The sequence below is a fragment of the Gopherus flavomarginatus genome, chromosome 21 (genome assembly GCF_025201925.1).
Source record: "Gopherus flavomarginatus isolate rGopFla2 chromosome 21, rGopFla2.mat.asm, whole genome shotgun sequence".
In the NCBI taxonomy this organism is placed as follows: Eukaryota; Metazoa; Chordata; order Testudines; family Testudinidae; genus Gopherus; species Gopherus flavomarginatus.
In genome coordinates, this window is record NC_066637.1 from 15,647,501 (window position 1) to 15,935,858 (window position 288,358).

Consider the following 288,358-nt stretch of genomic DNA (forward strand, 5'->3'; position numbering starts at 1 on the left):
TGTAAACACACACAAATCCGTTCAGGCTGGCCCCTGAAATGTATGTAAATAAGTCAGTAGAAATTTGTGAAAGCACCAGACCCAGCAACTGGCAGAGCCTGGGCAAGAAACCGACTCTGGGAGCTCACCAGCAGCTGCTTATGAAGGCACCATAGAACCATGAGGAGCACAGGAGGGATAGCTATGTGCGTTAGTGTCTTGCTGACCATGGCAGGCTCACAGACGCAGTATTCCGATTTCCATCTGGCGGGGGATTACCTCCTTGGAGGGCTTTTCTCGCTGCACACTGAAACTAAGAGCAGCCCCCATCTCAGTTACTCAGCGGTGCCCACGTGTCAAGCGTAAGTAGGAAACGGGTGTCGCCGGGGCTGGGGAGGGCAATGAAATAGTTTGAGGCCGCACTGCGCACAGCATTGGTTTGTTCCTGGTGAAGGGGGACAGAAGGAAGGGTTTTTGTGGCTGAGGCACCTGGCTGGGACTCATAAACCTGGGTTCTGTTCCTCACTCTGCCATAGACTTCCTGCGTGTGACCTGAGACAAACCATTTATGCCAAAACTTTCACGCCTACGTGCTGGACTACAGGCACCTAAACCAGCAGCCCCCTTGTCAGAAGTGGTGAGCTCCCACAGCTCTCATGGGCTTTAATGAGAGCTAGGGGAACTCCGCCCATCAGATAAGGAAGCCATTAGGTGTCCAAAATTAACCACCCATGTTTGAAGATGGTGGCCCTCAATCTCTATTCAAATATTGTGTGTCACCGCAGATGCTTCAAATGAAACAAAACTGACCAGCTGTTTAACAGTTGAAATGGATCTCTCATGATGCTTTGCTAGTCTATTTATCTGACCATCAGGATCACTGCCTCGCTATGCAAGCCCTTTTCCATCCCACTCCTTAAATAAATGGCTCTTGCTCATCCAAGCAGACCCATTCAGGCTAATGGGACTGCACAGGAGGAGGATTGCTCATCATGGGCCAGTGGATAGGCTATTGGGTTGGGAGCCATGAGACCTCAGTCCCAAGCCTGGCTCTGCCACTGACCTGCTGTGTGACCTTGGGTAAGTCACTTTGTCTCTCTCTGCCTCTGCTTCGAATCCCAGTCATGGTCTGTCTTATCTATTTAAATTGTGAGTTCTTCAGGGCAGAGTCTCTTGTGTGCTATGTGTACACTCAGTACCCAGCACAATGAACAGAGGCAGAAGGCTGGTTCATGGGAAGTCAGGAGACCAAAGTTAAATCTTCTGCTCTGCCACCGATTCCCTGTGTGACCGTAGGCAAATCACTCAGGTTTTTAGGCATAGCAGTGAAACTGCAGCAGCATGAGTTTCAGTGGAGGCTGTACGAGCCTGCCCAGGACCCTGGGTACTTATTCAGATGGCTAGTGTAACCCACACACCTCCTGGATGTGGTGCTCCCTCCCCTCTAGTGGCACTGAGGCCACTTAGAGATTAATGAGCCTCTACTACATGAGCTAAAAGACATGTGGCTCTTAGCTAAGGCTGTAGCAGACTCATTAATCTCTAAGGGTACGTCTACACTATCTGCTGGATCGGTGGGTAGTAATCGATCTGCGAATCGACGCCCGTACTCCACCTCGGCAGGAGTAAGCAGCATCGACGGGGGAGCCGCAGCAGTCGACTCGCCAGCGTGAGGACGGCCAGGTAAGTCGAACTAAGATACTTTGACTTCAGCTATGCTATTCGCGTAGCTGAAGTTGCATATCTTAGATCGATCTCCCCTCCCCCACCCCACAGTGTAGACCAGCCCTAAGTGGTCTCAGTGCCACTAGAGGGGACAGAGCACCACACCCAGGAGGTGTGTGGGTTATACTGGCTATATCAAATCTAGCTGGGTATGCCCTACTGATGCTGCAATCATACCTTCGGTGGCAGTGCAGACATACCCTTAGCTTGCAGCCTACTCAGGTGTGCACCTTGGCTGCTGGTGATGGCCAGCATTCCCGAATCAGACACTCCTGAAGCTATTCATCGGGACTTTTGCTCCCAGGACACATAGCACAGCTGAACTCCTAAGCGACGCTTCTTAAGGTCTTTGCTCAGGCCTGTGCAATTTCTCCTATCACCTCCCAACTTTTACCCGGGCACATCAGGCCAAAAGGGGAGCCCTCCCCATCACCAAACTGACTTCAAGAGAAGTTTTGCCTGATGAAGGACAGGACACCAGGCCAGACTGTGCTATTAAGTCACAGGTTCCATGCTGGAGGCAGTGGGGAGCCGCTCGGCCTCAGGAGGGGCATTCACAGTGCTTCCCCAGAGCTCCGCAAGATGCAGCAGGAGCACACAAGCTGTGCCACTTCTTGGATGGGGGCAGCACGTACCCTCCTTTGCAGCCAGCCAGCTCCAATCAGAACACTTTTCACTTAGTCTTATGGGGTGAAATGCAAGCGCAAGGGCTGTGCACCACCCCAATGGGGCTTAAGTGGTACATAGGCCCTGTTAAGGGCTGAATTTCACTACATTGCATTTCATCCAAAGATCTCAAAGCCCTTCCCAAGCATGAATCCTTCATGATCCTCCAATGACACCCATTTTAGCAATGCGATGGGAGGCAGGGGGTAGGATGATGCCCAGAGAGTTTAAGTGCTCAAAGGTCATACATTTGCAAAGTCACTCTAGAAATCAGAAGTCCTGGCTTCCAGTCATGTGATCTTAACCAGAAGATAATCTTGGCCCAGATGGTGGAGAAAAACACTGTTATAATCCTGCCTTTAGTGGCAAGCATAAGACACTAGCAGAGTGTGTGTCACATCTCCCTACTGATGGCTAGACCGCTAGAGGATAACAGCCTACTACACTAACTAAGGGAGTTACTCCTGTAGTTCAACTGGTAGAGGCCTGTGCTGAGGCGTTGGGGTTCAAAGCCTGATAATAAACTCTAACTCTTATATGGAACTTTTCATTAGTAGATCCCACAGCACTTTACAAAATGATGTCATCATCATTATCCCCATGTTACAAATGGGAAACTGAGGCATGGAGACACATTACTTGGCCAAGGTCACCCAGCATGCCAGCGGCAGAGCTTGGAAAAGAATCCAGGTCCCCTGAGTCTCACTCCACTGCTCTGTCCAACAGACCACGCTGCTTCCCATAATGATGGCCCATTACGCACCTGGCTCCCATTGACTCCTATAGGAGCGCTATATTCAGGGTAGAATTTGGGGTCCAATCCTGAAGCTAGTGGGAGTTACACGTGCTCAGCACCTTACTGAGTTGGGCCCAGGGTCCTAAGACCGCAGTGCTATGCAACACTAAAGGAGAGGAGTCCTCTTTGAGCCTTGCTGCATAAGCCCAAAGGCAGACGCGGTCTCTCACAGGAGGAGTTCCCGCACCCATCGCTCATCGTTTTACACTCCTCCCAGGTACAAGCTGAAGAAAGCAAGCTACAGCCACCTCCGGGCCATGAGGTTCGCAGTGGAGCAGATCAACAATTCCAGTACTCTGCTGCCTGGTGTCTCCCTAGGCTATGAGATGGTCGATGTCTGTTATTTGACCAACTTCATCCACCCCATCTTGTATTTCCTCACCAACAAGCACTCTGTGGTGCAGCTGCACAATAACTATACACACTACCAGCCCCGGGTGCTGGCTGTTATTGGCCCAGACTCTTCACAAGCAGTTGTTATAGTGGCCCAGGTACTGAGTCTTTTCCTCGTGCCTCAGGTAAGCTGGTGCCCATGTTAGGGCTGGACAAACCTTCCAGGGCTTGCCTCACTAATGATTTCATGAACATATCCCCTGCGCTTTGGTCTGAAGCGAGTCAGCCCTCTGTAGCTTCAGCATACTCAAATCAACCTGTGTCACATGCTCCCCATTGGGTGGCAAGCAAGAGGTATCCCATATTTTCATTGGGATAATCTGGTCCCTTTATACGTAAATCATACCAGATGTGCAGAGTGCTGCTGCTGGACGGCTCACTTGGGCACCTCCTGGCTTTCTGGAACTCAGACACGCTCCATTTCCATAGTTAGACCAGCTCCTAATTTGAGTATTATGACAGCATTAAGTCTGCACTCCAGAGAAAGCCAATCCCTACATCAGTACACCCTGTACAAGTCCAACAACACCAAAGCTGTTATACCGGGTGTAAGTCATGTCTGTATATTCACGTTGTCCCTTCCCTGTTCCTCCCTGCCCCTAGATCTCCTACACGGCAACTACTAATGAGCTGAGCGACCGCAAACGCTTCCCCACCGCCTTCCAAACCATTTCCAGCATGGAGCAGCAGATTGTGGCCATGCAGCTCCTGCTGAAGGAGTTCCGCTGGAACTGGGTCAACATTCTGTACAGCGACGACGATTACGGGCGCCAAAACCTGAAGCTCCTGCGGGCCAGGGCTACCGAGATCTGCGTGGCATTGCAGGAGGTCATCCCAGTGCCCCAAAGCAGCCAGATGCTCTCACTAGAGTTGCAGGGAAAGATCAAGTCCATTGTCAGAAAGGTCATCCACAGTACGGCCAAGGTGGTCATCGTCCTGTCCCTGGAGCTGATACTACCGTTCTTCTTCCAAGAAGCTGTCCGCCAGAATGTTACGGATTTGGTGTGGATTGCCACTGAAGCCTGGGCCACTGAGCCCACCCTGTACAACATCACTGACCTCTGGAGGTTGGGCACCATTCTGGGGGTGGCAGTAAAAGAATTCTCCATTCCTGGTTTGGACGACTTTAGGGTCAGCCTGGCAGAAGGAGCCAACGAGCAGGCGAGTGACCAAACTACATGCAACCAAGAGTGCGACCAGTGCCTCAGAGCTGCCCGAGACGCAGAGCACAGTATGAGGGCCCAAGGGGAGCGCACAGACTTCAGTGTCTACTCTTCTGTTTACATCGTGGCTCACGCTTTGCACAGGCTGCTGGGCTGCAATACCACAGGATGCCACAAGCGGATGGTTTACCCCTGGCAGGTTGGCCACATGCTTGCATTAAGAAATCCAAGCCACGTTTTAAGGGCATGGGACTACATGGCTTGGGGCATTGGGAGAATGCTAGTAGAGCCTTTTCCCTCCAGCCCATATGGCTAGGAACAGAAAGGTGTGAATCTCTGATGGCTGCTTGGTGATTTGCATCAGATGAGTCAGATGACCCCAACCTAGCTCCTAGCAGACAACTGTCCATGTTGCAGAATAGCTTGCCCACAGTTCCATGTGGTTGTCCCAGAAGCACAGTCTCCTTGCTTAGCAGGGACAGATAGATCGTGCCTGCATCCAGCTCAATTGGTCAAATGAACTTTTGCAGAATGACAGCAGGTACTGAGTCCCAAACTCACGCTAGGGCAGAGACACAGCAGCAAAGAGTCCATCTCTTCGCAGGTACACACGCCCTTACCCGAGTCTAATTTTGGGCCCCCAACCAAAAGACGGCATCTCTGTGAGAACAGTGCCCACCTCACACAAACTCCGCACTGGGCATGTGTGGTAGGGGTCAGCAACGACTCAGAGGAAAAGCACCACTACTGCATTTACCACGATCACTTTCTGCAGGACCTGTTGGAGCGCAGTTCTGTTCTGCAAAGTGGGTGTCAAAATGGCAACATCTTGCTCAACAGACCTGCGCCATGGTCTTCAGAGAGTCAGATCCACTTCCTACAGACCAGAGCGAGGATGGCAGAATCGGCCACTCTCTCCCCCTACTCACCCACCAGTCCCATTGTGATCAATGGGATGTAAGATACTGCTCAGCGTGAACATGGGTGGCAGGGTCTGACCCTAAGGATTTTTAGATCTCTTGCAAAGTCAACATAGCTCCAGGGGGGCGAGCTGGCTTCTCTTCTGACTCATGCATTAGCCTGGTTGATTGAGTCCCAGTTGCAGAATCTCTAGGTATATGTAAGCCAGAAGAGCCCAGTTTGACTTTCTGATCCAAGGGTCAGTTTGCCATGCTGGGTCTTAGAAGAAAATTTCTGCTGACTGAGAGCATTTGACCTGGAATCACCAAGTAAAATACCCACGGCTGCTCCTTCGGCAGCGTCTCTTTTCAGAGCAGAACTAGACTTTCAGGAAGTGACCTCAATCTGTAACTTCAGTGCCTAGCAGTACGTGTGCATTGATCATCTTCTCCTTCTCCATTTGCAGCTAGTGCCAGAGATGAAGCGCGTGAACTTCTCTCTGCTCAACGAGAGGATCAATTTCAGAGAGAGAGGCACTATTCCAAACAGCTTCGAGATCATCCAGTGGAAGTGGGACCAACCCAACAACCCTTTTCAGAAAATTGCCTCCTACAGCAGAAACAAGAAGCTGCTGTTCACCATCCAGAACATCTCCTGGCACACCCCAAACAACACGGCAAGTTCCTTCCACCCATTATCACACATGTGGGGAAGTCATGGAACCACATGAGCAAAACCCAAGGCAGTAGGGCTTAGTCAATAGAGTACAGAGTTAGACCTGGATTCTATTCACCACTGGCATGCTGGGTGATCTCAGCCAAGTCATGTCCACTCTTTGTGCCTCAGTTTCCCCATCTGTAATACAGAGAGAATGATACTCACCTCCTTTGTCAAGTGCTTTGAACTCTTCGAATGTAAAGTGCTATATAGAAGCTAGGGTTTATTGTGCCATAGTTACACACACAAATGGGACTCGAGCACGCAAATCCTATCACTTGGGCAACAAAATGACAGGCGACCAAAAAAGCGGCCAGAATGGGCTGTGTGTGCCAGACTTGTGCATAAATAAACAAGGCCTGAAAGTCTGGCCCTTGGCTTTAATAGTCTAAATTGCCTCCTGCCAGAAGAATGTTCCTCCAGCTGTTTGTCTGGTACAACAGCGACATCCAGTGGCTCGTTAGGTTATTCCCAGATGACTGCTGCCTTTGTGGCTATGTCCATCCCTGTTCTCTATTTAAAGGTGATGCAGTAGTTAGATTGATCCTAGGAATGTTTTGCTTATGGCCATTCCAAGAAATCAATCCCTGGTTCTCTGCCATTGGAACATGGTAAACTTGCTGGTAAAGTTATAGCAGGTATGTATAACTGATGGCTGAATCCCAAGAGCACCAGTCTAAACCCTGTTCCCTATTTAAAGGTAAAGCATATTGTTTGGCTGGCTTTATCCTAGCTGTGTATCTCCTTTCCTGTCTATACTGTGGCTGAATTGGAATTGAACAGCTCAGTGGTTTGAGCATTAGCCTGCTAAACCCAGGGTTGTGAGCCCAATCCTTGAGGGGGCCATTCAGAAAACTGAGGTTAAAAAAAACCCAAACACTGGGGATTTGTTCCCCTTTTGAGTAGAGGGCTGGACTATATATATGATCTCCTGAGGTTCTATTATGGAACATTTACAAGTTCTTCCAGCTCACTTGGAAGTTGCTATGAGATTGTCATTGTTTTCCTCCAATTCCCCTTTTCCCAGGTCCCCATTTCAGTCTGTTCCCAGCAGTGTGATTACGGACAGCGGAGGAAGCCTGTAACTGTTAGCAGCTGCTGTTTTGAGTGTATTGACTGTGAAGAAGGGACTTTTCTCAACAACAATGGTAAGGAAAATGCAACGTACAAGCCTAAACGCACCTTGTTTTCATGTCAATCCGACAGTGCTTGTTCCCAGCAGAAGGTCTATAGTTAAGTTACTGGGCTCTAGATAGGGGTAGCTGAATGAGACTCTCTGCCTGCGCTATCCAGGAGGTCAGACTAGATTATCTAATGGTCCCATCTAGTCCTAGAGTCTAGGAAAGGAATGAATCTCTTACCCAGAAGAGTTGGTTTCAGTTCCTGGCCTTGCCACATTTCCGGTGTGCCCTTGGGCAAGTCACTTAGTTTTCTCTGGGAGTCAGTCCCATATCTATAATATTGGATAATAAATCCTTCCTTTGTCATCTTCTTTGGGATTATAAACTCTTTTGGGCAGGCACTGCCTCTCACTGCGTGTTTTTACACCAGTTGGCACAACGGGGCCCCAGTCTCAGCTGAGATCTCCATTGCTGTAACAATAATCCCCGCAAGGCCATGTTTTCTCTCACTGATTCAGATTCTCTGTGCGTGGCGTGTGCGTGTAGGGAGCGGACGCTGGCATGGAGGTAGAGGTGTAGTCAGAAAAGGGGATGAAGAGTCAGAAGACCTGACTTCCATTGTCACTTCTAACAGTGATTCACCATTTGACTGTAGGCAAGTTACATGGCATCGCTGTGGCTCAGTTTTTCATAATACCCTATCTTAAAAGGGAGCTGTGAAGCTTAAATTAATGTTTGCAATGTCATGCGAGATCCTCAAATAGAAGACCTTAGGTGTTATCTATATCTTAAATTTGCATAGCACCGTGTGTCCTGAAGGATTCCAAGAAGCTTGACAAACTATGTACTTTGAGGAACCGTGGCCACTGTTGAAATGCCGTCACCTCTAGGATGGAACACAATAGGGTAACGGTGCACAACGAAACTACTCCACGAGGAAGGGAAAAGAAACACAGACTCCAACATCAAGTTTAGGGGGAATTTTGGGATATAGAATGCAATTACCCAGATTGGAATTTAGCCAAGACACTAGGGTTAAAATCCCAACACTTGCAAAGAAAAACAAACCAAAACAAACCCATGGGATCACTAAGGACCGTAAGTGGCTTTACCTCTCATTTGAACGACTTCACCTCCAACAGCACAGTGTTCCCCTAAGACCAAGCTTACGGCTCTGGTTCACATATTAGTCAGAAAGAAGAATTTTAGCAACTGTACAACCACCACTACTTTGGGGTTCCCACGGAGGTCTCCCAATCCAGAATTGATCAGGTCTGACCCTGCTTAGCTAGTGAGAGCTTACAAGACAGTGGCCTGAGCTAGTATGGGTGCGAAACCTTTAGCATCACTCCCATCAGTTATGCTCTTACTAGACATATTGACTATTTACAGATAAGACAGCCTTTGGTAGGGTCTTTCAGAAACACCACATTTTGTTTTGCAGACCTGTACAACTGCCAGCCTTGTCCAGCTGACCAGTGGTCCAATGCCAGAAGTCAAAAGTGCTACCCAAGGCTTTTGAAATATCTGGAATGGCAAGAAGGCATTGCAGTGGTGTTGCTGCTATTCTCGGTGCTGGGCCTTGTAGCCACTGTAGTCATATCTGTCATATTTGCCATTCATTTGCACACACCCGTGGTGAAGTCTGCAGGAGGCAGGATGTGCTTCCTCATGCTAGCGTCTCTGATCATCGGTTTCATCAACGTCCCCGTGTACATGGGGATCCCAACAGAGTTCAAGTGCATGTGCCGGCAAATAGTGTACACCCTCTGCTTCACCGTGTGCATCTCCTGCCTCACCGTTAGGTCCTTCCAGATCATCAGCATTTTCAAGATGGCGGCCCGGCTGCCCAAAGCCTACAGCTACTGGATGAAGTATAATGGCCAGTACATTTTTATAACCGTAATTTTAGCTCTGAAAGTCACCATCGTTGTGACGAATGTCATCATCCACCCTTCTATTCCAGTTCCGTTAGTGCTGGAGGACAATCCCTCTACAGTAGAGCTGCAATGCAACAAGAGCTTCAAGTTGTCCTTGCTAATGAACAACAGCCTAGACACATTTCTCTCTATTCTGTGTTTCTATTTTTCCTACATAGGCAAGGAGCTTCCCAAGAACTACAACGAAGCCAAGTACATCACGCTGTGCATGACCTGCTATGCTGTTTCCGAGATTGCCATTTTCCTGGCCATGTCTGTGTACAGAGGGGTGCTGGTGACCATCTGCGATGTCATAGGAGTGGTAATCAATTTGCTTGGGATCTCCATCGGTTACTTTGGTCCCAAGTGTTATCTGATATTTTTCCATCCAGAACGCAACACAGCTGCTTACTTCCAAAGCGTCATCCAGAGCTACACCATGAGACAGGACTAACCAGGTACTTCGTCTTTGTACGGAGACAATCCCCATAGTGAAAGAAGACCCAATTCCAACCTGTCTGGGTTGGAGGAGAGTCTTTATCTCCTCAAGAAGTGCATCAGTGCTTTGTAGATTGTACAACTGTATGAATCTTGCAAATTTGCCTCCTACCCCCTCAAACGAGGCAACATGTACAACAACTAGGGCTGGCCGGAAAACAAGAGTTCTACTTCACAAAACAACTTGAGGTTTTGACGTTTGTTTTTTTTCCTGCATCAGAGCAAGAACTAGACAAAGTCTTCTGCAAAAAATGAGTAAGCGACTCACTCCAGACTAGCCAACAGCCCAGGAGTGAGGGCACTCACATGGGATCTGGGTACAAGGTGTGTGTCCCTGCTCTGAATCAGAGCCTCATTCCCATATCCCAGCTGAATGCCCTCCCCACCAGGCTATGATGTCAAGTCTCTGTCAGTCTCTCCAGTTGTAGCGGTTCCATTTTGTATAAATAATTAAATATTTATTGGGCCAGATACAAAGAGACTGACTCTACAGCCCAGTCATGACGCCGCCCCACCGAATGTAAGACCTAAATTCCATCCTGGACCAGAGAAACCTTCCCAATGGAACTTCCATCCAAAGCAATACGTTTCCACAAAGAGTTTTGCTTTGGCTGAATTGGCCCTTCCCAACAATAAAGTTGTCATGAAGTTCACCCCAGGTCAAGACATTAAGGCCCAGCATTTCCAGGAGTGGCTAGTAATTCTGGGTGCCCCAGTTAGAGGCCTGTGGGGCCTTGTGTTCAAAGCTGCTGAGCACCTTCAGTTACCATTGAGTCCATGGACTTGTGGGTTCTCAGCATCCCTAAAATAAACCGGGCCCCCAAAGACTGAACTGAGCACCGAAACTCAGTGGCCGTTAGTGAAAATTTTGCCTTGAACAACCAAAGCTGGATAGCCGTATCCATATTTTGAGTTAGTTTCTTCTAGCTGATGTGCATTGCTACATGACCCTATGCAACTAGACAAGATACTATTAGCTTGGAGCTGGCATAAAAAACTTTTGAAAGCAGCCTGGCAAAATGTAGGATTAGCAGCTAATTCAAACCAACAAATATGGCTGGAGCGTAATGGACTTCCTTGTTCCAGGTGCACGAACCTGATGCTGTTACATTTTTCTGTTTGTTCCTCTACCATAATAAAGGTTTTAAATCTGACCTGATTTGCTCTGATAATGTTGTGATTTTGCTGAAGGGCTAACGGTTCCAGATTTAGGATTATGATGGCATTTAAAGCTCCTATCTGATATTGGAGTACCGTTGTGTTAGGCACTGTAAAGTCATAGTAAGAGACAGTCCCTCACCAACAATCTAAATAGGCAAGACAAGCAGTAGGAGAAACTGAGGCACGGAGAGGGGAAGTGACTTGCCTAAGGTACACCCAGCAGGCCAGTGGCCTAGATCTCCTAATTTGCAGCTTGATGTTCTACCCACTAAACCACACTGCCTCTCCTCGTACAACCCTGCAATCTCGGGCTCCAAGAGAGAGGAGCGCACATCACAAATAACCTGGATTCTGGACTGAACCATGGTCCTGTGCTCTCAGAGTTCACAGACTGACAGGAGTTGGAGCTGCTGGGTCTCAGCACCTCTCAGGACTAGCCCCTGGGGAAAAAATACACTTTCCAGCCCAGTTCCCAGACCAAAGCGGTTCGGATCAGTATCCCAAAGCTAATTCAAACAGCATCTCTGAACCTTCTGAGTTCAGGCCATCAGCTCGTTTAAATCTCATTAAGGGATCTGACTTGCATCCCTCTCCTAGCCTGCTCGGAAGCCAGGCAACTCTGAGCACTCAGCTGCTGCCTTTGACTCACGCCTTTTATGACTTAAGGCCAAAGTGTCAAGTGGATTTTTAGCCTTAACTCTGAATTTCATGGCTTTTGTGACTTTAAATCAGGCCCTTAATGCTATTTAAACAGTTCTCTTTTTGAAGCTGATAAATGCTACTGCCTGTGTTTGGGAAGGTGGGGCAACGAGAAAGAGGGATGGGAATTTCCAATGTTCTGATCAGACAATTGAGATGTTCTCCTGCCTGCTCAGATGCTTCTAACATTCTGCCCAAGATGGGGGAACAGAAATTCTTATACCCCAGGGGAGGGGAGGGTGCAAGGGAAGGACAGCAGGGGCTAGTGGTGCTGCTTTACATAATACCAATGTACAACACACACAAAATAAAGAGGAAACAGGTTAAGGGCATCTCCTTCGCTCATGTGCAGTGCCATACCTGTATGAAGCAACAGCAGCCACCAGCCTTCCACCAACCTAGGTACTTACACATGTCCCCACTCCCCTCTCCATCACCTTTGCATCAGAGCACCCTTAATTGCTCATCCTCACTCCTGCATATCTAAGACGTGCTGCTGCCTGGTGATTTTAGGAAGGGGCATTCAGCCCGGCTCTCCCACTCTCCAGGAAAATGGGAAGTGGCAGATTTTTCCATACGATAATGTATTGATCCATCTGCTTTCGGTTAGCAGCTCCGACTGAGGCTAATTGGCAGATCAAACCATGTGATGTACCATGTTAGGTAAGTAGTTATAAGAGCCTAGATTGAGTATGACACTTCTTGGATGGATCCCAAAGTCATTCCTCCCCCTCCCACCTCCGCCAACCACAGATTGATCATGGTGCTAATGCAACCCAGACTGAATGCACAGAAGCTGCAGGGGTATTAACAAGTGTCAAAACGCTTTGAATTGTTCCTGGCAAAGGGCCACGCTACATTCTTCACAATGAATGGACCTTCATGTTAAATTTCACTTGCTTGTCTCAGAACCTAAGATTTAAAGTAAAGCAAATGAGAAAGCGGGGGTAGTGCACACCCAGTAAGATGGGGACAATACATGGGAGAGATGGAAAAGAAACGGTAAATTCCACCGTAGAAGACATCATTTAATTTTTCTACCAAACTGAGGGGATGGTGTTTTTCTGGCTTCCAGAACCGTATTGCCTATACCGAGCAGGCAAAAGGCATGAATCAGGCACCAACAATCATGAGATTGGTTTACAAATCATGAGATTGTCAAACATCATAAATCTTGGGGTCACTGAATTGCTTTCCAGTTATTGTACCGCTAGGAGTCATGTTTTCAAGCTTTTCTCCACAGCCACAAGGGCTAGATTGTGGTGGATTCTCCATCACTAGCAATTTTTAATTTAACATTGGATGGTTTTCTAGAAGATATGCTGTAGGCTCAAAGAGGAATTATTATGGGTAAGGTCGGATCAGATGATCACAATGGTAGCTTCTGACCTTGGAATTTATGAATCTAAATATACTTTAAACAGTGGAGAGTCTCACATAAATCACATGACTCCAGGAGCTTCAGCACCAAGAAAAATGTCAAATACCATGAGATTTGCAGTAAAATAACAAGTACTGGCAACACAAAAATGCATAGATACCTCTAGCAGATCATATTTACAGCTCAAGTACCAATGCAGTAATTATACAGACACACACACAAACATTGACTGGCTGCAATGTCCATACCAGTGAAATATTGTCCAAGGGGCAGGATAACCCCTGAGACTGTGGCATATGAAGTGCCTGAGAGCACAGCAGACAAATCCCCATTATCTCATTGCCTTGTGGGATAGCTAAAGCTCTTGGTAAATCAAAAAAATGTACTTCAGAATCAGCAACAGATATGCAGTTCAGAGAATCAGGGTTGAGCTAACAGGGGTTTCGCTGTATTACATGGAGGGGGATCATCAGACTGGGGTCTCTCTGCATTGGACAGTCAGGGGGGAGTGGGGTCACCTAATCAGGATCTCTGCACTTCACTATATGTGTGTCTGTGTGTGCGTGCAAGAGGTAGGCATGGGAGGTTCAGCTAATTGGGGGGCTTTGCATTGCATTCTTGTGTTAACGCAGGGGAGGGGAGATTTAGCAATTGGAGTGCCTCAAGAAATAGTTTGCCCAGAGGTAGCATTTTATGTATGTATGTACATACTGTGATCAACGCTGGAGACTGCTAGGATTCTCATTAGGATTTCTGGGGCATCCTGCTCTCTCCAACTACCTGTTGGGAAAGAATCTTGGGGCTTTTCCGCGTGGCAGGGGGAGTTTGCAAGGTAGAAGAAGCAGGATCTCACCCCACAAGAGCAGTCATTATCCAAGGCCCAAGCACTGAACAGAGAAGTCTACATGACTTGTCCTACACCACAGGAGCAGTCCCGGGGAGGAAGCTCCTGTATCCTTTCCCACCTTGCAACAACTGGGCCTGCTTCCACAAGGCAGCCAGTTTCTTTTCCCTTGGCCTGGGTGGGTGAAAGTGGATTGTGTAGCAGGCTCCATTTTGAGCTGCTTGGCCTAACTGCTGCACTTAAGGCAGCCCTGTGACATGTTTGTGCTGTAGATGGTGGCTGGCTCGCTAAAGCAGGGACTTGTGCGTAGAGGTTGCTGCAGTAGAAGATTTAGTCTGTAACCCTGAAGTCTAGGCATTGCTTTTGGTTCTGTGCATGTGTCTCCCCCTCTCTGGCTCTTGCAGAGGTGAGATGTAACTCTTGATGATAGTGAGGGAGGCAGAATTTAAAGGGGGGCCATATGACTGCCCCACGCATCACCTCTGGCCCCTTGCTCACCCATCTAATTACCCATTGCACCTGCCAAACGTTGGCTGACCTTAAGAGTGAGATTTACAGCACCAAAGAGTGAGATTCAAGGCCAAAGAATACTTCCAGGTGGAGGGTTAGGTCATTGCTTAAAAAAGGACATTTTTGGTCCTAGGCAATATCCAATAGTCCATGTTTTTAATCCAACCAGTATAATCAGAGTTTCACAAGCACAGATGTTAATAATAATAATAATAATAATATACAAACAGTGAGTGGACTTTTTTGTGATATAAGGATTGCAAGTTTGTGTCTATGTAAGTTTTAATAGGTACCACACTGTATTGTAATAATCCTGTTGCCTTAGATAAAGGGTCTCAGCTAAATTAATTAAATAATATTTAACGCTCATCGGGACACATTGAAAACTGTACAAGAACCAGAAAATCTTGGCTGCAATAAAAATTAATTCATAAAAACAATCAAAACTTTCTGAAAACATTGCAAACAGAGTTTCTGGCAAAGTACTAGGAATAAATTACTGTACTGCCAAAAAAAAAAAAAAAAGAAAAAAAGTCAGCAAATTACTGCTGAGAAACCCAAGTGCCCTGAAAGCGTTAATAAATAATAATAATAATAATTAACAATAGTAATCATAATTATTAAACATATTTGACTTACTTTATCAGAGATGGGATTTGCCACGGGTACAAAAGGAATTTGTGGCTGTAAAGCCATTGCTCTGCTATTTCTGCAGTGTATTTCACTCCCCAGATGACACGTTATATCTTTTTCTCCTTGATGACCACAGCACAGCACCTGGCAACACAGCATACATTTAAAAAAAAGAGAAGCCTTGCCTGCTACCGGGACAATGAAGGGCCATGAATTTGTCCAGTGGAGTTTACATTTTGAACTGTATTTTGCAGAACCAAATAACTTTCGATCAAGTCCTGCTTGTTTTTTGGACAAACTCATATTTTTTTGACTGTCAAGTGTTTACATCCACCAGAAAACCCCTTGTGTAGCCTCCTCTCTCCTGCCTACAGACTGCAGTCTACAGCCCTGTAGTCTCCATGATGGCCACAGTCCATAAACTTGCAAAGTAGCTTTCCAAGCTCTAAGCCCCATGCTTGGGGCCCAGGATCTATGGTTGTCTCTTGCAGTGCCTGAGTAAAAATAGTTTAAATCTTTACATATTTTCTCACGAGTGAGATAAGCTTAGAAACATGTGCGAGAGTGAGCTAGCATGCTAGTGAGCGAGTCTCGCACCCAATGAGTGAGGCTTGAGGTGTCTCCAAACTGGTACCACCTTGCTCCCCACTTCACAGCTCCTTCCCCAGTTCTCCCATTGCCTCCATGCTTGGGCAGCGTATGAACTCTCACTTTGGGGAGGCCAGCCCCCCAGGCTTGCCCCTTCCACCTGAGGCCCTGCCCCTACTGTGCCCCCCTCGCCCACCGGAGACTGGAGGTCCCCCCACCAGTGGCCGGAGGAGCACAGGCCCACCCACTCTAGCTGCCCCGAGCCCTGGGCTGCCAGCCGGCCCAGCCCAGCCCCACCAGCCAGCTTGAGCACCAGCCTGCGCCAACCCCTGGTTGGACAGACCCCCAGGCTGGCCCAGCTCCTGGACCAAGCACTGGTCTGAACCCCAAGTTGGCCTGAGACACCCCTAGGGTGACCAGATGTCCCGATTTTATAGGGACGGTCCAGATTTTGGGGTCTTTTTCTTATATAGGCTCCTATCACCCCCTACTCCCTGTCCTGATTTTTTCACATTTGCTGTCTGGTCACCCTAGCCACCCCAGGCCCAGCCCACGCTGGGCTGCCGGCCGACTCGAGCTGCCAGCCTGCGCTGAGCCCCGCCCACCGTGGGGGGGGCATGGGGGGGCCTCAGGGTGGCGCATGGGTGGGGCCAAGGTTAGGAGAGGCTTAGCCTTCCCTAGCCTATTATATCCACTGCCAGCTCAATCTCTCTTCCCTGCTCCTGACACCTGCTAGCCGGGCTCTGCGGGAGTGCAAGGTGCTGGTGCCTTTCCCAGGCATGTCCCCCTCAGCCGCGCTCAGCCCGACTCCCACCCCGGCAGAAATTGGGGGGGCATGTGACCCCCACATGTCACCTCTGGGATCTAACTATTTCTGCCATTAAACCAGCTGCAAGGCACGTAACAGATCTTTTCATGCTGCAGCTGGTGTTCCCTGTCAACATCTGAATTCCCTTAGCCGAGTCCTGAGCATCACTTCCTAGTCAAACAGGTCAGTCTGTGTTTTAAAGGAAATGATTAGCTGCCGACAATGTTATTAGCCCCCTATAGGGGCTGTGTTATCTTTAGCTTGGGCCCAAGCCAACCCCCTGCATATGAATCCCCTGAGCTCTGCAGCCCTGCCTTTCCTTGTTCAGATGCCTCCTGGAGATCCACGTCTTCCAGGAAACCTCTCAGGCCACGTGCAGCTGCACTGGTTCTGTAAGCTATCGCACTGCACCGCACCACCCCAGCCTTTGGGCTGTAAGTCCTCGGGGGCAGGGACTCTGCTGTACTCTGGGCATATTTATGCTCTGCGGGGCACCAGATACATGTTTCTTGGATATAAGTAACCACGTGCTGTGTGCAGATCCATCCTGGACCATCAGTAACGATCCAACACGTGACCCACTGGAGGTGAGGTGTAGAAATGTGCTCCCTTCCTTCTACAGGCAGGGGCAATAGGATCTGCTCTTTGGGACAACCTCATTCTATGGCACCCATTGTTGTCACAGCATCAACAAAGGTTGCTCTCCTCGTGCCAGAAAGAAAGAGTTATGCTCCTTTGCACCCACCCTTCCTACCCCCCGGTCATTCTGGGACCAGTTTAGTCCCACTGCAAGCATAAATTCTTGATGTGCCTGCTCCAGCATGTCCCTGTGACTAGAGTGTCATTGTGTATGGCTATAACGCACCAAACTGTGCCACCGCAACTGTATACGTTGGTGGAGTGGTAGCTGGCGATGATCCCCGCCCATAGCTGGAGTAGCCCAGCGTCCCTGGCGGGCATCAGAGGCTGAAGTGGAGCTGCCAGGCAGAGGACAAGAAGAAGGGGCCGGCCTTGAGAGACAGCAGCTCTCAGGTCAGCTGGAGGAGGCTGGAAGGTTCGCAGCCATCCCCACTCTGAGTTGCTGCACCCCACGATCCGTGGCTGTTGGGCCCCCTGGAGTATCAGCCCGGGGGCTTCTCCTGGGACCAGGGCTCAGCAATGCTGCTCTGTTTCCACCTGACAGTGCCGTGATCGGGCTCATCATAGGTAACGGCCAGGCTCAGCCCAACGGCCTGCCTCTGCTGGTGCTGGTGCCCCTGACCCATCCCTCATTCTCAGGCAGGGGGTGCCTGTGAGGCACTCCAGGGTGCTGGGTGGGTGACTGGGGCAGGGCTGCCAGGTGACCAACTCAAAGCACTCAGTGGGGTGCTGAGGTGGAGGGTGAGGGCAGGAGCTGGCTGTGGCACCTGCCTGGCCCCTTTACCCTCTCACTGGCCTTGGTCCCTACTGAGGGGAGTCCTGTGCCCCGCACGACTACTGTCCCTGATGGAGTGGGCTGCAGTACCTATTGCAGCTGCATGGGTGGCCCTCAGGGAAGAAAGGTTGGGGACTCCTGCCTCAGCTAAACACTCAGTCTGAATGCCTAAGGCCCTATACCGAGTGGTTTTCCACCTGCCTCTCCTGCTTCTCCAGAGAATGTCCCCCCAGCTCGATGTGACAGTCTGAGGTTCCCTGGGGAGGAAGTCTCCTCACAGTCATGCCTGCCAGAAAGTGTCAAGCCAATTTCTTCCCCCCTTCACACTATGCTGTCAGTGAATGGCTTGGTTTGGGTCCATCTATGGCAGAGGTTTTCAAATTGTGGGGCAAGCGGCGATGCCAGGCTGTGGGGTACGGGTAGGGAGCGCCACCTCCACTCCCTAACTCACCTGAATGGGCCACCCGGCCTGTGGGTCAGCTGATTTCTGCTCCCGGCAGCCTCCAGAGACCCTTGCACGCAGCTTCCCCAACCCTGAAAACCTGAGCGGGAAGAGGCAGGTATTGGCCCTGCCCTAGTGGTGCAGCCTGGGTGCAAGGTAGAAGCAGCCCACTGCTGAGGAAGCTTTGACTGTGCCTACAATGGGAGTGAGGAGATGACAAATTCCATGAATGGTAAGGGGGTGGGAGGCGACTGGGAAAGTTTTCACACCACTGATCTGTGGGCATTTACCATGGGTCAGCTGCTTCTGCACAGGTTCATGAACATGCCCTGCCCTCTACTGGATGGGATATGCCAGGCCTGCTCACCTGTATTAATCAGTTCCTTCTAACAGCCAGAGTCTGGGGGCTTAGTCTCGTGTTCTCCAAGTAGAGAGGCATGGTTTTCAGAGTCACAAACTGCACGTCCTATACACGGCTGTCACAACCCTATAGGGCGCTAAAGCTCTCCCTGTCATGCATTACAAGGTGCAATAGCTCTGGTGGATCAAACAGTGGTTCTGAGATGTTCTCAGGCAGGAGAAGAAGAAGGGGGAACCCTTTCTTGGTTGAGAACAGCTCCAGCAGCCAACTGTGGAGCACACAGGCAGACAGGAATGCCCAGTCCTGTCCTGGCCGATCTGGTGTTTCAGGCTGATAAGACCCTGAGGCTACTGGGAGGAGGGGATAGGAGAGAGACTTCCCAGGCCTGTCCTGGAAGTTAGAGAGGAAGAGGAGAGAGTCATAGAGGGTGCGATAAAAGGAGGAGTGTGGACCACAGACCCGGGACAGACTTCCTCCATCAGGTTGGTACCTGCAGCACTTCCCTGGGACAGCATTTCAGAGAGCCCAGCTGGGCCCTAGAGGGGTTTGATGTGAGAGGGGAGGGTGCAAGGGGGTGGAGGAGGGACAGAAGAATGGTGAAGTGGAAGTGATGGAGGGAAGATGGGGAAAAGGTGGCAGGAGAAAGCAGAGCTGGATGATGAAGGGGTAGAGGGAAAGGGGAATGAGGAAAGGCAAGAGAGAGGAGGTTGCAAGGAACATGCTGGGGGTGGGAATCAACAGGGGGAGAAAATATGAAGTGGAAGAGCGAGAGTGAGAGGAGAGGCAAAGGAGAGAAACAGAGAACGGAAGAAAATGAAACACAGTAGGGGAAAATATTGGGAGTAAAATACAAACACTGGAGAGGATTTGCTAGGAGACCGAAGGCCTCGCTGTCTGTCTCTCTGTCTTGTGCTTTCTGCGTCTCCCTAGTTTGTTGTCTGTTGCTCTCCCTCTTCCCATCTCTGTGTCCCTAGTCTCTCCCCATGCTGTGCTGCCACCACTTCAGTCCTCAACACCTGGAAACCTAAATGCGGGGAAGTGGTTTGATACCCAGTTTGGGGAACTGTCAAGGACTCCAGCTGCATACAGTGCTGGGATCAGACAGCAGATGGTGCTCTTTACCCCATTCTCCACCAGATCAGGGAAAGGTGGCCTGCAATCCAGCCCTCATTCCGATGGAAACTCGGACGCCGGACTCTTACCCGACAGCGGCTCAAGGTGCAAAGTTAGGATCAAACATCTCCTGAGTCTGAAGGGACTGGATCTGGGGGTACAGAGGAGTCGTGGGTCAGCCTGTTATGGAGAGTTAAGGCAGCCACAAAGATCCGCTTAAGATCCAAATGTTCACATAGTTCTGGGGCAGTAACAAGGACTGAGGCTGTGACCCAGGGATGCACAACCTCTATGAGTAGAGAAATAACCCTGGGTAAGAAAAAGCAAGGAGGGGACAGGGCTTTGATGAGCCAGTTCCCCCTCCACAACAAGCACCGATTCTAGGGTACACTGAAATTGGCTGCCTCCCCCATTCTCTTTAAAACACCTGTGTAGTAACGTTGCCAGACTCGTGTGAATTTATTTATTTATTTGGTGCTTTTCTGGAAGCCCTCATTCCTGCAGTCACATAAATGCGCCAGCATCTCACCTTTCATTACCAAACCAAACGAGAAAGTTTCTAGCCCTTGTGGCTGTGCAGACAAGTGGTGAAACGTGATCCCCAAAGGGACAAAACCCAGAAGGCAAAGCAGAATCCAAGCTTTTCAAACCTTGTCATTTAAAGCCAATCTCATGATTATGTTGGGGCTTGACTCATGATTTTTTTTAACGCTTGAGGTTGGCAACACGGGTATGTAGAGCCCTGGAGATCGGAGTCTCCTAGTCTATCCACAGGACAGATATAGCCAGAGTGGCGTGTATGTTTCCTGCACATATCACCCTGCCAATATGCCTCTTTGTGGCATAGAGGGAGAGTGTCTGTGGCCTCTCCGTGAGGGTGGTTTTGGGGATGCAGCCACTTGGTGGTCAGACGATTCAGTCCCAACTCACCTGTGCTACATTTGAACCCAAGGCAAAAGGCAGCACGGCTAGTTAACAGTGCCCCAAGTCTCCCAGTCCCCTGCACATCTAGAATAATGTTATCTGAGAGTCTTGCTTCCCTACCGAGTTGGGTCCCTGCTTGCAAAGATCTTGCTAGATGCTGCTGCTAAGCCACAAGGGACAGAGGTGGGGAGAGAGATCCAGAGGCTACACCCAGCTTGCATTTAGGGCAGACAGGTTATAGGCTCATGGCGACATGGACTAACTCTAGTCCGACGGGTGGGCAAAAGATACCCAAAGGATATTACCTGTGTGCACGTCTCCCCCTGCTTCAAAGTTGTTCTTGGGAGCCTAAGAAACAGAGGGCCAAATTCACTGCTGGTGTCAATCGGCAGAGTTCCATTAAATCAGTGCAGCTGATTACACTGGCTGGGAATTTGCCCCTCAGTTTGCATGTTGAGAGGCTGGGTGACTCAAGGGATTGTCCGGGGATGCAGAGCTTTTCAGCTCCTGGTTGCCAGGTTAAATCCAGCCCAGGCTGGTAATGTCTGATTGTATAGTGTTGCCATTTTATAGCTCTTTGGTGGCTATCATGAAATAGGAGTGTGTGTGTGTGTGTGTGTGTGTGTGTGTGTGTGTGTGTGTGTGTGTGTGTGTGTGTGTGTGTGTTTCCCAGATGGCACAGTTGATGGTAACTGGCCTCCTTGTTAGCCGTGTATACAGAAAGGCTGGGGGCAGAATGGGCCGTGGAGACTGAATGGCCTTCTCACGTCCAGTGGAAGCCCCTCCAGGTTAGGGTTAAGTAACATTGGTGGGGAAGCTTGAATTACATTGTGGTACCTGTTCTGGGGACAGTCTCTGGGCCTCCATGAGTGCTAAATTCACTTGGTATTTGCATCCAGGGATTTCTGTTTGGGGAATGGCTGCTCCTTTGTATGAACACCTGTGGTTTCTATTCAGAAAATTCCAGCTGTCTAACCAGAAAGCAGAAAAAATATCAGGCTACCGGGAGGACCAAGCACACCGCACAAATACTTTGACCAGCAAGTGGTCGAAGCGGCTGATTTGCAAAGCGCTGCTCAGGGTGAGATTTGTTCCTCCAAAATGGCTGTTCCTCCAGTAATTACAAAGGGATTAGACAGAATCAAAGTCACTTTGCTACCTTTGCTAACCATTCCCAACCTGATTTCCTGATCATTATGGAATCCAGGTCATATGCAGAAAGATGTGCGACACACAGAACCTGGCCATCTGCTTCCACTGACACTCTGAGTTCTGAAAGGCACTGACTGCCATGGAGAGGTGGGCAATGCTGGCCATGAACCATCCTCCAGAATGGAGGGCTGAATTTCTCAGAGGGGCCTGCTCTTTGAGCACAGAGGTGGGAAGTCTCTGGGTGTGGACTGGGAAGGGGAACAGGAGAAGAACATACCTACCCCCATGTTTCTCAGTGTGCCCCAGGGAGGCCTGTCTGGATTTCTGATGCCTCGGAGCCAGCCTGCTTGAGAAGAGTAACAGGTGAATGCCGTCTGCTCCGCTGCCAGCAGATTCTGTCTTGGAGCCTCTCCTCTTATGGCTCTCCGGGGAAACCCCCCAGGAGATAAATTATTTGTTATTGTCTAAAGACCTCAAGGTTGGTTCACATGGCAAATAAAGAGGCTTCTGACAGCCCGGGAAACCACAGCAAAGTTGGCCCGGGGCGGCTTGGGATTAAGAGCAAACTTCTCCATCTGCCAAGCCTCTGAATTCCCCCCGGTCCCATCATCTCAGCCTTTCCTACACCAGCTGCGCAGTGTGTTGGCTGCTTCCCCTGTCACGTTAAGGCAGTTTTGCATGGTAGCTGGGGCTCCCAGGGCAGGGGCCGGGGGCAGTGGATCCTAACTCTTGGCCAAGCCAAAAGTCTATAGAAGCGAAGAGTGTTTACTTAGTGCTGAGAGGCAGCTGTAGAGGCAATCAGGGCTGCATGGGGGAAGTGATAGTCGGCCAGGGGCAGCCTTGAGAAGACAAGGAGCTGTTGAAGTGAAATGGTGAAGAGGCCAAACTGTCTCCTGGACCGAACTAGCCATTTGAAAGGGGAGAAAGAAGTCCTCCTTTAACTCGCAGGATGGGAACAGCCTGGTCAGCAGTAGTAAATCTCCCTGCCCCACCGGCCCACCAATGCACCTCTGTCCTGACTGAGAGGGGCCATGCCTCCATGTAGTCATAACCCTTGGCCTTTCTGCTGAGACTGCTAAAATGGCAGCTGGTGAGTGCCAGCGGCGAAGGCAACATATGTGACAAGGACACTGCCCACTGGGAACTGGCCTGAGATCCACCAAATAGCCAAGAGATGACAAATAGCTGTAAGTTACTCCTAGCTTGGTGACCCACCAGTGACATAATGCGTATCCAGGTCTCAGTATACCAAACCCCCTGGAATGCCCAGGGTGAAGCTGTCTCTATGCCTGGGAGTAAACCTGAGTCAGCTATCGGTGGTGCTGCACCATTGCTCACTGCTAAGGGACAACACGGGGAAGACGAAGATGTGCCCTGATGGAGGCAATAGGGATATTCCCCAAGGACTGGGAGGAGCTCCCCGTAACATGCACAAACCTAACTTCTCCTCCTCCGACCCTGCCCTTCTGCTGACAAAACTTGACAACAGTTAGGCTGCTGGTGAGCTGAGACCATTGCCTGTGTTGTTGTTCCTTATACTCCTGTCGGTCTGCACCCCTCTTGTCTTATGCTTAGATTGTCAGCTCTTTGGGGCAGGGACCATCTTCTTTTTCTGGGCTTGTACAGCGCCTAACATAAGGGGTTCTGGTCCATGACTAGTGCCTCTAGGTGCTATAGTAATAATAATGATAAAGTTAACCTTGGTGCCAGGCCCTGTAAGTGCCATCAACACTTTGATCTTAATCCTGGTGCAGCTACGCTGATCGCTGGCTACAGATGAGTGCACTGGGGCTTTTCCCAAGTGCACATGTGGCCTTAGATTAACAAATTGGCATCAACACCTGCCTTTGAGCCCAGCAGCTGGACGAAACAGCTAGCAGCCGAGTTTGAGAGGCATTTTCATACCATCTCACAAGCAGGGCTGATGTTTTCACATTGTCCCGTGGGTGGTTCCGGTGTTCTTAATGCTGGCACTGGGGTGGCATGGCACCCGGCTGGCCTTCTTGTTTCTACATTGGTTTGCCCCAGTAAATGAGACTAGCACTAAGGAGCTGCATTCATAAGGGCCTCTCTCTAGCTCCTGCTGCAGTCATGCCTACAGTAGACACCAGGGCTGCCCGCTAGGGGGAGGGGGGAAAGTGGGGCAATTTGCCCCAGGCTCCAGGTCCCACAGGGGCCCCCACGAGAGTTTTTTTGGGCCCCTGGAACGGGGTCCTTTACTCAATCTGGGGCCCCCGGAAAACTCTCGCCGGGCCCGGGCCCCCAGAGTTTCTTCCACTCAGGGTCTTTGGCAGCAATTCGGTGGCAGGGGGTCTTTCTGCTCCGGGACCCTCTGCCAAAGTGCCCTGAAGACCTGCAGTGGGGGGTCCTTCCACCCCGGGACCTGCCGCCAAAGTGCCAGGTCTTCGGCGGCAATTCGGCAGCAGGGCCCCCCTGCCACCAAAGACCCCAGGCCCCCTGAATCCTCTGGGCAGCCCTGGTAGACACATGCTGGCAGAGACATAACTCTGCTGTCTGTCAAGCTCCTGCAACAATACTGATGTTTAACCTAGAGGCTGTCATGTGGAGATCCAAGTGGCCCTGTGCTCCAAAAGAATCAGCCAGACTATTAGCCCAGAGAGGAAGAATGGCCAGGGGTTAGGACGCCAGCCTAGGATTTTAGAAACTTGGGTTCAATTTCCTAGTCCATCCAAGACTTCCTGAATGACTTAGAGCTAGCTCCCATGGGATTTAGGTGCCTAGATACCATCAAAAATCTGACCCTTCGTCCCTTTGGGCTTCAGTTCCCCATCGGTAAAATAGAAATAACAGCACTAACCTGGTTCATGAAGGTGTTGCAAGGATAAATACAGGAAAGATTGTGAGCTGCTCAGATACACCTCTACCCTGATGTAATGCTGTCCTCGGGAGCCAAAAGATCTTACTGTGTTATAGGTGAAACGGCATTACATCGAACTTGCTTTGATGCGCCAGAGCGCGCAGCCCTGCCCCCCTGGAGCGCTGCTTTATCGTGTTATATCCAAATTCGTGTTATATTAGGTCACGTTATAGCGGGGTAGAGGTGTATTTGTAAGTACCTTAGATCATTAAGACAGATGGATCGTTCCTTAGACTGCAAGGGCAGGGATCATCCTTTCATAATCTGTGTGTACAGCTCCTAGCAGTGAGCCGTGATCCTGAATTGGAGCCCCTATGTACTACTGTAATACACCAAAATAATCACAATGAGATTCTTTCCCAAAGGGAATAAATGCGCTCATTCATTCACTCACTTGTTAATCACCAGCCTCTGGCTCTGAGTAGTAAGCTGTTCATAAATAAATGTAGGATAAATTGTTCTTTGTGTACATGATGGTCAGGCGGTTCCAAAGCCCTTAATGACACTGTCTTTCACTTCTGGCTTCCCTGTGTATATAACAGAATAACGGTGCTTTGAACACAACGATGAGAATGAAAAATCCCTACACCTGCGTGTTCCACATCCGGGAAGATCTGGGTGCACACTGCAATTGGGTTCGGAAGTGACACGAGTTTGCTGGTCTCGGGCTAGCTGCTCTGTTTCTAAACTGCCAGGCTAGAATGGAAGGCTAGCCCAGGGGTAAGGTCATGGGGAAAACAGTTCCCTGCTCTGCCCCTGACTTTGTGTCACCTTGGGTAAATCGCTTAGGAACGGCTACATTGCAATTGCCATATGCATGGGCTTGCCCAAGCCAGCTTAATACCAGAGGCAGCAAAGCCAGGCTAGTCCCCCGAGTAATTACCCAGGTTCCTGGGCAGTCTTATACAGCCCATCCTGCTGCGGCCCCATTGCTAGCAATACCTGGGCTCGCTCAGGCATGTTTACTCCTGCTGCAGTCACACTGCCCCATTGCAGCGTATCTCTACTCCTAGTCTCTCTGCGTCAGTCACCCCAGCTGTAAAGTGGGGCTCAGCACTTCCCTACCTTGCAGAGGTGTTGGGAGGATAACTAGATTAAAGGCGCTGAAGTGCTCGGGTTTTATAGAATCGGGGGCGATAGAAGTACCTAGGCTAGACAGAGAAGCGTGGGTGTAGGCAGCCCAGAACTAGAATAACATGGTAGGACCGAGGGCCAGGGACAGAGCTTGGCGAGGCAGGGTCTGCAAAACTAGTGCCAGACAGAAGCCAAGTCTTTTAATCCCTCGCCAGCTCCAAAATTCACTCTGTTCTCCCCCCAAATTAAAAAAACAACAACAACCTTCTCCCTTTCTCTAACCCACTGGCCTTAAACTCCCCCTTTGCTTGGCTTCGCTGCCTTCACTCCTGGGCCTGAGGCAACACAGCTATCTGCTCCAATCTAATGCTTAGTCTCAGTATCCAAACGGAAAAGTGCTTTGCAATACAAACTCTTCCCCCGCCCCACGCTCCTTGCTTCCTCCTCTGCCCCCACCTTCATCTGAGTGTTTAAAATGTATCTAAAGTTTCATCTCGGCTGCTATTTTCCATCCTTCAGCGATAAGGCATCTGTGTGTGTACACAGCACCCAGAAAATTACTTACAACCATCAGTCTCCTCCATGACACTTTTTTTTGGTATCAATTATTAATATTATCATCTCAACTCCCAACCTGCTCTAGTGTTGTTTTCATTTAAGATTTCTCCCCCTCTCTCACCCCCACCCCTGATTTAATCCCCCCCCCCCGTGTTGTGGTTGCTGATTTAAGATCACAAACCTGACATTTCAGTGCCTGCTTCACAATGCCAGGAGGGCAATGCTGCCTTGAACAATTGATTCTCTCTGCATAATCTATCAGTACCATCCAAAACATTTAATCAACGCAAGATCACCCCTTCCGGCATCTCTCTCTCCTCTCGGTTTTTTTCCAGCCCATGAAAATACAAACCAAAAGATACCCCAAAGTGAAGCCTGTTGCGCAGGATTGAATTGCAGGGCTCTGCATCTTGAAGTTTAAGGCTGAGAAGGGGAGACAGCTGAAATATTTCAGAAACTCTGCTAGGGGTTTACGGGTCAAATGGATCAGCTGACGCTGATTTCAGGGCTTGACTTACCCTCATGGGGTCCCCTAAACATCCATGGGTGGTTTCTTTTTCTGGAGTCACTTCCCCCACCCCATTCTTCTGTGCAGGAAACTCCACCTTTTGGATGAATCCAGACTGTGTTATTAATCTTAATCCATCTCAGGTTGGGCTGCCCTTTTTGAATCAGGAGTGAGAATTGGACTAGGGCAGGATCCAGCTCTCAATGGTCACGCTCCCTTTGACTTCAGCGGGGCAGGATTGAGAGCCTAGTGAGTCTGATCTGGATAGCACATGTATCTATTATAATATCTGAGCATCTCCCACTCTAAGGGATTTAGCCTCATAACCCTGTGAGGTGGAATTCTATCTGACAGCCAAGTGCTATGATGTTTATTATACAGTTGGGGATCTGAGACACTCAGAGGCTAAGTGACTTGCCCAAGGTCACACAGGAAGTCTGTGGCAGAGCAGGGACTTAAACCCAGGTCTCCCAAGTCCTAGATTGGTTCCCTCCCTGCCTTGCTCTCCCCCCCTTTGCTGGTGGAATCACCCCAACCTGCACCCCCACAGCAGCTCCTTGGGGTGTGGCCACAGGCTAAAATGGCTAAACTCGTTTCACAAGCGCCCCCCCCCCCCGCTCTTTTGTAGCTTGGCTCATGCAGATGGGATGGTTTCCTGTGCAGCCCAGGGAAGTTCACAGTTGAGAAGCTCCACTGACATGTTTTGTCACTTTCAGTCTTCAGTTTACACTTTTTAAATGGATAATAATGAATTAACAAAACCAATTAAGATTTCATCTTGCCCGCAGTGGACCCTTTTAATTTATTCCTCTCCTCCCTCCTCCCCAGGCAACTTCCTAAAGTCTAGATAATTCTGCCCTAACGTGCCTGACAACCACTGCTGAGGCACCAGTGGATAGAAGCACTTAGCAGAATCCCTCACCCCCCACAAAATGGATTACATGGGCGTGATTTTCCTCACATATTGGTGTAAAGCAGGATGAGAGCCACTAAAAAGGGAGGAGTCAAACGGATGCAAGGTCAGAGTTAGGCCCAGTGTGGTTATAATAATCTCACTGCCCTTGGGCTACCAGTGGAGTTTGAACCCAGGTTGTATGAGCCTCTATAGAAACCTGCCAAGCTGTCAGCCATAGTAGATGATTATCCTCTTAGTGGACCAGACACTAGAGAGGGACCAAAGACTCATTCTCCTAGTAGAGATTACACATGGATCCTGTGTTGGCACAGTTGGTCTGAACCGGGATCCTAGCCATCTAGAGGTAGCAGCTGAACTAAACCCAACTCTCCTAGTCACATCAGTAGGCTCTGGGTTAAGCTCATCTCAGGTGGAAGATGCTCTTGCAGAACTTACAGCTAAGAGAAGGTGAACGTTGGATTTTATTTCTTAGCCAGGGCTGCATTCCCAGACTTTCACGTGGACAGCTCTGAGCTTCAAGTCTGATGGCTGCTTCAGAAGCTCTGTGGTTACCTGGCTTCCCGTCCAGGCGCCTCCACACTCCATGCGAAACTAATTTGGAACATATGCCCCTAAAGAAAAACCCAAACTGGATACGGGCTGATCTGGTTATTGTGCCATGATATACTCAACCTAGCCTGCCCTCTTCTGCACAAAGTAATGTGGAGTGCTACCCTAGAGATACTCCCTCCTTTTGGATCTCACACATCACATAACATGCAGAGGGCGTGTATGTGTCCATATTTAAACATAATAAAGCTATTAAACTCAGCCTGTCTCCATGATTCGTAAAATCCATACACATATGATGCGAACATTAACAAATCTATGACCCATAGCACATCCTGGTTGTCAATATCTTGCACATTATGGCCCATCTGAAATTCACGGCACTAGAAAGCTCAGTCCCCAACTACTTGTGCTAAAGGAGAATCTTCATTAACTATAGCAGGGCTATGACACACAACAGAATCGTCTGAGTCTACACCACAGTGGGCAGTGACACACACACACACACACAAGCAAGTTCGTTACAAAAGATGTATCTCTCCCCCACCTCATCTCTGGAAGAAGCTGGTAACATCTGAAAATGGGCAGGTAAAACTGATGCACACTTGGTGTTCTCTAGCACAGGGAGTGTCTCTTTGACTATGTCCGTACTTCACCTGGTACAATGGGGCCGAATCCTTGGTTGAAGCCCCTGGGGATTACTGGAGTACAGATAATAAAAGCTCTCAGAGCCAGCTCACAGCTGCAGGTGACAAGCAGACAGTATCTGCCCTGAGGAAGCAGGGCCTTGTCTTGTCTGTTCTGAAGAACATGGGGGCTCCTTGCTCCCGATTTTGGTTAGGGCCAGGGGCCCAGAAATCAAGACTTGCTGGATCTGCCGCACAGCATGTGGGCAGCACCAAACAATTACCGTGCAGCCATCGCAATGCTCTGGAGGACACCAGCTATTTTCCGGTTGGAGCTAGCTCTCAAAAGAGATGCCAAACGCCGCCACGCTGGTTCGATGGGGAATTTCCAGAGAGAGGCAGGGGAAAGATGCATTTTAGTGATGCTTCACAGCCCAGCCTGTGTCTACCCCCACTACAACCATGCCATGGGAGGGCACTACCCTGTCTGGTCCCTTGTGAGTTTCCACTGGGGGCGAAGGAGAAATTCCTCAGGATGTTTCGCTCCTGGCAAAGACTAGCTCTTTCAGAGCTGGGCATCTGGGTGCCTGAGGGGATTGTGCGTGGGCCTTTCTCCACAGGTTGTTGGTCTGAATCTGGTCCATCTCAATGCTTGGAGGTGGTTTGGCCAGCTGCATGGCATGAGTTTGGGGGGTCGCAGGCTAGTTCCTAGTGCACAAATCTCCATCTGCATAAAATTCCACCATCACAACTGGCTTCTCGTCTGCAGGGGCAGGGCCGGGACAAGGACGTGACTAGGCCACAGAAACCAAATGAGCCTCTCAGGTGGCCCTTTATGAATGGGGATGGTGAGGCAGTGGAGGGGAAGCCTGCTGTCTTGGTACCTGTGCTGTGCACAGAGGATTTCAGGGCTTGACTTACCACTCAATTAGGGCATGCCCACACTGCAGCTGGAGGTATAATTCCCAGCTTGAGCAGAGGGACCTGTGCCAGCTCCGAGTGGGCTAGCATATGAAAAATCGCTATGTAACCACGGCTGCATGGGTGAAAGGATGTGCTAGCTGCCCCCAGTACATCTCTAGAGTCTTGGGCAGGATTGTCCTGGAGGCAGCTAACCCATCCTGCCGCCCAGGCAGCTGGGACTACACTGGCGCAGGTACGTCAAGCCGAGCTGGAAATCACATTCACTGTAGATATACATTGTGGCAGAGCTCTGACCTTGCTCCCGTGGGTCCTGCGCTTCTAGGCGGTTTATGCTAGCCTCAGTGGCTCACTGTGACCCTCCACGTAGCCCTTCTCTCTCTAGGGCCAGGGTCACAGTTTACTGAGCCCTTTTCATCATAGGCCTGCAAGGAGGTTGGTGAAAGAACTCCCACCGTCTCTGTTGCCCCTGGAGCTTATTTCAGAACAGTTTAGCCTCCTGTCCTGACAGGGGCCTGACTTCCCCTCCCAGATGTTCCTGTAGTGGTGGGTTGGGGGGAACCCAGGCCCACCCTCTACTCTGGGTTCAGGCCCAGGGACCCTGATGGTAGCAGCTGTTGGCAGCCAATCTTTCACTGCCAGAGTTGCTACATTTCCCTGGGCCACTTCCCCACAGCTCTCCTGCTTCTCCCTTCTTCACCCTTACCTTAGGGCTCCCTTAACGATGGTTTGAGGGTGTCTTCATTAACCAGCCCTTCAGCCGCACTTCCTCTCCTCTGACTCCCTGGCTCTCCCCTGCCTGACTGGAGTGAGCTCTTTTTATAGTATCAGCGGGGCTTAATTAGAGTCAGGTGGTCACATTAGCCTAATGACCTCACCTGACTCTTTACAAGTTAGAGTCAGGTGTTCTCATTAGCCTGGAGCAGCCCCTGCTCTGGTCAGTCAGGGAACAGAAAACTGTTAATCCAGTGGCCAGTATATCCGCCTTCTGCTATTCTGCTGTAACCAAGTGGCTTGGGTCTATATACATACACACACCCCCCATACACTGATTTTGCTCCAGGGTAACCATGTTAAAAAAAATCAGTGATTGGCACCAATGTAAACAAGGGGGAATAGGGCCTGCAGCTCCTGAATTGTCAGGCAGCACCTTTAGCCTGTACTAAACTCACATTCATGTATGTTCAAAGGCTACAGGGTGTGCAAGGCCATGGGCTTGATTCTCCACTGCCTTGCACCTCTTTTCATCATTTACACTCAGGCCGAGAGTGTGCTCGCAGGCTGTAGGCCACTGCTCAGGGTGGTGGAGCATTACACCCATTTGGCACATGCGGGGCCTGAATCTCCATTGTCCTGCAGCTTGTGGAGTCACCGTGCACAGGTGTAAATGGCCATACACTGTGCGAGGCAGGGGAGTATCAGACCCTCTGTCTCTTTTCACATATCTCCCTGCCTGACCGCTGGGTCATAAACCCTTCTGCTCTTTCTAAGCATGCCTTGCCTTCTGGCCCACTTCTGGGGATCTTGCCACCTCCTGCCTTATTTCTGAGGATTGAAACCAGTTCTGAACATCTAAGGCCTTTAGGATTTTCGGCTCATCATGGGGTTCTTTCAGTAAGAGTGACCTATTTCTTATCAGGCAGTGAACCACAGTCCGAATCTCTGTCTCCTGCTTTGACCTTCTGCTACTTGTTCCAGTGAAGAATCCTACATGGAGTTCCCATCACTGGGGGAGTTCTAGAGAATAAAGATGATTGGTGAACACTGGACACCTGGGGAAAGGGCCACTGGATTTTGTAGGCTAGGAAGGAGGGCACTCCCCTGGAAAGGTGGGAAACGTAAGCGATCGTGGAATGTCAATTTCATGAAACCAGCTTTGGAGCTGCCTGAGTGCATCAACTGAAATGTAAAACTGCTGCTCTGCACGGCTGGACTGCAGCTGTTCCTGCCACCTGCGGAGTGCGCTGCTGACAGACTAAATGCTCGGCCATAGCGGGCTCAGCCAGAGAAGGAGCTTGTAAAATAATAAGAATAATGATTAGGACTTTGTGATTAGTTACAAATACATGATTTAATGGAGACAGTGGAACAAAATACAAATAGGGAGAGCATGACATTCCCCTCTCCCCCACCGGGACACTGATATTATGACCAATACGGTATGACATGATAGAATGCACCCCAAAACTCGCACGGCCAGAGTTTGAGATAAAGCTTACCCAGCACAGCCAGGCAGAGAGCTACAGTCTGGTTCTTAACCTTTACTGCAGCCTGCATCCCTTTAGTTCTCAAAATATGTTCTCGCACCTCTTAAACCTAAAACATATGTTCTCGCACCCATTAAACCTAGATATACTTTTTGTTTGTATACTACAGTAATCGTTAAAAAATGTACGATGTTAATAAATACATAGGTTTGATGAAACAAAGTAGTTGTACTTATGTGCCTGTGCTTAGAACATAAGAACGGCCGTACTGGGTCAAACCAAAGGACCATCTAGCCCAGTATCTGTCTACCGACAGTGGCCAATGCCAGATGCCCCAGAAGGAGTGAACCTAACAGGCAATAATCAAGTGATCTCTCTCTTGTCATCCAACTTCACCCTCTGACAAACAGACGGAGACTAGGGACACCATTCCTTACCCATCATGGCTAATAGCCATTAATGGACTTAACCTCCATGAATTTATCCAGTTCCCTTTTAAATGTTGTCGTCGTCCTAGCCTTTACAACCTCCTCAGGCAGGAGTTCCACAAGTTGACTGTGCACTGTGTGAAGAAGAACTTCCTTTTATTTGTTTTAAACCTGCTGCCCATTAATTTCATTTGATGACCCCTAGTTCTTGTATTATGGGAATAAGTAAATAACTTTTCCTTATCCACTTTCTCCACATCACTCATGATTTTATAGACCTCTGTCATATCCCCCCTTACTCTCCTCTTTTCCAAGATGAAGAGTCCTAGCCTCTTTAATCTTTCCCCATATGGGACCCTCTCCAAACCCCTAATCATTTTAGTTGCCCTTTTCTGAATCTTTTCTAGTGCCAGTATATCTTTTTTGAGATGAGGTGACCACATCTGTACGCAGTATTCAAGATGTGGGCATACCATGGATTTATATAAGGGCAATAATATATTCTCTGTCTTATTGTCTATCCCCTTTTTAATGATTTAATGCTTAATTTGTGTTTTCGATGATTTACCTTCTAAAAAAATCTGGCATGTCTTGCACCCCAGAAAGGGCATTTCGCACCCCCAGGGGGTGTGTGCACCCCAGGTTAAGAACCACTGCTCTAGAGGTAAGAATTTAAGGTACTTATACAGCCCCTGTCACCACAATATGTGAGCAGCTCACAATCTTTAATGCATTTATCTTCACAACTTCCTGTGAGGTAGGGAAGTGCTATTATCCTCCTTGTACCCATGAGGAACTGAGGCAGAGAGAGATTGAGTTGGTGACTGGTCCTGCACTGAGCAGGGGGTGGGACTAGATACCTCCTGAGGTCCCTTCCAACTCTGATATTCTATGATTCTATGGCCCAGATCCCAAAAGTGACTTGCCCAGGGGAAGTTTGTATCAGAGCAGGGAACTGAATCAGATTGCCTGGCTAGTGTTCCAACCACTAGACCATCCTCCCTCAGGTGGGGCATTTCCTATATTGCGACCTCTCCCTGTCTGTCTGACCCACGGGACAAATGTGTACATCCCAGCGTTGCAATGCTTGCCTTGAAACCTCATGAAGCTTCCTCAGAAAGTCAGCGCGGTGCGTGGTAACGGCGCAGGGTGATAATGTGGTGGAACGGTGCAGCTCCCCAAAAGGATATTTGGGGACTTTCCTGATAACCTGTGTTTATTGTGAGTGGTGTTCTCAAGACACGGACTTGTTCCAGTTTAGGAAGGGTGATCCTAGAAATAACAGGGATAAATCCTGAGCACCTGACCTACGCAAATTCCCATTGGAGTCAATGGGCCTTGCTCCGAGTTAGAACGGAGTACAAATCTGAATAAAGATTTGAACCAAAGCAGCGAGTGTCGGCTGGGTCTGATCTCCAGAGCGGCCGAGCACTCATAAACTCCACTGCAGCTAAGAGGAGCAGGGGCTGCTCAATGCCTGTGAACCTGAGACCCTAAAAAAGAGGAGAAACTTTAACGCCAAGTAAACCAGAGAAACGATTACACACAACACACTCAGACTGCTAGTAGTATGGGCTGAGACTGAAGAAGGCAGAAGAGGCAGGTAGCTTCTGTTCCTCTTCAGAAGGACTCTGAATCCCAGAAACTGATGTACAGTGCCCAGCTACGTGTCCCTGGATTATTTTTTCACCAATGAATTAGAGTTTGGTAGCGCATTCTAGTTGCTTAACAAAGCAATCAACAGTAAAAGTACTTTGCCTTTGCCTAGCACCTTTCACTTGAGCATGTGAAAGTGCTTTGCAAACAGTGACCAGTTAACCCTCATAGCGCCTCCCTAAAATAGGTGAGGGATCTACAGCGATTGGTTTCTCCAGGGCAGCCTCCTCTGAGGTGAGCTGCTGCACGTGTCGAACAGCGCACCGCAAGGCTTGCTTCTACTGTGCACTTCCTGTATGGGGCCCCTTTTCAGGGAAAGAGATCAAAGCGCTTTACAAAGATGGGCAAGTATTGTTAATCCCATTTGACAGATGGGGAAACCGAGGCACAGAAGGGTTAAAGTCATGGGCTCGAGGTGAGTCAGTGGGAATAGAAACCAGCAATCTGGATTCAAAGTCCCCGGCTCTAACCCTTGGGCAGCGACACCTTCCTGCTTCACATAGGCTAAGACAGGAAGTGAACAATATTTGCAGGGTGACTTCAGGGAGGCAGGATGCGATTACCTGAACTGGAATTTGGTCAGGATAAAAGTCACAGAATCTACTGAAAGCGCCATGAGATTTTTAGTATCAGAGGGGTAGCCGTGTTAGTCTGGATCTGTAAAAGCAGCAAAGAATCCTGTGGCACCTTATAGACTAACAGATGTTTTGGAGCATGAGCTTTCGTGGGTGAATACCCACTTCTTCAGATGCAGATGAGATTTTTAGTGCCCACCTGCCGTGAGGATCTGACTCTCAGCCGTTAGACCACACCGCCAATGGCGCAACCATCTCTCAACACCACGGTTCACCATTGGCTCAGTACTAATTCATAGCATGGTGGCTGAAGGCAGAGGAAGATTTGGACACTGGATCTGCACTTCTCCTGCTCCCGGGTGAGCTCTCTCCTGCCTGGGCAGATGGCTGCAGGGATTGGGGTATCGAGGGCCATCTGCCCACTTACATCATAGCTCCCCCATCCTTGAGGGCCACAGGGCTTGAATCACCTGCTTCTCTGCACTTGAATAAACTTCTTTCTGCTCTGTTCATGTCTCAACGCAGAGGCGTGGGATTCCGGACTGTGCGGGGGCGGGGTGTGGGACAGGAGTTTGGGAGCCAGGTCACATGACTGAATAAACACACACACACCCGCAAATCCCAAGGAAAGGGAGAAAAAGTGCCAAAGTGACGTACGTCCCTGAAGAATGCGTTCCTACCCTTCCTCCTGGAGTCTCCCCCCTTCACCCTAATCCTGTGGTGGCAACAGGATGGCTGGAGACAGCTGTGCATGTTCCCATTAGCCCCCTGACATCACAAACCTGCTATGAAGGCCCGAGAATGAGCTACACTGGCAGAGGCTGCGCGTCTCCTATTTTTCCATCTAAGGAGGAGGCCGAGGGGGGGCTATCGCACACATTAGTCTTCGCTGGACAGACGGAGTTTCTGTTTGCAAGGCGCCTTAACCCTGTGTTTGCCGAATGGCTCTCAAGCACATCAGGTGCTATTTAAGTCCAGCGGCTGGAGAATAAAGAAAACCACCAGCTGATTTGAAATCTACAAGCCAGGCTGGTTCCTGCCTGGGAGCCTATTGCAGCTGGAGAGAATGGCCTTGCTTTGAGTGGAGTGCGGGTCTATAACAACGGACCGTGATGCATGCTTGGGCCGTCATGTTTATAAAATATGGACTGACTATTTAGGAACATGTACAAGGGATATTACAGAAAGGCCTAAAATTCCCCAGCGTGTCCGCCCACACCCAGTGCTGTGACCTCTGTTACCCGAAAACCAGCTCCTGGTGCTTTCTATCAACACCAGGCGCTGCTGGCTGATGCCTGGAAGCAGCGCTGCATTCGCTGTTTGTGGCTATTGGGGGGTGGGCTTGGATCGGAAAAGGGTTGTGTGTGAGTCCGTCTCAGAAAAATCATTCTGAAGTCTTCAGTGATACCCCCGCCCCCTGCAAATAGACTTGTGCTTGTTTTCTAAAGGGGGAGGGGGGAACTGTCCACAAATACCAAACATAAATAAAAACTGGCTTTTTATTCAGGCAACCCCAAACCCTCTCATCACAGACTGAAGAAAATGCAACAGCCAAACACAGGAAACACCCCGGAGACACCTTCCAACCCTGCAGATGGAACGAAAAGCCCCAAAGCACCAAACAGACTCAGGAACCCAAAGAGGAAGGACGATGTTATTATTCAAGGCCTGGACTCTGGGTGTTTGCTTTTTAATCCCAGCTCTGCCACATACTCCCTGTGTGGCCTTGGGCAAGTACCTGAACATCTCTGTGTCTGAATTCCCCACCTGTGAAATGGGAATAACAGTCCCTTCCTTTGCTTGGCCTGTCTGTTTAGACTGAAAACTCTCTGGGGTAGATGCTTTCTCGTGCTTCAGGTTTACACAATACCTAATGCAATGGGGCAATGATCTAGCTGGGGGCCCTAAGTGCTACCGTAATCATTAAAAAAGTTGTTCCAAAACACAAGCAGTGAGAATAAAAACATTCTCTGCAGGGTTCATTGACTGCCAGTCTCGCTTCTGATCCCACTTACACAGATGTAAACCCAGACCAACTCTATTGACTCAAGTCAGGATCTGTCCCCCTGGAATTCAAGTCCCACACCACTTCAAACCCAGTATGAACAGTACACAGCAAAGGGAAAGTGTTGCCAGTGGAGGCGTCTTTCCAGGTGAGACATTACACCTACAATCCCGTAATGGGTGTGACACCAGAGATCAACGTTAAAGATACCAGGGGAAGTGGAAAAGCGGGCGGGCAGCTTGGTTGTTTAACCTTAACTTTGTAATTTCATAAACTGGAACCTTCATATTAAATTTCCAGCCTGTTTGAAGTGTAGATCTGATTGATTTCTAACTGATCTTTAAGTCATTTCCCAAAGAGATTATATCTGCTCAACCTCAGCTCCAGTTTAACCGAGGTTCTCTGCCCAGGAATTGTACAGTTCACTGGGTGAGGAAAGTATTGTATAAAACCACAGAACCAAATTCACTCCCACGCTACCATTACTGACCAGATCACAGACTAACAAGTATAAGCACACACATGTGAACAGTCTCCTTTCAAAAACCAGCCTCAGATAGGACACCATAATCAGGCAGACATTTCAAAGGTCTCTCCTCTGGGCAGTGGGATATTAGAAATGTGCTCAGTTCCATTGTCCTGGCTTCTCAAGTATGTTGGATTCTGGATAACACTGCAGCACACGCAAAGTCAGATGGTTTAATAGGGCTCCTCCTGCAATCCTTAATGCTAAGCTGTTTTCAGGGAAAAACTGAAGGGGACACACTGGGAATTTTTTTCATCTGAGTAGCTTCACCAGTTCAACCCCATAGGAATACACTCTGCCCCCTACTCTGGTTACCATATGCCACCTGGGTGGCGTATAGGGACTTACAGAGAATGTGGCCAAAGCACGCTCTAGTACATACTGCTATGGAGATTCTGTGCAGCTCAAGATGGTGGAGCAGCCCTTAGGTGTCCTCAGAAGGTTGCCATAAATTAGAGCCTGGGGATAGCAGCCCTGGGGCTGCTCTAATTTACACAGCAGCTGTATTTGCCCCTGAGAGTAACCAGAATCCTGAGGAGGAAAGGTGGCTTACACCTTCTGAAACTGCAGCACCGAATCTCAGTCCTTGCATGGATGTGCTACACTGGTGTAAATAGAGACTTGAATTAGTACCTCTTACCCTGGTTTTCAAACAGTGCGGCACTGCTACTGCAGCAATGTGCACCAGTATCAGTGGAAAACCCCCAAACCAATCTAATGCAGATAAACTCCTCACACTTAATGAACTAAAAAAAATATAGCACCACTAGATTCATCCCATGCAAACAGGAGCATGATCTAGTGCTTTGATGAAAGGAGAAGAAATCAGGACTCCCGGGTTCCATTCCCATCTCTGTTGCTGACTTGATATGTGCCATTGGGACAGTGGTTAATAAACAGCAATAATAGTATTAGGAACATAACGTTGGTCCATCTAGGCCAGGATCCTATCTCAAAAGCATTCATCACCAGACACTTCAGAGGAAAGTGGAATACGTTTTCTGATGGATAAACATGGCATAACTTGCTCACGGGGAAAGTTTCGTACTAATCCTAATCAGTTAATGGTTGGTGAACTAACTCATTTATATTTTATACAGTCCCATTTATACCCGGGCACTGCAAAATGCTTTAGAGATTACTCAGTAGTTTCAGTCAAATCAATGATTCATAGATACCAAGGCCAGGTGGGACCATTCTGATCACTTGATCACTTGCTGTATGACACAGGCCATAGAACTGCCTCAAAATAAGTCCTACAACAGATCTTTTTCTAGAAGATCCATTCTTGATGTAAAAACTCCCAGTGATGGAGAATTGGGAACACCACAGAAACATCCACTGGCATGTAACTCACTGGGAAGGCCAATGACACCCCTGCTTTGTCCAGTCACCTGGAAAGGGCATTTCTTCCCACCGTAGACAGCATTGTTTCTCTGTTCTCCCTTTACTGAAGCAGCCAAGGAGGTACCATGCACCAGGGGGTTAAAGGGACAGTCCTTCTGTTTTAAGAAAGAAGCTGGAGTTCCTGCTGGTGCTAGTCATACACATGGGCATTTCTGAAGAGGGGTGGTACATCTTTAAATCCGGGCTGGAATGCCAACACATTGTGTATTGGTGGTGGTTATGCAACGCTACCTCCAGTTGTACGACAGGGAAAATGAAAAGTGGAGCTTGTTGCTCTGCTTCGTAAAATAAACCCCTGCCATATTGAGGGGTCAGCTGGAAGCTCCTTGGTAGGCAGGTGATACAGCTGAAATGATTGGAAGCAGGGTCGGGGTGGGGTTAGGGATAGACCTATTCATAAGGCTTTCCGCGGCTAGCCCTTTAACACAGAGGTTTCTCCTCTCTGATAATGAGCACTCAGGTCCACGCATGCCCGTGCCATAGGCAGAATGGAATCATGCCAGTGCATCCAAACCAAATGCTTTCTGACTCTCTGGGTTGCTCTCCGCAATTGGACTCCTTGTGCCTTCACATTGCTTCTAGTGCGACCGCCCAAGGCCAGACAGAGCAAGTGAACGGTTTGAATGCCCTGGTATGATTTCCACCAAAGAGATGATCCTACTGCGGTGGGGGTTTTCCCCTCCTCTCTTGACCTCCCTCCGCTGCTGATTTGTTAGTGGTGCAACGGCGACAGATCCTGGGTCGCCACTGGGCTGCAAGGGCGGATAGGATGTCAGCCGTCTGAGCCCTTGAGAATCTGATCTTTCTGGGTCTATCTGCCTGATGTTTACTTTGGGACCATCAATCAGTGCATGAGACACGATCATATTTTATAGCCAGAGTTGCTTGTGAAACCCAAGCCCTGCGGCAGCCTCTGGTTCTGCTGGCTTGGCAGAGAAAGGCAAAACATGGACACTTCCTTAACCCTTTGTGACGGTCCCTTCCAGCTAGGATTCTTTAGTAGCTTCAGTCATTTTCTTTGCACCATTCCTGCCCTGTCCGATCCTCAGCTTTTTCAGAGGCAGGACATCTGTGGTGAGCCAGAGGAACAGGATGTGTTGGAAAGATGTGGCCTGGGGTAGATCCACACTCATCCGGTGAGCCCACCTGAAATATACCCAGAGTATTCCATGCTAGGTTTGAGCATTCCTTGTAGAGATTTCACTCATTGTCTTCCTCCTGCGTGCTTTGCTTCATCCTTTACAGGACACATTCCAGTGCTTCACCATTCTCCTAGTGAAATAGTTTTTCCTAATATCCAACCTAGACCTCCCCCACTGCAACTTGAGACCATTGCTCCTTGTTCTGTCATCTGCCACCACTGAGAACAGCCGAGCTCCATCCTCTTTGGAACCCCCTTCAGGTAGTTGAAGGCTGCTATCAAATCCCCCCTCACTCTTCTCTTTTGCAGATCAAACAACTCCAGTTCCCTCAGCCTCTCCTCATAAGTCATGTGCCCCAGCCCCCTGATAATTTCCGTTGCCCTCCACTGGACTCTCTCCAATGTATCCACATCCTTTTTATAGTGGGGGCCCAAAACTGGATGCAATACTCCAGATGTGGCCTCACCAGTGCCGAATAGAGGGAAATAATCACTTCCCTCGATCTGCTGGCAATGCTCCTAATAATGCAGCCCAATATGCCGTTAGCCTTCTTGGCAACAAGGGCACACTGCTGACTCATATTCAGCTTCTCATCCACTGTAATCCCCAGGTCCTTTTCTGAAGAACTGCTGCTTAGCCAGTCGGTTCCCAGCCTGTAGCAGTGCCTGAGATCCTTCTGTCCTAAGTGCAGGACTCTGCACTTGTCCTTGTTGAACCTCATCAGATTTCTTTTGGCCCAATCCTCCAATCTGTATAGGTCACTCTATACCCTCCAGTGCATCTACCTCTCCCCCAGGTTTAGCGTCATCTGTGAACTTGCTGAGGGTGCAATCCGTCCCATCATCCAGATCATTGATAAAGATGTTGAACAAAACCGGCCCCAGGACCGGCCCCTGGGGCTCTCCGCTTGATACCAGCTGCCAACTAGACATCGAGCCATTGACAGCCCAATGATCTTATGTTCTTATGATCTAGCCTGCATTCTGTCCACCTTATAGTGCAGTCATCCAGCCCATACTTCTTTAACTTGCTGGCAAGAATACTGTGGGAGACCGTATCAAAAGCTTTGCTAAAGTCAAGGGATAGAATATATCGAGAATATAGTAGAGGTTCAGAATCGATCATTATTCCGATTCTTTCACAGAAAGCCTTTAATGGCTCTGGCCACTTGACCCAGCTCCGGCTTCAGAAAGTTTATCCTCATGTTTTGTTGCAGTTGTTTTCCTTCTCCCCAAGAAGCAGGTACAGTCCAGCCTTTCCCATATAGAGAGACCGCTCACCCCTCTGCGAGATGGCCTGCTCTGGAAATTGTGCTGGGGTCTCTGGTTACAGTTGTCCAGGAACAAAGTGGCACTCTCGAAAGGGAGAGGATCTTCCTGGCAGGGGGAAGGAGGCGCCTCTTTGAGACGAGGGACACTCAGGAGGCCAGGTGACACTTTTATAGCCTGCTGTGCCAGGCTGATGGATTGCTGCTGGGAAATCAATTGTCTGAGGCTTGATACAGCTGTAAGTGGTACTGAGAGACCACAGTTCGCGCAGGGTGGGAAGGGGTCCAGAGGATAAGGAGTCCCAACAACCTGAATGGGCCAGGCAGGGAGGGGAGACTTTTCCAAGGTGTTGGATGTGGATGGAATTTGTTTGTTCTTTTTTATTTTAAGTTTCGTGGTCCTGGCAGATGCTCCAGTAGCAGCTCTGGAAATCTTTATGGGCAGACAAGGAATCAGCACACGTTCCCCATGCATTCTTCCACCCTGTATCTCTGCCTGGCCCTGCGAGGTCTTTCAATTCTTGGTCTTTTGACTGCGATGTTCAACAAGGGGGCATCAATCCCCCGCCAGCTTCTGTATGGTGAGCTCTCCCAGGGCATCTGGCATATAGGTCGTCCACGGAAATGTTACAAGGACACCATCAAAGCCAATCTGCAGTACAGCAGTATCAAACCTAGGAACCTTGAGGACACCGCCAACGACAGAACACAGTGGCGTGCAACAGTCAGAAATATCTGCATCGCCTTTGAGGAAGACCGCTGCCGGTGTCTACAAGAGGCACGTGAACGACGTCACAGAGCATCAGCAGCGCACAATCCACTGACCGCGAACTTCCCATGCACCTTCTGCAGCAAAATCTGCACCTCTAGAATTGGCTTGTACAGTCATCAGAGGGCATACCATGAGACCAACAATAGATGATCTGCACAGATTTGTCATCATCGGATCGATGGACTACCAAGACACCAAGAAACTGTGTAGGCAGACACTGGGCGCCCTAGTAATACAACCAGGGGGGTTATGCAGCCTTTAGAGAAAGATAGTAGTGGCGATCACTGACTCTTTCATTGCCTGGGACAAATTATATTTAGGGCCGAGCTACTGGGCACTAGCCTTTATAAATTTAAAGAGCTCATTGGAGCCAACATCTGTCTATGGGATTACCCAAGAGAAGGACCCACTGAAGCAAAGGTAGACGAGGGGATACATCTTGGAAGCTGCAGGTTGGAGGACTGTAGTGCCACATGGGAAACAATCGAATTCCTCCAAGAGTAAGGGGTTACTCTGAGGTAAGTAAGAACTTTCAACATGGACTTCAGTATTTAAGAAATTGAAAATAAAAAGTAACCCAGTGCATTTCTATCAAAAATCTTTGTACATCTTTAGCTTTGGCATGCACCAGGTATCCCAGTCTCTGAGTTCCAGGAATGAGATTAGTGGTGAACCCAAACCACTCAACATAAGCCCTGCTGCTCTAATTCCTGACTTCTTAAGAGATTCCTTAGTTTCCCTTGACATCTTTAAGAGCATCAGTCCAATCTGAGGACCCTTCATCCATGCTCCCATTCAGCCAGACCACCACCTACACATCCCATGTACTGGAGGGTATGTGTGTGCAGGGCCATTATGCCAACTCTGTTCCACACATGGACTCCTCTTAGATTGGGGCAATTCCCCAGTGGCTGGATTGGCTGGCCTCACAGCCCTTGTGCTCCCAGGGGCTGTAGGGCAAAGCAGAATCAGGCCCATTCACTTCAGTGGGTAAGTCCTGAGGAGCAGCCAAGCACCTGCACCTTCCAGTGCAACGATGGGGAAGCACAGATGTTCACCCACACACCTGTGAGGAACGGAGCAAGGACCTCACCGCTGCACATTACACACCCAAGAAGAATATCCTTCCTCCTGCCCTTTGTTGGTGTTGTCTACTTCGGCTGTAAGTGCTTCAGAGCAGGGACTGTCTCTTACTGGGCACAATGGGGCCCTGCTCTCAGCGGGAGGCTCTGGTGGGTAGCAGAATACACTTGGTAATCCCCTCTCTCTTTAAGACCTGCCACTCCCCTTATCCTTATTTCTTTTCACCCATCCCTCGTCTCCCCTCCATTTCCTTTTCTTTCTCCAGCCTCACCCCCGTTCTTTTCTTGTCCAATCCACTCCTCTCTTCTCTCTTCTTTCTCTCCCTCCTTTTGCCACCCACCTCCCTTCCCTCCCCCCGGTACATTTCCCAGCTGAGCCTATGGTAAGAGTGTGACTAAAAGCAGTGGGTATGTTGTGGGCACATTGCACAAACATGGGATTTCTGCTCCTCCCCGGGGAACACAGCTGGGAGTCAACAATAAGTAACTATGCTGCTTTCACCCACCTCCTCATGATTCATTTCTAGCAGCTGGCTGGCTTTCCAAGTCTCTACAGGCTGAACATCAGGCTGGGCATCTGCCCCTTATCTTCAGGGATGTCCTTCAGCTGAGCTACCAAACAAATGGGCTGAGAAACCCCTTGCTCCTTCTCGCTAATTTATCTCTCTATGTTGTGCTCAGGCTGCACCCAGAACTAGCATCAGCCTGTGGCCAGAGGGCGAGCTGTTGCATCCTTGAGTCGGGAAGCCACCTGGTTCATCATTCAGGAGTCTAAGCCTCGTCAGCTAAAACATCTATCTGTGGCTCAATCAGTGGAGGCCTAGACGATGCCACAAGGATAGAGCCCATCATAAGGGGTGGCACAAAGCCCCCTGGAGAGACCGAGGGGGCACAGTTCCATCCCTGGGTGATCGTGGGCATGTGTGCTAATTTACTGCAGCAAATTGTATCGCCCCTTCCCTTTAACAGTGGAGTCTCTCTCGAATTGCAGCCTTATAATGTACTGGCTCTGCGTAGGCACGTGTGAGGTTATTCTCCGGTGGCCCAGGAAGGGTTAAGGACTTGCTGATTCCACCAGCCGTGGAGGAGTTTTTTACTCAAGTGGTTAGGGCCAGTTTGGGGGGGCTGTAAGACCAGGGTTCTATGCCCAGCGTTCCAGCTGTGTGTAGTCATCTGTTGACTGCAGCTCCTGGAACTATTACAGCATGAGAGAGTGGCTTAGGCAGAGGATCAGGAGTTCAGGCTCCTGAGGCCAGATTCTGTTCTCATTTACACTGGTGTAAATCCAGAGCCACTCTATTAAAGGCCATAGTTACGCTGCATTTACACCAGCATAAATGAGCAAAGAACGTGGCCCTCTCCAGGTCTCAGTTTCTGCACCTGCGAAATGGGGTAAAGCGATCGTTACCAGCCTGCGTTGAGGATTAACCAGTCATTCATTGACAGAATTATTTAATTCCTTACAAAGCAGAATCCTGGGGCTGTGGGGTGCCCAGGTGTGCTGCATAATTCTCTCCACACATCTCAAGGGGCTGAAGGCATTCCACTTCCTGCTTCCAACTTCACAGACCCGCCTGCCGAGCACAAGTGCTTCTGTAGACAATCTGTATATATCAAGCCATATGACTTCTGCAGTCACAATGAGACCCGGCTGGCAAATGGTGGATTATAAATGAATACGTCTATTGAAGGAATAAATTGAATGCACACCAAGGAGATGAGCTGAAGTGGTTTCCATGCTATCAAAAATAGGAACCTGCTGATTAAATCAGGCCTTATTTCTGTTGGCTTTAGCATCTTGTTTGAAGGTTCAGGGATTGCAAGGTTACAGTTTATCGGACTTTAAGGCCTGCCGGGCATGCAATCCCAGAGGGGAAAGTTCAGCAGACTGTGCCAGGTGGAAAGCATTCTCTAGCAAACAGGGTGCTAGACTGTCAGTCTGGGGACGTGGGTTCTATTCCTGACCCTTGGGGCATTTACACTGGTTTTAAACAAGTATAACGTCAATGGAGTTATTCCTGGGGTACCTAAATACACTGAGACTTATGTGAACTCTGGGTGTCTCTCACCATCTGGCAAAGAATCTGGTCTGCATTGGTGTACAGACCAAGAATGGATTTGGAGTACAACCTCCAGGAGATGAACTTTAACGGACTTGGGCATTAGGGACTCTCATTAGTGGTTAGAGTAGGAAACTCAGGGTTTCACTCTCCTCTCTCACTTCTGTACCTTCAGTGAAGTTACTCCCAGTTTACACCAGAGCGAGGAAGAGGAGTCAGCTCTGTGGCTGTCTCCCACTGGATAGGTACAGACGGAGCTCCCCGGCCTGTTGGGAGGATTTGGGGCCAGATTCTCAGCTGCTGTAAATTAGCAAATTTCTGCTGAAGTTGATGGAGCTGTGCTGATTGACACCAGCTGAGGATCTGGCCCGTGGACATCAGTGAAGCTGCCCTCCTTTTGCATTAGCTGAAGATTTGACCTCTATGCTGCAGCAGGCCACACAGGACTCCAAGTCTGGTTTTTAACTGGAAACCTCCGCCAGCCTAGGATGTCCTTTGCACCAAATGTGGCACCTTAGCAGCACTGATTTACTACCCTCCGTGCTCCAGGGATGGCGATAATTCCTTGGTAACACCTGCGTTTATGGGCCTTGCAGTCACTCAGCCTCCCCCTGTTCATCAACTCCTTTTAACTGCAGCCGATAACTTGTGGGGGCTCTGATTCCCCCCAACCCCCCACCCCCAGGGTTGGCAATGTGGTGAGCAGCTGCACATGTAGAAAGTCTCATCTTTCTAGTCAAGCCAGGGAGAATCCTTCCCTAACCTCTCAACCTCTCGTTTTCATTACAAACACTAAGACTTTGGCAGCACTTCAGACTTTCTCTCCTTTCCCGGCCTAGGATGGGAGCCAGCTGCAATGCCTTCTCACAGCCTGGGAAAATACTTCAGGACTCAACTTTTCCCTGAGACCCTTGAAACCTGAGTGGCTGGCTCCTTCCCTCTACCACCCTCCCCAAACGCTTCTCCCCCCTTGTCTCTGCCCTTGATTTTCCCCTCCCTTTTCTCACCCAACTCTCATCTCGCTTCTCTCCCTCGCTTTTAAAAATTAAGCACCCTGATTAACTCATGGGAGGGCCAGACGGCATCACTCTTACCCATGCCTTATTCTGCAAGGATCCCCATTGGTTTCAACGAGGGGTCAGGTACTAGGGGTGGCATGTTCTAGCCAAAGTGTGTGTGAGGGAGACACAGGGTATCATTAATAAATATTAACCCCATCCCCTTCATCTAAGACAGTCATTCTCAACCTAGCCCATTCTGGGACCCCCTTTTTTTTAGCAGTGTAGGAAAGGCAGATTGGCCACAAATCCCCTTCGGTTTGCAATCCCCAGATCTAAGATGCTCCAAGTTCTTCACAACCTTTAATGAATCAAGCCTATCGATCTAGTTCAGGCCTATATCGACGTGGCCCCACCCCTGTAGTAACTGAGCACTCACAATCTCTAAAGAGTTTATCCTCAGCACTCCCGTAAAGTAGGGCTGGGCTATCATACCTACTGTACAGATGGGGAACTGAGGCCCGGAGAGGCTAAGTGGCTTGCCCAAGGTCACACAGGAAGTCCATGGCAGACCTGAAGCAAAGTCCCCTAAGTGCTAGGTTAATGTACTAACCACTGGACCATCCTTCCAAGCCCTCCTCCAAATGATAGGAAGTATTATTATCCCTATTTTACTGATGAGGAAACTGAGTCACTGAGAGGTCACAATGCATCACCAGTCAGGGCCGGCTTTAACAAGTGCGAGGCCTGATTCGTACTCACCCGGCAGTGCTCTGGGTCTTCGGCGGCACTTCGGCAGTGGGTCCTTCACTCGCTCCAGGTCTTCCATGGCACTCAAGGACCCGCTGCCGAAATGCCGCTGAAGACCCAGAGCGAGTGAAGGGCCTTCTACCAAAATACCTCTGAAGACTCCCGGAGTGCCACCGGGTGAGTGAAAATGAAAAAGGCGCCAGCGCAGGGCCCTCTTAGGTGCTGGTGCAGGGCCCTCTTAGGCATGGGGCTCAATACGGGGGAATCAGGCCAATCAAGCCTAAAGTCGGCCCTGTCAGCAGTAGAGATAAGAAGAGAACCCAGATGTCCTGATTCCCCATCCTCTGCTGCAGCCACTAGACCATCTGATTTGAAAGAAAAAGTGAAAAGACACCCAATTGTGTCCCTCAACATTCTTCACCAGATGTTTGATTTGTCCTGCTTCACTGCCCTTGCTTAAACTGCCATGGACTGCGAGCACAGGCAGAGCACAAAACTTTTGCAGCAGAACCTCCTGAAAACCATGTGAAACTTTGGCTCTTCCGGAGCGGGCTGAATGTGAGAATTGCCCCACCTGAATTTTTGTGGCCAGTGACCCATTTCTCAACTCAGATCGCAATGTTTTGCTGCCTCCGGATGGGCAGACATAGTTTGAAACTGAGTTTTGTGGTTTCATGATGAACATCTGGTCGCACTCACATGATAGGTATTTTTGAATGAGCAAACCCTTAAATGAGCAAACCTTTGGGAGCCTATGTGCACTGTAAAGCCCTTCGAAGCAGCTGTCACCAGCTTCATTTGGAGCTTTGCCATCCCCACACTGTGTTCGAAGAGAAGGCTGATGCTGTTTCGAAAGCACTGAGCCTCATTCTCCATTGCCCTGCACCGTGTGTGGTTATTTACACAAGTGCAAAATGCTACCGGATCCTCCTAGCAGAATTTTAACACCTACTTTACACGAGATGCAGGGCATTGGAGATTCAGGCCTTGAGGTAGACATAGGAAGAGAACCCAGATGTTGATTAAACCGCCTTGACTGTGAGCACAGGTGAAGGGCGAGACATGGGTGACAGCATGTTGGGCTCATTTGAGCAGGCACTCAGAAATCAAGGAGAGGAGCATAGAATAACTGTCTACATCGGCGGTTTTCAAATGTTTCTATATCATGACCTTATGCTACAACAGAATCATAGAAATGTAGGGCTGGCAGGGACCTTGACAGGTCATCTAGTCCAGTCCTCTTCAGTGAGGCAGGACGAAGAATTATCTAGACCATCTCAGGTGTTTGTCCTTGGAGGTTTTTAAGAACAGGTTAGACCAGGGGTAGGAAATCTATGGCACGCGTGCCGAAGGCGGCACGCAAGCTGATTTTCAGTGGCACTCACACGGCCCGGGTCCTGGCCACCAGTCCGGGGGGCTCCGCATTTTAATTTAATTTTAAATGAAGCTTCTTAAACATTTTAAAATCCTTATTTACTTTGCATACGACAATAGTTTAGTTATATATTATAGGCTTATAGAAAGAGACAGTCTAAAAACATTAAAATGTACTACTGGCACGCGAAACCTTAAATCAGAGTGAATAAATGTAGACTTGCTCACCACTTCTGAAAGTTTGCTGATCCCTGGGTTAGACAGAGTGTCCACAACCACCCTAGGTAATTTATTCCAATGCTTAACTATCCTTACAGTTAGGAAGTTTTTCCTAACATCTAACCTAAATCTCCCTTGCTGCAATTTAAGCCCATTGCTTCTTGTCCTGTCTTCAGTGATTAAGGAGAACAATTTATATTTCTCCTTTTTATAACAAGCCTTTATGTACTTAAAGACTGTTATGTTCCCCTCCAGTCTTCTCTTCTCCAGACTAAATAAACACATTTTTTTCAATTTTTCCTCATAGATCATAGTTTCTAGCCCTTTAATCATTTTTGTTGCTCTCCTCTGGATTTTCTCCATGCATTGTCTTTTGTGACAGGACAGAAGAAAGAGGAAGAGACAGTAGCTAGATGGAGCAGTTCGTACACGAATTAAGCCCAAACATTAAGCGAGCACCCTACCAAGGTAATGATTTGCCTTGATTTGTACTGCAGATTTGTGATTTTTCACAAATGTTTTTCAGTTTTCCTGCAAAACAGTTTCCCAGAGTACAAGTAGTTCCTTCATTTCCATGTTTCTCAAGCAGCCAAAGATTAGCCAAACCATTTTGAACAGGTCCTTTTCCATCTCTAGTGCTACCCTTGAGGTCCTGTCTTCACTGAAATTCCTACCAGAGTGGGGAAATTGATTTACAGCATGATAGTCCCTTAAACCAGATATGATGATCTCTTGCAGGGTAGTTGGGACTAATCTATATTTTAGCCATGGTCCTGAACAGTACAACTCTGTAAAAGGCTAAGGATGCAACAGGTTGAATGCTTTGCACAACCAAACCATATTTCAGCTGGATCCAGAACCGACTGTTTGTAATTGTGACGGGCATCTTATAGACTGAGATCTGCCTGTATAGAAACCCATCTTTTCCTGTTATCCTGGGTCTGTCCAAAAATATCCCTCTTCCTCCTGGTCTCTCTCTCTCTCTCTCTCTCTTTCTCTTCTTCCAGCTGAGAAACATGACTGTTTTAGCCACAAGGAGTTTGATTTCTTATTGGAACAGACCAATGGTCCATCTAGCCAGTAGCCTCTCTCCAGCAATGGACAGCGGTAGATGCTTTGAAGGCACATCTGTGATTTGCATCAAAGTCATGGGCATTGCACGATTTAGATTAGAGATTGGCCAAACCAGATTTTCAAATTTCAGGAGTAATAAGATAGCTCAGATGTGAGTCCTTGGACCCTAACCTACCTCTATGGTTTTAATGCCAGGTCTGATCTAAAACCAGAAGGGCCTTGATTTCTGATTCTGGTTCAAATGCAAATGAAACAGCAGGACAATAGCCAATATCACAGGAGCATGGCTCAGTAGGACAGCAATCTGGCCAGAACGACGACTCTGTTGGGGTTTCCAACATTTGAGATCAAAACTTTGCAGGACGAGCTTGGAAGTTTTTGGAGCCAGTGAATCCAAACCTCAAGGTTCAGCCCGTACTTACTCAGCAAGTGCACACCACTGCCTGAGCCCACCTCTGCTGTCACTGAGAAACCAGCCATCGGCCCAAATTCACTTGAAGTTGGGCCTGGTTTTGCACCAATGGTTCATGAACTTTTCAGTGAACCTGGTCCGATTTTTCCCCTCTGCAGAGAAATTAGGTAAGTTTCATTTGGTTCCACATTTTGTACAGCTCTCGGTAAATGAGGGATGATTTCCTTTCTGTTACATCGAGGGCAGTGGCATCCCCAAAACATGCAAGAGCCCTGGGTAGGCATTTACCTTTTCATGGCTGATATGGCCCAACAAGGATTTTTACTTCGTGTGGGCCATTATTTCTAGGGTACAAGACTCCCAAGAACCTCACCAAGCAGTGGCCAGCAGCAGACAGAATGCCAAGGTCCAACAAGCATGGAACATATATGAGAATCTCAGCTGGACAAGAGTTAGTTGGCTGGATCTGTTGTATCTGACCCCTATCCCACTCCCCAATTCCTGCTGTTTTTCATTACTCTGGAACCTTCTTTCTCTTTAATCTCCCTCTGAATATCTTCCAGCATTATCTTTAGCCGAACTGCCAGGGCACTGCGGAAGGGTGGAGGTGGTACAGCTTTTGTGAGGTTGGCATTCCTCTCTGCTGACCTCCCCCTCACTGTTTGGTAAGAGGAAGTCTCCCCCATGTCCTTGGCACATCACTTGGATCTAAGCTCCCTTGCATGGGAAAGGCACATCTGGCTGTTGAGAAGACTCCAAACTCCTGGACTCGCTCCGATGACCCCAGCTGGCAGGGCTCAAGCAAGTCCTGGCACTGAGACACCAAGGGGATTTACTGTAACGTTTCCTTCCATTCCACTCCTTACCCCAGCCAGATGTTTGCCAAGAAGACATCTCAGGAAAGGTGGGAGAGAGGAGGGGAGGTGAGCTGATGAAGACCATTTATATATTTAGATTGTGATCTCAAGGGGCTCTCTCAGTTGCCAGGAGGGGGAGGGTGAATGAAAGGGAGAAAATCAGACCTGAGCTGAATGAATGGAGAAAGAGGTGGCCAAGAGAGCTGAGCCCATGTATGGGAAACAACCTTTGCAAATTAATTCTTTCTCAGGGCAGAGGGGAGACATGGGAAGATGGATATAGATGCCTGGTGTCACGGAGTGTGGGAGAGTTAGGGCCCTGCACCCCTCTTCCTGGGATTCATCGTGACTCTCAGCCAGCCAGTAAAATGCCAGTAAAATGGACAAGAGGAATGCAGTCTACAGCAGAGCTTGTAGCCACAACCAGGACCCCTCAATCAAATCCTTCTGCGGGTTCAGGGAGTTTAGACACCAACTTGGGGTTCCCTGCGATGCACCACCCAGCCCAAACTGAAACTAAAAAGTTCCTCTAGCCGCTTTTCTCCCCTCTCTCCTCTGCTCCTCCTCTCCTTTGTTCAGTCTCCCAGGCAGAAGGTGTCATTTCTCCCAACCCGTCAGTTCAGGTTACAGCTCAGGTAGCTTCCTTCTCATCCCCAATGTAACTCCCCTGCAACATTCCCAGGTCAAATCCTCCCCACTCCCTGCTCCGTCACACCTGGCCTTGCTGAACTTCGGTATATGTATCCCAGACCCTGTGTGGGGCTACGAAGAGGCACATCTTTCGCAAGGAGGCTGAGGGGAGCTCCCACCTACTTTGTGACACTGGAGAAAACAGTCCTGTTCCCAGGGAGGCAGAGGGAAACTGGGTCCCCGGTAGAGCTCAAGAGAGAGATTTCTTTCACAGAGGGGAAACTGGGTAGACGAGCGTGGTTCTGGGCTGGATGGATCTATGCACCATGGCAGCCCAGCTCCTAGCCATCACGCTGGGAGGCAGTATCAGGGCAATGGTAAAGCCACATTGCGGTAGGGCAGGTCGTGGCCCTGCAAACAAATTCCCTGCAACAGGCGAGTGTCCCTCTGGCATCTGGCCTCCTCTGGCAAGCTCAGGGGCATGGCAGAGATGAGCACAAGCAACTCGGTCAGATTCTGTTCAGTTCTGAACTCCTCCCTCTCAGCTCCAGAGGTTAGTTTGGCTCATTATAAAGAGAAGGCCAGATGGGTGCATGAATTTCAACCCTTTCCCCCCCAAACAGCACGTGGGCTTGGGACTGGGCTTTGGGACCCCTCTAAGGAGCAGAATCTTGTCTTAAAGGAAACGGTAACAAAGAAACAAAGGCTGGAAAAGAAGAAGAGAAAACCCGCAGGCCCAGGCAAGAGAGAGACAAGACCATAGCCTCCTCGGACCCAGCCCAGCCCCTGACCCTCTATAAGGCATCAGGCCCCAGAGCCATCTTGAAACCTGACAGCAGTAATGAAGGCTGAAGGCTGAAAGGCCCTTCGTTAATTCGGGCCTAATCACCACAATAGGAGGAGGCAGCTTCTAACAGCTGTGAAATGCTACAGGGATCAGAGTGGCGGCTTTCTCTTGCCAGCTTTCTGCCTCGCTCCCACTGTCTTTCTAGCCCTGGATTTTTTTTTTTTTTTTGCTGGGGAGGTGGGGTTGCAAGGATGTAACTTGATCACTCAAGAAAGCTGCCATGGGGTGTCCTACACCTTGCACTTTGGACGTGTTCAAAAGCCAACCGGCCCAATTCATTTCCCCAGCCCCCCCACCCTTCTCCACCAGCCTTCCTGTTAAGGAGGTGTGAAAAATGTAGCAGGAAGCTGTGAAGGCCAAGGGCCTGATCTCTGCTCAGGAGAGGTGATTTGGAGAAGGTTTCTGTTCCTCTTCACACATGCTGGCTAATTGAATTTACACTAGAGCACCAGACCTGGATAACCAACAGCAGGGATGTTTCTCATGTGCTACTGAACATGACAATAACTTCTGAGAAAAGTATTCCATTTCCCCAGGAGGGGCGGAGAGGAAGGAGGCAGGTCTTGTGGTCTGGGGATGCAAGGGGAAGGCAGGCTGCTGTGAGGTTGCTCACAGTGGTATGAAGAACAGACCAAACCACAAAGGACCCATCTTGCACTGCAGAATTAGGCCTTGCCTACACTTTCGCCAAGGTTTTCAAATGTAACTAATGATTCTGGGTGCCTCATATTTTTGGATACACAGCTTGAGATGCCTTAAAGGAGGGTGATATTCAGAAAGTGGGTGCTTAGTAAGGAGGGCACCCCAGATCCCTAGTCACTTTTGAAAATCATGATCCAAACTTTTAACCGGCTCATGACACTGTTACCACTCAAGAGAGAGATCTTGGAGTCATCATGGATAGTTCTCTGAAAACATCTGCTCAATTTGCAGTGCCAGTCATAAAAGCTAACAGAATATTAGGAACTATTAGGAAATGGCTAGGATAAGACAGAAAGTACCATAATGCTGCTATATAAATCCATGATACACCCACACTTTGAATACGATGTGCAGTTCTGGTTACCCCGTTTCAAAAAAAGATATATTAGAATTAGAAAAGGTAGAGAAAAGGGGAAGAAAAATGATTAAGAGTGTGGAACAACTTTTGTATGAGGAAAGATTAAAAAGTGTGAGAACTGTTCATCTTAGACAAGAGACGACTAAGGGGGGATATGCTAGAGGTCTATAAAATCATGACCGGTGTGGAGAAAGTGAATATGGAAGTGTTATTTACTCCTGCACATAGCACAAGAACGAGGGGTCACCCAATGAAATTTACTTGGCAGCAGGTTTAAAACAAACAAAAGGAAATAATTCTTCATACAACACACAGTCAACTTGTGGAACTCATTGCCAGGGGATGTTGTAAAGGCCAAAAGTATAACTGGGTTAAAAAAGAACTAGATAGGTTCATGGAGGATAGGTCCATCAGTGGCTATTAGCCAAGAGGGTCAGGGGTCGCTCTGGGTGTCACTAAATCTCTGACTGCCAGACTCTGGGACTGGACAACACTGGATGGATCACTAGATAATTGCTCTGTTCTGTTCACTCCCGCTGAGCTGTCTGGCATTGGTCACTGTTAGAAGACAAGATACTGGGCTAGATGGACCATTGATCCGACTCAGTGTGGCTGTTCTTATGCACTTATGACATGGTCGGTGGTGATCACCTTTATGTCCAAATGCAAAAAGATTAATACTAGGTTAGTAACCATGGCAACCAGTCATGTGTCACCATAGCCTAGCACAGGGCTGTCTTCTGGCAATCAGGAACATTGTTATTTTGCTGTGTAGATGGGATCCACCCCCCTTCACTGTCCCAGTATAAACAAGAAGGAGTCCAGTGTCACCTTAAAGACTAACAGATTTATTAGGGAACAAGCTTTCTTGGGTAAAAAACTCACTTCAGAAGCAGAAGTAGGTTTTTTAACCCATGAAAGATGCATCTGAAGAAGTGCTTTTTTTACCCATTAAAGCTTATGTTCTAATAAATCTGTTAGTCTTTAAGGTGCCACCAGACTCCTTGTTGTTTTTGTGGATACAGATGAACATGGCTACCCCTCTGATACTTGTCCCAGTATAGTCAATCTGGCTGATTATCCCTCCTTTCAGTTCTACAGGCAGTGGGACATTGCCACCTGTTCTGCGGGTGCTGCTGTGTGTGCATATCCTCTGTGCAATCTTTCCAAGGATGTGCAAAACAGCTTAGGTAGCCCAGCAGGTGTGGATGCACAAATTGTGACTTGTGGTTGTGTTGTGAAACACCTCCCTGCAGTGTGGGCACAACTTTACTGCGTGTGCTGTAACCAGCTCAGAGGAGCAGGCTGTAACACGGCTACAAAAATACTCTCTGACTTAACAGTGTTGAGTTTGTAACATGGGCGACTCCGCACGTGGTTCCTACCTCTGCAGGTGGTACTATGCTCTGACCCTGCGCCACTATTGCCATGCTCAGAGGCGGCTCCAGGCACCAGCATGCCAAGCGTGTGCTTGGGGCGGTAAGCCACTGCGGGTGTTCTGCCGGTCGCCACGAGGGTAGCAGGCAGGTTGCCTTTGGCGGCTTGCCTGCGGAGGGTCCGCTGGGCCCGTGGCTTCGGTGGACCCTCCGCAGGCAAGCCGCCGAAGGCAGCCTGCCTGCCATGCTTGGGGCGGCAAAATGCCTAGAGCCGCCCCTGGCCATGCCATACCCAGGTTTCTTGCCCTCCTTGCTATGTTTGTATTAGGCGGGTGGTTTGGTCACTCCTTTTACCTCCCAGTTGTGTGTGTGTGGAAGGACATCCCAAAGTGCCTTGCTCCATCTGAAAAACACTCACAGGCTTCTGCTGATGTCACCTGCCCAGATTTTCCCAGAATGCACTCCTCAAACCCAACTGGCCAGCATGATGGCATGAAAAGGCCAACATGGCATGACCAAGGGTTGTGCCAGGAAAACTCTACTTGGATGGACGTAGTGATCTATGTTAACTGCAGCCATGTCAGAGACAAGATCCTGCAGCAGACTGGGATTCAAGCATCCAGGGCTGGGGTTCAGAGAAACACCTGAGAATTCAGCTGTGTCTCCACCCTAGCTGCACCTCTTGAATTGGCTAAGCTGGGCTGAGAATTTGGTGAGATCCCCTCCGTTGCCTCCCCTGAGACTTCACCTTGCAGCCACTCTTCCAGCTGGCAGTTGCTGAAAGGATCATTGTCAATACATTCTCCCCCACTGCCTGAGTGCTCTGCTTCTGTGGAAAAGGAGGGGTGGTGACTTAGAAAAGTAAAGCTGGCACTCTTCTTTTGATATAGAGATGTACTATTTCATAGAACTAGAATGGACCTTGAAAGGTCATGGAGTCTAGTCCTCTACCTTCACAGCAGGACCAAGTACACTTCCTGATAGATTTTTGCCCCAAATGGCCCCTTCAAGGATTGAGCTCACAACCCTGGGCTTAGCAGGCTAATGCTTAAACCACTAAGCTATCCCTCCCCCCTGGAGAGGCATAACCGCAGCAAGGTAACCATGCCCTACAACGAACCTGAAATGGGCATCTGGTCAAGCATTTCTCTGGCCTCCAAGCCCACAGACATGACCGATTTCCACGTGTGTTGACCAAGTTGTATGGCAGTTAGGCACGTGACCACCATTAACTCCAGTGGGATCATATTATGTTCTGTGTGGCTATCTCCTATGAAACTCTGAAACTTTAGGGATCTCTGTTCCTTGTTGGGGCAGTTCAGGAGCCTGATTCTTCACTCACACTAATTTCACCCTAGGATAACTCCCCAGTGAAGTCACTCCTGATTTGCACTAGTGTAAGCAAGCTTAGAATCAGGCCTTAGATCTGCTCTGTTCCCAAGAAAGGGGCGTTGCTGTCCTCACATCGTCACTCGGATAGGGCTGTTTATCTGGGCGCTTTCAAAGCTCTGTGCACCTGGTGTGGAGAATGTGGACTAGGAGATGATGGGGGAAGATGACAAACAAAGCAGAACAGTGCATCTGACGGCCTGTGAATTAATCAGAGAGCGGGGCCAGCGGGCCGGGCAAACAAGCATTGGAATTGTGTCTCTAACCTTGATTAAATTAGAAAGCTCTCCAACTAATACGAACCCCCTTCCACAAACAAATAGGAACAGGGCTAATGAAGTGGATAAGAAGCAAGTTGACAAGTGACGGGGGTTGGCTAGCGAAAGGGAGGAAGTTAGCAGCAGGAAGGGAGAGAAGGTGGAACAGAGAGAGAGGGAGAGAAACACACAGGAATGGGGAGGAAAAGGGACAGAGGCAAATAGAGGGGGACTGAGGGCTGAAATATAAAACAGAACCTTTCCCCAAATCACCACCACAAATTCACATATGACTTTACGGACTCAGGACTAAGCCACATGTTAAATTATACATGAATGCCTCAGGCAGCTTTAAAATAGCTATAAAAATTCAGTAGAAAAGGTTTCCCACAGCATTAAAAAAAATGGACACTGGACGCTTTCGGCTCACCAATGAAACCACTGCTAAAGCAGCAGATGACATAATCCAATCCCTTCTTACCGGAGAAGAGCACATCTAAGGTCAGATAACAGCAACAGGGCTGGAGTCCGCTCTCACCAGTGTCATTCCATTAACTCCTGATTTACACCAGTTTTCGTGAGATCAGAATCAGGCCCAATAGAGTACACTTAGCAAAAAGCCCAATAGAAACCTGCTGCTTACCGTTCTGCATATAAGAGTTATGTGTTCACAAGAAGACTCCTAATGGAAATTCCCTCTGCTGATCACTATGTAAAAGGAATAATCTATTTCTGGTGCCATGTCAATCAAAACACCATACAGTCCATCCATCAACCATGACCAAATTCTGTTCTGATGTTCCTGTTTACGTTTCCATTGGCTTAACTGGAGTTGCATCAGCTTACTCCAAGACCATGGCATCAGAAATAGAGATCTGGCAAGCACACAACTCTGATGTAAACATCACTCCCTAGTTTCAACAGCATTAACTTCCTATCGCCCTTGATCCAATCCCATCTCTTAGTCAGGCTCTCTGACCTGGTATTCTGAGATGGTTTGCTATCAGTTTAAACTTAACCCAGTCAAAATTGAGCTCCTCTTCATCTCTCCTATGTAGAACACTTGAAAATGCTAATTATTTTTTCATGGTTCTGTTTTTTTTTAAACTTTCCTCTGAAAAAAATGTAATTTTTCCCCCCAATGAAAAATTGAAACCAAAACCCAATATTTTGTTCCTGTTTTTAAAAAAATGTCTGGGTTCAGTCAAGTAGTAGTCTAAACAATAAACACTGATCCAGAAAATGAAAAATTTAACCAAAAGGTATGTAGGTGTTCTTTTGCTTTTAAATACTGAAAATTAGACTTTTTTTTTGTAATTCTTTTGTGTTTCCTCCCACTCCATGGAAAACTGGAAAATTTCAACTAAAAATGGTCAAAACTCATTTTGATCAGAAAGTCATTTTTCTTTAAAAAACAAGTTTATGAAAATGTTTTGATTAGTTACACTGCCAAGCCCTGTCCATTTCCCCTTTCTCTGTCTCCAGCTCTCCCCCACTTCTTCTCCATCACTCAGGCTCATAACCCAGAAATCATCTTCAGCTCCTCCATTCCCTTTGTACCTCACATCCGAGGTCATGTCCAAATCCTACCACTTCTTCCACAGCATCTCCCAGACCTGATCTTTGCTGTGTGCATAGATACCAGAACCTTTCATCCAGGATAACATCATCTCCTTTAATGTCTCTGGCTTCCCTGAAGCCCACATGCCCTCCATCCATCAGTCAGAACCCCACCACATATCAGAGTAGCTGGAAAACCACATGCCATCTTTATTAAAATGTGACCAGTTGAGAATGGAGGGCCAGATCTTCAGCTGGTGTAAATCAGCATCACTCCAGTATCAATAGAACTATCCTGAATTATACCAGTTGATGACCTGGCCTGGAGTTTCCTCTTCCCTCCCACCCCTGCTTCTTATTCGCCCCTTAGAACTATAGTCAGCTTTGGATGACCCTATGTCTGGAAACCAAGCAGAGCCTCACTGATCTGGGCTACAGAAGTCTCCATTGCTCCTGACCCTCCGCACTGGACACTTGGGTCTCCTTGTGGTAGCAAGTCATACTTCCATCATCACCTCCTCCCTGTAACTTGTCCACTTCCCAATGTAGATATTAGAAGGGACTGGAAGACTCATAGGAAGGAACATAGAGTTTGGGGGCTCTTGGCTTTAGGCCACCCCATCATTACAATTGGGTGGCTGCCTGCGTGAAATAAGATGCTGGTTCTCAGTTCACTCCTTGGAGGAACGGGGTCCACACCATACCACCAGATCTGGCCCTGTTATTGACAGTCTCAGTCCAGAGACAAAGGACATGGAAACGGCTTTATCGTCTCACACTAAACGTGATTCTCTGTGGGAGGCGCATTGGCAGGGCATTGCCATGTGAGGGAAGCTTACTCTGACATTATCTGCGCTTTATCATTTCTCCAGTGCTAAAACTAACCACATATTTCTTTGTGTCCCATTTGTTCAGAGGCAGCTTATGTTTGATGAGCCCAGATTCCTGACTGAAAGCTTCTCAGACCTGAGAAAGATGAGAGGATTTAAAACAAAAACTCCACCTTGCCAAAGGCTCAGGAGCAGGACTCTTGCAGAACTGGACTGGCCAGGTGACGACTACCAAAATTCTTCTGGCTTCCGGATGGTGCCGACTCGAATGGCAGAAGAATTTTGCCTAGTCACCGATGGATTCCGACCCCTGCCGTTAGAACTGCCAGGTTAGTTTCAAGTTGCAGACCTCTTCAAACCCTTCTGCTGCTGCTGCATTAGAAAGAGAAGGAGTTTTCTTTCCTTCTTTTTCTCTTCCTTTCTTCCTCCAGTGCACGGAGAACCAGGAAGCAAAGCAAGTAGGTTCGCACTCCTCCCCACCTCTGCTATGCCAGTGAATTTCCAATTTTCAGCTAATATCAAGGTCATGACAGAAAGCGCAGAGGCCCTAGTAGGACATAATGGCAGAAGAATTGTAAATGTTGCTTTTAGTGAATGCCGAATGAGGAAGGGCCGGGGAGGGGAAATTTTCCATTCAGCTCTGGCCTCTGAATAAGCGAATACATTTTCTCTTCTAGTGTGTCGCATTAGATTTCCAGAGGTGCTCGGCGCCAGGTACATGTCATTAGTAACAGTTTGCGTGGTAATGAATCCTTTTATTTCTCTTCCACACAGCTCATGAATACATAAAGAGGCTGGTTTCAGTCGCATCTGGTTCAGCTGCAGGAGCCTCACATAACTTAATTTTGTGTCTTCTCTAATACTGTAGCAACCCCAGCTGGGGCCAGCTTTAAAGGGGCCGTGTGGCTTTTTAAACCTAAGTAGAGCTAGACTCAGACACTCGGTTTGCTTTGGGTGCGGTCTTTACTTTGTTACACTCTTTTATGAGGGATCAAACTAGAGATTGGACATTGTGCGTTTTCACTCCAAGGAATGGGATACACTTTGGTTCGACCACCAACTGTTGGTCTGGATGCAAGAATCACGGGGTTAAATTCTGTGGCTGAGTCAAGAATGAGCTCAGACTAGAGGATTATAATAGTCCTTTCTGGAACCCCTTCCAATGTAGGCACAGGACAGCTCAGATGCAAGTTATGGGCTTGTGTGAAGGGGTTCCCCTTGCTGCAAGTGAGCCCCCTTGTGACTAGGTTGGGGAATTAGCTCTCGCCTTGTCTGGTTGCTCATAGTGTGGCTCCACCTCTCTCCCTGAGACTCAGGGGTGATCCCTCTTTGTGACTCCACCCTCTGGCCAGGTCACTGTATAGTCCTCCACTTCTGGTGTATCAAAGCCCCACCGGATGAGTGATTTGGAAGACATCTCCATTCCATTTCTACATCCAGTGCCACTTTCCAGTGGCTGGTAGGGGAACCCAGGCCCACCCACTACTCCATGTTCCAGCCCAGGCTCCCAATGGCTAGCAATCCACTCTGCTCAGTCTCAGTTGCTGTTTCCCTGGGCTCCTTCCAACCCTACCCTCTATCTCCAGGTTTACTACTGGAGCTTCCTCTGCTTCCCATGGCTACTTCACCCATCTCAAACTCTTGACGGACTTCCTAGACCAGGACAGGATTCCAGGACTTACTGTCCCCCTGGACTTCCTCCTAGTCCCTGATCAACTCTCTTCCCCTGTAGCCTCCTCCTGTGCTCACTTCCTGGCTCTATACTCCTCTCCAGCTTGGCTTCCTCGGCCATTAGGCCTTATCAATCCCTAGTTCCCTTGCAGGTGCAGCATATCAGGTTACCCGCCTCCTTCTAGCACACATTAACTCACTCAGGGCTTGTGTGGGGTGGACAAACCATCACAGCTTGATACAGGAATTACTGGGTGATCTTCTATGGCCTCTAGAAAGCAAGAGGTCAAGCTAGATGATTTTGGTGGGTTCTTTTGACCTTAAAAATCCATCAGTCTATGAAAACCAAAAGAGGGAATGAATCATGTAAGTTCCAGATGGAAGAGGTCACTAGAGCTCATTTTAAAGGAATATTGAAAGAACACATTTTGTGTCCTTCCCCAAGCCAGAGATATAGGCAGACCCTCACCTGGTGTACATTGGAGTGGTTCCATTGGCTTCGGTGGGAGCTACACTGATTTATACCAACTAGGATTTGGTCCATGGCTCTGACATAAAAAGCTAAGAGCATCCCCTCTCTGATTAGCAAAGGGAAGACCTTACTTCAGAAATGGGTCATGATGCTCCCTTTAGAAATAACGTGCACCGACTTTGAGAACTATATTATGTGGATTCTGGTAAAAGTCAGCCAATCAATGGGCTATAAAACAATAATATTTCCTTCGATGTATAAAGCAACCTTTCACCCTGGGGGATCTCAGAGAGCTTCAAAAACTCATCAGCCTCCACAGTAATACAGCCACTTCAGGGGTCGAATGAAAAGCAACACTATTGAACAATGGAGGATGTGCAGGTAAGAGGAATCCCACGGCCAAATGAAACTGCCTGGAGAATGTATGGCAGGGTTAGTTAGGCCCAGATTTTCAGAAGTCCTCAGCACCTACAATCAAGAGCAGATTTACAAAACAGTTCAGCTACCATTTAGGCATCTAAATAAGTGGACATTGGAGCTAATAATCTCTTAAGGAAAAGTGCCATGGGAGTTTTAGTGAGCCCAAGTGCTTAGGACCTTGAGTTGTCGTTGCACCTGGAAGACAGTACGTAGGGCCCCCAAAATACATAGATTTGGTATAGAGAGAGGGAAGAGCATTGCCTCCTGAATGATCACTACGGTTTGCAGTAGCACCTGGGCATCTGGATTCCTATCCAAGAACTGACCAAGCTCAGCCTTGTTTCAGCTGGGAGTGGTGGTGGAATAAATCCTTTAATTGGCTGGGTCCCTTATCTTCTGCAGCTAGAGTAAAGAAGAAATGATCTGAGAAGGCTCAGAAGTTCTAAGAAGTTCTCGTATGCCTGTCTCTTTTCTGCAGACTCCCAACCCAGTGTCCCTTATAAAGACCCTGGACCTCCTGCAAAAGGCTCAATTCTACTCTCAGAGACAAGGGAAAATTTTGCTGTTGAATTAAACAGGAGCAGGACCAGGACACTTATAAGAAAGAACTTCAATCTTTAAAACTGTTTGGGTGCTGCAGGCCTATTTCCTATCCTGCTGAGCCGATGCATTTACAAGCCTGAGATGGTTTACAGTTCTGAAGTGTAAGGGCTGCTGTGCACTATTTTGGGTGCTTCTGATGTATCTTTAGAGTGCTATCCTCAAACCAGGTGTTCTGGTCCCATTTCCATAGTACTAGGATTACTGGTCCCTGTGCTCTCTATAAGCCTCCTCCCATGTATTCCTGGGGAACCGCAGCATTTAAAAAATCTCCAAACACTTGAGCAAACAACTGGACGACAATTGCAGAGCTGTCATTTGTGTGTGTGTGAGTTTGAGAAGGGGGGGCATTTAAATCTTCCTGTCCATTTCTTTAAAAAGAAAAAAAGTGAATTTGTGAATTTGATGTTAGTGAAATTTAGGTACCAGACTGACAGCTCCTGAGAAGGGAAGGCCTCTCTATTCTCTTCTTCCATCTGTGTAGCTCCTTGTGTAGGTCCCACTACAAAAGCCACATTAGCTGCTGCTGCAACCACTGTGGACATCAAAATTTCAGATGCAGTTTGGTCCATTTTCCTTTATTGTAAATCATATGTTGAGGGGCAACCATTTTTTCCCCAACGTTGCAACAACTTCCTTGCCTCCATCCATCCATCCAATAAATGTTACAAGTATCACATTGTACACTGGAGACCACCCTGTGACCCGTAGACTGTTCTCAACTTGGTTGCTAGTTTTCCATTCTTGTCCTTGGGCTGTCCCAGTGTTCCAGGGAGGCTCCTTCATTGCATGTGAAATTACTGTGAATGATCATGCAACATAGGATAGCAATGGACGCAAGGAGGTGCCCAGTGCACATGGTTATGGTAGGTGGTAGCAAAATGGATACTACACACAGTAAATTAGAGCTGGTCAGAAACCAGAATTTTCCTGTTCAGTGGGAAATCCCATTTCAAAATTTTCCTTCTGAATCGGAACAAATCAAAATTCTGAAATTTCTTGTGGAATAGAAATTTTGAAAAATTTATATTCAGAACCATTCAGATGTTTTGTTCTCGCAAATTTGAAATGTTATAATAAATCATATTTAATATCTAAAATATAATGTAATATAACATAATATTTTAATGTAACAGTTGGAATTGAAATGATAAAGTTGAAACTTAACTTTTACCATAGCAAAATGAAACAAAGATAAAACAATTTGTTTAGACATTTTTCCAATGAAAACGTTGTTGAACTGACATGTTCCCTCAAAATATTGCAATTTTGATGAAACTGCATTTTCCAATGGAAAACTGTTACGCTGACATTTTTTAAAATCAGCTTTACTGTAAATCCTGAGCGGTGCTGAACAGTGACCTTCGTGCGAGGGGTGAGTATTCCCAGGATCGGGCCCTTCCACAGTATTTGTGACAGGCATAAACCTTCCAGCAGAGTTTTATTTCTATCTTGTGAAAAGGAGAGATGAGCAGAACCAGACTCTCAGGGCTAAGTACGCTGAACCTTTAGGGCTGTTTGAAAAAAATCTGTATCCCAACTTTGTGGGGTAGGTGCAGCTGTCTATGAAAGCAGAGCTTGCTATGCAGGTCAGATACTCAAACATTGGGATGGTCCTGCAATTTTCAGGAAGTCGGACACGAGACTCCTACCCCCTCAGACCAAGAAAGGGGAGTTTGGTGCATTGCTGCCTTCACAGAATTCCCATAGATGTGAAATGTGGCAGCTGGCTGGCACCAGCCTCCCCAGCAGTGGCTGCATTTCTTTCTGTACGTAGTTAGCAAAGTATTTTGGCCTCCTGTAGGTTGAAAGGCAAGTGAAAATACATATGTAAACTATTCTTATGCTTCTTATTACAGGCTCAGGAGATTTGTAGCTTTTGATTTGCCAAGAACTCGACACTTCGGCGACCCATTCGTTTGCAGCTTTAGTTAAAAGAAGAAACTTCCAGTGCATAAGGCAGGTAAAATGCAGGACTGTGCAAAGCTGATAAAGGAACAAATCTGAGCACTGAGCCAACCCACATTCCATAAAAGGGTTGAACTCTTTTATAGGAATACTTGCTCATTCAGGGAATAGAGCCATCACGAGGAACTATTTGCTTTGTGCGCTAAACAGGTTTCTGCTGGAGATTTTCCTATAACTAATTTCATAATTCCACTCTCTGATAAGAACAGGAAGAGTTCAGCTAGCCCTGAATAGCTGATCTTAATCCCCACCTTCCTGCTTTGTATTTTTTTCCTCTAGACTCCTTCAATCCTCTCCTTCTTTAAGAGAAAAATCATGTCTCTTGAACTCATTTATGCTCTTTGCTTCAATTGCCTTCTCGGGTAACTTATGCCATATGTTTATTACCTTTTGCATGAAATAGTTTTGCTCAACTTCCCCCAGTTATTCCTGGCTGATGTTAATCAGTTACAGTCACAGAAACGGGTCAGCAGTAGTGGGTGCAGCAGAATTTGGATCGGAACTGTCCAACATACAAAGTACTGGGAGGCAGGAATAGGTCCGGCTAAGATATAAATTGCACCCCTCCAATAGCCAAATGGAGGTTCTGAAACTAGATAAAGTTGTGAGTTTTTACAAGTCTTCCCTTATTCACACCCATGCAACCCCACTGCAGGCAATGGGATTGCACACGAATAGCTGAAGGTTGAATGGTTTCAGAGTAGCAGCTGTGTTAGTCTGTATTGCAAAAAGAACAGGAGCACTTGTGGCACCTTAGAGACTAATAAATTTATTTGAGCATAAGCTTTTGTGGGCTACAGCCCACTTCATGGGATGCATGCAGTGGAAAATACAGTAGGAAGATATATATATATATATATGCACAGAGAACATGAAACAATGAGTGTTACCATACACACTCGAACGAGAGCGATCAGTTAAGGTGAGCTATTACCAGCAGGAGAGAAAAAAACTTTTTGTAGTGGTAATCAAAATGGTCCACTTGCAGCAGTTGAAAAGAAGTTGTGAGGAACAGTATGGGAGTGTGGGGGGGAATAAACATGGGGAAATAGTTTTACTTTGTGTAATGACCCATCCGCTCCCAGTCTTTATTCAAGCCAAATTTAATGGTGTCCATTTTGCAAATTAATTCCAATTCAGCAGTCTCTCCTTGGAGTCTGTTTTTGAAGTATATTTGTTGTAATATTGCAACTTTTAGGTCTCTAATCGAGAGACCAGGGAGACTGAAGTGTTCACCGACTGGTTTTTGAATGTTATAGTTCTTGACGTCTGATTGTGTCCATTTATTCTTTTACGTAGAGACTGTCCGGTTTGGCCAATGTACATGGCAGAGGGACATTGCTGGCATATGATACCATTTTGGTCAGATTGTCATCTGTTATGCCTGTAGAAATCCATGGTGTCTCCACTGAGATCATTTGAATTACTCCTGATTTACACCTGTGCACTTTAACTGAGCTCAAAAGCCTGCCCCTTCATGTTTGGCAGCAAGTATTCCAGATGACAGTGGAAGGGGCTGATGAAGTCAGGTGCAGCTGAGGTACACTAGCTCCTGATAAGCTAATTCTGAGGGGTGAAATGAGACCCAGACCCAAGCCTGGATAAATTGGAGATTCCCAATGCAATTCAGTTCTGTCTGGTATGAGGGGTGGGGGGGCAAGAGGAGAGATGGAGCTGAAGCCACAGAAATTTACTTCAGTTTGTGACCTCTGCTTGAACTCATGCTCCAGCAAGAGAGGAAACAGTCTAAAGCAGCAGAAAATCTGCTCAAACCTTTGCCCCCTCCGGAAGACCTGATCCAAATGCTACCTCCAGTGCAATTGGTGGCACCATAACTGACTGCACTCCTATGAGCCCTACAGACGTTCACATCCTTGAAAGCTGGTCAGATTTGTTTTTCAGAAACTTCTTTTTCCTGACCAAAAATGATTTCTCAATAAAATGATTTTTGGGGGGGGGAAAAATCGATTTTCATCCACATTTTGAGGGGTTTAATCAAAAAGAGAAACCTTTGTTTGTTTTACATTTTCATCTCTTGAAAAGCAAACATTTGCGGTATTAAACCTAAATATTGTGGCTTTGAGTTTTTTGACAAACACCTGAAAAACGTCAAAGCAAACATTGGAGGAAAATGAAAAATGTTTTGCAGGGAGGGAAAAAACCAACCACCACCACCTTTGACCCTTTCTAGTATTTTTCGCTCTAGTAACTGTCTGGCAGAGAAGTCAAAATTGAGAATTCTCCACCGAGAAACTCACATTACTCCCCAACACACAGAATGATCATGTTGTGCTCCTCTACGGAAGATTTCCTCTAAGAATCGCAAAGCTTCACATAGCCCCATTGAGATAGGTAAAAGACACAGGGAACCCTTAATCTATTGCTGAAATGAAGCCACCTTTGAAGCGGAATAAGAACACCCTCTCCTACCCCCCTCACCCCACACTCAGTAGGTTAGAACAGGAAGTGAATAATACTATTGCGTCCAACAACCATTGGTCAGAGTCTCCGTTTTTACTCATATAAATCAACGGTGTAACGCTGTTGCAAAAAAAGCAAACACCATTCTAGGCTGTATTAGCAGGAATATTTTAAGCAAGACACGAGAAGTCATTCTTCCGCTCTACTCTGCGCTGATTAGGCCTCAGCTGGAGTATTGTATCCAGTTCTGGGCGCCATGTTTCAGGAAAGATGTGGACAAATTGGATAAAGTCCAGAGAAGAGCAACAAAAATGATGACAGGTCTAGAAAACACGACCTAGGAGGGAAGATTGAAAACATTGGGTTTGTTTAGTCTGGAGAAGAGAAGACAGAGGGGACATGATAACAGGTTTCAAGTATATAGAAGATTGTTACAAGGATGAAGGAGAAAAATTGTTCTTCTTAACCTCTGAGGATAGGGCAAGAAGCAATGGGCTTAAATTGCAGCAATGGAGGTTTAGGTTGGACATTAGGAAAAACTTCCTAGCTGTCAGAGTGGTTAAGCACTGGATTAAATTGCCTAGGGAGGTTGTGGAATCTCCATCACTGGGGATTTTGTAAGAGCAGATAAAACAAACACCTGTCTGGGAGGGACTAGATAATACTTAGTCCTGCCATGAATGCAGGGGACTGGACTAGATGACCTTGCGAGGTCCCTTCCAGTCCTACGATTCTTCTGAAAGGCAGTGCCTCTTAGCAGCACAGAAGGGCATTGTTTCCTCACTGACTCAGGAGCCAGTCCTCCTGCTGTGCTGAATCACCATCATTTCTTCCTTCCGTACCACAGTTATTCTTGGAGGTCTCCCATTCCCCCAAATGATCCAGCCTAACCCTTCTTAGCTTGTGAGAGCTGCTAGGATGGACCCACACTGTGTTTCAGTTTAATAGCTGACAAGCCCCACCCTGCCCCCCATTGCTAGGAACTAATGTTGCTCCATCCTATGTTCTTTGCCCTTATGCCCTTGGGCACACCTTGAATCTCAGCCTGTCACATCCAAGATATGGTCTAGCGAGGGCTGCCAAACCTCCAGGATTGTCCTAGCGTCTCCAAGAATGAAAGATTATGTCATGTGATGATGAAACTTCCAGGAATACGTCCAGCCAAAGTTGGCAACCCTAGGTCTAGCTCACTCTCTTTGCAGTTTCGTGAGACTCCTGGGGCCAGAGTTAGTTCCCTGCGTCTGAACTCTGAAATATAGCGCCGTGCCTGAGCTTGTGTAACTTGTAAGAAGCATTCACTGGCAGCAAGGTGTAAATGAAGCTAGGCACAGACCTGGTGTCAGCCAGGATGGAGGGAGCTAAATTTGCATGCCACACCCACTTAGCATCAGCACAACCTGAGACTAGTCTTGAGAGGATCCATATAATCAGGGTGGGGGTAACCGGAGTGAGCAGGAAATGAACCCGGGAAGCCACGCTGGTTAGAACGCTCACCGCCTTGTGAATCAGGTCCATTCCAGCTGTCCCAAATCGAGTAGTCGCTAATTTGACATTTACAATGTATTTCCAATTCTGGCAAGATACTTTTAATGCATTTTCTAGTAAATGAGTAAAATGTGTGCTTCTCTGCTATGAGGTCCCATAGATTCATAGATTCTAGGACTGGAAGGGACCTTGAGAGGTCATCGAGTCCAGTCCCCATGCTGGTTTTAGACTGTGTGTGAGACTCAATATGAGGTTCCTTTGCGCAGTGTCTTAAGCAGCAGGAAGGGGTGCTATCTGCCTTTCACAGGTGCTGCCTGCTGGGCTAGCAAACAGGGCCAGCTCTATTTATTTTGCTGCCCCAAGCATGGAAGTCAGGTCGCCTTCGGCGGCATGCCTGCGGGAGGTCTGCTGGTGATGCTGATTTGGCGGCACGCCTGCGGGATGGCAGCTGGTAAGGTGGATTTGGCGGCATGCCTGCGGGAGGGCCACTGGTAATGCACCTTCAGCGTACCTGCTGCTGAATTGCCACCGAAGCCGCGGGACTGGCGGACCTCCCGCAGGCAAGCCACAGAAGGCTGCCTGATTGCCTCCCTCGCAGCGACCGGCAGGCCGCCTCCCTCCCACGGCTTGCTGCCCCAGGCACGTGCTTGGAGTGCTGGTGCCTGGAGCCGCCCCTGCTAGCAAACTATGGGTAGGGCCCTCCCAAATTCACGGTCCATTCTGGTCAATTTCACGGTCATAGGATTTTTAAAATAATGAATTTCACGATTTCAGCTATTTAAATCTGAAACTTCACGGTGTTGTCATTGTAGGGGTCCTGACCCAAAAAGGAGTTGGGGGGAGGTGGCAAGGTTATTGTGTGTGTGTGTGTGCGTGTGTGTGTGTGTGTGAGGGGGGTTGCGGTACTGCTACCCTTACTTCTGTGTCGCTGCTGGTGGCACCGCTGCCTTGAGAGCTGGGCAGCTGGAGAGCGGTGGCTGCTGGCCGGGAGCCCAGCTGTGAAGGCAGAGCCACCGCCAGCAGCAGCGCAGAAGTAAGGATGGCACGGTATGGTATTGCCACCCTTACTGCTGTGCTGCTGCCTACGGAACTGGGCCCTCAGTCAGCAGCTGCCACTCTCCAACCACCCAGCTCTGAAGGCAGTGCAGTAGTAAGGGTGGCAATGCCACAACGCCCTTTAAATTAACCTTGCGACCCCCCTGCCACTCCTTTTTGGGTCAGGACCCCCACTTTGAGAAACGCTGGTCTCCCCCGTGAAATCGGTATAGGATAGGATAAAAAGCCCACAAAAGACCAGTTTTCACGGTCCTTGATGTGTTTTTCATGGCTGTGGCTTTGGTAGGGCCCTAACGATGGGACTCTGCAGGCAGGTGGGGCAGGACTCCTTTCCTATTGATTGCCTTGTTCTGGATCTTACACGTAGCAGGGTCTGCCCCACAGAATCCTTGCTTGATTTCATAGCCTTGAATGTGACTGTTGTGGGGCCGTTTTAAACCCCATTATGGCCCAATGTGTTTGATATCCCAGCCCCCTTCCTTCTTTCTTTGGAACCCTTCCACCCCAAGGAAGAAGTTGACATGCGGTTCGATGTACCCACAGTTAGCAGCACTAGCATGAATTGGGGGGAAGGGTCTAAATGAAGAGGGTCTGGTGCCCACTTGCAAAATTTTGGTGCGAGTACTTTACTGACGGGAATCGCTCTCTAAATTTAGCATAGAAGCTCTTTAGTCCACCTTCCCACACACTGATTGACACTGAACGGCTGTCCCGGACTCAGAGCTTTCTTAGAAAAAAAAAAAACAAAAAACCAAACCACCCAATGCTTCTGCCTCACCTGCTTTGGGGAAAACCCCTTGAAAAAGTACAGTGAGCTCAACCAAATTTCTCTTCTCAACTATGAAACATTCGAATAGGCTTTCCCTCTCCTGCTGGCTAACGTGGTGGGTAGATGTGTTTTGAGAGAGGATGGAGAAATAGGAATTGAAACAAAGTTCTTTTGTTGGGTGGAGGTGCTGCTCCCCAGCTGTAGGGGAGGCAGGAGCTGCTGTATGAGGGCTTTGCCTGCATTAAAGTTTGTGTGTGTGTGTGTGTGTGTGGGGTTGACAATGTGGTCTCTCGTTTGGATGACCCTGATGCTACTCTGGTGGAAAGAGTGGGATGGAAAAGTGGGATACCCTAGATACCACTATATATAGATTTTAAAATGTGTGCGTTGATTCGGAGGACTCAACAAGACAACAAACGTATGATAACAAAAATAACTATCACTGAGTCACAACAAGGATAGAGACAGGACTGACAGAGAGGATCCTGAGTGGGGCTATAACTGAGCTCAGCACAGCTTGGGGGGTATTCATGCGGAATTAATTTGGGTGATTGGCACTCAGGACTCAGTGCACAGGTTAGTCCTGGGAGGGGGCTGGGGCAACACCCGAGTAAGAGCAATGATTAACTCTGCAGTAAAGACGGGACCTAGGAGCGTGTGTATGTGAATAGGTGTCTTTAAGCCCCCTCTGAGACCCTTGGATCCCAGCTCACAACTCGTCTTCCTTGCAGAGTTAATGCCTGTTCACACACAAAACCCTCTCACCCAAGTTAAGTGATACTTTACACCCAGGCTTGCTGATCCCTCCTGGGCTATAGGCTAAAGCCCAAATACTGTTTACACTGAGGCCTGTAACCTGCCCACTCTGCTGTGAAGATGCAGGCTAAACTGCTTGAGAGCAGATAGTCCTCCAACGCCTTCCCACAATTCACCTGTGTGCCCAGAAGGACAGACAAGTTCTCCCACAATGCACTTCAAAAGAATCAAAGCCGATTGATGCACTGCAGCGCTAAGACTGGCATTTATTCCACCACCCCATGGCACCACCGTTTCAGTACACTAGAACCTTTGCCAACACACTCCGTTTCAATTCAGCAATACTGTCAACCTCAGTGCACACACCAAACAACTGAAAAATCACAGTGCAGTGCATACCCTTAACTCTGACCTGCCAGTTTGGTATTTTGGTATATAACGTATTGCGAACATACCTATGAAAGACAATAATTATTATTCTACAACAGCACTGGAAAGTTGGAGGTAAGGGTGAGTTTTGCAGTGTGATTTTCACTTTGAAACTAAAATGACACATGGTACATATTTACTGTAAAATCTCCAGATACTTCACAGGCAACAATTAGACCTCGGCCAAACACCTGTGATATGGATGAAAGATTGTTACAAGCCATCTATAAAAAGGACTAACTGAGAAGCAGAGATAAGACTTGATTCTGCTGAGTGCTCTAACTCTGATTTAGCAAAGCACTCAATTCCTTGGGTTTACACGTGCTTAAATTTAAGCATAAGTTTAAGTACATTGCTGCATTGGGGCCAGGGTGCTCAGCACCACGCAGGATTGAGCTCATAAAGAAGTTCCGAACACTATTTTCAAGATTGTGCATCTAAATGTAGGCACCTAAATCCATAGGCACCTACTGGAAATAGTTTTCAGACCAGATGAGGAGATTGCTGGGAGCTCTGGGTTTTTGGGACTGCTAAACATCAGATCGCTTTGAGGTCTAAATACAGATTCGGGTGGCTAACTTTAGCCATCCAAGTTGGAAATTTGAGCTGAAGTAACTTGCCTAATTTATACTTGGGCAGTGCTGGGAAGATTCCAGACCCTTGTCTAACCATTAAACAATGTTTCCTCCAATAAAGAGCATTATCCATAGCTAAGAGTGCTCAGAATACATAGATCAGGCTTAGGCAGGACGCAGACAGGCCGGGGAGCAGATCATCTGGTGCAGGCTGCTCCTCTCTTGGGATCACCAAACTTCTCACTTTCACGCTGCAGGGAGGCAGCAAGTGCTTCTTTTACACCCCTTCCCTCCCCCCCACACCCCCCTACTCTCCTCTCTCCACTCCTCCACCTACTTCTGCAAAGTTTCACTTTTCTTCTTCTTTCTCATGTGCGAGCCTGTGTCATAATTTCTCTGATTCGCCTTGTATCTCCAGCCACAAAAAGAGGACATCATGGAAAAATAATTAAAAAATAAAAGAGGGGAATAAAAAAAAATCATTTTAAGAGAGGAAGGGGAGGGGGGAATCTGCAAAGTTAGTAGATAACCAGCAGATGTGATTTTTGCAGATAAGCGTAGTAATTTAGATAAATCTGGAGGCTTTAGAGCCCTTCGCTTGCGTTCTCTTTCTTTCTTTCTGTAAGATTTCTTTTTTTTCAATTTTATCTCGCAACTCGAGGGGAGGGAGAATGAGAAGTGGTGGGGAGAAGCTTAATCCTTGGGTAGTTTTTCTTTTCTGTTTAATGTGTTTTCCCCCAGAAGGTGGGATAATGCAAGCAGCGCTCACACACACATACACACACAGAAGCCGGGGCTATGTTTTTTAAAAGCGGAGGACAAAAATCAAAATATTTGAAAATGTATTTCATGGTAATTATGTCATATTTCATGGACTGATGCCACTACTGAAAGAGAGCCTGAATGCCTTAATTTGTATAGAAATTGTAATCATTTGTTCATTTCAAGGTGAAAATTGCATTTTTTAATTTAAATTGTATCCTGCGTGATAGTCTATTATCTAGTAAAATTGTCTCCGTGTCTGAATGCCTTATATGCAGCTGCAATGCTTGTTACAAATCCAGTTATATTCATAAAAGCTTGGTCGACGTCTCGGGAAATGTGAACAATTTCTTGTGGGTTTCTTCTTTTTTTTCCCTTTTTCCCTCCCTTCTCTTCCTCCCCCTCCTTCAGCTCCTTATTTTGCTTTTTGTTGAAATAAACTCATATCTGCTATTAATAATAATTAGCCTGGATGTATATGAAAGACAATCAGAAGTGGGTTGGGGATACCATGGGTGCCACGTTTGTATAATTTTTGGTGGTGCCCAGAACAGGCCCAAGCAGAGCCGTCCTGTCCTTAGGATGGACTGGTGCAACTGCCCAGGGCCCCACGCTCTGGGAGGCCCTGTGCTTCAGGGGGACGCGGGGTTCAGGGCAGCCTGGGGGCTTAGTGGAGGGCCTGGCTCTGGCAGCAGCGAGCAACCTGGCCCCAGCCAACCTCTGCTACTCCCCCTCCCTGCCCCCATTCCAGCCCTTCCTCCAAGCCCCCGCCCCAACTCTTTTTGGCTTTTGCCCCCTCCCCCGATCGACACCAACGGCTGCCAGGGTGGAGTGGAGTGGGGCAGACTAGGGCCAGGCCCCCCGCTAGCCCCCCAGTCTGCCTTGGACCTGTGCTCCCCTGAAGTGCGGGGCCCCCCAAAGCGTGGTAAGCCCAAACATTGGTGGAGCCAGGCCCACGTCCCTAAATATAGGTGAAGCACGGGCACCACTGGCCCATATAACTCGCCGCCTATGGGAGATGCGTAGAAAGCCTTCTCTGTTCCTGCTTTTTTAAGTGAACATTTTGAGGTTGCACTGGGTGGGAACAAGAGGCAAAAGAAAAAAAAAAGCAGCTCTCTTTCCACAGATGACGAAGGCCCCAATCCTGCAATGAGTTAATGGTCAAGATTCTGTGGAGTGGCTCTTGGAAATAGAGCGCACACAGTCTCAGCGCAAGGGGGAGGGGGACATGGTGGCTTTCGGTCAATGTTGTAGCCTGGTGAGTCTGGGCCAGCTGGGGACTAGTGTGGCTCCCAAGCCAATTTTAGGGGACCCCAATGGCTGCTCTAAGTTATGACAGTCCTGCCTGGGGCGCATGTGGGCAGCCAACAGTGCATATTAGAACCACCCGTGATCCCCATCATAACTCTGCAGGGACTGTCCTTCTGCCCCCACAAAGGGCTGGCGCAACCCATTAGGCGACCTAGGCAGACCCCTAGAGCGCTAACATTTCGGGGGTGGCAGTCGGATCTTCGGCCGCCCTGGTCGTTGGTGGTATTTCAGGGGTGGGACCTTTCACCGCCTCTGTCGAGGGTAGCATTTCGGGGGCGGGACCTTCCGCTGCCTCTGTCGGGGGTGGCATTTTGGGGGCGGGACCTTCCACTCCTGCCCCCACATGGCCGCCCCCCAGCATTTCCCATGTGCTGAGGATCCTGAGGCAGGTGGGGCTTGTGCGGGGTCACTCTGGCCATGCTATGCAGTGTCTGCTCTGAGGATTCCCCCCACCCAGTTCTCCCTCCGTTGGCTGCAGTGGTTTGTGAGGGCTCTAGACAGGTGTGGGGCCACTCATCCATCCCAATCTGCACCTTCTTTCCCATGATTTCAAAACAGCGCACAAACGTTATTTATTTGGGTGTCACTGTCCCCACTCTGAGGTCAGTATTAATTATCACCTTTTTAACGAGAAGGAAACTGAGCCTGAGAAGTTAAGTATTTTATCCAAGGTCCCACAGGGAGTTGGGCAAAGTGATGAAAACCAGGTCCCCCAACTCCTTATATTATACTCCAAGATCTAGACACTCTGTAGTGCTCAATACCTTGACTGTTTAGAAGGGAAGTCAAATAGGGTATCTACATCATACTTATTCTTGGTAGGGGACCAGTCACTTTTCTATAGGAAATTGTCCACCTCTTTCTCCTCCTCTTCCTCCGTCACATCGACCTTTCTCAGACAGGTAAAGATGGATGGGTCACCTCCCTCTCACACCTTGCATGGCCCCAGGGTCACTGCACAGGAAATCCCACATCTCCAAAAGGCGGTATGCTTCCACAGACAGTTTCTAACCCCATCTTAGCCCGGAAGGTGAGAGACTGTGTCTGGAAACCAAATCAGAGTCTCATGGGATTAACCAGAGGGCTATATAATGTGGCCTTACTAACAGGGTCCTGTTCCCCTGCTCCACCATTGTGATCTTGGACAATTCACCCTCCCTGTGTGTGAGTTCAGTAAAATGGAGTGGAATATCTCCATCACTCGGGTGTGGTGGGGATTAAAGTTTCCATACTGCTTTGAATTCCTCAGAAAGGAACATAGGAATTGCCACACTGTATCAGATCCAGGTATCCAATCTCTGATGGTGGCCAGCACCCAGCTGCATCAGGGGAAGTTGCAAGAAATCTCGCATCAACAGCTATGGGATAACCTGCTTTGAGGAGGCTTCCTTCTTAACCCCCACTAGTTAGGGGTTGGATTAAGGATGTTATGTGTTATAGATATGCAGGATAAGATTCTCAGCTGGTGTAAGATCAACCCAGCAAATTGCCTTCTTCGGAGCTAAGCTGATTTATGCCAGCCAAGAATCTGGTCCATAAAGTACAGAATATTAATTATAGTAAATGTCAGAAAATGAGTCCCACACGAAAATCCTTTTAAAGTCATTTAATTCTCTTTCCATGTAACTCTCCCTGCTCAGAATGCCCTTATTTTATGCAGGTGCACAGTCTATTGTAATAAACTTTTCTATACCTATTCAGAAAAGAAATTGATCATGAAATGTAATGCTGAAGGCTTCCAAGCTAAATTTGATCACACAGTAACTGTATGATAGCTACTGAGATCAATGACAATAGGACTAAACACAGGTCATGAGGCGTAACTGACATCTGAGGCAGGTGAATGTGCCCTGATAGTTAAATTATTGGGTGGGGGTGTGCCAGTCTGGCTAGCAGTGTAGTTCATATAGTCAATGCTACAGGATACATTAAGATTCACTCCAGACATACTTGGATTTTTCTGTGTTAGGAGTTGTATTTTCATGTCCTATGTGGCAACATATGGCAACTTCCAAGTTCGTCGGGGAGGCTCAGCAGATATTATATAGATAAAGCACACACAGCTAAACATACAAACTAAATCCTATCTTTAAGAGAAAATTATGGAGTGATGTGCATTGCTTTTGCAAGTGAAGTAATGGAAGTGACTAGAACCAGGTATCATGCACACGGGCCTTGAGCAAGTTCTCCCACAGCTTTGTCATCACATCTAAATCCTGATCGGCAACACTCTCTGTTATCCCAGCCATAATTTGCTACCTTGCGACACTGTGTCCATTCGAAACAAGCCATCTAAGCTTGTCCTATGAGGGACTTAAGTAGGACTTGAACTCGGCTGCGCTGTGAGGAAAAGGCTATGGCTTAAATTTTCAAAAGTGGCAATGATTCTGAACGCTCAGCATGAGACCCTTAAAGGTGCCTGATGACCAGAAGGTGGGTGCACAGCACTTCCGGAAAAGTCAGGGCCTTTCTAGAGGTCTCAAACTGGGCACCGCAAAAATCAAAATTCTCAAAATCACTAGTATCACAGATCTGGTCAGGTTCCCCCTGCTGGCACCCCACCAGATTGCTGGGGGGGAATCCCAGCCTCTGGAGTCAAAATAGAGTCCATGAACTGTCCAAGTCTTCAGGTTCCTAGGCATACTGTTGGAGTGCAGACCCTCTATCTAATATTCCCTCCTGAGAGTTGCAACACATCCCAGATGCTGATCCCAGAAGCCCCAGTCCTGACTCCTCCTCTCATTTAAAAACACCCTCTCCAAGAATCCCACCAAAGGCTCACCCTTACAGTTTAGCTTTCTCAGGAGGCAGGAGATAGATGTAACACAACACACACAAACACTTTGCACAGAGTTCTACACAGCTCTTGCTCTCTACTTAATCCCAACGAGAAATACACAGATCCATACAAGAATAATAAACCCTACATATATTTCCCCTCACTCTAACTCATCCTTTCCTTGGTTCTTTTGTGTTCAGGTAGGCAGGGTCACCCTGCCTCATTTGGCTCCGGCAGCAGCTTCCTTCATCTTAAGCTGGTGAAAAATGGCCAGAGAGTGAATGGAAGAAGAGCAGCACTGCCCTTTCTAACCTTCCTATCTTCTGTGTCAGGTGACTCCCTGATCAGCGCTAACAGGTGACCACAAAGCCCTATCAGGTGACTTCAGTGAGAGGCTACCACTCCCCTGACAAACCAATTCTCCTACTTGGAAGCCAGTCTATCATCAAGGGTGAGTAAATATCAATAGTCCAGCCCTTAAATAAACTACCCCCCTTTGCCAGTCCTTTGCCACTTCCTTTGGAACTTCAGTCCAACATAGAGGCGAAAGCACAGAGAGAAGGTAAGTAGCTTCCATCTTCAAAATGGAGCTTGCTGCTTGGTAAAGGTACATATAGAGTGTTCAGAATCTCACACTGAATTCATAAATTGTACAAGACAGACTCCCCAAATCACCACAACTAGTCACTTCCAAAAATCTTGGTGCAATGTTGTCAAAAATTTATAATGATGGATTCACAGCATACCTCTTAAATGTATCCCTTTGGGGCTTAATCCCAAAGTCAAATACCTTCCCGTACATTTCTTATCCTCTGAACTTTGTTTTTTTCAAAAGTATATATACATCAGAAATAAAGAATCATGGAATTCAAGTTATAGAAACAGTAATTTAAAGAATTTTGGGTTCCCTGCATGAATAACCTTTGTATGCCTCATTTTGGGCCAGTCTCATATAGCATCCCACATTTGGGCTTTGGTCCATTGAGAGGTAGACTGCTGGGCTCTGACACTTAAGTATGTGTGTCTGTCACAGATTTTCAAAAAGTATTTAGAAGCCTAATTCCTATACATTTTAATGGGAGGTAGGCAGTTAAGAACCTACCCTTAAGGATGTGGGCCTTAACCACCATTTGCCGATTTGTAAAATGGCCTTAAAAACCTTACTTTGCAGGGAAGTTCTGAAAACTAATGTTTGCTAAATTTCAGAAGGGTAGATGTGTTAGTCTGTAACGGCAAAAACAACGAGGAGTCTTTGTGGCACCTTAGAGACTAACAAATTTATTTGGGCATAAGCTTTCGTGGGCTAGAACCCACGCCATCAGATGCATGGAGTGGAGAATATAGTAGGGACGTATAAATGCACAGCACATGAAAAGATGGGAGTTGCCTTATCGAGTAGGGGGGGGCAGTGCTAACAAAGCCAATGTTTGCTAAGTGATTCGCTATGAAAGGAGAAAAATAAAGTGGGTCAAAACATTTTGCTGAAATGCTTTGTTTTGATTAAAAATGGCTTTTTGAAGGAAATAAACATTTTCAGGGGTATATTTCCTTTCTTTTTAAATGTTCATTTTTAAAAAAATGAAACAAAATAGAAAATGTTCTTTTTGTTTTGTTTCAATTGAAAGATGTTCTTTGATTTAAAATGTTCAAAGAGTGAAATACTTTTTGGTTTTCAGTTTTTGGGTGTTTTCCTCTGTGTCCCCTTCCTCTTCTCCCCCTTACAGTGGGGGGATGGAGGGAAGAAACCAAACAGCACAAAGCAAGAACCTCTGAAAACATTTCATTTTTTTGTTTCAGTTTTTTTTGTCAGAATACCAAAACATTTTCATGGGAAATTTGGAAAAAATATTTCCCCTACATTTCCTGCAGAGAAACAATTACCATTTTTTTGGACCGACTCTAGAGAAAAAAACTAATTAAGCTGCTATGCCCCTTAATTTTCCAGCATAGATGTGTGCATATGTGCTAAATTTCTGCTTATTTGGGGCTCTATTCTGCTACCCTTACTCACATTGCATAATAACTTGTTCCACGAGAAGTTTAGCTGAAATATAATGGGGCATGAAGAAAGGAGCTTGCAGTAGCCAGGCCAGGAGACGGATTACGGCCTGGGCAAGCAGTTTAGCTGTTGGGACAGAAAGAGGGATGTTAGGAACATGGAGGGCAAGGTGACTGGAGCTGCCTCCGTCTGCATGTAGGAGGAGGTAAAGGTGACGCAGAGGTTATGTCGGAGGCTGGTGCTATTGTTCCAGCCAGGTCACACTATCGTTTTGCACCTTTCCAGAATACCCCAAAGTCCAAAATAAACAAAAGACCCACAAATTCTTCTGTCCCGCCTGGGCTCAGCTCTTAGTTCTCCCCTGTTCCCTTACAAGGACCCTGCCTCTCAGGGCTATCTCCCCAGATACCCAGCATGTCCTTCCTGCAGATTAGATCCTTTGCCCAATATCCATCCTGGCCATCTGGCAGGCGGCTGGACTTCTTCCAGACCTGCCACGGGAGGATCTTTCACCATTGATGCCCTCTCCCCTCAGAGGGAACCTCCTTCCTGCAGCTTTCCCCTCAGTTCTCTCTCTATTGTCCTGCAGTCCTTCATTTACAGGAACCACCCAATCCGGTTCCCCCCACCCCTTCCCAGTATGTGGGGTTTATATACCCTATACATGGACCTAAATCTCATTTACACTCAGGCCACTTTACCTAGTCTGGTAGTAAATGAGACTCTGGCGTCGGCCCAGCGCCTCAAAGCTATTTCAGCTCTGAATCCCTCTTGATTTCCATGGGAGTTAGGCACCTAAATACCTTTGAGGATCTGGGCCCTAGTAAATGTGAGTTCCTGATGAACCACCCAATCTGTAGGGTTGCCAACTTTCTAATCGCACAAAACTGAACACCCTGGCCCTGTCCCTGCCCCACCCCTTATCTAAGGCCCTGCCCCCACTCACTCCATCCCCCCTCCCTCCGTCGCTCTCTCTCCCCCACCATCACTCACTTTCTCTGGGCTGGGGAGGAGGTTGGGGGTGAGGGCTCTGGCAGGCTCCAGGGTAGGGCCAGAAATGAGGGGTTCAGGGTGCAGGAGGGGGCTCAGGCTGGAGGAAAGCATTGGCATGTGGGAAGGGGTGCGGGCTCTGGATAGGGGCGTGACCTCTGGAGTGGGGCCAGGGCTAAAGGGTTTGGGGTGCAGGAGGGGGCTCCGGGCTGGGGCAGGGGATTGGGGAATGGGAGAGGGTTTGGGCTCTTGCTGGAGGTGCGGGCTCTGGGGTGGGGCGGGGATGAGAGGTTTGGGGTGCAGGCGGGGGCTCAGGGCTGGGACGGGGGTTGGGGAATGGGAGAGGGTTTGGGCTCCGGCTGGGGGTGCGGGCTCTGGGGTGGGGTGTGGATGAGGGTTTTGGGGTGCAGGCTGGGGCTCAGGGCTGGGATGGGGGTTGGGGAATGGGAGAGGGTTTGGGCTCCGGCTGGGGGTGCGGGCTCTGGGGTGGGGCGAGGATGAGGGGTTTGGGGGCAGGTGGGGGCTCAGGGCTGGGGCAGGGGATTGGAGAATGGGAGAGGGTTTGGGCTCTTGCTGGAGATGCAGGCTCTGGGGTGGGGCGAGGATGAGGGGTTTGGGGTGCAGGCGGGGGCTCAGGACTGGGACAGGGGGTTGGGGTGCAGTAGGGTGTGCAGGCTCTAGGAGGGAGTTTAGGTGCAGGAGGGGGCTCAGGGGGTTGAGGTGTGGGAAGAGGTTTAGGGTGTGGGCTCCGGGAGGGGGCTCAGGGCTGGGGTAGGGGGTTGGGGTGTGGGCTCTGGCTGGGTGGTGCTTACCTAAGGTGGCTCCTGGTCGGCAGTGCAGCAGGGCTAAGGCAGGCTCCTTGCCTGCCCTGGCTCTGCGTGGCACCTGGAAGTGGCTGGCATGTCCAGCTCCTAGGCAGAGGGGCGTCCAGGCAGCTCTGCAAACTGCTTCCGCCTGCAAGTACTGCCCCTGCAGCTCCTGTTGGCCATGGTTCCCAACCAATGGGAGCTGTGGAGCTGGTGCTCAGAGTGGGGACAGTGCGCAGAGCTTCCCTGATAACACCTGCACCTAGGTGCTGCAGGGACATGCCAGACGCTTCTGGGAGCTGCGTGGCGCCAGGGGAGGCAAGGAGTCTGCCTTAGCCCCACTCCACCGCTGACTGGACTTTTAGTGGCCCTGTCAGTGATGTTGATCGGAGCTGCCAGGGTCCCTTTTTGACTGGGCGTTCTGGTCAAAAACCAGACGCCTGGCAATCCTACCAACCTGAGATGTCTGAGCGACATGTGACTGAACTACAGGAGGTGAGTGAAAAGTGGAGCATAGTGAGAGGATAACACACTGGTTAGCTTGTTTGTTAGAAATGGAGCCGATTGAAGACCTTGGAAGGGGTGGGATTTGAGCCCCAGTGGCCTCAACCAGGAACAATTTTTTAGGAAAACACCTGCTGTTTGAGGCAATCTGGTCCATTCCAAGAGCAAAAGATCCCTCCTTTCACAGGTTTTATGAGCCCCTCAGGATAAGCCTGGCCTGGCTGAGATGACTGAGTAGCATCCACAAAGAAGGGAGGTTACCCTAATCCAGTGGTTCTCAGCCTTTCCAGGCGACTGTACCCCTTTCAGGAGTCTGATCTGTCTTGCGTACCCCCAAGTTACACCTCACTTAAAACTACTTGCTTATAAAAACACAGAAGTGTCACAGCACATTACTACTGACAAACTGCTTACTGTCTCATTTTCACCATATAATTATAAAATAAATACATTGGAATATAAATATTGTGTTTACTTTTCAGTGTATAGTATCTGGAACAGAATAAGCAAGTCATTGTATGAAATTTTAGTTTGTACTGACTTTGCTAGTGCTTTTTATGTAATCTAGAGTAAAACTCATATCTGGATGAGTTGCTGTACCCCCTGGAAGACCTATGAGTGCCTCCAGGGTTACACGTACCGCTGGTTGCAAACCACTGCCCTAATCCAGCTTCTGTTTGAGAGCCACCTCCAGCAGGTCATGGGCTCCTGGAAGTAACTATTGTCTTCAGAGGAGAAATGTCTTTCTTCCACTACCCTGTTCTCCATTTAAGAAATCCAGTCCCCCTAATGTGACCAGCACAACTCTCAAGGTGCAAGTGAAGATGGGCAGTACCCCGGATAGTCATATCTGGCCTAGCTTAAATCTGGCTAGCCCGGGTAACAATAGTGCTAGAGATGTGGCCATGCCAGCTTCAGCAGGGGCCAGCCACCCAAGTACATACGCAGGTGCCCCAGTGGACCAAAACTTTGACTGCTAGCCTGTGCCACCACACCTCCGCTCCTGCTGAAACTCATGCTAGCTGGAGTAACGCTACCACAGATAGGCTTCCATATGCTACAATCACACCTTCTCTTGCAGTGTAGACACACCCTCAGCAGATGGGTGCAGTGGAGAGCAACCATCAACTATTTTATAACCCAGGGTGGTGGGGAAGAAAGAAAAGTTGGTTGGAACGATACCCCAGTGGACTATGTAGGCTACTCCCAGTGTATTCGTATGTGGGTGTATGCTAGTCCAAATGGTGACGAGATGAGGTTGTGACTGTAAAGAGACCCTGGACATGGCAGTTCCTACACTGCAGGTGCAACATATTTGCAAAAGTTGGCAGCTGGTGTCAAACTGACTCACATTTGACTTAGCATCGGTTTATCAGCAGATTATAGCCAATGACAGCTCAGAGCCATCACTGACCATTAATACTGGCATAAGGAACTTTCTCAGTAAGAACAGCTCCCTCATGTGATCGCTTGTGCCCTTGAGGTAATGGATCAGAGGGTAATGGATCGAATCTTGCCAGGTCTGGCAAATATCCTTTTCCACTTAGATAACAGTTGGCGTCATTAGGCGAAAGGAAGAAGAGCTCTTAGGACAGTGGGGGGCAGTGTTGAAACACTAGCAATGGCAGGCGTGAGGCAACACACATCTAAGCACGACCGTTGTCAGAGCCAAGAAGCGGCCGCAAGAAACCACGAGGCGGCACAAGGACGTCGCCTTTCCACAGTGGCACAGGGCAAAGTCTTTGTATTATAAAAGGGCATGCAATTGGAGGCCATTTTCTCCATTTCTACAGTTACTGTGTAATAATCATCATCTCTTGTTTGTATGGAGCCTTCCATTCAAAGAGCTTTCCGAATGCAAACTCAGCAAGTGATCACTTCAGTCCCCACTGAAGTGCAGCCATCTCTGGGGTGAAACACGGCAGCTGTTACAGCAGCGCACAGACACATTAGGGCAGGGAGAGAAGACCAATCATGTCAAATTTGCAGAAGCAGGATGTAATTTACCCTGGAACTTGGCAAGGCCAGGGATGATTCCCGCTCGTACATAAACTCCTGGGGGATCATTAATAGCTGCAACTTTCAGAACCTCAATTTTACATCCTATCACAAAACCAACAGGTCTGATAGACAGCACAATGCCCCTAACATTAGGGTAGACCATTGATTTAGAGGGAAGAGTGCCCCCTATTAGACCAACACTATTTACTGCAGTGCCTAGGTTTCTCTTGGAGGTCTCTCATCCAAGCACTGTCTCAGGCCACGTCTACACTACAGCATAAAATCGAAATTATTAAAACCGGTTTTATAAAACTGGTTTTATAAAATTGATTTTACGCGTCCACAGTAGGGCACATTAATTCGGTGGTGTGCGTCCATGGTCGTAGGCTACCATCGATTTCCGGAGCGGTGCACTCTGGGTAGCTCAGTAAAAGAATGAGACCAATAACTTCGATTTCTGTCCACACTAACCCTAAATCGATATAGTAATATCGATTTTAGGGTTACTCCTCTCATTGGGGAGGAGTACAGAAATCGATTTTAAGAGCCCTTAAAATCGATTTAAAGTGCCTTGTAGTGTGGACGGGTACAGCGTTAAATCGATTTAATGCTGTTTAAACCGATTTAATGCTGTAGTGTGGACCAGGCCTATGTCCTGTCCTGCCTAGCTCATTGGAGCTAACGGGAGTACAAAATGGCATAGCTGCAACACATTAAAGCCTTGTCAGAGCCGCCTGCCATTGCAAGGCACCCGATCAAGCTGTTAGTGAAAAGGAGCACTGCACAGAACAGGGAGGTGGCATTATTTAGAAACAGCTCAAACTCCTCTTGAGTCTGCCCCCCCCGGCTTGGGAGGTTTTGGTGCATTCCGACCCCAATGCTCTGGGGGGAGGCAAAATCGAAAGTTACTGGCTCAGGCCCAGCTCTACCCAATGTGGTTTTACAACATCCTGCTTAGATAGATGCAGACAAGGTGTCACCAAAATAGAAGAAGGGCAGGAAAATCTGACCTGTCATCTCTGGCTGTCGTCTCTCCTGCTCTTCCTCTCCACCTTCCTCAGTCACAGCAAAGGGCAGGATTTATACTCTAGTTCAGTGGTTCCCAACCTCTTCTGTGCCGTGGCACACTTTATTATTTTGAGGCACAGCATCATATTGTCTCCGAATTAACTCACCCTCTTATCACCTCAGTTTTAGCTCTTTACTACCCTGGCCATTCACAGTCTGTAGGGAGTGTGTACAGGGAGAGGGTAAATAAGGGCTGTGCGCGGAGAGGGGGTAGCTCAGGATGCAGGGAGGGGGTAGTTAGGGGCTGAGTGCAGAGAGGGAGTACTTCAGGGTGCAGGGAGGGGGTAGTTAGGGGCTGTGTGCGAAGAGGGTGTAGTTCAGGGTGCAGGAAGGGGGTAGTTAGGGGCTGTGTACGCAGAGGGGGTAGCTCAGGGTACAGGGAGGGGATAGTTTGGGGCTGTGTGCGAGAGGGTGTAGTTCAGGGTGCAGGAAGGGGATAGTTAGGGGCTGTGTGCGGAGAGGGGGTAGCTCAGGGTGCAGGGAGGGTGTAGCTAGGGTTTGTGTGGAGAGAGGGGGGTAGCTCAGGGTGCAGGGCGGGGGTAGCTAGGGGCCGTGTGTGGAGAGGGGGTAGCTCAGGTTGCAGGGTGGGGGTAGCTCTGGGATGTGTGCAGGCAGGGGTAACTAAGGGTGTAGGCAGGAAGTAGCTAGGGGCAGTATGAAGAGAGGGGGTAGCTCAGGGTGCAGGCAGGGGCTGTGTCCAATGGAGTGCTGCTATAGGGCCCGGCTGTGCTTTCTCCCTAGTTGGCAATGGGGGCAGCTCTGCTCCTTGTGGCCGTGTGTGCGCCGGGCCAGGCCATGCCGTCCTACACAGACACCATGGGCACCAGCAGCCAGTGGTTCACGGGCACCAAGGACTACATACCTGAGCCTGGAGGGCGTGGCGGCCTTTACCCAGCCCAGGTGTGGAAACTGACCTGGACACATAGAGCATCTGGTGTCACCGCTCACCCTTCATCCCCGCGAACATTCCTCTGAGCCCTCATAGGGGATGTGGCTGGCCTGAGCCCCTTCGAGGGGCGGGGAGCACAGGGAGGCAGCAGGGCCAATGGGAAGGCAGAAATCTGCCCCCCATGTGTTGCCTCTGTGACGTATTCAGTTTAGGGATGCAATGCCCCCATACCCATCTCTGCCTATGCAGTTGGGGGCGGATGTCCCCCACTGCCCTCCCTAAATGGGCCCCCTACTGCCAGCCCTTATCAGTTCTGTCCTCACCCTCCACCAGTTCACCGCCCACCTCACCACAATTCAGCCCCACCCCTATTTCAGGGCTTCCACACCCGTGAAGGGCCACAGCCCTGATCTCAGGGCTCCTGCTAGTGGGTTCCCCAGGCTTCTCTGCCTGCAAGATCTACTCCTGCTGAGTGCGTCCAGGATCACCCTCTTGGGTTTGGCCTGTCCCTGGCTGAGCTGGTTCTTCCCCCTACCCTGCATGAGCCTTCTTCCTGGCAGGTTCCCAGGTTTGGCCAATGCTGTGACCTCTTGTCTGCACCAGCTCTTTTCCCCTAAGCAGCTTCCAACTACTGCTCTCACGGTATTCATGCAGCTGTCTACAGAGACCCTGCTGCTACTTCCTGCTATCCCTTTCTTCTTCCTCTCCCCTAACTGCTCCCTGGCTCTTTAAAATAGCCAGATGCCCTCCTCTTGAGAGGCAGCTAATGAGTCTTGGGGGAACTGGACTGGGTCCCTCTTAAAGGGGCCAGTCACTCTGTGACAGGACACTTGTCCAAAATGAGAAGTTAGTTCACCCTTTGCACTCATTCACAAATTGTTCCCTCTGCTGAGAGACAACTGACAAAGAAGCCAATTGTTGTAGTAGTTTTTGTGATGTTGGCCAGTGGAAACTGGACTAAAACAATCTCATTTCACAGGCATAGTGCAAGAGTCATCAGATGATAATGACTTTTGCCCTCTAGCTTCTGTATTTGATTTAGAGGTGAATTGCTCCATTCCCAAATGCCAATCCTATGAGCCATTTATTCCATCATTTGTGATTCCCTATTAGAAACTTGAAAATACTTTCCTCCCATTGATTTTGTATTTTTCCATTTGGCAAACTCCAGTTTCTTGACTGGCACTGAAATTAAAATGGTGGCTTTTGTTCAATGACGGATTCAACTCACATACTGCCTTGCCAAGCCAAAACACATTTGTTTTTGCACAAAAAGCGTTGGTTACGTCTAGGCCTGGTTGGAAAATAAATTTTTCCCCCTTTGAAAATTTTGATGCAAATGAAAATTGTTGATAAAACTTTTTGTGGAATTTTAAAGAATTTTTTTGTCTAATAACAAACAAACAAATACACAAGCAAGCCAACAGCCTTGAAAATAAAAATTGTGGTTGCCAGCAAAAAATGTATAATTTTCAACAAAAAACAATTTTTGGTGAAAATTTCTGATTCAACAAAAAGCCATTTTCCATTAAAAAGCAACAGAAAATGAAACCAAAAAGCTAAAAAAGAATAACAACAAAAAAACTTTCTAATGGAATTTTTTTTACTCTAGTTAATTATTTAGAGCAGTGGTAGGCAATCTATGGCATGCATGCCGAAGGTGGCACGCGAGCTGATTTTCAGTGGCACTCACACTGCCTGGGTCCTGGCCACCAGTCTGGGAGGCTCTGCATTTTAATTTAATTTTAAATGAAGATTCTTAAATGTTTAAAAAACCTTTTTTACTTTACATACAACAATAGTTTAGTTATATATTATAGACTTATAGAAAGAGACCTTCCAAAAATGTTAAAATGTATTACTGGCACGCGGAACCTTAAATTAGAGTGAACAAATGAAGACTCAGCACACCACTTCTGAAAGGTTGCTAATCCCTGATTTAGAGTCTTATGTTGTGCCCATCACCATGGTATCTGAGCCCCCGCTGGCTCTGAGAAGTGTGTGGGTTAATGAACCCACTGCTGCTGAGGAGAGGTCAAATCAATGTGTTGTCGGTCCTATGAAAACAACCACTTTGTGAAAATGCATTTCTTTGCCTTTTCTAATGTGTGTTAATTTGACTAAATTAGGCATTTAGGGCCTGATTTGCCCCTCACTTTCAAATGACCCTATTATTATACCAGGTACCCATAAAACTCCAAAGTCTTTGTTATGCAGCTCCCATTTGATTGTGTGCGACACACTGCGAAGTGAATTAAATAATTTCTCCAAAGACACTTTTAATTCTTTTTCTTTTTTTAATGTATAACAGTTATGCCTGAGTTACAGAGAGACACCTACAGGCAGCAGGTAGTTAAAGCAAATACCAGTTTCTCTTTCTATTCTACTACTCCATATAGCTGAATAAATTATGGTGCGATTATATATATATACACACACGCACGCACACCCACGCACGCGCACACACACACACACGCATACACATGGAGCAAAATGGCTATGAGTCAAACACAGAAGCAACATATCCGCAGTTACTAGGAATAAGGAATGTTCTATAGTGCTATGTAGATATTCCCCAGATGGGTATATGGAGGTGTTAGGGGTGATGGGGTTAAAAGCATTAAATACACAAAGTCTCTGAACAACAGGGGCTAATCTGCTGAACTGCAGAACATGGTGAGATAGTGACCAGCATGGTCTCGGAATGGTGCCGGTGGGTGGGGAGATAAAGCAAATCTGTTACTTCTTTTCCCACAAGGATCGTGTTCACAGGCCTGGAAAAAAATCAACCTGGGAGAACGTCCATTGAATGTGTCCTTCAGTTGGTTCGTTTTTATTAAGCGCGGGATTTGTTTGGGTTCCCAGGTGTCCCTGCATCCCCATGGTTGGAATGTCTGCTCATGGCCAGTTCATTTCACTTCAAGTGACTCTGACCAGGCGTTCTCCCGGCTCCTGTGAGTCTGATGCTTGCCCGTTGCCAAGAGCCACAGCTCCACCCTTCCTAGCGTTTCGCCTTTAGCTCATCTCTCCCTCCATTTTGCTTCCCCACCTCATCCCCCAAGTTTGTCTTTTTTTCAGCAGAACTGAGGTTGGCAATCCATAAAACAAAACAAAACAAAACAAAATCTTTTGACTTTCATACATTAATGTACCTTAAAAAAATTAAAACACAAAAAAACCCCCACCCCCCACCCACAAAAACAAACCCATCCCACCCCAAAGATTCTGGAATGTATTTTGAAAACACACAATATGCAAATTTCTACAGTTTGCCCCGTTTTTTTTAAACTAGCATAGCACTCACTGTGTTTTTAGTATATAAAAAAACTCAACTTTCTATAAACATACAGCACATGACCAAATATCCAACTAATATACATAAGTGCGACCTCAGGGAGAGGGTCAGAGGATAGCTATTCGCATGGGGCTTTTTTTCATACTCCTCTAAGAACTCTATTTACAGCAGCAGCCAGGATATTCATGGACTTTCTGGTGAAGGTAATTGGTAAACATTTCTATAACGCTGCCTCTTTTTAAGACTCTTTATCTTAGGCTTCTGCACTCTGGCTCTTAGCTTAACTGAAGTTTTCTGTTAACAACATACCCACTACTAGAACCTGCTGTATGCTGAGGGCCACTTTACGGACTGGGAGCTGTTGCGTGTCTGTTGCTTTTGAATATATGCCCACACAAGTATACAAGAAAACAAGGTGGGGAAAAGAGGAATTGCACCTTTTTGTGGGCGGGATCAGTGGCCAACCGTTTCTTGTTACAAGGTGAGTCTTTCCTGCTGGTTGTATCGTGTGGCAGGTGACGAGAAATCACTTTAGTCAAAACTGGCTTTAATTAGTTGAAGTATAAAATGGCTTTTGGGACTTGGCATATTACCAGAGCTTTTTAATTGGCCATTAGTGATAACAATGCTCAGTTAATGCAGGGGGCTAGCATTTTTCCTCTGAACGTTACATTTCCTAAGAGCACCAAGACACGCCAGGCTGCAGATTTCTAGGGCATGACAGCCCTTCTTGGGTGCTTATGGGCACTCAGCCATCAATATTTTTTGCTGATTAATGCAGCTTACGGCATACACTAACATCCCAAAATGCACATGTTCTGCTGCAGCAGTACTTACTGGTGTCTGTTCAAAAACCACAGGTAACCATGAGGTACTAGAGCAGGTTAAAATGGCTGTTTCAGTCACGAGCTATCTCATGGAAACACCCTAGCATCTGCTTTGAGTTTCCAGATGTTCCTTTGTTTCTTTAGTTTAGATGTGGTTGGGGTAATAATGTTATTATAGTTACTGGGAGGGACAGTCAAGCCAGAAGTGGGATTCAAAAGTTGCTCTTCCTCATTTCAGATCCAAACCAAAAGCACATAACTCTCCATTTTCCTTTTCTATCACACTAGCTTTGGGCAACACCTCTTGTCTATCACATCTCAGTTCGCCAGTAACCTCTAAGAAACGAGTATTCTTATCCTCATCAACTCCCATTTTATATGCAGTATTTAGTCTTGGAAATGGCATTGTGCGATGCAAGAACTAGGATTTCTGTGATCCTGGGAAATTCTCCCATAGTCGAGGGGAGGTTCTGGAATCACAGTTCTATTTGTTGCAGAGTTGGACAAGCAAAGGAGGGATTTGGATTCTCTGTACAAGTCATTGCAGAGGAGTCTATGTGTGCAATTGTCACCATTCCAGCTACTGAACAGCAGTGTGTGTGTATAAATAAGAGAAGTGAACCTTCTGTGTTAAAATGCTTTCAGGAGTTCAGAACAACAAAAGCCAGTGAAGCAGTGAGCTGGATGAAAAGCCATGGACGGTGTCTGTTGAAATGCAGAGCAAATCATGAAGCAAAAGTCTGCTTTGACTAAGACCTGGCAATTTGCCCATGTGGGCTGCCATGTCCACAAGAGTTGGCAACTTTGTGGTTAACAATTAAATGCAGCCAAGTGCCAGGCACCAGAAAGCCTGAAACTGCCCAGAAGATGTTGCTCCAGGTGTAAAGACAAGGACTGATGGTTTGAGGGAAATGCAAAAACGAAGAAGCTGAAGGATACAGGAAAGAAATCCGCCCCCTCACCCACCCTTTAATCATCTGTCACTGGGAGGCAGAAACTAGGTCCCCCCACATCTCTCAACTCCCCTGAGGGTATGTCCAATGTAGACACCAGAAAGTTGTACCTGACCGACCCGGCCTGCAGCATCTGCTGCCAATCCATTGAACGTTGGACATTACAAATTAGTCACTGGCTGGCACAAGATCATGGAAAGGAGGGGAGCAGGATGGGTTGTTTCAATGGCAGCTTTCCCCATCCTCTTCAGGGTGATGAGTAAACAGTAAGTGTGTTCTTGGAGGTGAGCCATTTAAATGTAGTCAGAGGGTGAAGAAGGTCTAAATGTTTAGGGACCTGCTATAGCATTTTATCGGGATGAGTGAAGTTTGTTATAAATAAAAAAAATAAATGGTAGAAACCCCATGTGGTTTGTGACTCATATATAACTTGTTATTCCCGGCTGGGTTTATCTGAACATTGAGTTGAGCAGGATCATGGGTTGGTACAGAGGAAAGAGTGCTGTATGCTACAGAAAAGAGGGAGGCAAATCTGAACCAAAAAAATAAAATAAAAATCTGAGCCCTAGAGAGAATGCAGCTCCAAAATAAAGAACACAGGAATATGAAGGGAATGGACCAAGACATCAACCTGTCCAGAAAAGCACCAGATGATGGCGAAAAGGATGAGTTACTTAAGGTAAGACACAAGTACTTATCCTGGTAGGTTGCGAAATAAAGAGTTGTGTGCATAAGGGCACAAGAGTCTTTCCTGCGCCACACAGTACAGCACAAATAGGTGCATTATGGGGCTTTATGCCTCCCTCTCTCTCTGGCCAGTTGGAGACAGACTGTCGTGGTGAGACCATTCCCACAGCCCTCTGTCTCCCCAGCGCGTGACGCCCACTCCAGTTTTGTGTGGCACTGTGCCTTAGCTAATGCACCTTCTCCGTCCCAGCGACTAACTTGTCACTCAGCCCTTCGCTTGAGGGGAGACATCCCTGACAGGCGCCGTCAGAACGAGTCTCGTTTCATTTCAGTCATGTTCTAAGCAGCAGAAGGACCCAGTTCTGAAAGCTGAAGTGTCTCCAACTAGGCCAGACACAGGCTCAGCTACAGCACCATTGGGCAGCGCACCTCCCTTGCTGACATACACAGCCACTTTCCCTCACGGCCAGGATCAAACTCGGTGAGCGAAGGAAGGTCATTGTTCAGTTCTCACTCTGCACAATCAGACACCACCTGGCCTAAACAGTGTCCATGCCAGCCCTCCACAAGCACATGCGCCAACATTTCTTACTGAAACTCCTGCTGCTATGGGATGCAAGCGGTTTTCAGTCAGCCCCACTCCATCCTGTCAGGATCTAGTTGGTCCCTAAGAGGAAAACAGTGTTGCTCACACCTGCCCCCAACTTCTCCTAACCCCGCTCAGCAATTTACATTTACACTTTCCAAAGGTCCCAGGTTGGAGCATTTATAGCATCCATCGAATCCCACCTTTGCTGAGCAACATCCCTGCCTGCTTCTTCCTTGCTATGGGATCCTATCAGCAGCGTGGGAAGTGGACAGGTTTGCTGTAACTTTCATTTGTTTTTTAAACACCTTTTTATATTTGGTCCAAAGGTCTTTTGGTCCCTAACGGCATCACTCTTAGTGATCAGCTTGGTTACTCCTTCTATACAACATCCACCAAGTTACTACAATAAAAAAGAGGCGGAAAATAAAAAAATATATTTTACAATGGAAAAAGAAATTCAGCGTTGACTGTGCCAACTACCGAGATCAATGGAAAGTCAGTAAGTGTGGGCAATATGCCAAGCTGACCAGGTGGGCTGGAGCGAGGGCATGAACATTAGGGTTAATAAAAGTATCCAACCCATTGTCTCTCACCACAGAAGGAGTCATGGTTAAAGAGACTGGGTTGGCATCTTAGAAGAGTGCTCGGTAAGGAACTGGATAAATGGAGAGCCCTCCCCCCATCTTTCCCATCTCCTTCAGAGTTTGAGTTGGTGCAGGGTGGTGGGAATTTGGAAAGGAGCGGTGTCCGGGCAGAGGTGGAACCCTGGAAGGCTGCTGGTGGTGTTTTCTGTGGTGGTACCAGGTTGCTGGAGTGGGTTGTTGGCACAGATGGGCTCTTCAGTAAGCCTGGCCTGTTTCTACTGGTAGGAGGCCCAGCACGGCAGAATGTTCTCCCAGCTTCATCCTGCGCTGTGTAGACAGGCTCACATTCTTGGCCAAATAGTCGACAGCAGCTGGTGGGCGAGGGGGAAAGGAAGGGGAAAGAAATACAGCATGAGGATTGGGATTTGGGGGGCATGAGGCATTTTACATCCATTTAAAAGAGGATAATAAACAATCCCTGCCACAAGGGGAATCGCCGACAGACAGGCCCAGCTATGGGGGGAGTTGCAGACTCATGAGCCTGGCCATACGGGGGCGCAGGAGGTGTTTTAGACACATGTGCCCCACTGCAGGGAGCAGTCACAGACAGGTTCTGCCACAGGGAGGCGTCACAGACACATGGGCATCACCACAGAGGGAGATGGAGATGTGCATGCTCTGCTGTGGAGAAGGCTGTGTCACAGACACAAAGGGTTCCTCTTTGGTGGCTGGGGGAGAGAGACAGGCCCCGCCATTAGGTTAGTCCCAGACTGACCCGGCCACTGAGGGAGTTGCAGACAGGTGGCCCCTGCCACTGGGAGCACTCACTGATAGACTGGCCCTGTCGCAGAGGGAATTGCAGACAGGCTGGCCCCGCTGTGGGGGTAGTTGCAGACACACAGGCCCCCATCATGGGAGGGGAGTCACAGACAGATAGGTCAAGGACCTGCTAGAGCAGCCTGACAGAAGAGAAAGCCCTGTTGGAGCTAAATACAGCGGTTGCATTCACAGAACTTTGCACACACATTGCTATAGATTCACTCGTCTTCTCCAAACCTAGTGAAAATGTCTGGAAAATCACAAGAATTCCCCATCTCCCATAGACAATAGCATGTCCTGGGTAGCTGCCTAAGGATGAAGGGTGAAGAGAATGACACCTGGTAGGAGTGCTGGGTGAGTGCAGAGATCTCCATGCTCAACAACCTGTGTTCCCTCACAGCCACAGAGCCCACCACTGATCTGAGTGATGCTGGTGTAAATTATTTCACTTGTTTCAGTGGGGCTAGCCCAGTGTGAGTGAGATTAGAATCTGACCCAGACACTGTATGTTGATACATCTCTGATAGTTTCACTCCTTGCCTCCTTCCTCTCCTTCTGGGAGAAGCCTCTGTTGATCATCATCATGGAAGACACATTGGCAACTCCCGAGGTAATCCGGGGACTCTCCATATCCCAAGTTGTGATCAAGTTCCAGCTCAACAGACCGCCCCATGGACTGAAGGAGAAGAGGGACAGGGCAGGATGGTGACACCGCTCGTTAGCAGAGCTTCAGTCAAAGTCTCTCCCTCTCACTAGCTATAATGTCTCAAATTAGATTAATAAGGAGCTGGCAGGAGATGTACCATCGGTGCCAATGAGTAAACAAATTTCAGCCATCAACATCTTGTCAGATGCCTGCCCCAAAGGGGGTCTCTTCCAGACACAAATTCTTATTAGACTTGTCATATCTATTAGAATTCCTTTCACGCTTCTGCGTTCCATCACCGGCATCATTAGCATGGCTCCGGCCTCTGGGAACTGTAAGGACCACATTAATTTGGCACCCCTGCTCCACACCGGCTGGGACAGAACATGCTGTGCATTGCCTCTGTGTATGAGTGTTCATGGCTTGGGACACGTGAGCGGAAAATGGACTCGGGCACAGGATAAAGTTACATTGAGGTGTGAAGGGCAGCATGAAGCCTATGAGGGAGTTCAGACCCTGAGGTGGAGTCTTATGGGACCCCAAGACTGGGAAATGGGGGGTGGATTGGGGTGCATGGAAGATCCCGGAAGAATGAGATTCCCATGTCCCTAGTTTGCCTGGTCCTAAGGCTTAGCCCTGTAAATTTGTGCTGTGGTGCATGTGTGTTAGGTGGGTGTGTACACGTGAGATGGGCTAGTAGACCACATTCATTCCTGACACATGGCCATATTGCCGACATAATTAAGATTGCTGTGCGTGTGTGTGTGTGTGTGTGTGTGTTGGTTTTGTGCATCCATCCTTACGTATGCGGCCCCCCCCACGCTGACATTTGTGCAAGGCATGGGCTCCGACACGTACTTGCTGAGGGAGGAAAAGCAGAGTGAGCTGGGAATATTAATGCTCCTGGGAAATTAGTACTTTCTGAAGGTTGGCCAGAAGTTGCTATTCCTGTTTTAGTCATCACTTGGTGTTAGAAATGTGGTGGTATTATTATTAAAAACCAACCAACTAACCAACCAACAAAAGCCACCTTTCTACACCTCTGGGAGGGTTCGCTGGAAGTGGATCATTCCCTACCAGAAATCAGAGTTGGTTTAATACAGAGTGGAAATCAAGACAAAAAGAAATGCACAGGTGTGTGTATGAGTGGAACTGTATGTGCATGCCTGGTGCTGAATACCCACAGTTCTCATTGACTCTACCAGGTATCGCATGTGCTCAGCATCTCTTAGACAGACAGATAGATCGTGTTCTCTATGGACCTGATCCAAACCCTATTGAAGTCAATGGGCTTTTGAGCAGGCCCTGCACAGGGCATCATGTATATATAGGGAAATTGAAGCTTCAGATGCATCTCATCTTAACACATAACGTTGGTTTGTGGCCACAGTTGCCATCCAGCACCCCATTGAATGGGAACAGTTGGGCTTCACTGGCTCATGTGACTGGGAGTGAATCCAGTTCCCAGCAACGGGACAAAGTGGTGGAGGTTGTGTGTGTGTGTGTGTGTGTGTGTGTGTGTGTGTGTGTGTGTGTGTGTGTGTGTGTGTGTGTGTGTGTGTGTGTGTGTGTGTGTGTGTGTGTTAAAAGCTTCTCACCCTACCTTCACCTCGGCAACAGAAAGGGACCCTTTCTGGCTGGCTACCTGAATGTCTCTGGGGAGCGCGGCACATCTGGTCTAACTCTGTCAATCGTATGAGATTTGCTGCTGGGCACAGAACGTTTGGGAGCCCGGGTTCTGATTGAAATAAACCGGAAAACGGTCCCACTGCAAACCGAGCCCGGCGGATTGAACCGTAAGCTCAAAACCAGACTTTGAAATGGGATGAAAGTCTAAACACTCTGCAGAAAAGAGGGAGACATGAGACAGAAACAAAAAAGGGGAGACAAATAAAAGAATATCAGGGGATTTGAGCGGACGGTTTCTTAAACCCAGAGAGCCCCAATAAGAATTCCTGCAGCAGACCAAGACAAGAGTTTCTTTCTCTTCTCTTCTCCTTTTTGATCTTTCCCTTGTCTTTTCTCAACTCCTTCTTTTTATTTTTAAAATATATCCCCCTCACCCAGCCCCTTTTTTTTTTACACACATGGGGTGTGACTCACGTCCTGCCCGAAGGGATCTTTATTGGAAATACATGGTATTGGAATTTGTTTAAGATTTTTATCAATAGCACGTGTGTCCAGCCTTGCATCCAGAAGCGAGGGGAAGGTCAAGGGGTCGCAGATCAAGCTCCCTAAAAACAAAAAGAGGAGGGGCGAGGGGGAAACTGCTATTGATCCTGTCTGCCACCACAGCCGGTTCTCATTTAGCCATAGAAGTTAAAGACATTAAAGGGCTGTGACGGAGAGGGGAATAAAAAGCCACGGCCGAATGGAAGGAAAGGTCACCGAGGACAAGCCATGGGCAAGCTGGAGAGCTAGGGAGGAAGAGGATGCACCTTTAACCCATTGTGGGTCACTCTCTCACAACATACACTTATTATTAGTTTAACACCGGCAGGTGAGCCCTCTGCCAGGGTCTCTAGTGTTTTTGTGACCCAGCCTTTCTAGACGTGAAATCAATCCTCTCAACCGCTGTCTTTTGGGCCTGATCTGTAGCCCATGGAAAAACTCCACTTAATTTCAGAGAGCCTTGGCTCAGGTGGCAGACCTTTGACACCAGCCTTGCCTCAGAGGCAAGCCGGGATGCTCGGGATGGCCTTACGCAGGCTTTGCTGCCAAGATGAGCCAATCCTCCAGCCCTCAAATCTTGGGGACTCAAATAAGTCACAGCTGGGTTTGGGTCCAGATCTAAATTTCACAACAGTTTTGAGTGTGTTCACACCCAGGGTTCTGATTCTGGCCTATCTCTAAGTTTCCTAGAACCAAACCTGGCTGACAAGGTTTTGCCAAACCAAGCAATCCCCAGTGTTGCCCAGCGGTAGTAGCAGAAGTCACAGATTCCCATATAAAACCCTTTGCCCCCTCCCCCCCCCACACTTCCAGCATTTTTCTTGACTGAAGCAACAAGTAAGGTTTGATGGGCCAGGTCTGCCTTGGTCTCAAGGAAAATGGTGGGCTGGAGACATAAAAGGCCCAGTGGCTGTGAGGCATTGGAACTGGCACCGGGCTTGGAATGGCCACTTCAGTTCCACCAGGGCTGGGACTCCAGGATATAATGTCGCCTATGAAACACACACATGCCTGGCAATTTCCCCCCATCAGCACCGATTTCAAAAGACCTCTGTATCAGCCACTGGGTGGCCATTTCCCATGCTATCTTGAGTCAATATTTCTGGAAGGAGACTCCCAGAAGGGACATTTCAGGAGAATCTGGGGACAGGTAGTGTGGTTGTAACATTTTCGCAGTCAGCAATTTCTGAATGTTGGGAAAGGTGTGTTACCTCCATTCATCCAACCACCCATCCTTGTCCTTGAGGTCAAATTGAGGCCATAGCAACAATAATTCCTATGCAAATTTGGAAGTGGGTGGTTGCATTAAAAGCACCCGAAATTCCAGAACCTACCTGCACAACCTGTATCTGCTGATGGGGTGTCTAATTCATAATGAAAAGGCTAGAGAAACTTTCTCTCTTTCCTTTTTGTTTCTTTGCTGCTTGGATTCTGTTCCCAATAGGGCTGCATGTGCAGTAGCAAAGTGGCCATGTATCCCACCTCCATGTGTTTGGCATGAGTCTAAAGCCCCAAAGGCAAGAGGGTTTGTCTCCTTAAGCATCTACTTGATGGAACCCTTGGTAGTTTAAAGAGATGGTGGGTGTGTTGGCAGTTGGGTCAGAACTGAGTAAAGGGGACTGTAAATTGTTTGACTGGGATGGTTTTGGCAGCTGAGGAGCCGTGGTGTGCATCAAATGCGTTTTTCTAATGATCAATTCAAGCTGTGTTGATATCCACCCTATATTTTTATTGAGGGCTAATGCCTGTGCAGCTGAGCTCGGTCTCTTGGCTAGGGATGTCATGTCTACATCTCCTTGGACAGAAGCAGGGTCACCATGATGTAGGGCCTCTGAGGGTGCAGGAGTATGAGATGGGGAAGCAGAGGGATCCTGGAGGTACCCCTCCTTCTCTTACAATATACATATTTCTATTTAATATCTTTCATTCAGACTTTTCCAATAGATGGCAAGTGAGTGGGGGACCCTGTACAGAGCACGGAAAGAGTGGGACAGTGTCTGTTTGGTTAGTCCCTAAAGAATGATTCTCTGTACAGACAACATCCATGGGAATCCATTCCTGAATGCAGAGCCAACACTCCATCTGACTGCTGGTTCCTCTACCCCAACTCCCCCTGCACCTAACTCTGCTTAAGTCCAGCCAACTCTCTGGTGGGCTCGATACTCACTTTGTCCATACTGTCCGTACTGGTAGCTGGCCACGGGGTCCACACTATAACCGGTGGTGCTGTAGGTGGGAGGGCAGTAGGACTGCGAGGTGGGGAGGCTGTCAACAGACTTGATGGAGTCGCTCCGCTGGCTGCAGCTGGCGGAGATGGAGTTGGTGGTATCCAAACCACCATGGAGGGGAGAGATGGAGAAATCAGCCTGGGGCTGTGGCGGAACGCCACTCGGGTTGCTTAGGATGCTCATCACCTGGGGAAGCAAAGGGGGAAAGCATTGTCGATGGGCATACGAAGACAGCATGCTTAGACCCAGCAGGATCTGCCTCCAAGTGGCCTTGTGACAGCCAATCTCTATGGTGGCTTTTAAATCAGTTTATGTTTGCCAAACGGTGCCAGATTGAAGACACTGGAGGATAAAGTCAAATAAAGATAGAATAAAGGTCATCAGATTTCTGCCGTCTTGGGCTCCCATCTGAACCAGATCTGAATAGTAAGCTCTCGCTTTTGGATCCAACCTGGAAAAGCAGGTTTTGATCTGGGGATATGAATTCACCCACCCCCTATTCAAAAGCACAGGTAAAGGAAAGGGGGTTAAATTGCTGGTAGTAGCTCAGCCCATCTCAAAATTAAGGCTGCACCTAAACTATCTTCCCACTTTGGGACTGTAACCACAGCTGGTTCATTTTGCAGAGAAAATGCCTGTTAGAAGAGAGGTGTTTGTAAAGCAAACGGGACCAGGATGGAGTGAGTCAGTTTGCCTATAGGGCTGGGAACCGGGGCCTTGATCCTACAAACCCTTTTGCACCTGCTTAACTTTACTACCACATGCAGTCCTATTGAAATCAGTGAGGTTCCTCGTGGTTGTAGAGTGTGTAAGTATTTGCAGGCCGGGAGCTGAGGACCAGGAGATGAGGGGATGAGAGGTGTCTTTGACGCATCTGGGCTGATCTCGTCACCTGTCACTGGGTAAGTGTAGACTTGCTGCGTTTGTGCTGGCAGCTCACCCGGGGGGGCCCAGTGGTCACCTCGGGAGCCAGCGTGGAGCTCGAAAGCAGAAATGTTGAAAATCTCCACATTTAGCATAACCTTATTGACATCAATTAAAGTGGCAAATTGAAAATATTTGCAGCCCAGTGAGAGGCAGAATAAACTCTTTATCCCCTGCCGGTGGCCTGGGGAGCTATTGTGCAGAGGGTTCTTTCTTCGGAATGACACAAGAGGGGATTCCATAGGACAGCTATTTCCCTCTCTACTCAACCCCATCGCCCTCCTCCCCTCCCTTGCTAAGGCAGGAGCTTATCCTGAATGATGTGGGGGTGGATTGACATTTGCTTTTTCACCCTCCCCCTCCCCTGGAAGGACTCAGGAGTCCAGCAAAGACCTTTTCCCTGGATGTAGTGTCACCTCCCGACTCAGGCAGGCTGAGTCCCTTCTCGGGGATTTGTCTGAGCATTGGATTCACAGATCAGCAGTGGCTGGCCCCCTGTGGAGAAGGAGGTGATGGGGGATTGGAGAGGGTGTCATCTTATCAGCTGGAAAATCAGTATAACCCCCATCCCTGCGGTCTACTGGGCTGGGGGTTCAGAGTTACTCCTCTTCCTTGCACATTATTTCAGCCCCAGGCTGTGTGAGGCAAGGCATCACAGAGCCAGCAGCAGTAACTGCTCTCTGTACTAAAGCCCTGTACATACTATATGGAGTGTCCATATATGTATCGTCGAGGACGTCATCATCTTTTCCCACAACATTTTTGGAAAGGGATGTGAACCCTCCTGCACCATGGCTTATGCCAGCCTGTAGCTATTGGGGATTAGTAGAGAAATTTCTCTGGGAGCAGGTTAGCCTGTAACTGTTACTGCAGGGTTTCTTGCTCCTTTCTCTGAACCAGCTGATACTGGGGACAGGTTGCTGGACGAGACAGATCACTGGCCTAACCCAGAATTGCAAGTCCTATATTCTTGGGCCATTCCTCTGGCTCCAGACGCATACTGCAGCCTTTGATTCCAGATACAGTACAGAAAAGGGGGCTCTTCTCCCTGGGATCCCAGGGGTTTCCATCATCTTTGTCCCAAGGTGGATAGCACAGGCCCCTGGAACTCTAACAGTCTCATCTGGGAGCTCAGCTGATTTCAGATGACAGGATGGACTAATGCAGTGGTGTCAAACTCCTGTGGTGGAAAGGGCCAAATTCCACTTTAAGTCCTGGCCCGGATGCCCAATGGGATCAGCGGTAGCATCTGGCCTTTAAATGCTAACTAAACTTTGAGTTACTATTGGATCCCTCGGTAGAAAAATAAGTCTTCCTTTGGGCCACTGCTACTTCTCCCCTTCCCTTCTCTTCTTTCCCCACCCTCCTTTCTCCCCTTCTTCCTTGTCTTTGTATCTCTCCCCTGCTCTTCCCTCTATGTTTCCTTACAGCAACACCTGTATCTCCAACCTCCTGGGGCATCTCTCCTACTCCCTCCCACATTCCCCCTGCTGAAATGATCAGCTCTGCAGTAGTTCATCTTGATGTTCAAGTGTGCTCGTTTGAGTCTGACGGTCTAATGAGATTTATAGGGGACTGGGGATTTTACATCTCTCTGAGCCATTGTTTTAGGGTCTCTGAAGACTCAGGAAGGCAACACTGCATTGGTTTTCCTTCAGTTCATATTTGGAAGGGTTCTTCACCATCACGAAGGTCAGACCCCGGCTTTTTCCCTTTAAACAGATGCTGAGATCCTGCTTTAAGTGGAACCTGACTAGGACACGCAAGTCATATAAATACATCAGGCGGGCTGGATCAGGCTGGCAGGCTGCCTGTTTGACACCCCTGGTCTAGTGTAACCTGATTTCATATGGTACGGCAGGAGCTTCATGACTAGGTGAATTGGCTCAGAAGGAACTGATCATCAATGGCTATTTATTATTATACATATATCTAGGGCACCTGCCCCAGGCATATGTGGGGCCAGACAGAGATATTAAATTCAATTCATGGCTAGGATCAGGTGCACAAATGGCTGGTGTTAATTATTTTTGGAAAGCATTAGCTTAGTTAACTGAAGGCTAAGCTATCACGTCCTCTCTCTTCCAATTCTCCTTAGTGAGCTGTCCAGGCCTTGCAGTGCTGTACGAGTGAAGATTTGGTCATAGTATAAATTCCGAGATGTTGTGTGTAGAAATCATGTGGAACTGAGCGGTTTTCTTGCACTTTGAGGTTGAGGGATTCAATGAGCTTTCAAAACCATAAGATGACGCTCGGGCTGAGCCTCACTTGCACTCTGGCAGCGTAAAAGGGCCTCAGCGTGGGTGCCAGTTACATCTACGCTCACTTTCAGGTACTGTGACCAGATGGAGTGAGGTGAAGTGGTGTTAGTGTAAATGAGACTCAGGCCCACAGTATCCCAACCTGTGAGAGTTGAAACCGGAGAAAAGTGAGGGTGACCAGATGTCCCGATTTCATTGGGACAGTCTCGATATTTGGGGCTTTTTCTTATATAGGTGCCAATTACCCCCCAGTCCCTGTCCTGATTTTTCACACTTGCTGTCTGGTTACCCTAAGAAAAGCCTGCACAAATCCCTGCAAAAAACCACAGCCAAGTTTCATGCAGCTGAAGCCAAGACTCCTGCGCTCGGTTCCCAGCTCTGTCCCTGACTTTCTGTGACACCTTGGGAAAGCCACTTAACTTCGCTAAAGTTTCCCCATTGCAAAATGGGATTGATACTATCTCACAAGGGTGTCGAGATCCTGAATTCATACATGCCTGTAAAGAGCTCTGAGATCCTAGGACATAAGTGCAATTACTGTTATTATATTAGAAGCCAAGAGGGTCCCAACCTATCAGCACCCAGAGGAGGCAATGGCATCATTCTGAAGCTCTGTGCCCCATGCACTACATACTCAGGTACTCTTAGGCAAAGAACATCGGCCAAGAAGACAGCAGTGTGTTCTAGACGGATGCTCCCACATGGATCTAAGGGAAGAAGGAGAGTGGTGCGTTTCAGGCAGTGGGCTGGTACCAACAGCTTTATCAGAGTCACTGTGTGAGCTTGGACAGATCTCTCAAACTCTCCGTTCCAGGATTCCCCATCTGTGAAACGCTTTTTTTGGTCTGTCTTGTCTATTTAGCCTGTGAGCTTGTTGGGGCAGGGATTGTCTCATCCTATGTGTTTGTACAACCGTAGTACATTAGGGATCCATATCTCGTCTCTAGATGCTATTGTACCAGAAATAACAAGAGGTGGACCCTGGATTCTTACACCCCAGCTGACATCATCCATCCACCGTTGACCACCCTCCACAAGAGGGGGTGAAGAAGAGGTCTCCAGCTTGGGGGCAGGCCAGCACTATCTGGCATTTCACGCTGACTGGTGCAACTCATTTTCCAGCAACCTTTTGAACTTGGGGAAGTTGAGGGCAGATGGAGTAATCCCCTTCTTAAGAATGCAAAGTCCTTTTACCTTTCCTTCCTTGACCTTCCTTTCCTATAATTTATTACTTCTTGGTGCATTACCACCACTAACTAAAAATCAATACCCACTCCACATCTGTAAGGTTTTATCTGGAGGGAAATCTGTTACCTGTCAATCATGGCAATGGACAGCGTTGCCTTTTCCTCCCTCTTGTCGATTCCTCCCCTGCCATCTCCTTTTCCTTTTCTGCTGCCCCAAATCAGTCACAGGCTTGGCGTTAGCTTGCACTCCATGGTGCTAGGAGCCTTTGGCCTCATTTCCACCCTTTTAGAAGCCTGCTTGTCATGAGGGAAAGGAGGATCTCAGTGTGTTGGGGGGTCGCTGAGGATAAGGTAAAATGGAGCCTCCTGGATGAAATAATAGGCCCCTCCTTTCCCGCCACTGCCCCCCCCATCGTCTCTACAGTTCCCCCCTGGGACGTTTCATCACTCTCTCCTGTACTTTAAAAGAAGGGGAGTTTAAAAAATGTAATTAATTCCCTCCATTTCTGAGCTGGCCCTCAGGGCCTCTGGCCGTGGAAACCGTAGCAGGGGAAATGTGCACCCTTTATGATAAACGAAGGCGGCTTTGGAAAGTGATGTGCAATTAGGAGCCTCAATCTCTGCAATCGGGGCTCCAGATTTGGAGGTTTGGAGGTTGTGGGGGGGTGTTGTGTGTCGTGGGGGAGGAGTTTGAGAGGCAGCGAAGTGATGGGTCGATATTTTTTTATATACCAAAGGAAGCGGGGGCGGGGAGGGGAGAGAATATTACGTAAGTTTCAGGCTCTGTAGAAATGTGAAGAAAGACAACCCCCAAATATCCCCTTCCTAAAGTTAACTCTAGAGACCCCTGCAGCACCCCACGGCTGGAGTCTGCTTTTGGCCCTGTCTTGTTTTCACTGATATTCTCCCTCTCACTCCAGCTGCTCATTGCCAGGATGGGGAAGGGCCAGGTTTGCAGGGCAGTCCTTGCCCACCTTACTCGGTATGGAAAGGGAGTACAAGCTTAGGGTGCTCCCACCCTGTGAACCTTGAGCCAAATCCCCGTCTGCTTCCTTCCCAACACAAAAGTGCCTTTATGGCAACTCAACACACAAAATACCCGCCAGAGCTTCTAAAGTGCTAGAAAATGGGTCAGAGAAGGACAACGTGGAAATCTGTCAGCTGCACGATGACTGACCTTTCCTTTGGGAGGCAGTGCATTGGGGCGCACCGCCACAAACTTTTAAACAAACAGGATCGGGATCCACTATCCCTCGCTCTGGAGAGGAGACTGGCCGCAATGAATTGAGGCTGCTGGACACAGACGGACTCTGCGGTTCTCTCTAGTTCTCATCCTGGCTAACAGCTTGCATTGGCTAATGCCATTGCACAGGGTCTGGGGAAAGGAGCCATGAAAGGGACTGTAGATATCCTACAGGCAATCACTCCATCAAGCTCTGCACTTTGTCTCTGGCAATGGCCAGTATGACACTGGTAGACCAGGTGCCAGCTCATGCTAAAGCCCCAGGCCAATTCACCTGTGAATTAGCCTAGATCAAAGTGATTGTTGAATGTATCAGAGTGTATTTGGTGTTTAAACTTCAGGAAAAATAATGGGATGCTGCTTGCATTGTTTTCATGTATCTGTATCCTGTAGCAAACATTTACATTGGGAGACCCCTGAAACAAAATAACCCATCAAAGGAGAAAGAAGCCTTGTAGAATGCAAATGAAGAACTTGAACAGAAAAGAGCTCATTTCAAAGCAAGTGGCCACCTTGAGTGATGATTTGAGGTCAAAGACTCCAAACGCATTCCTCACCCTATGTCATCAAAGGAAAAGCCCATGTGGGTAGTGACCCTGTCAGCTTGTTTTCTGTGAGAAGACGCTAGATGCATGGATTCAAGGAAAGATCCGTCCTCTCTGGACTGTTTGGACTCTTATAGGGAAGTGTACCAGATGCAAGGCGGAGCTCCCCAGAGGCAATCTGGGTACCCTGAAAAGACTTTTGGAAGATGGGCAGTTTATCTCATCACTGCCTCCAATTGGAGTTTCAAACTGAGACTCATCTGTGCATTTATTTTACTTCCTTTAACCTCTCAATAACTCTCATTTCCTTTTCTTAGCTGATAAACCCTTAGCTAGTTTACTCTAGAATTGGCCGCTAGCGTAAGATCTGATGTACCAATTGATCTGGGGGAAATAACTGGTCTCTTGGGGCCGGGAGCAAGCTGATGTGGTGTGATTTTTGCAGGGAGTGGCCTTTTATCACAAAATCCAGTTTGTCTGGGTGGCAAGATAGTCTAGAGAATCTAAGGGGACTGCCTGTGACTCCTTTATAAGACCAGTATAGCAACCAGGAGTTCACATTTGTTTCTGACTAATTATAGAGCATGCCACCAGTTTGGGGTGTCTGCCCTGTTTTTGATAGTCTGCTCTGAAGTAGGCATTCACAGCGTGAGCTGCTCCAGATAGCATGACCGCCCACTTTTGATATTGCAGAACAAAGCAAGAAATTCCTCCCATAATGCACCTTACCAGTGGGGGAGAAAGGGGCTAACATCAATTCCTTCCTGACCCCAGAAGATAATCAGCTTATACCCTGAAGCATGAGGTTAGATTGCCGTATCATAGTCTTACGTTGCCTAGCTACAAACTTTAATGATGGTCAGAAAATTATCCAGCCCCCTTCAAAAAATCTCACCATTGTGAAAATTATATCCATGGTGCGCAGGGAGGGTCAAAACAGGTAGCTGGGTGCCAGCAGTTCTGGATTTCATTTCCAGATCTGCCAGACTCACTGTACGACCTTACCTAATCTATGTGGGAGAGTTAGTGTGAACTAATGGTTAAAACGCAGGCTTGGAAGCCAGGAGACTCGGCTTCTAAGTGTGAGGTTTCTGATAAGCAGATTGCTAGACGGATATAACGTGAAGGCTAAACTGGTGTGACACCAAGACTAGATGAGCAAGATACTAGAGAGAAAAGATACTAGTGGTGCCGGGTTTGAAGAACTAATGGCAGACAATTGCACCATATGATCATTCCTTAAAGAGCTGATGAAGTAAATCCTTACTGGTTGTGGGCATAGACGTGGTCATTTTTTTGATACCCTGGGGAAGGGGAGCAGGGAAGGTTGATATAATTTTAGGTGCATTTATAGAAGCATCACATCATGTAGCAGGACAATGATGTTACATTTACCTCTGGACACCTCATTACCAGAAAGATATGAACAAATTATAAGGAGTTCAGAGAAGAGCAGCAAAAATGATCAGGAGGCTGGAAGGATTGGTTCTGGAGGGAAGGAGAACAGAGCTTAAGGCTAATAGCTTCTCAAGTGATTCTGAGTGCCTTAGTTGTTGGGTGTCCATCTTCAGACATCTTAAGGCATCCAAAATCCATGGGTACTTTAGAAAATGTTGGCCTCAATATGCATAGCTTGGCTAAATTGTGAATAAAGGAAGGACATAACAATCTACAAATATTTGGAGTGCAAACTCCAACGAAGCAGAAATCTGACACAGGATTGTATGAGAGAGTGTAGCTTGGAGTAATGGGAAGATATTCACAAAGGGAAACTTTAGGAAGAACATCTTGACAGAGAGATGTATTTATAGGGCAGTGGAATCATCTACTAAAGCATGCAGCGGAAAGTCCATCACTTGGGAAAGATGGGAAACCCTATCACCTGGAACATTTAAAACTAGGTTAGACAAATCACTAAAAGATTCCCTGTAGGGAAAAATCCAATTTTGACTTCTGTGATGACACCTGTAAACCTCTTTCCTTTAGTTTCACTTATCTCAGCATTTGCAAAAGTTGTTGGAAGAGGAAAAGGTTGACAGAGCCCTACATGTGTTCTGGGAAACATGTCAATTCCTCCAGTCCCACTACCTGCATGGAGCAGGTTCCTTCTCTGTTTTGAATCCCAATATAAGGAGCTAATCCTCACCATCAGTAGAGGTCACTCAGTTCCCGCATTTGGAAATTCATTCTCTACTCTTCAAGTCATTTCAGAGATGGTTTATTTGTATCTAACTTAATATTTCCCATTTCTACTTTGAGATCCTCTCACCTCCTCTCACTCCTCTTAACTAATGAATAAGCCCTAATCCTTTTTCATAGCAATATCTTTCTAATAAATATAAAACAGAATAGAATAGAATATAACTGGGTTCAAAAAAATCATTCAGTGATTGCCCTGTTTTGTTCATTCCTTCTGAAGCATCTGGCTTTGGCCACTTTTGGAAGCCAGAATACTGGGCTAGATGGATCATTGGTCTGACCCAGTGTGGCCATTCTTACAGGTAGAATAGGTTTATTTTAAACCTACATTAAACAGTAGCAGAAGGGAAAGGTTACTGTAGAACAGGTGAAAGACTTGGGAGGAGATAAATAACTAAATAAATATGGAGACCCAAAGGTCTTCACGTTGGAGGAAGTTGACTATAACCAAATGTGCCCATGGGTAGAGAAATACGATGATTATATTGTAACCATTAACACTTTACTTACAAAACCAAGCACTCAATTTTGAACTTCTAAAAATCCCCAGGCTCAGATGAGTGGTATCCCAGCATATTGAAGGAACTCTGTGAAGAGTATGGTAACCCATCAGGTGTACAAATTAAATATATCCTTGCAGTCAGGCATGGTAGCAGAGGATTGGATAAGGGGTTATATTCACCACAACTTGAGAAAGATCTGACCAAAGTGATCATAGGCCATTTGGTCTAACTTCAGCAAATAGAGTCAGCCCATTGCCCAGTGGAATCAGTGGGAACCAGAATGGGTCCACATACATTTTCTTAAAAGAGTGTGTTTTATTTCTGGAGATTTATGTTATATAAAATGCAATCAAGCTTTTAAATGAGATTTTAAATGACTGGGGTGAAATCCTGGCCCTAATGAAGTCAATGAAAGTTTCAGCTCTGACTTCAGTAGGGCAAGGTTTCACTCCTGGAATCTATTATGTTATAAAAGATAGCTTGGTGGAATGGGCTCTGTCTAGCTAGATATTTATCATGCAACCATCAGCATGGGATCTGACCATTAGAGCATGGTGTTTAGGGCTGAAGAGAATGGGAACCAATGTAGTCTTACAAAAATTGGATAATTCTTGATCAATAAGAGGCCAGTAAGGCACCTGATAAGGGAATGGTTAAAATATTATCTATCCGGAATTTATTATAACATTGGATGAAGCACTGCACCAGTGTTTGACTCCTATACTAGTCAACCTGTTTCTGAAACTCGGGTATCTAGTTTGGATAAATATGTATTGAATGGACAGAAGTCAAAGCTAGTTATTGCAAATGGCACTGGATTGCAGTGATGTCTCTAAAGGGAGAATCTCAGTTGCCTTCAGATAACAAACCTTTGCTTTTATAGCGTTTTCCATTTGCAGATTTCAAAGTGCTTTCCACAGAAGGGCAAGTATCATTCTGATGCAAAAACGTGCACAGAGAGGTCATGCTCAAGATCATGGTATGAGTCACTGACAGAGCCAGGGCCAGAACACAAGATTCCCGACTCCCACTTCAGTACTATGACATTAAACTATGCTGTCTCCCTTTTCGATGTTCTCCTAAGTGGCTTACTGTGGACCTGTGCATGTGGAGTGGTATAATGTGCCAGCTAGCAATAAAATCAGAAATACCATTAACACCGTCAGTGACTGAAAACATCTTCAGCGTTATTTAAATACATAAGGGGAGTGGTTTAGGGAACAGTTGATGAAATGGACATGAGTGGTTTTATTTTTGGATCTAAAAATCCTAAAATGACCTATTCACTGATAGATGAAGAATTGGCATGTACTGACAATGGAAGGGATTTATGGATTCCCATTGGGAATGATGTGGAGTTGAGAATACAATGATCACTTGCAGCAAAGAAAGCCAGTAAGGTTCTAGGCAGCAGCACGAGAGTATTAGAAACAAGGCAATGGGAAGTTATTACCTGATTCTTCAAGGCTACCATGAGGTTCCACCTGGAGAACTGCCTCTTGGTTTGGGCACCCTGCTTCTGCAGAGATGTACAAATTGTGGAGACGGTCCAGAGAAAAGTTGCTAAACTATTCCAAGGTGGGTCTTAGCTATGATGATAAGATGAATTACTGGAGCCCGGACAGTTTGGAAAAGAGAATGGGGATCTCCTTTCAGAACAAGTCCCTAAGTAAGTAAGAAGGGCTATGGGGAATCTTCTCTTGCAGCTTAAGAGTAATTTCCCGGGGCATTGTTACATGTGGGGCTTGAACCCAAAACCTCTGGATCTAGAAGCATGAGTCTCTATCCCTTGAGCAAAAGGATCAAATCCATTGTATCAGAAGTAGTAGCAGACTCAACAACAGAGAGCCACATTATGTTAGGTTGCGTAAGGTGAAGGGGGATCCCAGTTATGTGCATATGATTTATGGTAACTAATCAGAGATGGACACTCTTCCCCTGGAGATGGAAGAAACAGAGGCCAAGAGATTCAAAAGTGACTAAAGATTTTGGCACCCAACTTGAGATACCTGAAATCACCTTCCTTCTGAAAATTAAAACTTCTTTCTTTAAGGTATTTCATGTTAAACCATCCACAGTCACTAGTCACTTCTGAAAATCTTGGCGCCAAGATTAGTGAAATGCATACAAAGGGTGCCCCACACCAAAGGGTCAATTAATGTGTGTACACCCCTGCCCAGGAAGCATTCTCAAACTACAGAACAAAGATAACAGGCCTGACTCTCCTCTCCCACTGGTTTTACATCAATGTAACCCCGCTGACCGGAGCAGAGTTACATTTACATTGGTGTAAGTGAGAGGAGAATCTAGTTCAGTCGTATCTCAGGATAAAAATGGGATTCACTGATAGATAGCAAAGGTTCTTGATCACACATGTAGATCTGAACAGACTGATAAATTTAGGATTGGGATGGAATTTCCCCTGTGGAACAGGAGCAGATTTTCCCCCTCTATTTGTAGAGCCCTGTGCGGATACAAAATTTGTATCCGCATCTGCTCCGCCATCCACAAGCACAGTCCACAGATATAAAGTGCATATCTGCAAATTTTCAGGGCTCTATTCATCTGAAGCTCTGAGCGTAGAGCTTGATAAACTGTTCATCACCAAATTATGGGACACATCCTGGAGATATGCTAGCTTATATCATCTGAGGATCTGCCCTATCAACTTCAGGGGAGCTACATTGATTTACACCAGCTGCAGATCTGGCCCGGTTTCTGTTATGAATTTATTTCCCCTTTTGGTTAGTGAATTGCTCATGAACTACTCCTGATTTCCTTCAGACCCATTCCCTATCTGTAATGGGGTCACTGAATAGCTTTTTCAGCGTATGAGTTGTTTGTGAAGTTAGTTATTTGTGTTGTGTGGTTGGTTACCTAAGTCACATGGTACTTTTTGTGCTCCTTGATTGGATGGATAAAACATTTTAAACAAAGGAATAACAAATAAGTAAGGTGAGTTGTTCGGTTCTCAAACTGTGGCTTGCCAGAGAGCTGGCTGGTCACATGGGGCTGGCTCCTCCTCCTCCTCTCCAGCTGCTAGATTGCATTAAAAGAAGCTAAACAGACATTAAACACTCCCCTGATGTTATTTCCCCCCAAAACAATTTCCATGTAAAATACCACATGGGTGGAGTGGGAGGGGAGTTGTCCATGGGACACCTCCATGTGGTCCATGTGGTGCAAGTATGAAAAAATCTGAGATCCCCTGAGTTAGGCAAACAGGTTAGGCACTTTATCCACAAAATGATTAATTATGAATTTAATTGTTTCCAGGTTCTGACTGGGAGACAGCTGTCTGGAGAACAGTCTTGTTCATGGCATTTCAGCACTCACAGGGTCACTGGGGATGCAAAAGCAGAGAGGAACAACGAGGAAAAGCAAGAACCCCCAAACATTTCAGAATCTTCCACAGGGTTTAGTTTGGGTTTGGCTTTAGAGATGTGCAAAGGTTTGGGGATCACCTTGTTCTTATTTTCTGCACCCGTTTGTCAATCCTGGGCTGATCTCTGGAACGCTGGCGGGAGAAGGGGCTGGAGAGAAAGGGGTTGGCAAGAGATTTACAATACCAAGAAACAAAAAAGGTTGCCCACTAAATCTGTTGCGGTGCATCGGCCTGATGTGAATAATGGCTGGACGTGGAGCTCAAACAGGATAGCTAAGCCCCGGCAAATTAAACCTGTTTCATAAACTTTCTTCTGGCATTCAACCCCTGAGAACTCTCTCCTATCATCAGCTCCATACCAGAGATTAACAAAACCAAACCAAAATTCACAGAAGTGTCTCCTCTCTTCTCCTTTCCTTGCCATTTTTTCCTCTCTCTCTCTCTTTATTTTTTTCCCCTCAATTCTCAGCTAAACTGATATGTGCTCACTCACTATCACAACCCCCCGCGGACACTGCTAATAGAGTGTGGGTGCTGACTTGCTGCTTCCAAACAAGATTTCCTGAGATCCTTTGAGTCCTCTGCACACCTCCCCTCTCTGGTTCTCTCTCTCTTTTTTTTAGGAGCATGGAGGGAGGCATCTATAAATGTGAAAGGAAGCTGCACTACAAAGAATCCCCCGAATGGCATATCCCAGCCTCAGGCAAAGCTGCCTGGTGCACTGATAGCCCTGCGTATCTGCTCTAGAACGCCTCTCTCCCCCCTCTGATCAATCAAGGCCTGTAATCAGTTAAGGCCCGGCTTAACTGCACTGTAAGATACACTAGTTAAGTCAAGCCAATGCCTTCAGGGTCCCCATCGTAAATACGGAGAGGTCATGGAGAGATGAAATAATCCTGATAAGTTCAGCCACTGCAATGCTAGCTAGACTCAAACCAACCATTTAATAACTCAGGCTGGCAAACGAATGAAAGAAAGGGAAAATTAGCAGCATCTCATCCTGCTGGGCTGCCTGTTCATTTGCTCTCTTGCTCCCAGCTTTCTCGGGGCTCTTTGCATTTTAAAGGTAGGCCGGCTCCTTTTCAGCTCATTCACCCTAACAAGCTTGGAGCAACTTGAGAGAATTTTAGGTTCTTGGGAACCTGCAGCAGGGATGAGTTTTAAAGTCAAGCGTCTTCCCTCCACTCTTGCAGGACAAGCCATGAATTCAGTGGAAGGGGCTTTTCGCAGCCCCACAAATGGTTTCTATGGTCCTCTCTGCTGCGTGAGGCCGAAACAAAGATTTCAGGGAGAGATTTTCAAAGTCCCTCTGGTGATCTACGCTCCCTGTCCACCTATAAATTAAAAAACACGCTCAGAGCTCAAACATTCTCAGAATATTCAAGACAATGGGGCTGTCGCTTTGCACCACCTGCGGATCTGACCCTAGAGTTTCACTGGGATAAAGATACCACTGTAGGTAAATAGGAGAATGATGATCTTAATTGAGATCTTAGTCTTGTATGTCTAGTTTTCTTTTTATCTCATAGTCCTTCTCCCCATCCAGTTCCAGTTAGAAAGTGGAGTTTTTTTGCTTCTCTCTGACTGGGTGTATAGTTACTAGAATGGGCTGGATAACAGAACCTTGAAATTGAGCTCCTGTGCCTTCATTTATTATTTAATGCGCTCAGCATTGTACCAGGCAAAAAATACAGACAGTCTCAGATCTGAAGAGCTTAAGATTGAATGATGCTTTAAATATTAGGAGGGCTTGGATTCAGCTTTGGATCTTCAATCCACCCTTATGTTTTTGGTTCTGGGTTGGAAATGGGGAAGAACTGTTTTCCAGTTACAGATCTGATGCAACTGAAACCTCATGGGATTTCAGCCCAAGATGGCAGAAATCTAGTGAGAACAGCTGATTTCCACTCTTCAGGATATCAGAAATCTGGCAAGATTTTGACACAGTGGAATCCTGACCCAAACTCTATATCTGACTGGATCTTAAATTCCAAATCGCAGACTAAACCTAATATAGATCTGGATCAAAACTCCACTGCATTGGCCTGTCTCTAAGATTTCTATTGCAGATAGGAATGAATGACTACAATATACTAAAATCCCCATAGACTTCCGGACAACCCTACAGAGTCCAAACACTCGAAAAGGTTTCAGGGCTTCAGCTGAGATAAGCATCCACTGTTTCTCTGAACCATCCAAACCTCTTGAGTGTAGTTGGGCTGGAAATCTCATGACAACAGGCTTTTTTTTTTTTTTTTTTTTTTTTTTTTTTTTAAGCTTACTAGCGCTTCTTGCCTCAGATGGAGGTGAGAATACCATGGAAAGCACCTTCCCTTGATATTTTGGCATTTTCACCCCCTGCTGGGAGAAGAAAGCACAAAATGAAAAGGAGAAGAAATAATTAAAAGAAAAAAGTTGAGCAAAGTTTTACAAAACGAAAGTCAAACCCAGTTCAGTGCACGTTTTAGGAGAAGCTGCGGCTCAGCTGGCTCTTTATCTGAATTAGTCATATTTCCCTAATTAGTGCTAAAAATATCACCATAGAATAACAACACTGTTAATGGAAAAAATCCTGGAGTCTTTACGTAAGTCTTTGGTTATAAGACTTCAGACCCATTCAGCAGTTCATCTCTCTTCAGGAAAGCACTAAGCATGTGCTTAACTTTTAGGCACATGCTTAACTGACGTCAATGGGCCTACAGACGTGCTTAAATGCTTTCTTGCAGAATAGGGATGGACATGAGCATGTGCTAAAATGGTTGGCTGAATTGGGGCTTTGGTTCTATGCTATGAAAAAGACACCATCGGTTTATTAAAATCACAGTGCCAGATGCTCTGCTGGTGGAAATGTGCTTTGATGGGGCTGAGCAAGGTGACCCCAGCAGAGAATACAATCCACACACAGTAATCCACACATCACTAACTTGCAGTAGCCTCTGAATTTTGTGAATTAGCAATTAAAAGAACAAGCACAATTTCAAAAGCCAGGGTAAGACATTACAGGGTACTTTTCTCATTTGTGTCAATGGTGGTTCAGTTTGGGTTATTTCTGATGATATTCCATGGGATATTAGTATTTTAAGCAATAATACTGGGAGTTTTCCAGAGTATACTGCCTTATTTTAAATCCTGAGATCACAGAAATATGAGATCTCACAACCATGGCTCTTATTAAATCTTGGCAGAGGGATAGGCAGAGACCGTCGATTTTTGCGTGTGGATTATGAAGTGTACCTTTGAGAGAATTTCAAATGAGTGAAGCACCGTATATATTTATAAAATTCCCTCCCTCTCTTACTAACATCTCAGATTGTTAAAAATGGCATGATGTGAAGCATTTCATTTGTTATTTGCCTTTTAGGTTGTTTGCTTCCTTTCTGTGTTTCACTCCATTTGGACAATGAACATCACCTCATCAGTTTAATGACCTAGGTAGTTTCACCTTCATGCACTTAAATCTAGTCTATCTTGGAGAATTGTACAATAACATTCCCATTGGTGCTACCGTTAAATCGGTAATAGTGCTGGTGGGAACCCTAGTTTGAAAACACTGAAAGCCCCCGAAGGCTCGTTGATACCAGAACTCCCAGAAGGGATTTTTTGTTAGTCAAGGCACAGCCTGAAAGTGTTGGGTTGTAAACAATGCGAGGAATTGTTCAAATCAAACCAAAACCAAGCAAACGAACCCCTCCCCATTTTCATTACAATTTCTACTCATTTCTGTGAGCTCTTTTTTGTTACTATTGCTATTACTGCAGCATGTAGACGTTCCAGTCGATACCGCAGCCCAGCTAACAAGAGCGTTGACGTTAAGGCAGTACAACGCCCCTGGGGTAGATGCAGATAGGCCCGTATAAAGGTGCTCATACTGTGATAGCTATCCCCATATGAGAGGGGCAATTAGCTACAAGACACCTTTATCCTGATAGATTTATGTCTACACTGGAAGACTAGTATAGCTCTTTCACCAAAAAAAAAAAACAAACATCCCCCCCCAACACTTATATTGTTACAAAATGTGTGTCTAGACCAGGCCCTAATCTGACCTGGATGGCACAAGCCCAGGACCTTCATGCAATAAACTCGGCATCAAGCCCGGAACTTCTGTCAGAGCTACAGCATGTCTTGTAGAAAGGCATCTTGATGTAAAGACCTCAAGTGATGGCAAATCCACTGTAAAGTCAGAGATTCATAGACTTAAGGTCAGAAGGGACCACTATGGTCATCCATTCTGACCTGCTGCACAACGCAGGCCACAGAATCTCACCCACCCACTCCTGTATCAAACCCCTAACCTATGTCTGAGTTTCATGTCCCTGCGTAAGCTTGGGCCCGCTTTCTTCCATCCTAACTGTACTGTGAAGTGATCTGACTGATCTGTCACACCCTGTGTTACTCCGGCAAAGTTTAAGGCTCCTCGCGCTGCAGAAGTTTGAAAGCACACGAGCTTCTGCTGATCCAGAGATAAAGGCAGGAAAGGGGATTAGAGGCGACTTAGCGGAGGAGAGGGAAGACTCAGGAAGGGCTGATTATTTTAAAGATAAGACTATTTAAAGATAATGATTGCATAAATTTAATTAATGCATTTTCATGCCGCAAATGGCCATTTTGTAATTAATGTATCTGGCCTCGCTAAGCATGGGAGATCACATCTTCCAATCCCCCCCTCCCTTCCGATTCCCCCTCTCCGCCTCCCGTTTAATGAAAGACAGAAAGCAGATGACAGAAACAATTTGTCAGCCAGTGCGGGTGTCAGATGCCTAATTGGCCGCGCTGAGTTAGTGGAAAGTAAGGGGGGTGGTTGTTTCTTCTTGGGGCCTCCTATGCTTCGGGGAGGGTGCATGTGTTGGCGGGGGAGAGGGGAGAGAGTGTTCCTCATTAATTGATGGAGATTAGGACACAGATTGGCTGTGGCAGGGACTGGGCAGTGACAAGGAGGGGACAGGAAAGGCTGATTAACACCCGTGCAAACAAGCTGCCATATCTCACAATACGTTAAGTCCCAGCAACATTGACAACATCAATGCTGATCACTCATTCTCTCTCTGCTTCTCTCTCTCACCCAGCTGATCCCTGGTCCCCCTCACCGCTACTGCTGGTGCTGGGCCTCGTGAGGTCAAGGTTGGTGAACGGATACATGCTGCGCTGTAGTTCATGGCCCACGGTGGGTGAGCCAGATTCTGACATATTATTCAGGGCCAGACTGCACCCTCTAGGTCTGCCCATGGAGGCTACCCCGGTCTCTGTGGCCTCTACTAACCACCCCACCCTGCTCTGGATCCCTTGGAGGGAGACTTGATAGTGGGGAAGGAAATGGCTGAGGACACGCCCATGGCGGGAGGCACTGGCCATGTGCTACGGCAATCCAAGGGGAAATCATGACAATAGCTGTCCGCACTAGCCTACGGGTCACCCCGATTTCTCAGCAGCCCCCTGTGCACAAGTCCTGGTTATGCATCATTCTCAAATATTCTTCAAGACTGTTTTATGGAGACTCATCAGGGTCCTCTTACTCACCTTTGAAACACATTGTATTGCCTATCCCAAGTATTCGACAATCATGTCAGCTCCCCCACCCCCGAAAATTCATGAGATTGGTGTTAAAAATCATGAGATTTTTTTAACAAAAGATCCTTGGAATTCATTTTATTTGCATCCTGGTTTCTGAGCCTCTAGGATGTGTTCTGGACACTAGTCATAAAGCCTTCAGCCAACCATATTCACCCTCACTCTGCCGTTGCATGATGAGAAAAGCCACCTACCTCTTCAAGTCTGACACATTCAAACCAAGTGGTTTGGGTGCTTGAAATCTTTCCGAATTATGGCAGAAATTTTCAAAAGACTCTTCAGGAGTCAGATGAGTAAATCCCATGGGAATTCAATGGGATCAGAATCCCATAGACACTGAAAACCCCACTCACTTCCTTCCAGTCCAAGAAATGCCCATAACTGGAGCCCATACGCACAGACGCCAGTGCTGTCAGCCTGGACAGAACTCAGAGCTGCAGCACGAAGTACAACTGCCCCCTACCACTTGAGCTAAAGAAGAACTCTTCCGGCTGTAAACGGTGGGCTGGTTTTAGTCTCTGATATAGCTTTACTGCCACAAAAGAGTTTTACCCTCACCAATCCACAGGGCGCTGCAGCATTTAAGGGACTGATCGCCTAACCCACCCAGAACACTCAACCCAAATCTCACAGCTGAGCCAGCATTACAACAAGAAGTTACAATTCTGCAGCCCTTTTTGGTGGCCCCCCATCCCTATGGTATCTGAGCAAGTTACAAACTTTAAGGAAATTTAAATTTATCCTCACGGCACCCTGGGAAGTAGGGAAGGACTAACAGGCCCATTTTACAGAAGAGGCACAGAGAAGCTAAGTGACCTGCCCAAGGTCACAAAGGAAATCCGTGGAGGAGTAGCAGGGATTTGAGTCCAAATCCTTGGTTAGTGCTCTAACCACCAGATCATCCTGCCATTCATATTTAATGAGCATTAAAGGAGTAATGAGGTGAGCCTCACAACAGTGCTGCCATATAATATAATAATAATCATAATAATCTACTCTTATATAGAGCTCTCATCCAAAGAGCTAAGAGTTCTTTATAGATAGATGGACAAACTGAAGAACAGAACACGGATGGGCATGAAGAAGCAGCAGCCAGGAATAGACATGTCCAAATTTCTGGCTCCCATTCCCTTCCTCTTATCACACTTAGACACGCAATCTATGAAAACTCACGTGTTACTAAGGACCAGTTTTATATTAAGTGGTGTATAAGGGGTTAATATGTGAGGAATAGATGTTACAGACAGAGCTGGTCAACTTTTTCTTCTAGATGAAAACTGGACTTTAAAATAAATGATTTTTGGTGATATATTTTAGTTTCCATTGAAAGGTTCCATCTTTTTTAATAAAATGATTGTCCAATTAATTGGTAGGGTTTTCTAGAAAAGGGAAAAGAGGAGAGAAAGATAGAAAAAAAAATAAAAATCAAAAATTAAAAAGGGAAACATTTTTGGTTTCCAGATGCTGAAAGAAAATTAAATTTTCAATTTGAAATGAAACAAAAATGTTTGGTTTGAAACTAAATGAAAAAAAATTGTTTCACTCAATAAAAAAATTGGAAAAGTCCTGAAAAACTTGAAATGAAATGAAAAATTTTTCATTTTTTTCCCCAAAATTTGGAACAGAAAAGAGTTACCTTTTTCAAACCCAGAACAAAAAGAGTTTACTATCTAAGCTCATCAGCAGAAGGTGTTATACGGTTAATCAGTCCTGGTTATAAACAACCTACTGACCTAAAACATCTGCTCAACGTTTATTAATAGAGCAGGGGTAGAAAATGGAATTTTTCACTGCAAAAAATTTAGTTTTTGAACAAAAAAGTCAAAATGTTCCACAGAAAGCAGACAATTTCAGTGAAAAATTGCATTTCATTGAAAACCCCATTTTCCATTTAAAAAGTTTAGATCTGCATGTGCAGAGAGGTGGGCCTAGCAGGCAGGTACTTTCCATGCACCACCCCTTTATCAAACCCAGAGGGGTCCCTACTTATGTTAATATTGACAGAGCCCTTCAGTGATCTCCCTCCTTCCATCAAAGGAAGGTCCAGGCAGCACATCTCCAAGAGAACCCAGGAGAGAAGGAGGGCACCCGTGGAAATCTCATTAGAATCTTTGCACTGGTCTCTCTCGGTGTCTGCAGGGGGACCAGCAGCGCAGGAACCAGCAGGCTGATAGCTAGTTACTGTTGCCAAACTGAATGGCCAAGTAAGAATAGGGTGACCAGACAGCAAATGTGAAAAATTGGGATGGGGTAGGGGGTAATAGGCGCCTATATAAGACAAAGCCCCAAATATGGGACTGTCCCTATAAAATCGGGACATCTGGTCACCCTAAGTACGAATCAGTTGGAAATGTATGTCTGGAATTTCCACTCTGAGAGGGATCGCCTTGGCCTGTCATGCATCCCTGAGATTTGGGGGATTTGACTGTTCCGGTGAAAACTCTCCTCCTCTATCCTTAGAGCTCAAACCCAGAAGAAACAGAACCAGGAAAAACCCATCAGGTTCCTATGTCCACCCCTCTGCAAGGGCAAAGCAGTCGGAGACCAGTTATCAAATGGATGCTACACTCAGGGCCTGACCCTGCCTTCCTTGAGGACCACCGAGTTCAGTGCGGGTGAGTCGATAAGGCAGAAGAAACCCTCAAGGCCAAGAGTTAAGATGGGCACAAACTTTCAGAAGTGGCCTCTGATTTGGAGAGGCTCCATGTGTAGATTCCCAGGCCTGAGACACGGGGAGCTGTGGGTGCTCCCAGCTGTTGCAAATCAAGCCTAGGGTGCCTGAGGTAAAAAATGGTTGCACCCAGAATTTGGGCCCAATTATATAGCTATATAATAGACACCGATCAAATACTTCGGACGTAGACTAAGTAAGTATGAAGCAGATCTCTTCCAACGCAGATACTTCAACGCTGGGATCCGCATAAAATGCTTCCTTTCCATCCAGCTTACAAACCCTCACAAAGAGCTTGTGGGTCAAATCAATGCCTGGTGGTAATGGAGTCATGGCGGGGAGAGATGCGATTTTCTGTATATAAAATAAATAGCAGTCGATGACAAGCACCACATTGGCTGAGGATGAAGAAGCCTGTATCTGTCACATCACTGCTAAGTGAGTAAATTTTAGTGCACAATTGATAGTTATTAGATGATATACAATAACTGTCTCATTAAATCAGAGTTTGAGTGCGGGTTGGGAGTCTTAATTTAAAGTGCCACTGGTTGCAAGTTATTGAAATCAGATGGATTGGGCAGAAAGGAGGGGAAGAAAATAGGGCCTATGGAAGTGTAAGATAGCTACAGGTTATAACCCACACACCCCAGGATTTTCTTATTTCCATGCTGCCATGGGGCCTGGTGAAAATATTCGTTCTCCAACTGCAGTCATTTTTCTGTCTCTTTCCTACCCTTCTCCACCCGCACTTTAAATCGCTACCTAATAAACGGTTGGGCACCTTTCTCTGTGTTTTAAATGCAGCGTCAAAAGCAAAGGTTAATGCCTGAGATTGCATTCCAATTGAAAACGCGGCCACCGGTAAATTTGGTTTGTTTAGAGTGGAAATGCTTGAACTGCTGTGGACGGGTGGCGGGGTGCAAGAGCACGCGAAAAGGGGGGGGACTCCCCCACTCCCGTGCCTCTCCTGGACAAAATTTAATTCTAAAGTTTAATGAGTTGCGAAGGGCACTGGATTAGAAAGGCCAGCTTGCGCCCTGCCAAAGCCAGAGCGCTGTGTTAGCGGCTGCTGCAGCGAGAGAGAAAAAAGGGATGGGGATGTGGGGAGAGAGAGGGAGCGAGAGAAACCAACAACTCTGAAAACGTCAGGGAACAGAGCAAGTGAAAAATGTCAGGGCAAATTGCTCTTGACAGTGTTAATATCTGCACCTCATAGCAATAATTACATGTAAATAAATAGTGAAATAGCTCTCAGCTGGAGTCTGCACTCCAAGTGCAGATGCCGCTAACAGCCAGCTGGGGACCTTTCGCTCTTCGGCTGCTTATCCTCTCCCCCCTTCTTCCCTCCCCCAAGCTCATCCAGGCTGGAGCTGAGGGCACGATTGCCTTCATCTGAAGAATTCTCTTTGCTGCCTCTTTCTCTCCTACACTGAATGTACCCCATCTTTACTCTGTCCTTTGCCAGGCTAGAGATGCCTGTTGATCACAGGGTTGCGTGCGTGTGTGTGTGTGTGTGTTATGGTGTTTTTTCAGTGTTACAGAATTATAAAGTCCAAGGCCAGAAGGGACCAGCAGATTGTCGGGTCTGGCCTCCCGTATATCACAGGCCACCAACCCCACCCAGCACCCGTACACTAAACCCAACAACTGAAACGATACCAGAGAATAGGAGAGACTGAGATGCACCAGTGCCCGAGGCCCCTGCAATCTGGCAAGTGACCTGCACCCACCTGCTGCAGAGGAAGGCGAAAACACCTCAAGGTCACTGCCAATCTGACCTGGAGGGAAATTCCTTCCTGACCCTGCAGATGATGATTAGCCAGGACCAGCCAGCTAAGCTTCTGAATGCTCAGTGCCACCTCAGAACCCTGGCCCTCTCTGTCCAGTGTCCCACGTCCAGCCACCCCTTCCTTCAATGCAAGTGAAGGGAAGGAGGCTTGGCGGCTCCCCGGTGGGCCCACCTGCAAATGAACCCAAAGGGTAGTTAACTCACTGCCTGGATCTCCTGTTCAGCATTAGGGCCCTCTGCAAATCTGAAAGATGCTCCTGCTCTCTTCCAATTGCTGGGCAGAGAAGGGAGGTATCTTCTCCAAGCACTGAGATTACATCTTTCCTACTACTGAAGTGGTCCATCTTTTAAAAGCGTGTAGGAAAGTGTCTGTCTGTGAGCTGGCATCAAGGGAGAGCAGATGCTTGGTTCAGCAGGGGACCATTGGGGTACAGAGTTTAAGCCAACAATGAAGGTGTTTTCCCCTGGCTTCCATTATTCTCAGTATCATCCACCTTGCCTGAGAAACCACATCGCCCATTGTTTCTCAGAGTCAGACTGACTTTGAGGGAACCCCTTCTCTTTTCAAACCAGTTACCACGGCACCCCTCAGCCCTGTAGCCTCCACAGGGCATAGGACAAACAGCATCCTTCCCTCCCAGATACACGAATTCCAAAGCTCCACCAGGCTGAACAAGGAGATTTCAGCTTGTCCGTGGGAGGATTTTCACCTCCGCCTTTTGGCAAGTGGAAATGGTGGGCGTGATCCTTTCATTTTTCCACTGTATGTCCAACCATCTTCACCGTGAAACCCGTCATTTTGACTGCAGATGGCTGGACCTGACTGCCCTCTGTGTGTCCCATCAGTGCTGCGTTCTAGAGGCAGAGGGGTCATTGCAGAAAGACACAAAGGTCTCCATGCCCAGGAAGCCCCCATCCTGCCGGCTCCAATAAAGGCATCATCTTCGAGTCACTGAGTTTCCCATGTGAACTGACAGAGATCACGTTAGGGTTCCCAATCAAGACAGGCAATATGGTCTCGTGGTTAGAGCACTGGCCTAGGCCACAGAAAACCTGGGTTCAAATCCCTGGGTTCAAGACTTCCTAGGTTGGGCAAGTCTCTCTGTGTTTCTCTTTGGTAACACAGGGATATCTGGACTATTCTACTTCCCCCGGTGAGGAGAAATACATTAAGGATTGTGAAGGGCTCAGATAGCACAGTAATGGGGCCATATAAGTGCCTTAGAGACGAGTATTATATTTTAGCCTCAGCCTACTCCCCCTATAGCCAATTCGTCAACATACTTCCTTGGTCAGAGGAGCCAAATACTTGTACGCTGAGGGCTTGTGTGCCAGCTCTCCAGGAGCCCAAGGGCTGCATGTAACGTGCCATGCAGAAATAAACAGGCTTGGCCATAATACTTGCTTGTGTCTGAATTGGCCTTGCTGGGTGAATAGAAATTGCGTGTGGATGGGCACAACTGGCCATCAGGCCTGCCATTGATATTACTTGCCTGCACAAGGAGGGGGCAGCCACAGGCTGCACTTTAGGGTCACCCCCCCATATTTAAAAGAAGAGGATCTTTCTGAACTATATCACCTCCTTCAAAGCCAGGAAATGATCCCTGCAGCAAAGCCTGGCTACACGTGCCGAGATCCTTCACTTCTCAGTCTGGCTAGCGCTCTGGTCCTGCAGCACGAGCCGCTACCTCGTGAGCTAAATGAGTAACTCCAGTAGCTGCTGAGTGAAGAGCTTATCCTTGCTGGGCTGAGCCACCAGAAGAACCCACGATCTCACCTGCTAGGCCGGTGTCTGACACAGACTCAGCTGATTAGCCACTTCCTAATCACCATCGCCTCTGGGCTAAACCAGATCTAGGGCGAGACCAGAGCCAGAGCAGGGCGACTCAAAAACCCCAAACCTTTGCCGCAGACAGGAGAGGTTCCTGTCGAACTCCTGCCTTACGCAAGGGAAAAAGCTGGGAGGACTTTCCTTTTGGCTAATGAAATTCACAACATCATCCCACACTGCACTCAGCAGCAAACACAGCTCCATTCTTTGGAAAACAAATATGTTCTTTAGAGCTTCCTGGTTGTTAAACACCTTTCTGTTTAGCTCAACAACTAATCCACTTATCAGAGGATAAAGCTGCCAGTGAATCACCAGTATGATAAAAGCATGCACAAAATTAGCAAAAATTTGCCTACGGCTTCTGCACTTAACAAACACCAGCTCAGAGAAAAAATATTGCTTTTTTTTTTATATATAACTGAGATCCCCAGGAGAGATTCTGTCAGATAACAGCTTTTTATTTTGCTTGCAGTTTTTTTCCCCGTCTCTCTGTATAACCCAAACACTGAAGCTGGAAGATGATGAGAGATAATATCGGATCCACAGTGAAACTGACAGCATTTGAATAAGCAAGAAAGGCAACCGGGGCAAGATTTTAATACGTTTTTTTTTAAAAAAGAACTCGCACAAACCAGAAAGAACTGAGTGCATCGGGGGCTTCCTTAGGTGCTCAGGATTGCTGGATGTGTCCCCATTGATGAGGTCATGAAACATGCGGGGGTCAGAACGTGTCCTTGTCTATTACCTTTCATCTAAGGAGCTCAAAATGTTTTATAAACAGTCATGATTTCAGCCTTGCAATGCTCTTGTGAGATGAAGCAGTACTATTATCCCCATTTTACAGATGGGGAAACTGAGGCACTGAGAGTTTTTTTTTAAGTGACTTGCACAAGGTCATGCAGCCAAATCAGTGGCAGAGGAGATAGCTCTCATGGCTCTCAGTTCTATATTACAACCCCTAAACCATATTTCCTCTTTAACTCATCTTGAGCCCAACTACTTAAATCCCGAAAGGGATCTTGCTTCTTTCTAGTGGATAAATTGGTGTGGGATGCTCTGTGATGCTTATCTAGCTCTGCAAACCTTGTGAGTCTCTACAGCTTGGCTGGAAGTCCTCTGAGAAAAGACTTTTTCATGAGATTTCCAGCATTTCTGGAAACTCGTAGCAGTGCCGCCCAGAGGATTCGGGGGGCTGGGGTCTTTGGTGGCAGGGGTCCTTCTGCTCTGGGTCTTCAGGGCACTTCGGCGGCAGGTCCTGGAGCGAGTGAAGCCCCCGCTGCCAAATTGAGCCAAAGACACTGGGGCCTGGGGCAAATTGCCTCACTTGTCCCCCCCTCTGGGCGGTCCTGACCAGTAGAGGGAAAACTCCTTAGAGATGAGCCCAAGCTACCATGGAGTCCAGATCCAGATCTGTACATCCCCAAATGTTGGGAGTGTTAAGAACACAAGAGCTGCCAGGGCGTAGAACAATGGGCCATCTAGCCTAGTATCCTGTCTTTGACAGTGGTCCGTGCCAGAGCTTCAGGGTTGTCACAAGAACAGGGTAATTATGGAGTGATACCACCTGTCTTCCACTCTCAGCTTCTGGTAGTCAGAGGTTTAGGGCTGTCCTGAGGATGGGGTAGCCTCCCTGGCCATCTTGGTTAATAGCCATCTGATGGACCCTCCATTAACTTATCCAATTCTTTTTTGAATCTAGAGTGTTCAGATTTGTGGTTCTGGTTTATTTGCAGAATTAGCATCGGATCCTGCAACTGGCTTCACTGAAGTCAATGGGGCCCTGCACGGGCATTGGTATCCACCAGCATGCATGATCTATTCGCAGGATTGGGGCCATAGGCCTGCATCTGGAGTCTGGATCTGGTTTTCTTGTCTAACTTTCTCCACAGTCATGGGGACTCAGAGCCAGCATTATGGATCCAGACCCATCACTCAAAGAACCTCTCAGAACGTTTCAGCATTTGAAAAAAAAGTTTGGTCCCAGTCTCCTTGTAGAAATGAGAGAAGGTTCGAGTTGGGAGGATTGTTTGGTGGGGATGGAGGAAGGCATAGCCTAGTTAGCAATCCATTCTGTGACAGTTTAGTCTGGGCCAGGGCTTAAGAAGGTCCAGGCAAACACCAGGCAGCTACCAGGCAGCACAGGTTGGGTCAGGCCTGGAGCCGGACAACACCAAGGAGCCTGTCTGTATCCTGCAGCCTCAATAAAAGATCCCCAACATATTTGTTACATTGCAGTCCAGTCTCTTCTCGATCACGAGAGAGACCACACGAGGACTCATATTCTTTCTGGGCTGGTTTTTGCCCATTGCTAACTGGCAACCAAGACAATCACTCTTCAAACTCAAGGACCAGAGACCAGAAGAAAGGACTCACTAACCTTTTTGAATTCCTATATGTGTCCCATTATTGCAAAGTGATGGTGGTTTACAATGATTCTTTACTGAGTGCCAGAAGGGTGCCCAGAGGGCCATGCACACATAGGAGAAGACACAGTCCCTGCCTTAAGGAGCTTACAAGCCACTTCAGAGTCCTATCTCAGAATAGCTCCTACCAGCCCAGGTGGACAGGATGCTGTCTTGATAAAACTGCTGCCCAAGGATGATAAGGATCTTGGGTTAAGCCTCAACGGGATGCTTGCACAGCCCGTGAATGGGGAGACTAGATAAAGCCACTCCAGTATCTGGGCACCATTGGTGGCTAACAAGATATCGGTGTGGAAGCCCTCTCCTTTGTCATCACAGATGGGGGCTGGTGGGAGAGGCAGATGGCTCATAGTGGAGAAGCCGTCACAGGGATGACATTAGGGGGTTTTAAATCCCAGTTTGGACCATCTCTTTATTTAAATGTAGCCTGGATGGAAGGCGCTTTGTAGGGGAGAATCTGAAATGATTCCATTAGTCCAATGCGTTAAGTAGGTGCCATTCCAGGAAGCTGGCTGGATAAAGCCCAGTGCATTCAAATATCACTTTTTTGCTTTCTTTCTTTGCCGTGGTGAGGGCAAGGCAGGAGCACATGATGATGGGAACATTTAGGGGAACTGGGAATTAATCAAGAGGCACACACCTGTCAGGCTGGAATCTGGAACTAAACGGAAACACTTGCTAGTGGGTGACCTTTCACCCCCCAGACAAGCCTGCAGCTCTCGAGCTGTTTGAGAAGCCATCTCACTGTGGTTGTGGTTCTGAGACCCCGGATGAAATACAGCAAGAAGGGAAAGCAAGAAAACAGCAGGGAGTGGGGCTGAAACCACTTTCTAAGAAGTAGGGTGGGGGGAAAGAGGCCAGGGGCTGGGTGGCGGGTACAGGGGCAGTCCTCAGAGAGGGCTGGGAGAACACAGTCTGGAGGTTGACCTAATGACATAGAGATGTTGGGAAAAACCACAGAAGATATTTGGTCAGCCAACAGGGAAAAAGCAAGATGGAGCTGAAGGCCGATGTTGAGGTAACCAAGGTGGGATTTTCAAAAGCACGCATGTGATTTAGGGTCCCAAGTCCCACTGACTTTCTATAGTTCTCCTGTGTCGCTTAGGCCAAAACTCTGCAGCGACTGAGGTTCAAATGGCAACCAGCAAGGTAATGTTAACCCTTCCAGCCAGCCAGACAGAATCATGGATAGGTGGCTAGAGGAGCTGGAGGCATTCTCAGCTCTAAATGCTAAGACAAGATGTGGGGTGTTGGCACTTTAAAAAGTATGGGATCTATTTTCATTTGATGTAAACTGGCACAGCCACATTGTGGTGCCGATCTCGACGCCAGGCACCCTGGGGACTAGGATGTCAGAATACCTGGGATCCTCAGGTTTTCCAGCTTGGGATTCTTTGAGGTAGGGTCCCCCAAGGGCGGTGTAATTCCCCTTCCTGACCTGGGCTGGAGGCAGTGTACCATTAAGGAGGTAGTGGCTCAGCTTGGCATGTGCCGTAAAGCTGAGTGGGGAAAATCAAGTGACCCGATTCTGACTCATTAATTATTGTTGATTATTTGACTCTAGGCATCTCTTGGGCACCCATCATCATAGCCCTGGCTGCCTTGCAAATGGATGAAGTGAGCTTTGCAAACCTCTCGCCCCAGTGAGATAAGCGCTTGCTGTTATCACCCACAGGAAATCTGAGGCACACAGAGATTAAGTTCATCAAGCAAAAATTTCAGATGTGCCTGGTGATTTAGTAGCCTAAATCCCATTGACTTTCAATTGGGCGTAGGCTCCTGAATCATTTAGGCACTTTAGAAAATTTTGCCCATCTTCAAACCCAGGCTCCTCAGATTAGGCACTGAGAGACATATTTAGGTACCTACACCATTGACCTGATTTCCAGAGGTGCTTAGTAGCCAAGTCTCCCAAAGACATCACTGGGAGTTGGAGTGGGCCTCAGTGACTTGCTGAAGATCACAGAGACCAGATTCCAGATCTTCTCACAAGCAGGCCCAAATCCTGAGCTGGTGTAAATGGGTGTAGCTCCATTAATGTCAAGGGAGCCATGCTGATTTACACAAGCTGAGGATCTGGCCCTGCAGTGCCCAGTGTTCTGTCTATGGGAACAGCCTTTGCTATGAACTGGGACTGAATAGATTAGATTAATTGGAGATATACTTATACTCCTAGAACTGGAAGGGACCTTGAAAGATCTTTGAGTCTAGCACCCTGCCTTCGCTAGCAGGACTAAGTACTGATTTTTGCCCCACATCCCTAAGTGGCCCCCTCAAGGATTGAACTCACAACTCTGGGTTTAGCAGGCCAATGCTCAAACCACTGAGCTATGACGTTGTTTCTGGGTCCCAGCAGATGTGACAACATCCCATAATAGAAGCTAAGATGTCGAGCCCAGTTTTGCTAATCCAAGAGCTAAAGCAAGTGTTTCAAATAAGCATCTGAACTCCTGGGTAATCATCCAAAATGAATCTCTCCATTTTTTTGGGGATCACTCTGACTTCGAAGGAAGTTGAAGGCATCAAGCACCTAAATTACTTAGGAGACTGGGTCCCATCTACAGAAGAGTCTGACGCATTTAGGAGCCTAAATTCCACTGACTTCCAACGAGACTTAGGTTTCTAAAGTGCTTACGTCATTTTTGAAACAGGCTAGATTTTTAAACATATTTAAAAGTTAGTGGGATTTTCAAAAGCATCTAGGACCAGATTTTTAAAAGGATGTAGGTGTTGCTGCTCTCAGCGTTGCAATGCCTATCTGATTTAGGACCCTAAATCTAATTTTCAAATTTAGGATTTAGGCACTTAGTAGTCTAAATGCCATTGACAGTCAGTGGTCGCCTGTGTCCCTCTGTGCCTAGAAATCTGATTTACCAAATGCTCACGGAAAGTGGCTACAAAAGAAACATGAACTGAGATGGAGCAAATTCCTTAAAAAACATGATTATTTGCAGCATTTTGGGGTTTTTTTGGCCATAATCACCCAGGGGTCCTGGTTCTTGACCCTGCGTGCTTGACAACAGTTACTCATTGTTGTATTCACGGCAATCGCCTCTACTTGTGAGAGTGTTACAGACACCATATGCTGACTAGCTAGATTTCATTAGTTCCTACTTTTTGCCTACGGCAGTTACAGGTAAACTGTGGAGTGGATTTTTGTGCCCACTTGGAACAGATCCTGGCCACTTCCCCTGGCAAAGGCACCAGTTTCGATTGGGGTGTGAAGTTACCCAGTCAAAGACATCGTCTAATCCTCCTCAGCACAAGCAGCGGCGTGACGGTGCTATTATCAGCACGCAATGCCGAGAGATTCATTATATCCAATGAGACTGCACTCCCGACTGAGCCGCTGAATCCGGCATTGGCTTTTGGGGTCAGGGAGACCCCATGTGGCTCCTAATTCGAGCCTGGATTTGTGCTCAGCTGCACACTTTAATCATTAATTAAAGGTTTGCCATCATCCTCAAGCAGCTGTGAGTGTCCTCCAGGTCGATCCCCAACCAACACTCTGCTGATCTGTAGTAGCATATTGGAAAGTTCACTGGACGGGTTGCCTCAAATATGAGCCCCTTCTTACCCCCCAACACACAAGCTAACTAGTTCCCATCAGAAAGAATTCATAAACTCAGGTATTGCTGGTTGACCCCTCTACCTCTCACTTCCTCTTCCCCTTCCCTGCAATTTAGCCAAAGAAATATTTTTCCTTTCTTTTTTCTCATTCTTTCCTTGGTTTTTTTTTGAATGAAAAATGTTATTTGGTCCCTCCTGAGCCGCTCTAGCTGGGCTCGGCGTCCGTATCAGCTGGAGGAGCTTAGAGCCTCGTCTCTTCGGATTTAGACTGAAATTTTGATTTTCTGCCGCGCTCAGATAATGTGGAAATCCCGTTCCCCGATATTTACTGTTTATCAGCGAAGTGCAGTGCAGTTCTGGGGAGGGGGGAAGGGAATCTCACTCTTTCTTTTGCGCTACCTCTGTGCCTCCTCTTGTGTCCCCTCGCTTCCCTTTCTCTCCCAGCCATCCCTATTATTCCTGCATATTAATGGGGTTTGACTTTAGAGCAGCCAGCACAACAATAGCCTCATTATTTCAACCAGAGAAAAGAAGGAGAAACTCTTTCCAGAGGCTCCACATTGCCCCACAGTGAGCTCCGAATTCCAGTGCTCGCCGTCCCCTTTCACCTGCAGCAACGAACCAGAAGACCACAATCCCCAGCTGCCTGGGCTATCTTCCCATGGCCATGGATGATGATGCTCAAAGGATCACGACCTCTCCAGGCCCATAGGCTGTGAGATCTCCTCTTTGTCTCGTGGGGTTTACTGCCTGGCTAGCGCAGATCCAACTCCTTTGTGGTGTGTTTAAACTTGGGGATGGGGCAGCGTGATCTGTCCTTGCCAACTAAACAAGGGATTGCCTCTTCTCCCTCCATCCCCTATTTTCCTCTTGCCACTTTGCAGCCACAGGCAATTTATCCTCTTCATCTGCCCAAATCAGCACTGCCTGGCCATGTCCCACTGCGAAGGTCCAGCTAAGTTCCACCAGACATGGACTGTCCCTTCTCCTAAATCCCATTGCCCTGAGTTGAGGGATTGTCTTGACTGACAGGGAGATTGGATCTGCTCCCATCTGTGGGCCTGATCCTGAGGGGAGTCTGGCACCTTTGGTTAGGGTTGCCCATTTTGGTTGGACGCATTCCTGGAGGTTTCATCATGTGACATAATCTTTCATTAAAGACTAAGCTGTAATGCCTGGAGATGCCAGGACAATCCTGGAGGGTTGGTGACCCTAGCTTTGGCTGCCTGGTGTTTCACAAGGCCAGGCCTGGTCTTTGCATTGGTGCTTGCTTGTGACCCGAATCTGATCAAATTCCCTCCCCTGGCGCCTTCCTGCTTCCTCAACCGTGAATAAAAGATGGCGGCATTTCCTCAAAACGCAGATTAGCGTTGGCGATGCACCGAGGTGAGTCCTGCCAAACTCATTCCACTGAGAACCCCAGAGGGGTAAGGAGAGAAAAAAAGGCTCTCTGGCCTTCTGGGTAAGAAACATCAACTGTGCATACAAACCCGGGACTCCTCAGCAGCAGGGGAAAAGCTTTGAGGGCCACTTAGCACCTGGCAGGCCATAATGCCCTGCTAATAATGAGTAGGCCTGCTGCCGATCCCTAAAAGGATTGGTTATTGTCAGATAATGTAAAGGTTTTTCCCCTCCTACCCCTTGAATGCAGGCATCTCCCTGTGGTTAGGATAGAACAGAATAACCCACTGATGTTATTGCCACCTGCAAATTCGCTGGGCTTTCTCTACAGCACGTAATTAAACTCAGTGCCGGGGTAACCGACAGCCTCCATTGCAGCTTATTAGAAAGGAGGGGAAGAAAATGAGGGGGGAGGTGGTAGAAAGAGGGGAAGAAGGGAAACACGATAAACCCCAGCCAGGCTCTCTCTGTTTCGCTGTTCTCTGTGCAGCTTGGCTGCTGGCTGGCTCTTCTGGTTTAAAGTGACTCTGCTTCTTATGGAAACGGAGAGGAGGTATTAAAAAAAAAAAAACCACAAGACACAGAGAGCTTCCTTATCTCAGGGAGACAGTTGTCAGGAATCACTTTGACTGAGTCGTTTTGTCTCCATGCTTTTTTTGCTGTCAAGCAGGCCTCAGGACATGGATCAAAGGAGAGGCGCCGAGCGCGCGCTGAAACTTCTCATCCCTTCTTGGTACAGACGCTGGAGTGGCAGACAGCTCTCCTCAACATCAAATGGAAGGAGAGGAGAGGGAGGAAAGAGAGAAGGGAGAGGGAGAAAGGAGGAGTGGAAGAGAGGAAGGAGCAGAAGAAGGGTTTTCTCAGTGTGGGGTTTTCTCAGTGCCACATCAGATCCCACGGGTGGGAAAGCATCAGCTTGGGCATCTGGCCCTACTCTCTCCTTCTCCCCTACACGGTCTCACTGGTGTCTGGGGCACCTCTGAGGGGTTTCTCCGGGTCGCTCTATATAAAGCCACTGGAGGGTTAAAGAGGCGGGAGGGGCTGTTTTAAGAGAACTGCGTCAAGCCGGGCAGTTGGCAGAGTGGCCAAACAGAGAGTCTGGCACCTTTGTGGGGGTGGATTTCCAGCCGGTGTGGAGGGGGAGCTGTCCGCTCTCAGGCAGACTGACCTTTGGGAGATGTGGGGTTGGGTTTTCTCCCCTCATGCCCTTTTCCCTGCTCTGAGCTGCACCAAGGGGCTGGAACCCTGCCTGGATGGGGGCGTATGGTCCATGAGGAGCATCCTTTAGCTGTGTGTGTGCAGCACCTAGCACAATGGGGCCGTGGTCCGTGCCTAGGCGCTACGGTAACACAAAAAAGACAAAATAATAGTGATAGCAAGAAAGGCATGTTCCTGAACCTCGCTTGGGAATCTGGAGGTGAGACTCGACCAGACAAGACCTGAACCATTCTGCGCTTTGCTTCCATTGCTGCATCGTACCAGCTTTCACAGCGCTCCCCAGGCATTATCCCAGGGTGGGTCCTAGAAACACCAGGTGCAGGGGGAGCAGGGATGAGGGTCACGGACACAGCTCTGCCCAGGTTCACCCCGTGTCATTGAAACGGACTCTGGGAGAGGCCCCTTCCATCATCCCAGCAGGTGAGCCCTACTCCGTGCGTGCGAGGAAGGGGAGCCAGCCATCCTCACTCGCTGCCACTATGTCTCGGAGGGGGAATGCCTCCCAGAGCCGAATGGGGACCAGAGTCTTTACTGCAAAACATCTAGTCCCTTTGGGCGTTGAGCTGTCCACTGGCTTGGTGGGCTTGCCATGGCTCTGGGGCAAACTCTGGTGATGGCCATTCCCTGCCAGCCACAAACCCCTTGTGTAGACCTTGTATATTTCCTTGCAAATTCCCAGGAGTATCCTGTGGATTTTCCTATTGCGGCTGAGCAAGATTAGATCCTTCCTCCACCACCCCTTTGCTGTGTGGCTTATGATCTCCTTTCAGGTGCTCATTCCCTGCAATAAGATCCCCCTCGTCTCCCAACTGGATAGGCTTAAGGACTGACTCCAGCTTATCACGGGAGCTAAGACCATCCACACCTTTGATCACCTTACTAGTTGCCCACCCCAAGCCCTGCTAGAATTCGGCTCTTCAGCCCCTGCTGTAAATTGATCTCTTGCATGCCTGTCTGATGGGGGGGGGGGGGGGCGGGGGAGAAAGCATCTTTCAGGAGGAGGCCCAGCTGCATGCACACTGCTTCCCTTAGGGCCATCTCTGCCAATGTCTATGCCAGGTGGTGAGGTCCTGCACAGCCCACCCCACAGCTCTTCAATATAGGGCCAGAAAGGCTGGGCAAACTGGCCCCATAGTGGGCAAGGGCTGAGCACTGCAGCGCTACCTTGCATAGATCCTGTCGTGTGTATGTTACAGAGGGGAGGGCGCAACACAAAGCTGACACAACACAGACTTCCTCTAAATTGCTCACCCACAGCCCCTCCCCTAACGCAACCCTGCCCTTTTATACCCCCCAGGGGATGCAGGCAACACTCATGACCCTCTGCAACACTCCAAAGGCTGATGTCACAAGCAACCTCCCCCCCACGGCACACCCACCCCATCCACCCTACCTGTGCGACTCGCTAAACCATTGTCGCAGAAGGAGGCGCTCAACATCAATGACAAATATGCTTCCCTATGATGGCCAGTTGCAAGGTTCTGGCTGATGCAGTGAGGAGGGCTGGCACCGCAGCAAAGGAAAATGCTTCTTCCGACCCCCTTCCATTACCACCCCTCACCAAGCACCTTTATTAACTCCATCAATGCTGGGCCTCGGCGACACATCACGGCTCCGGAGAAAGCGAGGCTCCGGACTCATTGCACAGCGCGGCTTACCGCTGGCACGGGGACGGTGAAGGGGCACAGCTGATGCTTTACGAGGTGGGAGGGACTTGGGTGGGAGGGAAAGCTACTGACTCTTGCAACGTACAGTCTGGGCTGTGCCCACCTCTGCTGCCCAGTAGGACTGGCTCTCTGCCTGGCCCCTGGCCAACGCAAGAAAGCTGCACCATAGCATGTAGGGCCTGATCTGAAGGGGTGCTGAGTAACTGCAGCACCCAAGGAAATGAATGCGCCATGCACACCCATCTGCGTGTAACCCCTGAGCATCAGGCCCTGCTCATGCAAAGACAAGGAGCAGAGCTGCGCTTAAAATGGAGTCCACTGGAAGCAAGCTGCCAGCATGATTCTCTCTTTTTTCTCAAGGACTATTGAAACTGGAACACGCATGTACATGTGCCTGTGTCCCCTCCCCCCATGCATGCTGCTATACACATGTGTGCACTCAGGAACGCACACACACATACATGAACTCACACACGCACTACAGCCTTTAGAGTCAAATTATTTATCTTCTTGCATTCTTTCTGTTCAAGTGTCTCCATCTAGGCGTCCTCCTTCCTCCGCACTGTGGCCTTTCTGATCCTTTTCACAGCTCAGCACCAGTTCCCGAGTCCCTGGGCTATTGAAGCCCTGTGGTAAAACGTTCGCCTCTGAATTCCAAAGGTCGCTTGGCAATGCCTGTCACCCGTCTGGAGTCGGTATTAATTGCTAATCTCTCATTTTCTTTCCCTCTATCTGCCCTGCCTGCCTTGTCTCAAGTTCCCTTAATAATCATAAAGAAGGGCAAATCCGGCATTTGAATTCTCCAAGCCCATGTCTACCAGCCAAGTCAGGGGCTCAATCACTCTTAACCGCCCCCGTGCAGAGAAGAGACAAAACCCAGAGGACCTGGCGAAGAGCTCGAAAGCTGGTCTCTCTCACCAACAGAAGTTGGTCCAATAAAAGATATTTCCCTCACCCATCTTCTCTCTCTACAACCCAGAGGAGACAGACTTCAAACAAGCCAACCTACGGGGGGAAAAAACACGCAGATCGTGCTTAGATTCAGCTACTCCCGACCATATAAATGCAGTTCTAGCTGTCCAGACGTGATCTGTGCTACGTTGGCCTGGCTTCGCATCATAAACCAAGATCTGCTACAATACAAGGCACAGGAAGTATGGTTTAAATGTGCTGAGTAATTCATAGCTCTGAGTGCGTCAGACCTTTGGATATTAAGAAACGGGCTTGGGATTCCTCGAGGAATCTGATTCAGATGCTCTACAGGAACGACTGTCTATAGAACGAGGAGTAATCATGGGTCATATGAGGATTGCACGTGGGACCTTTTTCTCTTCTCCCCTTCATCCCTTCTGCCCTCTTTCATTCCCTGTCCCCTTCCTTTATTTCCTCTCCCTTTCTCTTCGCCTCTTTCCCCCTTTTCTTGTTACTCAAAGCTCCCATTGCATTCCATGGCTTGGGCTCAGGTCCTATTTTCTCTGTGTTCATAATGCTTGTATGTCTTAATATTCCTTCAAAACTCTCTCTCTCTCACTCTACGGGCACACGGGCGTGTGTGTACATCTGCTGCTCATTCACACAAGGCACTAATGCATCTTTACTCTGCCAGTGTAACATAAATGAGGATCAGGACATATATATGTCTGTACCTATATAGGATAGATCTATATAAGGCCTAGAATACAAATCACACTATTCTGAATGTATTTAAAGTAATATTTTAGAGTGAGATGCTCAAAGCTGCCTAGGGCATTTGGGTCCTCCATTTCAAGGTGCTTCCTATGAGAATTGGGCCCCTAAATCCTGTAGGCCAGTTTTGAAATCTTGGCTGTAGTTTCACACCTAATAATTCTTGGGTGTGATATGAGACGCGGGGCCAGACTCCACAGATGCTTTTACTCACATGGTGCGACTTTGCTCTTGTGTGGAAGCTTTTCCAGAATCGGGGCTGCTGTTTGTATGGGTCACCTGGGTAATATATAGCGAGGTAATAACATTGACTGGGCCTGTGGGAAATATTTATGGTTTGATCATATGGGAAACATTGAAAGGAAATATGTAAGGGTTGCAACGGTGCCTCGGACCCCCCACGTCTGAATCCCCCTCACTCCTTTCGCCCCTATAAACAAAGTAATTAGAAAGCAGTCAAATAAATACTTGTCTATTTTCACATGAGAAAAATACTCTGTTCTCCCTTTTCCTCGCAGCCCGTAGGTGAGGCATCTAACTGACAAGAGCAGATGGCTTTGTTTGGTAAAAACTTTAGCGGAGAGGGTGGAGGGGAAAAGCTTTGCAGGACCACTTAGGTTAAAAGTTTACAGAGACAGAGCTGTATTTGATACTGAGCAATTGAGAACGCCAAAGGGATGAATAAAGCCAGCCTCTCCGAGGGGGAAAAAGAGGGTTTCAATTCCCCCCCCCCCACTTTCCTAAAAGACATTGATTTGATCACATGCACCCACTCCACAAAATGCCGCATCTCGATGGGTTTTGCATATGCTCTCGTCTCTGGGGAAAAAAGCAGCCCAACCTCCCAGATCAAAAAAACATAGGAGTGGTAGCAGCTTTCCAAGGGGTCTGGTGACTAGGGCCAGGCGTGTGATGGCCTGTGCATCAGAGAATCCTCAGTTAGTCCAGGAGACTAATGTTCCCCCAGAGACACAGGAGATAAATACCGGGCATAACAGCAGGGTAGGGGGGCTACAGAGTGAATTCAAAGGTGGATAACGGACAGGAGGGAGGGGAGGTGGCTGCGTGTGCAGCACACATCCAAGGGGGAAGAGGAGAGAAAAGGAGAGAGGTAAATGGATAGATAGAATGGGAATGGGAGAGAGGAGAAAGCAGGGTGGGAGGGAAGAAGGGGAAACAGGGTTAAAAGAAAGGGAAAGGAAAAGGAAAGGCAGAAAAGGGACGGAGAGGAAACCAGGAGAAAAGTGGGAAATAAAAGCCCGTGTGGGATGGCACCGAAGAGCGTCAGAGTTAAAGACTATTAAAAGAACGTGTTTCTACACTAAGATAAGCCGGAGAAATGAATCCTTATCCTTCCAAACCCAACCCTTTAACATTGGAGCGAGAGAAGGGTCTCCTTTCAGGGAATCCTTAATGCGTCCTCCCTCAGCAACCGTAATGCCAGGATGTTCCCAATCTGCTTTGAGGGATGGAAAGATTAAGAATAATAAAAAAATGGCAATAAAATATGTGTGAACGAGGGGGTAATTGTGGACAAATGCAGCATTCAAATTCATTTTTCAGCTCTTTTACGCACCATTTCAATCTTATTTTCTGCTTGTTAATGAGATCTTGTTGGTTGGGGTGGGCCAGGCTGCCCAGTAGCGCTTGGTAATTGCACATAATTTTCTCTCTACTAGTGATTTGCATCAGATCTTTTTCTAATTCTTTGCTATTTAACCCCCCCTCCAAATCTTGCCCCCTCCTCTATTCCCCTCCCCCGGCCCAGCAAGACTCATTTTAAATGCTTATTATAGGCGCAGTGTCTCCGACAAAAAAAAAAAAAAAAGAAAGAAAGAAAAGGAACCAGAAGCAAAGGTTTCGTGTCACTGAACGAGCGAGCACTGTCTCTCTGTGCACTAACCCCTCTCACCACCAGGCGCCGTGTCCCTCCCAATTGCCAGGCTTCCCGAAAAGGACTTAGTCGGCTAAACCCATCCTTCCTCCAGCATCAGCACAGTTACAGCCAGGAAGCCTCCGGTCCATGACCGAGCGAGGTTCTGAACCCCTGCAATCAACAGAAACTGTATGGTGGATTGCTGCGGGAGCAGGACTGGGCCCTAGATGAGAGAAGCTGAAGTGTAGACAGAGCTCATGCTGCAAAACTGATGTCCAGACCTCAACGATGATGGAGGGCAGAGCTGGGTTAATCTCTAGGATGGAGGATCTCAGTCATCTCTCTACTGCCCCCCTCCCTCTCCACCCACTCACTCCTTGTGCTGGCTGCAGGGACTGCAGGAGATGGTTCCTCTTAGCAAACCAGGAGCATCTCTGAAAAACTCAGGGAATGGCAGAGAATGTCCTTCCTTTCCAGCTTCTGCTCCTCTTCTCGCTTCCAGGACAGAATGCTGACTCCATCCTTTACAGACAGTGCAAGGAAGCAGGCAGTGGAGCGGGGCCTGAGGATGTCTCTCTCCAGTCCCACCCATTGTTCTATTTCTTTAAAACGATGGTGCAATGGGGAGGGGATGGTCAAAAAATGGAGGCAGCCTACAGTGGGAGGTGGCCACAGGCAGGGGGCAAAGCAGGCAACCAGTAGAGGGGTGGGTCAGGAGGACAGAAGCACTAGATTAGGGGTGGGGAAACTTTCTGGGTACGGAAATTGTATGGCGGGCCATGAATGCTCACAAAATTGGGGGTTAGGGTGTGAGGGGCAGGGTGAGGGTCTGGCTGGGGGTACTGGCTCTAGGGTGGGGCTGGTGATGAGGGGGTGGGGGTGCAGGAAGATGCTCCAGGCTAAGACCGAGGGGTTCGGAGGACAGGAGGAGGATCAGGGCTGGGGCAGGAGGTTGGGGCACAGGAGAGGGTCAAGGGTGCAGGCTCCAGGCAACGCTTACTTCAAGCAGTTCCCAGAAGCAGCGGTACATGCTTTCTCCAGCTCCTACACAGAGGCACAGCCAGATGGTTCTGCACTCTGCCTGAGCGGCCAATGGGAGCTGCAGGGGCAGTGCTTGGGATGGGGGCATGGTGCAGAGCCCCCTGGCTGCCCCTATGCATAGAAGCCGGAGCGGGGACATACCGCTGCTTCTGGGCACCCCGCGGAGTGTGGCAAGCCCCAGAACCCGCTCCCTGGCGGGAGCTCGAGGACCAGATTAAAATGTCTGGGGAGTGGGGGCCGCAATTTGCCCACCCCTGCACTAGATAATGATATGACACATTGCATCGGGAGACAGATTCAGGAAGGGACCAGGAGGGATGTGGGTTTGGAGATGAGGACAGCACCGTGACCTCAACTCATTGTGCAGCTCCCCCGTCAGAATCCTGTGCTGCTAGGAAAGGACGCCCCCAGAAAGTTGGCAGCCTTGCTGAGGTTCCCTCACAGCCTGTGCTACGTAGCTTCCCGTGTAGCTCTGAGTTTGTGGGCTGTCATGAGAGAACTCTCACACAGTTTTACAAACAGGAACACAATGTGAAGGAAATACAAATGGCCGGGCTGAATTAGCCGCATGGCCTGGCGTGATCAGCAAAGGTCACCTTGAGGCATCACCCAAGGCCATCCACTCAAACGGAGCCTGGAAAGCCAGACACTTGGGGGTAAAATAAGGAGCAGAAGCAGCCCATTCATGAGGGTGAGTCTGCCTGCAAGGCTCTGCCGCTCACCCCTCAGAAAGGTAAGGTGCATGAGCATCAAAATCACTGACAAACGCCAACTTTCAGATCCGGGCGGCAAACCTCTCTCCGGAAACACCATTAAGGCAGCACTGCACTTCCACTACACTGGCCACACACAGATCGCAAAGCACATCAGAGATATTAAACACCCTCAAATGTTGCTCAGCGGTGTTATCCTCATTTTACTAATGGGGAAACTGAGGCACAGAGCGGTGCTGTCACTTTCCCAAGAAATGGTGGCAAAGCCAGACATGGTGGAACCCAAGTCCCGCAACATTCAGTCTCATGGCTTAGCCACATGATCACTCAGTGGTGGAGCTGCACTGGGGATGAATGTGACATGTGGAGTGAAAGCCACCCATAGCCCCGAGAAAACAAAAGCAACAAACACAGCGAGAGGGTGTCTGAGCTTCCTGCTAATCCTGATATTGTCTTGCTCTCTCAGGTTGACTTTGTGGGTCTGCAGAACGCTTTAGAGGACTCAGAAAGAATCACAGAATATCAGGATTGGAAGGGACCTCAGGAGGTATCTAGTCCAACCCCCAGTTCAAAGCAGGACCAATCCCCAGACAGATTTTTGGCCCAGATCCCTAAATGGCTCCCTCAAGGATTGAACTCACAACCCTGAGTTTAAGCAGGCCAATATTCAAACCACTGAGCTATCCCTTGCCCCACATCAGGGAAATGTGAGTCTGGCCATCCAAAGGCTCAAAGGCAGTCACGCTAAAGTACCGCCCAGCTTTGACACTACCGTTGTGAGTACCAGTACAAAGAGCTAGATACATCAAGTGCCTTGTAAAGGAAACGTAGAGGAGAAGGGTTTTGCAGGTAAAACAATACAAACATTATGGTATTTTCATATTTCTGTTGATTCTGTGAAACAACTAAACATGTCAATTTAGCTGAATGTAAAATACGTCACGTAGCCTTTTTCCCTAGATAACCGAGAGATGTTGGCTAAGACAAACACCAAGCTATGCTGGTCATCTCCCGTTTCCCCAGCCTGGCCCCTTTATATAGCACAGGGGTAGGCAACCTATAGCAAGCGTGCTGAAGGAGGCACGTGAGCTGATTTTCAGTGGCACTCACACTGCCCGGGTCCTGACCACCAGTCCAGGGCGGCTCTGCATTTTAATTTAATTTTAAAAGAAGCTTCTTAAACATTTTTAAAAACCTTATTTACTTTACATACAACAATAGTTTAGTTATATATTATAGACTTATAGATAGAGACTTTCTACAAATGTCAAAATGTATTACTGGCACGCAAAACCTTAAATTAGAGTGAATAAATGAAGACTCGGCACACAACTTCTGGAAGGTTGCCAACCCCTGATCAGGGCTGGTGCTACCATTTAGGTGAACTAGGCGGTTGCCTAGGGCAACAAGATTTGGGGGCGCCAAAAAGCGGCACCCCCCCAATTTTTTTAAAGTCATTTCAGCGGTCTCTGCGCTGGGAGGAAGAGGGAATCTGAGAAGCTGCCGGCAGCCCAGAGGTTCCCCTGGGTCAGCGCGCCGCCGGCAGCCTGGGGGTTCCACCGAGCGATCGCTGCTTCACTTGTCACGCCTCCCAGGCTTGCGGCACCAATCAGCTGTTTGGCGCCGCAAGCTTAGGAGGAGAAATAGAGCGGGGACAGTGTGCTCGGGGAGGACGCAGAGCAGAGGTGAGCTGGGGTGGAGAGGTACCGCACAGCTCCCCGGGCCAGGGCGTGGGGAGCTGCTGTGGGGGCGGAGGCACCTCAGGGTGGAGGGGGTGCGGGGAGCTGCTGCAGGACTCGGGGGGCGCAAGATGGAAGTATCGCCTAGGGCGCGAAATTTCCTTGCACCAGCCCTGTCCCTGATATAGACCAATATAATGACAGATCATTTTCTACCTAAACCATCTAGAACCAGCTGCATTGTATCAAAGACAGATGGATGGGAAGGGCAAATGACCCACTATCCTTACAGACATGACACCCTATTAGCTAGCAAGCCATCTCGATGAGCATTCTTGTTGCCCATTCATTGCAGACATAGCAAATAGATACACAGTGATCAGAAACGTTTTCAATAAATCCAGAATCCCTTACATTTTAATAGCCTTTTCCATCCCAAAAGATCTCAACGTGCTACACAGCGATGTCTTCACCCATCACTGAATGGTACCTACATCTGGGGTGGAAGCCCAGCCATGACAGGGTAGCAGGGACACCCAGCCAGGAAGTGGAGAAAAACATCTCATTAAAACTAGTGGGGCATTTAAGCAGACAGAATGTAATTCCTCAATTCAGACAGCAAGCAACACAACCAGAGCTGCTTACTCTCATGGGAGGCACCATGGACTCTTCCATGGTCATGAGCGGCTGGATACTCAGTTTTATGTCTTGTCAAGAAGACAGTAACACGATGCTCCATCCCTCTGTGCTCCCTATGCCAGTGCCTGCAGTGCCATGCACTTCTCTAGGAGCTCTGTCAACCAAGCACTGCTCAGGCCCCAATTACAATAAACTAGCTAGTGCTTCTCCTTAATGGATAGACTCAGCGCTGTGTGTCATAGGCCCTATATTGGTGACCACAAATGGAGATTCTCAAGTGGCAGGGGTCTGGGTTTCTGAGCAGAAGGATCTGAGTTCTATCTTTGCTGTCAGTGTGAAGCTTGACATAGTTGTGGTGTGATGCATGAGGAAGGTCAAGGTGTTTAGGTCGGTTATTATTGTAGATTATTGACATTTTTTGGAATGAATTTTGATTTCATTGAAAAAATGACTTTTTTTCAAAATAATTTTTTTTTCAAAAATCTTCCTTTTCGGATGAAATCAGAAAGCGAAAAAATGTCGCCTTATTTCTGGTTTGGGTCTGGTTTTGTTTTGTTGTTTATTTTGGTTTATTGTTTTCCCTTTTCTTCCTTCTTTCTCTCACTTTTTCAGTGGCAAAAAGGAAAAGCGGAAAGGGGAGGGGGAGAAGAAAAAAGGGGGGAAAAGAAAGAAGGAAAATTTTCAAAAATGATCATTTTTAATATTAAAATTGCAGGAAATTTCAACCCAACACAAACTTGTTCCTTTCTGGAATCTGTGGAATAAAAATGATTTGGAATCTTTTGAAACTTAATAATGAAATTCTCACCCACCATTTTTCAACCTGTGCTAGTTCTGAGGCTTCATGGAGTGGGGAGATCCCAGCTCCAGCTGCTGGGGGCTGCAGCCCATTTCTTTTAGAGCATTAACTTGTCACTTGATCTTATTTTTTAATCTCTCTCTGGGTTTGTCTCTCTTCCTCTTCTCTGCCTTGCTGAGCTCTGCTCAAAATCTGCCTGGTGGAAGGATGTTGCGAGTCACCAGTTCAGCCCGAGAGACTCTCTGACTTCTGTGGTTCGAGGTGCAACCTTTAGAAACTGATGGATACCTAGCCCTTGAAGATCCAAATTCTGGGTCGCTATGAGCTTCTCCTAAGTAGTGTTGTAGTCACTAAATCCAGTCTGACACATGCATGATGACTCATCTGGTCGCAGCTGGCTGGCCTATGATGTTAGGTTTGTTGAACAGGCAGCTTTCAGAGCATGATCATTAGCTGCCTCTCGCTTATCAAGGCCGCCCCAGCATAAAACCATCACAGATGAGTTCTCAAGTTACCATAAGCTCTATCATTAAGGATGGGGATGGGGTACCAAATGGGGGCTGGGTTGAGTTATGTACTGGTTTACTGATGTCGGACTATCCTTCATCTCATTGTGATTAGTTCTCTTATGTGGATTGTCATATGTAAAATGAGGGGTTTTTTTGGGGGGGCGGTCTTAATCCAGCCTCTGTCTAGTGGTGGGAGGAGAAAAAGGGCTCCCCTATAGATTTGGTGTCTGCCCAGGAAAAGCTCAGGACAGAAATAGCAAAGGATGCTGCAGGTCAAGACAAAGGTGCTTTGACACAGCTGTGACGAGGACCTTGCACCAGAACATGAAGGGTCAAGACTGAGGTGCAACAGTGGAGCGGTTGCCCTCTGGAGGTCCCAGGACTGGGACTCAGGGAAAGCTGCAGGACAAGACTGGGAAGCTGTGTAGTGACCTAGGGCCAGAACTGGACTAGCACAGTGTGTTGCAGGCCAGGACTGCAGAGCCCCGCGGCGGGAGCGAGCAGGATCAGACTAACAGGGGATGCGGTGACTGAGTATGGAGGTGCTTTGGCAGTGCCGCTTGGAGGCTGATTACATAGCCCATCACTGGTCAGCGCTATCGTTCCCTCCTTAGCACTGACATGCACCGGGTATAGAAAAAACAAACACAAAGGACTGCCATTTCCCACAGGCTCTAGGCAAAACTTTCAGCAGCTTCTGCTCCCTCTGTCGGGGGCATGGGATATATGTGTCAAGCCTGCAGAGGCCAAATCTAATCCCCCTTCTCTCTTGTGAGAATGGAAAAACCGTGCCCAGCCTATAGAATTTCAGTTACCAGCACCAACCACGTCTGGTGGATTCTGGCTGGGATATCCAATCCAGGGGTAATCGGATAGTGATCCCTGTAGCTGCAAATGCAGAGGGCTCTGGCTGTAACTTAGGGTCCAGTCCCCACCCCCCCAGCCATCGGTTCCTCCTTGTCTAAACTGCAAAAAAAGCTCCCCCCTGCTGCTGTTGAGGGATGAAACCAGAGAACTGTCTGTTTGCAGCTCATACAAATCACCAACCATATCTTGAGTTTCTAACTTTTTTCAGTCTCCTAAAACCCCTTTCATTTGGATATTTACTCTTACTGACAGCGGCCAAATGCCACAATGAATAGATAGAGAGATAGAGAGACAGATAGAGAGATAGAGGGGTTGTATGGGGATAGATAGATAGAGGGGGGAGTGTATGGGAATAGCTAGCTAGCTAGCTAGCTAGAGGGATAGAAGGGGTGTATGGGAATAGATAGAGAGACAGAGAGAGAGAGATAGAGGAGGTGTATGGGAATAGATAGAGATATAGAACGGCATAAAAGGTTTATCTGTAGGGCTGTGGTTGCTTGCATTACCCACAAGTCAGTTAGGCAGGTCACCCCTAGATGAGTACCAATAAAACCTTTACCCTACTCCACCTCATCATGTATTCTGCATGTGCCAAATATGTTAGGGGAAAGGCATTTGATGAATGCCTTGCAGACTTTTTATTCCCGTTACTGAGACTCTTTCTTGTATCCTTCCGCCTGTAAGACCCAGGGCCTTGATTTATCACCTGGATATTGCCCCCGTGTATGTCCATGTCATAAATTACAAAAGCACTTGATAAACTTGTGCCTGGGATCATCTAACCTGTGCTCTGCCCATTAATCTCAGAATATATACTTGTATCTCCAGCTTTACTCAGCTGATGTTTTTTAAAAATTCCAACTGTCAGAGAAATGTTTCCTTATTTCCCCCACAAAAATCGCACCAGAGGTAATATTCAGCCCTGCCCCAGCGGAAGGTTTAACCTTACATAACTTATCATTTTGACAGCCTACACATACCAGTATTGACTGGAACAGGACCCATGACTTTCTATGCCACACGCCAGCACCCATTGTGCTGTACCACCATGAGAGTTATAACCACCTAGAAACGGGAGTTTTATGCCATTTGGAAGGACTGCATTGGTGCGCACTGGTTGCCTTATAATTTGCACCTGCAGGGCCTCCATAGGACAGTTCCAGCGCAGAATGCTAGTGCATGCAGGGGAACTGGAACAATTTGTACAGTGTGTGTGTGGGGGGAGGGAGGGGGCTGAGAGCCATTGAACCAAACTGTAAACTCTGCCCATAATGGAAACTACTTCAAGCCAGGGGGTCCAGCAGTACCCCTACTTCCAGCAACTACACGTGCAAGCTGCAATTTACATGCCCATAATCCAAACTCCATATGACCCTTTTCAGTGGCAAAATGGAAAATGGAAAACAAGGGCAGCAAAAGGTGGGGGGTGGGAATGGGGAGAAGAGAAGAGGAGGAAGAGACAACTTTCTAAATCAAAAATATTCATGCCAAATCTTTGCAAAAAACAGTTCAAAACAATGAAAAATCATTCCTTTTTGAAACCTGTGCAATGAAAATCACTTTGAAATGTTTGAAGTTTTCCATGATATCCCCCTCCCTTCCCCCACATTTTTGGACCCACTCTAATTTTTAGAGGATTCTAAAATATAGTAGTTATACCTTTTTCACTCTGTCAGCTCTGTACAGCACGACTTAGAGCCAGGAAGCTATGAAGAATGACAGGGAGACAATGGGCTGAGCACCATACAGAAACTCAGGAGAGCTGGGTTCTGTTCCTGGCTCTACGACTAGCCTGCTGGTTGACCTTGTTCAAGTCATGTCCCTGCTCCGTGCCTCAGTTTCCCCATATATAAAAAGGTGACAATAATACTGACCTCCTTTGTATGGTGCTCTGAGATCTATGCATGAAAAGTGCTGTATAAAAGCCAAGTACTATTAATACCAGTGATCCTTTAAAAAGCATTTCTAAAAGAAGTTTTTCCATAACAAATTGGGGAGAAAGAAAATATACTGTGGTGCAGTGTAAATGTTGTATTGGAATGCATTTGAGATGACCTGGGCAGCTCACACACGAAGCTTCTTCACTTTCCAGTAATGTGGTTATTCCCAAATCAGGCAAATATATTTAGATACATTAGATGACATCATACCGTCATCTGTTCTCTATATGCAAAGTCATAAAGGGATCCCTACCCAGACTCCTCTTTTTTGTTAGTGCATCTCTTGAGCAGTCCAGACTCTGGGACAGCTTTTGTAAGTTGTCCCATCTCCAAGGAGATCAATGATCTCTTGTGGCAAAGAGTTCCACAGGCTAACTATTCGAGATGGGTGGAGAACAGAAATTTCATTTCCTGAAGAATCTTGAAATTTCAAAATGTGGCTTTGCTTTGAATCAGAATCAAACCCAAACATTTCAAAATTCTCTAAGCCGGAAAATTCAGAAAAAAATATTGGTTTGGATCAATTGTCATATTTCATTTAGATTTTGACTTCTTAAAAATATATTACAACATATAATATAATACAAAACAATTGAAAGGAAAGATCACTTCAAAACAAAATATCAAAACATTTAAAACAAAAAAAATTCTAAACATTTAGTTCCAAAAATCTTGAAAGAGGAATTGTTTTGACCAGTAACTATTTTATATACTGCTATTCTATCTTCTTATTTGCCTCCTCTCGAAACTAAACAGTTCCAACCTTTTCATTTCAAACACCTACTGAAAATCTCCCTGTAGTTTCAGTTAAACAAATGATCCTGCACTTCACATCTTAAACAGTGCTGCTGAGCACTCTTTTACTGTATGATACAGTACTATGTTAACGCACACTAACAAGCTTTCCGTGCACACCAGCAGGGTCCACATGGACCAGTTAATGTGCAACATATTAGTGTACTATAGAAATCACACCCCTGTAACGTACCTTACTCCATTGTGTAGACAAGTCCTTAAATAACAGCCATATATCACCTCCCAGATAGCTGTATTTCAGTGATAGGAAAGAGCAAGAATGCAAGACACTTTGGTATGCTTCAGGACAATGGAAACTATGTGAGTACAAGTCATTATTGTCACCCATTAACATATGATAAGTGTCTTATTACCTCTACATGTAAACATGCATATGGGAGCCAAGGTATGGCATGTCAGAGAAGAGAACTGGAACACATGACTTATGAGGAGAGGCTGAGGGAACTGGGATTGTTTAGTCTGCAGAAGAGAAGAATGAGGGGGGATTTGATAGCTGCTTTCAACTACCTGAAAGGGGGTTCCAAACAGGATGGATCTAGACCGTTCTCAATGGTACCAGATGACAGAACAAGGAGTAATGGTCTCAAGTTGCAGTGGGGGAGGCTTAGATTGGATATTAGGAAAAACTTTTTCACTAGGAAGGTGGTGAAGCACTGGAATGGGTTACCTGGGGAGGAATCTCCTTCCTTAGAGGTTTTTAAGATCAGGCTTGACAAAGCCCTGACTGGGATGATTTACCTGGGGATTGGTCCTGCTTTGAGCAGGGCGTTGGAAGAGATGACCTCCTGAGGTCCCTTCCAACCCTGATGTTCTATGATTCTATGAGTCTAAGAGAATTAAATGCTCTGTCTGACAAGGCTGAGGGTACGTTGGACTGATAGAAAATTAGCGTTAATATTCCAGGTGAGCCAGTGTAAGAGACTGTTGGGCCAAATTCTCAGCATGTGTAAATCCTTATAACTCCATTGACTTCAATGGCGCTTACCAACTGTGGATCTAGCCCTGTGAATTTTTGAGCCCCCAGAACTTAGTCTAGTGGCAGGTTAATCTAGTAGTTGGAGCAGGGGACTGGTTGTCAGGAGTCCCACATTCTATATGGAGCTCAGGGAGGGAGTTTGAGATCAATGGTGTTGCACCAGGTATGAGTTTGGCCCGGTAAGTTCAATACAGATGTGCTCTCTTCTTATTTGAACGAATATATGGGGAATATGTGTTTTCTCTCTCACACTTCATGTGGCTCTTCTTATGTACGATGGGGTCGTAAAGAAAATTGAGTACATCACAAGTAGTTCCTGACAGAAACTGGAATCAAAATCCCAGGCCCAGATATCACTGAATTTTGAGGAAGTTCAGACCCTGGTGGGCATGGGAACGTCAGAGCCAGGCCCACCTCTGTAATGGGCTGGAACAACCCCCCTAACGCTGTTCCAGCCAACCCTCAACTTGATGACTCAAGCCAGGCTCTAGATACTTGGGAGCAGAGTGTGACATCTCAACCACAGGATCTGAACTTTGTTACAGGTTGCAGATGCTCAGAGGCTGTGGCAATAAGCTCAGGATGGATGGATGGACAGACAGACAGATAGATCAGGGCTCCCTGAGAGCATGCAACACCTCGTTCAGTAACAGTGTTGGACAGCAATCGCATAGAGCCTGCCCTCTCCCATAGGGTCTGGGCTCACCGAACGCCCCTGGCTTGGAGAAGAAGAATGGAAGAGCACTGTGTACCTGTGGAGAGAGGCCATTGCTGACAGGGTTCATGTGATTGGCGGGGGCTGCAGGGTTCATGAAACTGTCTGAGTAGCTGGAGAAGCTGTGTCGGGCCCCGTAGGCAGAACTGGTATCAGCGGCGGCAGCAGCTGCCAGCCCTCCCTGGTGCATGGTGGATGGTGGCAGGGGCTGGGGTCTGTGCACGGTGCTGCTCCCATCTGTGAAGAAATCATTCATAGGAAAACATTCATGAGACATGACCAGAGGCCACGCCTGCATCATCAGGCAGTGGGGAAGAGCCCAAGGGCTGCTGGGGATAAGAGCAGGGAGAGGATGGAGCTGGCACAGACCAGAGAGGCATTTCCGTATAGTTCCCGCTGTTCTTTATTTTTCCCAAAATTGTGATTGAACGTAATGTTCTCCAAACAATGAGAAACTGACTCTGGCCAGCACCCAGCATTCCTTCATCAGCTCTGCCAATGCACCTCAGTCCTGACCGGCACCCCTGCTAATCCAGTCCTTGGCTTCCCATCCAGGTGTGCTAGTGCAGCTGAGTCCTGACCTGCAGCCAACCTGGCTATCCCGGACCTGGGTCTCATGTGAGCACAAACTAAGAAATTGTGTGGCAGTTTTCTGACCTCCTTGGAATATTTTGTGGGAGTTTGAAATGCACCCAGCAAACACTCACTCCCTGCAGTTGTGCAGAGCAGGAACTGAGCTCTGTTCTCCACAAGGCCCCCTTGCTCCTCAAAACCTCTCTTTTTTTTTTACAATACCAGCCTCCCTGTTGCAGGTAGGTCTAGCCCAGAGGGTTACAGATTTTCTCCATTCAGGGTTCTCTATTCCTCCAGGGCTGGAGATCGAGTCACTTGAAAAAGCTCCAGTAGCATTTCCCCAAATTTCCCCCAATATTTCTAAATCTTCCTTCTCCAATGACACCCTGCTCCCCACAGTTTGCTGGGCAGGAGCAGGTGAGGGAGAAAGGGACGTTATGGACAGTTCAGTCTATAAAGAAATATGCAGAAAACACAAGGCAGGAAGAGATGTTGGTTTGAGGTCCCTAAGATTGTGAAATCCTTTGTAAGGACCCAATCCAAAGCCCATTGGAGTCAACAGGGGACTTTCCACTGACTTGGACGGCCTCTGAATAAAACTCCAACATCCTCCCTGGCCAGAAAACCAGCTCCGGAGCCAAATCCAAGAGCTGGTGAAAGGGGCTTGAATCCAGACTTCGGTGTTGGCGCTTACCAGTGCCCAGTGCCTAAAGCCTTGTGTGTGTGGTTGCTGGTGTCCAACTCACCACAGTGCAAAACGCTTTGGTTGCTCTGTTAAACGAGCTCTGATACTATTCTTGTGTGACCTTCCGTGGCTGCTGCTACAGAACTGGACAGAGCTGGGCCCGGCTTTTCAAATTTAGATGGTAGTTTGGAGATTTTTTTTAAAAAAGGGGAAATATACAGAGGAAATGTGGCACATTCTCCCACCTGCTCGGTTTCATGGTCAAAGCAGCTGCACATGTCAGTTTGCCCTTGGCTGGGAGGCCAGTGTTTCACTCAGCTGAGCCATAGTCACCAGTCCCACATAGAATTCACTTTGGATTCATTAGTTTCCACTCTCAGTGACGTAAGTGGAGCAGCCATCGTCAAGGGAGACCTTGATGCAGGAATAGGGACCAATGGACATTAAGCAGACTGGCTGTGCTTAGTATCAAGAATGGAAACTATTGAGCGTCCATCAGCCTGATTCAAACGTTGGCCTCCCTCCCAGTCGAGGCCAATCTGCACAGAGCAGCTGCTTCAAAGGAACGTAGTGATGGAATCCAGAATGGTAGGATGATCTGGCTGGTGGAGTGGCATAATAGATGAAAACAGACCCAGAAATAACCAGCTCTGGTAGTTGGTGCTCACCTTGGGAAATAGTGGTGGTGGGGTAGGTGGAATCTGGCAGCTGGTAGGGTGGTAGAGTCGGCATTCCAGTTGGCGGAAAGCCCCCTGGCAACAGGTGATTAAAAGCTGCCAGCTGATTGGCTCCTGCTTGCTTGCGCCACCTGGCTCTTCGGTTACTGAACCACACCTACGATGGAGGACAGGAAAGAGAGGGTGAATCGTTCTGAGTTCCATCCTTTGCAGAAACTGTCCTGTTTCACCGTGATCTCTGACGCATTTAGGGTGACCAGATAGCAAATGTGAAAATTCAAGACGGGAGTGGGGGGGGGGGGGTAATAGGAGCCCATATATAAAAAATCCCCATATATCAGGACCGTCCCTATAAAATCAGGACATCTGGCCATCCTAGATGAATTTCCTGGTCAATAGCGACCATGGCACCAGAGGAATCATAGTGAGAGAGAGAAAAGGTGAGTGAGAGAGAGGGAGAATGGTTCGGTGGTTAATGCGCTAGCCTGGAACTGGGCTGACCTAAGTTCCTGCTTTGCCACAAGCTTCCTGTGTGACCCTGTATCTCAGTTCCCCATCTCTAAAATGGGGATAATAGCAGTGCCCTGTGTCAGAACAGTGCACAGAGAGTAAGTACCTTAAACACTGGTTTGTGCTCAGACCCTCTGGTAGTGGGAGCCATATAAGTATCAGCGTGAGAAAAAGAATAATTACTAAGCCTGTGTGTTCCAAGAGGGCCCCTAGGAAGTAGAGGTAGGGCTGTCATCTGGTCAATCTGCCTCATTATCTGGCAACTATGTGAATCAGGCTGTAGGATAAGGTTACCGTAATGGCTGCACTGGTAGAGAGGGTAAATAGATAGATGAGCATTGTGTTCGACAAGTGAAAAAGACAGAATCAGACCAGGAGGAATACAGAGGTCTCCTAGCTTCTCTGTACTGCAACCAATCAGCCCTGTCTGTGGCCCAGCAAGAGGCCTCCCTGCAATAGGTGCTGCAGCCCATCTAAATTACTGTTCGTGAAAATAAGCCCAGTATTTATGCATGTGCAAAGATGGGCTTGCATTGCCCTGTTTTACCTATGAGACTCAAGGGAGCTTTTCTAAAGGCATGAATCTGCCCTGATGTGTTTTATCCCAAGCCATCTCCCTCCTGGATAGTGTGAAGGGCGGCATGAGCCCCCTTTCTAGGGTCTGGTTTATTGTGTTTAATCAGCAAGGCTTTGAGGACCGATCCCTGTTTGGGGTTGAGAAGTATGCGGATAAGCTTTCAGACCAGATGAGAATGCAGCTGCTGGACTCTGTGAGGCCTAAAGGGCTAGAAAACATGATTAAATTTCACAGGGACAAGAAAAAATGGAGCAAAAATCAAGAGTGAACAGCGTTCGGGGTTGGGAGAAGGCAGGGAGTCCTTCATCAGGCTTTCAGGCTGCTCAGTGACAGATTAGGAGCTGGGGTGACAAGGGTGGGGGGTTTAGTTCCCAAGAGCACCCTCTGTTTTGGTGAACCAAAGCAAACCTCTCTTTTGTGCATGTAGTGAAGACTCTGGATCTGATTCTCCTTTCACTTAGGATCTGAGTCAAAGACCTTTGAAATCAACAGAGATCGTTCCACATGCTTTGGATCAAGCCCCTAATGAGTACGGTCCCTCATGGGCTACTTTGTGTCACATTGGGTACGTTTAATTCCCCAGGGGTGTGTGGGTGTGTGTGTGTGGAGGTGGGGAACAGGTTTTCTTTACTCTCGTCCTGTTTCATGCATTGCTAGACGTCTCTACATGCATGCCTTCTGCTAGTGACTGGGTTGCACACTGGGGTGCAGTGACTTGGGGAGATTACGGCAACAAGTGAGGTTCAGGGTAGGCAAGTGTATGGACGCACGTATGTTGGGACCAGGACTGAGGCCAGATGGCAGGGGAGAGTTGCAGGCTGCAAGAGGAAGGATATGGGTTTGTTGCAGGAATCCCTGTGGAGATGCTCTGGCCTATGTTATGCCAAAAGTCAGTCTAGATGATCATAATGGACCTTCTGTGATTAAAATCTATGACCCTGCAAAGGGATGGGGGTAGGCCAATGGTCTTCATTGATCATGTTGAGTGCAAGACAAAGGAGAAGAACTCAGAAGTGTGTTTGTGTTTGTGGGACATTCATATGAACTCATGATATTTTGGGCCTGTTTGTTATTTAAAAATAATCAATGAATTTCCTGCACACACGCCCCCATCTCATTTACTGCGTGGCTTGCGTTGCTTTATTATGATTGGTCACATACGTCACATGGTATTGTTTCTGCTTCTTGACTGGATGAGTGTAACTCCTACAGCCAGGTTTCGGGCAAGGACACTCACAGAAAGCGAATTTTAAATTTGCTTTCTGTGGATGTTGGAGCATGGAAGCTTGACATTAATTTGAGGGGCGTATTCATTCTAGTGACACTTGAGAGCAAAGCGGACACAAATGGAGTGTAAACATGGATGAAATTAATTGATTGAGCAACACAGGAATTGCAATAGAGGACCAGGGGTCCATCTAGTGCAGTATGCTGTTTCCAACAGCGGCCAGCACTGGCTTCAGAGGAAGGATCCTTGCAATTGTAGTTATGGGATAGTCTTCCCCCAGTGCAAATTTCCTCCTATATTTAGAGGTTGACGTATGCCCTGGAGCTTGAGATTTTATAGCTCTTCTAAAGATCTTGACTTTTGTAATATTTACTATTCTAAATCAGGTTATTCTTTTTATTCATACAAATGTCTAATTCTTTTCTGAATCCTGCTAAGCTCTTGGCCTGAGTGATATCTTGTGGCAATGAGTTCCACAGTCAATTGTGCACTCTGTGTTTAATTCCTGGGCAAATTTCTGCATTACTCACAACTCCACTACGATATTGTTATTATATCCATAGGTAAACTGAGGCACAGAGAGCTTAGATGATTTATCCAGTGCCACACAGTAAGTCAGTGATTGAGCTGAACACAGAACCTAGGAATCCTGACTTCCAATTCCTTGCTTTAATTATTATACCCCACCCTACTCAGATTCCCCATGCACCGTTTCTGGCACCCATCCCCAAGCATTACCAGCTAAATCAGGGACAGAGTGGAGGGTCAAGAGGATGAATTTACATCAGGGTTCATAACACATTGTAAACTCTTTGGGGTAGGGACTGTCTTTTTTCCCTGTGTTTGTACAGCACCTAGCACAGTAGGGTCCTGGCCCATGACTAGGGCTCCTTCATGCTATGGTAACACAAGTAATAAATAATACTAATAATTTAATGTTTTGTTTTTCATTGGTCAGACAAAGTAGATGGTCCTGTCCTTTCCCCCATTTGTACTCCAAACACCTCACCACAAATACACTCAATCCCTCTTCATTCATGCTAACAGGGTATCTTTTCTCTGCTTATGACATCACCGGCTCCCACGGCAACAGTTGACAATGACCCAAGAAGTTTCAGAACATTCTGATCAATGGGTGTGCAGTAAGACAAGGTCCCTGGCTTGAAGAGCTCCCATTCAAACCCAGAGCTGGAGATGGCGAAGAGATGAAGACAACACAGGAGAGAAATTGTCTTGGTAAAAATATAATCAATCAGTCAAGATCTCTGAGTCCGAAGCGAAAGAGAGCTTGCACTCCAAAGGAGTAAAAGTCACTTCATTGAATTGTGACACTTTGCTGAGGTTGGACAGGGTGGGAAAGTTCCTTTTTATAACTGAGCGCCAGATGCCGGCAAATCCACTGTGGATTAGGAGTTTTAGAAGAAACACATGGAGTGGGATGGGCAAGCAACCTACCCACAATGACTCCCGCTCCCCCTCGGGTGATGTTGTCTGTTAGATTGGCTAACAGATGATCAAAATGCAATTTTGGAGAGATTTGCCTTATATTATGTTACATCACCTACGGTTATTGTCTTCACTCTCACACACACGCGTGTGCACACACATACGAGTTCAGCAGCGTCAGTGAGTAAACCAGAGCGAGCTTATGACTGCGCAAATATTGTGAGGGCCTGGGAATCCCATTCAAGATCCCCTGCTCAACCCTTCACGGCTCCACGGGCCTAATACTGTACTATCATTGGAAATGTGACCTCTGACTTCAATGCTAGCAAACCTGCTTACGTTCCTACTCTCTTAGCATCCTGCTGCCTTTACTGCTCTTTCCCTGCTCTCATCTTTGCACATTTCATTCATCCCACCCACCCACCCATGGAAGGATCTCCAATCTCCAAAGACCCTCCCTTTTCTCCTGAAGATCCCTCCCTAAAAGCCTCATCTTCCTCCAGTCCATCCCACACCCATCTGCTCCCCAGTGTTGTCTTGCAACACCCTCTTAAGCCTAGTGTTTTGTTTCTGTTTGTGTTGGAACTAGGGTGACTAGATGTCCCAATTTTATAGGGACAGTCTCGATTTTTGGGTCTTTTTCTTATACAGGCTCCTATTACCCCACTGCCCATCCCGATTTTTCACACTTGCCGTATGGTCACCCTAGTTGGAATAGACCGTGGCTGCTTCTTGATATGGAGACCAGCCACCGCCCTTCACAGAACGATGCAATTATCAGAATGGCCAACAGTTAATTTTGTTTGGATACCCCTGTCTTCCTGCCAGCTGCACTATGTAGATGTGTTCCACGTTTCCAACTAACAAGTGCATGTCCTTGGAGAGGAAGGATAGCCTTGTAGTTAAGGTACTAGATGAGCATTCAAGAAATCAGTTCCCTCCTCGGCTCCCTGTGTGACTTGGGGGAAGTCACTTAGCCTCTGATCTGCAGTTTGTGGAAGTCTTTACATCAGGGCAATAAGACTTCCCGTTCTCTGTCCTTTGTTTTGTTTTTTTAGCCTGTAAGCTCTTTGGCGCAGGGGCTGTCTCTTACTGTGTGCATGTGCAGCACCTAACACAATGAGATCCCAGTAGCTGGGGTCTCTAGGCCCTGTTGTAAACCAAATAATAAATAGTCATTATAATGAGAGAACATAGGTGCACCCAAGGAGCTTCATAACTGCACGCTAGTGATTCCGAGCTGAGGCTGGCTAGTGGATGATATTAGAGCCTTTAAAACAAAACCAACAGACAAAACCGCTGAAACCATCCACAAAGGAATTGATAGGATTTATCTCCCTTTGCAGAGGAAAGGATGTTTCATGGCTGATACAGGTTGATTCTGCCCTTTATTTATAACCCACCGGGAAAAAAAAATGATACATTCCAGCTAATGACGTTAGCAATTCTTTCCTTCCCCCGCTTAAAGGTGGCTCAAGGCTTTATGCTTAAAAATCATTTTATTGGTAGTTAAAATACACAGGCTAGAGCATGGAACTGCAGTGCGAGGCTCACTTCAAAGGGGACCTGCTTTCGCTTCACAACAGTTCTATGTCCATTCACTGCAGGAGAATCCCACACTGTAAATTCACTGAAGATGCATAGGACACGGGAGCAAAATTTAGATCATTGCAAGCAGCATTTTGCATCTGATAAAGACATTTGGGGTCTTTGTCCGAGCACAACATCATCAGTGCAATGTACAGAAGTGAAAGGTTACAAAGAGCTGATTACTGTTCCGATATCTTCGTATGACATTTCTTAATCCAAAAATGTATTTAATTTTGGGTAGAGCCTGAACAGGGTGCTGTGGCTCTTCATTTTATATATGATGCTAATAGAGATGTTGCCGCTTGTATTATCCCACGTTGCCTCTCTTGGATTTATAGTCAGAAAAGTGATTGTAAATACAGCAGCTCAAACTGACCCTATTGGAAGGCAGTGGGGATATTTTTCTAACTGTCTGCATTACGGGCACCGCAAGGGATCTGAGAATCAACCCGACTTGTTTCCTTGTCTGGTATCTCTAACAATAGTATAGATTCCACAGCTGGAATTTAGCTGGGCAATTTCACTGAATGTGCCTGGTGCAGATTAGAATCCGGCTTGCTCTCCCATAGCCACACTGACTCTTCGGGGATCAGTGGTAAGGAAAACAGGCTCATTTCAGTAAAGGTAGTTAGTGTGACTTGCCGACATGCGGGGAACAGATATGTGGAATAGGAAGGTGCCATTTATACACAGTCGCTTTTTGGGCGAGCAAATGCAAAGCAAAATCCACCTCCCCTTACTAGTCTTACCCTCTCTTTCCCATTTGCCCTCACTGCAGTGATCTTCACGGCCTGTCAGGAAGACCAAAGGAGACCGCCTCCCAGCGATGCTATGTAAATCACACCATGGGGCATGTGCTTGCAAAGGAGCAGCTGGCATGGCATTCCACCCTGGAATGCCCAAGCCAGTCATGGTGGGGGCACCTCGCCGCCGTGCAGAAAGCCCATGAACAAGGCCTGTGCACCAAGAAGCCTACACCCCACTTAAGTCCACCACCTATGGGCGTAAGTGGTGCATAAGCCTCACGTAGACCTTCTGCATATAGGTGAACTTCCCCCACTGTGATTACCAACACCATGGTTGTGTAGGAACCCAAGCGTGCTCATGAACATAGGAAAAAGTTATCTGAACTGATTACTGGTATTCCCCTACTTGCCATCAGGGCCCTGTTATACTGGATGACGTACATACACATAGTCAGAAACAGTCCCTAGCCTAGGGATATTTTGTTCTAATTAAACAAAGGGCAGGAGAAACAAAGCATTCTCCTTCTCCTCCCCATGTTACAGATGGGGCAATGAGGTGCAGAGCATCTAAGAAGCCTCCCCAAGTCATTCAGGGAGGATGTCGCAGGACCAGCAATTGAAGCCAGATTTCCTGCATACCAGGCCGATGCCTTACCCACAAAACCACCCACCTTCTGTCTCAGCAGCTCAGCCAGCTTTGGTTTGAATTTGGGACAAAGATTAGAGCTGGTTCTTATTTAAAGTGAACCCATGCACCCCATCCTGCCAATACTTCCACTCGATGTACTAGCCACTTGTCTGTGCACCCAGGACAGCCACACGGCCGAGACAGCTGCCTGCCAGGGGAGGCTGGACTGAATTATCCCAGCAAACATCGAGATCTGGGTCAGATCCCACAATTTGTCAGACAAGGAGAAGGAAGGGAGGTCAGGAAGAGCCTCTCGTGGGAAAGAAAGGCCGCTGTGTTCCTCCTCAGCCTAATGAGGACTCGATGTTGAGGGAAGATGGATGGGATGAATGAGCTGGTAAATGAAAACAGGGATGGAACAATCAAGTCCTGCCCTCAACCTCAGATGGCAGGGAAAAGGCACAACATGAGTTTGCTTCCACATGTTCAGAAATCAGGGATGGAAAAGACCTATTTAGCCATATACGGCCCAATCACATGAAGAGTCTACTGAAGTCAACGTGGTAACTTGCTGGCATAACTAGGGATGCCAACCTTCCAGGATTGTCCTGGAGTCTCCAGATTAATCTTGCAGGCATACATACAGTAAAGCTAGTGAGATGCACAGATAACAGTCCTGGGGCCATGTAACTACCTAAGACAGCTACCCATGTGCTTCCTCTGTCAGAAGACGGGAAATGCAGGGAAGATAACAGAGAGGTAGAAGCGCCACTCAGATTATCATCAAAGATTATTTAGATTTTGACAAGTCTCTACAGATTTATAAAGCGGCTTATAAATATGTTTGGATCTTAAGCATGTACATTTTCAGCAAGGCATTGTATCTACCTGTACAGGTATTGCTATGGAGCAAAAGCTGTGCATGGGCTATGCTATGGGAGCTAGCTCGAATCCAGCTAGAGGGGTAACAATACCAGTGAACAGAGCACAGTCCAGGCTTCAACTCAGAGAGTTCAAGCCTGCCATGGACCCTGGGTGCATACTTGTCTCACTAGCCTGCCCTGCAGGATATGGTCACTGCCATTGTTGCCTGTGCTAGCTGGATTCAAGTTAGCTCAGGTAGGCCAGCCTGTGCACCGCTTTGGTTGTGTAGACAGACCCGATATCTATACAGCACCTTGTGCAGTAGGGCCCTACCACTTCTGGGCGCTCCCACAATATAAATATTAAATAATATTATTAGACCTGATCAAATTATTTTTTACAAACAAATTTATCCAATTAATGTAGCCGATTTTTCTCTTTGAATGTCCTAGTACCCGTGAATGTATTAGTTATTGGTAAGTATCTACTGAATGGGTTGGACTGAATACTATGGCTTGTTTGAGAACTGTTCAGTTCAGTTATTCGCTGGTTACCATTAGTTATTCAAGATGTGTGACTGGTCATCTAAGCCTCATGACATTGTTTCTGATTCTTGACTGGATGCCTGAAATTGTTTTTAAACAAGAGGATGGGGAATAATGAATAGCAGAGAATGAGCAACAAATAATAAATACTATTGGCCATTCACGAATACAGTCATTCACATATAAGCACATGTGTGAATACAACAAGTAACCCAGTTCTCAATCACTTATGCAACCAATGATTCATCCATCTGCTTATATGGTCCTAATCACCATAGTATCTGAGCATCTCACAATCACTAAGGGATTTTATCATCAACACTCCTGTGTCGCAGGAAACTATTTCCATTTTAACAGATGGGAAACTGAGGCATGGGATAAATTAAGTAACTAGCCCAACATCAGACAAGAGATCTTCTGTTTGAATCAGGAATTGAACCCTTGGCCCTGGAGTCCCCATCCAGAGCACTGCAGACTGGTGCATCCCTCCGACTCGTCTTATGAAAGATGTTACTAATACCTGCATCTAGCAAATAAAAAGGACTAAAATTATGGCTGGACCGAACAGCTGTTTGGAATATGAATGAACATTTGTGAACATTGTTTTTTCAGCATCTTCCAGCTCTACAGTGTATATACAGAATTTCTCAATGATCATATCAGTGGTCAAAAGAAATGCTGTTAAGTCACTAAAATGAAGAATAAAATCGCTGTTTTCAGTTATCTGTTTATCTCCCCTATAAACTGTATGTCCTGGGGATAAATGGGGAAGCTGAAAGACACTAGAATAAATTCACTGATGGCATAAAGCAGTTGCATAGCAGTGTGAGTTTGTTTTTTTTTAAAGTGCCTGAGCTCGGCTTGAATACCTGCTTCTTAGATGGCCCAATCGTAACAGTGTTACAGTTGCATTTAAGCCTTCCAAAACAGGCTTTGATGCACACACCTTGCTGAGGTGAATAAGGTGTTGGGAAATAGATTTCCCACTGCTATTGTTTGGCTGGTGATAGGCTTTAACAACAGAACACCAGCACATTGATTTATATTGTGGAGATTTTCTTTGCGACAGAAAAAGCTATGCATGGTCCTTAAAAATAGCTTCAGTGCTGTGGGAAATAGATAAAAGATTAAAATATCTTGGCAAACACCAGGCTTGATTCTAAGAAACATTTTCCATTGTTAACCCCAATGAAATCTGCTAAGTTGGTGCCCTAATAAATAGCAAGACCTGCTTAATTGGGGGAATCGCCAGGAGAACAGATTGAGTACCGTGAATTTCACTGGCTCTAAGCAATGGATAAGTGGCACACGTATTTGCTTTAAATGGCACATGGGATGGTGGCTGAGGTGGAACTAAAGGTTCAGTTTAGAGAAGGGTGTAGCTTATCTGAACCTTTTTGGTCTGATAGTTAAAGTAAAGTACGTAAAACCGTGTTCCAGTGCATATTTCATCTGAATGGGTTCCTCCATATCTACACTGCAAGCTTACACTCGGTACTCAACCGGTGTGAAATGGATCACCATTTGCTGCTGCAAATTACTTCCCATGTTCATTTCATATGGATCTAGGGTGACCAGGTGTCCCAATTTTATAGGGACAGTCCCGATTTTTGGGTCTTTTTCTTATATAGGCTCCTATTACCCGCCATCCCCGTCCCGATTTTTCACATTTGCTGTCTGGTCACCCTATAAGGATCCCTTGCACTATGAACGCAAAACAAGTTGATCTTGCCTAATTATAGGTCCTGAAGTTCTTATTCGGTCCTGGCTCCCACTGACTTCAGTAGGGGTTTTGCCTGGACTAGGACTGTAGGATTGGTCCTGTGACGGAGTGTATAAAGTCTTCAGTGACAGGAAGCGGCCGGGGAGATGCCAGGTGCAAAAGTAGCCCTGCCCCTCCAGCACTGCCAATCCTGCATGGTAGGGAGGAGGCTTTTAAAGAAGAAAGCTGCAGTACACAAGGGGGACGCACTACAAAGGGAGTGACTAGCTCCTGCACCGGCAGGATGAGCCCTCCCAGCAGAGACCTCCTAGCTCTGCGAGGAGTCCTGCAAGCCCCAGGGGTGACCCCGCTAGGGAGGGGCTGACTCGGCTACCCAGCCGTAAGAACTCCAACAAAGCCGCCATCTGAAGTAAGGTGATGCCTCGGACTTCTTTTTTTGCCTTGTTACTGACCTCAGGAGGGGCTTGGTTTGTGTAGAGCTGGACTTTGGCTTTTCCTCCACCCAGAAGCAAAGTCAACCAGCCCACAAGGGCGAGGCCGCTACCAGGAGTGTGGCCTGTTCTAGGACAACGCCATGCTGGAAACTGGGCATGGCAAGGGGCCCCAGCCCAGGTGGGGCGACACCCCTGGGAGGCTCTTTTTACCAGGGCCGCTATGTTTTTTGTAATGTTCAATGCACTTAATGAAGTAGGAGAGACTCTAGCCAGGAAAATAGCCTCCCCTCAGCCTCAGTCCCTTAAGTGGCATCTTTCTGGGGGGAGGGAATCGCTCAGTGGTTTGAGTTCAATCCTTGAGGGGGCCATTTAGGGATCTGGGGCAAAAAATCTGTCTGGGGATTGGTCCTGCTTTGAGCAGGGGATTGGACTAGATCAGTGGTCCCCAACACGGTGCCCGCAGGCACCATGGCGCTCATGGGAGCATCTTAATGCACCCGCGTCCTGGCCCCTGGGAGAGCAGCTGCCGAATTTCAGCGGCATTTCAGCGGGGACGCCTCTCGATGACGACGCTTGTTGCCAACAAGTGATGTCATCGAGAGGCGTCACCCCCAAATTTCAGAGGGAACACCTCTCGATGACGACGCTTGTCGCCAACAAGTGATGTCATCGAGAGGCGTCGCCGCCGAAATTTGGCGGCATTTCGACGGGTGCTCCACTGCCGCAGTGGTCCTTCGTCTGGCGCCTGCCAGACGAAAAGGTTGGGGACCACTGGATTAGATGATCTCCTGAGGTCCCTTCCAACCCTGATATTCTAAGATTGATTTGGGGCTGCACCAGTTACTGTATTACATATATGTCTGTATTACATTATATGTAATTACATATAGGTCAGAAACCAGACTGTATTATAAATATGTCAGAAAGGCAGGCATGCAATTCTAAGCTTATCCACAGATACACACACAGCTAGGAGGTAAGGGACATCCTTGCAGTTCTTACAGATGATCTTTAACTTTGCCAAATCCAGGTGGAGAAGAACTGCCACCATGGTTTGGATGACACTGGAGAGCAGAAGATTTGAGATACGGTACAGCCTAGTGCACTGAGTCTCAAACTTTTTTTACTGGCGACCCTTTTCACACCGCAAGCCTCTGAGTGCGACCCCCCCTCCTTATAAATTAAAAATACTTTTTTATATATTTAACACCATTACAAATGCTGGAGGCAAGCAGGGTTTGGGGTGGAGGTTGACAGCTCGCAACCCCCCCATGTAATGACCTCATGACCCCCTGAGGGTCCCAACCCCTAGTTTGAGAACCCCTGGCCTAGTGGCTACTGGACAGACATGGGGCTTATTTGGAGAGTGTGGCTTGGGACAAGGGAGTTGTGGGCTTTCCTTTTATGGGACCCATCTCCATGTCTATTTCTAACTCAGTCTGGGGAGGTGGGAAGGACCAGCTACAATCGAAGGAATAATTCGGAACAGTCCTTACTGGCTTGGCAGAGTGGAATGCTCCTTTTGACTTGGCTGGGCAAGTGTTTTAACTTCCTTCCCATGTCCCCCCAACCCCCAACCTTTTCCCGGGAGCTGAATGTTGACTGACATGCTGTGCATGTATTTCACTGTCGGCCTCTCGCAGTGCATGGGCACACACAGGAAATGCCACTGACATGGCTGCTATAGAGCCAGGGGCTGCTCTATTTGGCCCCCCGTGTGTGAGAAAGCCACTTAGCTGGCTGCGTGCCACAGAGAATGAACACGCCAACCTGACTTCTGCCAGGAAGAGTCCCTGATCCTAAGTGTAGCCTCTCACACAGTTCCTGAGCACAGTCTCTTCTGGCTGCTGCCAAAGACACAGGGCAGCTGTTGTGTCATAACCTCATAGTGCCCACCCCCCCGTGCAAGAAATGCAAACGAGTCAAACCCCGTGGAAGAAAGAAAACGTGCTCCACTGGCCTTTGAGAATGAAGGGATTGCATTAACAGAGCCCATTTGGAAAAGTCTCAAAGAACTTTGGAATCAACTAGTCAGGCATGCTGAATTAGACTCAAGCAGCCTCACATGTCTCAGATTAACGCTCAGATCTGGGGAAGACATTGACCATCTCCATACGACGCCTCCAAGCACAGAAGGGCCTCATAATGAATCCTAACAGACTTGGCAAGACGAGTGGGTGTGCTCACATCTTTTACTGGACCAACTTCTGTTGGTGAGACAGACGAGCTTTTGAACTTAGGGTACGTCCACACTACCTGCCGGATCGGCGGGAAGCGATTGATCTATTGGGGATCAATATATTACATCTCATCTGGACATGATAAATCGATCCCCAAACGCACTCCCGTCGACTCCGGAACTCCACCAGGGCGAGGTGGAGGCGGAGTCGATGGGGGAGCAGCGGCCATCGATCCCGTGCCGTGAGGACGGGAGGTAAGTCGATCTAAGATACGTCGACTTTAGCTACGCTATTCCCGTAGCTGATGTTGCGTATCTTATATCGACCCCCCCTAATGTAGACCAGGTCTTACAAAGAGCTCTTCTTCAGGTTTGGGAAACTAACTCCACCTTGTATTTAGCTGGGATGCTCTGAGTTAGTTTCCGAGACCTGAAGAAGAGCTCTGGGTAAGCTCGAAAGCTGGTCTCTCTCACCAACAGAAAATGGTCCTTGTCTTTCTAATATCCTGGGTCCAACAACCCCGCATATAATAGACTGCTGCATAGACACATGCAATCCTCTGACCGCAGAGATTTCTGACTGATAGGGCATTGGGCTCCACCAGCACCTTGACACATTGCAGGCTTCTGGGATCCTCTTTTGCCAGCTCGGAACTGGATTCCAGACTAGAAGTCTTTCTATAGCTGGAACAGGAAGGGGACTGGATTTTATGGGCCAGACCTTCAGCTGCTGGAAGTTAGCATAGCTCCACTGAAGTCAATGGACGCCATTTCAACCAATGGAGCTATTCCGACTGGAACCACCTGAGTCTCTTGCCCTGTGTTCCTGCCTTACTGAATTATGCAGAACATCATTCATGAACTCATTTTAATGGCAGGAGAAACAGAGCCCAGTCATTTGCGCCGGCCCCTGTGTATCACTGCCCACTTTTGATAATGTTTTCATTGTTCAAAGCTCCAAATCTGCTGAGAGGCCGGTGCCCACTGATTCCCCCCTTTCCGGGGGGATTTTGGTGCTTTCTGGTGAATTTAAGCTTTTTTTCCTCTGTCTTTTCCTCCAGTTAGTCAACTAAAAAACCCAGAGCAGCACTTATATACCACAGTGATGTGCTCTTTAGAAATACTGCTAGATAGATCAGCAGGCAGTGTTATATCAAGGAGGAACCATGACCCAGTAGATTGGGCACAGGACTGAGAAACAAGACTTCTGGGCTCTGCCATTTACTTCCTGCGTCACCTGGGGCAAATCACTTCAAGAGCTGCTGGGGAAGTTTTCATTTTGAAATGTAAGTTAACTTGAGGTCAATAAAATGAATTACAAAGGTTGAAATGGAAAGGAATCATTCTGAAATGATCAAAATGCAACATTTCAATCAACCTGCTCCAACTTTTATTTTATTTTTTTCAGATTTTTTGGCTCATGAAAATTTCTGAGTTGTCGACATTTTGTCCTGATTTGGGATGAGAAAAAAATACAAAATCTCTAAAATTCTCACAGGACAGGAAAAGCATTTCCCACCCAGCTCCAGTCCCTTCTCCTCTCCAGGCCTCAGGCTCTTCATCTGTGCTATCGAGCGCCTAATGCTTATCCATCTTCCTGAAGCACTTGGAAAGGGAAGGTACTATATAAGCTCAATATAGGAGGAGACATTCAGCAGCTTGCAAGTGAGTCTCACGTGACCTGGGACTTGCCTACCTGAGAGACCTCCCCTTCCGCTATGGTACATGTCTATAGCTGAGATCAGTAGACGTATCTGACCTAAAAGCCTCATAGTTTAAATGAGAGAAAGATGCTGGTTGGCATTTTCTCTGAAGAGGCCCTTGAACCTTGATTTGAAATCCCCTGCCCTCACCTGGTAGCTTGATTTTGCTGATTTTCAGGGCACAATCCAAAGCCCCTCTTGTTTTCCTGGGCAGTGGGAGTGAGACTTGGAGGCCGAATGAGGAACCTATTTACTCTGTTGATATACACCAGCTAAGGATCTGGCCCTAAAAGCCTGGCCACTTGATGGTGGTTACTAACCAGGAAGTTAGAGGCCTGTCATTAACTGCTCCCATAGAACTAGGTACTGAGTTTAACCTTGGGCCCAGGAAGCCTACTGAAAACAAGGCAACATAACAAACCAAAAAGTTCACCATCATTAGGTTTTATAAAGCCAAGACCTCCCTGGCTCTAATTCAGCGTCAGCTCAGGCCCTCCTGCTACCATTGGGATCAGCCGTGCAGATGCCCCAGCCCGGCCTCTACGCCGTGAGGCTAAGGATATGTCTACACTTCAAGCGGAGGGCGTATTCCCATCTCAAGGATGCTAACTCTGGTCAGGCTAGCGTGCTACAAATTGAGCGTCAGCAGCAGGAGGGGCTAGCCGTGCTGAGAACAGGCCTGGCATCTCACACAGGTACGTACTCAGGGTGGCTAGCCCCTCCCACCGTCGCAGCTACACTCTCTTGGTAGTGCCCGAGGCTGGATCAGAGGTAGCGCGGTACGTCTCCTGGAACTGGGAATGACATTCCCTGATTAGCAACTAGCACTGCAGTGACCTCACCTGAACATCTGACCCCTTGGTACAAGGAGCTTGACTGGATTGGGGACTAAATGCAAACCCTTGGCATGCATGGTCCCACTTGACTCCCAGTGGTTTGGCTGGTTCGGGTGGGAGTAGGGGCAAATGAGGAGAGAGTGACCCAGAAAAAGGAACCGCCCAAGTGTACAATTGGAGTAGAGCACACGGGCATTGTCCTGTTCCCATTCAAGTCAATGGGGATTTTGCTGTTGCTTTCACAGGCAATAGGTTCAGGCCCTAAGAATCTGATGCGAGGCCCACTGAAGTCAGTGGCAGCCTATCCATTGACTTAACAAGCCTCTACATGCCATGTACCTTGGACACTGCATGCAGTGCCTGCATTTTGGACTCATGCACCTTGACTGCACAGAGGTTGCTATGGCCCTATTGAAAATATCACTCATTCTTCCATGATCTTTTTAGCAGATGAGAAATTGGAGCCCACAATTGGTCCTGCCTCCCCTTTCCCTTGTTCTTCAGCTTGCAAATTTTTATTAGCTGTCAACGTGTTAAACTTCCACTTAGCTGGACAGCTGCACAACCTGCCAAGTTCCGAAGCCTTGCCAGTGAGTTTAATAGATCTAGGGGCTTCTCAGGTAGAGGGAAGTGTGTGGGTAAGAGATCAGAGACACTAAATGGGGCAGGGCAGGGTTGATTCCACAGCCTCTCTCATGCAGGAGGTCAGACTAGCTGCTCTGGGAGGCAGTGGGACCCAGTGGATAAGGCACTAGATGGGACTCAGCAGATCTTGGGTTGGCTGTGTGACCTTGGGCACTTCATTTCTCTGTACCTCTTTTTTTCCTCTCACTCTTTGTCTGTTTTGCCTTGTAAGCTCCTTAGGGCACGGGGAGAGAGAAAGAGAGAGAGAGAGAGAGAGAATGTGTGCGTGTGTGTGCGCGCACACACAACATCTATCACAATGAGGTCCCAATCTTGGCTGACGCCTCTAGCCATTACTGTAATATTACTATAACTACTGCTAATAAACATCCGTTCTGGCTGCAGAATCTGCGAAGAGAGGGGAAAAGGGCTGCAGGACTCTTCCTGTTGTGTGTGTGTGTGTTTTCCACAAGAACTTGATTGACTGATGTTTGTGGCTCCTGAGAGCCAGTGAAAGATCCGCTCTGATAGCCAGAAAATTTTACAAGGGGCGGCAGGCTTAAAAGCGGTGGGAAGAAGCCGAGCCTGCCAGGATGTCGGAATGAAAAAGCCATCAGGAATGTGCCTCGGAGAACAGCTGCTACTAGCACTCTGGCAGGAGCCTTCCCCACAAGCTGCCTGGGAGCCAGGAGAGGGATTCAGAGATCACAGCTTGAGCCGAGGGAAGGGGGTTATTTATTTATTTGGTTGGTTTTGCTTTCCTCCACCCCCTTGTCGCTCTGAGGTCGGAACTCCTCAGAAGGAAGGAACCTGCCACGGGTTCACAGGGCAGCTCTTCCAGCTGCGTGGGTGCCTGGATTAGAAGACTTGGCAGGGGCTGTGGGGAGGAATCTCAGCTCTCTGGCACTCCTCGGGCTTTCCCTCCGCTCCTGCAACTGGCACCACAGTACACTGAATACAGATATATTTTTCACTGTCAAAACGTGTGTAGGGGTCTTTGCCCAAGTAAAATTCCCCCTCCAAGCACCATTCTGTGGGTGGGTTTGGCCAACCGGTACCTTCTTACTTCTTCTTGTTTCTCTACTAGGGTCTTTCAACGTCTGCATCAGATAAAGTAAATCAGAAGAGGAGCATGCAACCCCCCTTGGTATTTTATCTCCTGCACAAGCCCCTGCCATCCAGGGTGGGTGGAGCAGGGCTTGCTTCAGGAGCAGGTAGGAGAATTTTCAAGAGGTCAAATGGTCTCATGGTGCAAAGACGACCCCTTCTTGCTGGCTAGCGGCTCTCATGGAGACTTGAGGACAGGAAGCCCTGTGCTTCCTGTCCTCAAGAAGAGTACTTAGACCTTGCACAAACTGGGATCCCAGCAGGGTGATTTTGCTGGTCTTGCCCAGAAGGAAATAAAGCAGCATTTCAGTGACGCAGCTGCTGTGTTTCTGCTCTAGACCAGTTACCGTAGACTGGCTTTCACCACCAATGCGACCTAAACCGAGAGGATAAGCAACCCAGTGTAATGCAGATAGAAGGATAAACTCTTGGAACAGCACAGGGTCTGTTCCAATGCTTGCTGCAGGCATTGGGGGTTTTTCTTGGGTTTTAGTGGGAGGTGGATTGAGCTCATCATGAACAAATGGCATTATTATTCCTAAAATCTCAGGAAGACCTTGGCTAAAGTCAAGTCTAGTATCAAAGAATCACAGAAGATCAGGGTTGGAAGAGACCTCAAGAGGTCATCTAGTCCAACCTCGGTCAAAGCAGGTCCAACCCCAACTAAATCATTCCAGCAAGGCCTTAAAAACCTCTAAGGATGGAGATTCCACCACCTCCCTAGACAACCCATTCCAGTGCTTCATCACCCTCCTAGTGAAATAGTTTTTCCTAATATCAAACTTAGACCTCCTTCAGTGAAACCTGAGACCATTACTGCTTGTTCTGTCATCTGCCACCACTGAGAATAGGCGAGCTCCATCCTCTTTGGAACTGCCCTTCAGGTAGTTGAAGGCTGCTATCAAATCCCCCCTCATTCTTCTCTTCTGTAGACTAAATAAGCCCAGTTCCCTCAGCCTCTCCTCATAGGTCATGTGCCCCAGGCCACTGTCGGTCTAATGTCCACTACATCTCCTCTGCTGGGGCAATACAGCCCATGTTCATGTGGAGAAGGATTCACTCTGACACAGGGCATCTTCTGTGTCTCAAGGTACGATGGGTCAGATCTTCCCTCCCCAGGAAAATAATAATCATCCCTCGCTCTTATATAGAGTTTTTCATCAGTAGATTTCAAAGAGTTTTACAGAGGCCGATATCATCATCTCCACTATACAGATGGAGAAAATGAGACACAGAGAGATGCTGGGAGGCTCAGGGAGACACGCTGCAGTCATTAAGCCTTTGCTACACCCACGCGTTGTGAGTCTGAGCCCCTGCAGTGGCAGCTTTCAGAGAACATGAGTTGGGCAGGAAAAGCCAGCGGGAGGCAAAAAGACACACAGGAAATGCTGTGAGCTGTAGCATTGCGGCTCTCCATCTCTTTTGATGGCTAGGGCAAGACCATGAACTGGGTGGGTGTCCTAGAGGTGTGAGGCCCGGTTTTGGGAGGATGCAGCCATATGGCTGGGCTGGCCTCGGAGGGATTAACACAGGTCTGTTATTATTCTGAGGGGAATCTCAGATAGAAAAACGCCTGTTTTGCTTCCACAAGGTCATTTAACTGAAGAGCTATTTCGCTGTCACGAGATGGAGTTGCTCTTTCCCTCCCTCCTGCGGCTGCAATTCCACTCCGGGCTCGACAGGCAGAGCCCCCGATGCTGAGGCTGAAACCGAATAGCTCTGCCCACACTGGCTGTTGGTGTCTCCATTTCACTTCTTTAACCCAGCACAATCCTCAGCGCCCCCCCCTTTCCCTTTCCCCTGGGGACTCTATTATACCCACCGATCTGTTCACACTCCTTATCCCTCTGCATGTTTGCACACACTGCTGACCCAGGCTTTATCTGGAAGACATAAGGGTCTGTGTGCGGAGTTCCCACAAGGGCTATTAATTGTGTCGATGTCATAGCTTTCTCCCTTCCTCCTCCTCTCCCCTTCCTTGCTCCCCCCCCACTCACAAACTCTCAGGAGATTTGCAAAAAGAAAAACAGATTCACATGCAGAATTTGCAACCTTTGCAAAATATGATCCAAACCCTTGGGCGGGGAGAGGGGAGGCTGGTGTATGGTAAATAGTAGAAATAGCCCAGACACTCCTAGCTAAATGGGATACAGCCCCTTCCCCACTCAAGGCACTAAACACAGGACTGAACGTCCCATCAGCTTTGGGAAGGTTTGGATCATGATCCCAATCTGGATTGAAATTTTGCAGCTGTAATGGGCCAAACCAAAATCCCAGATAGGAACAACCTTGGGCTATGGGGAAACTTTGGATCTGGATCCAAACCATGCACCTCAGCCCCGGTCACCTGATCATATAGAAATGGTTCATCCACCGTGTCATCCTCCAACTCTCAGCTCCTCCTGCTCCTAGGTCAATGGACCTAGAGAGTCTCTGGCTGCTGTGTTATCAGGGGACTCAGCCATGTCCTGACTTTCATCCTTACCTGTACTCGGGCCTCTGTGAGTTTGGTCCTCTGGGCTAGCTCCTCTCGTGTGTAGATATCTGGGTAGTGGGTTCTCTCAAAGGCCTTCTCCAGCTCCTCCAGCTGCTCCGCTGTGAAGGTGGTCCGGCTACGACGCTGCTTGCGTTTCAAGGGGAGGTCCGGTTCAGACTCAACATCTGAGCCTTCATCCAGCCTGTTACCTGGCGAGGGAAAGAGAAGAAGGACTGAAGCTTAAATTGCAGAAAATCCAGAATTAAACAGCTACCGGGAAGGAGAGAATCCAATATAGTCATAGAGTTTAAGGCCTGAATAGACCATCAGATCATCTAGTCTGACTTCCTGTAGATAATAGCCTACTAACACCTCCCAGCCGCCCCACAACCAGAATTAGAGCAATTCTACAGTGATGATGTCCACCAAGCCAACTTCTACTTCTGGGTAGAACTGGATCGGGAAATTCTGACAAAACATTTTTGTCAGAAAAATGCTGATTTGTCAAAACTGAAATGGTTTGTGGGAAAGGATCAGTTTCGGTGAACCTCCTGATTCGAAAATTGTTTGGGAAAAAAAGAAAAGTTTCCAAATGGTGGAAATGTCCCATTTTGATATTTTTGAAACAAAACATTTCATTTGACAGTTGGGAACTATTTTTCATTCTGAAATGTTAATTTCTATTTTTTATAAAAAGGTTCAAAATAAAAAAAGGTCAAAACTGAAAAGAAACACCTACAAATGATCAAAACATGTGAGTTGACCCAGTTTAATGATTATTATAGTTTTTGGATGATCAGTTTGTGGACATTTGTGAACCCTTGGTCCTGATTTGGGACATGGAAACACACGTGAAACCTCAAAAACTCTCATGGGGCATGAAAATAGTTTCTACTTCTTGCCTGCCCAGAGGACACAGGGCTCCTGGCTTGATTCTGATGGAACCAGCACTACTCCTCAGTGGCTGAGAGAAAGTACATACTCTTTAGATGGCCAGAGCTGGGTAGGGGCTTTAAGTGGAGGGCAGAGGACCTAACACCAATAGCTTAGGCTCTAGGACCCTGCAAGGCGGAGGATTCCAGAGCTCAGTTAAACTGTCCCTTAGCCTGAGTCAGCAGGTGGCTGTTTGATGCCCCTTTGTGACATGACTTTAGGGGCCTCGGTTTAGTTCCTTGCGAACAAGCATCCATTTCTCCCCAAACACACCACAGCCGATGCTCATTGTTGGCCATCTCTGCAGAAAGACCGTGAGATGAGTGGATTCCCCTGTCAACCCTAGAGGTGGTCCCTTCTGGTTGGCATGATGCCCTTTTGCTGGGCACAGTGCACAGGGAGATTTCATGGCTGCTGCCCAGGTTCCACCTGTCCCATGGATAAAGGGAGGGTTTAATCCAGCATATTTATCGGGACCAAATTCACAAGAGAGACCGCGAAACTTCCCCAACAGCCCATCCTCAAAAGTAGCATTTGGCCCCCTGACTTCAGTGAATAGGGCACCCCGCTTTGAGGGAATGATGATGGGTCCATAAAGTAGCATTTTTAACAGGCTAAAAGCATCTTAAGGGAGACACAAGGAGTTTAAAGAACTCCCACAAGTTTCAAAACAGCTCACAGGGAAAGGTCTCCTCTTAAGTCAGTAGCTGCATCTCCTGTCAGCATCGTACAAGGTTAAAGGGAGTCACAACTCACAGAAAAGGTCCTCGGCTCTTGGAGGGGGGAAGCAAACAAGTTTCTGTTATTTGCTCATGTTTTGGCTATAGTCCTGGCTTTCACTCTATCTACTCTGTCTTCATTATTAGCTCTGATACCCCACCTGCTACAGTCTTTTATCTGGGAGGAAGGGAAAAAGAAAGAAGGAGAAAGAAAGAAAGAAAAATGCTGAAGCATTTGTTTGAGTTGTATTGACCTGGATCTGCTGCCAGTATCAAGTCTTTGCTGTGTATGAGACGTACCATTAAACAACGAAACCAAATAGATCATACCTGGCCAAAAGAGTTTGCCCCAGAGCTAGTGGGCCTGATTCTGGTCTCACATACATAAGTGCAAATCCTCAGTTGATGTCCACAGAGTTACCCCAGTGTAAATACACGGCCCGATGAACGTTACTGGGAGGGGGTGGGAGAAAGGTGCTAGACTGCATCACTCTTTAGTGCTCCCTCGAGGCCACTCACATTGCAAAACTGTTGTCTCAACAGATGCTGTGCGACCCTGCCACAGGTTGAGTGGTGCAGATACCAATGCACAGAATGCTTAATCTAGGCCGGTACCCCACGTCGCTGCTGTGTGGGAAAGTGAGAGACAACTTCAACTCTCATGGGATATATGCCCTTGCTCAGTATGGAGGCAGACCGGAGAACATGATGTATAAAGCCTTAGGTCTCCTCAGTGAAACAAGAAATCTGCTCTCTCTGTCTGTTTCTCTTTCCCTGTCTCTCATTAATACAATCGATTGTACTTAAATGCACATTGGTTAACTACAGGGACCTGATTCTGATCTCCCTTACACCAGAATAACTCCACTGACTTCAATGGTGTTACTCCCGATTTATACTGATGTAGCTGAGAGCAGAATCAGGACCATAATCTGTTTCAGTGCATAGTTCACAACCCCAATCTGCTCCTATTAGGCCAAATCTTTGTCAGCTATGATTAAATGCATGAGTTACGTATGCAGGGCCAAATCCATCCTTGGAATAATCCATATAAAGTCAATGGAGCTGCCCCTGGGATGAATCTGGCCCCTTCTCTTCACTGTGCTCTTATGTGGTGATCGGAACTTTCCACCAAAACCTCTTTTTTTCCCTCCCAGGACTGGGAATCCCAGCTGTGGTGTTCTCAACAGCTGCTGAACAATGCAGACGGCCTGTGGGGCATGAGGCAAATGTCCCAATGGGGGCCAATTATTTATAATGAGCAGGTCAAACATGCCATTGGAGCCAGCGTGCTGCAGGGCAGGATGCTTTCATTTCTTGGGTCTATGTGAGGAGGATGCATCAGGCCAATATTTTTAGGAGGCCTTTAGAATCCTGACTGTAGCACAAACCTGGTACATTATCAGCTTCGTTGGTTCTGGTACATGATCAGCTTCACTGGTTTTTGCATTTTCAGGAAAATCTCTAGATTCTTAAATAGTGCAACATGCACATCTGGGCCAGGTATAGGTACATCTAGGCTCTGGAGAACCAGACTGTGCACAAGCACATCTGGAATCCAAGAACATATCATTAATTTACTTAGCATAAATATAATTGTATATTTCACAAGCAACTGTAAGTTTCATTAGTTGGCATTCTTGATGGAAATAGTTTGCAATAATAGAAGTTAGACAGAGGTAAGTTTGGGTCTAAACTGAAGGCTGTCCCTAGTAATGAGAGGACACTTGAGAGTGTTTTGTCCACAGCATATAAACAGAGATGTTAGATAAAAAATGTAAAACACTCTTGCTGGAAGGCTGCAGAGGAACACTATTTTTGTTCCTAGACTCCAGAACAATGCACAGTAACCCAAAACAGAGAGAGAGAAAGCAGGCTGCTCACTAAGGCAGCAAAGCACAATTCACCCCACTTTGCTTTAAACTGGCTCCTTCCAGACTGACTCTGCTCACATATTATCCGAACAGCCAGCAAGCAGGACAAGGAAGCTCCCCCACAGCCTGCTTTTAAAGTGATAGCTTGCAATACAACTGAGTCCTCAATACACCACAGACAGTTGTGAAGGCAAATTAATCAGATTGAACATTATTTCAGTGTTGTATAGATAAATACACACACACATAGCAACCATACTCAGGTTGTTGCATAAGGAACAGCTACTTAGTGACGCTCTTTTCATTGTGAAGTAATTATACGGAGTTTCAGATTTACTGTGTTGTAGGGGTGGAATGGACTTGCTGGCCGTTAGAAAACATGCAGGCAACCTAACCACCTGAGAGGACTTCCAGAGTCCTCATCGGCTTTGTGATCACTGATCCTGACCCTTAGAATTGCACATATCTGATTATTTCTGTTACCCTGCCTCCCCCACCTCTTAAACGTGACCCCCTTTTTTTGTCTCCTCCACATGTTACTTCTTGTCTTTCAGACTCTAAGTGCTTCAGTCCAAGGATTGTAATTTACTATATTATTGTACCCGTGCCTAGTGCAGTGAACCCCCTGATCTGGACGTATCCCAATATAAAGGTGACGTTAATAATAAATAATAATATTTTCCTCCAGTTCACCTGTCCACCTGGGAGTGGTGCTAGAATATCTATAGCAGGGGTAGGCAACCTATGGCACGTGTGCCGAAGGCGGCATGCGAGGTGATTTTCAGTGGCACTCACACTGCTCAGGTCCTGCCCACTGGTCCAGGGGTCTCTGCATTTTAATTTAATTTGAAATGAAGCTTCTTAAACATTTTTAAATCCTTATTTAGTTTACGTACAGCAATAGTTTAGTTATATATTATAGACTTATAGAAAGAGACCTCTGAAAAACGTTAAAATGTATGACTGGCACTCGAAACCTTAAATTAGAGTGAATAAATGAAGACTCGGCACAGTACTTCTGAAAGGTTGCCGAGCCCTGTTCTATAGACAACGGAGCTGGCTCACCTGGCTACCTGGTGGTCATGCTTGACTATCTATGAACAAAACATCCAACATCCAGGTGTTTTATATACCTGGGGTTAGTGCTACAATATCGATGGATAATGAATCCAACTCTTCCAGCTATCTGGTGTTACTGCCAGAATACCTGTCACTAATTCATACAGCCCTGCTGCAACCCAAAATATCACACACACACACACACCCCAGTGTAGGAGATGGGGAAGTAGAATGAGAGAGCCTCTCAAAACTCAGATAAGCTTCATCCCCCGCCCCGGTTTGCTTCCCCACCTAGCCTCTTGTGCATATTTTCCATGGTGGTCTGGAATGGGAAGGAGCCAAACTTCTTTAAACATCCGCAAATTGGCAGGTGAAAAGCCCCTCACAAGGAGCCTGGCAGGGAATAGCCAGTTGTCATGACACCCAACTCATCAGCCTGTCCCTTGGGACTTGCTGGCCATCTACCTGGCTGCAGTGCCAGATGGGAGAGCGCCAAAGCTGTCATTACAAAGTGGCGGCAGTGAGACACTGGCCTTGCAGAACACTCCCTGTCTGATCATTTCCAGAAAGCGTTCGATGACAAACGGGGCATGGAGAGTGGAAGGGACTTGCCTATGGTCATGCAGCAGAGCTGGGAATACAACTCAAAACGCCTAATGCCAAGTCCTGTGCTTTAACCACGAGACCATATGGAACAGGCCAGGGAGCAAGACAGATCCCAGGGCACGTCTGGAACCAGCTGGTCTTAGCAGGATGCAGCTGCCACTGTCAGGCACAGATTTTTTTTAAATAATGAGGGCCGCCTTCTGGCTAAGACTGAGTGTAGTGTCAGCTGATTAGCCAATGCATCCTGTATTATCAAGGGGATGATCTCCCGTAACTACAGAAAGATGGCCTCAACACTCTAACAGGTCTTTTCCTAGTCAGAGGGCTCCTATGCGGGGGACTCACTTCTATTATTCTCAGCCATGTTCACTCACAAAAAGATTAAGAAACCTGCAGGAATAACCACCCCCTGCGTATAACGCAAAAATAATGCCCCCCACCCCCCCGAACCACCAGGAGCCTTCATCCAAAACCTGAACCAACTTTTTTCCCCAGTTTGAAAATGTTTGGATGCCTTCCCTGCCTCCCCTGTTTATTACTGTTCTTCTCTGGAGGCCTCTGAACAACCAGGCTCCAGCCAGGATAGGCAGAAGAAGCAGCAAAGGAGTGCGAGACAGGCTGTTCTGGAGGTATTTCGATCCTGGCTGGAAAAAGAAATCATGCAAAATACCCAGCCTGATTATCACAGAAATGTCGGGCTAGAAGAGACCTCCAGAGGTCATCTAAGCTATCTCCCTGGGCTGAGGCAGGACCCAAGTATACCTAGACCCTCCCTGACAGGGGTTTGTCCAACCTGTTCTTAGAAACCTCCAAGGATGTGGAACCCGAGATAATGGATAGTTTTGAGAAGCATCGTTTGATTAGAGCCTCAGATTTTGCATCGGTATTACTGTGTCAATTACAGCTGTGGGTTTTTTTAATCATAATATTTATACTAGTACAATTCCTAGTGTAGATACAGTTACACTGTGATAATGATGTCTTATACTGGTCTAATTTACCCACTTCCCTTATAGGAATAAGCCGTAGGGGATAAGCACGGTTAGACAGGTTTAATTGCTTCCACACTAGGGCTCTTATCTTGCTTTAAACACTACCAGTCTAGATAAAGGGGTACAACTTTTGCATGTAGACATAGCCTCTGAAATATAAAGTCCATGAGCCTGATTCTTCCCCCCTTACACCATGTGTCATCTCGTGCACCTGAGGAAAGGTGTGTGAAGTGGGTGTATAATGTTACCATTGGTGTGAGAGGTGGCAAATCCCACTCTGGGCTGGTCTACACTGGGGGGAGTCGATGTAAGATACGCAACTTCAGCTACGAGAATAGCATCGACGTATCTTATTTTGACTTACCTCCAGTCCTCATGGTGTGGGATCGACAGCCGCAGCTTCCCCGTCAACTCCGCTTCCTCCTCTCGCCCTGGTGGAGTTCCGGAGTTGACGGGGAGTGCATTCAGGGACTGATTTATTGTGTCTAGAAGCCAATCCAGCGGGTAGTGCGGACGAACCCAGACTGTAAACTTTTTGGGGTGGGAGCATCTCTTTGTTATATGTTTGTACAGCGCCGAGTGCAATGGCACTAGGACTTCTAGAGGGTACTGCAATGCAAGCAACAGTGACAATAATTGTGACTGGGGAGCATTTTATGCCCCCTCTCTCCAGGTATAATTGACCACCCTTAACGCAAGGCAGTGGAAAAAACAGGCAGCACCTTTTGCATGGGTCACCCATCACCCCTTGTAATGAGGGACAGGGAAAGATTAGCTTGCTCGCTTTCAACCCCTCGAGGATGTCTGGGGATTGCCTGTGAAAAGGAAGGAAGAAGAAGAGAAGAAGGGAGAAAAAGCCATGGGAAAAATGGCACAGAGAGGGGAGATGAAAGAGCAGCCCCTCTAGGGTATATTCTAGATACAGGACACGCACTGGTTCCAGGCTAGTTTCTGAGGGGCGAGTCTATCTCTCACACACAGCACAGCTGCCCTGTAGCTAGAAAAACATTTTTCTTTTCTTTAATTGGCTCGCCCTTGGAAACAAGCAACAAATGTGGATTTATAGTACAGGAGAAAGTTTGCCAACTTGAAAATTGGCAACACTTCTTAAGTCCCCTCCCTCCTTATTTAGATTCTTGGCCCTTTGGGGTAAAGTCTGGCTGGGTCTCTGTTTGTGTACAGCACCTAGCACAAAGGGGCTCCGCTCTCAGTTGGAGCTGGTGGGTGTGACTGTAATACAAAATAATTGGTAAAGATAGTAATGGGTTGCAACCTCGGCTGGCGTCAATCAGCGTCGCTCCACTGATGTCAGTGGGCCGGATTCTCAGCTGGTTTAAATCAGTACAGACCCACCGAAATCCATGGAGCTCTGCCGATTTGCGGAAGCTCAGAATCTGGCTCAGGAAACCCTAGCCTAGCGGCGAGCAGAGATGAGCCCAAGTGGCAAAACTTGAACTAGATCCAACTTGTTCCAAAGCTGGGGGCATTCAGATCGGGGCTCATGGTCCAGTCCTTCACTGTAGCATTAACTTTCACCACGAACAAAATCCCAGGAACAGCCCCACACCACCACATCCTCCCACCCCCAAGAGGATGGAGAAAAGAAGGTGAGGAGAGGCTAACTGGAGATTTGCATGATCCATCTCAAGCCCCACGTTTGAACTGAGGATTCGAGGGACGAAACAAGATGGCTCCTCTCGGATGAAGGGTACGTGGTCAAAGCAACACACGCAGGTGCGTTGGTGGGGCAGGGAGGGGGTCTGGGAGACGGGAAAGAGCTGGAGGGGAGGGGGAGCTGGTTTTACAATCCAGTCTAGCATGAGAAAATGTGTAAATTATGGCCCGCAAACGCGCATTCCTGGGTAACAAGGCCAGCGGAGGTGGGGCGTGTAATTAGGAGGAGCTGAGCAGAGGGAGTTTGCAGGAGTTTGAAAGGGGTGGGAGTGGAATGGGGATGTGGGAGTAGGGGAGGAAGAAGAAAAACCCTCAATAATTAAGGGGCATGCTTCTCCTCTCTTTCCCCAGCCCCTTCCCCCTCCCTTTCCCTCCATTACTTCTGGGAGCCTCTTAGCCTTGGAGTTAAATTAATCAACAGGATTAGGTGGAATCGGCCACGGCGAGCCCCTCCAGGCTCAGACAGCCCTTGGTGCTCTACAAGGGCCCGCTGCCTCTTCTTGAAGCACCTCGGTGCTTTCTGGAAGGATTCGCAGACAGGATTGGACATGAAGATGCATTCATTATAGAGGAAATCAGATTTGGGCAGGGGGGGAGGGGAGGTAAAAGGGGGGCTGCGTGTTTTCTCCTATGATATTTCTCATCTCTCTCTGTCACCCTCTCTCCTTTAACTCTATTTCCTCTCTCTCTCGCTCCCACTTGCCCCATCCTAAAAAGTGACTGAGAGGAAGAGAGAGGGGAACGGATTTGTGAGTCGCTGGGAACCTGCCGGAGCCTGTCAGGGCACTGTCCGCACACGGTAAGTCACGGCATCAAAGGGGCTGCATCCCAAATCACTCCAAAGTCACGTGGCAGTTGGGACATCCCCAAAAGACTGTACCAAAGGCGCTGTGGTGCCTACTCACTGGGAAGCTGGTTAAGGCGTCGGGAAGCCTCGAATCAACAGCACAACGGGGGTGGGGTTAACCAACTTTAAAGACTTGGCCGTCCAAACCCTCCGACCCACAAAGCCCCTCAGGAGGCTGCATGGGATCTGTTCCTGGGCAGGGTGCGAATGGAACTCTGCCACCTGTCCAGAAATTCTGCTCTGAACCTTCTGAGTTTGGGCCATGGGCTCTTCCCACTCTCATGCTCAGGGGACAATTAAAGAGCATTATTCTGTGGTCTGGTTGGTGACTCGGGGAGCAGCCCCTGCTGTGAGGGGATGGTTTCCTCACATCACACTGCTGTCTCAACAGCTGGTGATGTGGTGTCACGTTGCCACAATGCAGCCAAGAGGCACTCCAGGGAAGAGCTCATTGGATGGAAATCTTCACCACCACTGGAGCTTTGGGCTGGGTACAGGTTCTGGTCAGGACCCCAAGACACATGCACAGGGCCAGCCTGTGAACCTTTTCCTCATGCTGAGCGGCACCTTACACCATGAGCAGCCCTGCTGAAATCAATGGGGCTACGCATGGGGTTAGGTCCTACTCCATGTGAGCAAGGGCATCACAATCCAGCTCAGCACCAGGAGGATGGTCCATATCGTAGAATCATAGAATATCAGGGTTGGATGGGACCTCAGGAGGTATCTAGTCCAACTCCTGCTCAAAGCAGGACCAATCCCATATATATGTATGGAGGCCATATTCCTCCTCTCCATTTGAGCCCTCCTGAATTGACTTTTCGAGGCTCTAATGGACAACGGCCTGGATCTTTGGCTCCGATACCTTGCTTTCTCCTCCCCCTACCTCTGGAAATAGACTGTTGATGGCACTCCGATGCTATGGAATGGGTGGCAGTATAAAACCCCACCATATGGCCGTACAGAGATTTCACACACTGATTTGCATTGATATCAGAAGACTGGCTTTGTTTGCCAGGCAGGCTAGTTATTTTTATGCAGGAAAATGAGTCTGTCAGGGATAAGAACGGCCCACGGTGCAGCCCATATCTACTTAGTTTACTTACCCAGACAAGTGTTCATGCTACACCCAGTACTGCCACAGAAGAGCAAGAGTGTTTCTGTTCTGCCCGCTGCATCAGTAGCAGAGTTGCTGGCTAGAATGCAGAATCAATATTGACAGGGTTGGAGGAGGAAGCAGAAAAAACACGGCGTTGATGCCAAGTGCCAAGAGGGGACAGCAGTGCTGGGGTGGGGTCATAAAATCCCTATTTTGATTCACCAGCTGACCTCAACTGGCGATGGCAGCAATTCGGGAGGCTCAATAAGGCACAGCAAGATGCATTTTTTAAATTTGCAATGAGTACCCATTTTCTGACCACAATTGATGGTTCTCTCTGAGCAAGAGCTGGGCAGCCCTGGGAATAGAGTATCTGCCTCTCTCTGGAGCAGGAATAGGCAGAAAACAAACAAAATCCATCAAAATGCAAACAAGACCATCTAAAAAGTGAGTTGAGGAGAGAGACGGCGGTACTGCAGGCACAAAAGAATTATATTTCCATGAGATTTTTTTTTAATGCGAAAACAAAAATCGCCTTCCCCACCCCCTCGTCTCTCTTCTTTGAGGCCGATGAAGTGTTGAGCCCTAAATGTGAGGGGTGGGATTTTAACTAAATAAGATTTCTGCAGAATAACCCTTCCTCACTCTCCCCTCCCAACCTATTTAGCTGCAGATGTGTTCAAAAGACAGCCAGAGAGATAGTCCAACTCCAGATGCAACCCCCCAACCTGGCCCCATCCACAAAGAAACAATAACCGGAGCACACAATATAGCCTGAATTCTTCATTCTCCCCAACCTGTAAACTCCTCTGTCTCCCAGTTCCCTCCGCCCCTCCTCAGCTATATTACAGTTTAACATAGTTTAGGGGCTGTGGTGTGAAGCGACAGTAGAAAACTGAATCACGTAATAGTTGATATGCGTTTTAATCAAGTAATTCGGTCCAAGCCGAGTGATGGTGCGTATTGGTGGGGTGCCCTTGAATACCAAACAGACTGGGTAGCAGGGCTAGGAAAATGAAAAAGTCATTTACAGCTCAGCTGGGGACCGCAGTGTTCAGCACAGCATTAGTATGGGGCCTTAGGAGATGAGGGTTTCGTTTTTTTTATTCAGGCACTGAACTGGTCAGCTGTAACTAAACCACAGATCGAGGTAATGTCCATTATGGACTTTACAACTTGGCAATAACACTACCAATGAGACTGATGCTCCAGAAGGACAGAGGTGGGAGGGAGGTATTTCCCTTGCCATCTCTGAAGGTGCAAAATTGTATTGGGGGGGCGTGAGAAGGGAGAAGCTAGTGAGAAGAGAAAGCTGGAGATTAAATAGCCTGAAAAAGAAGCGAATGGAAAATCAAATGTCATTCCGAGCTCTCTTCTTAATGTTTGGATCATCAGGTTTGATCAGGCAGCAAACCTAAATGCAGCTAGAGCCGTGCAATACACAGAGATTTTGGTCTGAAGCAAGTGATGAGTTTCTTTTCCAATTTTGGGTCCGCTGGATTCACACTGCAGTTGAAATAATGAATCTGAAGATTCCAAGTGAGACTTGGACCAGACCTCCACGCTGTCCCTGGTTCTGGTTAAAAACATGGCAAAACCGCCCCGGTTCCACCAGAACTCAGGCCCCACTTTGCAAACAGAAGCTGGGATCAGGTGAGAGGGGGATGGCTCACTTGATGATTCCCTGTTCTGTTCATTCCCTCTGGGGCACCTGGCATTGGCCACTGTTGGAAGACAGGGTCAGATGGACCTTTGGTCTTACCCAGTATGGCTGCTTTTGTGTTCTTATGTTGTGGGCTCATAACAAAGTCGAACTGGGGTATATTTCATCAGCTGCTTTGGCATGAAATGTTCACACAATTGTGGCACCATGGCTAAGGCACTAGCTTGGGACTTAGGACATGGCAGGTGTATTCCCTGCTCTGCCACAGACTCTGTGGGACCTTGGGAAAATCACTTAGTCACTCTGTGCCCCAGCTCCCCATCAGTAATAAGGGGAAATCCAGACCTCTAAGGAGTGATGATAAATACATTAAAAAGATTGTATGGCACGGGGGGGGGTCATATAAGCACCTAAGAAAGATACAATCAGCACTGTTTCAGTCACATTTTCAGCTTAAACTAAACAGCAGCCCAAAGCTGCTGCACCTCTGTGTTTTATGGTAATCGTCTCCCTTATGCTGAGACCCAAAAGTCAATGAGAGCCTCTCTCCAGCCATGGGTCAGCCAGGGGAAGAGTGGCACAGGGTGTCATGTGTGCTGGATTCCACTCCTTCCATTCTAAGCGGAAGCGAGTGGCTGACCTTGCAGACACACATTGGTTCTGTCACAGGTGCTGTCCAGAGCAGGATTTTCCCAACAGAACACCACATGACTTGGAAATGACAGGTCAATACACAACAGCCTGATGTGCAAGGAGAGCATATTGCTGAGGCAACCACTCAATGTCACAACACCCGCAATGCATTCAGGCATCCCACGCTGTCTTGCACGATGGGACTCATGAACTGTGGAGCAACAGACCGGTGCATCCATTTTGGAATGGAAAGCGGGAAGCCTGACCATCAACTGCACCACCCAATACTCCAGCTTGGAGACATGTTTGTTTTGATAGAACTAGGGAGAGCCACCCTCACAAAGAGTTTTCACTGCTGCTAATACTGGATTTGAGTGAAGACTTGGTCAAGGACTTTACTCTGGAGTCCTGCCCATCCATAGCTCTCTGTCTGTCTATCACCATACAGTCTTCTCTCTCCATCCATCCATCTAGCCTGGTTCAATTGCCTTGGAGATGTACATAAAGCCCATTACATGAGCTGTGTTTGGGCTAGATCTCTAACCACTTGCACATTCATATGTTACAGAACTGACAGCGATTCGTTCAGAGATCTTTACCAGTTAAATGTTTGCTTCTCGAGAAGAGTCTCGGGGAGGCCAGGCAATGCAGAAGGGTGCTGCTTAACATTTCACCTGGACAGACCAAGTCCCCTCTGGCGCTGACATAAAGCAGTGTAGCTCATGGCACGCCCATGGCACTGCACCCAGGGGCATCTAGTCCTGGAGTCTCCGTCTCCTTCTCGGAACATGAAGGAAATAAAAGCCATCAGGACCCCTATTGAGTCCCACTGGAAGTCCGTGCTTGGCAGGGCAGCTGCCCGCTGCCGTGCCCCATGGAAAGACCCCCAGCCATGAAAACCGATTCTGTTACGTGTGAGCAGTGAACAAAACCGGAGCATCCAAACCATTTGGGGAGAGATGGTGGGGGTGGGGGGAGCAGAGAGAGAGAGAGGGAGACGATGCCTCTGACAGCCTTTGTCAATTCCCTGCACTAGCCTGAGCATAAACAGATGGAATATCCATCAACTCCGGTCTCTTTTCTTTTCTTTCAACTTTTTTCTAGTTCTCGCCTCCCTCTCCTCCTCCCGCCCCCACTCTTTCTTCTGGCTTTTGTTTGGCCTTTTAAAGCACCCCGAGGTAAAGGGGCCCTTCCCGACTCCTCAGCACATCTGTGAAGTCCATAAAAGGCCCTTTTCGCTTCAATATTCATAGCTGCGTGCTTGTGGCAGGCACAGGAACCAGCTGAGGGCTGCATAAGAGGGACCATGGGGAATCGCCTGCTCCTCCACTCGCTGCCTCTCCTGCTGCAGCATTTCGCTTCAGCTGGGCTCCCAAAACTGGGCAGCAAAGGTAGTTTGCAGGAGGAGGATGGAGGCCAGGGAGCAGGAGGGGCCTAATTATTTAACCTGGGAGGTTCCTCTCACGCTCTCATCCTTTGCCTGGTCTACCTTGTTAATTCCCTTTAATCATTTTTCATGCACATAGGACAAGCCTCTGGGCCAGATCTTGAGCTGGTATAAATCAGGACAGCTCCATTGCAATTTACACCAGCTAAAGCTCTGGTCCTCTGATTCTATCCCAAAAGGATGGCAAAAGAGAATTGGGCACAGAGGACCAGCGTGCTTAGCCCTCCAACAACAAAGGAAGGGGATTTTGGTAGGACACAGAGGGGAGAGCATTACAATGACCTGGACTTTGGTTTTGAAGATGTGGCCGGACTCAGAAAAAGCCATTTGACCAGCGAGGCAGAACACATGTTCCTCAGTACCAGCGGGAAATTCCAAACTTACTGGGGTCAGGGAGAGATGTCGTTTCAGTGGGTGATGACTGGAAGGGTAATGTATTGGCACAGGTAGTTCATTTTGTTCTGCACTGTGTGTTTTGGTTTGATAGTGATCTGTGTGTGCAGATGCCATCGCCAGCATGCACAATGCTCTGTTGGCAGCACAGCCACTTAGCCCTGGCCCCAGGAGCTCACAAGCTAGGCAGTAACCTTGTTCAACTGATCTCAGAAGCTTATCGTTGATTCTGAGCCTGCTCTGGTCTGGGCCCATTCCCCTGCATAAGTTAGAGTAACCTGAAGGGTGCTCTAAGTTAGACCATTGCTCCAAGGGGCTGAAATGTCAACTGGAAATTGGAGGTGGGTGTAGGGACACCTCAGCCATGCCCAATTTGCTCTCTCTACACCTTCTGTGCTCTGTTCACACCACTTCCACCACAAGCAGGGGTGGGTGGCATAGGAATCTCTATGACCCAGATTCTCACAGGGATATTTAGGCTCCTTAATTCCATGAGCCTAAATATTTTTGAGGATCTGGGCCTACATCACTAGGGGAGCCCTCTACACCGGAGCGATTCTTCTGCAGCCCTATGTCCCCATTCCTAAGACAGTACAGTGCCAAGTGGCCACATCAGACCTCACATCGTGGCCCTGTGGCCTGAATCTAACTGCAGCTGCAGCATTAGTCAGTATACTGGGCCAGATCCTGGCTCCTCTCATATCAATGTGTGTTTTGCAGTTGAGTTGACTGGGACTAGAGCTGGCTGAAACACAAGATGCCTTTCTTGCAAAAATCATCATACAAAACTGCAGCGGGTTTTTTGCCTTGAACGACGCTCAAATTCATATTTTGGGCCAGCTCTAAATCGAGCCAATGTTTGACTTATTAATGATTGTTATTTGTCCTGGGGTTGTGCCTAGAAAGCCCAGTCAGTGTGCTAGGCACTGGACAATGTGTTTAATCCCAGGAGCGCTGGGGACAGAAGATGACGTAACAAATGCCTCGCTAGCGCCATCCCGCTGAAGCTGTTGGAGTTACACAAGGGACCAGATTGGCCCTATGACTTTACTTCAGTATATGTCGGGCAAGAGATTGGTCAGCATGTACACACATTTCAGAACGGCTGCCGACAGCTCTGCTCCGAGATCAGGGTCCTTGAGTGGGATTCTTGAGGTTCCTTCCCGCTCCCGAGCTGCTGCCTCCATCGGGGATCAGTGCAGATCTGGGTTTGCTCATGATTTGGGTGCTGGAAAGAGTTGGGTGATTTTCTTTTAGGGTTTTCGGAGGATTTCAACATTAAGGAAAGATGAAATAGTTCTCCAACACCTTTACTCCTTCACAGCGCATGGTAATTCAAGAGCAATTACTGTATTAGGGCTCATTGAGAGGTGTTTCAGGTGCCAATACTGGCACAATAGGGACACAGGGCACCCTCTTAACTCCCCGCATGGGCAATTGCATCACCAGTCTGCGCATATAGTCAGGTCGCTACTCTCCTCTCCACGTAGGCGGGCAGGGACGGGGAGTGGGCAGAGCCTCAGCTCCACTTCCCCAAAGCACCCGCCAGCACAGGTGAGCTGATGCAGTGGGAGAGGTAAATGGGTAGCGGAATGGTTCAGCTTTCTTCCCCTGGAGCAAGAGGGAGCAGGGACTGAACTGGGACTCTGAGTCACAATTCAAGCCCTGGCTTGTTCCTGGAGCAGTGCCCCTTACGAGGGGCTCATGGCGGTATCTCTTCCTGCCCCAGCCCTTAGAGAGGTGCAGTTCTCACTGAGCAGAGAATGGTGCCTTACAACCCTCTTATACCTTTATCCTTCATTTCTACAGGTGGGCCTATTACTGTTCCGTATAGGGTGCCACCCTCAGGCAGGGGCCCTTGTGCTGAGATAGCTGGTTGGTCTGATCTCGGATAGAAGGCACAGCTCAGGGCTAAATACAGCCACACTGAAATCAACGGGAAGACTTTCAATGGGTTCCCGGTGCCTGATCTCGGATAGAAGGCACAGCTCAGGGCTAAATACAGCCACACTGAAATCAACGAGAAGACTTTCAATGGGTTCCCGGTGCCTGATCTCGGATAGAAGGCACAGCTCAGGGCTAAATACAGCCACACTGAAATCAACGGGAAGACTCTCAATGGATTGGGCCCGTACTAGGCAGCAAAGTAGAAAGCAGAAAACTGCTCCTGCCTCCACCTGCTGAGGGAGGATTCGCAGAGCTCAGCATTACAGGGTCTCAGACCCCAAGTCCCAGTATTACCAGCAACCCAGGTTAAATCCACGAGCGGCAGAAAACCAAAAGGTACAAGTCGGTTTTCCCCTGGTGGAGCAGTTGCTGCTCTGGTTGACTCAGCACATGCAGTGCAGTCTCTGGTAGGTGACCTAAAAACAGGGCGAGTTGCTTCCATTGAATAATACTCCACAGCAGGACACACACTTGCTGAACAGAGGGGAGAAGGCAGAAGGCCTGAGGGCTCAAGCAAGGTGCAAACTATTTATCCTATAGGAGAAAATCATGGCTTCACATTGTGATGTTGCATTGTAACCACACAATGCTGTATTGTGACACCCTTTTGCCCCACTTTCCCCTGAACGTTGGTGCGTTAGAAAGATAGATCTGAATTATGTGGCTTAGATTTTTCTCTAACAGCGATGCAATATCACCATCACTATTCAAAAATACGCATCCTGTGCCATCAATTTACCCACTGCACTTTGCCGAATACAGAAAAGCTGTGGGCTTAGCCTTGGAAAGCTAAAATGTAGTAGACACAAGACATCAGGCTGGCCTCAAAACACACCGGCAAAGCTCACGTATGCAAAAATCCCTCATTCGTGTGTTGCTGTCGCCACGGCACGCACACGTGTTCATCTGAACATGTAAATACAAACATGTTTGTGTTGCAAAAATCTGGAGGTTTTGCACACAATCAAAATTGGGCAAGGGCATTTCTAGAGGCCTATCTGAAAAAGCAGCTCTGGAATTTCAAGGATCTGGGGAAATCTTTGCCACACTAGAAGTTCCCTACCATCAACACAGGAGGAAATGTGCCATGAAATAATCTCCAGAGACCCCTCCTGCTGCTCAGGATTCTATTCCTGGTTCGTGCCCAGTGTGACCTAGAACAAGTCACTTTGGCTGAGCTTTTCAAACTTCGGTGCTTAGAGTTAGGCACCTGAATATGAGTGACCTGGTTTTCAGAAGCGGGATTGCCCACAAAGCATGCTGCCATCCGCGGGCGCTGCAGTCACTCAGTGCCTTTGAAAAGCAGGTTGTTCCTATTTAGGGGCCTAAATATGGATCCAGGGGCCTAACTGCAGGCACCCCGGTTTGAAGAGGTTGACTTACAGTTACCTCTCTGTGCCTCACTCTCCCCATGTATAAAAGAGGGGTAATAACATGCCCCACCCGGCCTCACAGAGGGAGTTCAGGTGCTTTCCTGAACTGTGTTTGCAAAAGCACTTGGGGATATATTTAAACTGCAGGCATCTGGAAGCCTCAACCAAGATCAGGACCTTCATTGTGCAGGACAGTGCTATGTACACAGTCCCTGTTCCGAAGAGCCAGGACAGGCAAACAGTGGGCAGGGAAGAAGGGGCCCCACTAGGGGAAGTGACTTGCCCAAAGACACAGAGCAGGGAATAGACCACCACCTCTGTAACCCTCAGGCCAGAACCTGCCCATTAGGCCAAGCTGCCTCTCACCTTGGGGATGGGGAGCGTGTGCGTAACACACATTCTGACGTTGCAGTGCTACATAACTAATAATGATAACAATGCAGAGGAAAGGGGCGATTTAAGTGCAAAGCGCCATCGCTGTCCCTCCTCTCCATTCGCACAGTCTAAGATAGCCTCAGAGGGGGCTTGTTTTGCCTCAGTTGTGATAAGTCCCCATGTCCCGTCCCACATGGATATACTGGGGAAAGATCCCCCTGCTTCCCACTCCTTCCTAATCATCCCAGCCAGGTGCTGGCAAAGGACCTTCATTGGAGAGGCCCATTCAATCCCATCCCCAGCTCATGAAGCCTTGCCAGTGCACCTCAGCTCTCCTTCAGCCCCGAGCCCCTCACCCTAACCTGACAATGCACCTTAGTCCTGACTTGCAGCACCTTTGTTATTCCAGTCTTGAAACACTCCCTCCCCGGATCTGCCGATGACCCCCCCATTCCCAAACGGCCTATTCCCCTGCTATCCCACACGACTCATGCCAACAGATCGTCCTATGCTCCTCACTCATGCTCTTCCAGTCCTGGGCCCAATATAGTTCTGTTGAGTTACCTCAGACTTGACTTACAGCATCCCCCGCTATTCCAGTCTTGGGCTTTCCAAAAACTCTCCCAATGCACCTCTGTCCTGACTGCAGCTGCCATCTTCTCACCCTGGGCTCCCCACAGAGCTCTGTCGTCACACCTCCATCCTGACCAGCAACGAGCCCCTTCCGGGTCAGTCCTGAGCCCTCTCTACAGCTCTGCCAATGCCCCTCACTCCTGTCCTTCGGCACCCTGCTATTCCAGCCCTGGGCCTTCCCTATATCATACCTTTCAATATAAATCTCTTGCACCAAAGATGCACCAATTTCAACCTCATGAACCTTTCCCACTCCTGAAGAACCAGCCAGCAAAAACGAGATGCTGGAGATCAATAAAGCACATGTGAAAAACGGGTTCCTCCTGCTGCCTGCAGGCCTTGGTTCATTTATCTGGGCATCAGGCTGCCTGTCTGAAGCCAGGCGGGGTGAGCAGAGTGGAGCGTGGGGATTTTCTGTGGTTTGTCCTTTCTGTGTCCCTGGCTGCTGGACAGCAAAGCAAAGCAGGACAGGTTGATGTGACCATGGAAGACACACTTACTTCTGTCTGTTTTTTTTTCTCTACCTTCCATCTTCTTTGTCCATCTGTATCTATCCCTCTTTCTCTGCGTCTTTTCTCTCTCTGCTCCCTCTACTTTCTCTTTCCCTTCCTCTCTCTCCTTTTCTGTCTCCTGCCTTTCTCTCTCCCTCACTCTCTCTGCGCTATGGTTCGCCCCCTCCTCTTTCTGCCTCTCCTCCCTCTGTATCTATCCTCCCCTCTGTGCTTTACGTTAATTTTAGTCCTTTGGAAAAAGCAACAGTGACGTGAGCGTAGAGAACTCCGGGAATAAAAAGGGGCCACTAGCCCAACACCAGGCAGAGGGTGCCCTCAGGAAGCCCTCATCACATTGGCCAGCGGCATCTCCACTGCCATTAAAAATGCCTTGAGAAGCCGGACTGTGACATTCGGCTGCAAATGAACCGCTCGGCCTGTCTCTGACGCTCTCCTCTCAGCAGAGCTGGGAGAAGAAAGAGGAGAAAGAAAAATCACAGGAGGAGAGAATGAAAGTGACAGAAAGAAGGATTGAATGAAGGAGCGAAAAGAAAGCAAGATATCCCTGCGCTGCTGGGCCCTTTCTCAGCCCTGTCATCTGGTGCAGAGCCCCGATCGCATTGTCTCACCTTGGACAAAACAAAAAGGCGTTTTTGTGCAGATTCCTTTAGAGCTGCCAGAGCCGGCACCTTAGGGGGCCGTTAGAGCCTGAATGTGCAGCTGACAGCCCTGTGCAGCCCGATGTGATATCAATAAACTCCGGCATGTCAACTCTTCATGGCAGCTCATGTGGAAGGTATGGCCTGAATATTAAAACCCTGAGTGGCCTGGAAAGAAGCTTGGGGTGGAGCGGGGCGGGGGGTGGGGTGGGGAGGAGAGGAGAGAGAAGAGAGCAGGACAAAGATCAAGGGGGTGCTTAGCAGAACTTTGGGGGGCAAGACGACCCAAAAATACATTTCCTGCTGCCCAGCTAAATGAGTCAATGAGTGTTTGCTTTTATCCTCAGCCATAGAGACCCCCAGGCAACAGGCGCAAAGGAGTCACCAGACTGGACTAGATGAGTCTCTGATGGCAGCCAGAATCAGATTATTCCAAGGAAGGTACATGAAGTCTGCAGTGGCATGACAGTACTGCATGGTCTGGCCAGGGGAGGGAGTCCTGAAGCTTTGCCCCCACAAGGAGCAGATGGGCCATCTCTCCCCTAAATTATTTATTTTATGGTAGTGCCTAGAGACCTCCTTGCGCTAGGCACTGTACACATGCATAATAAGAGACAGTCCCTGTCTTAAAGAGCTTTCAGTGTAAATAGACAAGACAGGCAAAGGCTGGTAAGAGAAAGGAAGAGCTATGATCTGTATTTTGCTGATGAGGAACTGAGGCAGAGAGATGACTCGGCCCTTCTGGTGCCTAAACAAAATGTCACTCCCAGAAGACTGCTCAGACCTTTGTTAAATGATCACCTCTCTTCTTTCATGGACGTTTGGATCAACAGAGAAATATTTTACATTTTTGACATGTTAAATCACACCATTAGGTTCCAGAGTTAACACACCCAATTGCGATGATGAGGGGCAAGTCACAGCTGGCAGAACCTTTGTGTCAGGCTGTCTGCAGACTCCAGCAGACCTTGCTGCATCAGTTTTCACTCAGCTCATCATTGGAAGGTTTATCTTTGTGCCCGTAAGAATTTTTACCTTGAACTGAAAGCTTAGGTCCTGGAATGCAAGATGGGGCCCTCTGGGAAAAACGTACAGGCTCAGTGAACCAACCTGAGACAGCCTAATGGAACTTCAGGGTGTGGAGCTGGGCTGAACTCAGTGGCTATGGGAAGCGACATGAACACTCCCCTTTAGTCTTGGTGAAGCTGGGTAACGTGTCCTCACATTTGCTCCTAGCTCTGAGTTCAAAAGCAAAATGCAGCTGAAAAAGGAGAGTTTCAGCAGGTGTCATTTCTTTCGTGCCTCCAGGGGCACACAGCTGCCACAAGGGATCATGGTATGAGGAGTGGGGCAATTGGGGAGCCAGAGCCGATTCCACGGGGGACCTCAAGCTGGACTCTGTTTAATGGGGAAGCCAGTGCAGGACACCAACAACCAAGGTGATGTCTACATGCTGACCCTTTTCTCTGGACAGAGGGACATCATCCACCTGAACAATTGGTGCTTCTCCCTGGCTTGAAGCCTGGCCTGAAGACACTGGCAGGGCCAAATGGTGTTGGAGGCTGGTTTGTGCTCACTTCTGAATTAGCTTCCTTAGAAAAGGGAGGTGAGACACTAGATGGTGGTTAGCAAGATCTGTACCATCAAGCACTGGTTCCTTCACTATTATTGATCATCTCTTCCACAGCTACTTGTGCACCTGGAATGAGAGTATTTGTGGCTTTGGTCCTGTGTGCTGCCTATTGTTCTCTGTGGCTCATGAAACCATAGCTAACGTTGGTGCACTTCTCTATGACAGAAGGTAATTCCTCACGGTGAGGAGAGTATGTTGATGGGTGCCTAGGTACACCTAGTTGGTTAGATGCAGGGATAGACAGACAGGCACCTGCAGTTAGACAAGCAAACAGATGACGAGTAGGGATGAGTGGATAAAAGAAGAAGAAATCTCCCCTCATTACAAGCCTCAACCACAAACCCAAATCAAATCTCCTTTAAGATTCTATTGGGACCAGACACAGCATGAGAAAGGCAGTTCTCATGCCAGTTCTCTTTCCAGCCTGAACAGAGACAGCAAGTGCACAAAATTCCATGAGAAAATCTTTGAACTCCATAGGTTTCCAGCTAATGATAAGCCCAGATTGTAATCACCCCTGACATTTGATGGTACAGGTGAAGTGGTACTTGCATCTAAACCATTCAGGTTTCTTCAGCCAAAACCCAAGCACTGAGACACCTAAGTCCCTTCACTCATCTCTATTTCTAACCAAATTTTGCAGATCAGAGAGTCAAAGAAGCATCCAAATCTTTGGTTGTTTCAGGAATCTTTAGATGTTCACCTCTTTTCAGTTCACAGATAATTTCAGCTGCTCACTGATGAGATTCTGAGTTCAGAGATGGATATTTTCTCTTGAGATGGGGACAACTGGTTTGGATAAGTTAAGAACTTACCTTAACAGAACTTAAACCTTTCCTGAAGTTTCTATTATGTTGGTTTAACTCTGGTTGTCTTCATCTTCCTGCATTTCTGTGTTTCAACGTTTATACATTTATTCTTATCTATATTCTAGTAGTCCCTAAAGTCCACAACGGTTGTGGTAGGCATTGTATGCTATCTAAACAGATAAGGGGGAAAAGGGTAGGACAGGAAACAGAGAGGCAGGGGCAGCTCCAGGCACCAGCATGCCAAGCGCGTGCTTGGGGTGGCAAGCCGCTGGGGATGCTCTGCCGGTTGCTGCAAGGGTGGCAGGCAGGCTGCCTTCAGCAGCTTGCCTGCGGAGGGTCGACTGGTCCCACGGCTTTGGCGGACCAGCGAACACGTTGCAGGCAGGCTGCCAAAGGCAGCCTGCCTGCCGTGCTTGGGGCGGCAAAATGCCTAGAGCCGTCCCTGCAGAGAGGTGAGGTGAATTGCCAAAGGTCATGCAGCAGATCCGTGGCAGAACTAGGAACAGATCTTGGGTCTTCTGACTCCCAAGCCAAGCCAGCGTCTGATCCATGGACCTCAGTTCACAGATGTTATGGCCAGAAGGGACCATTATAATGCTCTAGTCTGGCCTCATGCATAACCCAGATCCAGAGAACCTTACCCAGGATTTCCTGAATCAAGCCCAAGTTCTGGCTGTGCTTGCGCACGCCTTATAGAAAGGCATCCAATCTTAATTTCAAGACTTCAAATGACAAGGAAGCAACCGCACACACACAATGGTGTATTACCCTCACTCTTATAAATCTGCCACTTTTATTGCAATATTTCCCTCCAGGCTTAGATAACCCACTGTGCACAAGATGAAGGGCTGCATACGTGGCGAGATAGCCCCAGAGCTGTCAGCAAGGCACACCGTCCTCCCCAACACCAGACGAAGCATCAGAATTTCATCTAACAACGTTTGAATCTCATCAATGGTTTGGTCTGAGGGATGATCAAAAATGTAAGTAAGTTTGGACGTTTACCTGGACCAAACCTCTGTATTTTTGGATGCTCACCACCAGTCACTAATTTTCACCCACTGCGAAGTAGAAGAAAGCACAGTATATATGCAGCATTTTTCAGTGTCTTAATTTAAACGACAAACAGCCTTCTCCATGCATCTAAACAAATGTACCTCCCAGTCAAATGATTTGAAGTGGGGGCATCAAACTTGGATGGGGAGCTTTAGCCAACCATGAGTGAAAGGGTTGGACCACACCCTCTGGGTTTAATTTTAACCCTAGGAGTGCTGTAGATTCAAGGGAGAAACCCCGTCGAGATATTCAGTCATTGGGCTGCGACTGGTGACAGTGTGAGCGGACCCTGTTCTGGGGATGGCAGGGCTGCTCGGGGTGTCATGGCCACTGCTCAGAATGCTTCTGCTACTTGTTTAGAACCTTGCCAGGGAGCCCAGCACCAGATATTTCCAACTGATTTTAGTAACATGGTGGGAACTAGGGGGAGGAGACTTGTCAACTCATTGTCATGGATATGCTCTTCAGTGCAATGCTTCTGGCTCTGTTGCTCCACCAGAATTTTCCACTCCCTTTTCATCCATATTTCGTCTGTCTGTATTGTCCCCATGCGGACAGCTGACACAGACACACAACCCATGGGGTTCCAACGAACCCCGCACTTCCTGGTGGATGCCACCATTGGGTCTCTGTAGGTATGTCTACACTGCCCATTAAGCCCAGGTTCTGACTCAGGCTTGCATTCAAGTCCCTCTCCCATCCACACACAAATCAGCCCGACTTGGGTCAGTAAGCACTGAGAACCTGAGTCTAGGACCCTGCTGGGGGAGGGTAGGTGGTGTCAGAGCCCAAGTCCCTCTGTGACTCATATCCAAGCCCTGGCATTTTACAGTGTGGATGCAGCTCAGTACACAAACCAATGTCAGAAGGGCTGCGCAGTGCAGCATGGACGTGTTAGCACAGCTGTGAGACCTCAGTCCACCAGCTGTAATCCCAGCCTTACAATGCAGTGTGGATGCTCAAACCCAGGCTTGGAAACACCAAGTCCAGAAGCCCAGGCCTCACAGACCCAAGTTTACAATGCAGTGTAGACATGCCTTTAAAGACACAGCCCACTGCGCTCTCTACCTCTGTGATCTACAAAGGACACTGATATTCACAGGGGAGATTTCCAAAGGCACCCAACTCCCATGGGAAAGCAATTGGAGTAAGGGGATTCCCTCCCATTTCTGCCTATGTAAACCAACGCCTATCAACTATTATTATTAAACCTTTACATTGCAGTCAATCCTAGGGGGCTCTGTTGTCATAAACAGATAGCTAAGGGTTAACGTCTCTTTCACCTGCAAAGAAGTATCTGAAACACCTGACCAGAGGACCAATCAGGAAACAGGATTTTTTCAACTCTGGGTGGAGGGTTTTTTGTGTGTGAGTCCTTTGTTCTGGGTCTTCTGCCTGACTCTCTCTCGGCTATGAGGGGATTTCTATTTCCTGCTTTCTAATCTTTTGTTTCCAAGTTGTGAGTACAGAGATCATAAAAACAATAGGGGTTATTGTTTTTTTCTTTTGTATTTCCATGTCTGTAGTTGCTGGAGTGCTTTGAATTGTATTCTTTTTGAATAAGGCTGTTTATTCAATATTCTTTTAAGCAAATGACCCTGTATTTGTCACCTTAATACAGAGAGACCATTTTTATGTATTTTTTCTTTCTTTTTATATAAAGCTTTCTTTTTAAGACCTGTTGGAGTTTTTCTTTAGTGAGGGACTCCAGGGAATTGAGTCTGTGCTCACCAGGGAATTGGTGGGAGGAAGAAGTCAGGGGGAAATCTGTGTGTGTTAGATTTACCAGCCTGACTTTGCATTCCCTCTGGGTGAAGAGGGAAGTGCTTGTGTTTCCAGGACTGGAAATAGAGAGGGTGGACTCCCTCTGTTTAGATTCACGGAGTTTGCTTCTGTGTATCTCTCCAGAAACACCTGGAGAGGGGAAGAAAAAAGGTTTATTTCCCTTTGTTGTGAGACTCAAGGGATTTGGGTCTTGGGGTCCCCAGGGAAGGTTTTTGGGGGGACCAGAGTGCCCCAAAACACTCTAATTTTTTGGGTGGTGGCAGCTTTACCAGGTCCAAGCTGGTAACTAAGCTTGGAGGTTTTCATGCTAACCCCCATATTTTGGATGCTAATGTCCAAATCTGGGACTAGGTTTATGATATCTGTGGTGCTAGATCAGGGATGGCCAACCTGGGGCTTTGGAGCCACATGCGGCTCTTCAGAAGTTAATATGCAGCTCCCTGTATAGGCACCGACTCCGGGGCTGGAGTTACAGGTGCCAACTTTCCAGTGTGCCGGGGGGCCTCACTGCTCAACCCCTGGCTCTGCCACAGGCCCTGCCCCCACTCCACCCCTTCCAACCCCGTCCCCTGAGCCTGCCGTGCCCTCTCTTCTCCCTCACCCCCCAAGCCTCCTGCATTCCACAAAATAGTTAACTGGGAGGTGCAAGGAGGATGGGGAAAGCACTGATAGGTGGGGTTGCTGGTGGGCGGGAGGCATGTGTGGTGTGTGTGTGGGGTGATGGGGGGCTGCTGATGTATTACTGTGGCTCTTTGGCAATGTACATTGGTAAATTCTGGCTCCTTCTCGGGCTCAGGTTGGCCACCCCTGTGCTAGATGCTGTGAAAACACATAAGACGACGTGGATCCTGCCCCCAGCAATCTCCAGTCTCCTGATTCTGCCAGCAGCGTGCCAGTAGAGCTCTGCACCCACACAGAGCACCTTTTGAGATCCCAGCCAAAGACTTTCACCCACAGTTTAGCTTAATGGGTCCATAACCAGTGTCCAGAGAGCAGATCCTAGCTAGTAATATCTGAGCTGTATCGCTCTCTGCTCTTTACTGGAGGAAATCAGACCTGCTTTAATGTTAATCAGTTACAGGCACTTAGGACTGTGTGAAAGTGTGATTTCCCCCTCCCCCCCCCCCCACAAAAAATGTTCACAATGTTATTTTGGTTGATTTCATGCCTGGAAAATGTCAAGATTTCTTTCACAAAAGTTAGTCTTTGCTTACAGAAAATTAAAATGGGTGGACATTTCGGGGCAAACATTAATTTTCCTCTGAGAAAATTTCAACAACGAAGGATGCTTAAGCTCAGAAAAAGTGATATTGGGATTGAAAACTCTCTTTTTCTTATTAGTCCAACCCAATCCTATTTGCAAGCAAAGAGCTATAATATGTCACTGGATTTTTGTTTAAATCTGGCCTTTTCTTTTTCAAAATCTCAGCACATTCAAAACACCTGAGATTTCAAGGATTTTTGAGTGTGACTATTTCACACAGCTGCACAGTGTCTCCCTCTGCTGGCTGGAGGACTGAGAACGTTAACGTTAACTTTCTTACTTTTCCAGTAACACACTGGAAAGTTACTGTTACAGAGAGCTAATGCGTACAACTCCGTCTCAGGTCACAGACTTGCTTCATTGTACCTCCTGACACTCATATAAAGTGTTAGAATATCAGAGCTACGGAGACTAGAAAAGAGAAATACAAGTTCACAGATTTCAGATACATACACATCCCATTCTCTGGGAACTTGGGCATAAAAGTTCCCCAAAGATTTCTGTGTTCTTAGAAACAAGCCATGAACAGAGCGTGCCTGGTATTCTCTTTATATTACCTCCTTTCTGGACAAATTCCTTCCACAAGCTGGTAGACGATCCCTGTTTAGTGACAGGCAAAGCACCAAGCCTGAGTGCCAAATTGGATGTGTTCAAATAGAAATGGCCTTATCAGGTCAGACCAATGGTCCATCTGGTGAACTGTCCTTTCTCAGGCAGACCCCAGGGCTAGATGCTTCAGAAGAAAGTGGAAGAAATCCAGGAGTGGACAATTAAGCAATAACCTCTTTTCGGAAGGGAAGGAAGGGTTTGCTCAACATGCTCCCTCCAGCCCCCATCAGTTCATGGCTGGCTTAGGCCTGCAGATTTGTATCTCTTCTTTCTAAGAAAAAAACATGCTATCCAGAGTGCAGGTTGCATTTGGATAAGGATCTAAAAGCTTTGATGGATGCTTGTTAGCACTTCTTGGGTTTGAGTAACCAGGCTGGAAAATCTCACCAGAACAGCACTGATAGTGAGCTTTCTAGCCCTTGCAGTGTCAGACAGCATAAATGAAATAAAATCCCTCCATTACCCCCAACCCCACTCCCAGAAAGGGGGATCTGGACACTTCACAACCTCCAAACAAGACTCTGTTATGGAAACCAAAGGTTTGGAGGAGCAGGGCTGCGTGTGCAGGGGGTGTAAGTGGGGCAATTTGCTCCAGACCCTGGGCCCCACAGGGGCCCCCACAAGAATATAGTATTCTATAGTATTGCAACTTTTTTTAAGAAAGGGGTTCCCAAAATTGCTTTGCCCCAGGCCCCCTGAATCCTCTGAGTGGCCCTGCGGAGAGAGGGATTATATTTTATCCAAGTCAGGTCATTCACCCAGATTCTGCATTGGTAAGATGTTTTCCTTTTATATTCATAATATGAGCAATGGCAGAAGAAAGGCCATCACTTCTATCTACCTCTGGCTGGCTGTCTATGCTGAGATGTTAGCCTAAGTATACCAGTGGCCTGTCCTCCTGCTGAAGTGGGTTAGGACATTCTTTTAATTTAAAATTGGCCTTCCATTCCAAGCACTTTCTTGAGAGTGCAAACGGTCCCAACTTGGTGCATGTGAGTGGATATTCGAGTTGAACATTTTCATCTAGTTCCCATGGTTACAGGTGGCCAGCTGGTTTTGGAACAGAGCAACAGATGTATCTGTTGTCCATACTGATTTGCTAGCCATGCTAGCAGAAGTGTCAGGATAAGCACGGCTTGTGCAAGGCAAGATAAGGATCACAGTTTATATGCTGGCATCACAATTAGTAAAGGATAATCTTGTATATTCCACGCAATCATCCTTGCACTTATATTGGCATGGATGATCTCTGGAGCTGCTCAATCTCCATCTGAAATCAAGAGAAACTGCTTAAAAGACCGAAATGGAGTCTGAGTTTCTGTTTGGGCTGGTGACACATCTTGGGATCCTGTCCCAGACCCCTTCCTGACAGGCATGAGATTGTGCCATGAGCGAGGTGAGACCTCAGGCAATGCTGATGAATCATAGAATATCAGGGTTGGAAGGGACCTTAGGAGATCATGCTCTGGTGATTTATGAAGGAGAAGATAGGGAGGGAAGTGGAAGGAGGGACACAGGAAAGGGGCAATCGAAGGAAAGGCTTGTACTAAAGTCACACTGGTTTCTGAATGGGGTATTTCTTCTTGCTGTTTGAGCTCTTTAACCCCTCCGAGTGCCAGGTGAAGTGGCATATGCACCACCCTCTTTGGTTCCCGCCATGGCATGGAGACAACTGGCTCTGCACCACAACGGCTCGTGGGCTGGGTGTGCCAGGGCATCTCTTGAGAGTTAATGAAAGCAAAGGTAGGATTGATCACCAGGAAGCTGGGAAAGTTAAAAAGCCTCAGTCTGAGGCAATATGCCCAGGTGGTTTGTAAAGTCAGGGAAGTGAGAAGACCCCAGTGGAGAAATGAGACCCAGAGGACTCACTGATGGGTGGATCATTCAATGGATGGATGATGGGCAAGGGAGGACGAGGTTGTTCTTTCATCAGCAGATCTGCCAGTGGATGGAGGAGTGGGGGGATCAGGCCATTTGAAAGCAAGTGCTGTGCTTGAATGGCCAGACTTGAATCTCAAGGTAAAAATGAGGGAAGGATGAAGAAAGGCAATCAGGGCCAGATCCTCAGCTAGTGCAAACAGTCATTGCTCCATTGGTCAATGGGCCACATCCTCAGTCGGTGTAAATCAGCATCGCTCCCTTGAAGTCAGTGGGCCAGATCCCTAACATGTGCAAATGAAAGTCAATGGAGTGACGCTGATTTACACCCGCTGACTTATGTACTTATGTGAACGGACCATATGCTTGGGGAAAACTGCCTCCCGTGGCTCCCTGTCTCTCCCCCTCCCTCCTCTGCCTGGGGGCTGCAGGACGCCTAAGTAACCAAGTGATGGAGCTGGACAACAGACAAGGCCCAGTGGAGTGTTTCCTAACCCCTCAGCTTTCTCTGAAATGAACCCAACAGCAACTCAGCTGGGCTGTTTCTATTATATTTGTTGGAGTCACTCTCCTCCGCCCAGCCCCTCCCGCTCTATGGATCTGCTGCTAATCAGACTTGTGTAAGTTTGTTGTACAGCTGCTAAACGTTCAGACAGGAGCAGGAGCTGGCTTGCGTCTGTGTGGGTGTGTAGAATACTGTAGTAACTTGAAAATGCTGTGGTAACAATCCCAGAAGACAGGGCCCTTTGCACAATTGTTACAGGACACTGTGGTACTATTTTGATACGGGGGAGGGAGACAATGGTGGAATGAGACGGCTACGCTTGCATTTGCCTGGAGGATCCCTGATATTGTCCCTATTGACGTGGGAATCTGCTTGGACAGCCTGTATTTATTCCATGCACATACACAATATTGTCCTGCCAGGTGGATGGGTGTGCGTTTGTACTCACTACTGCCCCCTTTTGGTGGGACTCCACAGCCCAAAATTCTATGGAGACTGCACTGCAGTTGTTTGTTCCAGGGGGCCTCCAGCTGTGACTACAGCCTGTGGGCAGTAGAAGCAACAGAGCAGGTGCCCCGAGCTTTGTCCCTGGCCTAGAGAGAGAAGGTTCTAACCCCCGGCAGCCCCTGTGCATGACTAATCGTTTCTACCTTTGGGTCTCATGCTGCTTCTGTTGAAACCAAAGGCAAATCTCCCGGTGACTTCAGGGAAGCAGGACCAGAGAATCGGTGTTTGGTCTTGTCCTGAAGCAGTACCTAGTATGACTAATGAAACACAAGCAACGAGTGCCCCGTGAAACTGGGCCGCAGCACGGAGCAAACAGAAATACAGGGACGACAGCAAGACAGACAGACCCAAACAGATCAGATGCAAAGTTAACAGAAAAGTTTGTGCTCCAATGAACACAGGTGATGCGGGAGAGACAGTCTAGCGGTTAGAGCAAGTGACTTAGGAGCCAGGACTCCTGGGTTCCATTCCTGATGCTTTCCACTGACTGCTAATATGAACTCGATAATAGGGTGACCAGACAGCAAGTGTGAAAAATCAGGACTGGGGTGGGGGGTAATAGGAGCCTATGTAAGAAAAAGACCCAAAAATCAGGACTGTCCTTATAAAATTGGGACATCTGGTCACCCTACTTGGTAAGTAACTTTCCTGGTGTGGAGAATGGGGCTAATACTTTGTCTCACAGGGGCGACTATCATTTAACAAAGTTTTCATTTGAAAATAATTTTAAAAAAATAAGTTTATTCTTTTTCCGATTGGGGAGGAAGGAGTACTTCGTAAATCACGTAGGGAGCCTGAGCAGGATAAAGTTGCACATATGGGTCGAAATCCTGAGGTCACTGAAGTCAGATTTCACCCATGGTTCCTCCCCTAAAGAGGCTACCAATTGCATGTTTCACTTTCACTGCTGCAAAGGTTTCCCTGGCAGAGTGGCCTTCTTAGAGACAATATCCAGCTATTTCTCTCTCTCCATCCATCCCCCTATGTTGAAAGCCAAGGTCTTTTTGAGTATGAGTATGAAATAAATTATTTTTGTTTTGCCTTAGGAAAATCAGATAAACATACTATATATGACACACACAAAGACTAACACTAGCAAAGTTGTTATTTTACAAAACAACTGCCCTCGTAACAGAGGTTCAGTGCAACCAGAAAGGCAACTGACAATGGATTCATAGACAATATTGTTATATAATTAGTTATTATTGAAGCCCCGATCCTGCAATCTGATCCAAGGGGATGGAACCCTGCATGTGTGCAAGGTCCCATTAGCTTCAGCGGGGCTCCAGCCACAAGGATCAGCTTTGCAAGATTGAGGCTCGAGACAGCACCATGAATTCACACAGACACAAAGCCAAACCTGAATCTCACTTCTCCTCCATTATAGTCTGTGCAGTTACTCGGGATTTACTCTGGATCATACCTGAGATCAGAATTTAGCCCATAGAGTAAGACACGTTCCCTGAGTTGCTCAACCTACAGTCTAAGGACCCAATCCTGCCAACTGTTTTGTACAAGTGTTTGCAGGATTGGGTCTTATGACACACAAAGCAAACTACAGATAAAATAGGTGACAACCACTGAAGTAAAGATTGGAGTGGAGAGGATGCTGGAGTGCAGAACAAGGCAGGAAGGGCTCCTGGAAAAAGCCATTTAAAGGAGGAATGTCAAGGAAGAGTGATGACACTTTCTGGGGAGGTCAGGGAGACCATTCCAAATGTACGGGATGGCATGAAGGGCAGGAGAAGAGATGAAAAACAGTAGGGAAAGAATATTGGGTGCAGTGCCGGGAGCAAGAGGGAAAGGCAGAGGGAATGTGGAGCTGGGGCCTTGTAGAGGAAGAACAGGAGCTGGAATTTGATGCTGCAAGAAGCAGGGAATTCAGTGAAGGGATTGGAGGAAGGTGGCAATTGGAGAGGAAGATCATTTCCACAGCAAGGTTTTGGATAGACTGAAGGCTGGGGAGGGAGAAGCAATGAGGGGAACTGTAAAGACCTGGTCGGGCATCTCATCTATGGCTCAGTCAGTGCAAAAGGGTTCCCCGCAGAGGGCCGTCGGTCGGAAGCTCTGCATAGAAAAAAATAGCCCAGTATATGTCCTAGCGCTTCGTCCAGTCTTAAAATGCCCCAGAGCTGGAGCACTGAAGCCATTTGGGCCTTTCTAGTTCGCGGAGAACCAAACCTTGAAGTCCTTGCTCTGTCCTCCTGAGTTCTCCTGATTCAGACAAAACTCACATCAAAGCCTAGCGTGCCGAAGGCCAAGGCATTTGCTCAAAGCTATTCTGACCTCACTGCGGTGTAAAGCTGCAGCGACTCCATAGTCCTCAATGGGAGTTTGCCTGAGTAAAAACTCAGCAAAATCCGAGTAAAGACCTCAGGATTTGGCCCTACAAAAGGCTTTTCACTCGGGGCTACACCAGACTACCCAGAGAAGAGGGATGGTCCAGTGGTTAGGACGCTAGTCTGGGATTTGGAAGAAGGTTCCGTTCCCTGCTCCACCAGCATCTCCCTGTAAAGTGGCCTATCTGTGCCTCAGTTCCCCATCTGTACAATGAGGAGAATAGCCCTGCCCCGCCTCATGGGAGTGTCATGAAGATATGTACATTCAAGAACGGGAGGCTCTCAGGTGCTACAGTAATGGAGACCACATCAGGACCTTAGAGAGGTTATTTATAGTGAATACTTTGCCCCACATGTCATTCCACTGACATCAGAGGACTCCTCTGTGTACGCGCATCAGGATCTGGCCCATGGAGTTAATTGTTGGACAGCTCCTTACTCATCCTTTACCAAGGCGAAGGCACCATCAACGAGCTGGTATAAGTCAGCAGAGCTCCGTTGGACCTGGCAGTGCTCTGCTGGTTTATGCCAGATGAAGATCTGGCCCAAAGGCTTGTAAGCACTGAATGAAGACATCAGGATTTTGCCCCTGCAGGCAGGACCTATTGTAGATTTTCTTCAAGTTTAAACATTAAAAAAAAAGGCAAATCAAAACAACCCAACATCTAACTTCTCTCTTGGCGGTGAGAGGAGAAAAACGCAGATAAAACACAACACAGGCAGCAGCCTTTTCTTCCCCCCGCAGGTCTGATTCAATCACATCTTTCAAAAGAAACTCCTGTTGCCACAAACTGCCTTTTCATGCCGGATTCCTCCAGCTCCCCCTCTCTGCCTTGTCGCCGCAACTTCCAACAGCACCGATCAATCTACTTGCAACACCCTGCCCCCTCTCCCTGCTGGCTCCAGCCACCACCGTTCCCAAGCAAAAAGGCGGCTTCACCCAGGAAGGTGGTGGAAAAAATGTGGACAAATTTCTGATTTGCAACACTCTGGGAATGGGTTTATTGCCATTGTTTGAGTGCAAATGTATAAATAAAGCAAAACGAAGATTCCAGGGTGAGGCCGATGAAAAGCAGAAAACAAGAAATTTTATGGCCATAAGTGGCGTGGGCTAATGGTGATTTTTGAGGCACTGGACCATGGTAGTTACTTAGCTAAATGATTGCTGTGAAACCGGGCAAGAGGCTTATTTCTTAATTACTGTTACATATTATGTCAAGCTGACACTCTGAGGCGTGCTGGTGCAGTGACAAAAAAGTTAGCCAAAAAAAAGAAAAGTAGAGAGCCTGTTTTGAAAGCATGTTACATGGGGGTAGAGGACGACTCTGGGGAAGGGGAGGGGGCTAACTCCCCAAAAAGGGCATATTGTGATCTTTAAGCCAACAACTCGCTCCAAGCAAGGAATCCAAGATAAAAACTGAACCAACGCTATTCAAGCACATGGAGAATAGATCCCTCTGCTTCGCTAACTTTGTGCTGAATACTGCGTAAAGTGGATTGTGAAGAGGATAATGTGTGTGTTTTTTCCACCCGGAGAACTTCAGCGTATCTGACCTAACCCAGGCCCAGATTAAAGATCATAAGAACGGCCATACTGGGTCAGACCAACGGTCCATCTAGCCCAATATCCTGTCTACCGACAGTGACCAATGCCAGGTGCCCCACAGGGAGCAGGGCTGCCCAGAGGATTCAGGGGGCCTGGGGCAAAGCAATTTCAAGGGCCCCTTCCATAAAAAAAGTTGCAATATTATAGAATACTATATTCTTGTGGTGGACCCTGAGGGGCCCAGAGCAAATTGCTCTACTTGCCCCCCCCCCGCCCCTCTGGGTGGCCCTGAGAGGGAGTGAACCTAACAGGTAATGATCAAGTGAGATCTCTCCTGCCTTCCATCTCCACCCTCTGACAAACAGAGGCTAGGGACACCATTCCTTACCCAGCCTGGCTAATAGCCATTAATGGACTTAACCTCCATGAATATATCTAGTTCTTTTTTAAACCCTGTTATAGTCCTAGCCTTCACAAGCTCCTCAGGCAAGGAGTTCCACAGGTTTACAGTGTGCTGTGTGAAGAAGAACTTCCTTTTATTTGTTTTAAACCTGCTACCTATTAATTTCATTTGGTAGCCCCTAGTTCTTATATTATGGGAACAAGTAAATAACTTTTCCTTATTCACTTTCTCCACATCACTCATGATTTTATATACCTCTATCATAGCCCCCCTTAGTCTCCTCTGTTCCAAGCTGAAAAGTCCTAGCCTCTTCAATCTCTTCTTATATGGGATCCGTTCCAAACCCCTAATCATTTTAGTTGCCCTTCTCTGAACTTTTTCTAGTGCCAGTTTATCTTTTTTGAGGTGAGGAGACCACATCTGTATGCAGTATTCAAGATGTGGGCATCCCATGGATTTATATAAAGGCAATAAGATATTCTCCGTCGTATTCTCTCTCCCTTTTCGAATGATTCCTAACATCCTGTTTGCTTTTTTGACCGCCTCTGCACACTGCGTGGACATCTTCAGAGAACTATCCACAAGGACTCCATGATCTCTTTCCTGATTAGCTGTAGCTAAATTAGCCCCCAACACATCGTATGTATAGTTGGGGTTATTTTTTCCAATGTGCATTACGGTCAGTTGCGGTTAGTATGACAGAACACTCAGGGCACTACTTACTTCAAGGGCTACAGGATAGTGACGACAGCGCATAGCCCTCTGGGAATCGGGCTCCCTGTCAGCTGGCTCATTCACGGCTACTGTGTCACCCACTGTGACTCTGCCTTCCTTTTTGATGCTCCGAGCTGGACTAGTGCAGCTATTGCAGTTTGTGAGTGGAGCAAAGATATATATAAAGGAGGGCAACCAGCAAGCAGGACTGAATCCTCACGCGGGCACCTGAAAAGGGATCGGCAGGGCAGAAGGTCGCTCCCCTCCACACAACCATTTTGATAGATTTATAGCCCAAACCTGCTGTGATCTACTTGGTCCTAAGTCAATGGAGCTCTTGCCAGCTGAGTAACTGGGAGCAGAATTTGGCCCTTAGAGTTAACACGAAGGATCAGAGAAAGGCCAGCTTATTAACTGAGTTAAATCAACATATCTCCATTGAGCTCTACAGAGCTACTCTGATTTATACCGGCTGAGGATCCGGTCCAATAAATGCACACACCTTTCTAGAACAGAAATCCCTCTAGCCAGACACCCGTCCAAGCCCATTCTCTCTGTGTCAAAAGATTTGGAGTCAGTTTCTCATGGTCCCACGTCTCTGCAGCTCTGCACTGCACACAGGCCTAGGCAAACCTGGCCATTTGGATTTAGCAGCACTTGTGTCGCTGCTGTAACTGACTGGATAAGTATCAGAGGGGTAGCCGTGTTAGTCTGGATCTGTAAAAAGAGTCCTGAGGCACCTTATAGACTAACAGATATATTGGAGTATAAGCTTTCGTGAGCTAAAACCCACTTCATTGGATGCATGCAGTGGAAAATTCAGTAGGAAGATATATATATACAGAGAACATGAAAAAAATGAGTGTTGCCATACCTACTGTAACAAGAATAATTAATTAAGGTGAGCTATTAGGTGAGCTATTATCAGCAGGAGAAAAAAAAATTACAATTTCGGGTAACATTAATGGTGGAGGATTTGACCCAAGAGTAGGGGTCCCCTGTGCCCCCTCAGTGCTCTCTTGGGTGGGGCTGGCTCAAGCCTGTGTAAAAAGTGGTAGGCTAGAAACCCACTGCCGGGGGAAAAGGTGCATCCTTTCTATGATTTCCTATACCCAGCTCTTTCATTCCACTCCTTTAACTGGTTAGAGATAAGTGTATCATTGGTGTGCCCATGTATTGATGGTATAGATGCATGTCATTACTTACGTCTCTGGCAGGCAGGCCAAAGGTCTGTCCTTCACTACTTTACTATTTCTCTTGGGGCAGCACCCAGGAGCCCCAAACACGGGCCAGGATGCCATTGTGCTCATGAACAAAAAGACAGTTCCTGCCGCCAAAGAGATTACAGTCTAAGCTATAGTGATCGCATGGGCGGAGGTGAGGACAGAATTTTACCAGTGCAGTTGATTCCATAGTAGGGCATTTTTGATGTTGGGGACTCACAGCAAAGGAAACCCTATTTGAAAGAAAAGCACCTACATAGCAAACTATTAATCATGGAGTGCTTTTGTCTCGCAAGTTCCTCTATCATCCCCCCTTGCGTGCAGTCTGAAAAGTAAGCAGTCACCACACTAATAAATACGAAGACATCCTCTCACCACGACGACATGCCCCCCGATTCCAGACAAGTTTGCTCCAAAACACAAAGCACAACTACAATGCTTTAAAACAACTGGCACCTTTCTATCTACTTCACCATGGCCTAAGGCTGGATGCGAACGAATCCTTCTGAACATTGGGCAGGCTGGGACAGAACTCTGGACCAGGGAATCTAAATTTCCCGAACCAGCAGTGTCTTTATCATGAGCCAAATCAAAGATCACGAAGCTGTACCCCCCCTCAAATCTGTGACATTCAAAGTCCAAATCTGAATTTTGCAGCTCAGTTTCATTCTCAGAGAGTGGATTTCACGGGCATAAAAGCTCATTGTACAAGAACGATCAAGGCCCAATTCATATTCACCATTTCTTTGCCACCCATGCCTGTGTAATAACAACTAGGTCTGTCTTGAGGTTTTTACTTATGTTTCGTGTCACAGAAAATTACTGTCCTTAAAAAAAAAAAAAGCTGCAGGAAACTTTATTTCTCGGACTTGAGAAATTTCATCCCTTTAGAATCGTTTCTGTTCTTCAACCCCCCCTGCACAAATGTAATTATTTGTAAATTGTGGGGCTCACTTCATGACTAGCTGGCTGGGCTCCTGAAAAGTCATTAGTTGCCTATTGATGTTGGAGAACAAGTAAGGGCACTCGTTCAAAACTTTGAGGGGAACAAACCACACACGCGCACACACACTCACACAGTCAGACTACGACTTATTTTTTTTAGTTCCTTCTTCTTTCCCTTTCAGCTTTTTGGAATCATTTGCCTCTGTGAGCTCTGGATTTGCTCCAGTATATTTGAGGTAGGAAACATGCGGAGGTTTGATCCTTTATTGACTCCATCAGGTTCAGGTTACATGTTGGGGTATAAAATTATAAACAAATGGATGGCATTTACATTTCTGAAGCATTTCCAGTCCTCCCCCCTCCTCCGCCTCACTTAAAGGTACATCGTCTTAAGTAGTGCCTGATGGAACAAGGCAGCCAGGTGGCTTATCCGATAATCCTTTATGCCCCCTTTTTAAAAATGTTCTGCCTTCCCCCCCAGGTCCCTGGCGTGAGTCCAAACTGGTGTCTCACATGCGATGAGTTGGTCGGTCTCAGCTGAGCCCCTAGGGGATCAATCTTTTACCCCTATTTCCATACGTTTAAGTAATTATAATTTAGAAGTCTCGGTATTGTGGGAGACTCAGGGCTGAGCAAGCCATCCCTCCCCAGAGTGGAATGTAGCCCCTCAAAGAGATGGGACAGGAATGGTTGCAGTAATCCTTCCTGCAGTTTCCAGGCGCACTAAACACATGGGGCCAGACATAGGCCAGTGTAGCTGTGTTGACTTCCATGGAGCTATGCTGGTTTATGACAGCTGCGGAACTGACCCATGTGGTTATTTTCTCCTAAAAAAGCCAAGTTCACTATTGGAAACCAAGAATAAATTGTTCTGTCATCATTTTCGTGAATGGAAAGTCCTGGCAGGGAAATTGTAAAGTCTCACGCTCTAAGCAAGGCTTGAGGGCCCAGATCCTCAAAGAAATCAACAGGAGTTAGGTGCCTAAATATATTTGAGGATCTGGGTCCGGGTCCTTGGAAAGAAGACAAAAAGGGCCCCAGTTCTTGCTACATCATGTTTTGTCCCAACACATCTAAAGTAGACAATCCCGTCCAACCCTTAAGGTCCATGGCAAAGATCACACGCTCGGGTTCCAAGAATACCTGAGTAGATAGAAGGAATTCTGCAAAGCCAATAAGGCCTCACAGGAGTCATTACCAGTCAGAGTTTACCAACAATACAACGATTTATTCTAATTATTTAGAAGTACAACACTTGCAATACTAATGTTTAACCTTACCCGTGGTGCAGGTAGGGTCTCACCCTGTAATTAACACTTGTAGCCTTCTTGCCAAAGGATCACCAAGCACTTTACAAACTTGAAGGATATACAAATTATCCAGAGACATTGCTACACCTGTGACTGAAAGGCGACCACCTCTGGGGTGAAATGCAACTGCCGTGCAACTGCTGACAGTGCTCCTCGGGAGGAAGTGAAGCAAAAAGCCTCTAACTGCAACACCTCTACTCTTCCAAATAAAACCATGGGATGTCCATGAGCTATCGGGATGTCTGTTTTGTGCCTTGTTCAAAATACAGCAACTCCAGCAAAGACCCGCTAAGATCATGGTGACATGTTAGTCCAGTGCTGATTCAGAGGGAAGAATGCCAACCGTTGAATCACTAACACCACCTCTAGTAGTACCTACATGTTCCTTAGAGATCCTCCATCCACCAGCTGATCAAGACCAGGGCTGAGCTGTTTTATTCTTAGTATTTATTCTTTGTATAATAGAGACCCCAACCAAGATTGGTGCCCCATTGTGCGAGGCATTGAACAGATACATAGTAAGAGATCGTCCCTGATCCACAGAGCTTACTAACTAGACAAGACAGAGGTAAAGCAACTCACCTTTGGTCACATAGCAGAGCCAGGATTAAATCTCCACCTCTCCATATTCCCACTCCAGTTCCCATTCCATTAGACCAAGTGCCTTTAGAAAGCAGATGGGATCATAGCTTAAGGTAGTATGATCACAGGCTAATGGAACTAGCACACAAAAAAACCCTCACTTGCTTTCTGATACTAATGTTAAGATTTAACCGGCAAAATCCACAGCTGGTGTAAGTTAGCATAGCTCCCCAGACTCCGTGAAGCTCTGCCAATTTACATCAGCTAATGATCTGGCCCTTAAGCCTTGGACTGTATAAAGAGCATCTACAACAAGGGCCGCAAAAGTGCAGCCATAAAACCTAGGAAATATCCCCCCAAGAGCCGAACGAATCCTCTCTATGTCAACCTCGTTCAGGGATACTCTGGCAGAAACACCTTTAGTATAGCTGCTGTGTATACCATGCCCGCTGGGACTGCTCTCATGCAAAACGTTAAGCCTATGCATAATTAATTGCAGGTTTGGGACGTGAGACTTTAAGGACCAAATTTTCAAGGCGGCCTCAACCCAAGCCTCTGAAGTTGCACGCCACAAATTAGGGAGACGCAGTTATAAATGACTACGTTTTCATACGCCCACCCTGCCCTGCAACTCAGACCTGTACCCGTCATATTTCTATGCACAAAACTGAGTTTTGAGGGTACAAAAATGGGGCCCACGGTTGTAAAGGGGGTAAAATGGCTACATTCTTCTCTCTGATCCACATGAGGGATCTCTTGAGATACAGTCCACTTTCCCTGCAGTTGCAGAATCCCTTGCTGGTGTCACTACACATTCTAGGTATCAGAATGAACAATACTCAACAGTGATGTTATGCAGCCAGGCGAATAATTTCCCCGAGCATCAAAGGGCCAGTCCTAGAGGTATTCAAAAATAGGCTAGACAAAGCCTTTAGGGAGAGTGTACACCAGGGGTCGGCAACCTTCCAGAAGTGCTGTGCCGAGTCTTCATTTAAATCACTCTAATTTAAGGTTTTGCGTGCCACTAATACATTTTAACATTTTTAGAAGGTCTCTTTCTATAAGTCTATAATATAGAACTAAACTATTGTTGAATGTAAAGTAAATAACATTTTTAAAACGTTTAAGAAGCTTCATTTAAAATGAAGTCAAAATGCAGAGCCCCCCGGACCGGTGGCCAGGACCCAGACAGTATGAGTGCCACTGAAAATCAGCTCACGTGCCGCCTTCGGCATGCGTGCCATAGGTTGCTTATGCCTGGTGTATACCAAGGGATCTGGAGCTGATGATCCGAGATTCCCTTCTTATCTCTCTAGATTATGGCCCAGCTCCTCCAATGATGTAAATCAACACAGATTTCCATAGCTAGGTCAATTTACACTAGCTGAGGATCTAACCCTATGATTGGGATTGGTCCAGCCAAGGAGAATGATTGAGTTATAATCTTGGCATTGAACTGATTTGTGGGTAGGAAGGATGGCTAGCACATAGGGTGTTGGATGGGGGATTCAGTCAACCTGGATTCAATTCCCAGCTCAACCACAGAATCCCTGCGTGACTTTGGAAAAGTCATTTCATTTAACCTGTGACATGGTGCCCCATTGGTAAGATGGGGACAACGCTTCCTCATCTCACAGGGGTTTTGGGAAGCTAAAATCCATTAGTGATCATGAGGTGTTCAGATACTACAGTGACAAGGGCCATACAAGCTGATCATGTTACCTAGCCGGTCATGTCTCTTAGTGCCCTTTTAAGTGGGTTTCACTCTGCGACAAAATGCGGCCCCACCAGGGAAGAAGCCAGTGAATCTTTTATTCACGACTTGCTTGCAAAGAACAGAACAACATTCGGAACAGATACAAGTGCTGACGGGAGCCTTGAAACACTTCGGTGTTTGACTGTGATGTTGCCTGTAGCTCTTTACAGCACTTTTAAAGCATCAAAGCTCAGATTTGTTATATTGAACCTGGAAAGCCTCAAAAAGTTTGTGCAAATTAAAATTAAAGATACCAAAAGCTCTGAAGTGGTTTTTTTTTAAGATGGGGATATGCACTGATTTCAGTTAATGAGAATAATACTCCCTTCCCTCCCCCACACATCACCCCCAACAGAAATTTTAATGCAGCAGAAGGGGGAGTGGCAAATAAGACATAAATTGTCTCAGTAAACAAGTAAATAGTGTCATTTAACTCTTCCCCTTATGGCTCTTTGCTGGAGTTCTGAATGAGTTTATGGCAGATCTCTGCCCCAGGACCCCCTCCCTGGAAACAGAGGTGAAACCTCAAAAGCCTTTGTCTCTTTAGTTAATTAATTGAGGTAATATTGAGTTGAGCTTTGCTTCTAAGTTTGAGGAACCCAGCCGGGGGCAGCAGCCTCTTGTTTGATGCCATGCACACAGTGGAACGAGCTCCAGGCCCTGCATTAAAATCCAGAATCATTTAAAACATTCCAGGGGGGAGAGGAAAAAAACAAAAAGCAAGCCCAACGTATGCAGCTTTGCAGCAAGTCGAGCTGCCCCCAAACAGCTACAGGGGGCTCCCCCTTTGCATTCGACATCAAGCCAGAACCCCCGTCGCCCGAGCAACAGCCAGTCACATCCCACATGGCTTGGATTTTAAGGCTCAGATAAATAGGAGGCAGCTATTTCATTTTTGAAATATGGACCGTTCTCTGAACTAAGTGAAATGTTGAAACCTGCTAAGGAGGCTCTTTGCAGAGCTGGGTTAATACCATGCTTGGTTGCAACAAGGGAACACGTGGTGGTAACCTGAGGCCCCGAGCCCGCAAACATGGTTCATGGGCAGTTTTACTCCCATGAGGAAACGTTCCAGCAAAATGGATGGAACTACTTGTGTGAATAAAGTTACCATTAATACAGGCATTTGCAGGACTGGGTCTAAAATAGGCGTGATGTCCAGCTATCAACAGTTCTATTTCTTTTAGCTCTAATGAAAAACAAAGTCCATATCCTGAGGTCCTTATTGAGTCCTTCTTTGAACAATAGTCCCATTGATATCAGTGAGGGTTTTGCCCGAGTAAAGACTGCAGGGTTTGAAGCCAAAACCCCCTCAAGAGAATAAGTAAGAGATAGTGTGATCTAGTGCGTAGGGCCTGTCTGGTGACTCAGGAAATGTGGGATCTATTCCTGCAGCAGCTTTGCTACTGGCCTGCTGTGTGACCTCACCTCTCCGTGCCTCAGTTTCCCCTCCCATCCTTTGGTTGTCTGGTCTATTTAACATGTAAGTTCTTCGGAGTAGAGATTGTCCCTTACTGTGTATATGTGCAGTGCCTAGCACAACAGGGTTCCCATCTTGGTTGGAAGTGATCGGCCCTCCCATAACACAATAATAAAACTATATTTCTCACTACCATCTGTAAGCCAGAATGAGACCCTTGTTCTGATCCATCCCTCATTCAGGGTCCTGTTCCCACATTTTAATATGGTTTTGTCTATTTGTTTAAAATCCAAAGAGGAACCAACAAGTTCCACAGTTCAGGATTTGGAGCATGCAGATTGCATGATCTTCATGGATTTGAACCTATTCTCCCTCCTATATATTGAGTATTATCATCCTTCACTGAGTTAGGTCTAATTTAATTTGATACCTTCTCAAGGCAAGGATCCCGCTTTCTATTCGCCTGCCAGTAGCACTACATAAAAAACAACAACAGTGATCGTAAAGAGCTAGAAACACCTGCTGGTGTCAAGCTGTCAAGTGATAATCCTGTGGGTAGTTAAATAGGAGGTTTGGGATTCTGTAGATTGGCCTGGTTACTGGTTACTCACATGTGAATAAGGGAACTTGAGTATTTCTGTTTATATTTTTCAGATTTTGTTTTTTTAATGCCTCGGGGAGTGACTTCAGGGACTGAAATTTTGCAAGATTGGTCCTTCTCATGGCACTTTTAGTTCCTTGTCTTATTTTGGCCCTAGAAATGCTAGCGAGATGGATGAAAAACCTACAGTCAAATGCCAAGATATTTGCAAATCTCCAGAGGAGAACCTGAGGCGCCGATCCTGCAAATGCTTATGCACAATGCTCAACTCTGCACATTAGCTGTTAGAGCAAAGTCATCGTGTTCACATATGTAAAGTTAAACCTGTATGTGTGTGTTTGCAGGATCAGGGCCATAATATCTACTAGTATGGTTGCCTTACTCACACAAGCCATTCCTACTGGCTTCAGGCCATCAGGACTGGGCAAGGGCATAGGTTAGTTTTGAAGCAGCTGAGCTAATTTGAAGCAACAGGAGATTACTGATGGGGTATGCGCCTGTGTGTGTTTAACCTGTTACAAACTCAAAGACGTCTTGAGGGTGAAAATATTTGAGCTACTAAGTACTGCTGCCACTAGTAGCTTGGCTTCAGATCTGCTGAGCATCCACTGATCCCAGTGGGAGCTAGAGGTGCTCAGCACTTTTTTTGAGGGGGGGGAATCAGACCACAAAGCTGTCAAGAATTGATCTCCCCCAACTCCCAAAGAACTTCACTCTAAGCAGAGATTTACTATCACCGCAATTGCAAATTGGGCTTCCCGGTTCCTTTCAAACCTCAGCTGGGAGCATTTCTTTTCTCCTTGGTCTATATACCTTATAAATTTCTCTTCTCTCCCTCTTTATATGGCACCGTTCACAGGAGGTTCTAGGAACAAGTCCCTCTGCTTATGGGTAATGTTAAACTCTTGCACTATTCCCTCTGTAAAGCATTTGGGAATACAGCTTGTACAAAGGACACTACATAAAACAAAGGCCTGAGCCTGCAAGGTGCTGGGAATGAGGGACTGAGAAATCTCAGCTCTGTATTAACTTCACTAGGAGAGGAAAGCACTCAGCATATTCCAGGATCAGGCCCCAATCTTGAGTTGAACTAATTCAGGATCTTCATTCTACCTTATAAACGGGTTCCATGTCTATATAAAACATGAACTGAGAAGAGAGAAGAAGTTATGGGTCCTATTCTGATAGTCATTGGGGGCATATGAGCTGTTCTGGATACCACTGGGTTAGTCAATTTGAGCTGGCATCTTCTGTAACTAGGAAACTCTTCTGGTTTTTCACTCAGGAGTTCTTTTCTTTCCCATTGCTGCTTTTTTATAGCCTTGATTTGCCCTTGTGATTTAGTCTCTGCTCAGGTCATCTCTCTAGGGGTACTTGTCCCTTTTGAAAGTTTTAAGTACAGGTTACAAGGGTCATAAGTCACAGAACCCCCTTGAGGGAAGTTTGACTTGAGTCACTCATGAAATAGCAACTGTTCCATTGGTAGGAGAAGGGGGATGTGTGAATTTTTTTTCTTTATTATTATCAGCGGTTGACCTTCCAACCTGGCACTCAGAGCTGTCTCTCATTAGGATTGTGTAAACAGGCATATGGCCCAGCAATCACCACAGTGTAACTGTAGCCATTCATCATGTGAATTATCACTCTGAAACCTGCTCTCTTCCACACCCACTCAGGCAGCTACTGGCTGAGATGCAACCACTGAACCAGACTCGCCTCTCATTCACATCATTACAAATTGGGGGAGTGACTCCAGATGCACACTGGTGGGTCTGAGAGTGAAATCTAGCCTACCATCTGCAATAGGAGGTTTGGGGGGAGAAAAGAGAGAGAATGGGACCCTCAAACTGACAAAGAAAACTTGGAAGAACATAAAAATAATCAGGGCTGTGCATTCAGACTAGGATCCAAGATCAAGCCAAACATGGTGGCATTCTGGTGCACTGTAATATCTGTCTCTCTGTTGACATTTTTCCATGGGCTATTTGTTATGTTTCAATAAGTTATTGGGAGTTAAGACCCAGATCTTCAAAAGGTATCTAAGCTCCTAACTTCCATTGGTTTAAATACCTTCGCGGCTCTGGGCCTCAGGTAATACGAGATCTGCTTTCTCATAGGAACTGAGATACTCCAGGATCATAAACACTGAAACGCCATAAAATGTAAATACAAATTAACACCCGAGAGCCCCTGCATGCACTTTTAAAAATTAACCTTAGCTGACCAGCAGGGGAGAGGGCAGAGTGTGTCTGTGGTGGAGGGAGAAGGGGGGTGGCTGTGGGAAAAAAGGCAAAAATGCAAACACACAGGTCAATCTGATTTAAAAAGAAGAAACCATGTTATGACCTGTGCAAGAAGTGACAACACTAATATTACTGTTTTATTAAAAACCAGTTCATCTCCTCCTCTGAGCTTGCCCGTTCATTCTGGCTACTCTCTGAGCCCTGTTCTCAGTGTAAATCAAGAGTAACCGGGGACGTTAATGACAACCAGTGAAGGCAGGGAAGTGCCAGTGAAGGCAGAAAAAGCAGATCCTGGGTAAAATCCTGGCCCCGATAACATGCCATGGCATTGACTTCCCTGAGGCCAGGATCTCATGCTCTGTCCCTATCTTGCTTCATTCTGGATGGAACATATTGTTGTTACTGAACAGTTACAATAAGGTGGGAGGCAGAAAATAAGGTGCTCGGATCCAGCTTATGAGTACGGCTTATGGCCCAGCACCCTTGGTTTCAAAGCCCCTCTACTCATCCTCCTGACTCTGATTTAATATTTTTTTCTTTTTGCCTCTTTCCCCTTTGTTTCTTTCATATCACCTCCTTCTCTGATGGGGATCCATCAAAATTCCCCATCCCTGCTCCCCTCCTCCATTCCCCCAAATAGCCAAGGGACAGAATCTTGCCCGGCAGGGGAAGAGGATGGACAAAAACCACGGTCTTTTTAGAGTCCTCTGCTCGCCCATTGTCCCGCCCCTCACTGGACCTTGTACTGCCCACATCTTGCCAAAGAAAACGCAAACAATTCCTCCAACCCCCCTCTCTGCAGAAACTGAAGTGGCCACGAGTGACTCCTTGAAAGGAGCATGTTCTAAAGTGGCGACTTTAACAAACCACCCAAGTTTGTGATGGCTCGAGCCTCCTGCCCTAGGTAGAGATCTGGGCCTCTGAGCTGCAGCATATGGTGCCAAGCAGCATTGGGAGAGTGAGGGGTGGGGACACACACAATCCCAAGGAGCTATTTATTCCTCCCCCTGCAGATGTACATTAATGCAGGAGAGGTCGGGGGAGCCGCTCTTTGGGCTGGAAAAAGAGAAACCGCACTCCTTCCTTTTAACATGCTGTTGTCTGGCTTGATCTTGTCACTCCAAAGGAGCCCATTGAGAGGTATTCATGCATCTGCCTTAAAGGGACAATGGGCGCCTGGTTTATAAACTGGCTGTCCAGTTGCCTGCAGCCTTTAGTTCCTTTGTTTTCGCTTCTCTTAATAAACTTTTTTGGGGAGTTCATCAATACGCTTGAATAGCTGCTGGTCTCATTCTCAGAGAGGGGGGATAACAGAAGGGCTCGGGTTGTTTTTTTAAAGGGTGGGTGGATGGAGGGGGGGCGTTTCTAAGAAGGGAACCAAGCCTTGAAAAGCATCAGACACCCCTTATTTAAAAAAAAAATCAACCCAACACAAAACTCCCATTCAGAGAGACATGGGGGGGGAGAGGAATAACCAACATTTATTGGGTCTCTCTCCAAGGTCGTTTTTATCCAGCAAACTCATTTTAAAGCTCTTAAAATATTTTAGGTGGTTGGGATTGGGAAAGAATTTCCGAGGCCAGGCTCATTGACAGAGGATTTAGGGTTGTCTGCCCCCACCCCGCCCTTTTTCAAGAGATTGCAACAACACAACACCCCCCCCCCCGCCTCCTATGTCTAGCAGCATCGCCACACGAAATGCATTCCCCCCCCTCGCTTACTCACACACACAAATACGAATCTCCCCTTTGATTAGCCCTGGAGCTCGCCAGACGCAAGACACATCCACGCAACGAGACACGATTAAAGATCAGACTGGACGCGCCGCGGACCCATGGCAAGTTCCCAGGCCAGTCATTTCATTGCACCGCTTGCAAACGGAGCTGGTTTTTTTTCCTCTTTTGCAGTGGGCAAAGCCCAAGCTCTGCACGTTCCCAAACCGTGTCCACCCCCCGCCCCAATAACTCACTTTAACCAAGCAGCTATTTCCCCCCTGCCGAAAAGAGCAGAAACCCGCGCTACTCTGGGCTGCTTCTCTATCCCCTCCCCAGATCAGTTTCCAGAGGCACTCCCCAGCGGCCCCAGTTCAGGGGTTTAAAGCCCTAATGAGTGTTGACAAGTTTAATGAGTTTGTTTTAAAGAGGAAAAAACTGGTCAAGTCGAGATTTCCGAGTCAAATCCATTAGGGGATCCCACCCCCGCCCTGCTTGACAGCTCCGCGGCCCTCACACTTCCCTGAGCCTTTGATCAGCCCAGGTTTGCCTGGCTGTTCACTTTGGCCTGGAAGGACCCCCCCGCCTTCCAGACATGATCCCTGCCCGGGCAAACAAACCCGGGGTGCAAAACGCCGCAGCGGGTGCAAACAGCTATTCATAAACAATCACAACCGCCTGGCCAGCGCTAGTGTGTGTATTGATTGCCCCCGGGGGCGGGACATGGTTAGCAGGGGTAAGTGCCAGGGCTGAGTGGGGGGCCAAGTGGGGGCAATTTGCCCCAGGGCCCCAAAGGAGCCCCACGAGAATATAGTATTCTATAATATTGCAACTTTTTTTATGGAAGGGGCCCCCAAAATTGCTTTGCCCCAGGCCCCCTGAATCCTCTGGGCAGTCCTGGTAAGTGCTAAAAATAGTCTGTGGGGCTGGTGTGTGGGGTTCGGAGGTCAGAGGGGATGGTTGGTGGGCAAGGCAAGGTCCCTAGCTCAGGCTGGACCCCGAGTGCTTTTAAGGGGTGTGGGGGGGCGGGGATAAGGAAAGACAAGTACCTCCCCCTCCTCTCCGCCGCCGGAGCAGAGCCCTCCCTGGCCGGGAGCTGCAGCGCAAGAGCGGAAAACAGCGCGAGTGGGCCGCGAAGTTCTCTGCGGGGCCCGATCCTAGAAGGCCGAGTGAACGGCAGGGCCGGACCCGGCTCCCCGTTGGAACTGGGCCGCTGACTTATAAGGAGGAGCCGCCGCCGTCTCGGAGCCCCTGGCGCTGCTGCTAGTCGGGAGAGCAGCGGACGCCAACTCGCCCCAGCGCTGGTGGCAAAAACTCCCCGGGATCGGGCCCCTGCTGCAAAGAAAACCTCTTCTGCGCACCGCGCGGCTAATGGGGAAGGGATGGGATGGGGGTAAATAACGTTTCCATGTAGGAACAGGGGCGGGGGCTGCTGGAAAGTGGCAAGGGAAGCAGCTTGCCAGCTCTCCACTGTCCCCCACTCCCAGTCGGGTTTGATGTGGGTCCGCTGCCTGCGACCCCCCCCCCCCATCCCTCCTTTCCTAGCCCTGGCAACTATTCGTCCTCTGCTCGCTGGTTAGCAAACTCCTCCCCGGGCGCAGGGGTTTGGAGCTAATCTCCCCCGAGGCCCAGCGAGTCATGGAATACGTGTGTAGGTCTATTGGGAATTTCATTAAATGCTCCGGTGTCTTTCTCTCCCCCCCCCCCCCCAGTAACCAGCCCTCTGAAGCCGAGGCTGAAGGTCATGTTAAGTCATGCAGTCTGACTTGGTGAACTTTGAGCCGGGCTGATTAGAAAGCGGGTTCTCCTTTTTCAATTTCTCCACTTCCTAGGTCTCGCTATTGTTCCAATTCCAAACAGCTGCTGGTGCTAATCTTTCGGTGATTTGCAATCAGGGAGGAAGAAATACGCGCAACCCCTCCTCCCCCCCCCCCCGAGTGCTCTAATATTAGCTCTTCCCCCCCCCCCGCGAAGTAAAGAACCTACCGGGAGCCGAGAATAGGGGGGCACCAAACAAAGCAAACTTATTAAACGCAGTTTGATTCTGAGCCGTTCAGGTAGCTCTGAGTCCGAAATCCTGGCAGGCAGGAAGCCAGGGAAATTAGACTCTCAGGTACGCACAGCACTTAAGGGCAACCCTGATTTTTAAAAGGTTAAACTCCCCCGACCTACTGGAAGTCTGGCCAGACTGGAGGCGGGGGCCTGGGTGTGGAAGAGAATGCGAGCTGGGTGCAAACTGGAATTCAAGCCGATTTAATAATAGTCAGACCAAACCAAAGTTGAAAAGAAACCTAGAGCAAGAGGGAGACAGGCCAACCGATGGAAACTCGAGTTTGGACGGGGTGGGACTTTCTGGAAAGGTGAAAGCGATTCAAGGAGTTAACTGAAAAACGCAGCGTTCCCTGTTTAAAACATATATAGTGAAACAGGCGCATAAATACACGCGGATTTGCACCTCCACACACACACACGCGTGGGTGTGCACACAAAGTCACACCGTTCAGTCATGCCAAGGTGTTTTGTTTGTTTCAAATCAGGGAATAATTGATGTACCAGTAAATGGTTTTCTTATATATAGAAATGATCAAAAGCAACTAATGATCTTAGGTGTCTTAAGGCAGTGGCTCTCAACCTTTCCACACTACTGTACCCCTGGCAGGAGTCTCATTTGTCTTATTTCACCTCACTTTAAAAACTACTTGCTGACAAAATCAGACATCAAAACACCAGTGTCCCAGCCACCGAATGGCTGAACAAACAGCTGACTTTCTCAGTTTGACTGTCTCATTCTAAAACCAGTTGGAATAACACTGTACTTACATTTCTATGTAGGGGTGGCATCTAGAGCAATATAAACAAGCCAGTGTCAGTATGAAATCTGCGGCTTGTACTGTCTCCTTTTGTAAAACTAGGCAAATCTCTACCTGACCTGATGCACCCCCTGGAGGACCTCTGGGTTGAGAACCACTGTCTTGAGGGGGGCTTCCTTTTAGGGGGCGCGCTGCACTTTTCAGCGATTTTTTTAAAAAGTGTCCTACATTGGACTCCCCAAAATCATGCACCACTTTTGAAAATCTTGCCTGTCTCTGTTTGCGACCAACGATCTAAATAGTAGCTAGCGTCTCTGGGCTTGATCAATGCTCGGCCTCAGCTCCGGGGGAGGTGGGGGAAACAACCCCATTGGTCCTGGATTGTCTTTTAAAAACTCGAGCTGGCCTGCAGCCTTGTTACCAGCAAATCGGGGCCTTCATTGGTTTACTTAGGTGTTAATCCCTGAACAATCAAGTTGTCTGACCACAGAGCCCTGTCTGTATTCTTGTTTACATCTAATTATGCCTCCGAAATGCTGCTTCCCCTGCGCTTCCCTCCCAACGCATTTTCATTCCGCCCAGTCTGAGCAGGTAAAGCTGCTCCCCCTCCCTCCTCTGCCAAGTTCTCCAAGGAAGCAGCTGAAGATAATTAAAGCAGCTCAGGTCACCTTGGCTATGTCCAGGTGACCAGGAGCTGGGAGGGAAGTTGTGGGGGGGCCACCCAGAGGATTCAGGGGGCACAGGGCAAAGCAATTTCGGGGGCCTTTTCCATAAAAAAGTTGCAAGACTATAGAATACTGTATTCATGGGGGCCTAGGGCAAATTGCCCCACTTGCCCCCCCTTCCGGCGGCCCTGAAGTTGCGGGGGGGCTGCGCCCCCAGGGATCAAAGACCAACCTCCGCCTTCTTCCAGCGTTTGATCCGCTCTCCTTCCAAAACCCCAACGGGAGGCAACCGAGGCTGGGCGCGGGCTCAGAGACGCAGCCCAGGGTGCAGGACCAGCCGCCTAACTTGGGGGAACTGGGAGGGAAACGCGCCCTATTGGCTGCTTGTAACTTGGCCCGAGATCAGTCCCCGGAGTAAAGGGCAAAGTGGAGCAGCTCCCGTCCCCGTGTTCCCAGCCCCGGAGAGATTCGCTTAATTCAATTAAGCCTCAGAACTCCAGGAAACCAGCCGAGGTCCACGCAACCGAGTCAGTCGCCAGTGCTGAACAAAAGCACCTTTATTTGCAGGGGGTGACAAAAAGCCCAGCTATATATAGACCATGCGCCACCCCAACGCCCCCCCCCGCCTCCTTCGGGGTTAACAACTCAGGCCCCCATGCGAGCTCTGGGACTGCAGCTTGGCGGAGATGGTGTCTCCGCCCGGGGGCAAGTCTTCTAAATCAATTTTTAAAACAATCAGGTTAGGGGCTTTTAATTAAGCTTTAAAGCGGTGGTTAAAAATAGCCATTTGCTTCTCTGGGATCCTTGCTAGTCGCCCGAAGCAGGATGGCGGGGCGATTAACCGCCAGTGTTCAGGGAGATCTATGTTCCTAGATGGCCCAAGAGATTCACAAAGTTACTTTCTTGCATGCGCAACTGCTATTTTCCCCAACCGCAGGGTTGCGCTGGCCTTTGGAATGCCAGACCCAGAATAAAGAACAGGAGCACTTGTGGCACCTTCCAGACGAACACAGTTATTTGAGCATAAACTTTCGTGGGCTACAGCCCACTTCTTCGGATGCTGGAGCCCACCAAAGCTTATGCTAAAATAAATGTGTTAGTCTCTAAGGTGCCACAAGTGCTCCTGTTCTTTTTGCGGATACAGACTAACACGCCTGCGACTCTGAGACCCAGAATAGTTTCCAGGCCGCTTTCAAGGGCTGTAGTGGCAAGAAGCTGAAGATGGAGAAGGTTTAGTTACATCCTCTAGTCTAGTCAGATTGGGGCCCCTTTCCCATGTCTTTGTTGTTATTTGTAGCCTGATAGCAGGCAGATGGATGTGCTAGGCGCTGCACATCGAGACTTGGTTCCCGCCCTACAGTCTATTTCCGTAGATGAGGGATAGATAAATCCTTGTTCTAAGGATGCGGAGGGCTCTGTGCTTGCAAAGAGGAAAAAAATATTAAAGGTCTTTGGTCAAACTTGAACCTGATACATGGAGCTTGAAAGAGGCGCCTAGAGACCAGGGTGATGGACGCTCTACAAATGCCCAGACAGAGGCATCTCAGAGCGTCGAAAAGACTTCAACCCCCTCCCTCTGTAGATGTTTGGAACCCATCTGCCCCCAAAGAAATTAAACAGGAAAAAAATACTCTGAAATCCAGATTAGGTCGAAAGTGCCCTGCATCGCCTCCTTACCCCCACCCTTGGTTTCTGGGTGGAGTGAGATAATTCCTAGCCTATGCAGGTCTTTTATAGTATACAACAGCTGGGACAACTAGACACAACAGAGTGAGGGAAGGGTGACCGGGGGCCCCCTCTTTCCATGTCCACCTTGTTGTCGTAACAGCGGATCAGTTTTACAGCACATGCCCCACGTTATTTTGGGGCGTCCCTCCCCGGTTTAAAGCTCCTCTCAGAAGGGAAGCTTGCTGTGGACCAGCGTGAAAGAATATGCTGCCACAGTTCCTGCACACCCAAGAATCTGTCCGAGCGCAGATGCTTTAATTGAGGGGCTTGTACCAAAGGGAGCTCTTAAAGGGACCACTGGGTTGGGTCGACTGAAGAGTAATTAGGGGGAGTGGGGCTCCTTCAGGGCTGCTTGGGACAGATTTCTCCCTAGGTGACCCAGATACATTACAGATATGGTTGGAATAACTTTTGTCCCGTAGGGGCTGGGATAGAAACCCCATGAGCTCATACTGCAAATCCCTACACAGTAGCAGCTAATTAGGCACTCCTGCAAAACACAGCAAGGTGAAAAGAAATGGCATGGAGACAGAGCCCTTTTCCACTTATAGCTACTGGGCCTGTAAGGACATAAGCTGATTTTAGTTGGGGTTGGTCCTGCTTTGAGCAGGGGGTTGGACTAGATACCTCCTGAGGTCCCTTCCAACCCTGAGATTCTATGATTCTGGGATAGGTTAGGGTTAGTTCATCGCATATTTCCAGCTGTCCCTTGTTTCCAACCCCGGAGCAAAAGGTAAAAGAGATTCCTGGCAACTTTCGCCCAACTAAGACACCCAACCTACACCCTAACCTCATCAAAACAGGGGTAAATTCAGATTCACTCCAGCGGGTATACTCTGGCGTAACTGAAGTCAGAACCAGCCCTTCCTTCTCTCTGGCTGGGCTGATGGAGCATGGGAAAGCTAGGCTTTTCCACCCCCGCAGCCCACCTGATTTTGGAGGTCCAGTGAGACGCCCTAAAGAGCCTGGATTTTTCCCTGGGAAGATGCTTAGCAATCAGCTTTCTTTGACGTGTCTCAAGTTGGGTACCCGAAAATCGCCAGCCGCTTTGGAAGATTTCGGCCAAAAAATGACATTCTTCTGTCAGGAGCTGACACTGGTATGCCTTCCTCCTCCTCGTTACTCCCTTGTCGGTTTCATGAAAAGGGCGAGCAGCAATTCTCTTAGCGATAGGGCTTGGGAGCCCTTTGAAACTGACTAACCCCAATAGAGATCAGTTGGATTCTGAACCAGAAACGAAGAGGGGAGATGCCACTTTTTTCACGCAAATGAGATCAGGGCTTTCCAGGACAGGCTGGAGGCAAAGGAAAATGTGGGCATAAGAATTTATTTTTCCTTCCCACCTCTACATTTACTCCCATGGCGGTTTCAAGCACATTCTGCTACTTTCCTTGGCTTCTGCACTAGATTCCCCCTCCCCCCCTTTCAAACCGCTTCCCTCCCCCTTTAGATCTCAGCGTGTTTGCTCTTGACTTCATCCACTAAGTCAATAGTTTGAAGATGCCCTCATCCTCAGAGCCCAGAGCCCCCTTGTCCCCTCCCTGTTTTCTTCTGGGGATAATGGTGCCCTTTTGTTGTGTAATCAGGCTCCCGAGGGGTGGGGAGACAGATATAGATTCTTGGCATTTGTCGGTGAAAATGAAAGCTGGATTAGGCAGAGCCGGCTGCACACTCCATGGTAAAGGACAACAACTATTCCCCCATTGAAAGTCCCATTCTGATTTGGTTACTTTATCTTTAAAGTTGTTTGTATTTCTAAAGTGGCTATTGATGCCCTCAGAGAGTGTAGCAAGCGGTAAAGGCTCCCTTTAAATGAAAGGAGGGCCAAAAAAAAAGGAGGTTAACGGGAGAAAAGAGAGTGAGAAAAAATACCATAATAGGAGGAGAGGGGAAAAGATTAAAAAAAAAAAAAAGAACAAATTCAGCCTTGTATCAAGTTTAAAAACTAAGGAAAGCGAGTCATGAAGTCACACAGCAGCTCCTGATTAAAGGGTGTTTGGTTTTTTTAAAGCAGCCAAGGATATTTACACTTCTCTTCCTTCCCTGGCAATCTGAACCCCTTCCTTAAAAAAAATGCATTTTCAATATTTGCGCTGCTGAAGTATTAGTCTGTGGATCTGTTTTGACTGGGGGATTTCTCCCTACCCGGGAAACTTGACCCTTTGCAATGGAAATCAGAACGGACCCAGATCTGTGATCTTCAATGAAGCTATTTTCTTCTCTACAATTGATGTTGATAGTGAAAACTTCTCCTTGACACGGATTTGGTGACGGGCTGTGGCCAAGCCTAAATGGGGAAGGTTGTTTATCTACCTACGATTAACCTTTAAGCACTTTTCCTTCTGTAGAATGGAGATTCTAACAATATATGGTTCCCCCAAAACATCACTCGAATGCATCAATTCTGGGCTAATTGGTTCTTCAGATTCCTTTTAATCCTGGACATTCTCACCCATTTCTCCTAGGCAGTGACTGATTCTTTTTTCCTCTTTCCAATAAAGAGAAGATATAAAGAGGAATTAAAAAAAGTTTGCTGCTCTCTTTGCTGGAGTTTGAGGGAAATAAATGACTGTTTACCCGCTGCGAGGATATTCAACAGAACGCAAAAGAGAGGGTTTGCGGTTGGAATGAGATTAAGGGGAAAGCTCCAGGAAAAAGCAACAAGATACAAACCAAATATTCGCAACCCCCGCCCCCCCAAACTCCCAACCCACGCAGAAGGGGGCTTCAAATAGCTAAATAGGCTGCTTTTTTTTTTTTTTAACAACAAACAATAATCATGTCTCGGGCTGGGGCGTGGATTTGAAAGAATTTGAAAGCGTTTAAGTTTCTGCACGGAAATAGTAAATCCAAAAATCCCAACGTTTCCACCCAATATATTTCTAGTCCTCAAACGTCTATTAATTGGCAGCTTCGACTGTCTACTATTGTGTCTCCTCCTGACCCGTTGGAGAATCGACTGCCGGGGCTCGATGATTTACAATCTCGAAAGGTCGTGTGGTTGTCTTTCCACCCCTGAATTCCTCCCATGTCCACGTTGCTCTTTCCTGGCAATCAAATGGGTTGGAAAGAATCGCTTAGGGTTTAACCGGGAGTATCTTTTGAAATCGAACCGCCCTTTGTATATTTCACACGCTTTTAAAAAGACCTCGCTCGATCAAAATGATTCCTGCTCGCCACAATGTTGCCGATCGTTCAGGAAAAGCGAGTCATTAAGAGTCCAGCTGCGTGGATTTCTCTGTAGTCCCCGCAAACAAGGGAAGTATTTTCTTTCAAAAAGTTTGCTTCAAATGAAATTACGTTTACAACAAATATCGACGTTTCAAAATCAACTTGAGTAGCTTCCTTTCTAGATCTCTTTTCGGAAAGTCTAAAATCCCCCAGCATTCCTCCCCCGCCCCCCACACTTGCTTGAAAGTTGCAGAAAAACGGCCTAAATAATCTTGTTGAATCAACTTTTCTGCTCCTCCTTTAATTCCCAATCTGTATGCAAATCAATTCGTCTCCATAACAGAAGCCAACAAAATTATTGCGATCATCATCTGACTTTTTTCACCCACTCCAAATTTGGACCAAAATGTAAATTGTCATAGATCGGGAGGGGGGGGGGGCGATTTTTCCCTCTTTTGCCAGCTGTTCACTGGAGAATAGTAAAGTAAAATCATCATAAAATACCCTAAAGTTTTTGAGTGGAGCATTTTCAGGGGAAGGTACCAGGGGATTGAAACAAACGCCTGATTAAAAGGCGTTCTGGCAACACACAATTTAGGAAGAAATCTTGGAGCGGAATTTATTAGCATGATTAAACATTGGACCTCATTTCCCATTTGCCCCACTTAGTCATGAGGACAATTAGAAAGGGGGAGCTGGGGAGAGGGAGGAGGAATCAGATCCGTTAGAAACCCACAACCACTCCAAACGTGATGATCCGCGGAAGAGACCCTCCCTCGCTGATGCTGGAGAGAACTAAAACCAGCTACCCATGCCGGCCTTTTCTGCTTGATGGTTTCAGAAATCCCGAGCACCCACAACTCCCAAGTGGTCCAGCCCCCGGGGGGGAATCAGCAGGAGAACCAATTCCAAACACCGAGGAGTTTCATAACTAGTTTTCCCCTCCCCTCCCCCGTCTCTGTCTTTTAAAGAAGCGACCAGGTCACTTTGATCTGCGATCTTTAGGGTCTTCAGACAAAGAAGCCAGTGAAGGCGAAAAGACTCCGAAAGTGTCCTCCCCCCCCCCAGCTTCTGTACCTAAACCGCGAAAGCACCCTTGCAAAGGAGTTGTGCCCTCAGTGATTATACTCCAGGGTCAGGCAAAGTGCTTCCTTCCAATTTTAGCAACAGCAACAAAACACAGAAGGGAGTGAAAAGCAAGCAGGGCTTCCTCTCGCGTCCAGAGAGCCTAGGGGCAGAGGGACGGCGGGTTTCAAGAGGAGTCTGTGTGTAAAGGCAGTTTACTCTTCCCCTTCCGATGCATTGCTCCCACTACCGCCTCAACACCTCGCTGGCTCATCTATTCACCATTTTTTTTTTTCTGGCAGCGTCTATGCACCGGGTGGTTGATAAGGCAACTCCGGTCCTGCATGATTCAAAGGCCTGAGTGAGGTTGGACTTCGAATTGGGACACTGGGGAAAGGATGTGACTCGTTCATGGGAGATTCGCTTTTAAGTAACCTCATCTTTTTAAATAGTAGTTTAGCTTGATGTTCAAAGCATAGGGTGACTAGCTGTCCTGATCTTATAGGGACAGTCCTGGTATTTGGGGCTTTGTCTTATATTGGTACCTATTACCCCCACCCCTGTCCCGATTTTTCACACTTGCTGTCTGGTCACCCTATCAAAGCAAGCTACCATCACCGAGGCAGGTGTAGGTGAAGGAGGAGCCCGGAGGTACTGCCAGCAAACTTAGCTGTCTGTGATTGCCGGGTTAAGAAGAACGGGGAACTCTTTAAAACGTGTTTCTTGGCCCCCCAGGGTGTCATCTCCCAGGGAAGGAGAAATAACAAACTAGTAATAGAAGAGGCTTTATAGATGTGGAGAATTTATTTTCTGAAAAAAAAAAGCACTTTCTCTTTTTAAGTACGAACAAATGTCCCAGAAGCCAGGACCACAAAGTCTAAGTGGCCAGAGCAGAACCGCCTGGAATTCTTTGAGCGTATGTGATAATTCCACACAGACATAACGAATGGGCAAAGATGCTTCCCTCCATACATATACTTTATGAATGAGCATTAGGAGCGTTTCTCCTTCTCCCCTCCCCCAAAAAATCCCAACCTCCTCCGGCTTCTTTGACCAACCCTGCAGAGACTAGAAACCGAAATGGCCCTTTTCAACAATTCATCACAGGACCCAGAGCCATCCAAGCAAGTAATATGTAGCCTCAGATCTAGTATGTCCCACAAGACAGATCGCCTGCTAATTAATAGACAGTGAGTCCTGCGAGCTGCCCGAGCAGTCTGTAATATGATGAACTTTCTTTGTACCGGTGTCACCACAAATGTTTCTGATAAGGAAAAGCAGCCAAGGATCAAAGACTATAAGCTTCTCAATTTCCTCGAACTGCCTCTCCTTGTCCTCACCTCTTTCTTTCCCACTCTCCCCAACGAGTTGCCACTGCCTCCTCCCCCCTGTGACAACTCGGGTCTTCTCAGAATCAGAGGGTCTTCACAAAATAATAATTGTACCTTCATATTCCTTCTTCAATGGGTTTCCTTCGAGGTCCCCTCCCCCGTCCCATGCTCGCACCTCTCCTACTCAGGAAGACAAATGTCTTTATAAACTGTCATTAGCCGGCATCTGATTTCCCTTTTTTTTCTGCTGAGGGGGAGGATCACAGAAACCGCAGCATAAAAGTGACCCCTCCAAACCAAAGGCAGATTCATCCGCTCCCCTCGAAACATGCTTCGCAACCAGCGAACTCGAAAGACAGGCGGGAGGGGAGGCGGGCAGGCACAGGTTGATTGTTCGCAGCCACCAAATGGTGACAATTATGATTAGTAATAAAACTAAATCCCAAACCTCGCTGCTTCAGCAGCCCGCTGCGTGTTATACAGGATCTCCCCCCCTGGTGTGCTGATCAGCCCCGGGGAGTTTAGCTAAAACACCTGTCCGCCCCTCATTCCGTGCTAGTCATTTTTCTCTGGCCAGGTGGGATATTTTGTCAAGCGCTCCCAGAAAATCCCAAGCATCTGGGACACCCAGACTGGAAAGTCTCTCCCTGATGCACCCAAGCCTTGCAGCTGAACTTTCAGGGAAAGGCCTGGAGCGTCAGTTTTGGTTGGGATTCAGGGTTACACTCTCTCTCTCTCTCTCTCTTCTTTTTAATGGTCGCCCCTCCCTCCCAGAGTGGGGAGGGCATCTTGAATGAAGACCAAAGTCTCCTAGTCAATATCAGGAAGCACTGATAGTCCTGACCCCACCCGCGCCAATCCGGAGCCTACATCATAGCGCAGTGCAGATTAAAATGACAAAGCAAAACCCGGGGGGGGGGCATATGTAGCGACTGATTGAAATTGCTTTTCCTTTAAGGGAGGGAGAATAGCCAGTCTATAACATCTCAGAAGTTCAGGTCTCCAGAGGGTCCCTTATTTGCTTATTCCATGTGTAACAAAGGTAATTTTCAGCAAGCCCCCCCCCAATGCTAAAGTGAGTACCTTACCGCTTTAAGGGTCGTGTTATATGTGCTTTAAAATCCTGCCATGTAAATTCCACTGAAAAATTTGGCAAGCGGGGGGAGGGGAAGTGAGGGGAAAGGGGAGGTTAATCCGGGTTTAATGCTATGATGCAGTCACAGGACCGGGCCTAGGCTGATTGCGTTATCTCTTCTCAACATTTGGGTCTCCCATCTTTCACCGAGCCAAAGAGCTGCGAGGGGAAAAGTGCGTATGGAGGCACTCCTGACGCCTCGGGCAAATATGTTATTAATATCTAAATAACTTCCCAATACCGTCGCTAAATCTCCCCCGCATCACTCCGGAGAATGAATTCGTTTGAAGTATTCTCCCGTCTCCTCTTTTCAATGTCTCTCTCCCTCTCTCTCTTTTTTTATACCCAGGCTTATTTAGAACTGGTAAACACCTGAATTCCTTTAACCACACTGCAGCCATCTCCACTCTCTCATTTAGCTGGATTCCCTCTATAAACCCCGTTATAGCCCCTCACCTCTTTCTGGAAACGTATTTTGGGTGCAGGGGCTTGCTAAGGATGCACACACACAGTCCTGGGTCAGATGTATCTGCCTTCGAGTCTTCCTACCCTATAATTGAATGTATCCACCCACCCATACAAACAAAAAATCCGTGGGTTGTAAATACCGATTCCTTCTATTGCCTTTCTTTTCCCTGGTTTATCTGGTTGAACCTAACCCCACCCCAAATCACGGATCATAACTACCGGCTTCATATTTTTCCTGGTCTATAATTATGCTTCCCCATCACCAAAAAAATGCTGGATTATTAACATCTCCCTTATAGTATTCCTCTTCCTGCTGTAGAAGGGAACCCCCCCCCCCAGGCCCTCGTTCTCTCTCCGGCATCCTTGTCTTAAGTTTGTTTTTTAGAAGTGCCTTGTATTAGATTATACTCGTGTATTCCTCCTCCACCCTTATCTCGCCGCCTCTCTTCTCTCCTTCCCGTCACACTCGATTTAGGAAGGAGTTTATCTTGCAAACATTTGCCGACTTCGTTTATGTAGCCCAGGTTCTCCAGCTACTTGTTCCCAAAAGCCACTGTTTGCCTTTGTAATTGTTATCTGTGTTTATTGTTGTACCTCATTTGTCTCAGCCTTTTTTTGTGACATGTAAGCTCTGTGTGTGCTCAAACATAGCCCCCCCCCACCCCGCTTCCTGGGTTTTTTTTTTCCCTCTCTCTGTCTCTCTCTCCTCCTGAAATATGCACAGACTAACTGAACGTAAAGCCAATGAATTGCCTGACACCATCCTATCTCTCTCCTGCCCCCCATTATTAGCGCTGATCTCACTGCGAACACTCGGAAATCCCGCCTGGGCTCTGTTTGATTAGATTGCCAACCTTAGGTAATCCCTTGATTTGATGAAGTGTCTGTTCCCTTTCCCGTCTAAACACACATTTACAGAGAAGGCGCTTGTTGGTTTTAAATCAATGCAGATTGCTGGCTGATAAACCGCCTGAGATCCTCCCCTCCCCAACGCCGACCCGGGGAAACAATCCGGCTTTCCAGGTGTGCCAGCAAAAAAATGTTACCGGGGGGGGGGGGGCGAGGGGGAAGGAGTCCCCTCTTTCGCCTCATTCATTCACTCCCCCGGAGCCTAATTAAATTTGGCAGGTCCTTGTACACACAATCAAAACAGCTTCCTTCAGTGTCGCAAGCCACCGAAAACCACATTAGCAGCGATTGCTGCTGCCAAATTAAATTGTTACCACCTTGAGCTGGAAGTGTCTAAATATCCACGCCTTTTTCTCTCCCCCACCCCTCCTCCTTTGCTCCCGTTCACACCTGTACATGGTTCCTTCCCGTTTTCTGCCATTCTTTTCACAACCTTCCTCCCCCCCCCCACCCACCTCCCCGAAACAATACTGATACGGGAACCCAGACAGTTGTGCCTGGATCTTCTGCCATAGCAAAATGTTGGTATTGATCCATTTGTGAAACCCTGTGCCACACACAGACCCTTAGAAGAAATCGACTAGGTTACAGTCTGGGGAAATAGGCAAGCACACGGGATCTCTGGCTGTGCGTGAACACACACGCACCGAGAAATCATCTTCCTCTATACTCCTCTGATTGTAACCTGGTCAATTTCTTACGCCCGCTTAATTATATAATTAAATATTTCCCACAGATCTCCTTCGCTCTTACAGAAGCCTCGTTTTATACACACACATCTATATGATTAAGATACAGTTATATACATATATTGCTCAGGGTTTGAAAGAATTGGTCACACGTGCATTTTGCGGTTGCAGAGGATGCAGATAAAGCGCGCGCACGTGAAACTGACGAGGTTATCGTATGGGGAAGATGTGCCCATATACGCCATACATATAAGGAATTGATCTTCACCTGGTCCGTTCTTTCCAAGCCTTGCATATCTAAATGCTGCACCCAGATCATCCTCCCCATCAACTCAGCCATTCCTTGAGCGAGCCAGCCCCTACCCCCTTCCCCTCCTATTTCCACTGATTGTGGAGCAAGCCCACGCAATTAATACCGTTTGCATGAGGCCTTGCCCCCTCCCCGCCCTTCTTAATTAAACACTGGGCATCTTCCCCGCGCCCTAAGCTGCTGGTTGTGTCCACACGCATCCTCGCCACAGCCCTCATCACCAAAGCTCTGCAGGTCTGGTTTACGGGAGAATTTGCAGGACCACGTGACGCTCCCAAATGCACCCCAATAACAACAATCAATAACAACAACAACTAATAATAACTCGGTTCCAACAAGGCTAAAAAAAAAAAAAGAAAAAAAGGAAGAACTAGTGAAGCCTCATGAATCTACGCCCAGGGCTAGTTGGAGTGAGCCGTTTAAAGATGAAAGTGCAGAGAAATAAAGGCTCAATTTAATCTGCCTTAAAACCCTTCAACTTAACGTTTGTGCTTGGAACTCAGAGAGTGAGCACTGATTGGGGATAAATACATTTCTTAGCATGCCTGGGAGCTATTACACCCCGCTCCAACACAGCTCCCTATTCAGCGGCCACAGTTTTCATTACCAGCTCTAATAAGTCTTAACGTTATTAAATGCCAAGCAGATGATAGAAAGAAACAGGCGCAGGGTGGAATCTTTCTTCGGCGCTGAAAAAGGGAGAGCATTTAGGGCTGTCTTCCCCCGGCTCCCTGCGAGGAGCGTCCACAAATAGAGCAAAGGCATTTGTCACGAGGAAAAAGCCCCAAAACAAAGTTCTCTTCCCCCCGTCTCTTCTTTTTCCTCCCCCCCCCCCGGCTTTTTTTTTTTAATAAAGACCAGAGCCTTTTGTGGCTGTTCTTGGAAACTACAGGTCCTAGTGGCGAGAGGTTTAAAAAAAAAGTCCTTAAAAAAGTTACAATTTTGGTTAAGTCGAGGTGAGATCTCTAAAGATTATTAAACTGGAGCCAGACTGGAAGTCGCTCCCCCTTCTCTCTGTGGTGTGCGATTAGTTACTTTCATTGGGGCCATTGAAAACTTCCTCGTACTTCGACAAAAGACGTCTAGATTGGGGCGAGATTTTGCATCTGTTTTTTTTTTTTAAATCGCCTCCCGTCGTGGCGAGCAGGTTAAATGCATCCGATCAGCTGCTGAAAACAAACGGGCTTTCCAAGACGCACCCGCAGAGGCCTCCTGCAAATGGCGGGGGCTCTATTTCGCTATTGCGGCTGCGGTGAGGTATTTCTTTTAAAAAGATCCGGGGAGCCTGGGCTGCTCTCCAGAGTCAGGGTCACCGCTGTGAAAAGAATCTAGAACTAGATTCGGTTCTTCCGAGTAGCCAGCGGTGGAGCAAACTGCCAGGGAACTTTCTTTGGCGTGCGTGTTCTCATTTCAAATCCCGAGATATTCTCAAATTCGCCGTTGCTGGAAAATGGACTGGGGTTTTTCCCCCAGACATAAATCGGGGACCAGTTTTCGTTGATCATGGAAAAAAATGTATATTTATTTGCCGATTGAAATTAATTTACCTCTTAGTAACAGGGGAAGGAAGCTGACAGCTGTTTATCCTTTATTCTTATTTTTTGGGGGGGAGGAGAACGGGGGAAAATAAGACAGGTTTCAGAGTAGCAGCCCTGTTCGTCTGTCGCCTCAAAAACTATCCCTGTTCTTTTTTAGGGGGAGATATATTTGCAGCTTTCTCACGAGTGTCTTTATTATTTTTTTCAAGCAATAAACTCAAACTAAAATCTTAAAAAAAAAATATATCGTAAGGGGGAGGAGGGATCGGAGACACAATAGGACTGATTTGCAAATGAGCTTTGAATCCTTCCAAATCACACGAAACATTTTGCAGCGTCCAACGGCTCGCCTTTTGCCAACAGACGGTCCTATAATATTACAAAACTATCTAACAGCAGGGAGTTTTGAATAATTTATCTCCTTTTCTTCCCCTCTTTGGCCCTTTGTCCAAACTTTTTCTCCTCCTTGCAGAATTTTGAATGAGAATGGACAACACTCCCCCCCCCCCATCCTTTACTCCATTTTTTTAAAGGCAGCCTAGATTTAAAAAAAAAACTGTTTGCTTTTGTGGCCAGGAATCTTTTGCTTATAAAGCCTCAATAGATTTGAAGGTCTTTGTAAGTGAAACTCATCTTCAAGGTTGTGTGGGGAGGGAGAGGATCGGATCCTTAAAGCCTCCCCTTTTGTGCACCTTTATTTCAAACTTGGAGTAACGTTTGATCGTGGCACTTGGAAGCTTTTTCTTCCCAATTTTACCCTCCCAGTTTCAGCCCCAAATCGCTGGATTTCGATATTCTGAGTCACTCGCCTTGTCGCAGCTCGGGGAAATGTTATAGCTGGTGAAAAAAGATTGCCCGAGTGATCTCTTGCCGCACACAATTTTTGCAGGCTTCTGCGACAGAAAATAGCTATTTCCCCACCCCCCCGACCCTAAATTCTGTCACTAATATTACGGCTAAATCGTCCGAAGAAACCGAAATCTCTTCAAATCAAACCAGAAACCAAACCAAGGGATTAAAAAAGGATCAATCAAAACCAAAACGCTTCAGAAGTTGCCATTTTCCAGCTTTCTACGTATTGCACAGAAAAGGATCGAAATCCATTGGAAGGTTTTTCCTAAACTGACCTTTCTCCTCAGAGAGCTGGTGAGATCCCTAACTGCAGAAAAGAGCGGATTTCCCTTCAAGTAAATGCACGGGTTTCTCGCCCCCACCCCAGTGAGTTAGGGTCTAGTTATGATTTAGAAGCCGAAAATATCCTGATTGGAAAATCCCAAGCTGGATCTTTCCCTTTTCTCTTCAGTGAAAAAGGACCCGCGTCCTTCCACCACGTTCGTTGTAAGTGGGAAAGAAACACAGATTGAAATGTACACACGACAGTCCTCTCTCAAACTTTTCATTTACCCGACATCCAGTTCACGCTGGTTATTTTATAGCCTTTCTCATGCTTGTTTCATGCATCTGCAGTGACATTTTTTTTTTTGGTTTTGTCCCAGAATCTTTTGGAATCAAAATCTAGAAACGGTTTAGCTGCAAACATTTTGTTTCTGCAAACTTGTCTCCCTTCTCCCCTGCAATTTCCCTGGGCACAAGAACTGGTGTTTATAAAAGTTTCCAGAGGCGACTGGAGACGGGAGATTTCAACACACATTTCAAATCCTTCCCACCCCGCGCACCGAACGAACTCAAAAGCCTTTCCTCAATCACCGCAGGTTTTGTGTTTTAAAGGGAAGATTTCTTGCTCATCTGAGCACCAGTCACCCCCAAACTGGTCCCTCTCTGGTTAGCAACGGTGCTTTTTGCTGGTGCCCCCAAAGCAGAACATATCCCAGCCTCTCTAATTGATATTGATTGCCCAAATCGCTCAACTGTCAGCCAGAGTTTCAGGGGACCACTTAGATAGCAGGAGAAAAAGCTGTTTAACAAATTCATTTAGGAATCTCTGATTCCTCCCCCTCCCTCCCTTCTCTATAAATAATTGATCCACAGTGACTGCAAGGAAAATACCAACATCTCTTTCCCGGCATCTCAGATGGCTCAGAGAGAGGGCAAGGTGTGATACAGGTACCCCATTAATACCCCACGCGCCCCCCCTTTCCAAGCGCCAGGCTATGTACAATTGCATTAAGGCCTTTCTCTCCGTTTGTCTGCTTTCCTCTTAGATCTTTTAGAAAGGGCCCTGGGGACAGCTTGTGTCCTAGTTAAAATTGGGGTGATGGGAGTTAAAAAAACAGAAGGGAGGAAGGAGGGGGGCATGCCTTGCCCCAAAGCGCCTCTGAAGCACTTCATTATATAGCCATTAGCTTTTGAGGTGGGGGTGTGGATTTCGCAAACGCTTCATCACTAGGAAGAGGCGGAGAAGGGCAAGTTTTGCACTTTTGCTGGTGCAGGGGCCGTCCCGCTTCACCGAATTTTGCCCCGAACTCCAGTGACAGCAAGATCTGGCCCAGGCCAAACCCAGCATGGAACAATACGAAGCAAGTGCGGCCGAATGCAGCGGCGGAGCTCAGGCCCGGCTGCCCGTCGAGTTACCTTTGTCGCCCAGAATGCCGTCTATGCTGTGCTTGGCCTTTTTCTCCCCGTCTTCCTCCTTCTTGTCGCACTCCTCCTCGTCCTCCTTCTTCCCGAATTTGAGCCTTAGCACCCGGCTAATCGAACTCACTAAACCTCGGCCAGCCAAAGACAAAAGCGCGAGCATAAGCTGGGTTGGAAAAGGGGTCGGAGCGAGACAACCCGCCAAGGCTTCCAAAGTTGAGCAACAGGAAGGCAGCGGGTCGGCAAGCACGCACACAGACAGACACACACAGAGAGACACGCACACACACAAACTTGCAAACACAAACACATAAATAACCCCAGAAAACACACACACACACACAAACTTGCAATCACAAACACATAAATAACCCCAGAAAACACACACACACATACACACACACACAAACTTGCAATCACAAACACACAACCCCAGAAAACACACACACACACACACGGACTCCGAAACAGACACTCGCATAAAAATGCACAGGCACCAATTTACACACTAACATGAGCTGCGCGCCCACTCAGGTATAGACACCAGCACACACTAGTTCCCGCGCGTTTCAAGCCCTCTCCGTGCACAAACACACCGCTTACAGACGTGCCCCCCTCAAGTCACAAGCTTCGACACGGACACCCGCGTGAACACGAACGCACACTTAGCACTCACCGGTGTGCGAGCACACGCCTGCAGGCATGCATCACACACCCACGTGTACTTACCTCTCTCTCCCCCACATCTGTTACACAGACACAAATGCACACTTATCACACACACACACGTGCAAATCACAGACACCCACATACAGAGGTGCCCACACGGAAATACCCACTTAACCCACCCACGCTCCCACCCTCGAGAACACAAATACATACACGGCATCTCCTTCTCGTTTTGTTTGTAATTGTGAAAAAACCGAGCACGGGCTGGCCCTCCCCTTTGCTTTCCCTCCCTGAAGTCAAGGGGGGGATCAGGGATTCAGAATCGGGCCCACTGCTGGGCTCCTTGAAACTCTTGCTTTTGAGCTACTCTCAGGGAGGGAAGTTTGGGCGTGAGGAGGGGGGTTGTCCTGCGGAGACAGAGAGCCATTGGTGCCCCAAACCTTTGCTGATTGATTTTAAACTGAATTGAAAGACACTTGCCCCCCACTTCCTCCCCCATCAGCTCCGGACATCATCGAGGGGAGAAAATGATTCTTCCCCTGAGCAACTCAGAAACCCACCCAGGGGCGATTGAAGGAAACCCCAGGATGCTGGTGGGTGCTCTCTGTGCACCCCCTTTCGACTGTGCGCGGCTCCCTTGCTGTGGGATGGAACAGGTAAGGTCTCGACAGTGAGTGTCATAAACCTGGTCTCCTTTGAACCGTGGGTTTAATGTTTGCCTTAGTCCATGCGTTTGTTTGTTTTTTTTTGGTTGCGGAGAGAATTTAAACGTGCACTTTCCTGCTTTCTAGTTTCCTTTCTAGGGAACCTTTAAAGGATTTTTTTTACATCATTTATTTTTTTGGAGGCAGCCCCTGAGAGGATGTTTTGTAGCCTTTGGATACAGGCTGGGTGTCAGTTTGTGGTGGCTGCGGATAATCATTTCCCTAGATCTATTTCTATCTGGATGTCTTTTTTTCTCTCTTTCTGTGTGTGTATTTCTTGCCAAGCTGCCTTCTCACCTGAGGGAACAGTGCTCCTGTCACAGTGCCCATCCTTCAGGAGTCTATCTCGGATTTCCCAGCTAAACATCCCCGGATTCTCTCTCTTGTATTCCTCGATTTTCTTTTCCACGTCGGGAGTGGCAACCTGCTTTTGGGATCAATGGAGATCAGTGGGCGGGGGGGGGGGTGAAATGTACGTGCAGAGAACGGAGGCGGGGAGGGAGAGAAGGGAAAAATCACTTTTAATTTAAAAAAGAACCATAGACTTTCCTAGACTCAGATTTCCCATCGAGGTCACTATTCTGGTCTAACAAGAAAGATATTTCATTCCAAGGAATGGGTGTGGGTGTGTTAAACATGCCTATATCCCCCACCTCCTCCAAGAAACAACTTGATGCCCAAGATTCTTTTGTCCCAAGCGCTTCGCCTGAAATTGACGAGGGTAGATTTATGGAGCGTGTATGAAATCTAGTATTCCGAGGGGGGCGGGGAGATATTTAGGGGAGATCAAGACTCACATCCACACCACACCCGGATTGACCCCATGTAAAGCATCCCTAAAATGCAAACGGGGCTCCCCCCGGGAGGCACCGGGAACCGGAGCAAATGTCGGAGTGTGCCCCACTTGTTGCAGGAGGACAATCCTTCCAATGTATTCATTGCCTTCAACCCCGCACCGCTTCTCTCCCCATCTCTCCCCCCACCCCGGCCCCTGAAGATACATTTCATCCAAACAATGCATTTTAAGCAGGGGAGGCCTCTTGCGTTCAGCGTGGGGGCCCAGCCACTGATGGGAGAGTGGGTGCACTCAGTGCCCAGGCTGCCCTGGAAATCGGAGTTGATGGGAATCGCGTGGCGAACGCAGCCATGTGTGTTGATACCAATGGGCCCATCCGAGAAGGCAGTTTGAGGGAATTGGCCTCCGTCTGGGGAGAGCTGAACAGGTAGGGCCGGATCCTGCTGCCGTGGAAGCCAATGGGAGGAGGGGGTGGGGGTGTATTTTCCCATTGGTTTCAACCGCAGCAGGGTCAGAGCTGCCCAGGCTGGAGCTACCTTTGCACTCACCCTGGGTTTGCTGCCTCCGATCGCTCCGGGGCGGATGGAGCCGGTCTCCTGATACCGGCAAAGGATTTTGGAGACGCAGCCGTGGGAGACTCGCAGCTGCCGGGAGATCACGCAGGGTCTGATGCCGTGGTGGGCCATCTCCACTATCTTGTGGCGGATATGGTTTGGCAAAGGCCTGCCATTAATGAACACCCCCCCGAGCTGGTTCACTCGGCCCTGGCCCAGAGGAGTCGACACTAGAATTCAGAGGGGGAGAAAGTTGGGTCAGGTCGACCATGTCTATGCATGTAGCCCCCCTCTCTGTGTCTATGTATCCCGTATAGCTACACGTGTTTCTATTTGTCTCTGCGTCCTCCGCGTTTCTTTGGGTGGCTGTAGATTTCTCTCTATTCCTTTCTCTAAATCTTTCCCCCTCTCTCTGCCTCTATAGACCTGTGTCTGTATTTTCGTCTGCATCTATATATTTCCACCTACCACCTGTATCTATTTGTATTTTCCTCGATATAGCCATATGATCGACAGCTAATGCAATAGTCGCCTATCTAGCTCGAGGTCTTGTTCAGAAAATAAGTGCACGTTTTTCTATCGATCAATAAAGATCACCCTTCTCCTCCCCAAAACGACCCATGTGTCATCATGTTATCAGGCCGTTGGTCCCCAGATTTTAAATGCTATTGCAAACCGACGAACCTCGCTTGGAAAAACGGTTTTAATCCAAAGTTTCCTTGCGCTTTTTTGGGGTCTGATCCAAACCACAGAAAAGCGCATTTTTAAAAAAACCCCACACTGCTAAAATCACCTCGTAAAAAAAAATCCTCTTTCTTTCTTTGCTTGATGTCTATCTGGGGGGAAAGGAAGGGGAGATTTTTATTACTTTCAAGGAAGCAATGAGACAGGAACCGGCTTAATATCTGAACGGCTAACTCTACCAGCAAAATGCTGGTTCTTTGCGGTGGCCCCGTTTTAACCAGGGAACACCTTGCGGTGGGCACGCATCCGCCACAAGATCCTAAGACAAAGTCTGCAGCATTTTCTTTCAGGGCCATGGGGGCAGCAGGCTTTCTAATCCCGGTCTGATATCCCCCCATTTGTTTAATACCTGCCAATGTATATCTTGCAGATTAATACAATTTCACAGCCTGGAAAACACCGAAGAACTCAGCTGCATAATTTGCGAAGAGGTGACGGCGATGGGAGTGTGTGTGTGACAAGGCCGAGTTTCTCTTTGCAAAGAACAACCGAGTCCAGAAATTGCCTCCCAATTTAATAAGAATCATGCACCACTAATTCAAAGTCACTCGGCCAGCACTCGCTGGCTACCTCATTAGCGGCAGATAACACTGAAGTGGCCAATTTTACATTCGAGAGGTATCAAAAGCACCGGCCGCTCTCTCTTTTCATTATTCCCAGGCACGGTGTGCAAATATTGTTGTAATCCTTTGATCCTTTCCCTGTCCGTCTGCTTTACTTCATTTGCTACAGAAAAGCCCTTGAGCAAATCCCCCTAGCTTGTGTGTTTTGCAGCCTGCGTGGGTTTCCATCGGTGTGAGTTTGGCCACTTGATCACGGCTTGCCTGAGATTCTCTGCTTTAATAAATGCGGGGAGAGGGGTCCCACTCTGAATTTGCCTCTGCTAAACAGCCAGCAGGCGGGTGAGAAATAATACCGGTAATGAAGGTAACGTGCAGACAGACACACAGTGCAAAGGCAGATACATCTAGAATTGAATTTAGCAACGCTGCGAGGTGGGTGGAATGACACATCCTCTGACAGCTTCAGGGGCCTTTCCGGAGCTCAAAAGCCCCCAAACCTTGGGCAGCTTGTTGCAAATGGGTCCATTTCAGCCCTGAGCAGTGACCTCCCCTCCCTCGAGCCCGGGGTGGCTAAGGTCTCCGATTCTTGGGAAGCCGCTTCCGAAGTTTGAAGCGACCCAGTTCGGGAAGGAAACAGAAAGTTTGGGGAGACGCTCGGGATCGTGTCCGTCTAAGGGGGTGAGATTTGGAGAGACAAAAAAAACACCTCACGTTTGCTAACGTCAAGGAGCTGGCAAATAATCACTGCCGGCTGTCTCGGAAAATCAGATGAGATCTGCCCCCAGACTCTATGAGGGTTGAAAGTTACAGGGTAATTAGCTGGGGATCTCACCGCCCGTTGCAAGTTTTCCCTTCCCCCCTGGACTCTAATGCTGCATTCTGGCCCTGGCAGGGAGGGAGATGTCCCCACACGGCGATCGGCTGTGTAGAAACGAGTCATTTAAAATCAAGACCTACCTTCCAAAGGGAACCCGGTGCGGGGGTAGTTCTGTCCTGGCGCGGGGCGCATCATTCTGGGAACTGTCCCGGGTAAAGTTGCCATCCCGAAGTCAGTCTGGGGCGGCTGGGTTTCAACCAGACTCACAGATCAAAGCCAGGCCACCCGCTTGTCTGGGCTGAGCGAAACGAAGTGAAGTCCGGCGAGCTGCAGCAGCCTGCTCTGTCTTCTCGGCCTCTCCTGCCCAGCCCTGGGCTGCACCAACAACGGGGAAATCTTTTGCTCCGACAGGGAAAGGAGGGAGGGGGGAAATCACCCCCCCAGAAATTCTCCTTAAAGTTCTAGCGAAGTGGCTCAGCTGGACCGAGCTTACGCTCTTGTGGAATGTAACAGACAGACTAGAGGGGGAAGTGGCCACATCCCAAGTGGTCTGTCTCAGTGCTGGGCAGGGCTTCTGGGGGACTGATTCCCCCCCTTCTGTTTTATTGTGGTGTTGTTGTTTTGTGTGTGTGTGTGTGTGTGGCAGTTGGTGATCGCTTAGGGGATGGTTGTTTTCGGGAGAGGAGGAGGATGGGGCGGGGGGGGGGGGTTATGTCAGCTGGAAGGTTTGGAAGTTAAAGCGCCTAACTTTGGCGCATTGGGTAGGAAGAGGGAGAGCCCCAAGTGAGCTGTGATAGGCTCCAGAGTCTTTCTTTTATTCATGAGCAGGGGAAGGGGCACTGCCGTGGGGGCGGAGGGACCGACAGCAGAAAGCAGCTTCCAAACGCACAGGCATATCTAGGGCTTGGGGGTTGGAATTCAGTCATCGGCTTGGCCTCGTTTGCAGGGCAGGCTGGGGATTTGTGTGTGTGGGGGGGAAACTTTGGGAAAGCATCTCCCGGTGGTAGGCAAGTTCCCTCCCCAGTGCACGGGGCTTCAGCTGAAGGATCTTTATGCGCCAGCACGACCCCCCCTGAAGTGTCGCCCAGAGCCCCCGGCTTGGCTTGGCCGATGCCTGTTTCCTCTAGTGGCAACCGAGCCGCCCCCTCTCTCAGCCCATCAGGGGAGGTTTTGCCACTACTAAGGACTCCAGAAGAAACCTACAACCCAAGAAACCTTCCTCCCCGGCCTGCAATGCGCCCGCGCCTCTCCAGCTGGCCCGCGTTAGGGGATCTCTCTCTGGCACTCGTTTGAATCCGCTGACCAAACTTCTCCCCGAAGCAGGTTGTAAATTAACCGCTCCCCCGACCCCCCCACAGATGCGGGGAGCAAAGAGATGGGTCCAGGGCGAATGTGCCTGATGGGAATAAATGGCCCAATGGGTTACAAGCCCCGAACGCGACCGCTTTGTGTGTGTGGACATAAACCACCCTTGACGCCTTCACAGCCAAACGATGTAAACCCCTTTCCCTGCTTCCTTCGCTGCCATTTAAACCCTCTTCAAGTTTTGGGGGGGGGTTTCCTATTTCATCCCCCCTCCCAAGTGCCTGACCCGTGGGAGTTCTTACTGCTCCTCTCCAGACCTGGGGACACATTTCTCTCGTGTCTTAGGGGACCCTCCACACGCATCTGGAGGCATTTTTGGTGGGGGGGGAGGACGAGGACGCGAATGGGGAAAAGGGCAAAGTCAGTAGCCAGGCGGGGTGGAAGGAGACCCAGGGAAGTTGGGTAACACCCTCTCCTAAGGATCCGGGCAAAGATCACGCCTTGGTCTGTGAACCTGGCCCCACCGACCTTGGCTTGGCGTGTTTGTGAGTTGCCCTGTGTAGCTGGCTCATCATTAGTGTTTCAAACCGAAGAAAGGCAGGTTCGAAACAACCTGACTCCGAAGTCTCCCCCCTTGTTCTTTCTTCTTCCCGCCCGTGGGCAAACAAAACTCCAGCCAGGGGAGAGCTGCCTCCAGGGAAAACATTTTGCAGGATCGGGCCCTGCTTTGAGAGGCGCTCCTGAGCGCCGGGGGGAGGGGAGGGTTGCCACAGAGCTGATTGCTCGCCCTGCCCCCCCGTTCCCCGCCCCCCAGGTGCTATCCACTAGCGTGAGGTGGAGCCTGGGCTTCCCCATGGGGGATCGTCCCGCTGACCCAGGACAATTTGAACAAACAGCAAATGTTTCCCCTGAAGGTGGCTGCTTTGGGACTTGAAGGGAACAAAACTCTTTCTCAGCAGGGAACGACGCCAGGGCTTTGCGGACTCTTTTGTTTGCAGCTGTAAAAGGACTTTTCCTGGAAATCACGGAAAACTTTTTTTTACCCTGCACTTGCAGCTTTTCTTTCTTAAAAAAAACAACAAAACTTTGTTGCAACCAAAATCAGGTCTCCCAAACCCTCTCCCATTCAATCGGACCCCCCTCCCCCAAAGAAAAAGTGTATTCCCGTTGGAAAACCAGCCAGAAGAGAGACAGATGCCCAGGCAAATATAGGTTTCTGATCACTTTTCCCTCCTGTTTTGTCTTTTCTAATAAGAATTAAGACGCGGCTAGACACAGGCTGGATCTCAATCTCTCTCCCAACAAGGCACGGGCGCATCAGTTTCTCCCCCCCCTCCTCATAAAAAGCCCCCTCCAGCTATTAATCCAACCTCCCAATATAACAGTTCTCCCTGCCTGAGACGTTTCAGGTTGACAGTTTAAGCTGCAATCCAACAATTAAAAGCGACTGCCCCCCTCCCCTCACTTCTGCTTCAATTTTTCTATCATTCACACATCTCCCATCCCCGGCCTGATAGATCTCAGACACTTTGCAAGGCACAGAAGAAAATCCCTCCCGTTAAAAGCTGCTTTGAGTTGAACCATGGCAGCTCTTAGAGGAGGGGGGTGTTTCCAAAGCTGATCAGCTCCCAGATGCAATAAAGACCTTGAACCAAATGATGAGAGGGGAGGGAGGGTTATTTGCTCGGCGATGTTTCTGTGCCAGCCCATTCTTTCTCAGAAGGGAGAGAAACAAAATCGATCATGTCAATTTCTTTCCAAAGAGTCGAAACGCTTCAAACATTTTCTCTCTCATCCCTTCTTTCCCCCTACACGTGTCAGCTCCTAAACTTTTAGGGGAAACACACAGGAAAGCGATGGGGGGGGGGGGAAGGGGATAAAACAGACCAGTTTGAAAGGACTTGGAGACCCCTATTAGCTGAATTTCTTGAGGGTTGCTCCAATTCATTATTTTCATTTCAACTGGACTGCGCTTGGTTGGGGGGGGGGAAAAGTTGAAAATGACGCGGCTCCGATTTTGTAGCGCCCCAGCTGATTAAGAAAATGGGGAAAATCTTGTCTCCACTAAACCTCTTGCTTAGGACACCTTCTTAGAGAGACTATAGCTATAGCCCTACGATTATTTGAGAAGCGTCCTGCCTTCCCTGCTACTCTAAGGTTACCTCTCTCGGATAAAAATTCCAGATCAAAAGTAGGATTTGTTTTCCTTACCCTGCCCAAAGGAGCAAGGAGAATTGAAAAAGATTTGACACTAGAAACTTCAGATCCCCCCCCCAATCCCTTCCTTTATCCCCTCATCCTTTTGTCCAATGTATTTTTTGGAATAATCATCTCCACAGACAATGCGTAATCTAGCTTGATGAAGGCATTATGGCCAAGCAGATTGAAGGACCAGCCGCCCCGTCCCCACCTCTCAGGGCCAGATTGGACTCTTGATTTCCAACTTTCAGCTGTAACGATTGCATCGAACCCAAAGCAAGAACCCCAGAGCAGGAGTCCTGGGTCCACTGGGCGTTTATCAGGGAACCAACGAGGCAAAGATGGCACCTGCCTTCTTTTGTGCCGGCATTTTAAGCGGCCTTAATTTTTGTAAGTGTGTGTGTGTGTGTGTGTGTGTTTTGGGACAAATAGGTTTATACTGGGGGAAGCAGGTACTCAGCATCCTGGGAACTCCATGCCTTGGAAATGCAAGGTGGTGTGTGTGTGTGTGTGTGTGTAATAAGCGTGCACCGCTCTCCTGGTGGAAAGCAATTTCACAAATAATTTTTCCAACAATTAAGGAGTGTGCGGGGGTGAAATGGCAATTTCACACGCAGATCTGGGGGCTTGCCGGGTGAAGGGGGGGCTGTTACCTGAGCGCCCAAGCGGAGAGCTAAGAAAGGAGGGGACCCTTTTTTCCCCTTCCCCCAATGCCTTGCTTCATTACCCATGTGCATAAAGGAGAGCCCCCTTCTTTTCTCTCCGGGGAGCGCTAAGCGATAGATTAAAACAAGCATCAATCAAGAAAGGGACCCGATTAACTGCTTAAAGCAACAAGACAGAATTCCTCGCGTCTTGAAAGGGACTCCTCACTTCTCTGCGTATCTCCATGGTTTCCCAAGGTATGTTTCTGGTTGATAAATGCTGTATATCAGGGCTCCCTTTGGAGAGATGGCTTGTAAATCAGCACTGAAAGACCACTCCTAAGGATAAGCGAATAGGGGTGTTATTCTCTCTCCCCCCCCGGCCCCCCAGCAAACTCATCTTCCTTTTACTTCTGGTGGAACTCAGAGCCACTCAACAGAGGGGCGGCGTATGTAAATTGCGGAGGGGCTGGCTAACACGGCGCTGCGTCCTGTCAAGGTCTGGTTATTAAATTCTCGACTTGAGGAAGGCAGCTAGGTTAAGCTTGCCCAGGAAAAATCACTTAGGCAATGCACACGCTGCCAAAAGCAAAACTGCCCCCCTCCCTCGCCAGCTTAGTCCTTGCGCGTTTTAGAGAAGGGCTATCCATTATGGCTTTAAAAAAACCCGTCTTATTCTTTATTTATTGGGATCATGCGTTTGAACTTCTGTTTTGACACTGCTCCAAGAAAGGATTGAAAGGAGAGAGCTTCTCTGCAAAAGATCATTCCAATCAGCTGTGCTTTTCAATATGCAAGTTTGAAAATATTAAAAGATGGAGAATTTGATCGTGATTTTGTTAAAATGTAATAATAAGAATAATAATTAAAAAGGACTGCAGGGGAATTATTTAAGGAGAAGTTACTCCCCTCTCCTGAAATGTACACGGAGATTATCCGTGTGAGGGGTTTTCCACTTGAAATTTCTGTGCGATGAGCATTATTGTAAAGCGATTATTCAACGAATCGCCCTTGCAGAGGCGAGCAATACGCCTTGAAAACTGGGGATTTTAAAAAAACAACAACAATATTTCGGAAGGGCTTCGGCGTTGTTTGAAAACGACCATTGCAAAAAAAAAATCTCAAGAGAAAAGTACCACGCGCGTTCCGCAAATGTTTTCCCACGGGGAAGAAGAGAGACTGAATGTTTGCAGGGAGCATCGAAGACAAGAGGCAGGAAAACTCGTTTGTTATTTAAAAGGCTAGTTCAGGGCTGAAAAGCTACGTGTCCTTAAAGATGGTATCCAGGGAAAATTCAAATAAATATAAAAAAAAAATCTAAAGGACACAAAACACGACACATGGCAAAGACCTGATTTACTGCTTGTGTAAAACCGGAAACGAAATTGACATGAATATTTTCTTGCAGAAACTAAGGGCTTGATCCAAAGCGTATTGAAATGTCCCAGTGGTTACGATGGGCTTTAAACCAAGGCCAAGGGTAAATTATCTTAATATGTGTGTGTGTGTGTGTGTGTGTGTGTGTGTGTGTGTGTGTGTGTGTGTGTGTCTAGCTCTAGTCTAGTCTAGTCTATATTGATTCTTAAGTTATAACACACTTTATCACCTTAGTATCTACATATATATCCCTGTATCCTGGCCAGAAAGATCTCCCTTCAAGCAATTCTGTGTTCAGATGAATTGCCTTTAGTTTTAGCCTGTGCTTTTTATGTAGGTGGATGGACTGAGAAGTGGAAAAACAACCAAACAAGCAAAAACCAGATTCTGAACATTTAAAATCTGCTGCCACTGAACTTCCTGGCTCCAACGGGAGCAAGATGCGACCCCTCTAGTTGGTATGGAGAGAGCAGTGCTGGTCTTTAATTCTCAGTTTGTGTTCCTGCTTCCTCTGTCTTTTTTTTCTTCTCCCTCTTTGGTGGGAAAACAAGGCTCTGTTTATTTGCCAGAGAGATGCTCTTAACTTAATTGCTTAAAAAACAAAAAACAAAAAAAAGTTCCATGCAATCAGACCACAGGCTTTTTTTTTTCAAGCCCCAAGGTGGAAGTGAGAAATAGTTTGACCTCCAAGACTGTATTTAAAAAAACAAAACAAAACTGTTTGCAGTTTCTTGCATGTCTCCACACTCTGTGTGTGTGTGTGTGTGTGTGCGTGTGTGTGTGTGTGTGTGTGTGTGTGTATGTGTGTGTGATGCAGTCCTTGCAGACTCACAAGGAAGGCTGTTAATTTGTGTGTAATGGGAATTCATTTATTTTCCCAGGAACTTTCTCAAGGGACAGCAAGAAACAAACTCCCCGAATCAAACCCCGTCAAGCTCCGCTCCCTGACAGGACCCTGAACAAAAGGCGAAGTGTCACAGCACTCTGGGCTGGATTCCACAGAGCTCCTCCACGCTGGCTTTCCATTGGGCCAGGTTTAATTTGCCCAGAGTGCGGTATTAATAAGATGTAAGCTGCGCCCTTGAACAATTACCTTATCAAAGCATAACATCGATGGAATGAGCAAAGTATTTTCATGAAACAAATCAAAATAATAAGGCGGGCCCTGGACTTGTTCAGTCTTTGAACCCATAAGTGGCTTTGGAGAGATTCAGCAGTCCCACACTAACTTCTATCCCATTGGCAGTCCCTGCTTAGTTTTTCTAAAGAAGATTAAATACTCCTTGCTAAAAGGCTCAGTTCTACTTGTTGTCAGGGTGCAACATCCTAATTGGGTTTTCTCTGCCTACAACATGCTTTCCCTGTACTCTTGCTGCCAGGCTCAAACAGCCTAGCTTGGATGGCATCAAGGCAGGAGCAGGGCTGGGGTTACTTTCCTCATTCTGTGTGTTGGGTTTAGTCACATTATATGGTAAAAGGGTAACTGGTAATAAAAGAAGCTGATTGAGAGAAGCTGGGAATGGGCCACAGGGAATGGCTCACTTGGTGATTCCCTGTTCTGTTCATTCCTTTGGGGCACCTGGCACTGGTCACTGTCGGAAGACAGGAGACTGGGCTGGATGGACCCAGGAGGCCCATTCTTACGTTCTTATTGCATCTCTCCTCTTCAGCAGCGACCTGGCGGGGCTAAAGCAGGACACTCCTGCGCTGATGCAGAAGGAGGTGTGTGGGGATTGTATGATCCATTCCTTTGTGCTCCTTACGGGGGGTTGTTGCGGGTTCCATGTGTTGGGGGGCGGGATGTGAGGGGCATGGATGGATTCCAGCTGCCTACAAGTTGGGGCAGTGTGTCTAGTAGTGAGAGCAGGGGACCAAGGTTCTCAACAGTGACTAGTGGGCAGCTCCGTTTTGGGGGCCCACAGCTTGAGTGAGCTGAAAGGAGTCTGAGTTTCAAAAAGTGCCAAGCATCTGCCCTCTAAATATCTAGCTGTCTCCACTTGGGCACTCAACATCACTAAACACTTCCTAGGGGCCAGCTCTGCCCCTGATCCCGCCACTCGATTTGGTCTGGACTATCCTCTGGATTAGCCCCAGTTCAGCAATTCGTGACCAGCAATGGGGCAAGTCCCCATGCTTCTGCCAAGGAAGTCTGTGATTTGCCCCCTGGCCCGGCTTCCTCCAGTTTCAAGCAGGGTCTGGCTCCACCCTGGCAAATGGGCTATGCAGCAGGGGAAGCTAAACCACTTCTCCTGGGCAAGCCACTTGTGAAGTGGGGCACCTGGATATTTACCACCTTTTGGAAAGCGCTTAGAAATCCTCAGCTGAAAAGTGGCTGGAGTAAATGCAGAGCCTAGCTATATTCTACAACGTGGTCTAATCCTACCAGGAAGACACTGGCGCCAGTGAGAAGGAGGGTGAAAACTCCTGGGGGAATGTGGCTGCGGAAAGGTTATGGGAACAATCCGAATGAAGAGCCTGGTCTTCATTGAAGTGGATGGAATTGGAAGCCCAGCCGCACATTTGTTTAGGTGAATTAAAAGCACAATTCGTGCTTCCCAGAGGGATCACTTGGTTCTAGTTACACAGTTAGTCTTACAGGTGTAAAATAGGTTCCCTTTATGCTTACAGAATCATTTTTTTCCCCATTTGAATTTCAAGGCTTTATTCCCTTCTTTAGATTCAAGTCTCCTACCTGAACCTGATTCTCCCTAGCGCCATTAATTCCTTCATCACCGAAATGAATTCCATTTAATTCTCTATCGTGGTTGTTAAGATAGATCAAAAAAAAATGCATTTGCAAAGGTTCCCCCCACCCTTGCTCACTCTCACTCTCTCTCATAGTTCCCAGCTCACTTGTGTCTTGAAAAGGCTCAGAATCAGAAACCTTCTCATCCTTATTCATGGTGGGTTTTCTCTCCCTCTCCTTTTAGAAATGGGGCCATGGGTGTTACTTGGAACTGGCAGTGCTGGGGGTGCTCTGCACCCGCTGGCTTGAAGTGATTTCCGTCGTATACATGTTTACAGTTTGGTTTCCTGGCCCTGAGCAGCCCCCGCCCCCGCACACACACACTGTAAAAATCCCCTGAATGGGGAATGGCTCAATTAAAAAAGATCTTTGTGGTTTCATAGATTCATGGATTCCAAGGCCAGAAAGGACCATTGCGATCATGTAGTCTGACCTTCTATAACACAGGCCAGAGACCTGCTCCCAAAATAATTCTTAGGACAGATCTTTTAGAAAAAAACACTCAGTCGTGATTTACAAATGGTCGGTGATGGACAATCCACCGCACCCTTGGTAAATTGTTCCAACGATTAATTACTCAATGGTTATTTGCAGCAATTTAGAATTTGGTCCCCATTAGGAGGGCCATGGGCCAGGTCTTCCACTGGTTGAAATAGCATGGCTCTGCTGACTTTAATGGAGCTACGCTGATTTATGCCAGCTGGGGAGTTGGCCCATTATATCCAAGTACGTTGCCCTCAATTCTTTTCTTCATCTCCAATCAATCAATTGAATTTGGCCCAGGGAGACACACTTGGAAACCACTGGGATAAAACCAGAATCTAGGTTCTTTGGGAGGTTGATAGGTGAAGAAAAAATAATGTCATCAAACTCAGGCACAAAATAAAATCAAAGCCGCTTCCTCACACCGGACAGAGAAGTTCTGATTGTTTATCAGAGTGGAGAGTGAAGAGGAAGAAACAACTTTTATCCTTGGCCATAAAGATGTATCTGCTGAGCAGAAGTGTGGGCTGGATTCTCCACTCTGTTCCACCACTTCCAGGAAAGTGTAACTCCATGGAAGTCAATGGATCTGGTGTAATGCAGTGTGGAATCAGGTCCTTTGTCTTTAAATGCATCAAATAGAAGGTGATTTCAAGAAAACTGCCCTGGAGAAGAGCTCCCAGGATTCTCCCACAAGAAGATCTATCCTCCGTCCCTGACAATTGCCCAGGAATTACTGACCATCCTCAGCTGCCATTGACTTCAATGAACTCAGTCCTGAGGTCCTTATGCAGAGTCAGGCTGCAATCCCAGCTACACTGGTGTAAATCCAGAGTAACTCCAGTGATTTACTCGAGATTTACACAGTAATATGAGTGAAAGCAGAATTCAGCCCTTGGTTCTTACTTGTCTGTCCCTAGTGAAAACTCCAGTTGAAGTTTTTCAGGCAATTCCTTTTGGTTCCAAATGGCAACTAGAGTTAAGGATGGAACAACAGACCCATTGGTCTTCTGGGTCCCGGAGCTACTGGTCTTGCAGGAGAAACCAGTGGAATCCAGGTAGGAATCTGCAGTGACCAGCAGAAAGTAACAGAGATCAGGTGAAAGATTCTAATGGAATCTACTGTCGTTTCTCTTAAGCCTTACAGCCCTTACTTAGGCAAACTTATCTGGACCGCAATGGCGAACAAGCACTAATTAAAAATGGAGTAAGGAATGCGGGATTTGGCCCAATGACAAAGGAAAGCACACAGCAGCCCTTAGAATCAGGCCCCAATTTTGCTATGGGTAGGGCATCTAGTGAAGTCAGCTGCAACTTATCCCATGCACCATCCATTTTTTAGCAAACCCTAGCTCATCTTTTCTGAATCAGTTTCTGAAATACCACAGATAAACTCTGGGTATGTTTCTCTTCTTGCTTTATCCTCTGAAGGCTGAGGACAGCTAATGTCTCCAAAGATTTCTTTGCATATCTTCCCAGCCCTCCTCCCCAAACTTCGTTAAAACAAAATGAAGGTTGAGAATTAATTTCCCTTTAAAACCAAGAAGCATTCAAAGGTGATAGTTCAAAAAACAACATTAAACGCAGAGAAGTTGAGTTCAACTTTTCCCACATTAACCTTAACTCTGCCCCGCTAACCTTAATGCTATCCTCCTTTATCCTCTGATATCTTCAGAGTCAGCTGGCTGGCTTCTTTGGCCGCTACTGGGGAGGGTAGGGATTGTGGGTAAGCAGGCAATGATAGGAATGAGGAAAAGGAATGGGGCCATGTGATTCAAAATGAGGTGGAAGCAAATGGTTTCTGGTATCTGTAACTGGTCTAAGGGGGTCTCTCAGCTCTCGAATCTTATCAGGGGAACACGTTAGGGTAGCTCTGGAATAGTGTTGGTGCAAGCCCTAGTGCTCATCTCACTTAGCCACTTTCACACCCATCTGAATCCACGGACCAGTAGCATTAGTCCAGTGTAAATGTCAAGAGAATCAGGCCCAATATTTCATAAGAATCGCCATAATAACTGCTGTTTAAATGGCACTATGCTGCAGCACTGAATGGTGAAGCAACTGCAGCAGCAGAAGGCTGGTCTTGTGGTTAAGGCAGTGGGCTGGAACTCAGGTGAAATGATCTCAATTCTCAGCTTTTAGTGAGTCACTCAATTTCTGTGTCACCTCTCATTTAAATGGGGGCAATACTATGATTGCCAGTCTCATTTATTTAGCTCTTTGGGGCAGGCACTATTTCTCATTCTGGGCATTTGTACAGCACCTGGCACAAGAATAATGCCACCACCTAGCCCTTATGTAGCACTTTTCATCAGTAGCTCTCAACATGCTTTACAAAGAAGGCCAGGATCAGTATCCCCATTTTACAGATGGGACAACTGAGGCACAGAGAAGTGAAGTGACTTGACCAAGGTCACCCAGCAGGCCAATGGTGGAGGACCCAGACCTGAGTCCCCAACTAGTGCTCTAACCATGAGCCCACACTGCCTGACTGGGTCCCTGCTGTCAGTTGGGGCCTCTATGTGCCACCGTAATAGTAAATATGGTTTGTGTGTAAAATTACCTCATGTTTCGTAACGCTGGATCAAACGCACGATTTGGCTAGTGCTTTGGACAACTGCCCCCCTAACACATTGGTAATGAATAATTTTACAGTTTATTTTCCCCGGTCCTCTGACAAACCTGTAAAACCTGTACAAAATGCTCTCATTTAAAACATCAGCACCTTGAAACGTCGCTGTCTCCTCTTGGCAGGGTCTGGGGGCTCATGCTAACATGGCGTTTGTTTCTTTGTCAGTGTTGTCTCCTCCCTGGCATGTCACCTAATCCTGGCAGGGACTGTTTTAATCCTCAAGAACTGTAATTCTGTCCTTTCCAGGCTGTAATTTGCGAGAGGCTAAGAATCCCTTTTTGAAAGCAAGTCTGAATTTCAGGAACTTCCAGGGCTGGAAGGGAGGCAGGAAGTGGGAAGGAGGTTGAAGCCCCACCGAGAAAACTTCAGTTCCCCGCTTTCCATTCACACCAGGTAGCTTCTAATTACACCAAATGTAAAAGGTCAGAAGGTGGGTGGAGGGATGCCACAATAGGAAAGAAAAACATTTTATTAGCTAGTAAACTAAAGAAGAGGACACCTGCCCCCCTGCCCCCTGCAGTCAAGCAATACCACTCCATACAAACAGCTCTTTGTGTCTTTTAAGCATTGCAGTAAAAAATGAAGCTGAATACTTTTTTCTAGACTTTAGTAGTTGGGCTGGCAAAATATTTTGCATATCAGGGTCATGGGCCTGCTTGGTACAGCTGTTTCTTGGATGAGTTTTACCCCATCCTCACACCATCAAGGCTAATTGTCCTCAAATACTGGTTTCACATGGGCACAATGCCCTTAGCATCAGCAGAGTTATTCCTGATTTACATCTTCAGGCTGCCAGCTTTAAAAGGGATGTATTTTCCTGTGTCCGTAGGGTGCCCCGTGCAATGGGGCCAATCCCCATGGGGGCCTTTGGGTGTAATAGGTATAATGATGACAAAAGTGGGGGCAGTGTGGGACATTGGGTAGGATCCTGAATGAGGAGCTCCCAAACCTGGATTCTACTTCCAGCTCTGCTACTGGGCTTGTGAGGGACCTTTGGCACATTGCTTATTTGTGCCTCAGTGTCTCCATCTGTAAAATAGAGGTCGTGACATTTCTTTCCTTTGTAAAGCACTTTGAGAACTACTGATAAGAGCTAGACGCGCTCGGGATTTGGCTTTTGTATCGCAGTTGCAGTTGGTTTTTTCCCTCTTCTTCTTTTAAAATATTATTTAAACCAGTGGTTCCCAAACTTTAACAACCTGTGAACCCCTTCTGCTAAAACGCCAAGTCTTGTGAACCCCCTCCTAAAAATGAATATTTCCAGGGATTTTCTCCTTTACCTGAGTATAAATTATCAAAGCAGTGATCTTGGAAATGTAAAATTTGTTTTTATGACATGCTTATTACACACTATTTATTATTAATTATTATTTCATTACAGTATTTTTATTACATTATGAAAACGGCAACACTCTTCCAAGTTCTCACTTTCGTAGCTTGTATCACTTTGAACAAGGCTGTTATAAGACAAGGCTCCTATATTTCATCAAGGAGTATCAGATGTGAAACAGCAGGAAGGTATTTAAGAAACTAACTCAGAGTTCCTCCTATACAAGCATTCAGGTTTTTAGCGGTCCAGGCAAACAACGCACATTTTACAACAAAGCTTAAATCTTGTTCTTCATAATAATTTAAAAAACACGACTAGCTGCCTAGTTAATTTTAAAAACAGCAAAAAATATCCACTTCCCTTTCCATTTCTCATAAGGAGTCTTGAAGTTTTAATCTCTTCAGTGTGATAGATACACTTGCTTTGATCTGCTAAGCTCTTGGAAGTCCAGGGGCTCCAGGCTGCTGGCCCCAGGCTGCTGGCCCCAGGCGTCTCGGGGTGCCTAGGGACAGCTCTGTCTGCCATTAGGGAACTTTTTCCCAAGAACCTCCTGTAACATTTTGCGACCTTCCCAGGGGTTCACGAACCCCAGTTTGGAAACCACTGATTTAAACCATTTTATTTATTGTGTCATAATAATTATGGCACCAGTTCACAATAAGGCAAATGATGTAAAGGGGAAAACTCTCCCTTTTCAAATTCATAACATTTTTGTCAAACACAAAGAAGTCCTCTGAAACATGGAAGGTAATTTACATGTGGCTCAGCCTTATAGCACTTCAATCTCCTGCAACTATCATTTCTTTTTGGCTTAGCATAAGAATAATTAAATAGGCATTACAATTAAAATCAGATCCCTCCCTTTCCCCCCAGATCTGATAAGGACCCTGTTACATCAACATCTGAACCACAATCCAGAGAAATGGACCTGATTCAAAGCCTATTGAAATCAATGGGAGTCTTTCTACTTACTTCACTGGTTTGGAACAGGTTTTTTCTTTTTTTTTTTTTTGGTTCTGAGGGGCCCAATTCTATCATCCTTATTTGAATTAATAGGACCCAAATCCTGCAAATTCATCCATGCAAGTATTAATATATGGAGATATAGCTATCTCATAGAACTGGAAGGAACCCTAAAAAATCATTGAGTCCAGCCTCCTGCCTTCACTAGCAGGACCAAGTACTGATTTTTGCCCCAGATCCCTACGTGGCCCCCATCAAGGATTGGACTCTCAATTCTAAGTTTAGCAGGCCAATGCTCAAACCACTGAGCTATCCCACTCCCCCATAGGATACTCCTTGGCTGGGGTAGAACCCTAGAGAGCATAAGGTTGCAGCCATGTCGATTTGTTTGTTGGACTGGGGCCTTGCTTTAATTTCAGTAGGGCTAGTGGTTTGGTAAAGCACTAATCAGTAAGGGTGGCAGAAGTGGTTTTATATCTGAGACAGAGGGGTAGATTCATAGCTGGTGTAAAATGCCCTAGGGCTATGAAAATTTCCACCAAAGGTGAATCTGTCCCTTAACGCTCTTTTCTCTACTGGAAAATTTGCACCAGTGTAATGGATTGCTTTAAAAAAAAAAAACCACACACACACACCTGTGCAGGGCCCCTAATGGAGGCCCACTCAAACTGGTTTAAACCATGCTGATTCTGGTTTAGTTAATTCACTAAACGATTATGTTAAAGCATGATTCGAACCCATTTGAGTGTGTTTATGGTAGGAGTTTCCTCTGGTATAACTAAATCCAATTAGTTGATAGTGGTGCGAGAAATCCATGTGCAGACCAGCGCAGTGTGACCTATTCTGATCATAGTTGTGCCGGTGTAAGTCAGGGGTAACTCCATCGAAGTGGTGGAAGTGAGAGAAATATCAAGACCAGGGAAATTAAGCAGAAACTCCACTGCCTTTAACGGACTGTGGATCAGGCTCTGATACAACAAAACTCTGTATCAAAAACTGCAGCCAAAGAAACTTTTGCAGCCAATATAACAGAGGAAGCAAGCAAGCAAGTTGGAGTTGGAGGAGCTCTTACGTATGTATTTTTGCAGTGCCTGTTCTCTGGGAGCTCTCTTTCATTTGGTGCTGACTTCTGAACAAAGAAATTCTCCAACTTGAGACCAGTTCAGGGCTCTGAGATGGAAGATAATCTAGTTACTAATACACCATAAAGTTGAATAAATATCTGCTGACAAACCCAGAAAACAATGCAGAAGGGTATTTTTTCAAGAGTCAATTTTCATTTCCTGAATTTTCATTAGAAAAGTAATGGTTAGGTTATTCCTCTCCACTTCGTTATTTTTTCTCTATAAATCAATTGTTTGTTTAATCTCTGGTGTAGCAGGCAATAGATGGATGCAAACACATCATATTTGTTTTCATTTGGAGAACTGAATTTTACTTTCAAACCTCTGGATATGAAAATTGAGGGCCTGCTTCTGGTCCCCTCGAAGCCTGCGAGGGTTTTGCGATTGACTTCACTGGCAGCAGGATTGGACCCATGTACAATATTATCTAAGAGCTAACCCTGCAGCTTGCTAGACTCTGACTTTAATGAGAGTTGAAGGCATGTGGTGCTTCACAGGGCTGAGCCCCCATCTGTTACAAACACAGAACCTGATTCTGATCTTCGTTGTACTGGCAAAAATTCAGAGTAACTCCCATAGACTTTAATGGAATTACTCTAGCTGGATTTATGCCATTGTGACCGAGATCAGGGTTTGAGCCACTGTTTTTTAAATCAGTTTTTTAATATTCACAAGGTATTTTATAGTCTCAGGGAAAAAAAAACCCTACCTACCTTTGGAAGGTCTTACCCTCCCTCCCCCCAGCAATTAAAAAGAAACAAGTCCCGATTTTTTCCTTCTTCATTTAAAAAATATTTTCATGGTTCCCTGATTAGATTTCGAAACAGCTACTTACATTATTTCTAAAGCCCATGGTTAAGTTTTTTTTATACAATACCATATCTATAAAGGAAGGGTCTTTTGCTTTTAACATGCAGGCTGTATTTGAATGTTTGGTATTGATAGGAGATAGAGAGCTGCATGAAAATTAGCCTTCCCAACCCCCAGTACGGAAAGACAAGTTAGCAACTATGCTCAGCATATAAAGTGACCCATTCCCTTATCGTAATCCATAGAGCCACTTCCCTAACATCACCTCCGCTATTCAAGGAAGGGAAAGGTAGAACTATCTCCCAGGCTGTAGCTTACTAGATAGTCGATGAGCCATATACTTATCACAGAGCGCACCGGGCATAATGGGAACTGGAAATTGCTCTAAAAGTTACCAAGGAATTAACTTCTAAAGGGTGGAAATCCTCAGAGGTAGTGAACGAATAGCACTGGCCGAGTGGTTGCCATACAGAATCAAATTCGGAGCTCGCTCCTGCTACAGCTGCCCCTGGCTTTGTTCATACGAAGTCAGTGAAGGCCCTCAAGTCAGCAAAGCACTTAAACACGGGCTTAATAGGACTTCCAAGTTAAGCACATGCTTTGCTGAATCAGGGTTTGGCAGCCTATCTTTAATTAAAGAAGGGAATGGAAGATACAATGAAATGGAGAGCCATACAATAATCATATTGGATAGTGACACAGCCCGTCTTGGGGCCAGCCTGGCTGCTGAGTGCTTCCTTGTGTCAACTCCAATGAAAGCTGGAAGCATGCACCACTTTGCATGAGGTGCTCCTCATCGTATAGGATCTGTCCTTGCTCCTGAAGGATCTGAATGTCCCACAGTGCTGGGGCCCCAACCCTGAAAGCTCATTCATGCGAGCAGACCCCTGAGGCCTGTGTGAATGAGCCTGCAGGAGCCGGGGCCTTGGCCTTGGTCCTGCAGTCAGATGAATAATCCTCAAGCGAGTGAGGATTTAGACCTTGGGTAGGAGTGGTGGGGAATGGTGCTCTCAGAGGCAGCTGAACTTCCCTCCGTGGCTAAACAAGAAAGCAGAAGAAGCAGTGAGAGGCAAAAAGGCATCCTTTAAAAAGTTAAATCCTAGTGAGGAAAATAGAAAGGAGCATAAACGCTGGCAAATGAAGTGTAAAAATGCAATTAAGAAGTCCAAAAAAGAATTGGAGGAACAGTTAGCCAAAGACTCAAAAAGTAATAGCATTTTTTTTTAAAGTACGTCAGAAGCAGGAAGCCTGTTAAACAACCAGTATGGCCACTAGATGATTGAGGTATTAAAGGAGCACTCAAGGACAATAAGGCCATTGCGGAGAAACTCAATGAATTCTTTGCATCGGTCGTCACAGCTGAAGATGTGAGGGAGATTCCCAAACCCGAGCCTTCTTTTTAGGTGACAAATCTGAGGAACTGTCCCAGACTGAGGTGTCATTAGAGGAGGTTTGGAACAAATTGATAAATTAAACAGCGATAAGTCACCAGGACCAGATGGTATTTACCCAAGAGTTCTGAAAGAACTCATAGATGAAATTGCAGAACTACTAACTGTAGTCTGTAACCTGTCATTTAAATCAGCTTCTGTACCAGATGACTGGAGGATACCTAATGTGATACCAATTTTTAAAAAGGGCTCCAGAGGTGACCCTGGCAATTACAGGCCAGTAAGCCTGACTTCTATATTGGGCAAACAGGTTGAAACTATAATAAAGAGCAATATTGTCAGACACATAGATGAACATAATTTGTTGAGGAAGAGTCAACATGGTTTTAGTAAAGGGAAATCATGCCTCACCAGTCTACTAGAATTCTTTGAGGGGGTCAACAAGCATGTGGACCAAGGGGATCCAGTGGATCTAGGGTACTTAGATTTTCAGAAAGCCTTTGACAAGGTCCCTCACCAAAGGCTCTTACACAAAGTACGCTGTCACGGGATGGGAGGGAAGGTGCTCTTATGGACTGGTAACTGGTTAAAAGATAGGAAACAAAGGGTAGGTATAAATGGTCAGTTTTCAGAATGGAGAGAGGTAAGTAGTGGTCTGTTCTGGGACCGGTCCTATTCAACATATTCATAAATCATCTGGAAAAAGGGGTAAACAGTGAGGCGGCAAAATTTGCAGATGATACAAAATTACTAAAGATAGTTAAGAAAATTAAATTAAGAAAATTAAGAAAATTTAAGATAGTTAAGAAAATTACTAAAGATAGTTAAGAAAGCTGGGTGACTGGGCAACAAAATGGCAGATAAAATTTAATGTTGATAAATGCAAAGTAATACACATTGGAAAACATAATTCCAACTGTACATATAAAACAATGGGGTCTAAATTAGCTGTTACCACTCAAGAAAGAGATCTTGGAATCATTGTGGATAGTTCTCTGAAAACATCCATTCAATGTGCAGCAGCGTCAAAAAAGCGAATAGAATGCTGAGAATAATAAAGAGAGGGATAGATAATAGACAGAAAATATAATGTTGCCTCTAAATAAATCCGTGGTACACCCACACCTTGAATACTGTGTGCAGATGTGGTTGCCCCATCTCAAAAAAAGATATATTGGAATTGGAAAAGGTTCAGAAAAGGGCAACAAAAATGATTAGGGGTATGGAATGGCTTCCGTATGAGGAGAGATTAATAAGACTGGGACTTTTCAGCTTGGAAAAGAGACAGCTAAAGAGAGATATGATAGAGGTCTATAAAATCATGACTGGTGTAGAGAAAGTAGATAAGGAAGTGTTATTTACTCCTCCTCAGAACACAAGAACTAGGGATCACCAAATGAAATTAGTAGGCAGCAGGTTTAAAGCAAATAAAATGAAGTATTTTTTCACACAATGCACAGTCAACCTGTGGAACTCCTTGCCAGAGGATGTTGTGAAGACCAAGACCATAACAGGGTTCAAAAAAGAACTAGATAAATTCATGGAGGATAGGTCCATCAATGGATATTAGCCAGGATGGGTAGGGATGTGTCCCTAGCCTCTGTTTGCCAGAAGCTGGGAATGAGCAACAGGGGATGAATCACTTGATGATTACCTGTTCTGTTCATTCCCTCTGGGGCACCTGGCACTGGCTGCTGTCAGAAGACAGGAAACTGGGCTAGATGGACCTTTGGTCTGACCCAGTAGGGCCATTCTTATGTTTTTATATGACCTCTCTGTGTGTGGGTCTAGGGGGCACAGTCTAACAGAGGTGCTTTAACTAAGGGTTCTCCAGCACCCTCTGGCTTGAAGTGGTTTCCATTATATCCAGGGTTTACACTTTGGTTCAATTTCTCTCAGCCCCTCCACTATAAAAATAGCTCCAGCATCCCTGCAGTCTAATCACCCAAACTGGAGTTGGACCAGGCAACTCCCCTCCAGCTTTTGTAAAAACTTCCCTGGGTTCTATAGGTGCCGATTCAGCAAAACATTTACAGCTATCCCCGTTTGGCCAAGAACGATTAAAGCACATGAGTGGTCCCACTGACATCAGTGGGACTTAAGCACCTGCTTAACTTAAGCATGTGTTTATATGCTTCTCACGAATCGCAGCCTAAACGCATGGAACTCCCAGTAGAGATGGCAGGATGTTTCGGCTTGACCCCGGCAGAACGCCGAAAGGGAGAGGTGCTATGCAGCGTGTATGACAAAGTGTGTTGTGTGTGCGGTGGTTGACCAGGCTCAGTGAAGACAGCTAATCTCTCCCCAACATAATTCTATTGAAATATTTTGTGGATCTTAGCTTCTCTACATTGATTGGGCCACATCTTCAGCTGGTGTTGATCAGCTGAAGCTGCACTGAAGTCAGAAGCTGACAGACACCAGCTGAAGACATGAACCATTTCCCCCCTCTTAAAACAAATTAGGGCCCTGTAGTGGGGTGGTCACCCTGCTCATGCCCTGAAGGGCTTAAAACATCCCTGGGAGAGGGCTGGGGCAGGGGGAAAGCTGGGCTGATTGAGAGAAAGCAGCCACAGGTGGGGCCACGCCCCAATCAGGCCACGGCTGGCCCTATAAGAGGGCTGAGGGGCAGAGGCTGGAAGACACACTCTCTCTCTAGCTTTGTGAGAGAGAAGGACCTGGCTGCCTGGGAGCTGAGAAGGTTACCTAGGGTAGAGCAGTGCTGGGGAGCTCTGGCCTAGCAAAACCTCAGGCTGCAGGCCTAGTTAAAGGCCTACAAAACGGTACTGGGGCTACAGAGGGACAGTTCAGAGATAGGCAAAGGCAGCAGGTCCTAACCCCCTTGCCGATGATGAGTGGTTTACAGTCTGTTGTCTGCCCCAGGGAACAGGGGCTAGATGGGGGCTGGCAGTAGCCACTGAGGCAAGGTGGTTTTGGAGGGTTTGGGGGTTCCCCTGGGAGGGGAAACCAAGCTTGTGAGTTACTGCTGGGGGGAAGAACCCTGACATAGAGGGGCACCGGAGTCTGGGAAGGACACATGGGCCAGCAGCAGGCAGGACACTGGCCTGCAGAGGGCGCTCCGGGGTGGAAAGAGCTAATTCCTGAGACAGCCAGCAGGAGGCGCCCCGCAGGTGAGTCGCCTGCCCGCCGCAGACCTTGATTGGTGTGTGTATGTACCACTGTGTGCTTTAATGCCCGTTTTGACTAAGGATGCTGTCCTAAATAGCAAAATATTGTGGAGTGGGGACAGGAGGTAAAAACCAGCCACGAAAAAAAGCTACAAATATGGTTAAAGTATTTTTAATTTTAAGGAGAATTTGTATTTTTGGAATATTCTTAGGCACAAGCCATTCATGAGATGATCTGCCAACTACTGTAACAATCAATAATCCCATATTTGGAATAGTATTGTTTGTTGGTTTGTGTTATTTGTGTCAAATATGTGTTATTTGTGTCAAATATATTGTGTCAAAATGATTGAGTTCTATAAATGATAAAACCAGAACTCTGAAATGTTACACATTTTCCACAACATGATTAATTAAAGTCCCCTAAACGAGGTAAAAAGATACCATTTTGTAACCAAGCCAATGAGTGGAGGGGGGGAACAATTAAATACATTAAAAAATATACGGGCAACTATAAGAATGAGTGGAAGTGTTTGAAGGATACGGGCTGGGTCATCTGCTGGTTTAAATGGGTGTAGCGCTGATTTACATGAACTGGGCTTCTGTTCCATTGATTTTAATGGAGATACATTGATTTGCACCAGCTGGGGACCTGGCCCGTTAACTTCAATAGAGCTACAACGATTTACACAAGCAGAGGACTGGGCCTAGAATTTATACTTGGTTGTAAGTTATGGTACATTTCGGACAGGAGTGGAATGATTAAGCTCAGATGTCTTTATTAGGTGATTTCCTTTCCAACAGTTTCATGTCTCCTTGATGTTTAAAAGTCTCAGTTGTGAAACAAATTCAGTTTTGTAGCCAGCACTGAGATCCCTGCGCCAGTCCACAGGTGCAAAGAGCCAGAACCTGTGGATTCTTGCTGAGGTGTCTGTGGAAGAGGAGGCAGGAGTGTTCTCTGCTCTGCTCTGTTCTCTGCTCCCGTCTGCTGAACCCCCCAGGTGGATCCAGGTGTGAGGGGCAGTGCCAGGGAAGAGCCATAGTTTGCCTTACTTGAACCTCCACAGGTTATGCTTCTTTGCGTGCATCGAAGTTGGGCCCCAATTCAGCAAACCACTTAAGCATTTGCTTAATTTTAAGCATATGCTTCAGTCCCCTTCAAGCCAACGGTGCTTAAGATTAAGCATATACTTAAGTGCTTTGGTAAATCAGGGCCTTAATGTTGCAAGAGGGACCCAGAAAAGCAGCATGTAGGAGATGGCTCTCCAGGGATATTCTTCCTTGCATCAACCTCTCCTGTCCCCACTTGCTTCTAGAATGGTGCAGACAACTGATTTTGAAAGCAAAATTGAAAGGAAAAAAAAAAAACACTTGGGGATTGATCCAAAAAGCCCAACATTTTCTCAGTTGTTCAGTGAAACAAAACATACATTTGTTTCGGGTCAGGCAATTGCTTTGTTCAACCCAAAAAGAAACGTTTCAATTACAAGTGTTCCGCATTTTTGACATTTTTTAAAAATAAAACCAAAAGGAAAATTTGAAACATAAAGTAGTTTTGATTAAAACAATCGAAACATTTGTTTTTCAAAAGGTCAAATCAAAACCTTGATTTTTTTTAAGGTTTATTTTGATCCAAAACAATGTGGTGAAAGTAACACAAAGTCAGGCACAGCTTCAATATTGCCAAATCTGTATTTTTTGCCAAAAAACATTTCAGACAAAGAAATTCACCCAGCTCCGCTAACACCCCTCCTGGATCCCACCTGCCAAGTCCCCATCCCTATAAAGGAGGACTAGTTTTGAGACTCTAGGGGATTCAGCTCTACTCCTGACTCTTTGTGACCATAGGTGAATTATCTGTAAAATGAGGATAACAGCACTCACTTCTCATGTCAGTTTAAGAGTTTGTACAAGGCTTTGAAATTATTGAGCCATGAGCAATGTTAGGAGTCATCTCTCGGGCTGGGATGATGATGCAGTTTTGCATTGTGAGCAGTGTCCCAACCTCCAAATAATCCACAGGGCCAAAAACAAAGGGCACCCCAGATGTTCTGAAAATGCTAACAACTGGCAGGCAATTGACATGGATGATCAGGGCTTGTTCAGCACGATCAAGGATGTCCAGGAAAGAGCAAAGATAAACAGCAGGAATTAAGACACAAGACTATATAACACAACAATTGCAAATTATAACCAAAGATGTTGATACATAAGAGAGAATGTAACCTCTTTGGGACAGGGACTGCCTCTTATTAAGTCCCCTATTCTACAAAGACTTACACATACTTTCAACTTTCAGCACAGCAAGCCGTTCCAATGGAAGTAAAGTTAAGCATGTACGTAAATTATTGGAGGATCAGGGTATAGGTGTTTCTACAGCTCCCAACATCATGGGACCCTGATCCAATACTTTGAGAAGATTTAGTTTACATTTTCTCTAATGAGTTTGTCTCATTGATTCTTTAATCCAAATTGCTTTGTTACATCCATGTATTATTATGTGCACAATGCATTGATGCTTATGTTCATCATTCAATAAGTGATGTTGGACGTGCTGTTATACAGTAACGCTCTGCAAATAATAAAGCTTTTATCAAGAGGGAAAATGTTTCTTCTTCACAGAGATACATTTTGTAGTGAGAGGATACTTTCAACTACCTGGAAGGGGTTTCCAAAGAGAATGGATCTAGTCTGTTGTCAGTGGTACCTGATGACAGAACAAGGAGTAATGGTCTCAAGTTGCAGTGAGGGAGGTTTAGGTTGGATATTAGGAAAAACTTTTTCACTCAGAGTGGTGAAGCACTGGAATGGGTTACCTAGGGAGGTGAGGGAATCTCCTTCCTTAGAGGTTTTTAAGGTCAGGCTTGACAAAGCCCTGGCTGGGATGATTTAGTTGGTGTTGATCCTGCTTTGAGCAGGGAGTTGGACTAGATACCTCCTGAGGTCCCTTCCATCCCTAATATTCTATGATTCTATGGTAGTTTTATTTTACACTCATTTATTCTGCCTCTCCCTGAGGGCCAGCGTTTGACCATCCTGCCTACAGAAATCTCTCTGAAATCTCTGGCTGCTTGAAGACCTTCAAGTGGCTTCTGATCACCTTGCTGAAGAAATGAATCTTCAATTAAATATGTCTATGGTCCCAGGTCAGCAAAGCATTTCAAAATGTGCTTAAGTCCATCTCTATTCTGCAGGGTTCTTAAGTAGGCATTAAAGATAAGCTGGTCAGAAAACTGATTCTGTCCTGCAAAAGATTGATTTAAAAAAATAGTTCTGAGTTGGGACAAAAAGCCAAAATGCTGAAATTATTCATGAATTTTTTTTTTATTTCAGGTCTATCAAAAAATTGTTTCGGCTTTGACCCATTTTCATTTTAAAATATAAAATAAAGTCATTTCAAAAGAAAAACAATCAAAACTTTTCATGCTGAAAATGTCAACACAATGCATTTTGAAAACATTTTTTTCTTCAAAATTGAGTTGTTAAAATTGATACTTTTTGGGGAAAAAAAGGGGGGGTCTGGTTTCAACAAGACAGCATTTTCCAATGGAAAATTGCTTTGATTAAAGTTTTCCGATAAGTTCTAGTTTATGCACATGCTTAAACACACACGAGAAGATAATGGAACTTAAGCACGCGCTTAAAGTTAAGCACGTGCTTAAGTGCTTTGCTAAATAGGGATGGACTGCTGAATTGAGGCCTAAAGGAATCGCTGTACTTTGGATATCAGGTGCTTTGGAATTTTATAATGTCTAAGAGGTTTATAACACCAGGAAAATGACCTCCCTTCCCCACGCTCTGTTGGCAGCTGACGACAAGACGCTGATCTGCAGATCTTATTTTCTTATCCAAAGCCATCCTGCCTTCCCCAGTGCACCATTGGAGACATATTCAATGCAGTCATCATCCACTCAGACCCTCCTGCTGTTCTCTGAGCTTTCACCTCCTCTCTACTCTGCTGCAGAACAACGCTTGGGTTATTTACAACCTGCAGTCGTGTTCCCCAGGCACATGGTTTTAAAGCTGTGGAGGCCAGAGTGGTGGTGATAGGGAAACCATTTCAGAGAGGCTAGGCTCTTCCCTGGCTCTCCCAGAAATGTTGACCCTTCTCTTTATCTGCACAAAACTTAGTTGCACAACTGCCTGTTCTCTGAAATCAAACCGTTCATGTTGCAACAGCAGAAGGTTGCTGCCACCTAAAGGCCAAGGTTAGCAAGAGTTCTTCAGAGAAAGGACTAGTTAGAATTGCTCTGGGGACCTCTTTGAAAGGGCTGATGAATGCACATAAGTTGCATCCGTTTAGTTACATCAGTTTAACATAACACCTTTGGTTAGGGCGTGGGTACAGGGCATGGCTACATGGGGCCACTCAGGAAAGTTGAGGCGACTCAACTAAAACCCACACCTCCTTGCTGACATTTACGTCGGCAAAACCTCCAGTGTAGTCACCGCTGAGCCAATAGAAGAGTGCTTCTGGCAGCATATCTAGTGTCATTTGAGGAGGTGGTGTTACTATACCTGCAAATAAACCCCTCCTTCTCTCAGCATATGCTGCACCTACACTAGTGGGCTCTGCTAATACGGCTATACTCCTACAGCCATAGCATCAAAGCCTGTGCCGTGCAGATTAGCCTTTAAGATTCTTCCATTACAGCAAACTCAGGTCACTTTTACTCCCGGATGAGAGCATCCCCACAGATGTTTAATGCACTTTAACTTTACACCTTTAGTTGATTTTGCCTTAACTTTCCTGAGTGGCCCCATGTAGACCTCAGATCAGTATAACTTTGTGTGCAGACCAGTGCAAAGAGGGAGAGAGAAATATCTTCTTGGCAGACCCTAGTTTCAGCTGCTTGGTCATCAAAGTGATTCATTATGGTGAAGGGTTCCAAAGAGACCCACTGCAATAGAAGAGGTGAAACAGAGACTAGAAATATTTTAAACTGTTACTTGTTGCTTGGCTTGTGTCATCTGTGCCAGATACCTCCATCCCAGACCAACTGCAGTTGTTCCTCCCAGCTCTGGTCCAGATTTCACACTCCATGGCAGAGCGGATGTTGTTTAGGCTTGGTTGCCACTGCGGTCTGTCGGTCTGAATTGTCACTTCCATCAGATTAACACTACGGACTAGACTCTGAATAAGTTTTGCCCCTGGAAATCTTTCAGCATTTACTTCAGATTTACATCAGCATAGCTGAGATCAGAGTCTGGCCTCATAGCTACAGCCTCCTAAAGTAAAATGATCCCAACACACTTCCAGAAGGTAGAGATTAGAGCTGCAAAAGTTTTCACAAAAAATGTCATCCCTTTTTTTGTGTCAATTTTCATTTTTTTTAACTTGAAAAGGGATGACATTTTTTGTGGGAAAAAAAAAGACTCATTTTCCCACCAAAATTTGAATCCCTTTTGAAGAAGTTTCACTGAAATTTTGAGTTTCTAAAATTTTTGACCTGTGTTAGTAGAAACACCTGGTAATTTGTTAATTAATAAGTTGGCAGAGAATCTTTTCTCTATTGTCCCCATGTGTGTCTGCGCATCACCTAGCACACAGCTGGAGCTATGGAATAATACAAAGAGGAAGGCCCAGAAGAAAGAGCCAGTCACCGTAACATATACTGTCTCTGTATTGGAAGTTAAAGTTGTCTATGCCTGCCAAACTTTGCCCACAATAGTCCCACCAATGCTCTGGCTTTCCTGTATATTTAAAAGCAAAGGTGTTCTGGGGACGAGTGCCAGTCACATAACCGTAAAAGCAGCAAAGAATCCTGTGGCACCTTATAGACTAACAGACGTTTTGGAGCTGCCCCAGTCGCCGCCCAAGCTCACCCCTGTCCCGCCTCCTCTCCAAGCACACCATGGCTGCTTCACTTGTCACATAACCTGTCAACATTTGCCTTCCATGGTTCATGGAAGAGGGAATAGTTAAGAAGGGGTGTGTGTGTGGGGAGGAGACAGGCTTTCAGATGGAACGAGGAAGTTGGCAAGGAGGATCTTTAGCACAGAGTTGTCCTGCTCTCCATCGCTGATCGTAGAAGAACGCCAGCTGAGTGAACAAGAATAGGGTATCAGGAGGTAGCCGTGTTAGCCTGTATCCACAAAAACAACAAGGAGTCCCGTGGCCTCTTAAAGACCAACAGAATAGGGTAGTATCCCTTTAAATAGCTTGTGAGCCCTCTAGTGACGCTCACTGTGTTCTATTTTTCAGAAGCTGCCAGCACCAGCCAGGCAGCAGTGTGTGAAGTCCTGGCACGATTTGTGTATATTCTGTAAACACGGTTCTTTGAGACCCAACTATGCCTGTGTGGTTTCTTCATACTGTTTCGTTCTGTGAAGAGCAAAAGACACCAACCAGCATTTCCTGACATACCTAAAGCCATTTAAAGCTCCCCTAAAAAGTATTATTTTCTCCAGTCAGTACATAACGTGTTCCCCTAAGAGTCATATGATACTGGCCATTATTCCAGCCTAAGAGTTATGATTGTCTTGTGGCGAGTGGAGCTCAAACCTTGGGAACTTGGGTTTGGAGTGGGTCTAGAACCCGTTGCTTCTCCAGTTTATCTGGAATCCCTGAGTCTGCAGCATTAGGTGGGGAGTCATGAGATTTCCAGGACTCCTGCTTGTGTGGGATGGAAATGCCAGGCTAAGAGCCTTTCTGCTTCTGGCCCAGAATGTAGAAGAGAAGAGGCAACCAGGAGAATGAAAGAAAGAAGGAAAGAAACCCAAACAAAACAAGAAAGCAAGTTAACCAATTTTTTCAAATTTCCTTAAAGGTTTGGTTTGAGTTTTTGTTGGATAGATCTGGAGGGCTCTTATTTTATTTCAATCTTCTTGTCCACTCCTAATTATAAATGAGTGGAACCATGTATTGTAATTAAAGCATGGGCCTGGGGGTCCAGGAAGGCACCCACTGCTCTGCTCACTCTCCTGGCACAACTCTTTCCCTCACCTGTGACTATCTTCTCTACTCAAGGCCCTTTCTGTTGATTTTGAAGGGTGTTGGATCTGGACTTTATGTTGCTGCTTTTCATGGGAGAGACTGGGTCAATTTTCAGAAGTGCATAAGTGACTTAGGAGCCTGAGTCCCCTTGACTTTCATTGGGAGCCAGGGCTTGTCTACACAGGAAAATTCAGGAAAGTTAATCTGTGTGTGAATGTAAAGTGGATTTGTTAAACCATAATTAACTTCTTAACTGATCCACTTTGAAAGTTAATGCAGATTAACTTTCCTGAGTGTTCCCATGTAGACACGAATTTAGGTTCTTAAGTCACATAAGTACTTTTGAAAAATCTCACCCATTGATTCTTATTATCTGTTTGTATAGCACTTACCATAGTGGGACCCTGACCCTGACTGGGGCCTTTGAGTGCTATGGTAGGACAAATGCTAAAAGTAATATAATAACAAGGGGCCTGACTGATCTCCTGTAGGTTTGATTTCCAGAGGTAACGCCACTGATTTCAGTGGAGTCAGCACAGCACAGTCAGCCCCATGGACGTTACTGTCAAACTGCTTTGCCATTTCAGGGAGCAGCAGAAGAGGAGATAGCGGTGAGGGAATGGCCTTTATTGTAAGACAGTCACAAGCAGCAAAATCCCAACTGGAATATGGCTGTGTCCTGGGAACCCCCTGATGTTGAAAGGTGGTTGATCTGGGGTGTTTGCTCAGGACCATTCCTCGTCTAAGTTCCCGATTCATCAAAGCATGTACTTAAGCCCCAACGTACTTGTTGTCATGTGCTTAACTACTTTGCTGAACTGGAACATAAATCCAGAAATGGGGATTGAATATTTTGTAATGAGGTTTCTTGATTTTATGTGGTGGGGGCAGGGGGTGGATTTGTTTTACTAAACCAGCCAGACTCCTCAGAAGAAAGAAGAGCAAGCAGTGGGCTGTGGCCTGCAGAATTCTGGCATCCCACCCATCCCAGACACCTTTTCGTGCACACCCCACAAGCTGCCCTGGACCTGGCCACGGTGCCAGAGTCCTTTCTTCTGCTATAGCACATGCTCACCGGCAGGGCAGTCACTCTTTCCCCCGGGTTCTCTTGTAAATCAGGCGCTGATTGCACAGCGAGTTCTAAAGAAAACAGATGAGCCTCAAGCTTCGCTCACATGTCATGGGAAGTCACTCATTTCCTGCCCTGGGCTCTCTGGGGAGAGAGACTTCTCTTTGACAAGACTCTTAATTAGCCAGAAAGTTGGGTCATAACCACTGCTGTGTCTCCTCTTGTCATGGTTAGACTCTAGGGGGTGTGAAAAATTGAAACAGTACAATGAGCGTTTAGAGCAACTCATGTTAATTTTAGAGAATGAAAGGAGGATTTTTTTCCCCCTGTTGATAATGATTTTCAAACCGTGAATACCCCCAGGAAAGGAAGAGAAAGGGTCTCTCTCTAAACAGCTCTAAAAACATATCCCTCCTAAGCACCTGTGGCTTAGGAGGTGGTGCCAGGCTGCGTTCGATTCTTGTGGAATAAAGACTCCAGCCCAGCTACTGGAACTAAAATTCAGGCCTGTCTGTCATGTGTTTCCACAGAGCTCGGAGTTTGCATAACTCTTCCTCCCTATGCGCGGGTGACAGGCACGCCTCACAAGCTCCACAATTTGGGTTCGGTGGGCGGGAGAATCCAATGGAGGCAGACAGAGACCACCTAAGTTGGAAGCTGTAGTTCAGCTGGCCTGGTGTGAAACATCACCCGGGCTGCCGAAAAGGGATAAGGAATCTGCAGACATACTTGTTAACTGGGAAAGACCTTGTCAGGTGCTTTGCAGCGAGGACGTGCTGACAGAGAGCACTGCAAGGAACGGTCGCAAGGGGACTTTGAAGTAGCTAGGGCTCCAGTAGCTTCTGTTTGTGACCCAAACATATTGACAAGCTCAAACAAGAAATGCATCTTGAAGGGCCTTAAAGACACTGGGCCTGATCCTCAGCTGGTATAACCTGGCTTTGCTCCATTGAAGCTAAATGGATTTATACTAACAGAGGACTTGGCCAACGGACTGTTTAAATCTCATCCAAGCTGCCTGGGAGGTAGGTATTGCCCTTATTTTAGAGATAGAGGGCTTGATATGGGCCCCACTCAGACTTATTGGAGAAGGGCAGCAGGTAGCCCGCTGCAGCTGTTAGATCCTCAGCCGCTCAGCCTTGACATATATTAAAGATGTGTAGCAGCTGCTTTCATTTATGCCAGTGGCAAGTGAGGCATCCCTCAACCCATGCCAGACCCCAGGATGACTTTGGCATCCCCCCCTTCTCCTTACTCAGAAGCAACAGACCTGTTGCCACCAGCTTTCTGCTGGCAGAGAGTTCTGCTCAGGGGAAATTCTCTGCCAGCCACTTTAAGGCCTCTTTAAAGCTATTTACAGGACGCAAAGTGAACATAGCGGACCAGGGAATCCAGTCCAGAGAATCGCTGAGATAGAAGGGAGTGGACTAGTGTCTCAGAGGGCCTGGATCAATCCAAAATTTGGTGACCCTTCCCCCCTTTCAACCCTACCACCAGGGCCCCCTGCAGACTTTGTGATCTCCCTTTTCAAACTTCGCTCAAAAGCAATTTCCTGGAACTTCTCAAGACTTGCTGCATGGTCAAAATGGGAGGACCTTGATCCTGCAAAGGGGCTGTAGTAGGACCACTGCTTCAAGAGCACCCTAACATGAAGGGGTGGCCACACAGGTACTCCACCCTCTGTTCCCTCCTGGGTCTCTCAGTAACTTTCCATAGTCCAAGGTATTTAACCCAAGATTTCCCATCTGTGGAATAATTCATTGAGTCTTTGGACAGTTTCCAGGGGCCCTCCAGGCCCAAATCCTTCCCTCTCAGCTAAGAGATTACATAGCCAACTTCCAAGGCTCATATGGGGTAGTACTTCTCCCTGGTGCCTCTGAATTGCCCTCCACCAGTTCCACCCAGGGTTGGCAACAAAGTCTTTCAGGAATGAAAACTCAAACCTAAACCTTCATTACAACATTGGGAGAAGTCTTCCAGCCTTCCTCTACAGCCTTGGAAACCAGATTGCACCACCTCAGTCCCTTCTCCCCTGGGCTGTCTCCTGCAGGGGCCTTCCTGCTCTCAGCTCCTCTAGGCCAGCTCACTCCATCATTCCAGGCCTCTCCATTATCTACCCTAGAGGCCTGATTGGGTCACAGGATCCTCCTCTCACTTGACCTTCATTTTCCCCAACCGGGGAGGTGAGCTCACTGTGTCACAGGTGGGGCTCCCCTTAAATGGCCTGTCTCCCCATGACAGGGTCCCACATGGCCTCCTAAACCTACATGGAACTTCCCCTTTGGCTTTTCTGGGCCCACACAAAGGTAGAAGTGTTCGCTCACCTGCACTGATATGTGCAGGCCTGTTGCCATAGTTCTGATATTCGTTCAATGGTCCCTGTTAATCAGTGCATATAGGTTATATATACCACCCCCACCAAACTAATAGGTGTTATGCACATGGTATTAGAATAACATATACATCAGGGGTTCTCATAATGGGGGTCGGGACCCCTTAGGGGGTCATGAGGTTATTAATGGGGAGGGTCATGAGCTGTCAGCCTCCACCCCAAACCCCGCTTTGCCTTCAGCATTTATAATGGTGTTAAATACATTAACAAGTGTTCTTAATTTATAAGGGGGTCACACTCAAAGGCTTGCTATGTGAAAGGGGTGACCAGGACAAAAGTTTGAGAACCCCTGTTATACAGGTGTGTGTTGGCTAATTGTGCTAAATTGTACTACATTTATTCTTGCCCTCTTATGCTACAACACGTATCCCACGATGCCTTGGGAGAAACATAGCTCAGCATTAGACGCAGGCAAATACGGAAACGGTCAAAAGCTAGGTGGATGACTGTCACGAAACAAAGGTGCAAGGCGAGAATGTAAGATGCTACGTATTAGGGACCATATTCACGCCCCGTAACATTTGGAATTTCCAACATTCAAAACAAAAGATGGGGAAGGCACAGGAAGGTACCAAAGGAAAAGCTGACACAAGCTGGCTAGTTAAACTTCAACATTAAGTAACTTCAACAGCGTTGTGTAACTTGTAAGCCGCCATGCTGTGATGGCTAGTTTAAGAGGGCATTTGGGACGCATGACCTCTGTGTAAGGTGAACTGAACACACTGGGAAGGACTAACTCTTCCTTTCTCGTACCATATTGCTTTGTCTTTAGACAACAAATTTGGCGGAGCTTAGTTATTCGATCTCTTGAACATTCTTAATACCGAACGGCCAGTATAGTCAATATCGCCCAGGCCTTAGAGGCCATTGTGGACAGCCCTGGTTGAGAAGGGAGAGTGGTTTAGTGGTTAGAACAAGGTATGGGCATCAGGACTCCTAGGTTATATTCCCAGCTTTGCCACTGATTTGCCGTGTCACATCCTTTGTTTGTGATGTGCCCATCACACAAAACGTGGGCATGTTCTGCAGTGCAGCCTAAAAGCAGCTAAACTGATTGTCGAATCACTGCGGTCCTCTGTGCCTCAGTTTCCCCAGCTGTGGGAAGGAGGTGACAATACAGACTTACTTCTCGGGGTGGTTGGGAAGCTGACTTAATTAATTCATGCCATGTAAAAGTGTTTTGAGATCTGTGGTGCCATGCAAGTGCAAAGATGTTCTGCAGAGACTACAGGAGAGCTAAGGGCTAAGATCCAGACCCTGAGAGGTACCTAGGTACCTAACTCCCATTGATTTCAAGGGCAGCAATGTACCTAAATACCTTTGAGGATCCAGGCCTGAGTGACTGGTGCATAGGTGGGCTTGGGAACCCAGGATATATGCACGTACTTAAGTGCACGTCTCTATCTCTACATCTCTCTCTTCCAGGCAGTACTCTGTGCTTCAGTCCATCATCTCTCCGTGATGCTACCTAATCCATCCTACCACTTCATACCAGGCCTGCATCTTCCCCCCTTGCCTGCAGATTGTCTCTCCAGCTCTTCAGCTGTAGCGTCCACCTCCCGCCCCGCTGGATTTCAGTGAGACTGATCAACTGCTTTGCCATGTCCCTTTGCCTCACCTGGACATTCCTGCCACATTCAGGACAAACTCACGGGCATCTCTAGCTCTGCAGTGACCTCCAGTGGAAAAAAGTGGCCAAAGGAAAAGCAGCTCCGCTCTTAACTGATGGGACTGACAGGAATCATCATCATCATCTGACACATGTATACAGCCCCTGGCAGGAAGGAGGACTGACCCTCTCGGTGCTTTATCAGAGTGCAGGACCCAAGACATAGCGAGGACCACTTCGCCCCCCACTGACAACAAGGGAAGAGGGACCAGTTAGGGTCAATAAGGTTATTCCACTTAGGGGCATAACCAGGGATGGACCTGGGTGGGAAGCAGGGCCCTTACTTAGCAGCCCTGCCCACCCAAATCTGAGCAGGGGTGTAGTGCTGCCGAAGCATCACTCGGGCACCTGAAATCCAGGAAGGAGCTATACGCCTGTGCTTCAGAGAGCAAAGCTCCGGCAGCTCTGCCTGGCCGTTTTCTGAGCCGCCCTATGGCAGGTGAAGCCCTGTGTCTGGGGGTACCAGGCTTAGGAAGACGACATGGTATCGGGGGAGACGGTGAGCTAGCAGGTGCTCGGGGGCTGCCCGCTGGCCAGCAGAGCTCTCCGCATGGCTCACCCCTGCATGGCTGGAGGCAGCAGCAAGGCCAGTCTCTCTGCAGCGCTCCTGGGAGAGGATGCCCTTTGCTGGGCAACTTAGTACAGAGTCTGGGACAAGTTCCATGCAGAGGCAAGCAGCTGTTCATGTCCCTGCAGCACAGCCAGAGCTGACCCTGAACAGGAGCCTTTGGCCCACAGGAGATGTGAGCCCCTAGCTGAAAGGCAGCAGCGCAGACCCTGAAATGAGGCAATGGATCCATCTCTTCTCCCACTGCAGAATCAGGGTGCAGCCAAGGGGATCAGCGGTCCCCGCCCCGGCCAGGCTGCAAGCCAGCTGGCATGGCCAGTGAACAGCACAGTCTGGCATTGCCCGTCCACCCAAAAGTCGGGGCCCATCCAAATTTCCTCTCCCAGCTACACCGCTGCTTCCACTTCTCTGCTTTATTTCCACAACTCTCTGGGCTCTGCTGAGTTTGGATCAGGTGCAGAAACTATCTGGAAATGCAGACTTGATCAACTCAGACGAGCTTTGGCTTTGGCTAACCACCCAGAGTTCTGATTATCATCTAATCTAATCTATCGATCTAATTGCTTATGCTTATGTCCCATTGAAGTCAATGGGACTGAAGCAGGTGCTTACAGTTCAGTGCTGTCTGGGCCTAGTTACTCTGAATTTTCACTGGTGCAAGTGAGATCAGAATCTGGGGCCCTATTTTGCAGAACTCCACCTATGATATGATCAGCTTGGTGCAAAGGGCAGTGACGAGTGTGTTCATCTGTCTCAGCCTTGCCACGCAGCTCCCATGTGTTCCAGAGAGAAGGCGGTGAGGCACTTGTCCCGCAGGGTTTATTCGGCTCCCGCAGCAGGAGCCCCAAACTGAACAAATGAGATAACCCTCTCCCTTGGGGTGGTGCGAGTGTTGGGAACAGGGCAGAAGGCAGCAGGGTGAGGCAGGGAACATGTGTCAAAGGGGGGAGCGGCGGTTGAGCAGACGTGTGAGAAAAGGCGGGTGGAGAAAGCGCGACTAATTGCATTTCTGAGAGCCCCCCCCCCGACGGCATGACATCATCGGACAGACGCATCGACAAGTGAGTCCCAGGAGCATGAGCCCCCACTCCCCTGCAGATTTATAAGGAAGCCAGGGCACTTCTGTCCATGCTGAAACCTTAGTTCCGTCTGCCTTTACATGAAAGCGTGACCGGAGCTGTAAAAAACACCAGCTCCAGAAGGTAGCTCTGATTTTATGGGGGGTGAAGCAGGAGGTTTACTTTCCACAGCTGTGGATCTGGGAGAAGGGCGGGGGGGAAGCTGTTACACGCCAGCTTGACATCTCGTGGGGATCGGGCCCAGCACCTGTTCTCAGCTCTGCCTGTGGAATTAGCCATCGGGGTGTGTGGAGGGGAGTGGGGAACCCCGGCTGAGGAGCAGACGTGTCAGGGAAGAATTCCAGAGAGCTGCCACTGTGCCAGGCCCGGCTTTTTCAGCGCAGGCCTCACACTCCGTCTCAGGGCCTGAGCAGGAGCGCACCCAGCTCCCACCACGGTGCTTGTCAGGAGCTGCGGTTGCCCAGCCCCTCCCCAGCTGGCCCCCTGGTTTGTGCCGATTTATAGGAATACTGTTTGGAGCCATGGGCTGGCTCCTTTGCTGGCATAAATCAGCCGAGTTCCTCTGAAGTCAATGGAGCTTCACTCGGTCACTGCAGATCAGGATCTGCCCCAAATATTTCTGGGGACCCCAGCTTTATTTTGCTGTTGATCCCACCCTTTTGGCTTTTGGGAGGCGGCAGGGCCCAGGATGGGAGTCAGCACACCAGGAGTTGAACCCCTGGATGTGACGTCTGCTCTTGCTGGGTGCCCTTCGCTCCCATGGAGATGGTCTCCTGCAAAGTGCTGGTCTCCCCGATGAGACGCTGAGCACCGTGAACTCCCGGTGAAGCACCTGGGAGTATCTGGCCCTTAATGTGTGACCTCTGGCAGATCTCATGGGCTCTGTCTACTCTGCAGCTGGGATGCTACAAATCTGGATCCTGCTGTATATTAAGGTTCCATTTATAAACCCTTGGTATATACTATGCACGCCGTACAGACAGAGAGCCCCCAGTATCGGAGCATCACGTGATTTTTAATGTCTTTATTCTCACAACACTCCTGTGAGGCAGGGAAATACTATTACCCCCATTTTATAGATTTGATAAGGCATTTGTAATTCCTACAGGAAATTTACAGCTAGGAACCTATGTAAATGGGGATATCTTGACTTTAATGCCTTGACTTTAGTAAGGCTTTTGATACTGTCTTGTGTGACTTTTTCATAAACATAGTAGGGAAATACAACCTAGATGGAACTACTATAAGGTGAATGCATAACTGGTTGGAAAATCATTCCCAGAGAGTAGTTATCAGTGGTTCACAGTCATGCTGGAAGGGCATAACGAGTGGGGTCCCGCAGGGACTGGTTCTGGGTCCGGTTCTGTTCAATATCTTCATCAATGATTTAGATAATGGCATAAAGAGGACACTTACAAAGTTTGCGGATGATACCAAGCAGAGAGGGGTTGCAAGTGCTTTGGAGGATAGGATTAAAATTCAAAACGATCTGGACAAACTGGAGAAATGGTCAGGAGTAAATAGGATGAAATTCAATAAGGACAAATACAAAATACTGCACTTGGGAAGGAACACTCAGTTGCACACATACAAAATGGGAAATGACTGCCTGGGAAGTACGGCAGAAACGGATCTGGGGGCCATAGTGGATCACTAGCTAAATATGAGTCAACAGTGTGACGCTGTTACAAAAAAAAGCAAACGTGATTCTGGGATGTATTAGCAGGAGTATTGTAAGCAAGACACGAGACGTAATTCTTCAGCTCTACTCCGTGCTGATTAGGTCACAGCTGGAGTATTGTGGGCGCCACATTTCAGGAACGATGGGGACAAATTGGAGAAAGTCCAGAGAAAAGCAACAAAAATGATGAAAGGTCTGGAAAGCATGACCTAGGAAGGAAGATTGAAAAAATTGGGTTTGTTTAGTCTGGAGAAGAGAAGACTGAGAGGACATGGTAACAGTTTTCAAGAATGTAAAAGTTGTTACAAGGAGGAAGGAGAAAAATTGTTCTTCTTAACCTCTGAGGCTAGGACAAGAAGCAATGGGCTTAAATTGCAGCAAGGGCGGTTTAGGTTGGACATTAGGAAAAACTTCCTAACTGCCAGGGTGGTGAAGCACTGGAATACATTGCCTAGGCAGGTTGTGGAATCTCCATCATTGGAGATTTTTTAAGAGCAGGTGGGACAAACACTTGTCAGAGATAGTCTAGATAATACTTAGTCCTGCCATGAGCGCAGGGGACAGGACTAGATGATCTCTCAAGGTCCCTTCCAGTTCTATGATTCTAAGTGTAAGTGAAAACAGGCATAGAAGTTTCAGGCATGGAATTATCACATAAAGGTGAGTACAAAGGTATGTGGTGCTATATAGTCTGCATAACACTATGCACAGGCACATGGTGCCCCATACAGGAGTGTAGGTGCAAATACCTTATGTACTGATAAGTTGCCAATCATATGCCTGTAGAATAGTGTACATTGGCATGATGAGGTGTATAAACCCTACACTAGCAATCCAGGGCTTAATCTGTGCCAAGGCTGAGCCCCAGGAGCTCTAGGCCTGGCAGTTCAGAGCCAGCACCGCTGGGCTTGCTGTGGCAGTTATGAATGTAAAAAAGAGCCCCGACATCTGTTTCGTTACAAACTAAGCACGATAGGAAACAATGTGCTAATACGAGCCTGTGGCCTAAGATCTCTGTAAGCGACATGGCTGTGCAGCAGGCTATAAAGGGCCACGCAGCCTGGAGAGGAGAGAGGTAGGGCATGGGTGGGGAGCAAGTTGGGGCATGCAGAGCTGCCACAGCCCTCCCCCCCCCCCAGAGCTCCCTGCTGCCGGTGGGGAAAGGGCTAGGGGGAATCCTCTAGCCCCAGAGCAGCCTGCACCCCAAATTCCTTATCCCTGGCCCCCACCCCAGAGCCTGCACCCCAATCCAGAGCCCTCACCCCCCCTACATTCAAACCTCCTGCCTCAGCCTGGAGCCCCCTCCTGCACCCCAAACCCCTCATCCCCAGCCCCACCCCAGAGCCTGCACCCCCAGCTGGAACCCCCACACACTCCTGCCCCATCCCAGAGCCCCCTCCTGAACTTCAAACCCCTCATCCCCAGAGCCTGCACTCCCAGCTGGAGCCCTCACCCCTGAACCCCAAACCTCTGCCCCAGCCCTGAGCCTCCTCTCAAGCCCCTCAGCCCCAACTTCACTACACATCACCTCCATATTGGTACACATAATAAAGTTCAGTCTGCACATGCACATCAAAACTTAGAGGGAACACTGCCTGTGGCCCAATTAGCCCAGTGGCTGGCACCTGGAGGGAAGGCAAGGCCCAATTTAGTATTAGGCCCAGCTGGGGAGGAGCTGGGTGGTTGCAAGAGGCAGAAAAGCTGAGGGAGGGAAATGTGCTCTATGGGTTTCTGGTAGAGGAGGCTGTAGAGCTCAGGAGGGCTTTGGCAGGGTCAGGGTGTGACCTATGAGGGGAATTGGAAAAGTTGCCTGCAGTACAGCAAGTTGTGTGGCAGAAAGTCTGGGAAGTTCTCTGCAGTGGGCCAGAGAGAACAGACTGAGAGAGAGAGACTCAGACCCAGGCTGAGCCCAGGCAGACAAGAGATTGTGCAAGGCAGGAAGTGGTCCAGGGCGATGCACCTTGGCTGCTTGCTACAGGGTCTGTGAACTGGAACCCAGAGAAAAGAGAGGGGCTGGATTCCCCTATGGGCCCACAATAAGGGCTATTGAAACCTCCCCTGAAACAAGTGGGAAGGACTACCAGGCTAAGAGTCAGTGTGATGGCTTCACTCTGTGTCTTCAGCCTCTCCTGCTGTTGGATTCTTGGCTTAGCCTGGAAGAGCAAGGACAAAATGTGACCTGGCTGGAGAACCACATCACAAGATGAAGTAGAGTCTAGACCACCAGTAGATCTGGAGGGCCATGTGGCTGGAGCATCAGAGAGAAGACCTTGTAAGGCTGTGCCTGCTGACTGGTGAGTAACTTTGTCACAATGGGTATTTGGTGCAGGCTTTTGGCATTCAGGCAGGAGTGTGGCTGCTCTTTGTTCAGTATGAGTTCAGTGCTGCTCCCTTCAAAAGCACTGGCATGCCTCCCCATGGCTGCCATAACACAGGAGCAGAATGAGAGTGGTGGTGTTCTAGGGGTGGGTGGTGCAGCTGGATGGAAAAGGCCTGAGCTTTTAACCAAAATTAAAAAAACTCTTCCTGTTACGGGCACCAGGCTGGCTTGTCCCACCTGGTGCTGGTCCTGTGATACAGCTAAGGTGACCACCTTTGAAATGCAAAAAAACTTGGCACCTGCCCCCAACAAAGGAAGCATGCTGTAGCCCCAACCACCAGACAGCTCTTCAGCCCCCCTTCAACAGCTGTTTATAGTACCGAGAGAGAAGATTGGGGGGGAGTGATAGCTCAGTGGTTTGAGCAGTGGCCTGCTAAACCCAGGGTTGTGTATTCAGCCCTTGAGGGGGCCATTTAGGGATCTGGGGCAAAAATCTGTCTGGGGATTGGCCCTGCCTTGAGCAAGGGGTTGGACTAGACAACCTCCTGAGGTCCCTTCCAACCCTGGTATTGTGTGATTGCACATCTCTTCCCTCTTGTGTGGCTCAAACCCTCTCTCACACCTCTGTGTTTGTGTGTTGGTGGGCAGGCAGCTGCTGTATTCAACAGTTTTGGTCTGTTATTGATTAAGCTGCAGAAGTGGGAACATTGAGACTGCAACATCTTAGCTGGACATAGAAGCTGCTCCTCAAGCAACCTGCTGCCATAGGCTCCTTATTGTTCCTTCAGGGAGGCTCTGGCCTGGTGAGCAGAGCACAGGGGCCACTGCTTGTTTGGTTGTGGGGCTTTAGCCTCTTCTGTGGGGTCAGTGCATCTCCTTGTAGTCAGCGAGACCTACCCATAATGCATGGCTTCTCTCCATGGTAACTGTCTCTGAGGGGCTTGGTGGGGTGTGTGTGTGGAGGGTGTGTTAACGGCTTTATGACCCAGCTGAAGGTGCTGAAATCATAGCATTTATTATCCATCTATATACCCTGGGGCAACATTCAAGGCAGAGTATTGAAAGGAAACAAAAGTGCGTTCCCTTGTAGGGCTCCAGGTTCCTGCCAGCTCAGCTTCTATTGTTGGCACTAAAACTCAGCCATAAAATTGATTGTTGATCAGCTGCATTTCTATAAATTGTTGCTGTGAAGGCCTCTATGCAATGCTTGCAAACACCCAGCATTTTCCTATCCCACCATGTGCTGGGCCCAGTGTAAAGTCTAGGGTAGACTCCATTAGAATCATACAATATCAAGTATTCATGCTAATTATTACTACTGTCTAGTACAAAACTAGTTGAAGGTAATATGTACGTGTGTGAGCATGCCCCTCCAGTTCCCTCCAGGTCTGATTTGCTGGCAAAATGGCTTCTAGAGTTCGTGCCTGTGTGTTGAAACAGTTTTTTCCAACAGGGCCCAAAAGCACAGCAAGAGTCTTGCTCTGCACCCCTTCCCCCAAGATTTCAGTGGAGACATTTCTGCTGACCGATCACAAGATGATAATTAAATTAAACCCTTGCTTCCCACTTGGCCTTTCAGTGAAAGCCAAATCATGATTCCTCATGTGAACTCTCTCACATCACATGCCCATGCCCACGCCCACACCCCGACACACTCCTCACATTTACCCTTGCTAGCACAAAAGGCCAGGCTTGGTTTGAGAGGCCTCTTTAGATAAATTGGTCCCTGGTGTGATGCTGTTGACTTCAGTGCAATTACACAACAGATGCATTTGACCTGTCATGCTTAGAATAAGACACTTCATGTCTTTGCAAGGTTTCATTTTCTTGCCCCACTGTTTCTGTTGCAGCTCCATTTCTTAGATGATCTTAAGAGGATCCAAGGAAGGCACACCTGTAACTAAGAACAGGCAGTGGGAAATGCTACCAACAGCAAAATAATCACATGTGGTGATTTTGATATTAAATCAGCCAACAGAATTAAATGTGGGATGCAAGGGGGGAGGGGAGTGCACTGAGGTACTGATGGAGGAAGGAGCAGATGCCTCTGCACCCCTAAAAGAAAGCTGCTACCCAGCTGCCTTACCATCCATGATACAGTCTTTCACCCCCAGGGGTGGTGGTGGGCTGGAGGTTAGAACAGCAATCTGTGAGGCTGAGATAAAGGATATTGTAGTGACACCTTGAAGAGGAAAGCATGAAAGGACCATTTGTAGCAGACCGGAAGATAAGGAGAGGCAAGTGGGGTCAGATCCACCAATCTCAATTGGGCATAAGATGCCAGTGGACTACCAATTGCAATGGGTCATAAGGGGTGCCAATGGATTAAACTCACCATTTGCAATGGGCTATGAAGAGACGCCATTGCAGCAGACCCTTCCATAGACCAAGCATTTGCTAACCCAAATATCCAGTTCTTTGTATAGCAATGCAAGGCATAGATACTGCACCAAGTTACTGTCGCCTTTAGAGAGATGACCTGGAGAATGATGAGAAGAACAGACGTCCCATTATCCAGGTGGCCCAACGGTCACTGAAATATGTAAAGCTGCAATTGCTCTTCAATCATAGAGAGAGCTTATGTAATGCCAACAGACCCTGGTTGCTGGCGGGCAGGATTGAACCGGGGGCCTCTGTAGCTTTGTGTGTGAGTCAAAAGCCAGCTGGCTGTTGGCGAAGGCTGTAGAGCAGACTCATTAAGTGGTCTCAGTGCCGCTAGATGGGCCAGAACACCGCACCGAGGAGTGTGTGGGGGGGTTACACTTAATGGTGTAGCTATTCAGTGTACTGAACAAGCAGTCATTATTCAGCACCTCAGGAACTGGCTGCCTTAGGATCATGCGGTGCGATGCTGTGTGCGTTGACCAGGTTGGAAGCCTGCTTTACCCCTTATGTACTGTGAATTCTGGTCACGAGTCAAGCTTTAATTAAAATGGCCATTGGTGAGTATCCTGCCAGCTCTGCTGCTGATAAAGTGTAAGGACTTTGACCCTGGCTGTGCGGGATCCTCATTGTCGGACTGCAGACAGCACTCCGTCTGGCTCTGGGTGTGCCTAACTACAGTTCCTGCTGTGGTTTCTATTGGCTCCAATACTCTTAGATCCCTGGCTTTAATCATCTGTATAGAGTTGTTAGGCATGGTTAAAACCATTCTATCCTAGAGGTGGCTGCATTTCAGTGGTGGGCAAACTGATTCCCATATAGTCTGTTAGTGGAGTTTATAAAGTGTTTTGGGATCCTTCTATTGCCCATTAATGCCTCAGGATGCCAATCATACAGAATCTGAGAGGTCTGTATTCTTGTCTCTAGAGACTGAGCTGGTTGTTGCTACTACAGTAGCACACAGAGGCCCCAGGTAAGATCATGGTGCTAGGTGCCCTATAGACCTATGGGAGACAATCTATAGTCTGAAGAGTTGACAGTCTAAATAGACAAGAGACAAAGGGTGGGAGGGTAAACTAAGGCACAGAGAGGTGAAGTGTCTTGGCCATGGTCACATAGCAGGTCAGTGGCAGAGCTCAGTTCTCCTGAGTCCTAGTTCAGTGCCCCAGCCCCTCGATGAAGCTGTCTCTCCCCTAGTATATGTTGGGGGGGGGGGAGGCCCACCGGGCCCCCACCTCCAAAATCCCCAACTGAATGACCAGAAGATGTGGCTGGGAGGGCTCACTGGATTCCGTCAGGTGTGTGAAATTGCAGTGCTGGTGAATGCCCTCTGCACCCATTTATCACTGTCTGGAAGGATGGGGTCTGGAGAGACGGGCAATGCCAGTTGCTGGCGGGGTCTGCTCACTAGCTGTAACGAACGAACGAGTAATGAAAAGCAGACTCCCTCCCAGCACGCTGACTCTTGCGCTCTTCTTTCTGCTTTTTCTTTCCTGCCCCTTCTCCATTTATCACCTGCAACATCTTCTGGTAGCAGATATTTAGCAAGAGCGGGGAAAAAAACCCAGGCTTTTCCTCTCTCCCTCTGTTCTCATTCACATCAGGAAAATGGGTGCTACTGGGCTGCCCTAAAAATATCCTCTCTCCATTCTTAGTGCTAAGCCTCCTCTCAGGGGCGGGGAGGGGGGGAATCGTTTGTTTTTCCAGGAGTGCAGATAAGGTCTCCTTTGCCAAAATTATGTCAAAGTGGGGCAGGGGGGAGGGAGACAGAGAGAGAGGGGGAGTGGGAAAGCAGAGCCCTCACCTGTGCTGTCATGTTAATGTCAAGAGGCAGAAAATACATTAGTGTGAATAGATATCAAAATTGCAAGCTACTTAGGGAAGAAAAAAAATGCAGATGTTAAAACCTTTTCCACCATTCCTGAGACCTGGTGAGCATGTATGTGCCAACAGATCCTGGATCAGATCCTCAGCTGGTGCCAATCAGCACAGCTCCATTGTAGTTTGATCACAGCAGCTGAGAATTTGATACATTTATCTCCCTGCAAAGGTCGTGCACCTTTTTCTGTGGTATGTCGCTACGTGTCACCCCCAGTGTAGATGAGGCATATGAATGGGAGAACTGCAGGATTCTACCCCAGGTATGAGGCCCTACGCCTGAAGGGTGGTGCTCAGAAAGGGGACAGAGGGGCAGCCAGCCCTGTAACCGTGGCACTGTTTGGAGGGAATGCAATGCAGGTGCAAAGTTCCCTAGTGCAGCGAAGGCTGGTGACCTCTGATATCAGGTAGGAAAACCTGGTGTAGGGGATGCTCGGAGCCAGCGTACGGTAGTGTGTAAAGCCTGCACTCTGCAATCTGAACAGGGTACTTGCTGCCTGCCCTGAGGAAGCTCTGCTGCCCGATGGATGAAATAATTCTTTCATCTGTCCACAGCACAGGCTGTCAGAACAAATTTCCCTAATACCATCCTAGCTATGTGCCTTTGCTCCAGTGTGGAGGGATCCCCTCTAGAGAGTGTGTGGAGAGGTCCATCTGCTGGGGCTTTGTTTTGAAATGCTCAGCACCCAAACTCCGGGCAGAATTTAGCCCAAGAGCCTCAGCAGGGGTAAATCAGCCTCACTTCTCTGCAGTAAATGGCCTACGATGATCTACACTTGCTGGCCTGGAGACTCTAAGCATCCTACAGCATCTAACTGAGGCCCAGACTTTCTCCACTCTTCCTCTCCCAGGTCAGTGGGGTTTCTTGCACCAAATCATACCCCTCAGGTGGACGTGCTGTACTGGTGTAAAAATGACTTGCAGCTAGCCCCAGACTGAAACCACTTTGTATGCTGGTACAGCACCTCTAACCTAGGGCTTTGCACTGAGGTTCATCAGTATAGCTAAACAGGTGCACTCCTCCTTTTTCCCCCCTCTCCCTCCCAGTGTGGACAAGGTCTCAGTCCCTGCAATGCTCAGAGAGGGGTGTGTGTGAGTGCAAGAGAAATTTGGGCCTCACTGAAGGCAATGGCAGTTTTGCCACTAATTTCAGGGAGGCCAGGATGTTACCTCAGGTCTTGACTCTCTGAAAATGCAGAGAAATCCCCTTCCACCTGAGCAGATCAGTTACATTCACACTGTGTGTTACCTTTGAGCTCCAGCGATCCAAGAGGCTCCAATGGATAGAATCTGTTACCACTGGGTACTGCCCAAGGCTGCTTAATCTCACTCTGTTGTGGTCCTCTCCAGTACTGCAACAATAACTGCTCTCTTCATTTCTTCCCTTTCTCCCCATCTCCTTCTCCATATTCCCAACTCTGGATTCTCACCAGACTGCTCCATATATTTGCTGTGCTTCTCAAGTTACTCCTCCCTTTATGGCCAGTGAGCAGATGGCCCGTGCCTGTCTATTCCAGGGTGTGGAGCCCAAATCATGGAAATTCATTGTCTGGGGAAACTCCTCCTTTTTGGTTCAACAGCATTAACAAGCAGAATAAATCCATGAACTCACTATAAAATTGATCAAAACCCAGCTATTGAGAAATTGGCAAGATATACTGATGTGACAACAGTAACTGTCACTTGTGTGGTTTTTGCCTTGTTTAGCACAACAACTGATGACTGTGAGGCCTTGTGTTCCAGAACCATACAAATCTGTGAAACTTTTTTTTTTTGGATAAAGTTTATTGAGGCTAGGAGAAACCTCCTGAGATCTGAAATGCCTGTATATGCTTGTTTAGGCTCTGTAATTGCACGTTCCTTGATTATGGCTGGGTTGTTTTGAGTAGATAACTTATTTGCATTTCTGCTAATGTCTGTGGTATTTTTGGTCTTTATGCCCAGTGAAAAGGACACAGCATTTTAAACTGGAATCCTAGTTCAGAAACTTGGGTTGGTAGATGAGCCATTGAGAGTCAAACAGCCAATGGCAGAGATTTGGCTTATTTTATTGGGAGAGATGAATCTAGTTATGAGAAAAAGATGATTGAATTCAGTGACTTAGCCACAAGGACTCAGGGTTCCTGACTCTAACCCAAAGTTCCAGTGCAACTTCGGGCAAGTCACTTGGACCCACAAAGAAACGTAGGCGCCTAAATCCCATTTTTAGGTACCACTGTGGTCCATAAAACTCACTTGGCAGCTGCTGCTTAACCCTATAGGCACCTAAATTTTGGGCTTTCCAGTGGTCTGCTTCTTTTTCTTCCAGATCCCAAGGACAATCTGGTTTCTTCTCTTTGGGCCTCGGTTAGCCCTGGCAAATGGCAAGATTGCCTCTTCAGCCTTTGATCAGTCAAAACCTTTCACCTTCTTTTTGTACCCTCAGGTTAAAAACTTCTCTCCGTTTCGCTGTTCCGTGGAGTGCAGTACGTCTCCGATCTGTGTGCTGCTTCATAGTGACCCCCTTCTTGCTGAGTTAACTGAAAACTGCTAAGCACATCAAGTGCACCAGAACCTCCAGAAATAAGGCCGCTTACCTCCGAACTGTCTGGCTCTTCAGTGGCATCCACTACTGGCAGCTATAGCGTGAAATGCTGTTTAAACCTCTCCCAGTTGTCCATATTTCCAGAGTTTGAGCTTTTTAGCAGCTCCACTCTTCTGCTTATTTTCCATGTGTTCTCAGTGCCACGTGGTGGTCAGTAACTGGCATTAGAGAACATAATGACCGCTCGGGGGGCGGGGCAGAAATCAACCTTCAACTCTTTCAACGGGGGACATTTTAAGCCTTCAAAGATCAGAAGTATCTACTTCTTCCTCAACTGCTACCTCCAACCTGCCTCTTACCCACAGCTAACATTATAATTTTGACTCTTTTTTTTTTTTAAGTCGTGGCAAAGGATGAGAGGCTTTGGAAAATCTGTCTGACATATGAATTCCGCTTGATCTTATGAAATTGCTGAATCATTGACTGCCTTGGTGAACGTGGAGGCAGCCGAAGGCTGTCAGGACTGTCTCATGTATTTCTCCCACCCCACCCAAGACCGGAGACCATGGTAGGTGGTTGAAGCTTGATGGTTTCCATTCAAGTGAGAGCTCCATAGGGCAATGGGATGGCTGATGCCTGGGAAAACCAGTCCTCCTTGCTGACCAACTTGGCTGGGGTTTGGAGCAGTGGAATTTTGACCCCTCCCACCCCCGGGCTTCAGAGCCTGAGCTCCAGCCTAGCTGCAACTTCAAAGCACTGTTTACACAGCTATTTTTGGAGTACCAGGATGCCCCCTGGGTCTGTCAGCCCAAACTGGGAGGCTCGCTGCCACAGGTGGTGTGGATATAGCTTAAGAGACTCAGAGGTACCAAGTCACAGGAAGCTTGAGAGGGAGGGAGGGGCATGCTTTCTCAAGAGGGATCCTGCTTAACTGTAGGACCAACTGAGGAAGAAGGAAAGTGGCCACAGAGGAGCAAGGCCCTCCATGATTTGGAGACGAAGCCATTTGCAGGAGGGTGATCCTGGACTCAGTAAAGGATGTCTACACTGCAATTAAAGACCCGTGGCATGGCTGCAGCTGGCCTGGGTTAGCTGACTCACGCTTCTAAGGCTCATGCTGTGGGTTATAACACTGCAGTGTAGGCATTCAGACATGGGCTGGAGTCTTGACTCTGAGACCCCATGAGGAGGGAGGGTCTCGGAGCCCAGGTCCCAGCCCGAACCTGAATGTCTCCATGGCAATGCCATAGCCTGGCAGCCCCCAAGCTCTGTGAGCTTGAGTCAGCTGACCCAGGCTCTGAGACTAGGTGCTCTGGGTTTTTTATTACAGCAGAGACATTGATCCAAAGAATGCACCAGAATGGTGAGGAAACAGATGCCTATGCACAGATCCCTGCTTCAATCATTTGCTCTAGATTTAGATATTTCTTGTGCCAGCTGAAGCAGTAAGTGATCTTTTTGGAAACCCTTTAAAGTCTGGGTGTCACTTTGGTTCAATTAACGCACATCCTTGAAGAGATGAACTGTAATGCAGAGTGCCCACAAGGTTGGAGGTCTGCAAAAGGATGTACATGAGCTACTTGGGGAGTTTGGGAGGGCTCAGCACTGGTCCTGGCGGCCTAGGGGATTGATAAAGGTGGTCCCATTTCTGTGATGGGGTAAGAGAGGGCTGGTGCCTGGAAGTGGGCCCAGAGAGGCTGAAGAAAGACAGTGCTGTGGCCTATTTAGAGCAAGGGACGCTTAAGAGCCCACTGGCCCAGTGAGGTGGGACCTGATCACAGGAGGCTGTGTCCAGCTGTCAGGGCTATGTAACACAGGATAATTAGTCCCACCCCCAAAGCCTGTAGGAGTTACTGGAGAAACTCCCACAGACCCCCATGAGTACGGGGTCAGGCCCTCAGCTGCCTCAAAGATGCTTCTCCATAGGGAAAGGGAGGCTTATAAACACCTCCTGAATGGCTGGGCTAGAGAGGTGGGGACCAGAGCTGTAGCTGGTGGCAATAAGCATATCTTGGTCCAAGTCAATGGGGCTACCATGCTTTACACCAGCTGAGGATCTGGCCTGGGTTTTCCTTGGTTTTTTTGTTTGTACTGCTCTAACTCCCTTATTAGGATGCACTTCTCTGATTTTTCTCTCTCCTCTCCCAGCCCCCCACCCCAGGAAGCGTTTAAGAAAATACTCCCTTGTCTCCAGTCTTCTGGCTGGTCTATATGAGCTTAGTGGGAGGCCGATAAAGTCACTGGTGGTCCGGACCACATGTAACTTTATTCGGGTTTGGTTCTCCACTCCACCGATATCCATCTTGTGGAGTAATCTGTATCTGTGCAAAATGGAGGTACTGTGCTAGCAAAGCAGGAGCCAGAGCCTCCGCTAATATAAATACAGCAGATCTTTGAAGTTAAATGGTGTCTTGCATATGGACCCAGAATGGCAGCATTTTGAACCTACTCTACTCAGGCATAGATGATCTCTCAAGGTGCAAGCGAATGGAGAATCAAGCCATGGACATCTGTGTCTGTCTCACTTCCTGTGTCCTGTAAAAATAGAGATCAGGATGAGCAGACTGAATAGCCTTACACATGATTGTACTGCAACTTGGGGTACCCCAAAATCTAGCCCCCAAATTCTTGCCTTTTGGATCTCTTAGCTGCTGATAGACCAGCCCCTATCTACTTGGGAAGCAAATGTTGGTATCTTCCCACTGGCTGCTTTGACCATCAAAAGCAGTTCAGAACCCAGATGGTATTTCCAGACCTAAAAGAGCAAAGGGACCTAAAATTGGTTGGAGTTAAGTATAAACCTCAAACGCTAGTTCAAACAGGCCTTAAATAAGTAGGCACAGAGAGAAGCTAGAATAGGGCAGTTAAGCTGGCTGAGACTAGACTGTATACAAAGATCATGATATTGGCAGTATATATTTTTTTCCTTCCCTCTGTCTTATTGGACCACAAGCCTCTGGGAAGTCCTGATGTCTAATTAGCATGCTGCCCATTGAACAAACAGCCATTTGTGAGCCGGCATGCCTAGATGCCTGAGTGGCAGAACATGGAAAAACATGACTTAAAGAAACTGGAGAGTTCCAGACGGACTGAAGAGAGGCCGATTGATAAGTGACAGCTTTCTTTGGCTCCAGTGGCATCCAGTCCAGGAGGATGTGGAATTGCAGTTTGTGGATGTGTGTGTTTTTGCTCTGGGGGAAGGAGGGGAGGCAAGAGGGGAAATGCCATGTGACTACCACTCATTTTATAATCTGAGAGGCCTAGTTTAATTCCTCAAAACATGGGCATTCTTGGAAAATAATACACTGGTCTCCTGTACCACCTTTCAGCGGAGTGTCTAGCATGTGTTGTAAACATTAACTAGATGATCTTGTAGAGCAGGAAAGAATTATTAGCTCCCTGGAACTGATGGGGAAACCTGGACCCAAAGCAGTTAAGTGTCTGTCTGGCCTAGGTCCATAGACTAAATCGGTAGCAGAATAGGGAATAAACCGTAGGTCTCCTGATAGCTGCTCATTCTCCTACACAACACCTACTGGGCGTGTTGCTCTGTCCCCTAAGACTTGGGTAATACGCATTTTGGTTTCATGAATGGGAGATTTATTTACTCTCATTTTCTTGGACGATGAAGAATTGTCTCCTGATCACAGCATTACTTGTTTGTTGAATGAATGAAAAGGTTTTCTGTGTGTGGTGATTTCACTTATTAGGGAACACGTAATGGTTAGCATGGAAGTGTCACATTTGTACTCAACCTTTTTGTAAACTATCCTGTATCTAAAAATATGAGTTGAGGCTGCCTGGCCTGAAGGTGACCTGTAGGCTAGCCCTAGGCATCTGAGTTCTATGGGTAGGGAGTCATGTTTGTCATTGGTTGAGGGGGCTGAAAACTTTGAAGACTGTATTCATTGGACTAGAGCTGAGTGAATAAATGGTGTGGGTTTTTTTAGCTGGGTGAACTGAAGGAAAAAATGGATTGTTTTTTTTTGTTGCCAAACCAAAAAAATTGCAATACAGCAACAAAAATCTAGCTAAATCGAGAAATCATCATTTTGAAATGAAAACGTTTGAAACACATTTGGCCTCTTGACGATATTTGAGTTTCAGTCCTGAAGATATTAGCCAGAATTTGTGAATAGTTTGGTCAACCCAAAACTGCATTCCCCCCCCCCCCCCGCATCAAACAGTCTGTCTAAAATGTCACCTAGTGCTACACAGACTTTCAGATTTCTGAAGTGTCAGGCTGATGGATGCCGGAATGGTCCATTAAATGGAAAGAGAGAGGTGTTTCTCTTCCCCCCCCCCCCCCGCCCATTTCAGTGTCGAAGATGAGCCTGAGCATTTGCCAGGAATCCTTGACTAACCTGGCACTGAATGGATCTCTAGCTTTTGGATGAAACAAGTCTTTCAAGTATATGACCAATAGGCCTTAGGTCACTAGCTGCAGAAAATACTGTGAATTTCTAAAGAATCTATAGCAGAAATTAGCAAACAATCTAAAGAAAAGTCCATTATATTCTTTTGGCTCAATTCACTTGTAATACATGCACACTCATGGGTATTTTAGAAAAAGTTTACTGGCTAGCTGCAATAGTGAATTTTAAGCCAAATTTGAAAGTTTCTGGAGAAGCAAATTTAAAACTCCTAATAATAGGAACTTGCACCGGAAATGGGATTATAAAAGTTACACCCATCCCATCAAGGAATGGAAACATGGCATGTGACTAGTACCATCAATGGAGCTTGACAATTTACATCAGCTGGGAATGTGGTCCTATGTGTCCAGCTTTAATTTTTAATATCAAATGCTGGTGGCAAACTGACTGTGACCAAGCTTCAGATCCAAGGGTTAGCCACGCAGACTTGATGACCGGTAATTTTGAATAATAAATGGATTTGAGAAAAGCACAATCTTTTCATGGACAATTTATGAACAGAAAAGATTTATTCAACACATTTTACAACTGTTGCAAATTACTTGCCTGCCTCTAGTCCGTGGTTATGTTGCGGAAATCTAAAGAAAGAAACTGATTTATCCATTTATGTTCTTGCTGAGAAGCCTTAAGTAAGGTTCCTATCAAGGAAAATAATTCTACATGTAGTTGTTGTCTGTCAAATAAATGGTAGCTAGCCTGGTTCTGCAATTCTGTTGCATGCACTTCACTGTGTTGATAAAATGGAGTTGCATGATAGGCGCATTTAACTTGTATGATTTTAACTATATGCATTCAGCAAAACAAAAAAAATAAAACTAACAATTTAAATAGTGTACCTGTAGTGGGGGTTATTCCAGCCGCTATTCCATTCAATGAGCATTTGGCTATATATAATTTTTCACCTTACACGCTGACTTCAGAACTTAACCCCTGCGTAAGATGCGACTCCCCTGTAGTCACAAGTGGGACAAGTCATGGCCTTAACTTTTTAAACAGGTGCATAAGAGTTTGCAGGATTGGGGGGGCCTTCAGATTATTAAACTCTTTGGGGCAGGAAATGTATCTGACTTCCCCTATCCCCCTTGTACAATTGGGCCAGGATACAGACTAGGCACTACTGGAATACTAAAAGTTATGGAATAAGAAGAGAGACATAACAGAGGCCTGATGTTCTAACTCTCATGATGAGTAACGCTAATGCAAGTAGCGCCTGACGTTAGGGGGTCTACTAAGCTTGAGCAAGTGTTACAGAAATAATCTGAGTTATAAAAACACATTGGCACTTAGCTGCTGAGGATTCTTAAGCTTACAATCTACAATATGAGACTGTTTCTTATCTCTTATTCAACTGTAGGACAGACCCTCAACTGGTGTCAGTGAAGCTCCATTGAACTCAAGAATTGCACCAGCTGAAGATCTGACCCATTTGTGTGTCTGCTGGCCTGTCTGCAATAAACTGACTTTCAAAAGAATTCCTGTCTGTTTACCGCATGGGGCAATCAGTGCGCACTAAGTAATTTCCCTTACTTTGTGGTTACTTGGGGTGCTATATAGGTGGTTGCTCTGATATGAATTCCTCTCGCATTTCTCCTCTAGCATTTTCTTGGTTAGGACAATTGAACCTTAAATATACATCAATATATGGAACGCCACTAGACATCCAAAGATGTAGAATGCCCTTCCTCGCCTCCTCACTTCTCCCCCTCAAGCTATGCATGTGACCCAGTCTCATTACTGGACAGACCCATTACTGTAGTAGCTTGGTCACAGTGAAGTTTTCTGCAACTGAGGAGACACATGATAAAAGATGTCAAAGCATCATCAAAGTCAGCTTTACAGAGGGTGACCTTGTTTGCAGAGAGCCCTTTGTGGACTGCAGCATTAAACGAGTCTTATCAGGCCAAGGGAGGAAAGCCTTAAACATCCAAGATAAATAATAAAAAGAGAGCCCTCTGGCTGTTATCTAACATGCTGCATTAAGGGAAGCAGGAACTCAGGCCTTCTGGGGGTAGCTGAGGTTTTCAATGACTGACCTGCTCAACATGTGGGAATGTAAAGAGATGTGGAGGGGCTGTAGGCAGAAACTATTCAAGATAGGCACAAGGTCATCTTCAGTTTCTTCTCAGCAGCGGCACCAAAACTTCATTCCAAAATAAGTACTGAAAGCTGTTTCAGGTTCTCTTCCCTCCTAGGAGTTCATGCCGGGAATGAAAATATCTACCTAGCTCAAATATATCACCATGATAGCTAAGCTCCAAGTGTCATAGTATCTTTCCCCAATCTGAACCTTAGAGTCCAAAAGTTGGGGTACCAGCATGAAGTCCTCTAAGCTTAATTACCTGCTTAGATCTGATAAGCTGCCACCAATCAGGAATTCAAGTGCCTGATACACTCTAGTCCCCCCAAAAACCTTCCCTGGGGTCCCCAAGACCCAAATTCCTTGAGTCTCACAACAAAGGGGAATAAACCATTTCCCTTCCTCTCAGCTCTTTCCCGCCCTGGGTACACTAGGAGATCACTGTGATACAAACTCGTTGAATCATCACACAGAGGAATGTTACCTTCCCCCTACCCCTTTTCCCTTCACCCAGAGGCAATACAAATTCAAACTCCGTGAATCTAAAACAAAGAGGAAATTCACCTTTCCCTTCTCCCACTGCTCTCTCTCCCTTCTCCCCACCAATTCCCTGGTGAGTACAGACTCTGTTCCTTTGAGCCTTAACTAGGAGAAAAAAATCAAACAGGTCTTAAAAAACAAAACTTTTAATAAGAGAGACAGAAAGTAAAAGTTGTCTCTGTACTTTAGATGGTAA

At 47.5% G+C, this 288,358-nt stretch overlaps 2 protein-coding genes across 3 annotated transcripts; one reads left to right on the top strand and one right to left on the bottom strand.

Moving 5' to 3' along the window:
- Window positions 1–3,408: 3,408 nt before the first annotated feature.
- Window positions 3,409–9,861, top strand: TAS1R2 (taste 1 receptor member 2). Its single transcript, XM_050931334.1, has 5 exons — window positions 3,409–3,684; window positions 4,163–4,921; window positions 6,089–6,298; window positions 7,367–7,487; window positions 8,905–9,861. The coding sequence occupies exons 1-5, from the start codon at window positions 3,424–3,426 to the stop codon at window positions 9,831–9,833; spliced, it is 2,280 nt and encodes a 759-aa protein (XP_050787291.1). The 5' UTR covers window positions 3,409–3,423; the 3' UTR covers window positions 9,834–9,861.
- An 80,068-nt stretch (window positions 9,862–89,929) lies between these two features.
- Window positions 89,930–236,815, bottom strand: PAX7 (paired box 7). Of its 2 annotated transcripts, none has more exons than XM_050931340.1 (9): window positions 236,619–236,815; window positions 234,349–234,584; window positions 233,302–233,428; window positions 231,629–231,763; window positions 167,030–167,229; window positions 147,796–147,961; window positions 145,907–146,106; window positions 97,168–97,414; window positions 89,930–91,734 (listed from the first exon to the last, which is right to left on the bottom strand). In XM_050931340.1, the coding sequence occupies exons 1-9, from the start codon at window positions 236,701–236,703 to the stop codon at window positions 91,619–91,621; spliced, it is 1,512 nt and encodes a 503-aa protein (XP_050787297.1). In that variant the 5' UTR covers window positions 236,704–236,815; the 3' UTR covers window positions 89,930–91,618. The 2 variants fall into 2 exon arrangements, with proteins under 2 accessions (XP_050787297.1, XP_050787296.1); XM_050931339.1 differs by having other exon boundaries at window positions 233,302–233,431.
- Window positions 236,816–288,358: the final 51,543 nt, after the last annotated feature.

What these genes read in the sequence shown, in the direction of transcription:
- TAS1R2 (XM_050931334.1), top strand. Translation starts at nt 3,424, where the DNA reads ATGAGGTTCGCAGTGGAGCAGATCAACAATTCCAGTACTCTGCTGCCT. An exon ending in GTCTTTTCCTCGTGCCTCAG is followed by an intron (nt 3,685 to 4,162) that starts GTAAGCTGGTGC and finishes CCCTGCCCCTAG; the next exon opens with ATCTCCTACACGGCAACTAC. An exon ending in GGATGGTTTACCCCTGGCAG is followed by an intron (nt 4,922 to 6,088) that starts GTTGGCCACATG and finishes CTCCATTTGCAG; the next exon opens with CTAGTGCCAGAGATGAAGCG.
- PAX7 (XM_050931339.1), bottom strand. Translation starts at nt 236,703, where the DNA reads ATGGCAACTTTACCCGGGACAGTTCCCAGAATGATGCGCCCCGCGCCA. An exon ending in CAGGAGCACTGTTCCCTCAG is followed by an intron (nt 231,764 to 233,301) that starts GTGAGAAGGCAG and finishes TGGCTGGCCGAG; the next exon opens with GTTTAGTGAGTTCGATTAGC. An exon ending in CGGCATTCTGGGCGACAAAG is followed by an intron (nt 167,230 to 231,628) that starts GTAACTCGACGG and finishes TTCCCTCGCCAG; the next exon opens with GTAACAGGCTGGATGAAGGC.